This window comes from Marmota flaviventris, chromosome 19 (assembly GCF_047511675.1).
Source record: "Marmota flaviventris isolate mMarFla1 chromosome 19, mMarFla1.hap1, whole genome shotgun sequence".
NCBI lineage: Eukaryota > Metazoa > Chordata > Mammalia > Rodentia > Sciuridae > Marmota > Marmota flaviventris.
The window spans coordinates 5,494,236-5,736,524 of NC_092516.1; the positions used below are offsets into that span (position 1 = coordinate 5,494,236).

The 242,289-nt window shown below is 49.3% G+C and overlaps 7 protein-coding genes and 1 long non-coding RNA gene across 16 annotated transcripts; 6 read left to right on the plus strand and 2 right to left on the minus strand.

Annotated features, from left to right (window-relative positions):
• The first annotated feature begins 499 nt into the window (after nucleotides 1-499).
• Coro7 (coronin 7) lies at nucleotides 500-56,108 on the plus strand. 3 transcript variants are annotated; one of them, XM_027940518.2, is made up of 28 exons: nucleotides 506-663; nucleotides 3,055-3,151; nucleotides 4,877-4,951; nucleotides 9,063-9,133; nucleotides 9,564-9,747; nucleotides 13,386-13,462; nucleotides 20,434-20,484; nucleotides 27,410-27,496; nucleotides 27,975-28,057; nucleotides 47,993-48,047; nucleotides 48,468-48,525; nucleotides 48,603-48,748; nucleotides 48,825-48,917; nucleotides 49,108-49,239; nucleotides 49,912-50,038; nucleotides 50,429-50,604; nucleotides 51,112-51,220; nucleotides 51,336-51,422; nucleotides 51,500-51,642; nucleotides 51,716-51,820; nucleotides 51,895-51,980; nucleotides 52,683-52,824; nucleotides 52,912-53,001; nucleotides 53,786-53,902; nucleotides 54,150-54,285; nucleotides 54,632-54,723; nucleotides 55,252-55,338; nucleotides 55,469-56,108. In XM_027940518.2, the coding sequence occupies exons 1-28, from the start codon at nucleotides 604-606 to the stop codon at nucleotides 55,472-55,474; spliced, it is 2,772 nt and encodes a 923-aa protein (XP_027796319.2). In that variant the 5' UTR covers nucleotides 506-603; the 3' UTR covers nucleotides 55,475-56,108. The 3 variants fall into 3 exon arrangements, with proteins under 3 accessions (XP_071461928.1, XP_027796319.2, XP_027796320.2); XM_027940519.2 differs by lacking the exons at nucleotides 9,063-9,133; nucleotides 9,564-9,747 and having other exon boundaries at nucleotides 507-663; XM_071605827.1 differs by lacking the exons at nucleotides 52,683-52,824; nucleotides 54,632-54,723; nucleotides 55,252-55,338; nucleotides 55,469-56,108 and having other exon boundaries at nucleotides 500-663; nucleotides 54,150-54,279.
• Nucleotides 32,222-43,058, minus strand: Vasn (vasorin). Its single transcript, XM_027940520.3, has 2 exons — nucleotides 42,926-43,058; nucleotides 32,222-34,907 (listed from the first exon to the last, which is right to left on the minus strand). Exon 2 carries the CDS (start codon nucleotides 34,896-34,898, stop codon nucleotides 32,874-32,876), a length of 2,025 nt encoding a protein of 674 aa, XP_027796321.1. The 5' UTR covers nucleotides 34,899-34,907; nucleotides 42,926-43,058; the 3' UTR covers nucleotides 32,222-32,873.
• Nucleotides 56,109-58,067: 1,959 nt separating the features above from the next.
• Pam16 (presequence translocase associated motor 16) lies at nucleotides 58,068-65,888 on the plus strand. Of its 2 annotated transcripts, XM_071605830.1 has the most exons (6): nucleotides 58,068-58,183; nucleotides 62,938-63,022; nucleotides 63,866-64,002; nucleotides 64,349-64,414; nucleotides 64,852-64,982; nucleotides 65,499-65,888. In XM_071605830.1, the coding sequence occupies exons 1-5, from the start codon at nucleotides 58,181-58,183 to the stop codon at nucleotides 64,936-64,938; spliced, it is 378 nt and encodes a 125-aa protein (XP_071461931.1). In that variant the 5' UTR covers nucleotides 58,068-58,180; the 3' UTR covers nucleotides 64,939-64,982; nucleotides 65,499-65,888. The 2 variants fall into 2 exon arrangements, with proteins under 2 accessions (XP_071461931.1, XP_027796324.1); XM_027940523.3 differs by lacking the exon at nucleotides 65,499-65,888 and having other exon boundaries at nucleotides 58,069-58,183; nucleotides 64,852-65,004.
• Nucleotides 65,889-65,978: 90 nt separating this feature from the next.
• Nucleotides 65,979-85,756, minus strand: Glis2 (GLIS family zinc finger 2). 3 transcript variants are annotated; one of them, XM_071605828.1, is made up of 8 exons: nucleotides 85,677-85,742; nucleotides 79,427-79,664; nucleotides 71,700-71,942; nucleotides 70,913-71,085; nucleotides 70,236-70,412; nucleotides 70,022-70,155; nucleotides 69,821-69,939; nucleotides 65,979-68,538 (listed from the first exon to the last, which is right to left on the minus strand). In XM_071605828.1, the coding sequence occupies exons 3-8, from the start codon at nucleotides 71,869-71,871 to the stop codon at nucleotides 67,739-67,741; spliced, it is 1,575 nt and encodes a 524-aa protein (XP_071461929.1). In that variant the 5' UTR covers nucleotides 71,872-71,942; nucleotides 79,427-79,664; nucleotides 85,677-85,742; the 3' UTR covers nucleotides 65,979-67,738. The 3 variants fall into 3 exon arrangements, with proteins under 3 accessions (XP_071461929.1, XP_071461930.1, XP_034492389.1); XM_071605829.1 differs by having other exon boundaries at nucleotides 79,427-79,634; nucleotides 85,677-85,718; XM_034636498.2 differs by lacking the exon at nucleotides 79,427-79,664 and having other exon boundaries at nucleotides 85,677-85,756.
• A 919-nt stretch (nucleotides 85,757-86,675) lies between these two features.
• On the plus strand, nucleotides 86,676-126,289 carry Tfap4 (transcription factor AP-4). 4 transcript variants are annotated; one of them, XM_071605351.1, is made up of 7 exons: nucleotides 86,676-86,781; nucleotides 122,426-122,591; nucleotides 122,692-122,790; nucleotides 123,149-123,319; nucleotides 123,934-124,074; nucleotides 124,335-124,490; nucleotides 125,291-126,289. In XM_071605351.1, the coding sequence occupies exons 2-7, from the start codon at nucleotides 122,517-122,519 to the stop codon at nucleotides 125,483-125,485; spliced, it is 837 nt and encodes a 278-aa protein (XP_071461452.1). In that variant the 5' UTR covers nucleotides 86,676-86,781; nucleotides 122,426-122,516; the 3' UTR covers nucleotides 125,486-126,289. The 4 variants fall into 4 exon arrangements, with proteins under 4 accessions (XP_071461452.1, XP_027796671.1, XP_027796672.1 ...); XM_027940870.2 differs by lacking the exon at nucleotides 86,676-86,781 and adding an exon at nucleotides 114,725-115,081; XM_027940871.2 differs by lacking the exon at nucleotides 86,676-86,781 and adding an exon at nucleotides 121,472-121,493.
• A 6,761-nt stretch (nucleotides 126,290-133,050) lies between these two features.
• On the plus strand, nucleotides 133,051-136,100 carry LOC139702865 (uncharacterized). The gene is made up of 2 exons (XR_011705436.1): nucleotides 133,051-133,522; nucleotides 135,163-136,100. It is a non-coding gene; the product is annotated as an uncharacterized lncRNA (long non-coding RNA).
• Nucleotides 136,101-143,153: 7,053 nt separating this feature from the next.
• On the plus strand, nucleotides 143,154-180,001 carry Srl (sarcalumenin). The gene is made up of 6 exons (XM_027940389.2): nucleotides 143,154-143,204; nucleotides 172,075-172,176; nucleotides 173,214-173,309; nucleotides 176,552-176,668; nucleotides 177,384-177,617; nucleotides 179,190-180,001. The coding sequence occupies exons 2-6, from the start codon at nucleotides 172,107-172,109 to the stop codon at nucleotides 179,999-180,001; spliced, it is 1,329 nt and encodes a 442-aa protein (XP_027796190.2). The 5' UTR covers nucleotides 143,154-143,204; nucleotides 172,075-172,106.
• Nucleotides 168,760-170,572, plus strand: LOC139702964 (sodium/potassium/calcium exchanger 1-like). Its single transcript, XM_071605752.1, has 3 exons — nucleotides 168,760-168,763; nucleotides 168,946-170,211; nucleotides 170,547-170,572. Exons 1-3 carry the CDS (start codon nucleotides 168,760-168,762, stop codon nucleotides 170,570-170,572), a joined length of 1,296 nt encoding a protein of 431 aa, XP_071461853.1.
• Nucleotides 180,002-242,289: the final 62,288 nt, after the last annotated feature.

Genomic DNA, 242,289 nt, shown 5'->3' on the forward strand with positions numbered 1-242,289 from the left:
ACATCGGTGTTACCTGGGGCCAAAGGCTTACCCTTTTTTTTTTTTTTTTTTTTTTTCTCTTTGCTGCGGCCCGAAGTTAGGACCAGGAGCACGGTAGACAAGCACTCTACCACCGAACTATATCCCCCCTAAGTCGGGTTTCCTGTCTCCGGAATCGCTAATTTCTGCCCTCCCTAATTGAGGAGGCAGGTAGTGCAGGAAGGGACGCCTAACACACTGAAAACCCTCCTGGGACAAATCCTGCCCGCAGAATCTCCATTGCTGAGCCAAGTCCCCACGCGCGCCGCCGCCCGCAAAAAGCCGCAAGGCACGTGACCACCCACCCGCGCCGGCGCTTCCTCGGCATCTGGGCGTGGCTTCGCGGACGACCTCGCGGCCATTGGCAGGGAGGCGGAGCCGACGGCGCGCGCCCTCCAAGAGAGAGGTTGGGGGCGTGGTCAGGAAGCCCGCAGACGGCTACGATTGGCCGGGCGCGCTCAGGGCGTGACCGTGGACCAAGGGTTGCGGGTGGGGCAGCAGGCAGCTGGAGTCGCGGCTGCTGAGCGTGCACCTGAGAGCTGACTCCCGGGTCACCCAAGCTGTGTGCAAACGGTCTCTGCCTCCATGAACCGCTTCAAGGTGTCCAAGTTCCGGCACATGGAGGCCCGGCTGCCCCGCCGCGAGGTGAGCCTGCTCCGCTGGCCCCGAGCCCATGCACCGGCCCCCTCGGGCCGCCCTCCCCCTGCGCCGGCCCCTCAGTGGACGCCCCGGCTTGCCAAGTTTCCCAGCCCTACTTCCCCCGGGCTCTCCCTTCAGGCCCAGGCGCCCGGGCCGCCCCGTCGCTGCTAGGAGGGCAGACGTGGCCCCGCTGTTCGGTGATCCCGGCGGCCTGCCTGGCCCGCCTGCCTAGCTCTGGGACCTCTGAGGCGAAGTATCCCTTGCGACTGGGGCCAGGCTTGAGACTTGCGAGGCTGCCTCCCTTCCCTGCTTCCGGTCGGCCTCGTTGGGGAGCTGAGATCTGGAAGCTGCTGGAGCCTGCCCGCTCCTCCCCGCCGCCGTGGACCGCCGTGGACCGCCTCTGCCCGGGGCCAGGCTGAGGGAGAGATGCGTCTCTTTCCCTGGCCTGGGCGAGTCCGAGTATGGCAGCTGTAGAAGGGCGCCGTTGGCCAGAAGCGGGCCCTCCCTCGGGTTTCCGCCAGCGCTTCCTCCTTTCTCTGCTTCAAGCTCTTCCTTTACTCTTGGTGATGCTGCCGGAGCCTGGGTGGGGCCTGGGGAAGCCAGAGCAGGTGGAGCTCAGAGGAAGAGCTGAGCCGAGTGCTGTGTGTGGGGGTACCTCTGACCTCCAGCAGGGCAACAGGTCTGATGAGGGATGTGCTGCACGGATGATGCCAACCTTGGTCTGCTACTCCCCGTGTTATTTGGAAGGCCTGGGAGTGTCCTCGAATAATTGGGTTTAGGAACTGATCTCTAGTGGCCCAATCGCGGCCCAAAGCAAGCCAGGGCCACCGAAATGCAACCGCATTTCCCTTTCTCACTGATAGCCACATGAAGGAGATAGCCAGCAAGCAGAGAAATATACAAGGGCATTGCAATGTTTGTTTGGGGGATGCGTGGGGTACTGGAGATTGAACTCAGGGGCACTGGACCACTGAGCCACATCCTCAGTCCTATTTTGTAGTTTATTTAGAGATAGGGTCTCACTGAGTTGCTTAAATCCTGGCTTTTGCTGAGGCTGGCTTTGAACTCCTCTTTCTTGCCTTATCCTCCTAAGCTGTTGGGATTACAGGCATGGACCACTGCACCTGGCCACATTGCAAGTTTTAATAAGTGCATTGAAAGACACTCATGAGGAGCAAAGATGGAGGGTGATGATGTGGGGGTTAATTTCAGTAGGGTGATGGGGAAGGTTGCCTGGATTTCAACTGAGGCTCAAAGGGTGAGAAGTGAGAAAGAGTCTGGTGGAGGACTGAAAAGAAGGCAGGTGGATGGAGAGCAGTAATCAGGGAAGCATAGTGACAATTAAGTGCAGAGCTGTTCTGCCAAGTCTGAGGGGCTGTGGAAGAAGTTGGATTTTGTTTTCAGTGCAGTGGGGACCCTTTGAAAGGCAGAGGGAAGTTTTTAGTGTTTAAACTTGCATTAAGACCATTGCTGGCAGTGCAGTAAGTGCTCCTCAGGGGGTCTGGAGAGTACTTGGCTGGCCCTGGTGCTTACTCCTGAGTGGGTCTCAGTCCAGCAAGGTAAAGTGCAGAAAGAGGCGCCTAATGGAACCATAGATTGCAGTGAAAACTTGAATTTATATTAGGGAGACAGGAGAACAGGCAGTCTGTTCTCCTTTTCAAAGAGACTGTCTGTCATTATGCTTGTATGGTAAACATGAATTGGGAGGGAAAAATAAAGATGATACTGATATTTTACTGGTGGCAAGTGAACTTTGAAGTAAGAAATTTAGGTGTGATGCTGCAGGTGGTTGGACTGGGAAGTTGAGTGCTCTGTCATTGGGGCAGGAAGGAACAAGGAGCTATGTTTTGACACCAACAGAGGAAATATGAGGGCCTTGTTGATCTCATTTCAAAAAAAGCACCCCATGCCTGTGGGGGTAAGGTGTTCACTCATTTAGGACACTTAATGGAAGCGCATATTCTGATAAGGCCAAGCCTCAGTTTTCCCTGTTGAGAATGGGTGCTTTTCTCCCAGTGCTTGGAGGGGTCCCTGAACCCTGGCAGAGCCCTCAGCAGCACCATTAGGGAAGCTGAGCCGTCTTCTGTCTTAGCTACTCACTCCTCCTCCTCCTGCCTCCCTCCCTCCTTCCCTTTTGAAAGAAATAGGCTTCCTTCTGACAGCTTCTTCATCCTTTTTAGGGAACTGACTTATAAGCAAAATCACCCCCCTTAGTGACTTAGGTTATTTCAAGAACATTTTGCATTTCCTAAAGGACTGCGTGAATGGGAACAGGGTTTGATCTAAATAATGCATCTCTAATGCTGCAGCTTTAGAGTAGAGTTTTCCTCTGCCCACTGCTTTAGTCTTGAGTAGAAATCTGGCCTTTACCACACATTTCTTATTCTTTATTTTCAGGCCTGGATCAATGACATTCGTGCAGGAACCACCCCCTCATGTGGGAACCAGATTAAATCGAGCTGTACCTTGATTGCCTTCAACTCTGACCGTCCAGGTATGGGGTGGACTTGGTTACAGGGAGGACATGGGACTTGGCAGACCAGAGATTTGGAGTGTCTTGGGGTAAAAGGGCTCAGGTGAGTGCCTCACAGGGCTTAGACACCTGCTTACTAGTCGGTATGCAGTAATCTGATCAATTTTTTAAAAATATCTTATTAGTTGTTGTTGGACCTTTATTTTTATGATCTCAGTGTCTTACACGTGCTAGGCTCTACTACTGAGCCATAACCCCAGCCCAATTTTTTTTTTCAAATTTTTTTTTAGTTATAGATGGACACACTATCTTTATTTTATTTTTTATGTGGTGCTGAGGATTGAACCCAGTGCCTCACACATGCAAGGCAAGCGATCTGCCGCTGAGCTACAACCCCAGCCCTGATTGATTTTAATTAAGGTGTTCCTGTTGTTATTTTAAGGTACTAGGAATTGATCCCAGGGGCACTTTACTACTGAACTGCATCCCTCAGTTTTTTTTGTTTTTGGCCTGGGATTGAACCTAATGCCTTGTGCATGCTAGGCAAGCACTCTGCCAGCTGAGCTACTCCTCAACCCCTCCTTTTTATGTTTTATTTTGAGACAGGGTCTCACTAAGTTGCTTAGGGCCTTACTAAGTTGCTGAGACTGGCTTTGAACTTGTGATCCTCCTGCCTCAGCCTCCCAAGCCATTGGGATTACAAGTGTACGTTACTGCACCCGGCCATCCCCAGTCTTTTTTATTACTTATTTTTTAAAATTTTGATACAGGGCCTTGTTAAATTACTGAGGCTGGCCTTGAACTTAAGATCTTCCCAAGTCACTGGGATTATAAACTATTGATCCTGATAATACAGTGTACTTTTATATAAACCAGTGATTGTGGTCATCAAGAGTATGTCCAGGGGCTGGGGTTGTGGCTCAGTGGTAGAGCACTCGCCTAGCACATGCGAGTCCCTGGGTTCAATCCTTAGCACCACATACAAATAAATAAATAAAATAAAGGTATTGTGTCCAACTGCTTCTAAAAAATAAATATTTAAAAAAAAAAAGAGTATGCCCAGGAGGGTAGAAAGAGGACTGATGCTTCTGTTTCCCGCCCTCCCCATGGGCTACTTATTTTTGGTCTGTGGGCCTGGAGTAGCTGGGGTTAATAAGAGTGCAAAGATTTAAAAAGCCCTTGCATGAGTTGGGACACCCTTGGCTGTTCGTGATAACCTTTTTGGCTTGTCTGAGAAGTCAGGAGCTTTAGGCAGAGCTGTATCCAAAGATTTATATATACTGTTAGCCTCAACCTCTCTCTTAGTCACTCAACACTTCTACTTTGGGGTATTGGTTTCTTTTCCAGGTAAAGGTGGAAGAGGTGGCAGCCAGTGGCCCCACACTGACCTTATTATTATTTTTTATTTCTTTTGTGGCACTGGGGATTAAACCATGGATGCTAGGCAAGTATTCTACCATTGAACAACATCTCCAGCCCAAAGCTGATCTTTTATATGGCTCACAATGTAAGAAAAACAAAACCTCTTTTTTTTCAGTGGCATCTGTGTATCTGATGCACAGATGGTTCTTGTGTGGGGTGTAACCTAACTCTGGGCCACTATGTTCAAAGGGATATGAACTTATAGAGGCTCTGGAGAAGTCCTAGGCTGAGTTTTTGGTTTTTATCTCCTCTGGGAGCCCTGAGCAGGGAGGTAGGTAGTCCCCATTAGTCTCAGAGTCAAAGAGCCCTGTGTTTGCTTAACAGGTATGTTGGGCATCATGGCCTTGGAAGGCCAAGGAGAAGACAAGAGACATGTGGCCTACCTGGGCTGTCATTCAGGTGAGTGGGTGCTTGACCCAGGAAGCCTAGAAATGGCCCTTCCTGGGGTCAGGGATTGCTATACATGTGGTCCCATGGCCCCCTGGTCCCATGGCTTATAGTCCTCACTGTGTTCTGCAAAGTGGCTGGACTCAGAAGGCTAGTTTAGAATTCTGGTCCAGGAAGAGAGGTGGGGAGCTGGACATTCCAGGTTTTCTAACCTGAAGGAGGGAGGTGTGCACTTCAGGGTTAGGTTGGCTCTCTGTCACTGTGGACAGAGACACGATGTGGGGGATTCACTCCTGTGTGCCTCCTAGCCCTGTATCTTCTCCTGGAGCCCTGTGGGGCATCTCTCACCCCAGGCATCCTCTGCAGTCAGGCCACTCAGGGCCCTCCAAGGAGGTGGCCACGCTGGGCTGCTGGGTCAGAGGTAGGCCCTCACACAGAGCTGATGTCTGCTGCAGCTTGCTTCTAGAGCGCTTGGCAGCCTGCCCATTTTGAGGAAACAGTTTGCTTTCCTTAGAACAAGGCAACACTGGCCAGACTGGCTTTGTCTCCTCTGTCCAGCTGCAGCAGCTCTGGGCCCAAGCACTCTGCTATGTTCCTGGCAGCCTATTGGGAGGCCTTGGGATGAGGGAAGTGGGGAAGATCCTTGATACTTTGACTGGGTAGGCTGCTCACTGCAGGAATCCTGATAGTGACAATGAAGGCAGTTAATAGCCATAGCCAATATTTATCCAGAATACTAGGTGCTAAGTTGTCTGTGTTGTATTTTGTTTTTGTTTTGTACTGGGGACTAAACCCAGGAGCACTTAACCACTGATCCACATCCCTAGTCCTTTTTGTATTGTACTTAGAGACAGAGTCTCACTAAGTTGCCTATGGCCTCGCTAAGGTGCTGAGGCTGGCTTTGGCCTTGTGATCCTCCTGTGTTAGCCTCTTGAGCTGCTGGGATTACGGAAGTACGCCACTGTGCCTAACTTCATCTGTGTTTTCTGATCTAAATTTTTAAAAAATATTTTTTGTAGTTGTAGATGGATAGAATACTTTATTTAATTTACTTATCTTTTTATGTGGTGCTGAGGATTGAACCCAGGGCCTCACACTGAGCTACAACCCCAGCCCCTCATCTAAATTTTTAAAAACAACTATTGAGGCATCATTTACATACTATATAAACATTGCCGTTTTAAGTGAATAATTGATGCTTTTTATCAAAGTTTTAGAATTGTGTGTACCACAGTTCAGTTTCAGAATATTTACATCCTCCCCCAGAAGATTCCTTTGGAGGAATTCCTTCTGCTTCCACCTTAGGCACCACAGCCTCAGGCCACTGTTGATCTACCTTCTGCCTCTGTAGCAGTCGTTTGTACATTGTTGTCATATCCAGCCAGCCACCTGTTTTCATAAATATTTTATTGGAACATAGCCTTACCCATTCACTGACTTGCAGTTTGGGCTGCTTTCTTGTATTAACTGTGGTGTTGAGTAGTTTTGCTTTGTTTTGTGCTGGGGATTGAACCCAGGGCCTTGGGCACACCAAATACCTGCTGTCTCACCGAGTTATACCTCCTGCCCAGAGTGAAGTAGTTGACAGAGACTGTGTGGTCCTGAAATGCTAAAGTAGGTAATACCCTACCTTTTTTCTTCCCCTCAGTCCTGGGGATTGAACCCAAGGACACTTTACCACTGAGCTACATCTCCAGCCCTTTTTATTTTTTATCTTAAGACAGGGTCTTGCTAAGTTGCCCAAGATGGGATTACAGGCATTTGCCACTGTCTGGCATAAGGTCTTTTTTTTTTGTATCTTGCAATAATGACTAATAATAAACCAGTTCTCAGTACTGGAGTGATAAGAGTTAATCTAAAGATACCAGTAGAGGGGCTGGGGATGTGGCTCAAGCGGTAGCGCGCTCGCATGGCATTCGTGCGGCCCGGGTTCGATCCTCAGCACCACATACAAAGATGTTGTGTCCGCCGAGAACTAAAAAATAAATATCAAAAAAAAAAAAGATACCAGTAGAGACCGGACCATGAGGGCCAAGATTTTTTACATTTTTGTTTTTGTCCACATTGTAGCTTTTGTTTTGGGGGGTTTTGGTTTTTGGTTTTGGCACTGGGGATTGAACTCAGGGGCGCTTAACCACTGGGCCACATCTCAATTCCTTTTTTGTATTTAGAGACAGGGTCTTGTTGAGTTGCTAAGTGTTTTGCTAAATTGCTGAGGCTGGCTATGAACTTGCAATCCTCCTGCCTCAGCCTCCCGAGTCTCTGGGATTATCGGTGTGCACTGTGCCTGGTTCAGGTTATAGCTTTTGATTGAGAACATTAGCAGTTTGTGATTTTTTTTTTCCTCTACATTTTGGGGATTAAATAGATCAACTAAGATGACTGAGTATATGGATTATGATTGCTCTAGTGCCCAGTTTTTCCCACTCTAACAGATGGACTGAGTGGACTCATGAGTCCTGCCCAGGTGCCATCATTTTCAGGATCACACATTTTCTACCTTATTCATCTTATAACATAACTTATCCTGTGTGTGTGTGTATGTGTGTGTGTGTGTGTGTGTGTGTATGAATATATATATTTTTGGTGGTACTTGGGTTCAAACCAAGGGGGTCTCATGCTAGACAGGTGCTGTATACTGAGCTGCATCCCTGGCCCTTCTTAAATTTTATTTTGAGACAGGTCTTTCTAAGTTGCTGAGCCTGTCCTTGAGTTTATGATATTCCTGCTTCAGCCTCCTCAGTAGCTGAGATTACAGGTGTGCACCACACTGGGCCTGGCTTCATGTTTACTTCTCGATGCTTTGTATCCATGGTGGAGCCACCCAAGTTGGTGGGTGATGTCTTTGAAAGGTGGTAAGCCCCGCCATCACTAGCATTCTATAAACAGATGCTGGACCACTCATCTATGGGGTAGCTGAGCTCCAGCTCCCTCAGAACCTGCCCTAGAAGTACCAGGTGTCATTCACATAAGTGCCATTGGTAGGAGAGACTGGGCCCTGGCTGCTGCTCTGCCTCTGGGGGCTCCCCACCTGCAGAGGCTCTTCCATTTTCTCATCTCGGGGGCATGTCTGCCCTTAGTCCAGCAGCCAGTGAGGTGGGGCCACTGGGACACCTTCAGTGGTCCTGGGGTGTGGGTGGTGTGATAGAGGCTGGAGCCTATACCTGCTCCAGCTGGGTAAGATACTGTGACCTTCAGCCACACCTACGCCCTTGATAGCTGTGTTTCTCTGGGTGGTGGTATCCTTATCCTCCAATTGGGGCGATGTTGCCTACTGCCTATAAAGATTTGATGAAGTCTGTGCAGGTGAGGACTCAGTGCAGATGCACTCAGACTACTTAGCTATGTTACCACATCCCTTTCCAGTGGGAGATGCCAGGCTGCCCACACCATCTGCTATCTCTGGCCTAACACCTGCCCTGCCCAGAGAGGAGCCCCAAGATCAGGGTAGCAGGGGTTCTTGCCTCTGGGCCCAGGGCTAGTGTGGGCCTGCTGGCTGGGAATACAGGCAGGGCTATCTAAGGGGTGCTTTTCCATAGCTATCCTCTCTTGTCTCTTTTGGCTATGAGGAAACTGTCTTGCTCAGCCCTACGGCAGGTAACAGGGATGCTGGCCCACAGTCTTGTCCACCATCCACCCTCCCCATCCTCCAGCTCCAGCCCACATCACCAGCCTTGTTTCCCTTTTGGACTCTGGCTGACTTTGAGTGCCCCCATGTCCTGTACCAGCAACCTGAGACTAACTTCTGCTTGCTTCAGCCAAGGAAGTATTTGTTGGGTGACTTGGGACCTTTTGCAACTGAAGTCTGTGCTGCCTTGAGAGGCCTGGATTGGGCCACTATGTCCACACAGATGCCTGGTAACCTGAGGAGCTTCCTGCTCATTTTCCTGTGAGCCTCCTGATGCCTTTGACCACCCTGGGACAGCAGGGCTGTGGTGGACATGTGTCGCAGGAGGGGCCGAGGGCATTTGCTCCCATGGTATCTAGAAGGGCTCTCGCTTTTACCTCTGTCTGGGAAGAAGGTGTTACCTCCATAGACTTGAGCTTTGGTTCCGGCCTGGGGTGGATCCTGCTGAGTTGGAAACAGGACATTACAGCAAGTTCATGCATTCTTCCCCCACAGACCTGGTAACTGACTTGGACTTCTCTCCCTTTGATGATTTCCTTCTGGGCACGGGCTCTGCTGACAGGACGGTGAGTGGAGCATTTGGAAGAGCTGGTCATGTCCCACCTACCCCAACTTTCTGAACTCCCACAGGGTCTTCACTTGCTCCCCTTCCTCAGGCCCTTGGGCCCTGAGTACCTGCCCGCAGCTATGGTGGTGACTAGCCTTTACACCATATTATTGCCCAAGGGAAGGAGTCTGGGTGATGTGAGAGACTGAAGGGGACAGCAGAGCCCCTGTCCCCACTCTGACCAACCTTTGGTCACACCCTGTGAGCTCTGAACTGGGTTCCCTCCCTCCCTAGGACATAGAATATGCAGCCCCCAACCCGAACAGCTGAGGTGGGTGAGGTGCCCCTGACCAGCCAAAGGGTGTTTTCTTTGTGGACTGGCCTTGTTCAGCATGGGACCTCTCTGGGGCCAGGGGCAGCCCTGGTTTACAAACTCAGTTCTTCCACAGGTGAAGCTGTGGCGGCTGCCAGGTCCTGGCCAGGCCCTCCCCTCAGTGCCTGGAGTGGTGCTGGGCCCTGAAGCGCTGCCAGTGGAAGTACTGCAATTTCACCCCACCACAGATGGCGTTCTGGCGAGTTCAGCAGGCAGAGCCGTGAAGGTCTGGGACGCAGCCAAGCAGCAGTCTCTGACAGGTGTGGCCTCCCTGGTGCCCTGGATAGCCCTTTCTTTCCTTGTTGTTGTTTTGTTTTATTTTTTTGGTATATCCCCATCCCCCCCCCTTTTTTTTTTTAATTTTTGTAATAGTAGATAGATAGGGGCTGGGGATATAGCTCAGTTGGTAGAGTGCTTGCCTTGCATGCACAAGGCCCTGGGTTCCACACCCAGCACCAAAAAAAAAGTAGATAGAATGCCTTTATTTTATTTGTTTCATTTTTATGCGGTGCTAAGGATTGAACCCAGTGCCTCACACATCCAGCCCCCTCTCCCTTTTAAACCTTTTTTTTATAACTTTATTTTTCTATGTGGTGCTGAGGATTGAACTCAGTGCCTCACATGTGCTCTGCAAGTGCTCTGCCACTGACCTGCAACCCCAGATCCCCTTTTAATTTTTTTTTTTTTTTAGAGAGAGAGAATTTTTTTTTTTTAATATTTGTTTTTTAGTTCTCGGCGGACACAACATCTTTGTTTTGTATGTGGTACTGAGGATCGAACCTGGGCTGCACGTATGCCAGGCGAGCGCGCTACCGCTTGAGCCACATCCCCAGCCCCCCTTTTAATTTTTTGAGACAGTGTCTCACTAAGTTTCTTAGGGCCTTGCCAAATTGCTAAAGCTGGCTTTGAACTTGTGATCCTCCTGCCTCAGCCTCCCAAACTGCTGGGGTTACAGGTATGAACCACCATGCCTGGCATGTTGTTTCAATAATATGACTTTTAAAATTCGTATTAGGACCAGGCATGGTGGTGCAGTCCTGAAATCCCAACAACTTGGAGGCTAAGGCAGAAGGATGACAAGTTCAAGGCCAACCTTGGCAACTTATCAAGACCCTCCCTCAAAATAAAATGTTTAAAAAGGCCTAGGAATGGAGCTCAGTAGTAGAGTGCCCCTGGGTTCAATCCTTAATACATAAAAAAATTTTTAAAAAGAAAAATATAGCAGGGTTGGTTGTTTAGCTCAGTGGCAGAGCACTTGCCTAGCACACATGAGGGCCTGGGTTCCATCCTTAGCAATACACACACACACACACACACACACACACTAAGTTTGCTAGGCGCGGTGGCACATGCCTATAATCCCAGAGTCTTGGGAGGCTGAGACGGGAGGATCGCAGGTTAAAAGCTAGCAGAAACTTAGGCCCTAAGCAACTTAGCAAGACCCTGTCTCAAAAAAAATGAAAAGGGGGCTGGGGTCATAGATCAGTGGTAGAGCACTCGCCTAGCATGTGTGAGGCACTGGGTTCGATCCTCATAAAAATAAATAAATAAAATAAAGGTATTGTGTCCCTCCACAACTAAAAAATTAAAAAAAAAATAAAAAGGGCTGGGGATGTGGCTCAGTGATGAAGCACCCCTGGGTTCAATCCCTTGTATCAAAATATAAAAATAAAAAAGTATCAAAATAAAAAAGTTGCACAGTGCAACTTCTGTAAGCCTTATGAGATAAGCATCTGTCCCTCTCCACATAGGCATCTGTTTTCATTTCTTAGCTATTTTATTTTCTATTGTTTTCCTCCATTTTTCTACATAACTTCCTTATACTGTTATTGCTTGAAAAAAAATTTTATAAATATCTTTCTTTTTGAGTGTGTGTCAGGGGTAGGGGGTTGAACCCAGGGCCTCTTGCATGCCAGGCAAGTACTCTACCACTCAGCCGCACATTCCAACCCCTAGAACTGTTTTCAGTGTTGAAAACAAACCCCTGCCCTCCCACCTGGAAGCGGAGGTTTTGTTTTTTAAAGCACCCCTCCCATAGGTGCTTGTGTCTCCTCCCTCAATCCCCATGGAGAGGTCACAGTGCTGGGTCCGATTCCTCAGTGTTTAAGTGATGGTGATGTTGGCAGCCTACAGCTGAGACCTGTGATATGCCAGTGTTGGGAGTGGACTGAGCTCACTATAGAGGGCTGTCAGCACAGCCTGTGTCCTAGGGAGTCCTTTCCAATGCCTCAGTTACTGAAAATTCAGCCAGTGCCCACCATGAAGTCATTTTGTGCCATGGGGGAAAGGAAAAGTGAAATATAAGGTGTAGGTCTTGCCCTGGTGAGCCTCTGGGGTGGCCTAGAAGACCATCCTGACCCTGGAAGTGACAGTGGAGGTGATGAGGCCTGCCTCTTGTTAGGGAGCAACCGCAGCCATACTACCCCTCCCAGGCTCTTTTTGTGTGCCTGACATTGTGCTGAGGGCCTGCACATCTGTCTGCACAGCAGCTCCTTTGGAATGTGTCAGTTCCTGCTCAGGAGGTCAGATAACTTGGCCATGGCTGTGGCACTCGTGGGTAGTAGAACTGGGATTAGTCCAGGGGAGGGAACCTTGGTGGTTATCTATTGCTTTGGAACAAATTTCCCAAAACTAGATACTTAAAACAAATACAAGCATTTATTACCTCAGAGTCTTTGAGGGGCAGGGATGTGGGAGTGGCTAAGCCTGGCAGTTCTGGCTCGGTTCTCCTGAGGATGCACTTGTCTGAAGGCTTGACCCGTGCTGGGGGAGCCACTTCCAAGACAACTAACTCACAAGGTGCTGGCTGTGGACAGGAAGGCTCAGTTGCTCCCCTTGTGGGTCTCTTGATGGCTGCTCGAGTGCCCTAAGGGAACAGAGAGGAAGCATAGTGCATTTTCTGACCTGACTTGGGACCCAGGTCACACACTAACATGCCTTCCAGCTTCTGTATTTTGGAAGAGAGTCACTAATTGCTTCTCCCACTGAGAAGTGGAGGGTATTAGTGTCTAAGACTGCCAATGCGAAGAACCACAAATGGGGTGGTGTAAAATATCAGGAGTTATTATCTAACAGTTCTGGGGTTTAGGAGGCAGATTGAGGTATAGGCATGATCAGCACCTCACGAGGCTGTGGGAAGGTCTGTTCCAGGGCTTGCCTCTAGAGCTCCCTGATTTGTAGGTGTCTATCTTCCTTCTTTCCCTCCATTCGTGTTTGTCTTGTTCCCATTTTTCCCATTCTCCCAAGTTCCCATTTTCATAAGCATACCAGTTATATTGCATTACAAAGAAACAATATTCCTTTTTCTTTTCTTTTTGATGCTGGATCTCTAACCCAGGGCCTCTCACCTGCTTAGCACAAGCTCTACCCCTGAGCTACCCCAGCCTAAAAGAACCCAGTTTCAAATTATGTCACATTCACAGGTACTGGGACTTAGGACTTCAGCATCTTTTGCAGGGATATGATTCAACCCACAACAGGAAGAGTTTCAAAGAACATGTGGATGGATGTATTTGAAAACCCTTGCTAGGGGAAGAGAGTGGAGTTGGCAGGAGCAGAGGTCCAGGGCTGCGGTGACCCAGTAGGGATGGCAGAGTGAGCGGAAGTGAGCCTGGTAGGAAGTGAGAGCCAGGCTGAGGAACAAGGAGCCACAGGAGGTTGTTGAGTACAGATGTGACCTGACAAGGGCAGAGTTGTAGGAAGAAGCCCCTGGTATACATGCCTCCTGTCTGGAGGGAGCTGCTGCCTGTTTCTTCCTAGCTGAGTGGGACCCTTTTGCTGCTGCTGCTGCTGCTGCCTTAACCCTGGGAGTTACCCTACACCAGGCCTGCCCCAGGCCTGCCCCAGCCTACTTCTCTGAGAGAAGAGCTGGGGCCTGACTTTGGCTGCTTCTCTGCAGAGCTGGAGGCCCATGGGGACCTGGTGCAGAGTGTTGTCTGGAGCCGGGATGGAGCGCTTGTGGGCACGGCATGCAAGGTAAGTAGGCAGTGAGTCTGTGGGCCTCTGCACAGGGCCAGCCGTGCCTGTCCTTGCAGGTGTGGCAGGATTTATGAAGCCAAAGGGCAATGAGGTCAAATGGGACATTTGTAAGCTTCCACCCCACTTGGGCTCTATCAGAATGGGCCTGAGCAGCTGCCCACTGCTGGTGCCTGGCCTTTGCGATTTAGCTCCATCCTGTCCTCGAATCAGCCTTACGCTACTGCCTTAATGGTTTATCCAAACTCAAGGCTCATGTTTGGTAGCTTCCATATGCAGGGTTCTGTGGCAGCCCCATGCTGTTGGACATGGCCACCTTCCATGGGTGGTACAGATGAACTGCAAGTTATGATCTGGGACCTACCTCTGAAAGGGAAGTGGTACTTTGAGTTTGTCAGAGAGGCTGGGGAAGCTTGGCCTTAAGCAGGGGCTGTGGAGCAGAGGTCTAGGGTGGGGAGTAATCCTGGGAACAGGGAGGACAGAGCAAGCTGCTGGGGCAGGTACCTGGCTGGACGCCACGGGAGACAAGTACCCAGGCCTCAGGGGCAACAGGAAAGCATCAAAGCGTTAAAAGTCAGAGGGCAGGGCTGGGGCTGTAGATCAGAGGCAGAGCACTTGCCTAGCATGTGTGAGGCACTGGATTCGATCCTTAGCACCATGTGAAATAAAATAAAGGCATGCTGTACATTTACAACTATGAAAAAAATTAAAAAGTCAGAAGGCAGTTGGTGGTGTGAGGTGAGCAGTTTTGTTTTGAGTGCTTTCCTGGCTGCTGTGTGGACAGAGCATGGCAGATGGGCAGTGTCCAACACTGGATGTTGGACAACTTTCTAAGGGATGGAAAGAATAATTCCTTAGCTAGGGGTGGTAGAAACCAGGGCAGACACGCACAGCCACAGGGAGGAGCGCTGAGTGCTAAGTGGTGGATTGAGAAAGGAGTGGACATCATGAGACTGGTTCCTGGGCTCCAGGAAGAGCCCCTGCACTGAGACTGGCATGAGCAGTAGGTGCCACAAGGTGCCAGAAGGGCACCTTGTGTGGATGTTCTGGGTACTCCTAGAGTGATTGTTGGTTGTTGAGCTTAAGTACCTGAAGCTGTGGAAATGAAGCGTCACCTAAGTCTCTGGCCCTGGTGGTGCCCAGAGCTGAAGGTGGAAAGGTGGGCATGGTTTTTGTTCAGAGGCCAGGAGTGCCTCCAGGAGGAAATGACAGCTCATTGGAAGAAGGATCCAAAGCCTACAAGCAGAAGGTGGCAGGTAGAGAGCTAAGGCAGGGTGGTGCCTGGACCTAGGACAGAGGGTCCCCAGCATGGCCATGCACCAGAGCCCAGGAAGACCATGGGATCTGGGGATGTGGGCGGCCTTGGTGCTGTGCTGGACCTGAGGACACTAGTAGAGAATGGGTAGGTAGCAAGGGCCTGGCGCCAGGGCCTGGAGGAAGGAGTGGAAGGGGTGGCAGCGATAGAGGTGATGGGAGTTCTCCTGAAGTAGAAGGCTCCCAACAGTAGACTCCTCTAGGCCCATGGTTCACACTTGGAGGGACCCTATTCTCTGCCTTTTTGGAAGGTGAATTTCCTAGTCCTTACCGATTGTTTTTTTCTGGGTTGTTCATTAAGCAGTAGGTTCCAAACACTGAGCCCTCAGGTTGAGAGGAAATCCAGTGGGGCTGCTGCCCCAGGAGTGCCCCTCTTCACTGCCTAGCTGAGGATCTCCTGGGGCCACGGTGAAGGGGCAGGTGGCCACTAGGGGGCACGCCAGCCCCTCGGATGGATGGCCTCTGCCGCCTGCGCCTGCACCTCCTTCACAAGTCTGCTCCTGCCCAGCCAGGACAGGGCCACTGCAGGGAGGCTGCATCCCCTGCAGGGCCAGCCCTTCAGGTCATACTATGGATTCCTGTTAGGACTTAGCCTTAAAGTACTGTTCCAGAGGGCTCAGCTGCCTCCATGGGGTGCTGTGTCCTGAGCCCCAGTAACCCACCTGTGAGTGGCACTGTTGTCCCATTGTCCTCATCCTCCTTCAGCAGGCTCAGGGCTTGCCCAAGTCACAGAGCTCATCAGTGGTTTGAACCCAGGCCCCTGCCTTTTCTCGCAGCACTGTGGGGTGGAGAGGTATTTCCCTTGACCTTCATCTCTGAGACCTGCTCTCCGTCCTGTTCCATTTCCTGTGCCCTCTTTATGTTCTTAATCTATAGTTGTCCTTGTCCCTGGCTGTCTTCTTTGACTCTCACTGGCATTGTTTCTGTCACAGTCCCTAACTGTCTTCTCTGCCTGTCCCTGGTTGCACCTTCTCTGCCCTGTGCTGTCTTTCATCCCCTTCATAAGTGTGGTCTACATATGTCACCCCAGGACCCTTGGAGCCCAGGTTGTGGAGCACAGAGCTGAGAGGAGCTACTCCCTGGATCCTGCCTAGTGCCCACCCGGTGTGTGGCAGTTGCTCAGTAAACTGCATCTGGGAAGGCTTTGCCAGGAATGGCACAGAGCCCTGGGCCCCTTCCAAGTATGCCCACAAGGCCTGGCTTTGGAAGCCCTCTTTGCTGGTCCCTGCCTCAGCTGACTGTGCTCTCCTGCCCTACCCACTACCCCATGCACTCCCCCCATTACACCAGTACACTCCCACCTCCACATCATGCTCGGGTTCTTCCACCTTCCCCAAATGCCTTTCCCTTGCCAGAGTAAGAGAGCAAGTTCTGCTTGTCCTTTAGGGTTCAGCTCAGGTGTCAGTTCCTCCCCAAAGGTCCCTATGACTATTCTGCAGAGTACAGCCCTTGGTTTCAAGTTTAGTGAGGGCTGGGCTGTTTGCTCATCTTTCTGTCCCCGGCACTCAATGGGGGCTTCTCATAGCAGGTATTCACTTGGTTTTCCCCTTCTTTTTTTTTCTCCCCTAGTACAAGGGATTGAACCCAAGGCCTTGTATATTAAGTAAAGCACTTTACCAATGAGCTATTTCCCCAGCCCACTTATCTAAAATTTTGAGACAGGGTCTCACTAAGCTGCCCAGGCTGTCCTTGAACTCACAAGCCTCCTGCCTCAGCCTCCTAAATTGCTAAGATTACAGACTGTGCCACTGTGCCTGCCCCTAGTCCGTTTTAAAATTACTTTTTTTGGTACCAGAAATTGAACCCAAGTGTGTTCTACCACTGAGCCACCTTCCCAGCCCTTATTACATTTTATTTTGTGATGGGGTTTCAGTGAATTGCTTAGGGCCTCACTAATATGCTGATGCTGAACTCCAACTTACAAACCTCCTGCCTCAGCCTCCTGAGCCGCTAGGATTACAGGTGTGGCTCAAAATTACTTTTATGTTGAAATGGGCTAGGGTTGTAGCTCAGTGGTAGATAGAGCACTTGCCTAATACACATGAGGCACTGGGTTTGATCCTTAGCACCACATAAAAATAAATAAATAAAATAGGCAATGTGTCCATCTATAACTAATATTGTATTATTTTAAAAATATTTTAAATAGGGCTGGGGCTGTAGCTCAAAAGTAGGGCGCTTGCCTAGCATGTGCAAGGCCCTGGGTTTGATCCTCCGCACTACATAAAAATAAATAAATAAACTAAAGGTATTGTGTCCAACCACAACTAAAAAATAAATATTAAAAAATATTTTAAATAAAGAAATATTTTTAAAACAAGAAAAAAGAAACAGGGTCTTTCCTAAATTGCTGAGGCGAGTCTCAACTTGTGATCCTCCTGTGTCAGCCTCCCAAGTTGTTAGAATTATAGGCAATGCTGCTGTGCCCAGCAAAGATCTCAGCCTTTTTAATTTTATTTTGAGGCAGTCTCTCTAAGTTGCCCAAGCTGATCTCCAATTTGCCATGCTCCCACCTTGGCCTCTGAGTCACTGGGGTACCAGAAGTTTGCTCCCACCCAATTCATGGTTGAACCTTTAGTGTTCTCCTGATGTTATAGGCATAAATTATTTTTTTAAAATTGTCAGTGGACCTTTACTTTGTTTATTGATTTATTTTTTTTTAAATATTTATTTTTTAGTTGTAGTTGGACACAACACCTTTATTTCACTTGTTTGTTTGTTTTTATGTGGTGCTGAGGATCGAACCCAGGGTCTCGCATGTGTGAGGCGAGCGCTCTACCGCTGAGCCACAACCCCAGCCCTTATTGATTTATTTATATGTGGTGCTGAGAATTGAATCAGTGCCTCCCACATGCGAGGCAAGTGCTCTACCACTGAGCCACAACCCTAGCCCTAGGTATAAATTATCTGAAACAGGTATTTTGCAAATATTTTCTTGAGTCTATGGCTTTGAGTTTTGATCTTTCATTCTCTTGACAATGTCACAAAGCAGAAAAACAAATTTTCAGTATTTTTTCCCCAGTGTTGGTGATCAAACCCAGGGTTTTGCACTTGCCAGGCAATCACTACACTGAGCGACAGCCCCGCCCAGAAATTTTCAATTTTAATGAAGTCCAATTTGTGAGATTTTTCTCCCATGATCATACCTAAAAAGTCATTGCTGTATCCAAGGCCACCTAGATTTTTCTTCTGTGTTATGTAACAAAGGTTTTATGGTTGCACGTTCTGTTCTTAGTTCTGTAATGCATTTTGAGTTAAACTTTTGTGAAAAAGGTAAGGTCTGTGTAGAGATTCTTTTTTCCTTTTTCCTGAGTTGTTCCAGCACCACTTGTTGAAAAGACTACCCTTTCTCCATGGTGTTGACTGGGTTCTTTTGTTTGTTGATGGACCTTTATTTTATTTATTTATTTATTTATATGCAGTGCGGGGCATTGAACCCAGTGCCTCACATATGCTAGGCGAGCACTCTACCACTGAGCCACAACCCCAGCCCTTGATTGGTTTTTGTCAAAGATCAGTAGACTGTATTTGGGGGGATCTTTTCCAGGCTCCCTTGTCTGCTCCATCAGTTTGTTTCTCTTTTTAGTAAAATTGGGTTTGTTCTCCTTTATTATTGTGTTGATTATTCTGGGTCTTTAGCTTCTTCATGAGAATATAGAATCAGTTTGTCGATATTCACACAGCAACTTCTGGATCTTTGATTAGGATTGTTGTGTGGACTCTGTAGATCAAAGGTGGAAAGAACAGATCTCTCTATGATACTAAGTCTTCATATCCATTCATTTCTTTGATCTTCCTTCTTTTTTTTAAACGCACTTTTTTAATATTTATTTTTTAGTTTTAGGTGGACACAATATCTTTATTTTTTTATTTTTTTGAGAAGTTTTTAAATATTAATTTTTTTTTTTTAGTTTTCGGCGGACACAACATCTTTGTTTCTATGTGGTGCTGAAGATTGAACCCAGGCCGCACGCATGCCAGGCGAGCGCGCTACCGCTTGAGCCACATCCCCAGCCCAATATCTTTATTTTTTTATTTTTATGTGGTGTTGAGGATCGAACCTAGCACCCCAGCACCCCACACATGCCAGGCAAGCGCGCTACCACTTGAGCCACATCCCCAGCCCCTTAAACGCACTTTAAAAAAATATGTTTTATTAGTTATTGAAGGACCTGTATTTATTTATTTGCTCATATGTGGTGCTGAGAATTGAACCCAGTGCCTCACACATGCTGGGCAAGAGCTCTACCACTGAGCCACAACCCAACCCTTTCCTTCCTTTCTCAATTTCTCTCTCATAGAAGAGATGGAATCTAGGAGCACCTTCCACTGAGCTGCATCCCCAGTCCTGTTATTTATTTATTTTTTCAGATTTTGAGATAGATCTTGCTACACTGCCCAGGCTGACCTTGATCTTGAAATCCTTCTGACTCAGCCTTCTGAGTTGCTGGGATTATAGGTGTATGCCACTGTGCCCAGCCTTCTGCAGTTTTTTCCATCAGAGTTTTGTAGATTTTCTCATATTTTGTCAATACATATTTTGTTAGATTTGTAAGTGAACATTTCAACTTTTTGAATCTGATGCAAGTGGTAATGTTTTTAATTTTAAATTACTGTTGTTTATTTTTTATAATATGAAAATAGGAATCTCTGAAACAGAAGTAGAGCTGCACTCAGACATAAAAATGACCTGCTGATGAGCCCCCACTGCCCCACCCCTGGTATCCAGCATTGACACCCTTGCCTATGTTGGTCAGGACCTTCATCCTTGCCCAGAGAATATCCCAAACATATGGGAACGTGGTCACACAAATAGAGATTTTTGTTTATTTTTGACCACAGTAGAATCATAGTGTGCCATGTTATTCTGCAACTTCCTTTTTGCACTTAACAATTTATTATGGACAGTTATGGCCAAGGCTATAAATAGTGGACACAGAGTCTGCCCTTTCTATGCACAGTTCTTTTTTTCTTTTCTTTTTGTGGTGCTAGAAGTTGAGGGGGCCTCGTGCATGCTAGACAAGCATCCTACTACTGAACAGTATCCTCAGCCCTCTGCCCCAGTTGTCTATGTATATACACTTGGGTACACGTACAGATACACAGATTATTCCACAAAAATGACTTGAATGAGGTCTGGGAGTTTTATTTCAGTAGAGTTCTTTCTTCTTTTTTTGTTCATTTCTGCTCTCAGGTAGTATGGGTCAGTAACTAAGCTGGGTGGACTGTTAGAAGGTGTTAGCTCCATTTTCTGATTGGAAGTTCAGAAATGCCATCATCCGAGGAGCCAGGACGCCTTGCGCAGGGCTGGACATGCCTGCAGAAGCCTCCTGCTGGTTCTGGGTCTGCATTCTCCTTTTCAAGGGTCCTATTGATGGCACCACTCCATAAAGTCATTGGGGAGACAGGAGAGGGCATGCCTGTGACATGCCTGGTTCATAGTAGGTGCTCAGGAAGGTGAGCAGTTGCCCCCACCAAATGTGGTCTTCTGGGGGAAGTGGGCAGGAAGCAGGACCGGTCCATGCCAAAGGAGGAACTGGGTTGGGGCATGTAATGCCAGCCCTGGGTACAGAGGCAGGGGCCAATCAGAATCTGGAGTGAAGAAACGGGCTGACTCTAATAGTATATTTTCTGTTTCCTCTTCTTTGCTTTTGCAGGACAAGCAGCTAAGGATCTTCGACCCCAGAGCCAAACCTGAGGCCTCTCAGGTGAGTTGTAGGGGTGGTGGGGTGGGTGGACACCTCCATGCAGGATGAGGACCCAGAGGTTGTAGCAGGTGGAGGAGGGCGGGCATGTTCCTGGTGCAGAGACCATGGGCAGTGGCTGCTGCTGGTAGAGCTCTTCCTGGAAAGCCAGTTCTGGGTCCTGGGAGGGCCTGGCTTTGATCACAGGGTGGGAGCAGCCTGGCTGCTCATAGGCAGGCGGAGGAGGTATCCTGTGGCTTCAGGAAGGTAATTTGAGATTCCAGTTTCCTTCTTTCCTTTGTGACCCTCACCCCCCCCCCACACACACACTCTCCTTCCCTGGCATGGTCAGAAGAGACCAGCAGAGAGTATCCCCCAAGTCTCCCACCCTCTGTGCTCCTCAGGCCTCACAGAGACCCCTGGGGTAGGGAGGACCTATCAGACCTACAGGACTGAGGGTTTCTGCATGTTTTGGTTGCACATGTTTCTGCAAGTGTATATTGCATGGGGGCACATGTGGCCATTTGCATTCCACATAAGGAGGCTGGGACCTGGGTTCATGCAGCAGACACAGAGTCATTGGGGAGTCATTAATTTATCCACCAGACCTAGAGGCAGCAGCCAGTGAGCCAGATACAGTGGCCCTGCCCTAGGTAGTACTGGGGGCTTCTCTTTGGGAATGGATTAGTGCTTTCTGAGCAACTGACATTGGAGCTTCAGCCTAAGTTTCATTTCACCAGGGTGACATGCACAGATGGCCTGAGGTAGGATGAACTTGTCCCAGAAGTCTGCTGAGGGACCCAGAGGGGAGGCAGGCCATGTGAAGAGCCTGTCCCCTGGGCTTTGGAAAGCCCCTAGAGTGTTTTAGCAGGAAGTGAGATGAGTGGATTTACTCCCCGCCCCATAATTTTGTATGGTGCATTATAATTATACATAATGATGGGATTTATTATTACATATTCACACATGCATATACTGTAAGAATATAATTTGGGGCTGGAGCTATAGCTCAGTAGCAGAGCACTTGCCTTGCATGTGTGAGGCACTGGGTTCAGTCCTCAGCACCACAAAAAAATAAGCAAATAAAATAAAGACATGCTATCCATTAAAAAAAAAAAAAAAATATATATATATATATATATATATATAAAATAATTTGGCCAATATCGTTCCCATTATTTCCCTTTCTTCCCCCTCCTCCCCTGGTCCCTGTTCTCTAGTAGTCCCCCTTCAGTTTTCATGAGATCCCCCACCTTTCTTTTCCTTTTTTTCTTTCTACCTTCTGCACATAAGAGAAAACATATGACCCTTGACCTTTGACTTTTTGCATTTAGTTTATTTTACTTAACATAGTGTTCTTAAGTTCCATCCATTTTCCTGCAAATAACCTAATTTCATTGGATTTAAATTTCTGATTTCCAATTTGTGATCCTCCTGCCTTAGCCTCTTAAGTAGGTGGGAATTTTCTAGAAACTGAAGTCTTCTCCCTCAGGGAGATGAAGTGTAGGGTCCTATTGCCAGCTCTGGGGAGACGCTCCCTAGCAAAGATACACACCCATCCACACCCTCTCCCCATTTCAAGGGCTTAATGCCCACCTAGGGCCAAGAGTAGATCATCAGCTCAAACACCTGGTAGCCTGAAATTTGAGTTTTTTGGGGGCCAAGATGGTACAGTCAGTTCCATTCTGGCTGAAGACAGAAAGGAAGCCCTATCTGACAGGTGAATTGAGATGAAAAGTAGTTTGGTTACATCCCGCCTGTGCATCCTGGAGGGGCTACCTGGCCTCCTCCTCCCAAGAGGACATTTGAGTCTCAGAGAAGTGTGGGTGTGGACAGTAGGCCTCACCTGGTAGTTTTCCTTAACTCACCTCTAAGCCTTTACCCAGAAAGGGGTCCAGGCTCTACTTGGAGGATAAACTGAATCCCCCCTTTCCCAGGTCGCCCTCTGCCCAGGGCCTCAGATGCTCGGCCTGGAGTGCCTGCACTCCTACCCGCTGGGCACGCCATGCCCAGCCTCTGGGCCAACCCTGGAGTGATTCTTCCTTCTCTCCCCTCCACGCTACCTCCTTCCAGCCCCCGCCCTTCCTCCAGCAGGGCTGAGTGGGGGCTGAGGTGGAGCTGGAGTGGCTGCTGGCCAAGGGAGTCTGATTCCTAGTGGGTGAAGGTCTGTGCCTGGAGGAGCCTCTGAAGGGGCTGCAGCCAGGAGATCTGGGAGGAGCGAGGGCGGCTCCCTGACTGCAGAGACTGTGCCTGGCGCCTCGGCCCTGCTGGTGCCTTGCGGGGGCAGTGGGCCTGGAATGCCGTCCTCCGCCTGGCCCTGCCCCCCACTTCCGCCCAGGGCATCTGGCCCACACCTGGCTTCTATTAAGAAAACCACTGCTGGCGGCAGGGGTGGGCGTGAGCCAAGGGGCCAGCTTCGGGGAAGTCCTTCTAGGAGCACCTTCTCTGAGGGGACATGGCTGGGGCTCCTGGAGGATAGCATCCTCCTCCATCCCATTTCTTCCCCTCACTATTCTCGGAGCCTGAAGGATGTGCTATGCAGGGACGAGTCCTCCCTTCACTGTCTGGACCCTGCTTTGGGCCACCTGAGCTTAAAGCAGAAACCTTTGGGTGCCTCCTTCCTATTTACATCCCTGTTTTGTTTTTACTTTTTATTTTCATGTATGTATAACATGTATTTTTAAATTTGTTCTTATTAGTTACACATGATAGAATGTATTTTGACATACACGTATGGAGTATAACATTCTTCTGGTTGTACGTGATGTATAATTATATTGGTCGTGTAATCATACGTGTGCAATGATAGTAATGTCTGATTCATTCTACTGTCTTTCCTATTTCCATTCTTCCTCCCTTCCCTTCATTCTCCTTTGTTTAATCCAAAGTACTTCTATTTTTCCCTATTGCCCCCTTATTGTGAGTTAGCATCTGTATATCAGAGAAAACATTTGGCCTTGGCTTTTTGAGTTTGGCTTATTTCTCATGATAGTCTCCAGTTCCTTCCATTTACCAGCAAATGCAATGATTTCATTCATCATTATGACAGAGTAATATTCCATTATGTATGTATACCACATTTTCTTTATTCTGTATGCATGTATTTTGTTTTGTATTTTTCAGTGCCAAGGATTGAACCCATGGCTTTCCTCTTGCTTGGCAAGTTCTCTACCACTGGACTTTTCCCCAGCCTTTTTTATTTTTTATTTTGAGATAGGGTCTTGCTAAGTTGTTCAGGCTGATTTCCAATTTGTGATCCTCTTGCCTTAGTCTCTTAAGTAGGTGGGATTATAGGTGTATACCAACACAGTCTAACACAGTCTGCTCTATATCTTTTCGAGATGTGGTCTCCTTTTGCTGTCCAGGGTGGCCTTGAATGCCTAAGCTCAAGCATCTTTTTGCCTCATCCTGGGACTACAGGTGCATACCACTGTGTCTGGCTTCCTCCTTTGTTTTTCGATTATGTTTATGACCACTGTAGGACTTCCACCCTGATGGCCCCCCTAGAAAGTTGGCTCTTTGGATCTTTCTGAAGTCCAAGCTAGGATACCAGGGATCAGGATGTTTCTTTCACTGCTCCAGGGCCACGAGTAGAAGAGCCAGGCCTGTTCTATCTGAGCCCCCAGGCCCCTTCTGCTGCTCCTTCATTGAACCAAAGCCCTGGATGGGGGTTGGTGAAGCCCTGAAGTCTTGACTGTCTCAGGGAAGCAGCACGCTGAGGCTGGGAGATGCTTGGGGAGCAGTGAGGCCTCAAGATCCTCCTTAGGGACAGAAAGGGGCCCAGGATGAGCCATCTGACCTCTCTTTAGTGGGGGAGTATGTGCCTCCTGACCACCCCATATGACAAAGCCTGGGGGGCTGAGCATCTGGAACCCAGCACTGAGCCTGGCTCAGGTGAGGGTCTTACCACTGGAAAAAGTCTCCTTGCCCTAGGAAGGAGCCCAGGGCTTCCTGATGAGCAGCCCTGCCCCACACCGTTGTCATGGTAATCCAGAGGGGCTTTGGTTGCATTGCAGTGGAATGCTGGGTATGCACACACACACCCACACTCACTGGATGGGCTGGTGCTGCCTGCCTGGCTGCACCTCCTCCTCTCCTCTTCCTGAGGCCAGGTAGCAGGGACTTTGGTCCAGAGACTGAGGGGCAGTGAAGCCCTTCTCTATGAGCAGATACCCTGTTGCCTGTGGGGACAAAGGCCACCCCCAGGAGGACGTGCAGCCTCTTTGCTTCTAAGAGGGAACTTCCAGCCTGGCCTCTTGCGCCAGGGTAATAGGATGCCTGGGGCCCAGCTGCAGCCTTCCCGGGGGCCCAGGAGATTGAGATGCTGAGGGCTCAGAGGCAGGGCTTCTCTTTTGCGAGTCTCTCTGAGGTCAGCAAAGAACTTTCTATTTTTGAGATTGGAAATCACTCTAGTGATCTGGGGTTAGAGGTGGCTGCTGACTTTCTTCCCAACCCATGTGGCTTCCTGTGGCCCCTGGGCCAACAGCTAGGTGCACCCATAATGGGGAGTGGCTTTCCGAGTACTTTTGCAGGCCTTAGTGCTGTGTGCCTGGAGGCCTGGTGCCCTACCCAGGGTGAGCTGATCCAGGATGCTTGCTGGAAGCCAGAGGGCTTCTGGGGTCGTCTTGGGCTCCCCTAGCCCTCTCTCTGCTGCATTGCAAGTCTCTTCACCCCCGGTCTCATGTCCTCATGCGGAGTGAGATCATGGGACCAGCTCACAGGACTGGAGGCTTAGGTAGCCTCCAGCTGCATTGCTAGGTGACTGGGGAGAGGGCTTGCTTTCTCTAGGTCCTGGTTTCTGCACCTGTGAACAGAAGGTAGAAGATGCAGGCCAAAGTGCATTTCGCCTCAGCTGTGCCTCTGAATGAGAAATGCTTGGTGACAGCCTGGCCCTGCCTCACTCACCCACGTGTTGCCTGCACCATCCTCTCTGCTTCCATCTCCTGCTGTGTAGGTGTTAGTTCTGCTGTCTACCTCACACCACTTTGCTCAAATATTACTTTATAATGACTTCAGTTACACTCTGATTGTACACTATCATCATCTTTAAAAATAGAGCATTTGAGGCTGAGTGTGGTGGTGCATTCTTGTAAGCCCATCTATTCAGGAGGCTGAGGCAGCAGGATCACAAGATTGAGGCCAGCCTCCATAACCCTGTCTCAAAATAAAATAATGGCCAGGGATGTAGCTTTGTGGTGGGCCACTTGCCTAGCATGCATGAGGCCCTCTATTCAATCCCTGGTACCCCACCTCATTTGATATGTGGCAGATTCTCCTGTGTTAATGTTCCTTGTGGCAGTCCTCCAAAGGAGGTCCTGCTACGGTAGTTTTTACAGACAGGGAAACTGAGGCACTGACTTTGTGACTCATTCTGGGATAGGGCCCTTGGGCAGGTCTGGGGTTTCATTCAGGCAGTCTGTCTCAGGTTGTGCCCTCACTTCCACTTGGCTGCTTTGTGGCGCTTACAGTGATGTTGAAGGCATAGTTATTTCCATTTGGTCTGGTCTGCCTCCCAGTGTAGATATTCCGTGGGCTTGGGGACCTTGTCCATTCTGTTCACTGTGTCTCCAGCTCCTGGCACATTGTGTGGCTTGGATAATTGTATTATGAAAGAACAAATGAAGGAGCAGCTTGATTTCACTCACATTCTTGGTCCTCTGAGGACTGCCCACCCCCACTGCTGGCTTCCAGCTTGGTCCTTGGCCTGAGGGAGGCCTCACATGTTTGTTGAATGAATGAATCATGTGCAGACCAGTTGGAACCATCCGGTTTGCTTCTTACATAGGGATATTTGTACACTGATGAGAAGACAGGAGCCCAAATGACACTTCTCACCTATTCTGGGTGTCAGGGGCCTGACCCTCTTCCTGACCTGAACCCCTCTTAGGTCAGGGAGAGGGGCTTGGGGCCCTGGTTCTCAGGCTCCAGCCCTGACTTCCTGTGCTGCTGTGGCTGGGTGGGAAGGGAGCAGTGAGAAAAGCCCCTGGAACCAACGGGTGGGGGAGTGTTTCCAGGTCTCCCACGCTGGGGTCGCCTCTGTAGGCTGAGGAGGGGGCCCTGGGCCAGCTCCTCGCTGGCTGCTTCCCTCCCTCATTCATTCCCAAGGAGATCGTGGGAAGCTTGGAGGAGGCTGGCCATGGTTGGGGTGAGCTATTTTTGGTAACAGGGTCCTTGTCTCAGGCTCCAGGGGCCAGGGTGACTGGGAGAGAGCTGTTTGCATTTCCTCTGGCCCCCTCAGCCTCCCCCCCACCAGGGCCCAGAGGGACAAGGCTGCCTGCCCGGGATGTGAACTTCTCTCTCCTTCCTGGGGGCCTTGAGCCTTCCTGCCGGCAGCTCTAGCACCGTGGGAGGCCACGAGGGGCACTGCACTGCCCTCTCTAGGACTTCCCCAGAACTTGGCCCTAGGCCTGCCCTCTGGCCCGCTGGCAGCTTCCAGAGGCAGTGGTAATCCTGCTAATCCTGCGATTTGCACAGTGCTTTGCTGAGGGCAGCGTGGGTACCATGAGCCCTGTTTACAAGAGAAAAATGAGATTTTGAGAGGGTGTGGGGTCCCCAGGGTCATATGGCTCAGGGGTGTGGGCAGGGTAAGGGATGGGGTCTCAGCCTCTTTTAGGCACCTGCTTTTAGTCCAGCCCTCCCAGGAGGTGAGGCATCCACCAGGGCCTATTGACACAGCTGTCCTGGTGGGGTTGGAAGTGGGCTTTGTCCTGTGTGTATGAGGTCTCTTTTGGCTTAGATCAGCCATAGGAAATTCCAAAGTAAAGACCAATCTGTCCCTCTGTGGGTGCTCAGATGGGTGGGTAGCAGAACTACCCTAGTTGAGGCCCACTCCACATCTCCACCCCTTGTCTAGGGCTCCAGGGGCCAGTACAACTAGGAGAGAGCTGTGTGCATCTCCTCTGGCCCCCAAGGGGCCCTGATGGCTCAGCCCTGGTTTTGCATCCTGTAGAGCACAGAGGCCCACGAGAACAGCAGGGACAGCCGGCTGGCATGGACGGGTACGCAAGAGCACCTTGTGTCCACGGGACTCAACCAGGTAGGGACTTCTCCGGCGTGAGCAGGGCACTATCACGTAAGTCCTAGTCTAAAGGACTAGGGATTGTCTAGTCCTTTAGACTCCTGACCTAGGAAGGTGGGGTAAGGCTGGTGGGAGGTAGGGAGCTGATGTCCAGTTCCAGGCCTGTCCATATACGGCCTGCCTCTGCAGCTGGGTCTCAGAGCCCCAGGGGACTGAGGGCTGTGGAAAACTGGTGAATTCCATTTGCAATAGCTAAGCCTGACCCTGGGAGCTTTGGTGGCCCCACAGGGACCAGAGTCCATGGAGGGAACCGCCCCTGTCCTTTGTCACCTAGGGGTTGTTAAAGGAGCAGGACATGGAAACCCAGACCCTTTCTCCTGGCATGTCTTCCCCCTGCTCTGCCTTGTACCAGGCATACCCTCAGGTATTGGGTTTCAGGAGGCCCTGAGGTAGGCAGGCCAGGACCCTCTGAGCCTCTCTCTGGCCCTCCCCACAGATGCGTGAGCAAGAAGTGAAGCTGTGGGACACCCGTTTCTTCTCCAGTGCACTGGCCTCCCTCACCCTGGACACCTCACCCGGGTAGGAACTGCAACAAGTTGGGGGGGCTAGGACCAAAGGACCAGATGAGTGCTGAGTCTGGGTCTGGTGCATTAGTCATTGGTAAGGGTCCTTAATCCAGCTTGGCAGTGAGTCAGGCTGGTCACCTGTTACCTGGCTGCAGGTGCCTGACCTGGGCTACAAGGTCTATGTAAAAGACTGCTCTCCAGGAGCCCCAGGTTTCAACAGCAGCGGCACTGAGGTAACCTCCAGTTAGCCAGTGAGCCTGACCTGCCCTGGTAGACCCTTGGTGGCAGAGTGGGTGCTGGGTCATGGGGTATGGCCTAGGGCTCACAGGTGTATTTTGACATTTGGGAAGGGGATTGTGACCTGGAAGATGCACTTGATTTTGCTGAGGATATTTGTGGGACTGAGGACCCTGGGAGACCTACAGGAAGATGGTTATGGGATGGACAGGTAGAGATGTTGGGAGAGATGAGCAGATTTAGAGGGGCCAGTGGCAGATAGGAGTGGGCTTGGATTCCACTGAGGTTTATGACATTCAGTCAGCACTTGCTACACGGCTGTCCCTGTCCGTCCCCAAGTGGGGCTGGTGCCCAGGAAGCATGGGGGAGGTCCAAATACACCTTTCCTTCCATCCCCACCAGAAGTATATGGAGGAAGGTTTGTGGAAACCCTGGTGGGGTCCCCAACCAGGCCGGCAGCTTTGTGCAGAGATGGCATTGGTCCACAGTGGCAGAGAGCCAGCCATCAGGAGGTCTGCAATGAGCACTTACAAGGGAGCAGTCGTTTAGTCTGCACGACCACCCACATCATAGCTGAGGAAACTGAGGCTTGGGACGGTTCACACTTAGCCAAGCAAGGATATGGGGGGAAGGGGCAAGGACTTGGTCCCTGTCCCAAAGCTCCAGCTGTGACTCATGGCTTGTGCTCTTCCAGGCAAGGGGATTGTGGACTGCTAGAGTTAGGAAAGAACCTTCTTATATTAAAAAAACTGAGTCACGGAGGGACAGAGACCAGGAGCAGCAAGGGCAATGTGTCTCCCTTGGATCTTCTAGAAGAGCCCTTGGCCAGGTGTTCCCTAGCTGAGAGTGCTTCCTAAAGAGGGGGGCTTGGTCATGAAGACAGAGACCTTCCATCCCATCCTCTCACACCTAGGGAGAGGGAGACTGGGACGCTGTTGGCATGGGCAGTTTTACAGGTGAGGAAGGCAAGGCTGAGTGAGACTCAGGACTTTCTTCAGCCTCCTGCTGCTCTAGGCCTGGGGGACAGGGGGTTCAGGAAGGAAGTCAGCAGAGCCCAGCCTGCCCTGGAGGAACTGGAACAGCTGGGCCATGGGGTCCTACACCCATCATCTGTTCCACGTACCCACCCCAGCCCTGAGATTGCCTTGGTGCTGCCCTGGCATCTTGTCCTCCAGACTTTCCCAGACCGTTGGCCCCTCCCCTGCAGGCCCCCAGCAGAGGCGTTGTGGGTGTGAAGGGACCCAGCATCGGCAATCAAGTGCTCACCCGCCCACTGCTTCCTGCCTTCCAGACCCTGCCCTCAGTGATAGGTCCTCCATCCCCCGCAGAGCAACTCCCACCCAGCCCCAGCATGGCCCCTGGAAGTTAACGATGCTCAGACCCCACGGTGCCACTGGCCAAGGCTGACCCTGTAATTACAGCAGTTAAGAATAGCCTGGAAGGACCAGCAAGGACTGGAGCTTCTCAAATCACTCCCAGATGGGTGTCCAGGCCAGTATCTTGCCCCTCCGTCCCCAGCCCTGGCCCTGCCAGAACCCTTAGCAAAAGAGCTGGCATTCTCAAGCTAGTGGATGCCAGGGACGCATGCCAGCCTCTAAACTGAGAGGCGGTGGGTCCCCTGCTCCCATGCACCCTGGAAGCCAGAGCCCCCCGCTGACTGGAGATGGAAAGTGCACAGGGCGTCAGCTGTGGGCACAGCTGCAGGGAGGCTGGCAGCGGTGTGCACTCAGCTGCCCTCAGTTTCTTCTGTTTTACAGATTTTCCATCTTGGTTTGGGCAGAACAGTGTGTGCTCTTAAGAGTTATAGGAGCCAGGGGTCAGGCATTCACCCCACTTCCTCCTCCCCTGGGGCGGGAGGGGCTCTATTGTGGTTCCCATCTCTGTCCTTCCTGCCACTTGTGGAGCGTCTTCACTGGAGCATGCCACAGTGGGAATAGTTGGGTGTACTGGGAAGCAGGCCAACCTCGGGCCGTGTGAAAGGCTGGCGGGAGGGGCAGGTACCTGGCACTTTTTGTGTGTAAGGCAGGCCCCATGCTTTGTGCCGGGTGGAGATGGGGGATATGAGAGGGACCAGCAGAGCTCAGTGTTCAAGAAGCAGCTTTTCCCTGGTCCAGGAGACATGCTTTTGGGTGTGAAATGGGAGGGGGTATGAGTGTGAGGGATCTGGAGGAACCTATGCTCTATCCCCTATAGCAGCAGGGGTCATGGCCACCGAATCTTCCCCTGTGGCTGGCAGCCCCAGCTGGGCCAGGGAGCAGGCGGTGGGCTCATCCTGTTTGGCTGTGAGCAAGCTGCTGCTTCATCTGCCTGAGGTGCCAGGGACAGAAGCAGAGCCCATGCAGCCCAAATGAAACTAGTGGCAGGAAGGACCCAGAATAGGGGGCTGGCATGTCCCCATGGCTGCCCCTGGTCCCTGGCTTAAAGCCACCCTGGGTGAGGTCTGTACCTTTCCTGGGCCCTGCCACCCCACCCAGCCAGTCCCACGGGCCAGGTTTGCTTTGCAGTGGAAACATTTCCTTAGCAGCTGCCGTACTCAGCAGCGGCCCACAGGCCCACAAAGGTGCCTCTGATGGGGCTGCTGAGGGCAGCCGCCTCGCCATGGCTGCTTCCTAGTGGAGCCCAGGCCTACAGGAAATCCACCTGGGCTGCTGCTACCGCCACTGCTGCCTTAGGAAGAAGGGCCCCACCCAGGCCCACAGCCACCTCCTCTGCCACATGACTTACACCGCCTGCCTCCTCCTCCGCGTGCCAGAGCCCTCAGCAGCCACTAATTGAATCCAGAGCCTCGCGTGGCCAGGCCCGACTCTATGTTGACATCAACACCGCAAGCCTCTGGGCCTGGCTGTGCTTCCTTCTTACTGCTGGGGTGAGGCTAGGGACCAGGGCTGTGACCTGTGGGTGGACACTGTGTGGGGCCTCTGGGAGGCTTGCTCCAGCTTTTGCTGGGCTCCTCACTGCCCTGGGACCCACTGCCCCTCACCCTCTGAGGGTAACAGGAAGAGATGGTGTACATCCGTCACTGTCCCCAAGCTGCCTTGGGGACAAGGCAAACCTGGCCTGTGGGACTGGCTGGGGTGGGGTGGCAGGGCCCAGGAAAGGTACAGACCTCACTCAGGGTGGCTTGGGACCCACTGCCCCTCACCCTCTGAGGGTAACAGGAAGAGATGGTGTACATCCATCACTCTCCCAAACCCAGTCCGTGCTACAGCTCTCCTACACATCCCTGGCTCTGCCCCCATCTCAACCTGCAGTTTTGGGGGTTCTAGAGTAGCTGAGTACATCCCCAGTGCAGGGAGCAAAGGGACCCCATGGAGCCACCAAGCCTAGTGCCATCTGTAAGCCAGACGGCCCTTTCGGCCCTGTCTCTGACCTGCTCCTAACAGCTCTGGCTGGCCCCCTCCCTCTGCACCCATCAGGATTCTGGCCTTGGCTATCCACCCTCCCTCTACCCGTACCAAAACCCTCTTCACAGCTGGATCAGAGGGCAGAACAGGACTTCCCAGAAGAGCCTGTGGGACTGTGGGGAGGAGCTGGGGCCACACATACCACCTGGTCTCAGGACCAGACAGCCATGAGACCTGGAATAAGACAGCTTAAGGCACCCCCTCCCTGGAGGTCAGATGGTAAACTGCCCATGAGACCTGCCCCTGAGCAGGGGATGACCTCCCCTGGGTCTCTCTGGGCCCCATATCTGCCACAAGCATCTCTCAGACTCAGGCACTATAGTTCCTGCTGGCAGAAAACTGGATCTGGCTAGGGTGAGGCTGCTCTAACTGGTCCCCCTTTCCCAAAGACAGGTGGCCCTATCCCTGCCTGGGTCTCACTTCACTCCTGGCCGGGCTGCCCTTCTGGCAAGACCCTCTGTGGCAGCCCTTGAAGCCCAGACCTGATGCCCTGTGGGAGATGTCTGCAGCCTCCCACAGAGGCTAGCCTTCCCATCCTCCCTGAACCCAACCTGTGTATCCCAGGCCAAGCCTGAGAAGCACTTACTTCATTTTGTCTTTTATTTTTTACAAAAGGCCTTCATATCATCCTTTATCTTATAAAAACCAAAGTCCTTGTCTCTGAGTTTGAAAAACATTTTCCCAGCATAAATGGGAAAGGATTGCTTATAAATACACTTTAAAAAATGAAACAACAGAAGCAAGTCCACATGTTCCCAGAGCACCTTCCTTTCCAGTTTCCTGTGTTCCTGTGCTTCTGGGGCCGAGGCTGGGGCCACAGGGCCCATCCCCACCCATGTTCTTTCTGGGGGCTTCCTTCACTGGCCCCCAGTCTCCTTGGGTTGGGTGAGCCCAGCAGGGCCCCAGCCGCATTACCAGCACACGGCAGAGCCTGCCAGGCCCCAGGATTGCACATTGAAAAGGTGGGGCAGATGCCAACCTTATAAGCACTCAGGCTAGGGGGCTGTCAAAGCTCATTACCTGGGCCACAGCAACTCACAGAAGAGATCAAGGCAGAGAGGGGCAGGGACTAGGAGTGGTCACATAGCCCTACCCAGCACATGTGTCCCCGGGATATGCACTGAGAACTTTCTTGTGTGGCAGCAGAGGGTGCTGGCTGAGAACTCAGCCCATGGCTCTCCCTGAGGCTTAGATATAGGGTTTTGCAGGGAGGGCACCTTGGAGGCTGGGCCCTGGGTAGCCCATGAGCAGCACCTCGCACTCAGGCCCACCTGGCAGGGCCTCCCCAGCACCCTCAGTTGCCTTGGGGCCTGGCTCCAAAGGGGCCTTGACACCTTCTAGCTCCAGGGGCCCTGCCCCTGGTCCCACCTGGCCCTTGCCCTGAGCCATGGCTGCTGCCCGTCCCCTCCGCACACAGTAGGCTGCCCCTGCAGCAGCCAGCACAGCCAGGAGCACAGCAGCCAAGGCAGGTGCAATAAGAAGTGGCAGGTTGCCCTCTCGGGCCTGGGTGACTGGGGCATGGTTGGAGCGGACAGCCGGGGGTGTGCGGGCCTCCCCACAGGCCTCTCTGCCTTCAGGTACCCGCCCAGCTCCCAAGGGTGTGACGCAGATGGCGTAGGTGGCGTTGGGTCGCAGCTGGGTGACCGTGTACTCTGTGAGTGAGGCAGGAAGTCGCAGAGTCACCAGCCGCTTGTCAGGGCCTGACAGGTTGCGGTAGGTGAGGCGGAGGCTCCTGAGCTGCAGCGCGCTGCCCTGCAGGTAGCGCTGCAGTCCCACACGCAGGGAGGTGGGGCTCACTGGCTCAATGCCGAGGGGCAGGGGTTGGGGAGGCCCTGGTGTGTCAGGTGTGGGGCTGGACTGCGGCCCCTGCCCCACTCGGCTCTCACAGTACAAGCCCGTGAAGCCCACAGGGCACAGGCACTCCAGGTGCTGCCTTGGTCCTAGCTGGCAGGTGCCCCCGTTGAGGCAGGTAGATGCAGGGCAGTCCTGGGCCTGGGAAGCAGGCCCTTTGGTTGGCAGGGCAGTGGATGGTGGGCTGGGGGCCTTGGTGGCTGGCTCAGTCAGGCTCAGCCAGGTAGGAGCCAAGCTGGAAGGTAAGAGTGTGGGCTCCCCCACTACTGGTCTTGTGGTAGGGGCTGTGGCAGTGGTGGTGGTGGCTGGGCAGCCAAAGTCAGCATAGTCAAGCTCCAGGAGCAGTCGGCCAGCATTCTTTGGTGGAAAATGGCAGCGTGTCTCTTCAGGGCTGGCCAGTGTGATGTGGCTGTCACGTACCCAGGGGCCGAACCAGCTCAAGGGGCACACGCAGTTGAAGGGATTGCGGGCAGCTGCCAGGAGCCGCAGTCGGGGGAAGAGGCCTGCAAGGTCACTTGGCAAGGCCTGCAGGCTCAGGTTGCTAAGGTCCAGCTCCTGCAGGGCGGCCAGGCCAGCCAGGTCCTCAGGCCGCAGCTGGGCTATGCGGGTGTTGCCAGCCAGCCGCAGTCGTGTCAGGCCCCGCAGGACTCGGATCACAGGAGGAACGTGTTCTAGTTGGTTGTCAGACACATCCAGGTCATGCAAGTTGCGTAGGTGGCCAAAGAGCCCCTCATCCAGCTGCTGCAGCCCCAAGCCAGCCAGCCGCAGTGCCTCCACGTTGGCAGTATCCAGGATCCCGGGCTCCAGGGCCGGGAGGTGGTTGTGGCTGAGGTCAAGCAGAAGCAGGCGGGGCAGGTGCAGTGGGGGCAGTGCCCGTAGCTCGTTGTCCTGCAGCTTGAGCTCCAGGAGGCGATCTAGTGCATCGAAGGCGCCCGGCTGGATGTGGCGGATTCGGTTCTTGCCCAGGTAGAGGCGCTCAAGGCGCCGCAGACCACGGAAGGTCTCGTTGGTGATCTCACGCAGTTTGTTGGAGGTCAGATCCAGATTACTGAGGTTGGTGAGTGGTTGAAAGATGCCACCAGGCAGGCTGGTGATTTGGTTCTGTGACAAGTCCAGGAGCTGCAGGCCTGGCAAGCTGGCAAAGCTGCTTGCATCAAGTGTGGTGATGCCGTTCTCAAAGATGTACAGGCCTGCTGTGTCAGGTGGCACGTCTCGGGGCACTGTGGTCCCCTGGCGGGCAGTGCAGAAGACTGTCTGTGGCTGGTTGCACTGACAGCCAGATGGGCACCCCTGCACCCTGGGCCCTGGGACCAGCAGTAGAAGCAGCAGCAGGGGCTGTGGCAGAGGACTCCTGGAGCGCATCTTCTGTCCCTGGGAGCAAAGAAGCCATGAGTCAGGGCTGAGAGGTCAGCTAAGCCAGGAAGGGCCAGAAGGGATTTCATCACTCCCCGCCCCCAAATGCAACAGAGCCCAGTGATTATGAGTCAGGTCCCCCGGCCCGGTTCCTGGCCCATCCCCATCACTCCCTTACCATGTGACCTTATCTTTTTTTTTGCACTAGGGAGTGAACCCAGGGGCACCTTACCACCAAGCAACATCCCCATCTCTTTTTAGTTTTTGAGACAGTCGCTGGGGTTATAGGTGTGTTCCACTGTGCCTATCTGACCTTACAGTTACGATGTTGGCTGTTGTGAGCACTCCGTACGCTGATGTGTGCAGATGAGCACAGGGACTGAGGGCCACTGAGTACCCAGTGACCATGTACTCTTCGTCCTCCTGAACCCACATCTCCTACCTCTTCCTACCTGTGGTAGAAAAAGGGAAGATCAGGGAAGGAGAGAGAATTGTGTGTCATGGAGTGGCAGTCCTTCCCAGCAGCATCTGGGAGAGACTGGGCAGGCAGTCAGCCCAGGCGCGTAAGCAGAGAAGCTGGCTGCCCCAGGCTGCTGGCCCCTGGGCCACGTTCTTCATCCCTCCCTCCTCCAAGACCGCAGCAGGAAGACTTCACATGGAAACTATGGGATTGGTGTTTTTCCATTTGTGCAGTCAGACCTGCCCAGGACAGGGGCTGTGGGCTGCCAGGATGTGGCTAGGGGGAAAGTTCCTGGAGGAGGGGCAGGCTGGCTGCAGTCCTTGGCAGGTGTCTGCTTGTCCCAGGGAAATGGGGAAGCAGGGAGCCTGCCTCTTCAGACCCATTTCCAGACCAGGACAGAACTAGAGGTAAAGGGCCCCTGAGGTCGGGTGGGGGGCACTGGTGTGAGGTGGCCACAGAGGCAATGCCAGGCTGTACTGAAGCCCCAGGTTCACTCCTCTCATGGTCCTCCAGGTCTGCTCTGGGCATGACACTGAGAATAGTGGGCAGCAGCACCCCTCAGCAGTGGCAGTGTGCAGCTACTTCAGGGGAAGCTGCTCTTACCACTCCCAAAGGGACAAGAGGAAAGGGGGCCCTCAGAGGTGCCAGGAGGTCTGAGCTGTAGCCCAAGGCCTTAAGGGTCTGCCCCTGGGACAGGGTCCACACCTTCTATCTTTTTTTTTTTAGTTGTAGTTGTACACAATACTTTTTTATTTATTTGTATGTGGTGCTGAGGATCGGACCCAGGGCCCCACATATGCTAGGCAAACGCTCCACCACTGAGCTACACTCAGCCCCAATGGTGTTCTTTTTTTTTTTTTTTTTTTTTTTATCTTTTTTTGGAACTTGGGGTTGAACCCAGGACTTTGTAAACGCAAGGCAAACACTGCCACTGAGCTACATCCCAGCCCAGTCCATGCCCTCTAGATGAAGGATGCCGTGTCTTGACTCTTGCTCCTAACTGGAACAGCTGAGACAAGATGGTCCACAGCTTGCCCCCTTCCCCCATAATGTAGGCGCCCAGAGCAGCCTGGGGCCATATCCAGGAATGGACCTCATATCATGGGTGCCTCTGAGACTGCTGAGTCTCATCTGGAGTGCCAGCCTCTCCCCCAGAGGCAGTCCTGCCAGTGGTCAGCACCTGCCTGATGCTCACTCACACAAGAGCCTTTTGTGCTGGAGCTGGGCCTCTCCTTCGCTCATGTGGCCAAAGCAGGTAACAAGACACCCCCACCCAGCCTGCCTGCCCCAGGCTGTGGGGAGGAGCCCATCCACGAGCTCCCCGTCATCCAGGCACATGGCCCCTGGACTGTAAGAAGGAAAAGGAGTCATCCCAGGCTAGATGAGTCAGCTCCTTAGGGTCTTAGGCCAGCTCTAGGTGAAGAGGGAGCCCTTATCACCCAAGTTGGTCCTGTAGGCACTGCTCATCTGCAATGTCCCTTTGCTAGGGAAGTCATCTCCCCAAGGAGCTTCCAGCTGGGAGCCCCTCACTAGTTAGCAGTGATGAAGGCCCTTCAGAGCCCAGCTGTGAAAGCCTTCCCCAACCCCCTTGAGTGCCCCCATGGTGTGACCTAAGGCCCTGTGTGCCGCACCCCCAGCCCTGTCCCCCTCTTGAGATCTGCTCCACCCTCGCTGACTCAGGATGATGGGTGGGGCCTAACCTCCAGATGTGGGCCATGAGTGCCCCCCCAACTGTGCATACATGTGGGGGGTGAGGTGCCGCCTCCTGAATCAACCCTCCCAGAGGGGCCAGGCTGGGGTCAGGTGGGAGGGGACCCTACACGTGGCCATCCTGGCCATATTGCTGCTTCAGCTCCCTGTGGGCCTCCCATAAGGTCATGGTTAAGATTTCTCACTCCTGGCAGGCAGCTCTATGCTGAGGTGTCCAAGCTGTGAGGCCACAGACAGCAGCTAGACTCTTGTACCCACATTTTTCATCTATCTACCTCGGACATCTCAGGGCTGCAGAGGATAGGTGCATGTGGAGCACTTAGCACTGAGTGTCCAGACTGGCTTTCAGGGGCTTGGAGCATGGCCAGGGAGGAACCCCCTACTCTGCAGGGAGGAGGGGTAACAGCTGTGGGCTCTGGGCTTCCTAATCTGTTGGGCTTTTAATCAGCAGTCATTGGATCTGGCTACAAGATGGCCACCTGGCTTGACAGGTGACAAGAAGGTGCATTTCAATTGGTGGAGAGATAGTAAGCTCAGAACAGGAGGGACCAAGGAGACCCAGCAAGCAGTAGTTAACTGCTTCCTGTTCCCCAAACATGCAGGGCTGAGCTCCTTTGCCAGAGTCCCTGCTCTACCAGGCAAGGGGAAACAGGAGTTTGCACTGGGGCCTTGGAAAACTCCAGATTTTCCAAGCTGTGGTCTTATGGCCAGGGGGCTCCACCATGGGGTTCCTGGCACCAAGAGCAGATGGGGAAGGAACCTGGAGAGGGCAAAGGCTGACCCTGGAGGGGACAGGTGCAGAGCAGCATGAGACAGAGTTCAGGCCCAAATTCTGGTGAAGTAGATCCCCAAGTCCTTTCATGACTGTGGGGTTCAGTCACTCACTTGCAGAGCCAGCATAAGCATCTCTGTCTCCTTTACCCTCTGGAGCATTGCTCTGTTTGTTTTGTTGTACTGGGGATTAATCTAGGGGTGCTTTACCAGTCCTTTTTATTTTTTGAGACTGGGTCTCTCAATGTGCTCAAACTTGCGGTCATCCTGCTTCAGATTAAATGCTGAGATTACAGGTTTGAGTTGCTGGGATTACCGTCTTGTGCCACTTTGCCCAAAGCTGTTGTTTGTTTGTAAACAGGGATTCAGATGCATGCCTGATGTTTGTCCACTTGGGTGGGGATGGAGGTATCTCCTGGGGTCTCTGCCGCCCTGTGCTATCCAGTGATTACAGCCCTGGCCTGCGCTTTGAAATCTGATCTGCCAAGCTGAGGCAGGGTAGGGAAACCTTTCCCTCTGCTAAGGGTGGGGGAGGGTTCTGGAACAACCCTGAGCTCGAGGGTGCTGTGAGGAAGGGAGGGCTACAGTGAGGGCCCCGGCATCATGACACCATGACCGGGTGTCAAGGTTCCACCACTTTTCGTTGTCCTCAGCACTTATCAGGTAGTCAGTGAACATTAGTTGTCAAGGGTGTTACCTGTACGCATGGACTCCTGCCCACCTGCCCACCCCACTAGGGGGCAAGTTTCCTGCAGGAGCCCACTGTGTATCTTTATGCCAACAGGAGGTCCCTGGACCCAGGTTCAAGGCCTCCACAGCAAGGCTGCCTCCACTGTCAGGATGGTGGGAAGTGTGGTGGAGTGTCCTTAGTTTTAGAAATGGGAATGGGGGTGAGCTGTCCCTTGGCCAGCCCTCTGCTGCATATGACCTCTGGGAGGGGCTCTATGAGTAAGAAAGACTAAAGGCACTCGTCATCTCAGCACCCTGAGGGACCCAGAATGCTCCTCACAATGAGTGTGCGACACACTTGTGGGCAACCACTTACATGCAGGGACGGGCACATGGGTGGGGTAGAGTCTAGGCATTTGGGTGACCACATCAGCCCTGAAGCTGGTACACCACACTGCTCCTGGGGAAGGCCATGTACCCAACTGGGCAGAGGACATTTGGACAGACTGACAGATGACAGAGCTCACACTCCCCCTCCTCTTGTGCTAGATGCTTCAGAGAAGGTGTGGGGGATGGGTGCTTCTAATCTGACCCCGTGGCTCTGGGCTCTTGGCTCCTGGTGCTGGCCCGCCTGGGCCTGGGCTCCGCATTCGCACTGCAGGCCAGGCCTGGCAGCAGCCCAGCCCCAGGAGTCTGCCACCCCCGCCCCTCCTCCCCAGGCAGGCGGGACTATTCTGGCGGCCGCCAAAACGGCTGGCTCCGGTTTCGCTGACGTGTCTGTGTCCAAGAAGGCTTACAGCCCCAGGCCTAAATTGGGTCCACCCCATCTCCCCTTCTCTGGGACACAGCAGCTCTTGGCCCACAAAGCAGGGCAGAGAGGTCAGGGGTCTCTGATGTGGGTCCTCACACAAAGGGCAGAGGGGCTTGGTTTCCTCAGAGGCTGCTCCTCAGAATGCGACCCCTCTGCAGGGGCTGGGGGCTGTGGCCCCTGCTGGTGGTTAAGCCAGGGACTCCCAAGCTGGCTCTGTTTATTCTGTCTGCTCTGTGACCTCACTCCAGCTCCCTGACCTCTCTGTGCTTCCATCTCCACCTGTAACCCTTGGGGCTTTTCCACCCCAACTTTTAGGAAGCTTTTAAAAAATTCTGATACCCTGGGCCCATCCAATAAAAAAACCATTAAGTAAGAACTTCTGGAGGTGAGGCCCCGGCAGAGCTGTATTTTAGAAATACAGCTGAGGTGAATCCTCTGCACAGCCATAGGTTTGCAAAGGGGACAGCCAGGGACATCAGCGTGTCTGCCTATCCAGGGAGGAGGTTCTGGATTCCCTCACAGGTGTGGACTGGCTGGCAGCTGGGCCCTCCCCCTCCTCTGTACCCAGGAGGATGGCCTAGCCCCAAGTGGGTGCCTTTAGTGGCAGCATGGGTGACCTGGCAGCTGCCAGACCTGTCAGCCCAGGGCAGGGAGACCAGTGACTAAGACTAGTCCCTGGCTCAAGTGAGCCCTCAGGGTGGCAGGACGTGCCATTTCAGTCAGGAGAGGTGCCACCTGTTAGGCAAGGACACCTGTGGCCCCTGGAGCTATGTGGTGGCTGTGGCCCAACTAGAAATGGGCCAGCCCAGATGCCACTGTTGGCACGTGGCAGATATGATGCTGCTTGGCCCAGACGCTGGGCCTCCTCACCACCCTGTCCCCACCCAGGGCCATGCACCCATGGAGTAAGGCTCTAACCCAGCAATTAACCCTGAACTTGCTAGAAGAACACTTTAGTCACCAATGGAGGTTGCCAGCCTAAGGTGCCTGGAATCAAAAGGGGTCTTGCCTTTCTCATTCTTGCTGTGTCCTGGGGTTCTTGGCCACATTGGCACAAGCAGCCCTTCCTGGGATCTGGGGACTGCCAATGGGCAGGTGGGCTACAGTCACCAAGCCATAACCCTGCTCCACATGGCTGTCACTGTTGCTCAGTGACTAGGGGCCCAGGGCTAGCAGGGGCCTTGGCCCCTTCTCAGTGCAAGCCAGCTCCCTCCTCCTCCTTAATGAAATCTCTCAGGCAGCCTCCAGGAATGTCTGAGCCTTATTGCATTCCCCAGGAGGAGCCCCGTGGGGGGGGGGGGCTGTCCCCAGTCTTGGAGAAGAATTGGCCCCTTGCCCTACCCCACCCCCCCAAAACCGAGGTGGCCTGAGGGAGCCTCCCCCAGCCTCCTCACACCCAGGGAGGCTGGAATGAGGAAAAGCGGGGGAGGCCTGTGGGCCTGGACAGCCGCTGAGGGCTTGGGGAAAGCAACCCGGCTGCCTCTGGAATGTGGAAACCGATAAAAGGAAAGAGGCTAAGCCCCCAGCTCACCCTCCCCAGTACACACGACTCCCTGAAGCACCTCTGCCCGCCCTGAACACAGCACTGCTGCAGTCACGCGCACAGGCACACACCCACGCCAGATACACACCCACTGGGCCGAGCTCCTACACACACACACACACACACACACACACACACACACACCCTCCCCCTTCTCCAAGAACTCACGCAAATTCCACAGCAGTGAGGGGAGCTGGTTTTGGCAACACAGAGCCTTGGGCTCCCCAGCTCAGGGAGGGGCTCTGAGGGGGATCTGGGGGTAGGCACTAAGCCCCTTCCCATGGGCTTGTCCGTGGTCAGGAGTGCCTCTGTGGTCTCCCAGGCCCAGTGCGACCCACTTTCCTGTCCAGGACTGTGCAGCCCAGGGGTGGGGTTAACTTAACCCCACAGGGACTTAACTTGCTTTACCTGGGTCTTGTCCCAGTTCCCCCAGGGATGTAGGGGGGTTAGTAACAGAAGCTGTTGGAATTGTGGGTCCATCTGGGCACTGCCCTGGCCCCAGGGCTGCCTGCCAGAGGGGCCTTCAGAGGAAAGCACAAGTCTGAGGCATGTCTGGGGGGCTCCTTGTGCTGAATTCCTCTTCTCCCATTTCCAGAGTCTGGAGCAAGTGATGTTATCTGGACAAATGTCCCGGGACACCAGCCCCCAAGTCATCCCCATCTGACCCACAGGTCTCAGATGGCTGTCCCAATGTGGCTGTCCCTCACCTCCTTGAGGTTGAGGGTGATAGGGGACAGGCAGTGCCCAGGCCTCCAGGCTGGCATGTGTGCTACTGGGTCCTTCCTCCCTGGACTGGGAGAGGCTAGATAATGGTCTGGAGGAGATCCAGCTGGGCTGCTCATTACCAGAGCCCTCTTCCTGCCTCTGACACTGTGTTTACAGAAGCTCCAGGGGCCGATTCCCTTGGGAGAAGACAGTAAACTCAGGGGACTGCTTTCCCATCCCCCCACCAGCCTATCCCAGCTCTGCTGGGCTGTACCAATAGCTGTGCCCCTACTGGACTTCACTTGCCCACTGGGCCAACTCTAACAGTTGCCGGAGAGTGCCAGCCTAGCTACCCTCTGTGCGCCCAACAGCCTAGCAGGAATGGACCTTGGAGATTGGTCCATTCCCCAGCCCTAGGGGCTCCTGGCCTGGGAAGGGGCTCTAGATTCTGGTGCCTCTCTGGAGCTTCACCTGCCCTTGGTGTAGAAAGCAAGCAGGGGGACACCTGGACTCTGAGGGCCTCTTTCAGGGTGCAGACCCCACCCCTGCACCCAAGCAGGAGATGCTGTCAGCAACCCGGTGTAATAGTTAACAAGGGGTGGTGAGGCAGTGGCTGGCACCAGTCAGCTGGACTGCCAGTGACCACAGGGGACCTCGGCAGTCCTCAAGCCTCAGTGCTGCCAGCCCTGGGGACACAAAAGACTAAGCTGGCTCTAGGCCACTGGGTTCACAGCACAAGCAAAGCCCCTTTCCTGGCAGAGGCAGATGGGGCACCCTGATACCTGGAGCACAAAGGCCCTGGCCAGCCGAAGTCCATCCCCCACCTGGGGGGGATGGGTCAATAGTTATCTTCAGCCGCCCCCATCCTTCTTGAGGGCTGCATGTCTGTGGCCCCCAGTTCTGGTGTAAGTGACAAGGCCCTGAGGACCCCAGTCAGCCTGCATGCACTAAGGCACCGAACCGTCAGACCCCAGGAATGAAATGTAACTAAAGAATAAGGCTGGGCCATCCCCTGAAAGGGGTTTGATTCATAAAACTGGTCATGCCGGAGGGCCCAGCCGTGGGAGGAGGAAGCGAGGGAGGGGGTGTTTATTTTGTCTGCTAGCAGCCTCGCCGGCCGGTGAACCATACACACTCATGCACCCTGGCCAGCCGTGGGGCTCCTGGAGCCCTGGGACGGCCGGGGGAGGGGTACAGGGAACCCATCCGCCGCGCGCGCCTGGGACCGCTCAGGTGACCATACGGGGCTGGAAGCCACCGTCCTGCGAAAAAAGTGCGTGTGTGTGCGGCCGTGGTCTGCGCGCGTGCACGGCGAATGTGCGCAGCCAGCCCGGCGCCCCGCGACCCCCAGCTCCGCAGACACTCACCGGAGGCGGCGGCACCCAAGGGAGCCGGCCGGGCCGGGCCGCGGCCTCAATCCTTCGCGGCCGGCCGGGCCCGAGGGGGTCTTAGGTCCGCGCTCCCTGGACCTAGAAGCAGCGGCGTCCGCGTCCTCCAGCCCAGGCTCCGGAGTCGAATCGAGGGGGCGGGTCGCGCTTTAAGGGGCGGGGGCGGGGCCTCTTCCTATTGGTCAGGGAGGGGCCAACGGGGAACACGCCTCCTTTTCGCTGACGGGGTCATTGGCCTGGCCTGGCCCTTTCCCGCCTCCTCCCGACCTGGACGAGGAGAGACCTTTCCTAGACTCAGTGTCAGGGGCCCTACGCTCGAGTCTACCCCTAGTTTGCTGTATGACACTAGATAGGTTCTGCTTTCTGTGTATAAAGCAAGCAAATACTGATTGTCACCAAGGGTCACGACCCAGATGCCCGTGACACCAGGCAGGTGACATATATATATAAGAAGCAGACACCAGGACCTGTGGGGGCCGGTGAAGGTCTCAGCCCCTCACGACCAACCCAGCCTGCTAGAGCTAAGGATCCCCCCGCCCCCATTTGGTACCAGGTGTTGAACCCAGGTGCACTTAACCATTAAGCCACATCCCCAGTACTTTTTAAATATTTTATTTAGAGACAGGGTCTCCCTAAGTTGCTTGAGGCCTTGCTAAGTTGCTGAGGCTGGTTTGAACTCCTTATCCTCCTGCCTCAGCCTGCTGAGCCGCTGGCACCACCATGCCCATCTAGCCTTTTTTGTTTTTTGAGACAGGATCTTGCTAAGTTGCTTAGTGCCTCACTGAGGCTGGCTTTGAACTTGCAATCCTCCTACCTCAGCCTTCTGAGCTGTTGGTATTACAGGTGTGCCACCACCCCTGACCAGAGTTAAGGCTTTTTCTTAATCTTTTTTGTTGTTGTTTATTTATTTATTTATTTATTTTAGTGTGGTGATGGGGATTAAACCCAGGGCCTTATGCATGCTAGGCAAGTGTTTTACCACCAGCTAAGGATTTTTTGAGACTGAAGTCCCGATTTTCAGGTGAACTCTCTGAAAGTGTTGCTGTTGTTAGCTAATTCCAATTTCAAAACCTCCTGGGAAAGCGGTACAAAGCACTTCCAAGAGCATTCTAAGTACAGCCTCTGGTGCTGAGTTTGGGGTCCTTGTGTCCCATCATCGGGGTTTTGAGCATCTGTGGACCCTTTCCCCACAATTTAAGTGAAGGACTGAGACACAGGAAGGGAAGTGGTCATCTGCCCAAGGCCCAACAGTTACTGGCAGCTTCAGGTGCAAAGTGTACTGGAGATGGGGGCTGGGATGGTGGGTTTGGGATCTCACCAACTGTGGGTGGGGCCTGAGCTTCAGTTGACAGTGTCCTTTGATTGGGCAGGAGAGAGTGGGTGCCAGGGCCTGGACTAGTCCAGAAAAATCCCCTGCCATGGAGGATTCCGGGAAAACGCTCTGCTCTCCTCCCCCACTGTGTCTGTGGTCAGAGTCACGCCTCAGAGCCTTTGGGGACCCTGCTCAGTTTCCAGCTTCCGGAGAGCCCCTGAATATCACCACCCCACCCCACCCCCACCTGGCCTGCAGCCAAGGCCTTTGCTGGACCAGTTTGAGTCTTTTGGGGACCTGAAGGTTTACCCTGGAGGCTGGGCAACACCAACTGGGGACTTGTGTGGTCTCTGGAGGACTCTTAACTTCAGAAGGCAAGATGGCCTATGTCCAGTTGTTGTCAGGGTGTGACTGGGACAGTTGCCTTCTAGATGTCCCCTCTAAGTTTCTTGGTTTCCACAGGGTCATCTCCCCAGGACAGGTGGGGCTCCTCATTCCATGTCTTCTTGTATCATGGATATGGGACATGCCTGTAAACCTCGGCCTGGGCAACGCTGACCCCTGAGTGTGATTCATTTGGCCTGTGTGGCATGTTTTAAACTTTGAAGCCTTTGCCAACATTGAGAAGTCAGATGGTTTTGCATTAAAATGGGGCTTCCCAGCTTGCCTTGAACAGGAAGTCTCAGCTGCCCTCTTTGGCCAGGGCCAGAGCTCAGGCTCACGGTCACTCCAGTCCCCACTACTCCCTGTTGTCTCATGCCAGGCACTTCACTCATTTCCTGCCTGGCCCACAATCATCTGAATGTGCAATCAGTGCTGTGTGGCTTCTGGTCAGACTGTCCCTATGCTACTTTCCTTGAGCCGTGTGTTCTCTGAGACCCTCAGGAATATCCACAGATGCTGCCCAACCCCACCCAGGAGGATCTGACAAACTCCAGCATGATTTCCCCCAAGGAACAGGACTTCCTGATGGCCTTTTGCTTCAGTGGCCAGCTTTGGATGATGAAGAGACCCTTTCCCCCACCTAAAGTGTTTTCCCGTCCTCTGGGCTCACACAGGGCCCTATCTACCAGGGGCTCAAGGCAGCTTCCAGTAGACCTTGCCAGTTTACCCAACTTTTCCTCATTGCTTTCAAGATACCATCCCACTCAGAGACTCTGAAAGGAGGGACCCAGTGAGTGTGGGGCAGGCTTGGCCCAGGGACCTTGGACTGCTCTGGACTAGGGGCAATGCCAAGATGTCTAGGTTAGGAGGAGGCCTGAAGGTGGAAAGATGAGTGGAGAGGAAAACTGGACATGTAGTCCCGGAGCTGCTTTTGCATGCACCCGGATCCTTCCACCATGAGCTCATCACAGGAGTGCTGGTGGCATTATCAGGGGGCCAGAGCCCTCCTTCACAACCCAGTTGATGCCTCTATTGTCCTATCTTTTAGGACTGGAAGGTGGAGACAGATGTGGGCCCTTGACCTTTTATGACTTGGAGTCTGGGGTAAATCCCTGAACCTGGGGTCAGAGTCAGAGCCCTTTGAGGTGGCAGACCCTGGGGCCATGACAGCCAGCAAGGTACTGACACAACTCACCACCTTTGACCCTCTGCCAAGCCAGGGATTTCCTTCTGCAATCCAGACCCAGACCCGAGTTAGCTCTGTTTATGGGGCCCGGAGTCAGGCCCGTGCCAGCTGTTGGCCAACCCTTGGCTCTGGTTGCCGTGACCCCAGATTCTGGCCTGTGCTGTGCTGTAGACAGCAGGATGCTCCTGCCTGGCAGAGCTGCCCAGCTGGCTCTGCCTGAGGCAAGAAGGACTGGCTTGACCTGTTGGAAGAGCCAGCCCTGCCTGCTGTGACTTCCTGCCCCCGCATCCTGAGTGCCTGAGTCAGTAGGCAGGAGCTGATGGGGTAGAGGTGAGAGGCCGGCCAGGCCTCTTCCCCTGACTCGCCTGGCAGCAAAGGAGCCACGGGCAGCTCATTTGCTCTCAGCCTCTGCCTCATTCCCTCCTTCCCACTTCTCCTGGCCTGTCTCTGCAGTAGCCAGCACAGCCCTGCCCAGCACCAACCTATCTCCCATTGCTTAAAACACACCATCAGCTTTTTGTCACCATGGTGCACTGGAGGCAGAACTTCCCTCCTGCCACAGGCCTGTTCTATCTGGCTCTGCCCACACTAGCCCAAGACTCAGTCCTTCACCCTTACTGCCTGGGCTACCAGGCCCATCGCCTTTCCCATTCCTGGAAGGGCTGCACTTCCTCCTACCACAGGGCCTTTGTACAAGCTGCATTCAATGTCCGGAACTCTTCTCTGCGATGTGTTTGACTTCCCTAACACTCGAGTTGTAGGGAACACCCTCTCCCCAATGGCCTAGGTAGGGCCAAGTCACCCTGCCCCCTGCCACATGTCCTCAGAGGACCTTTCCTTCATCACATTTAGTTGTGGAATTGTGTCTGCCTCTAGCACTAGGCTGTGGAGCTCCTCGAGGACTGGATGAGATCTGTCTGACTTACCTCTGGTCTCATGTGCTGGCCAGGTGAGGACTGGGTAGGCCAGCTGCTCAAGGGAATGAATGATCGTGAATGAACAAGTGAATGAAGTCCTGTGGGAGCCACTGAAGGGGACCTGGTGCCAGCCTCAGCATGGAGCACCCCAGGTCACACCAGCTCTGTCTCCACTCACCCCTACCATCACAGCAGGCAGTGGTCAGGCCAGGTCTTGAAGGGCAATGCTGAGCCTGGTTCACCCTGTTGGCCTGAGGTAATTAGGAGTCTGTGTTACTCACAGGTGACCCACTCAGGGCACTCCAGGAAGCTGTGGAGACACCCAGGTACCCACCCAGCTTCCCAGCCCACTGTGTGGCTCCTAGCAGGGTGGGGAGAGGAGGTGTGCAGGGGAGGGGAAGGTTGGGCACCTTGTCATCTGGGTGAGGGACAGTGACAACTGCCACGGCCAAATTACGGCAGGGATAGGGTACAGTCTGGGGGTGAGGGTCCCCAGAGACAGGAAAGTGAGACCAAGAGCAAGAAACAGAAGGTGGCACCTTCCAGTTTCCCCTGGGTGCTTCCCTGAGTGCTGTGGTCTAGAAGGCAGCCCTCACCCTGATGGCTGTAAAGGGCTTCCCCGGAGCCCAGGGAAGGGTGGTGCAGATCCTTGAGCAATGACAGGCACTTGGCCAAGGCTGAGCCTGGCACTCAGTGGGTAGGGGTCTGGGGCTTCATGCCCACCCTCTATATTCCCAGTGTTGCCCCTCCTGCCATGACCTCCACCTCAGGAGCAGAGGGCAAGGAGTATCCTAACCACTTGGCCTGGCACAGGACTTGGGATTGGCATGGAGAAGGATGTGCTTGGTTCTTGGGGAATTTCTGCTTCTAGCTTCACCCCCTCTTCCTCCCTGGCAGTGCTGGTCTGATGTCTAGGTGACTGAGGGGTAGGGGAGAGGGGATGGAATCCATGTGGGGTCTTTTTGGAAAAGCCTGGAGTAGAGGTTGGATCTGAGGTGCCTAGGCCTAGCACAAGTCTGGCTGGGAACCAGGTGGACAGGTGGGGGACCCAGGGAAGGGTGGGTTGTGCTTGGTGTGTGGGCAGCACATGGAGAGGAAGTGGAGGGTCCTATAGGACACAGCAGGAGCAGCTAAATGGCTCCTAGTTAGTGTGGCACCCTTCCAGGTACCCTGTCTGGGGTCATGAGGCACACAGCCCTCCTTCCTTCCCTTACCCATCAGTCTGCCCACTGGTCCTCTCTCCCCAGGTCTCTCATGCCCCTGTTGGACCCAGACTCTGGGCTCCTGGTCCTGGCAGGAAAGGTGAGTAAGAAAGATACATCTGGGTTCTTCTGTCATTGTCCCTCACCCAGAGGGACACATTCTGGTCCCTGGGCTTATAAGGTCCACCTCGCTGTCCCTGACAGAAGAGGAACTTGAGCTTGAACGCTGGCTCAGCCCTGAGGGTCCCCCTACCAGGTGCATGTTCACCTGGGTTGCCAAGATGATGTCTCAGCATGCAGTCTATGTCCCATAAGTGCTGTTGTACACTCCCAGTGTCACCACTGAAGGTGATGATGTGCAGATGAGGGACAGTCTGCCAAGGGCTCAGCTTGACACCCAGCACATAGCAATCAATCTCCTAGATGGCCACCATGGGTCTGTGGCTCAGGTCCCTGGGGAGCAACAAGGGTGAGAGCCAGGTATGGTCAGTGAGAGGGACTCAGGCTGGGCTTCTTTCAGGGTGAGCGTCAGCTGTACTGCTATGAGGTCACCCTGCAGCAGCCAGCACTGAGCCCAGGTGAGCTCATCTCTTCCCATTCTGCCACCCCCCTTCCTCTTCCCTCCCTGACTGTCTTCCCATGTTGTCCTTGACAGTGACCCAGTGTGTTCTGGAAAGTGTGCTGCGGGGTGCAGCTCTTGTTCCCCGTCGGGCACTGGCTGTCATGAGCTGCGAGGTGCTCCGAATCCTGCAGCTGAGTGACACAGCCATCATACCCATTAGCCACCATGTGCCCCGAAAGGTGAGGGGGTGCCCAGGCAAGGGACTTGGGCCTGGGACACCTGGGCCTCACTGGCTGCCTGCCTGTCCATCACCAGGCTGTGGAATTCCACGAGGACCTGTTCCCAGATACTGCCGGCTGTGTGCCTGCCTCTGACCCCCACACCTGGTGGGCCGGGAGCAATCAGCAGGTAGGGCCAAGCCTGATTCCACCAGCCCCTGGAAGCCCCTCAGTTTGGCTGGGCCCTGACTTGCTGGGCGTGTCAGTGACCCTTGAACCCAGTTGACCCCTCCAGAGATTGTATTCCCACCTGGCAGCCTATGCCCCCCCCCCACTGTGGCCCGTACCTACCACTGCCTCAAATGCCAACCTCTCCACAGGTGCAGAAGGTCAGCCTCAACCCAGCCCATCCGCCCCACCCCAGATTCACTTCCCTCTTGGTGCCTGCTACAGAGGCCCCCCCTGACACAGTCCAGTTTGCAGAGGCACCCAGGGCTGATGCAGACCCAGCTGTAAGTACCAGGCTGCTCCCGTTCCATAGCCAGCAGGGGGCTGCAGTGGGTGCCCAGGTGAAATCAGCACTAGGTGTGTTTGTTGTGTCTCCCTGTCTGGTGATCTTTATTGTCCTTTCTAATTATCAAGAATGACAGGAGGAAAAAAAAAAAAAAAAGAATGACAGGAGGGCTGGGGATATAGCTCGGTTGATAGAGTGCTTGCCTCACACAAGACCCTGGGTTCAATCCCCAGTACCACCAAAAAAAAAAAAAAAAAAAAAAGAATAACAGGAAAAAAAAATAAAAACAAGAATGACAGAGGATTGCTTGCTGCATAGATAGAAAACTTGAGCCGACACTGAAGAAGTGAGACTTCTCACACAAACTGGATTTCTGGCTTTTCTTGAAGCACTGGCAGCTCTAACTCACTGGCATATTCCCCCCACCCCACAAACCTGGGAGCCAGCAGCTGCCACCCGCTATCTTCATGGCCTAGAGCTTAGCCTGCCTCCTTTATCCATGTTACCCCAGCCTGTGCTCCCCCTGCCACTGTCCATGCCCACAACAGTGCTTAGACCCAACCCAGTGTTCCACAGCAGTTCCGAGCAGTGGCTCTGGAGTTGGGTGTCCCCTCTCTCTCTGGCTAGCGTGCCCAGGGATCCGCTGGCTGATCTGGGTCCTTCTCCCCAGGGGGGCTTCTCTTCCCCTCCCAGCTCCCTGACTTCGCCCTCCACACCCTCCAGCCTGGGGCCCTCACTCTCCAGCAGCAGTGGCATTGGGACTAGCCCCAGTCAGAGATCGCTGCAGAGCCTGCTGGGTAAGCACATCAGGGTACTGACTCTGTCTACTCTGTCCCTACCCATTCTCTTCTGTCCCCCAACTCTGAAGGGAGGCCTTATGTGGGGCACCCAGACTTGCAGCTCCTAGCAGAATCAGTTGTCTTGTGAGCCACAGTAAAGCTGCTAAGGGTCATCTGTAAAATTAGAGGGTGGCCTGGAGCCCTGGATTCTGCTGAGATCCCTTTGGCTGCAGAGGAGCAAGGGCCAGCTTTCCAGGCAAGCTGTGTGTGCTGCCTCTGCAGAGGCCTCCCCTGGGCACATGACGGGCACCTTCCTATAGTGAGGGTGGCAAGCGGCCAGGAGCCACGGAGCAAGGTGTGCAGACATGGCATCCTTATGCAAAGCTCTGTGTCCCTGCCACCTGCCAGGACCCAGTTCCAAGTTCCGCCACACTCAGGGTAGCGTCTTGCACCGAGACAGCCACATCACCAACCTTAAGGGACTCAGCCTCACCACACCTGGCGAGAGTGATGGCTTCTGCGCCAACCAGCTGCATGTGGCTGTGCCCCTGCTCAGCAGCGGAGGACAGGTGGCCGTGCTTGAGGTGAGGGATTCCACTCCACCAGGGCTGCTCCCCAGGTCCCTGAAGGTGGCAAGGATGCTAAGGGCATTTGCGACTGTCAACTCGCTGAGCGCAGACCATGTATCAGGCTCCTGCCAGCATGTCCTTTAGTCTTCCCAGCTGCCCCAAGCAGTGTGTACCATTCTTGTCCTCATTTTACAGATGAGGGTGAAGAGGTACAGAGAGGTTTAGTGATCTATCCAGGTCACACAACAGCGTAAGTGGAGCTGGGTTTGAACTCAGGCCACCTAAGCCCCAGGGCTGAACTCTTTCCACCACTCTGCATTGCTGCTCTTCACTTTTTGGTGTCTCACACTTGGCATTGGGGGCTCAGAGCATGGGGTGGTTAAGGCAGAGAGCTTGGGTCACCGAGCAGTGGGGGCATCTGCTGCAGAGGGTGGGGACCCAGGCATGCTGTTGCTCTGCAGCACCTGGGACTGGCTCTCCTGCCTGGTTCTGATGGGCCATGGGGTGGGGCACCTCCTGCAGCTGAGGAAGCCTGGCCGCCTACCTGACACAGCGCTGCCCACGCTGCAGAATGGGGCAGCCGTGACTGATCTGGCCTGGGACCCTTTTGATCCCCACCGCCTCGCTGTGGGTAAGGAGGCTGGTTGCCTGGGCTTGAGGGAAGGTACTGGCCCTGGGTTCTGAGTGTTCTGGGGAGCCAGGGATCTTGGGCCCAGTAGTGAGGAGCTGCTGCTCTCTCTCCATAGCCGGGGAGGATGCCCGGATCAGACTGTGGCGAGTGCCCCCAGGGGGCCTGGAGGACATGCTCACCACACCTGAGGCTGTGCTCACAGGTCAGGAGGGCCTGGGTCGGGCTGGGTGAGGCACTGGCTTCCAAAGGGCTCAGCCTCACCCCATTCCCCTTCCTCAGGTCACACAGAAAAGATCTACTCTTTGCGCTTCCACCCATTGGCAGCAGATATTCTGGCTTCCTCTTCCTATGACCTCACCATTCGCATCTGGGACCTTCAGGCCAGGGCTGAGCGGCTGAGGCTGCAGGGCCATCAGGACCAGGTAGGACAGCTGCAGGAATGGGGGCCTAACCATGGGGCAAGAGGCTGCCTCTCACGTCCCTGCCTGTCCCCAGATCTTTGGCCTGGCCTGGAGTCCTGATGGACAGCAGCTGGCCACTGTCTGCAAGGATGGGCATGTGCGGGTTTATGAGCCCCGGAGTGGCCCTGAGCCCCTGCAGGTAAGCAAGTATGCATGGCCTTTAGACCTGGTGTGAGGGACACTAGTTGTGCTTCATGTGCTGTATCTCAACAGGAAGGTCCAGGACCTGAAGGGGGCCGCGGAGCTCGCATTGTTTGGGTGTGTGATGGTCGCTGTCTATTGGTGTCTGGCTTTGACAGGTGAGGACTTAGAGACCACCATCCCCAGGCTCTAGGCACCTGAGTCTCCTTTCTCCAAAGTAACAAACACCTTTCAGGCCTGCAAAAATTGTTCCTGCCCCTCAGTTACCGGGTGGTTGGGTGGGTAGTAGTAGAGGTTTGTGTGGATGGATGGATAAATGGATGGATGGATGATGGTAGATGGGTAGGTGGGTGGGTGGGTAGAAGTGAAGGCTCGTAAGGGAAAAATGAGTCAATATGGAAGCCAGGAGGTGAGAGCCAGGCCTAGGAGCCCAGGCCTGATGGGGATCAGCTAAAGCCAGTTAGAGAGCTCTGAGAGATGGTGCTTTGGAGGAAGGATCAGGAAGGGTCTCCCAAGGGAGGTATCATTTGATCTGGGCTGCTGACCAAGATCTGGAAGACAGAGTATTTGAGCTCTGGGGAAAGGCCAGGAAGCTGCCCAGAATAGGGAGAAGTCTGGTCCTGGGAAGCTACAGTCGCCTGTGACAGGTGCTGGGGTCAGCACTGTGCTGAAGAGGGACAGTGGTATAGCCGGGGATGAGGGGGGAGGCAGAGTGGCCAGTTGGGACATTGCCGCCCTGGCCAGGCAAGTTCTGGGCTGGACTCAGCTCTCACATTGCCTAGAATCAGGGTCTCTGCGGAAGTCTTCGTCTTGCCAAGGCCCCTCCAACCCTAAGGGCCTGCCTCTGCCTCCTCTTGCAGCCAGAGTGAGCGCCAACTCTTGCTGTATATGGCTGATGCCCTGGCAGGAGGCCCCTCAGCTGTGTTGGGTCTCGATGTAGCTCCCTCAACCCTCCTGCCCATCTACGACCCTGATACCAGACTGGTGCTCCTCACTGGCAAGGTGGGCTGGAATGGTCAGGCAGGGTGTTGGGGAGGGGTGGTGAAGCTAGCTACCTGTCACCTGCCCCATCTACCCTCTGTCCCCCAGGGTGACACCCGGGTGTTCCTGTATGAGCTGCTCTCTGAGGCCCCTTTCTTCCTGGAGTGCAATAGCTTCACATCTCCTGACCCCCACAAGGTGAGGCCATCCTTGTACCTGATCCATCTCTGTCCCCGATGGGATCTTGGGGCTTCTCCGCCCCCTGGTGGCCATGTGGGGAAGTTAAGGAGCCTGTGAGGTCAGAGCTGGTTATGAAATATCCAGGAATTTTGATAGCTTGCTGCTATACTCAGCCATTATCAAAAGTTAAACTATTTTAAAGTTAAATAATATGAACCTGCAATATAAACCTACAAAAAATATATTAAAAACCAAAAGGATAGCCCGGTGCCTGGCACATGCCTATAATCCCAGTGACTCAGGGGGCTGAGTCAGGAGGATTCTAGGTTTGGGGCCAACCTGGGCAACTTAGTGAGACCCTATCTCAAAATGAACAAATAACTGGGTAGTAGTTTAATAGTAGAACTTTTGCCTAGCATGCTTGAGGCCTTGGGTGGAATTCCTAGTACCACTAAGGGAGGAAAAAATAAAGAAATAACTATTCTGATCACTTTCTAATTATCATACTAGATTTTACTATTACTTGTGCCATTGATTGTATCTGGGAGAGTTGAAATGTGCCATGATGGCATGCCACTATACATCGCTTCTCAACCCTGTATTTAATGAGTCAAGTTAGCAGCTTGAGATGGGCCATGGTGGGAGTTTGTACTCTGGAAACAGGCCAACCTTCATAGGGCCACCCATTCACATTACCAGCACACCACTGTCCAGGGGGAGGCTGTGGTCCTACATAGGAATGTTGCCACACTGAGTGCCCAGGAAGAGCTTTTGGCTCTAGCTGTTACTCCTCTCCCCCCAGGGTTTCATCCTCCTACCCAAGACCGAGTGTGATGTGCGGGAAGTGGAGTTTGCCCGATGCCTGCGGCTGCGCCAAACCTCCCTGGAGCCTGTTGCTTTCCGGCTGCCCCGAGTCAGGGTGAGGTTGGGTCCAAGGATTCCAGCACCCAATGCCCTCTTCCCAGCACTGGCCAGGGACTTTAGTTCTATCTGGCTGTGCTTCCAAACCTTCCTGCTCTCTGTTCTTTGGGGATACTGGCCCCTTATTTGCTGCAATTTCAGAAGTTATGGATGCCCCAGCATGGGGGGTAAGGGTCACAGAGCTTGATATTGGTGTGTTCTAGGTCTTAGTCAATGTCTCAAGACAGTCCCTTCCTCCCCCGCAGAAAGAGTTCTTCCAGGATGATGTGTTCCCAGACACTGCTGTGAGCTGGGAGCCAGTGCTCAGTGCCGAGGCCTGGCTAGGAGGCACCAATGGACAGCCCCGACTACTCAGCCTGCAGCCCCCTGGCATGATCCCAGGTGGAGTAACTAGGGTTGGGGGGAGGAAGCAGGGGAGTCTGGGCAGGGCCTAGAGGAGGGGGCAGAGGCCCAAGTTCAATCCTTCATCATTGAGGGCACACAGGACCTCCAGCTCTCTCAGGGATGGAGTGACCATGTCTTGAGACCCAATCTCTGAGCTCCTGGAGGGTAGTACCTATGTTTCCATCCCACATCCTACCCAACACATACCCTGGTCCCTGGTGCCTAGGGCAGTCCTCCTAAACAGAAACTTCACTAGCTGTTTATGCCACCTATCCCCTAGGGGCTGGCATCAAGCAGCCCCCACACAGGGGACTCTCTGATACCTGTCCTTGCCTCATCTCAGTGAGCCAAGCCCCCCGTGAAGCGCCTGCCCGGCGAGCCCCATCCTCAGCACAGTACCTGGAAGAGAAGTCAGATCAACAGAAGAAGGAAGAGGTAGGCAAGGGAGAGGGCTAGCTCTGCAGAGTGGACGGGGTCCTAGCTGTGTGTGGTTGTCCTTCATATCTCTAGTCCTGATCAGATGGGAGTTGTATCACACTGATCTCTGTGTCAGAGCTTGGTGGGGAGACCTTTCAGAGTCCTGCTGCTGACCTCCTGCTGCCCCCAGGGTACAGGAAGCCAGGGAAGGTAGGGAGAGCCCCTCCAAAGCCCACCAGGCCTAATCCAACTAAAACTGGAGGTTGGAGAGCCAAGTCCATTTGGGGCCCCGGTGTATGTTTGAGCTTTTTAGGCTATGTACAGAGACAGCTGCACCTGAATCAAGTGCCACAGCCACAATCTCTCTGTCTCTGATTCCCATCTCTTGTCTTTGTGTCTTCTTCAGTGAAAACCCATGAACTTTGCCACAGCTCTAATTAAAATGGCTCTTTTCACAACACTGTCAGGGTTAAAACCATGGGATCTGATGCTCTTGAGGTCTGGAAGTCCTATTCCTTTCAACTCTTCTCTGATCCACTCTTGCAGCTGCTGAATGCCATGGTGGCAAAGCTAGGGAACCGGGAGGACCCGCTGCCCCAGGACTCTTTTGAAGGAGTGGATGAGGATGAGTGGGTAAGTGAGTGGCAAGGGAGACCAGCCTTCCTGACCAGCAGTACCATCCCTCCCAGACACATAGCAGCACACACACCCTCCCTTCCCAGACCCTCTTAACTCTCTCCCACTTCTTGGTTTATCACCCCAGGACTAGCCTGCCTACCAGTCACTTCTGGCCTCATCTGCTGCTGCCACCTCCTAGAACCACCTGGTGCCCTTGCACACCTCACATCTCTTCAACCTGGAAGATACCTCTCTGGCCCTGGCACGCCCCATCTCAGAAGTCTTAGTTTATTGCAGGCCTTGGGCACTTCCATGGTTGCTGGGCCTACTGCAACTCCCAGGGATTGTCTGTACTTCAGCTTACTTTGGGACCAGCTGCTTGTCCTCAACCACCTGCTAGCATGTGGAACCAAAGGACATGGGGTTGGGGTCAGTACCATGTCCCTGGGCAGGCCCTGGGCTCCCTGTCTCCCCTGCTCTTTCTGCTGACTTGGGCTGGTCCCAGCCTAGGCTGGTCTTAATCCAGCACCTTCAGGTACTACATGCCAACCCATCTTGCCTGCTGTCCTAGTTCCTATTAAGGGTGTTGGGGGCTGGCCCCCCACCAAGCCATTTGGAACAGCTCCAGCCTGAAGGACCTGGGACCAGTTGCCCTGCTTCCCAGGGTTGCAACAAGGAGAAGGGGGCCTCACCAAATTGATGGCCCAATTAGGGTAGTGTGAATCCTGCAAGGACCAGCCTGCACATGCTTGGATGTTTTCAGCAATTAAATTTTTGTAAGCTGACCACCTCTTGTGCTATTCTTGTCTCTGGGATAGCTGGAAAGGGAAAGAGGACATGAATATGAGTGAGAGTGGTTGAATCTGTGCTCACCCTCATCCCAGCTCACTTTGTCCTTATGGCCTTTTAGCTGAAAGCTGCTGGGAGTTCATTCATTCAGCACTCAGGTGCCCAGCAGTACTCTGAGAGCCTAGCAGGGTTGGCGTCTTTCAATGAGCTTAAGCTTTCTATAGCTTTGTTGTACAAGGGAAGTAGACTGTGCAGAAGAGCAGTGTGAAAGGAGCCATGGAGAAGATAACTATGAAAAAAGAAGTGGGGCTGGGGATACAGCTCAGTTGGTAGAGTGCTTGCCTCACATGCACAAGGCCTTGGGTTCAATCCCCAGCACAAAAAAAAAAAAAAAAAAAAAAAAGGAAGTGATTTGAATGCAGGGGCAAATAGGGTATTGAGAGGTCTGAGAAGTTGACTCCCATTTAAGCTGACACCTGAAGGAGCTTGCCACAGAGAATGCTACAAGAACATCTCTAACAAAAGGAAGGACAGCAGAGGTGCTGAGGGAAGAAGCGATTTTGAGAGCCTGAGGAAAGAAAGGGCAGTGCCAGAGCCCAGTGTAGGCAGCCTGACTTCCATCTATTCTACAAATACTTGTGAGCACCTGCCACACGCCAGGCAGCCTTCCAGGTGGAGAAGAGATACACAGCTTGCCCCCTGGGAATTTGCCTTCTAGTGGGAGGGAACAGACTATAAGCAATAAACATAAAGGAACTATATGATACGGTAGAGGATGTAAAAGCCTCAGAGAAAAAAAAACAGAGGAGGTCAGGGGGCTGGGGCTGTGCCTCAGTGGTAGTGCACTTGTGTTGCAGGTGTGAGGCACTGGGTTCGATTCTCAACACCACATATAAAAAATGAATAAAATAAAGGTCCATCAAACAATAAATATATATATAAATTTAAAAAAGTAAAGGGGATCAAGAGTGGAGGAATAAGCTGTTCATGGTAATACACACCTGTAATGCCAGCGACTCTGGAGGCTGAGGTGGGAGGATGGCAAGTTCAAGACCAGCCTCAGCAATTTAGCTGTCCATAGTTGCCCTAAGAAACTTAGCCAGACCTTGTCTCAAAAAGATAAAAAGGGATGGGGATATGGCTCAGTGATAAAGTGCCTCTGGGTTCAATCTGCAGTACCAAAAAAATGAAGGAATACCCAGCACCACCAAAAAAAAAAATATATATATATATATATATATATATATATATATATATATATATATATATGAAGGAATAAGCAATAAGCCAGTCACAAAAGGCACTTGTAGTATTGATTCCATTTTTGTGGAATGTCTTGAAGGGACAAATCCATAGGGACAAAATGCAGATGAATGGTTGTCAGGGCAGGGCGAGGATGACTGCTGCTGGTGGGCATGAAACTAAATGGTGGTGATTGTTGCACAGCTCTGTGAATATGCTCAAAGACACTGAATTGTGCACTTTAAAAGTGTGAGGTGTATGGTGTGTGAATTACATCTCAATAGAGAGAATGTAGGGCATGTCATAGTGGGGGACTCGGGGTGGGCTTCATTGAGAAGGTGGCATTTGAGCACAGATTTGGGGGAGGAAATCAGCCTCTCAGATTACCAAACAGAAGGAATCTGGACTGAAATCTATTTTGAAGTTCCCAGTTTTCTTAGATATTCCCGAAAATTTGGCATCCTACCTCATATTATATTCGTTTATTTCACATGATGTTTTCGTTTTAAGTATTTTTGGCAAAACTAAGGGAAGAAACAGTCTTGGCGCCCCAGCTAGAGGGCCACCTGGAGGGGCTGGGACCATCCACCGCTCGCCTGGTGATCCCCAGAGCCCAAGGAAGGTTCCGCCCACCGAAGGTCCCGCCCCTCCCGCCCCTCTTTCGTCACGACAGCGCTCCGTCCGGGCCAAGGTAACGCGCATGCCCAGCGCGGCCTCGCGCACGCGCCTTGCTGTTTCCTTTAACCTGTGACCCGCCGGCCGCCCTTGAGCCGGCGCGGCGGGGCCAGGAAGCGGGAGTCCGCGACCCCGAGGCAGAGCGGTCGCAATGGTGAGACCCGGGACGCGCCGCCGGAACAGGGAGGCTGGGGAGGGTGATGGGGCTCCGGCCGTGCTGAGGGCGCGCGTGCGGCGGGAAGCGGGGCGGCGGGGGGGGGCGGCCGGGAAACGCCGCCGGCGGAAGGCAGCGCACACCTGGCTGACGCACGCGCCGGTCCTTGCCGTCGCCGCCCGCTCAGCCGGGTGAGAGCGAGCCGCCGCGGGCGACCGGAGGGGGCATGCGCACGCCTGTTCCACGGAGGCCTCCCGGGAACTTTGAAAAGGCAGGTACCTGAGCACCGTCCCTGAAGGTCGCGGAGTTGGTATCCGCCAGTCGATGACTTGAGGGACTCTATCCGTAGGAAAGGAAAATGCTGTGGATAAGTATGATAGGAGGAGGCTGGGAAAGTTTCCCACCGGAGGTGGGCTGTTAGACGTCCAGCGACTCCCGCAGGGCTGGGGTTTAGACAGTGTCAGGAGGGAAGATATTCAAAGTGGAGGAATTTGGAGCACACGTGGAGAAGAAAAGTGTAAAAACTGATCTAGGAGTAGAGGGTGCATTTGCATTATGGGGAGAGGTGAAGGGGAGAATAAGGCGGAGAAGTTAGTTGAGGCCAGATGGAGAGATGTGAATGCCAAGTGGAGAACGGTGTGTGTATTGGGCAATGGCCAGAGCCCTTCCCCAGCTGAGGGGTTAGGAGGCATTTGGAAACCTTGTCTGGGAGCATAGAGTATAAGACTCCAGCCTTGTCTGAAGCGCAGCTGAGGGTGGTGTGGTTAACTGTCCATTCCTGGGCAGCCACATTCATTCAAATGCAGATTGGGCTCTGGGCCTCTGTGGTCCTGGCCTTTTTCCTGCCTAGCTGTGATACCAGCAGCTGTTTGTAGAGGCCCTGAGTGACCAGAGCCCCCTTGCTAGCTCAGCATGTCCTTGAGAAGGAAGTGAGTCTTAGTGGCAGTCTGCTCACCAACCTGAGGGCCTGCAGCTGTGCCTTGAAGGAATGTAGCACATTTGTCAGAAAGCTGAGCTCCTTTCTTGATGTACTTTTAGTGGGATAATCCTTATTTCTGAGTGTCTCCTTAATATTACTTGTGGTACTTTGCCCTAACTTCAGGGCTGTGGTCTTGTATTTGCCATGTTGCTTTACAGAAGAAAAAGCCTATGTGCTGCCCGCTGTGGGTCCCAGGTTGGAGTCCTGTGGCTCTGACCTCTGCTGTCTGCCTACTGCTTGACCCGAAGTTGATTGCCAATGGTTGGTCTTCACTGGGACTTTCAGACCCAAGTATCAGTTAGTGTATTATGGGTTGTTTTAGGTCTTTCCAGGAGGGGCCTCATCTGGTGGCACTTTGGATCACCTGCAGTGGCTGCAGCTTCCAGAACTTTGCCCACCATGAATCCCCAGCTGTGAGCATGGCCTGACCCATAGTCAGTGTTCAGGGAATGTTTGGGTTGGAATAGGTGGATGAGAGTTGGCAGCACCACCTGATTGCCAGACCATTAACACCAAACTGGGTCTGGTCCAGAAGTAAAGCCAGCTGTTGAACTCTTGCTTTGGCCTGCCACTGTGTGTCCAGTTGGTTTTACATGCATTCCTTTATGGCTTTATGACTCTCCTATAAGGAATGTATTCTTTTCTTCATTTTGCAGATAAGAAAACAGGGTTTAGAGAAGTTGAGTAACTTGCCCAGGGACACCCAACTAGTGAGAAGCAAAGTTAGGTTTCCAGTCTAAGTATCTCCCTAACTGCTTCCTGGCTCCCTGGGGAATACAGCATTTTGCAGCCTTCACCCCTGAGGAATCAAATGAACTGCTTTATTATAAACTTTGTTACTCCATACTGTCTAGCCATTGCCAAGTTTTGTGAAACAGCAGTAGTTAATGAAAAGCAACACTTACTGATCACCTACTGTATTATTAAGGTCCATGCCAGACACATTATAGGCATTATATAATCTCTGTGACAGCCCTATCATTGTCCTCATTTTATAGGTGAGGAAATAGGCTCAGAGGGATTGAGATCTTTTCCAGGGCCACACAGCCAGGATTTGGCCACAGGTGATCCCAGAGCCTTCTGTTACCACTATACCATACTCCTTCCCCAGTGGTTTGTAGGAGGTGACCCTGCAGGAACTTTGGTGGCCTCCATCTGCCCTCTATCCAGCTCCCTCCACCAGCCAGGGTAGCTGCTGAAACTTTGTGGGCCAATCCTGCCTTCCCTGCAGTTGTAGAGAGTTCTGGACAGTAGAACCACAGGCTACCATGCCACTTTGATTTATTTATTTTTTTCATTTTTGGTACTTGGATTTAACCAAGGAATACTAAACCACTGAGCTACATCCCCAGCCCTTTTTATTTTTTATTTCGAGACAGGTCTCACTAACATGCTTAGGGCCTTGCTAAATTGCTGAGGCTGGCCTTGAATTTATAATCCCTCTGTCCTCTGGGTCTCTGGTATTACAGGCATGTGCAACCATACCCAGCACAACTTTGATTTAAAACATGGAGGACATGGTTAGGGAAGTTTCCCAGTTACAGCCTTGGTGTTTTTGTTTTCTGTTTTGGGGTACTGGAGCTTGAACCCAGGGCTTTGTGCATACTAACCAAGGACTCTATCACTGAGGTATAGCCAGCTGTCAGCCTTTTTTTTTTTTTTTTTTTTAGTTGTAGATGGACATAATATCTTTATTTTATTTATTATTTTTTATGTGGTGCTGAGGATCAAACCCAGTGCCTCACGTATGCAAGACAAGCGCTCTACCACTGAGCTACAATCCCAGCCCAGTCTTTCCTCTTAATGTGCATTATTTAGCAATGGTCATTGGCCTCAGCAGAAAAGTAACCAGTGATTACAAGACTATGCTAAGCCTCTGGCAGCAGAGGACAGAGGCTTTTGGGTGGAGGTGAGATCACCTAAGGGGTTTTTCAGGCTCAGGGAACCTCTGGAGGTAGTGACTGCCCTGTCATGCAAGGCCAGTATTCCACCTGAGAGCCTGTAGCTTTTAGGCAAGGAGGACAGAAGACAGGTGAGATTACACAGTCAGCAAGCACACTGCTATTCCTCGTACACCTCCAGTACAGCTGGCTGCAATCTTGCCTTTGATTACATGAGGGTCTTCTTTAGGCTTTACTTTCTTGTATGAAATCCAGAACTTATGAAATTTCCACCTACTTGTGAAATGCAAACCAAATTGTGTTTATTCATTCCCCTGATGGCCCGTAATCACATCCCTTCTGTTAGGGAAGGACAAGGCCTTGAAAGCCAAACTAGGTCACTTCTGGAGTCCGAATTCCACTGGAATCTGACAGCCCCTGCCCCTCTTTGGCTTCTGGATCAGTTTGCTTAGTCACCCTGCCTTATCTTGGGATTTTTGTGAGGCAGCAGCCCGCAGCTACCTTGTCACATAGCGCCAGCTCTGGGTTCCTTCTCCCTCACTCAAGTACTAGCTGCCTGTCCTTGGTCACTAAGCCCTTTGAGTTATTGGGATTATATGGCACAAACAATAGAACATGTTTGGCACAGTGCCTGGCACACAAGCTCAATCAGTACTTGCTGACCAAGGGGAACTCTAACCACAGGAAAGTACAAAGAAGAAAGGGCAACTTACTTGACTCTGCCACATGAACACTGTTAACCCATTTTGAGCAGCCTCCTGTGTCCTCTGTGCAACCCTGTTTGTACCATTTCATGGACATAGGATCATTTTTTATAGATGTTGTCTATGTTATCTGCATGTCACAATATAGTCTATAAATTTTCCCATGTCATATGCCTTTCTGTTCTTATCTCTGGCTGCTCCCAGGATGTATCTTATTCCCCTACCCTGTTCCTCTGCTTCAGAGTCCTAAGATTCCCATCATGATTCTATCTGCTCTTCAGAACCTAGCCCAGGAGAAGCACCATCTTCTCCCAGAACCTCTCTCATTCCTCAGTGTTCCCTCTACTGACTGAGCGTCTGGTTGTGTCTTAGTGAGGTATGTCTGTGGCATGCTGAATCATAGTCTGGGGTCTGTATAACCTTGCTGTGCTGCAGTTGATTTCCATGCCAGGCCATGTAAGTATGTGGCCAGCTCAAGACAGGGACCAGGCTCCGTGTATGCTGTGCAGTGGGTGGTGTAGACTCTGGCTAGTGTTTGAAGGAGTAGGCGAACCAGTGGCTGAACAAATGAACTAGCCCTACTCTTGATAATCAAAAGGTCCTTCCTGTGATTGTCTAACTACCCTCCTAATGGGCCTTTAGCTCCTGAAGCTGGAGACTGTATATTCTAAATAGACCTGTGGTAATTTTTTGTTGTATTGAATGGAATGAACTCCAAGTCATAGGACTTTATGGTTAGAATGGATCTGAATTTCCCCACTGGAAAAAAGAAGGTTGGACCAGATAATCTGAGAAGCACAGGAAGAGTCATTGTCAGTTCTGGGATAGAGGGTGAATTGGTAACAGGTCTGGGACTGTCCCTGTGTTCTGGATCCCAGGCCACAGTGTTTCTTACTAACGTCAGTGCCCTCCATCCCCTGTAGCCACATTGCTTTGGTTTTTCTCTGACTTTCCTGAAGGTCAAGGGGGACCAGTCTGCCTCTGGAGACTCCAGTAAGTATCTGAAGCCACCCCAAGCAGAAGCTTTTTATCAGGGCACTTTGGAAAAGGTGGCCTGTGGCTGCAGTGCTATACACCATACTCTCAGTTCCTCAGCAGCCATCTCCAGACTCCCCACTTTGCAGACCCTGAGAATGCAGCCTTCTAACCAGATGCCTACTCTGCCCACAGGCCAAGTACCTGGCCCAAATCATTGTGATGGGCGTACAGGTGGTAGGCAGAGCCTTTGCTCGGGCCCTGCGGCAGGAGTTTGCAGGTAAGCATGGGCCCCTCTCTCCTGAGTTGAGAGCTTCTGCCCAGGTCAGATCTTCCTTGGTAGCTCAGCCTGGTCATGAATGCAGTGATTCCCTCCACGAGAAAGCATTCTGTGGCTTGGGTGGCTTGGGGCACTCTTTTGTGGTAGGGGGTAATGCCAGACTTTGGGACCTTCCCATGTGAGAGAGAGGTTTATGTCCAGTGAGACTTGGTTAACATGAATATCCTGGTCAGGAGCTGGCAAACTGGCCCACTTGTCCATCTGTTTTTGTAAATTAAGTTTTCCTGGAACATAGCCACATCCTCTGGCTGCTATCAGGGAGAGCTGAGTAATTCCAATGCAGGTGAAATTGACCAAATTTAAAATATTTTCTATCTGACCCTGTAAGGAAATGTTTACTGGCTTCTGATTTTAGTGTCACTAGAGGCAAGCTTGCTTTGGTGGTCTGGGTGCTGGCTGGGCAGCCAGGTCCCAGCAGAACTATTGCTCCTCCCTTGGCCACAGCTTCACTCAGCCTGGTCCCCATATCCTAAAGTGCCCCAATTTGCTCTGCCCCTGGGACCAGAGGTAGGGGGAGAAGAGGACTAGGTCAGCTTATGATCTAGTAGGGGACCATAACCCAGGCTCGATGGTCAGACCTTGTCCTCCAGTAAGGCTTGTCTGTCCTTACTTTCCTGCCCCCTCCCCCAAAAGAAGCCAGTCCTGGAGAAGAGCTACTTCTGGCCAATTCTGTTCCTGTATGTCTCCTCTGTGCCACCTGGCAGGGGTGAGCCACCCATCCGGAAGGCTCAGGGGGAGCTTTGGGCCATGGAGGGCTGAGCGATCACCCATGTGTCCACACAGCCAGCCGAGCCGCAGCTGATGCCCGGGGACGAGCTGGGCACCAGTCTGCAGCTGCATCCAACCTCTCTGGCCTCAGTCTTCAGGAGGCCCAGCAGATTCTCAACGTCTCCAAACTGAGTCCCGAGGAGGTCCAGAAGGTAAGGGTGTAAGACTGGGGTAGGGGAGGCTTGGCAGAAGTGGGTAAGTGCAGTGGGTCTGACTGAAGCCAGCTGGGACTCCCACTGAGGAAGCCACTGTTGCTTGTTAAGTTTTAGGCCCCAGGCAGGGCAGTTGCAGAGGCAGAGCTGTTGGTAGTAGCAGCCAAGCTGTCCCTCTATGGGCATCTGTCCTGTCTCTGCCCCTTTAGGTCATGGCAGCCTCCTGGGTTGCACAGTGTGGCATATGGGGTGTAGAGGTCAGGCCCTTTAACTTCCCTTATCGTCAGCTTCTCCTGGTGTTTCATTCAGAGTTTGCAGTCTGCTCTCCGTCTCCTCTCCCCTGCAGAACTATGAACATCTATTTAAGGTGAATGATAAATCCGTGGGCGGCTCCTTCTACCTACAATCCAAGGTAAGTGCTCTTTGATTCTTCAAGATGGATAAGCCACATACCTCCTCTCCTCAGTTGGGACCCCTGGCAGGGCAGCTGGCAGTTAGGGAGTTGGCAGGTAGTGAGGTATGCCAGGCCTTTCCCTGGTGCTCTAGCCTCAGAGAGGACACCCACCCCCTCAAATTGCCACTCCTCTGGCTGCCTCAGTTCTGTAGGGCTCAGCTGAAGGGACAGTGGCCCTCCCAGCATTCAGACCTTGAAGGAGCAGGAGCAGCCACTGGTGGTATGTACCAGACCAACACTGGTCTACTGGTGCAGAAACCCAGCCTTTAGGGCTCCTGTGGAGGAGGGCTGCCCTCCAGAAAGGTAGCCTGAGCCAGGAAATGAAGAATCCTGTCTGTAGGTGAGGGGCAAAAGGTAGAGGCTCTGCCGAGCCCTGATCTTTCACCTCCTTCCAGGTTGTCCGGGCAAAGGAGCGCCTGGATGAGGAACTCAGAATCCAGGCCCAAGAGGAGAAAGAGAAAGAGCAGGTGCCCAGAACGTGACCATGCAGCTCTCCTCTCCCTGCCACCTCTTAACTTATAGCTTGGTAATAAATCTCTTCTGTGTTTCTCCTGTGCATGTATCCCATTTCCAGGAGGACAGTTGCTCTTCCTGCCTATTGTAGGGCTCTGCTGGGAACCCGGGGGTGGGGGGGCAACAGCTAACAGCCTCAGGAGCTGGGTTCAGGTGGTGAGATTGTTGAGCAGTCCCACCATGTAAGAGCCTGCCTGAGGGGTCACACAGCTGCTCCCGCTCCCATGGCACCTAGTTCCCCTCCCTCCCTTGCATCCTGCCAGATGGAAACCCATTACCATCCCACAGGTCTTTTCCTGCCCCACCCTCAGGGTGAAAGCCCCTGGCCCAGGCTTGGATATGATGTTTTTGGTGAGCTGGGCAGAATGCTCCCGTACATGACTGAGGGAGAACCTTGGCCAGCCCATCCCTGGACCAAGGCATGGCTCACCAGTCATAGCAGGTTAGGGACCTGAACCTTGTAATGCTTAGTCCAGAATCTTCCATCTCTGCTCCTCAGAACCCAACCCTCACGCTTCTTTCCTTCCAGTTCCCGGCTGGGCTGACCTGCTTTCAGCCTCACATTGAGGCTGGCACCTAAAGGCTGAAGAGAAACCCCAGATCAGGGGCTTTAGGTAATATAGTTGGGAGACCCCAAAGCTGAGCAGAGCCAGACAGTCTAAGGTCAGCCCCGTTCCTAGCATGTTCATGACACAGAAACCATCTTTGCAACTCACTTTTATTGTTTCTTTATAAACTTCCTCTCACATGGAGGAATATATTGTTATAGTCATTAGCTTATCTCTTTTTTAAACTCTATGCTAACAGCAATGGAGCCAAGAGGAGGAAAAACATAAGCTACAATAGAAAGGCACTTAGAACCTGTTAAAATACTGATATCCTGGAATGTGCAACAATAAACCAACAACAACGAAAAGTATACTGGCCCTTCCAAGCCTGGTCTATCACCAAATCACATGCTGAGCTAATGTCACCTTCCAGTGCCCTATTCCTCTGCTCCTGGGCTTGAGTCAAACCATACATCCCCCAAGCTAGGGACTGAAGGCCTAGGGCCCTAACAGGGATGAGGGGGAGTGCTTGGGTCCAGGGTGGACCCAAAGAAAGGAGACCTGCTCCTTTCTACCTTGCTCACAGCCCCATCAAGGGGCAGAGCCAGCATGGCCAGGCCCTGTCAGGACTGGGGTTCTAAGACCAGCAGCAGGGACTGCCAGGTCAGGGTGACCCTTCTGGGACAGAAGGGCAGTCCAGGAAAGAGTGGGATCAGAACTGCTCAGAGGAACCACAGGGCTATGGAGGACCCCACTGCCATCTTGTGGCTCTTTTGTTCTATGGGTGGGGAATTGGAGAGGATTGGCCATTTTGCAGACTAGTGACAAAGGTGCTTTAGAAGCCAGAGCTCCCAGCTGCTGGCAGGAAGGGAACAAAAGGCCCAGGGTTGGTTGAGTGGGACATGCTGGGATAGCCTAGCTTCTGGAGATTGGGCAGTGGGATCAATATCCTATATCCTTGGCACTCTGCCCCTGCATAGTAGCTAGACCCTAGGGGAGCTGGCTGAGTGGGAGTCTCTTAGGATCAGGCTCAACTGAGAAAAAGCCAGAGGCAACAACATCCCAAGTCCAGCTCCTTCCTCCAGCCAGCTCTTCCCAGGCAGAGGGGCTGGGCCTTCCCATAGCCATGCTTGGCTGCCCAGTCTCCCACAGACCCAGGCCTCAGTCAATGGCCAGAAAGCTCCCTCCACTTCCTCCCCTGCATGCTGTCTTGGTGCCTTAAGACCAGAAGCTGCCTCTTGCCTCAGTACCAGTGCCCTGCAGGCCTCTCCATGAGGCCAGTCCCAGCTGGGATGACCAAGATGGAACCTGGTCTGGCCCTGCCTGTTGGCCTTGGATTAAGTCCTAGCACCAGGACTGTCCATCTGACACCTTCCTTCCCTGGCTCCATGTTTCCCATACGCTCAGGATGCCTGAGTCAGATCATTCCAGGGTATAGGGGCAAGTGAGTGGTCAGCTGTCCCTTCACCTGGGAATGTTGCTGGCCCTCTGGCAGTGCAGTCTGATTCAGGCTGAATGAGGGATGACGGCAGCTGACCAAGCAGGCCTCCCTTCTCTAGCGAGCAGGAAGGCACCTTGTCATAGGGGTGGGTGGGGAACAGCATGGCTTCTTCCTGTGGCTTAGCCAGGGTCTGCATCTTATCTTCTCTCCCTCCAGGGGGTAGGCCAGAGGGAAAGGGGTCTAGGGTGAGACTGCAGGGGTGCTGTGGCCCCGTGGGGGCTCCTCACAGCTCATCACATGAAGTTGGGGGTGGTCCGGACCAGCAGGAGGGCAGATGCTACTTTGCTCCCAGTGTTGGGAAGCAGTCGCTGCTGGCCTCTGTGGCTGATAAGTGGGCAAGTGAGGGAAGACAACCTGCTCAAGTTGGCCCTGGGATGAAGGAGGCACCAGGGTGGGAAACCAAGGACTAAGAGTCTGGTGGAGGATGGGCAGAGGGCCTCAGAAGCTGTGGGGCAGGGGCCTAAGGGTGAGCAAGGCCTCAGCACCCAAGAGCATGGTCAGGGCCAAGTCCTCACTTGGGACCTGGGAAGGCAACAATGACCTTCTAGCACCATCCTTGCTGCCCAACTCATCTGGGACTGCAGCTTCCCAGGGAGCACAGACCACCAGGCCCCAGGGCAGTAGGACATTATTGCTATTTCGCAGAAGAGTTTCTGTTCGTCAGGGTGGGGCCCAGAGCTGCTGGCTGAGCTGTCATAGCTGGTAGGTAGGTAAGCAGGCTCAGTTCACTACAGCTGGTTTGAGTAGCACAGAGCCTGGTGGGATGACCACCCAGCCAGGAGTTAGTGCCTCTGGGCTGCTGGCTGCTGAGTTGACGCCTGTGGACAGGTCCAGCACAGTGCCTGGAAGCAGGGGGAGTCCATCGGGGCTTGGCCGGGAGCGGCTGCTCTCCGTCCTTTCGAGGGGAGTCTTGCAGCCCTCTGTGCCCAGGGCCCTACTGGGCACTGACCCACGCCCTTTCTCCCCCTCTGCCTTGCCGCCAGCGGAGCCAGTGAGGAGGGAGACCACAGGCAGGCCCAGTCCACCAGCCCCAAAGGGAGAGGGCAGCAGTGGGTTCTTGGCCAGATTGAGGGGCAGAACAGGGCCTGGCAGCCCAGGGCCAATACCCCCACCACCCCCACCACCCCCGCCATTGCCACAGGCCAGGGCACTGAGGTCAAGGGGGCCAGGGGCCAGGGGCAGGGGCAGGCCAGGCAGGCTGGGGCCTCCAAAGAGGGCAGCAGGGTTGGGAATGATGATCTGAGCCCCACTAACATAGGGGCTGCTGTCAGGGGTGGGCAGTGGTGGTTTAGGGGGTGGGCGTAGCTGCAGGAGCTCCTGCTGCTCGTGAGACACGAAGTGGCCATGGGCTTTGATGTGCTTGCGCAGAGAGCTGGGGTCTGTGTAGCGCTTGTGGCAGCCAGGCATCTTGCAGTAGTAGGGTTTGTCGACGTAGTGGGTGCGAGTGTGCTTGAAGCGGTCACTCGAGTTGGAGTAGCGCTTGTTGCAGCCCTCATAGGGACAGACATAGGGCTTCTCACCTGCAGGGGTAGGCCACATAAGGGGATCTTGCCCTACTCTCAGATATTCCCACCCACATCCTCAGCATTCCCCAGGCCCAGATCGCTCAGATCAAGGATTGTGATTTGGGAGGCATCCCCAGCAATGTAACACAAGAGCTGACTCAGTTGGCTGCTGCAGGCAGAACCCAACCTGGTTAAGCCCCAGCTCTGCGATGGCCTTGCTGTATACCATCAGGTTGCCCCATGCAGCTGGTAAACTTAAGCAGGCAGAACTCCACCTTGGAGGTTATGTAGCTCTAGGTGGGCTCACTAATGTGCCCTTTCATTTGGCCTTGTTCAAAATGGCTCCATATTTACTAAGCCTTTACCACTGCACTGGCTAGGACAGCAACCAGCTGACTGCTATGCCTTTGAAATGCAGCTGGTCCAAGTAGAGATGTGCTGTGAGAGTGACTTATAGACCAGAAAAAGAAACACCACACTAGGTTTCAAAGACTGTCTGAAGTAAGGATTTTCAGTGTCTTACTGATTTTTTTTTTTAAATTGAAATGATTTAAATGGTAACAGTTTAAATATATATATTGGGGCTGGGGATGTGGCTCAAGCGGTAACGCGGTCGTCTGGCATGCGTGGGGCGCTGGGTTCGATCCTCAGCTCCACATAAAGATAAAATAAAGATGATGTGTCCACCAAAAACTAAAAAGTAAATAAATTTCTCTCTCTCTCTAAAAAAAAAATAAAAAAATAAATATATATATTGGATTCAATTAAATATATAATTGGGGCTGGGGTAGTGGCTCAGCGGTAGAGCGCTCACCTGGCATATGCAAGGCCCTGGGTTCAATCCTCAGCACCAATAAAAATAAAAATATTGTGTCCAAGTACAACTAAAAAATAAAAACTTAAAAATTAATGTCATCTATTTCTTTTCTTTTTAATGGTGATTAGACAATGTAAAACTAGTTCTATGGTTCTGTGAATAAGAGTTGGCTGTGGCTCTGTGGCTCAGGGACTAGGGAGCAATGCAGACCCAGTCTCTGTTGTCCTGAGGTAGCTAGCTATTAGTCAGATCATACAGATAGGACACAGGAAGTTGTGTCCATGCTCAGTGTATGTTGGGGTCTGACCCTTAGGAAGGGCTCCCCCAGCAAGTGGCCTTCTGAAAGGGTCATGATCAATAAGATTTGTTCCTCATTGCTAAGGCCCAGTCCTTCCTTCCTGCCTGCTGGGTGCCTGCCCTTTCTGTCCCTAGCCTGCCCAGCTCTCCTATGTAGGAAAGACCCCCAACCAGGCCTCTCACCTGTGTGGGACCGGTTGTGGATCTTCAGATTCTCCAGGCGAGAAAAGCTTTTATTGCAGGTGGGGCAGCGGTGCGGCTTCTCGTTGGTGTGCGTGCGGATGTGGATGAGCATCTTGTACCTGCTCCAGGGAGGGCACAGGGGCACGCTCAGCTTGCTGAAGACCTAGCCCCTTCCTCCCGCCCTTGCCCCTGCTCCCTCACCTGGCGTTGAAGCCACGGCCATGGCGGGCACAGCCCTCCCAGTGGCAGCAGTACCCTGCGTCCTTCTCAGGCTTGACGTGATAGTCATTGACATGGTCCACCAGGTCTTGCAGGAGCTCGAAGAGCTGGTTACACTGTGGAGCCAGGCAGGGTTCTGAGCCTGTGTGGGGCCCCTGCCCTGGGCCCCATACCACTCTTCATGGCCCCCACTCACCTTGGCCCAGCGACACACCAGCTGCTTGGGCAGGGGCAGCTCTGGCGAGAGGCACTTGTCCTTGGAGGGTGTGAGGAAGGAGGAAGCAGGCAGATGCAGGGCCCCCCCAGAGCCCAGGGGTAGGAAGAACTGGAAGGAGCTGGGGACACTGTCCAGATATCGCAGTGGCTGGAAGTCCTTGGGAGTAAGGGCAAGGGGGAGAGCTGGTCAGTGCCCTCCTGAGACCCCCTTGCAGACCCAGACCCCTTCTGTCCCCTTCTGGAATGGGCTGAATGTTGTCCCCCAAAAAGATAGATTTAAGTCCTAATCCCTGGTACCTGTGCTTGTGACCTTATTTGGAAATGGGATCTTCACAAATGTAATCAAGTTAAAATGAGGTCCTGCTGGATTAGGGTAGCCTAAATTCAGTACCTGGTGTTTTTATAAAAGAAAAGAGAGGAAGATAAGGACACAGAAACTCAGAGGGAAGAAGGCCATGTGAAGATGGGGCAGACTGAGGTGATAAGGGTACCAGACTAGGGCTGCCAAGGAGGCAAGAAAGGATTGTTCCCTGGAGCTTTCAAGGGAACATGGCTCTGCCAATACTTTGTAGACTTGAGCTTCCAGAACTGTGGGAGAATAATGTTACAGAGCCCCAGGAAACCAATACACCTCTCCAAAATCCTCACCCTTCTTACCGGGGCAGTGGGCACTGGAGGCAGGTCCCCATTGCCCTGGCGCTCGGGGGAGAGTGAGCTGCTGCCATTGGGGGAGTCCAGTCCAGACGGTGGTGACAAGCTGAGGTCCACCAGAGGGGCTGCAGAAAAGCGTCCATCCACCTTCTCAGGAAACTTGGGGTTCAGCAGGAAGCCTAAGGGAAAGGCATGATTCAAGATGCTGGAGTCAAGAGTCCTGGTGGGCCAGGTCCTACCACCTCAGGATCCCCACTGTGATGCGCGGAGCAGATGTCAGCTAGGCCCCCCAGAGGACTGTGGGAGCAGCCCGCACATCTGACAGACGTAATGATACTGTCGGCTGTTGAACTTTCATCACCCTGAGCGCTCAGCCAACTGTGTAAGACAAAGTGGGATGAAAGAGGAAGTACCCATTTTATAGAGGAGACTGGTCTGGCACACAGGATGAATAATAGAAAAGAACTTGAACTCACCTGGCTCCCTGGTTGACCAACCTCAACACCTCAAAGCCCAGGTGAGATCTTGGGACCTATGCTACTACTTTTAGACCTCTGAAACCCCTTACCAAATTCTCCCAGGGCCCTCAGTTTGAACCCTGGCTCTATGTCTCAGCTCTCTGCTCCCTTCAAAACTGAACTGTTGGGAGGATGAATGGACAAACTTGTGGGTAGCACTCTAAACTGGAAGAAGCCAGGGGCTGGGGCTGTGCTCTGGTGGACACACCTCCGCTCTTCTTACTGTTGTCAATGCTCGGTCAAGTGCAAGTCCCCCACCCTGCCTGGTGCAGTACCTGAGGGTGGGGAGCCTGGGGAGCCAGGTGTGGGGCTATCATCCACCAGGCCCAGCTCCCTTTGCAGAGTGCGGTGCCGGACCACACCCAGCACCCTCTCCCGCTTCTCTCTCGCCGCTCGGAGCTTGGTGATGCTCAGCTTCAGGTCAAGCGGCTCGTCCAAGGAGTGCATGGTGATGGGGTGCTGGCGTTGGAGGGGATAGCAGGCAGAAGGGGGCACCCAGCTGATCTTTAGGCAGGAACCTGGGGAAGGACAGAAGCTGTACTGTGACTCTGACCCCAGGCTCCTCCTCAAGCTGTACCCATAAAAGCCCAAATGAGCAGAGAGGGAGCAATCTGGACCCTAGGTTCTTAGAGAAAGAACCAACCACCTATTCAGAGGTTCCACGCCTACTTCCTCCAAGTTTTGGGGGAGGCTCAAGGCCTCCATTCTGCCATGAATGCTGAATTTTAGAGGTACTGCCTCAGGTCAAAGAGAAGTGGCAGAACTATGAGACTCAAGGCCAGACCTCTGACCAGTCATTTCTTTCTTTTTTTTTTTTTTCTTCTGGTGATGCTGGGAATTGAACCCAGGACCTTATACATGCGAGGCAAGCACTCTACCATCTGAGCTATATTCCCAGCCCCCCACCCCCCCGCAGTCATTTCTTTGAGAGGGGGAGCTTGCCTGGTCTGGGTCTGAAGACCTAGAAGCAGGCTGTGGGCAAGGAGTGTCCTCAAGGTGCCAGTTGATATTCCTCAGCAATCAAATGCTAGTGCCCCCTCTGTGCCCACCCTTGTCTATTCTCAGCAAGTAGCTCTGTCACCTCCAAGGGAGCCCAGCCCTGCTGATAGGGAAGTCTCAGGCAAGTAATGCAGAGTTTGGCCTCAAGGGACTGGGGACACTTCCCAGGTGGGGCCAGGAGAGGCATCCACAAGCCAATGGGAGCCACAGGGCTCTGGGCTGCCACCAGGGGGCAGATGGGGACTGTGGTCAGGCTGGCCAGAGCTGGGCTGGTGGAGCAGACCAGCTCAGTACATAAAAACCACATACAGTAAAGGTGATAACGCTCTTCTATTATATGTCTCATGCTATAATTTTCATATAATTTCTCATTGGTGTAATTTTCACATAAATGGACTCAGGATCCTCTGACCAAGCTGTCAGCTCATCCCTCCAAGTTCAACACTTCATTCTCCCAGCAGCAGTCTTTACACACAGAGAAAACACTCCCACTGTTTCCTGGCCTTTGTTCATGAAGACTGGTGCACCCTGTAAATCTCTACTAACATGAGATCCTGTCACTCGCTGTATTTAATACAAAAGGGTGGACATGGTGGGTGGGCCTGGAAAATTGCACCCAAATTTGTGTCCTGGGGAGGCAGGATGGTGGTGAGGCTAGTGCACATAGGGATTCAGAGCTGCTGGAACATCCTCAGGAATAGGACAGGGATGACAACCCCCACGTCCCCTCTCATCCCTTCTCTAGACCAAGACCCCTTGGCAACTTCACCCACTCGATGCAGTTCATCCTTTCCCTCTACCTCCTACAAATTCAAAGCTTATTCAGAGACTCCCCAAGCACACAGGAAAGAGTCCCTTCCTTCACTTGAGACCCCCTGCTTGCTGGGACAAATCCCCAGATCCTACAATATATGCATGGCTAACATGGAGTCTCTGAGCTAGAGAAGTTGTCCACCCCTCCCAGGCCTGCATCATTAGAGCATGGGTGGGCCACTCTTGGCTTCAAGACCCAGGTCTGTGACTTGTCCCTGTTGGAGCTGTCAGATCTATGTGTGCCACATATCCCCTACCATACACAGATCAAGCATTCCCAACAATATAAAGGAGGTGGGACCAGAGCACCACCCTTCTCCTCAGGAGGTCTAGATCCCAGCTTGCAGGTGGGTAGGTGGCAGTGATGGATGACCTTGGGTCCCCTCCTCCATTTCCCTGAGCAGGGAGCTGTCCTCTGCCTGACCCCCACCTCCCTAGTTATGTCTCTCTGTCTGTGTCTGCCTGTCCTTCCACCTGTTTATTTTTAGACACAGGCCCAGTCCAACCTCCCCAAAGCTCCTCTGTGCTGAGAGCCTGGAAGGAGAGGAAGGAAGTAAATATTTATGCTGATTAAGAATTCAGGAGCCAGGAAGGGCTGGTGGCCTGGTCCCTCTGCTGGCCCAGGGCCACAGGCCTCCCCATAGCCCCTGTCCCTCACCTCCACCCCAACCCTTCCAAAGAAGGGAACCACAGGCATAATGTTTGGGGAGCTGGGAATCCAAGTGGATGCTGACTCTCGCTGGCAATGGTGCCCAAGCAACATCTTTTGGCACCTGCCCCACTGTCCCCTCCATCCCTCCCAGGGAGCTGTGGGAGGAGCCATGGCCCTGGGTCACCTTGTTCTTTGAACCTGCCTTAAAACTGGTTCCCTGTCTCAAAATTGGGGAGGTCCCAAGAAAAGCCATCTTTATGGGGGGGGGGGGCACAGTCCCCCCATCAGCAGGCCCAGCCCCCCCCCCCATCCTGGTGCTGAGTTCTACCCAGGGAGGCAAGGGCTCATTCCTATGGAAGACAGAACTCAGCCCAGGCACCTCCTGCTCCTGGGAAAGGAAGAAGCCATCCCAAAGCCCTCACCTCCTAGCAATCCCATCCAAGAGGAGCCTGCCTAGAATTTTCCCTCCGCAGGGACCTACCCCCTAGGGAGATGGCCTGTAACCCCACTCCTGCTCTGATCTTGGCCAACCTCAAAGTGTTCCCCCACCCCCATCCACAGGCACCGGCTTGGCTCTGCTCTTTGTTCCAGGGATGGGTGAAAAGCGCAGGAAGGAGAGCCTGGTTCTTGCTCTCTTTAATGCCTCGAGTTCCGTCACCTCCTGCACTGGCCACACCATCACCTGATTTAAGGCATGGGGGGGCGGGGCGCGATGACCCTCGGAAGGGCGGAGCGCCGCCTGCCTTGCTCAGAGAAGACGTGCCTAGCCAGCGGTGGACCCGGGGCCGCTTTGTCCGCGAGGTCTCTCCCTCGCGGCGGGGCGGTCCCGAGGCAGGAGCCCATCCCTCTCGGACAGGTGGCGAGGTGCAGGGCCCGATGTGGCGGGGTGGAGCGTGCCGACCCGCGGGTCACCTCCCTCCCGCGGAACCTCCCGGCGCGTTGGAAGGCGTGCGCCTCGCGCCCTGCTCCCGCGGCGTGGAGCTGCGATCAGCGACCCGCAGCCGCGGCTCGCAGCGCTAGCACAGGGCGGCCGGGGACGCGCGCGGCGCTCCCACGCCGACGTCCCGCGGGGTAGGCCGCGCGGCCCGGCCTTGCGCGGCTTCTCCAGCTGCAAAAGGAACTAATTAAAGCGGAGGGAGCGGGAGGAAGCGGCGGCGGCGAAGGAGGAAGCGCGCGGGGGCGGCGCAGGGACCACCGGGGCGGCGGGGGCTGTGGACGGCCCTCCCCCACCCTGGGGCGGGGGTCACCCGGAGGGTGGGCTGGGCGGGCCCCCCGCCGGCCGGGCCGAGACAATGGCTGCTATTGTGCGCCCGCGGCAGTCCTGAGCAGACGGCCCCGAGCTGCAGCGGCCCCCAGCTGCAGCGCTTGGCCCGGTAAACCCTACTGCCACCCCCAGAGGGCGGGTCTGGGTGCTTCCATCCCCACCCTCCCAACCGCAGGCCCCGACCCCGGTGGGGAAACTGAGGCTCAAGGTCACCAGGCTAACAGAAGACTGCTAGAACTGGCTCTGGATAAAGTCCCTCCTGCCCTGAGCCTGGAGGGGCAGAAGTGCAGGGTGGGTTGGGGGTTATTTGTACTGGACAGAGTGGGGCGTGACAGATGAGGAACTACGAACTGACAAACAGCTTAACTTGACCAGTTTCCTTGGCAGAAGCAGAGAGGACAGAGCCCTCTGTTAAACTAGGGAAACCTCCCTACTCACCCTACAGCAGCGTAGGTCAGGTGAGTGACCACCAGTGTATCAGTGTTGCCAAGAGCAACTTGAGGGGTACCCCTTATTCCTGGGATAGTCCTGATACTGCCCCTTTGGTCAGCTGTGGCAAGTCCAGCTTGGGCACCCTGTTCTTAACAGATGTTGAAATGGAAGGCCAGAGGGGAGGCACCTGTTACAGCAGGTGCTGTTTCATCCCCAGTTCTTGGATGCAAAAACTGAGGCTCAGAGAAACTTAAGTGGCCTGTCCAGGGTCACGTGGCTTGTCAGTGACAAAACTTTCTCCTGTGCTCATAGATGTGGAAGAAGTAGACCAAGAGCTTAGGCCAGGCACCCCCTCCCTGTCAAGGGGTTTGTGGGGTCTCAGTGCAGAGCCTGGGAGAAGGGGCGGCAGAGAAGGCAGTGGGTGGGCACCAGGGGGAGCAGACCTGGGTGGGGAGGCCCACTGGAGGCAGAGATGCTGCCAAAGCAAACGGCCCCACAGCCCCACATTCCTGGGAACTGGCTGTGGCTCCCTGCTCTAGCCAAGAGCTCCACCCTAGAAGGCCGCCCAGCCACCTGGGCTGGAAGGCAGGGGCAGGGCCTCCCTTTCTGACCTGGGCTGGAAGGCAGGGGCAGGGCCTCCCTTTCTGACAGGCAGAAGGCCATGGCTCCAAATATGGAGCAGACCACCTGGGGCCCCAACCTGGCCTTGCTACTTCCTTCCCATGTCACCTGAGCCTCTCCATCCTCATGAATAAAGTGGAATGATGATAAAAGTAACAGGATCCCACCTGAGGTTTGGGGAGAAAGCAAGGCAATGCTACATATCCAATCCTGACTTGGTGCTTCCCATCAGTATGACACATTCAGCACCTAGAACAGGGCCAATCACATAGTAGGTACTTAGTAAAACTTGTCATATAAATTGTCACCACTGCTGAGTACCCAGCCTTTGGCAGTCTAGAGCTGTAAGGTGCTCAAAGCAGGACTGGCTCTCAGCTCTATACCCACAGACAGTTGGGGGGAGAACCTAACCTGGGAGAATCTTGGCTTTGCCAAAGCTACTGGTTGATCTTTACCCCTCAAGAAAGCCTTGGGCCTCTGCTGTCCTGTGGAGTGACCACAGCAGGCCCTAGCCACCTTCCAGAGCCTGAGTACTGAAAGCCTGGATTAGCCAGAGACAGACCTCCTCCCAGGCCTAAGGGAGGGGCTTGTCCAGAGGCCGGGCCCAGCAAGTCCCAGGAGAGGGGCCAGGGAAGGCAGCACTTCCTGGAAGGCCCTGGGGTTAGCCTTCCCTGGGAAACCTCTGACTCTGCAGACAGCCCCTCCCTATCCCACAAGGGTACCTAGCCAGCAGCCCACCCCAATGGGGATACAAGGGGTACCCAGGTGGCCCAGCCAAATCTGAACTCTGTCCTCTGTAATGGGGGCTTCAGGGAAGTGCCCAGCTAAGAAGCACCTGAAGACAGTGTGTGCCAGGAACCCTGAATGCTGCGTGACCAGAGTCAGGCTACCTGGTTGCAGCCCCTGTGGCATCTCTGGCTGTGAAGCCTCAGACAGGTCCCTATCACTCCGAGTCTCAGTTTCCTGGTTGGTAACTCAAGCATCCCAATAATGGTCAAGCCTTGTCCCCCTGCTTGCCACTAACTAGTAACCCTGATGATTCTCATTTCCAGCCCTGGGCAGGGGGTGCCTCATGTAGTAACTGGGGAGCTACAGCTGGAAGGCATGCTGGCTGTCTCCCCTGTGCCCCTCACCAGCCCCACACCAGATGTACTTCCTCGTCCATTGCCAACTGGGAGGGTGATGCCAGGCCTAGGGGAGTCCCAGCACACACGTGCACCCTCATACAGACATATGCTACAGGGCCAGCCTGGCACAATGGCCTCACCATGTCCTGGTGGCTCAGGCTTCCATTGGTGGCCCCCACCCCCTGCTGCCTGCCCGCCTGCAGCCACCTTTGCACAACTATGTCTGGTATTTTCCTGTCTGCCCAGCTTGTGGGGGGTGCATGGGGCTATGAGCACCGCCTGCACCTGGGCCTCAGCCAGAGGCAAGCGCGCCAAGCAGCCCCCACACCCGCCTGCCTGGCTGGGAAGGAAGGAGGGAGGGGACAGCAGGGCTGGGCCAGGCTGCCCAAATCCCTGGGAGGGGCCAACACTAGGGGAGCCAGACACACACCCAACACGGCCAGGCATGGGCAGCACTGCTGCCTGGTGGGCGGGCTGAGTTGGGCCACTCACCAGAGCTCTTTGGGGCCAGCACAAACACTGAGCAGAATCCCATAGGAGGTGAATGGGAACAACTCCCCCGCCCCCACCCCGGCCTTCAGACATACAGGCACATGCATATGTTACACCTGTGCACAAACAGCACACACAACCTGAAGGTAACCTGCTCTAGTCTCAGAAACCAAGACTCAGGAGCCTCTGCTTAGGGTTAGGGGGTTGGAGGTCTGGTCCCCAGAGGAAAGGAAACTGCTTCCCAAACCAAACCTGGCTGCAGGCAGACCCAAACCCCCAGGCACCTCGCAAGTCCCAGGCAAAACCCCACCAATGCAGTGTTTGTGGCCCACCTCTCTCATCACCCTGGAGGCAGACCACTTTGAACAACTGCACCTGCCAACTTGGAGAGCAGAAAGGGGGTAAGGCAGTCTCTGGACTCTGGCCCTTCTCTCCCGCCTCATTTGTGCATTCCAAACCAGGCCCTCTGCTAGGTTCCAGGTGCCCCATGAGAAGTCAGATGGAACCGGGCCTTAAGGGCACCTGGACACATAGGCAGTGAAGAAACAGCGTTGGGGTATGCTGCTCTGCTGAGGACTGGGGGCAGATCTGAGTCAGTCATGGATGTGGGGTGAGGAGTCTCGGGGCAGGAGTATGGGGTCCCTTGCCCTTGTTGGGGACCATCCTGTTTCATCCTGGAGGCCCCATGAATGAGGCAGTATTCTCTCCAATTTCCAAATGAACTGCCAAGGTCATAGAGAACACAGCAGTGCAGCAGGGAGTCACCTCCTCACTCCAGAGCCCAAGGAAAGGCAGCAGAGGAAGAGGCCCATAGGAAAGGGCTGGACTGGGGAGCCATGAAGTGCTCTCTTTGTAGAGGAGAATGTCACCTGCCCTTTCATCCCAGAGTCTCCTGTCCTCTGGCTTGCCCCTTTAGCTCTTCCCTTTCTCAGTATCCTGGCCTCTCCAGAGCCTATGGCTGGCCTCTCAGGTGCCAGCTCCTGCTTCACAACTTCCAAGTCTCTAGCTGTCACTTCCCTCCTGCCTGTGTCCTCCAGGAAGTCTTCCCTGATTCACCCTTTCTGGCTTCAGCCTCTTCCCGTTGCCCAAGAGCCCCCTGAATGGGGATGTGCCCCTGTTGAAGGCAGGGTGCCTCACCCAACAGTGGTCCTCTGCTACTTGCTGCACACAGCTTGGGTCCAAGCACTTGCTAATGCATCACTAATGCCATAAAGTCACCAGCTCTTGAGCATGCTGAGTGTGCCTGGTCCTTGAAGTGTCCTGTGCACTGTCTCCTGACCCTTATCTTCAGGTATCCCCTCCCTGCATCTAATTTTCAGAACCTCCTTTTAAGAAGGAAGACTTGGAGTAGGTAGGAATACCTCTGGGGCCCTGGGCAGCTCCAAGTCCACTGAGGATGAAAAAGGGAAGACCTTAACCCATAAACTGCTGCCCCATTTCCCATGGCCCCTGCCCCCAGACTGAATTGGGCCGCAATATGAAGTCCTTGGGATCCATGGTCAATAAACAGGCCTGATCTGGTGATGCAAGCCTGTTTCCCCATTTTGAAAGGATGGAGCTGGCCTGGAGTGGGACTGGCATTAGAACATCACAGTCACCCACCTCACATGACATCCTTGCACCTGCTCTTCCCTCTCCCAAGCACTTGGTCCTCAGTGGATGTTGGAGCAAATGAGTAGATTCATTTCTTGTCTCCTCATCAGGTGAAGCAGAAAGGTATGTGAGGGCTTGAGGCTCAAAGAGGGAAGTGGCTTCCCAAGGTCAAGGTTAGAAGCAGGGCCGTGTCCCCTAACACGAATGTCTCTTCATTCTGTCTGGGGCAAGGGACTCAGGTAAATACCTAGACAAGGGGCAGGAAGAGACGATATGGATCACCCTGGTCAGCTGGGATGACTGGAAGGGCCTAGCTCCTCCATTTCATCTCCTGCCACTCCCAGCTGACCCTGGCCCAGAGCCCCAGATAGCCAGGCAAAACCAGGTACCACAGGGCACCAAACAACCTCAGGCTCCACCCCATGCTCTCCCCCCTCCCCTACTCGGGGTGGAAAGCAAATCTGGAAGATAAGGCAGCTTCCAAAACTATCCCATCCTTTTCCTTCCAAAGGGAAAAACATTAGGCAGGTCCCAAGGTCCATAAGACCAAGCAAGGCAACCAGTTTATGTCCTTGATGCATAGTTTGCAACACATAGTTTGTGTTGGGGTGGGCAGGAGGGACTTCTGAACAGGGAAGATGATGGAGGACCCTACAGCCTTGGGTAGGGGGCATCACAGCTGGGGTCAGTGTGCATGGAGGTGTGGCAGTGGACAGTGGGGCTCTGGATGAAAGAGGGCAAGGCCCAAGGAGAACTAGCCCAGACAGTCTGGGATAAGGGAGTGACAGTATAATAGGGACAAGGGAATGACACTTCCTATGGACACATCTACCTCACGTCAGTCCCTTGCAGTGAATTGGGGCCAGGAGTAGAGTTGGGAAGGATTTTAGGCTGAACTGATATTTCAGGGGTCAAGGCCAAGTAGCCCTAGGCCCTCGTTCCCCTCTGATCTTCCCTGACCTCATGTCACTTCAAGCCAACCCCCAAATTCCTAAGGTCCTGAGTTTCCCCCACACACCTTTTATAGTGTCAGTGGGGCACACTGTGCCCATGTTGGACCTTTACCATAGGGCAGGACTGTTCTAGAGGCTCCCAGCCGTGGTCTGACTCAGTTGCCTCAAGGGTCTCCTGGGGCCTCCACTGGCTTCCCACCACCCTTAGCCACAGGAGGAGGGAACCAGGGACTGGGTATGAGGTCCTATCTGCCAAGGCCAGAGAACAGGTGCATACACATGTCCCACCAATAGGCTGGGCCCCTTCCCATATGGGTACTACACCTGGCTTCTTTGGACAGCAAAGACACAGGACATAGAAGGCCCACATAGCCACCCCCACAGGGCACTAGAAGACACCCAACCCCCACCAGGGCCAGATGGGAAGTCCCTCAACTGGAATCACTTTCCATCTTCATGCTTCTCAGGCCCCTCCCAACCTGCCACCAGCTAGCCAGAGCCTCCATTCCATCTGGGGTGGGAGAATGGACCCAGAGCCACGGCCTCAGAGACTGCCCAGCCTGGAGACCCATAGAAGGAGGAATCACAGGACTGCAGAAGGGCCTCCCAGGTTGGACTTCTGGACTCCTTGGGGACCAGCTGTAAAGGAGGCTCCCGGAGGCCTTGTCCTGGAGGGTCCCTGAGCCCCAGAGCAGGAAGGGGGAGGAGGGCCAGGCCCCCGACCTCCCATCTCTTGTGGAGAGGCCTGGAGCTGAGTTGTGGGGTTGGGGATGAGACACCTCCAGGGGAAGGACAGGCTGGGGGACCAGGGCACACAGTCACCTGGTCAACCTCCCTCCAGAGCAAGGGCCCTGCTACTCCCAGGCAGGGTAGCTAGCTGCCAGGATCCCTAGCCATAGCAGGCCCACATGCCCATTGCAGTTTTCCATCCTGAGCCTCAGTTTCCTCTGTTAACTGGGGATATGTGGGTCTCTCCACCAGGTTAACACAGCAGCGTCAGGTGAGGGATGCAGGCCCCAGCAAAGTTCACCAGGCCAGTGGAAGGCTTTTGTGGTGGTTGGATTTTTTCCAGGGATCCTTACAAAGTGTTCCCCCCACACAGTATACCACCTCCTGTCCTGCTTGGGAACCTAACGATGAAACTTTATTAATTGGAGAGATAGCTGAGGCTTATAGGACCAAGTTGGAAGAGGAGAGAAACCTGGGTCTGCCTAGGCTATGCCCCTGTGAAAGATTCCCCCACTCCACACTCATCATCGGTGAGTTCTTTCCTGTTCCTAGGATGGAAACAGTGGCTAGACTGAGGCCTATCAGTACTAGAGGTGCTTGTTGAAAATATCCAGTGCCCACCCTTGGCACATCTGAATTAGGATTTACCAGGTGGGACTAGGCAGATACCTCAGAAACCCAGGGGCCAGCAGCCATGTCCCATGAGCCTTGCTAGGGCCATAGTCCCTACACCCAGGGCTAGCAATAGGCTAGAGCAGAGATGATGTCCCACCTCGATCTGGCTCTGGTGTCCCCTAGAATATGAACCCCCACGGGCTAAGGTTGTGGCTCAGAGGAAGAGTGCTCGCCTTGCATATGTGAGATACTAGGTTCGATCCTCAGCACCACATAAAAATAAAATAAAGGGGGCTGGAGTTGTGGCTCAGTGGTGGAGCACTTGCCTCGCAGGTGTGGGGCTCTGAGTTCGATCCTAGCACCACACAAAAACAAATAAAGGCATTGCGTCCATATACAACTAAAAAAATTTTTAAAATAAAAAAAATTTAAAGGTATTGTGTCCACCTACAACTAAAATATAAATGTTTAAAAAAAAAGATGAATCCTCAGTAAAAGTTGAGACCTCAGCCAATCTCTGGGGACCCTTCACAGCCCTGAGAGGAGGCAGTGAGGCAGAGGGAGGAATGCTGTATCTTTTCAGCTGGCTCCTGAGATCCCTTCATCATCTGGGAGAGCCTCCTTTTTTTGGAGGGAGGGTACTGGGAACTGAGGGGCACTCAACCACATCCCCACACCCCCAGCCCTATTTTGTATTTTATTTGGAGACAGAGTCTCACTGAGTTGCTTAGCACCTCATCATTGCTGAGACTGGCTTTGAACTCATGATCCCCCTGCCTCAGCCTCTGGAGCTAAGATTACAGGCGTGCACCACTGCGCCCAGCTCGGGAGAGGCTCCTTTGTTGCTTAGCACACAGCCCTGACAACCAGGGAGGGCCCTCAACCCTGATAAGGGCACTTTTGGGTGAAGGGAGGATCCCCCAGTACCTTCAGGTGTCCCCTCTGGCCTCAGTCATCTGTGAAAGATAAAATAACCATAACCTGAGTAGAGGAGGGATCCAGGGGAGCTTTCTACAGTCTCAGAAAAGGCAGCACCCCCCACTCATCCCATCCAACTCAGGGCCTCTCCTTTAAAATCCAAATTTCCCACTTGGGTAGGGGGCCTCCTTGGCCTCCCCTAGGATGCAGAACCTATGGAGGCCTGTGGAGCTGCAGGGGCGAGCCAGGAGCGGCAGTCTTCCCCAGCACACCTCCCAAAGAGTTCTGCAGGCCCCAGCCTCAACATCTGGTCCCCTAGCCACAGCTGCTACCCCCCCTCTCTCATGCTGGGATTGCCCCAAACTCTGCCCAGCACTGGTTCCATCCGCCCTTCTCACCCAGTGGGAAATTCAGCCTGGTAGGTAGAAATGCACTTGGAAAAATGTTGTGGGGCAAACATTCTTTCTTCCATACCAATGAGCAGACCGTGGAAGGGTTAGGTGGCCAGAAGACCACCTAACCTGGAGCCAAGGCCAAGCCAGGAAAGGAGATGGAAAGGAGCTTGGGGAGGTAGAGGTAGGGTCTAGCCCCACTCCAGGGCCCAAGCAGGGGGCCTGGCAGAACTTTGTCTTCCAGCGGCCAGTTTACCCTCTGGTCCCCAACTTGTACTCCCTGCAAGGGGAGCCCAGGCAGAAGAAATGGCCATGGCTACCCGTTCACAGCTGGGCTTTTCAGAAACAAAAGCTTTGGGGGGGAAGCGGTTCATGCGATTGTTTAAAATGAGGTTTTGGGATGTCTGTGGCATCCAGTTATTCATACTGGCTCCACCCACGGATAATTGAGAGTTGGCTTTTGTTGGATTTATCCTTTCCTTTCTCCCCATACCCGCCTGCCCAGTTTTCTCTTGGACTCTGGAGCTCAGGAAGTTCACCTTGTCTGACCCCTCAGTTCTACAGATGAGGAAACTGAGGCCCAGAGTGAGGAGAAACCTGGGCCAAGGCCCCCGCAAATTGGTGACAGAGCCAAGACTTGAACCCAGAACATCAGACTCCCAGGCCAGGGGCTTTTCCCATTCACCCTACAGGCCCTGGCTTGACTCCAGCAAATCCCCAAAAGCCACTGACCCCAAAGCAGTGATGCCTGGAAGTGAGGTGACTCACTGTCTGGCTCCCCAGGGCACCCCCTCCCTATTGGTGAGGGGGGGACTGGCAGGTGTCCCTGCACTAAGAGCCAGGAGCAGGGAGAGGCCCCCCAGGGGGCCTGGGCCAGGGTCACTCAGGGGCTGAAGAGCCCCAGCTGGAGGGATTTAACACCAAAGGTCAAAGGTCACAGACAGGGAAGGGCGGGCAGGCATAGGGGGTCAGGGGGTCAGCACTAATGGCAGCTCCGGAAAGGAGGGGGAGGGGAAAAGGCTAAGGAAAACAGGGCTGCTTCCAAGGGGTCCCCAACCCAAAAAACCAATGCTCTAACCCCATCACTGACTCCTGCTTGGCTGGCTGCAGACAGGGCTGAGAGGAGCTGGGGTTGGGTTGAGAAATGGGCTGGGCAGGGCTGGAGTGCCTCAAGGGGAGTGTACTGGGAAGGGCCCCCCAGGTGCAGCCCCTCCCCCAGTGTGGGTCAGGGCCAGCTGGGAGGCCCAGCCTGGGCCCAGAGGGGAGAAGGAGGAGCAGAGGGGGAGGGCTCCGAGGTCACCAGGGAGGGATGTGTGGGCTGGGCTGGGACAGCTGTGGTACTGTGGCACCAGAATGGGGCCTGGGAAGGGGTAGATGGGTGGGCAGGCTGAAGGGGCCACTTTCCATTCACTGAGCTGGGGATTTCAGAAAGCCCTGGAGGAGCACAGGGTCTCTATGCTGTCTTTCCCAAGCACCAGCTGGGCCCCACCTTCCCTCCAGGATGCCAGGACAGCAGGATGGCTGCCTACCACTCAATGTGCCAGCTTCAAGCACCATGGCTCAGGCAGTATCCCTAGACCAGACAAAACCCACAGGAGCCCAGGCTTTGGCCAAGTCCCCTCCTGGCCTGGCTGCCCCCTTGGTGTCAAGCTTTCCCTCCAGAGCCAAGATCCCAGTCTATGATGGCTGGGGGCCCAGGGCTCCTCCCAGTATCCCTTCCAGCTTCCCAGGCCCCAGGGCAGGGCCAGGCAGCTCCCTGTAACCATTGCTCCCAGGGCCACCCTCTGGCTGGGCTGGGCGGGCCCTCCTGGACAGGCAGACAGCCTGCATGCTGCACTGCTGTGGCCTGAGTACCCTGCTGAGCAGGGCAGTGTGCCAAAGCCTCCAGGTGCCAGCCAGGATTCCAGTCCCATCCCAGGGGGCCAGCAAGAAGCAGGCGGCACAGGCATCTCCCTCCCCGGGGATGCACCTGCCTCACCCCCCTCTTCCACCCCCTCTAGTACTTCTGGATACCCCTGCCCTCCCCACCCTGCCAGGCCCTCACCTGCTTCCACCCAGAGGGCAGAAGAGAACCAAACACTAGACAGGATTTCAGCTCTCAGTGCTGACCCTCAGGGACGCCCCCATCCTGGCCCTTCCTGGGCGTGCTATAGACAGCAGAAGGGAGACTTTCCGGGACAAGGGAGGCACCTTCCAAACCCCTTACTAGCAACAGCTCGGACGCAGCCACGGGGAGGGGCGGCTGCCCTGCTGCCCCAGACAACTTCGAGCCCAGGGTCCGGGTGCCCACCTCTCACCTCGCAGCGCACCCCCACCGCGTCCACCCAACTTCCCCGCTGAAGTTTGCGCCGGCCCCGGGCCCGGCCACGGCTCGTCCCGGCCTCCGGACCGAGGGAGGGAAGGAGGGAGGAGAAAGACCGAAAGACCGAGGGACGGGGCCAGGGAGCCGGCGAGGGAGGGAGCGCGCGAGCCAGCGAGCAAGCGAATGCAGGGGCCTCGGCGAGGGCTCACAATGGCCCGGGGCGAGGCGCAGACGCGCGAGGGGGAGGCGACCCTCGGGGCCCTCGGGCCCCCCGGCCCCGCAGCCCCTGCGCGGCAGGCGAGCTCCCCACCCAGTCCCGTCCCCACCGCGCCGCGCCCGGGGGTTCCTACCTCGGCGGCGGGGGCGGTCGTGCTCCCGGCTGCGGGCTCCGGCGGTCGGGGGCGGTGGGGGGCGAGCGGGGGAGAGGCCGGGGCGGGCGGGGGCCGGGGCGCGAGGCTCACGGGGCGCGGGCTCCCCTGGCACGGCCGCCCGGAGCCCGGCCGCTCCGCCACATCTGCAGCTCGGGCAGGGAAGGTGGCCGCGGCGGCCCGGCCGTGCGGGGATGTCTTAGAGAGGGAGGGAGGAGGGAGGAGGGAGGCGGCGGGAGGAGGGACCGGCGGCCGCGGAGGAGGGCGAGGAGGAGGGGCGCGGGGGGCGGCCTCCCTCCCTCGCGCGCCGGCTCGCCCGCTCCCGCCCTCGCTGCAAACCCCTCTCGCCGCGGCGGCCCCAGGCCCGGGGCGCCAGCTGCCAGGCGGGGCGTGCGCGCCGGGGGGAGGGGGAGGCCGGCTGGGCCTGGGGAGGGGAGGAAGGGCGGGCGGCCGCGGGAGCGGGCACCGGGAGGGCGGGAGGCAGCCCGGGTCGCCGCCGAGACGCTCGTCCTGCTCGCCCCCCCCCCGCGGCCCCGCCCCCGGCCCGAGGGCAGCGCTAGGACACGGCCGGGAGGTGGCCTGGGGGGGGGGGGCGGGAGAGACCGAGATATCCCGCCCTCGGGGAAGCCCGGGAGTGGGGCGGGCGCGTGGGCCCAGAGGAAAAGCCCCGAAGACCGGGAAGATGGAGAAGATCTCAGCGGCCGAGGGGGCGGGGACCCTTGCCGCCTCCTGCGGGGTCACCTTGGCCAGGCCCCCCGCGGCCTCGGGCAGCTGGGAAGGCGGCAGGCCTCTCCACAGGCCCTGATTTCTCCGCCCAGCCCAGTTCCAGGAACGCACAAGCAAAGGCCGCTCCCGATTCCAAACGACGCAAACCGGGTTCGAGGCTTTGCTCGGCCCGTCGCGCCCACGCGACGTGGAGGGTCCCTGCCTTCCCCTTGGCCTCAGTTTACTTCACGGTGGAATAAGGACAAGGCCTGGATCAGAACAATCCGGGCTTCCACTGTCTTGGTGACAGCAATTGGGACAACCTAAGTCCCCAGCCTCTGAACGCTGCGAGGTCCTCGATCCCGCCTGGACCTCTCTATTAGTAAGTACCATGAGTGGACACACGCGAGTGAGAAAGCCTGCGCCCAGCCACTAAGCAGTTTTCTGTCCCCTCACGTTGAACCTCAGACTTGTGTTCTTGAGTGTTTTGTTTGGGCTAATCCTGAGCCCCCGCCCAGTATCTTATTGCCACTGTCTTGTCTGGTGACAAATTGTGGTTCAAAAACAGCCCTCCTGCTGCTGCCCAACCCTGCTTCACAATTGGCCCTGAATAGACCAGAAGTCGAAAAGACACTTTAGATTCAGCATCCTGGCTGTAATTCTGCCTTCGTTGGTGCATTTGATGCCACTGTAGCCCGCCAGAGCCTGAAGCACTTGGGCATAGCACCAGGCATAGCGCTTGGCACATGCTCCTGACCTGGTGTGCAGGTGGGCACATCATAGGTGCTCATGACATGGTGAACAAACGGACACATAGTAGGTGTTCATAACTGATTGGGTGCATTCATAATAGATGCTCATATGTGTGCTAAGAAACATACTAGGTAGGTGCTTATTACCTATTTGGGCACGCAGTAGGTGCTGATGACCTGTTGGTAGATAAATGAAAGGGATTTAAGAAAGCCCGTTTACCGGGAGCAATAGATGTAAGGCAGCTATTTGGAGGTGACCTCCCCCCGCCCCGCGTTTCCCAAGTGTGGATAAGGTGGAGTGTGGCCGGGTTAAACATTAGCCGGCAGATGGACCCAGGGGAAGGCCAGCTTTGGGAACTAAAGCGTCTAACCGGGGTACTACTGTTAAGGGCCAACTCGCGATCAGCGGACTAGTCGGGAGGGGCCTAAACTGAGGGCCTCAGAGCGCCCCCTCCCGGCGTCGGGAACCTCTGCGGTTCGGCCGGGACAACGGCCCTAAACCCACCCGGTCACACAATATGGAATCTTAGCCAGGCAGGGCAACAGCCCGCGGGAATCGAGGTGCACCGAAAAAGGTACACAGTAACCGGCTATCTTAAATCTGATAGCAAAGATGTTTATCAAGGGCTGGGGTTGTGGCTCAGTGTAGAGCCCTTCCTAGCACTTGTGAGGCACGGGGTTCAATCCTCAGCACCACATAAAAATAAATAAATAGAAAAAAGGGTATTGTGTCCATCTGCAACTAAAATATTTTTTTTAAAAAAATGTTTATTGAGGGCTAGGGTTGTGGCTCAGAGGTAGAGCACTCGTCTAGCATGTGCGAAGCACTGAGTTTGATCCTCAGCACTACATAAAAATAAAATAAAGGTACTGTGTCCACCTACAACTAAAAAATAAATGTTTTTTTTAAAAAAATGTTTATTGAGGGGCTGAGGGTTTAACTCAGAGGCAGAATGCATGCTTAGCATGCAAGAGCCCTGAGTTCAATTGCTGACAGCGTTGAGGATGCTTATCAGTGCCTGAAGGATGCTAGGTACTATGAAAGGATGTGGATAAACTGCCAACAACCCCAGCTGAGGGAGACTTGGCTACAAGAAACTTCATCCAGGAGTGAGTGTAATCCCAGTTATTTGGAGGCTGAGGCAGGAGGACTGCAAGTTTGAGGCCATCCTAGGCAATTTAGCAAGACCCTGTCTCAACATAAAAAAAAAAAAAAACTATGCAGCTCAGTGACAAAACACTCCTGGGTTCAATTCCCAATAGTACAAGGAAAGAGAGAGAGAGGGATAGAAAGAAAAAAGGGACTTTACCCTGGAGGGCATATCTCCAAGTCTGTTTTTTTTCTGTACTTGTTCCCAGGGAGAACTCTGACCTGGGATCCCCACTCTCTCTGGATACAGCATTTGGATGACAAATAATATAATACCTCCTTCTGAGGCAGTTGTGAAAACTGAGGTACACTCAATACAGATTAGTAACCACTGCTATATGTTAGACCTGGCCCATGGCTTGGCCAACTCCAGAACCCAACTGGTGTCTCCTTAGCTACCAGAAAACCCCTAAATTTGTCTGTTTGGTTCCTATAAAACCAATAAGAGTAAAGAAAGAACTCAGTAGTGCTGACCCAACCAGAATCCCCTCATCCTCAGCCAGACCAATTCTTTCTCTCTGTTGGACTTTTTCATTATATTCCCAATAGCCCTGAGGATGGGGCCTATTATTATTCCCATTTCACAGAAGTGGAAACTGAGGCAGAAAGAAATTAAGGTAGCCATGGTTTTATACACCATTAGGAGGCATGGTGCAGATTATAATCTCAGTGGGTCTCATGTCTGATTCCAAAGTGCATTCTCAGACCCATTGACTCCCTGGGCATCAGATAACTGGCAAGGTGGGGGACACCCAAGAGGGCTGGCCTCTGAACTGTTTTCTCAGAGTCCCTGGGCCCCTTCATCAGAGCTAGCTTCACAGACATGTGAGGAATGCCCACCCTTCCTGCTGTCTCCCAGGGCTTTCTCTCTCCAGGGGTCCTTGCTGTGAGCATTCATCCTTCCTGTGTGCTCAGAACATGGCTGCTTGGCAGGAGGATGGTTTACCCTTTTAGACTGAGAGTTCCTCAAGGAAAAAGACTTAGGGACATTGCCCTGTCACTCCCCCTGCAGAGTCCTGCACAGGACCTGGCACGTAGAAAAGCTTCCTAAATATCACTGAAAGGTATATTTGGTGGCTAAATTTGGTGCCCTAAACTTTTTCAACATTTACTGAAGGCATACTGTGCACTGGGCTAGGCACCCCACCCATACCTTTGAGGAGATCTAGTGGTGACCCCTTACCTGTCAGGACCCAGAGGAAATGCCACTCACTCATCACACACCACACATGTACCTGCCCAATGAAAGGAAAGTGTTGGGGTTGGGGATGTGGCTCAAGTGGTAGCATGCTCACCTGGCATGCGTGTGGCCTGGGTTCGATCCTCAGCACCACATACAAACAAAGATGTTGTGTCCACAGAAAAGTAAAAAATAAATATTAAAAAATTCTCTCTCTCTCTCTCTCTCTCTCTCTCTCTCTCTCTCTCTAAAAAAAAAAAAAAAAGAAAGGAAAGTGTCCTGTACAGGGTAGGAGCTTACAGTTGGTAGAGTGCACGCCTAGCCTGCACAAGGCCCTGGGTTCAATTCCCAGCACCTCCCAAAAAAAAAAAAGTAGGAGCTTAGTAAATGGCTCTTAAGTAACACAGTGCTAGGTCCAACAGGAAATCAAAGGTGTAGGGACAGTTCCTATCTTTTCAGAGCCTGAGCTGAGCATGAAAGACACAAGGCAACAGTGAAGTGAGCCTTAAGACCCATGATGCAGACACAGACAAAGGAACCAGGATGGATAAATGGTAGCAGGTCTCATGTTCCAACTCTTGACCTTGGCCAAGCTCTCTGACCTTTCTGAGCCTCAGTTTCCCTAGCTGTGAAATATCAATTATTTTTTTTTTTAGGTGTAGTTGGACACATGCCTTTATTTATTTATTTACTTTTCCTTTCATTGGGCTGAGGATCAAACCAAGGGCCTCGCTAGGCAAGTGCTCTACCACTGAGCTACAACCGCAGCCCTGAAGTATCAATCTTCAGGGAGCCTACCACAGGGCTGTGTGAGGCTCCGTGCAGAATTCATTGAAGGGCTGGGGATGTGGCTCAAGCGGTAGCGCGCTCGCCTGGCATGCGTGCGCCCCGGGTTCGATCCTCAGCACCACATACAAACAAAGATGTTGTGTCCGCAAAAACTAAAAAGTAAATATTAAAAAAAAAAAAAACGTATAAAAAAAATAGGGCTGGGGATGTGGCTCAAGCGGTAGCGTGCTCGCCTGGCACGTGTGCGGCCTGGGTTCGATCCTCAGCACCACATACAAACAAAGATGTTGTGTCCGCCGAAAACTAATAAATAAATATATATATTAAAAAAAAAAAAAAAAAAAAAGAATTCATTGAAAAAACTTCCACCAAGCCAGATGCAATGGAGCATGCCTGTAATCCCAGCGGCTCCGGAGGCTGAGACCAGTGGATTTTGAGTTCAAAACCAGCCTCAGCAATGGTGAGGCGCTAAGCAACTCAATGAGACACTGTCTCTAAATAAAATACAAAATAGGACTGGGGATATGGCTCAGTGGCCAAGTGTCCCTGAGTTCATTCCTGGTACCCCCAAAAAAATAAAAATTAAAAATAAAAAAAAGGCTTCACCATCATCTGGCAGGGAGATAGAGGAAAACAAATGATAGCTATTATTGTTATGAATGAACCTGCAACCCACAGCGAGCAGGGCCCAGGCACAGGAAGAGTGATGGAGGGAGTGAGGTCAGGATGACTTATTAACCTTGAGCTGGCGGCCTTGGGAGCTCTCTCTGTTGGTTGGTGGTGGCTTGTTGAGCCTGCAGGGCTGGGGCTGTCTATGGGTGGGGTGTTTATTCTGGGAATCAGCCCTGACTGCATCTCACGCCCTGCTCCAGGGAAAAAGGAGGTCTTCAAGGTTTGATCCAGGTGGGCTTGGTGTATACGATATAGCCTACTCACAGGACTCAGGCTGAAAAGAGCCTCTGCCCTGAGGGCCTGGCTGGGTCTTGTGGGTTTGGGACATATCCACCTTGAGGGTCTCACCTGACCCCTAAGAAACTTGTCCTAGAGCCAGGCTTGGTAGCACAGGCCTGTAATCCCAGTGGCTCAAGAGGTTGAGGCAGGAGGATCAAGAGTTCAAAGCCAGCCTCAGCAAAAGTGAGGTGCTAAGCAACTCAGTGAGACCCTGTCTCTAGAAAATAGGGTTGGGGATGTGGCTTAATGGTGTAGTAGTGCTCCTGAGTTCAATCCCTGGTACCCCCACCATGCAAAAAAAAAAAAAAAAACCTGTTCTAGAGAGACTGAAATACTCAGTTTAGGGGAGACTGGAGACTGGTCCCTGAGTGCCAAAGCAGGATGCAGCTTCTGGGCTCAGGGGAGAGTGACATCACAGAGAGGGAACATCCATGCAGACTGTACTGCCTTTGGAGTCCCTGGGCCCCTTCATCAGAGCTAGCTTCACAGACATGTGAACTGTGTAGGTGCACAGGGACAGGTATCATGTTCTGCTGTCACTGGGCTCCAGTGTTTTTATTTTGTATTAAGCAGCCTGTCTTGCCTCCCTGCTGCTTTCCTGTGAGTACCTTCTTCAGGGCATTGGGCCATTGAGACCCACCCCTCAGCCACACCCAGTAAGACAGGATGACCTTAGGGAAGCCTCTTTTCCTAAAGGGTGGTAGACTAGCACCAATCCCCTCTGAAAAGTATGAGGCCAGCTGTGTGATTGTGGTCAAGTGACTAAATTGTTCTGATCTTCTAGATATAACATTATACACACTTCATTCAAATAGTTGGGAGGCTTAAAAGAGGTAGTTTCTATAAAGGGCACAGCGCCTGACACGGAATAAGGAATAAGCACTCAGATGCGCTCAGGAGCCAGCTGCAAGGGCGCAGGCCTGTAATCCCTGCTGCTGGGGGTGGGAGTTGAGACAGGAGGATAGCCAGTTCAAAGCCAACCTCAGCAAAGGCGAGGCACTAAGCAACTCAGTGAGACCCTGTCTCTAAATAAAATACAAAATAGGGCTGGGGATGGGCTCAGTGGTCTAGTGCCCCTGAATTCAATCCCTGATACCGCCCCCACAAAAAACAAGAAAGAAAAGGAAATTAGAACTATTATGTTTATAAAAATGAGAATGAGGGCTGGGTCTGGGGCTCAGCAGTAGCGCACCTGCCTGGCATGTGTGAGGCACGGGTTCGATTCTCAGCACCGCATATTAATAAATAAAATAAAGGTCTATCAACAACTAAAAATATATTTTTAAAAAAATGAGAATGAGGGCTGGGTCTGGGGCTCAGCAGTAGCGCACCTGCCTGGCATGTGTGAGGTCCTAGGTTCGATCCTCAGCACCACATATAAATAAATAAATAAAGGTATTGTGTCCAACTACAACTAAAAAATAAATATTAAAAAATGAGAATGAGAGGGCTGGGGTTAAGGCTCAGTGGTAAAGCGGTGGCCCAGCACATAGAAAACGCTGGGTTTGATTCTCAGCACCACCACATAAAAATAAATAAATAAAGATATTGTGTCTATCTACAACTAAAAAATAATAAAAAAATTTAAAAAAGATATTATGTCCAACTACAAGTAAAAAAAAAATTTTTTTTAATTAAAAGGGTTGGGGATGTGGCTCAGTGGTAAAGGACCCTGGCTTCAATCCCTGGTTAAAAAAAAAAAAATGTGGCATGTGCCTGAAATCCAAGGACTAGGCTGAAGAAGGAGGATCACAAGTCCAAGGCCAGCCTCAGCAATTTAGTAAGATCCTCAGCAGTTAAGCAAGACTCTGTCTCAAAAATGGGGCGGGTGTGGTGGAGCAGGCCCGTAATTCCAGCGATTCAGAAGGTTAAGGAAGGAGGATCACAATTTGAGGCCAGTCTGGGCAGTTTAGGGAGACTGTCTCAAAATCAAAATAAAAAGGGCTGGGGATGTAGCTCAGGGCTAGAGCGCCCCTTGACTTAATCCCCAGTACCAAAAGATGATGATGATGATGATGATGAAGAAGAAGAAGAAGAATGAGGATGGGGCTGGGCACGGTGGAGCGCACCTGTAATCGCAGAGAGGATTGCAAATTCAAGCCCAGTCTCAGCAATTTAAGGAGACCTGTTTCAAAATTCAAAATTAGAAGGACTGGGGATGTAGCTCAGTGGTAAAGCCTTTGCCTCACGTGCGCGAGGCCCTGGGTTTAATCTCCAACACCAAAATTTAAAAAAGGAAAAGAAAATGAGAATTTAAGCACAGGCACCAACTTGGAGTGAGGGGAGGGGTCTGCTTCGCATCCTTACAGACCCACCCCCAGGAGGAGTCGTCCCTCACATGACTCCGCCCCTCCGGCCTTCAGAGGGAGGAGACCCCCACCCTCCCGGAGCAGGGACGTGAGGGTGGAGGAACGGGCGCGACACATTTTTGAGTCGTGACCAAGTGGAAACTCCCTCCCCAGGGCGGAAGCCGGGGGCGCCCCACTGGGGCCCGAGTCTCCGCCGGGGCGGGATCCCAGGCCCAGGGGCGGGGCGCCGCGGACCAGCATGGCCCCGCCCCTCACCCGCCTTATAAATATGAATGAGCCGAGTGGGGAGCGGAAGTGCCCGGCGGCCTCGACTAGGGTAGCCCCGCCTTCGCTGCGGGCTCTAGGGGCGTGGTCTGGTCCTGGCGCCCCGCCCCTCCCTCCCGCGCGGGGCCTCCTTCCGGCCGGCGCGCCCCGGACGTGACCTCGCGGGTACGCGCTGCAGCCGCTTGGCTGGAGACGCCCGCAACCTAGCGCAGGTGTCGTGGTGCTTTGTTTCTCCTGGGTTCCCCGGGTTCCTCGGCTTCCAGACACGTCTGTGCTGTCGTCATTCATCCCGGTGCTGGGGACTCGAGTGAAAAGTGGAACAGAGCTGTCCTCGGGGAGCTTGCGTTCCAGGCACCAGGAGCCACCTGCGAGACTAATAAATGAAACGTGTAGGCTCTCAGATAAGGACCCAGGCAAGGACGTAAGCAGGGGAGCGAGTCACTGGGAAAGCTGATTGAGTAAAGACCTGAAGGAAGCAACAGAGCCAGCCATACAGGGAACTAACGAATACTTTCCAGAAAGAGCATTCCAGGTTTAGGGAACCAGAGCAGCCGTGCCTTGAAACCTGCTGGTATGGCAGAGGTGGAGAAAAAGAAGTGGGGAGTAAAAGAGGATGGAGTAATGATGATGATGGCCTACGGTTTTGAGCAGGTTCCAGGCAACATGCTAAGGGCATTGTACATCTTTTTTATTTCATCCTGGGGATGGTGGGAGATAGGCACTGCCATTATCTGGGAGGAAATCAGACTCAGGGTGGTTAAATAAATTCCCCAAGGTCACACAGCTTGGAAGTGGCCAGACCTGCATTGGAACCCGATACTGACGTCATTGCCTTAAATGCCTATGAGACCGGAGTGGGACGACCTTGACCAGGACCTGGTCCTCCCTTTCCTCCCAAAGGGTTGGGACTGACCTCCAGAGGTGAAGGATGGACTCGCAGGGCCTTTTTTTGCTCTTGGGTACCCTCAGAGCTGGCCTGCACACCCTGAAAATCAGTACATAGAGCAAGGGCATGCAGAGCCTGTGCAAAGGTCTATTCTCCCACTAGATGATTTTGTTGTCTGAGAAAGTGTTTGTCACCTTTCCAGGCTCTGGAGCAGGTACTTTGGGGAGAGAGTAGAAGGGTAGGAGCCAGGAAGAGGATATGGATCAGGGAGCCTGGTGTGGCTAGTATCCTGATTATCTCTGAAGTAGTAACAAAGCAGTCTCAGCCAGGCTGGCTGTATTTGCCACCAGCAACTGCAGACAGGCAGAATTACCCAGTCATCCTCCAGGCCTGGAGAGATGAAAGCACAAAACCCACTGACTCCTCTCCTGCTGTCCTGAGCATGGAAGGGCTTCAGAGTGCCAGTCTGGGTGCTGATAGCTCTTCTGGCTTCTCTGCAGCAGGAGGGGAGGAAGAAGTGTTTTCCTCCTGTGAAGGTTGGTCTGTGCCTCTGAGGTCACTAAAGGGCACAGGAATGGTGAGTCTTCTAGAATTCACTCCTTCCCCAGCCTGGTGCAGCTCCCTATCCTGGTCTTTAGGCTCTGATGTAAAACATGGCTGGGTCAGGAAGCAGGATCCAGCCCTCTTTGGGGGAAGTTGGGCTGGTATTTGAGCCCCTGCCTCAGATCACCAGTAAGTCTGAGGTACTGATGGGACAGAACCAAAATGGAACTCATTATCAGGCTCATTTGAGAAGGAGACTCAGAGAAGTTACATGTTTCTCCCAAGAGCACACAGCTGTGAAGTAGGAGGGATGGAGTTCAAATCCAAACTGTTTGACACTAGAGCACAAGCTTGGTGGGTCCCTTACTTACAGACCTCTTTTTCCACTCCCCACACACACTGGGGAGTTGTAGACATGGCAGATGGGGGGCAGTGACCAAAGGGGACAGGCACTTTCTGCTTTTCTCATCCACACAATACCTGGGCTTTGTATTTGAGGTGGGTCAGCCAGCCCCTCTCAAGAGTGGCACAAGTATAGCTGGAACCAGTAGCTGGGATTATAGATGTGGACACCATGCCTGGCTGAAGTTTGGTCTTAAAGCTGGGCATGTTGGGTGCCTGACTCCACCTGAGTACCTGAGATCTCTCTGACCTTGAGCTGAAGGGGCAACTAGAGCTATAGCACTATCCTGGTGCGTGATGAGTTGTGTGCTGGGGGTAGAGAGGTAGTGGGATCCCCAAGGAGTCTCAGAGAGACCCAAGACCATCCGTATGAGTCATGGAGAGAGGGGAGTGGAATGAGATGAGCAACTGGTGGGAAATAGTCGAGCTGAGCATTGCTAAGCATTGAACTGTCTGTCTCCCTCTAAGGAGTCCCTACCTCTCTGGCGACATTCTGAGGCTTGGAGCCCCAGTGGGTCCTTGGACAGGGCATGGTGAAAGTCCAGAGCAGGACCCAGGGATCTGTGTTTTCAACAAGTTCCTCAAGTGATTATAGTACACGTGGTCCTCTGAATAAACCTTCAAAACCATTGTCCTGGACCTCCCAGCCAGGCAGCCAAGAGAAACTCCTTCCGGAGCCTTCTAGCAGCCTGGAGCCTGGTGTGTATAATTGTTTTCCATGACTGAATTTAAACGCATTCCAATCTCTGCAGAGCACTGTCATCAGCCAGAGCTTCTCCTCTGTTTAAAATAAATGTCTCAAGCCATGGCCCTGTCTCCAACCCTCCCCTGCCAAGTTTCTCAAAAGAGTAGGCCACCCCAGGTCACCCAGTCACTGCTGAACTGTATGCTGGCTTTCTTCCTCTTGTGCTGTGTCCTAAACTGTCCCTTACTGTCCTTTTCACACTGTGACCTCCTCTCAGCTGAGGCCCCAGAGCAACTGGCTTTTCCTTTAAATTCCAGCTCCTCCTGTGCAGGTGGCCCTTGAAATCAAGCATCACTGATATCCTGGGACCTCCTTGTCTTGAAACTTTTCCTCTGTCAAAGGGGCAAAGTGTAGGCTGGGGTTGTGACTCAGCAGTACAGTGCTCGCCTAGCATGTGTGAGGCCCTGGGTTTGCTCCTCAGCACCACATAAAAATAAATAAATAAAGGTATTGTGTTCAACTACAACTAAAAAATGAATATTAAAAGGGGTTGTGGCTCAGCGATAGAGCGCTTGCCTCCCATGTGCAAGGCCCTGGGTTCACTCTTCAGTACCACATAAAAATAAATAAATAAATAGATAAACAAAATAAAGGTATTGTGTCCAACTACAACTAAAAAATAAATATTAAAGGGGGGGCAAAGTGTGGGGAACTCCCATCTCCAAGAGTCTCCAACATTTATGCCTGATGTTTGGGACACACTGTGCCTGCATTTTTAGGGGCTATATTGAATCTCCCCGGGCTAGCCCTCTGGAGCCCTTCCAGATAGAGTCAGAGTCACAGAAATCTAAATCACCTGTCACCCTTGAAAGGCCCAGGGATATGGGTTCTTCACTATTCTTGCTGAGAGAGGAAAGAGTACCATCCTTGAGGGACCAGGCTTCACTGCCAGGAACTTCTGACTTATGTTTTGTTTTCCCTGATAAAATTACATGTATTTTTGTCACGTTCCACATCCCAGCATCTGAGCCCTTCCCTCCACTGGGTTCTGTCCCAGAGCCCTACAGCCTCAGGGTTGTCTCTTTCCAACCGCCACCCACACGTGGCCCACTCAACCTTCGCCTAAGAACACCTCAAGTCATTCCCTCTCTCAGGTCTCAGAAACCCTGCGATGGCTGTCCCTCTTTGCTGGGGCCCCACAATGGGCCAGGCACTGTGTCTAGGGCATGAGCTGGAGGGGTTGGGACTGACCCATCATCCTGGCTGTGACATTTCAGAGACCTACCTACCTGGCTTTCCTACACCTGTTAGTGTCCTCACAGCACTGGGCCGAAGCTCCTGTCCAGTGTCAGTGGTGGAGTTTAGTTCAGTTCTGGGTTTTGCCCCCACCAGCCTTAGGCCAGATTCCTTGAGCCCTGGTGGGTCTGTTTCTTTTACACGCTGGCAATGGAACCCGAGCACTAGGCAAGTGCTCTGCCTCTGAACTGCAGCACCCCCAGGCCTGAGTTTTGGTTTCTTGGATCTGACATCGCAGTTGGTCCTGTTTCATGTATTGTGAGGACCAACATGACATTAGGACATTACATGACTTGGTCCTTAAAAGTTGGCACAAAATATTGCTTGATCTGTATTATTGCATTTAATTCTCAAAACCTCTCTTTGAGGGATTGGGGATATAGCTCAGTTGGTAGAGTGTTTGCCTCACATGCACAGGTCCCGGGTTCAATCCCCAGCACCACCAGAAAAAAAAAAAAAAAAAAAAAACTCTCTTCAGGTAGATCATCAGGCCTCTTTGGCAGATGGCAAGAGGGAAGCTCAGGGACACCAAGTGCTTTGAGTAGGAACACACAGCTCTAATGTCACAGAGATGGGTTTTGGGTCCAAACTGTTTCACTCCACTACCTGAGCTCCCAACCCCTATCTTAAAATCCTTTCTTTCTTTTTCTTTTTTTTTTTTTAACCTTAACTTTATTTATTTATTTATTTTTTAAGAGTGAGTGAGAGAGAGAGAGAGAGAGAGAGAGAGAAATTTTTAGTGTTTATTTTTTAGTTTTTGGCAGACACAACATCTTTGTTTGTATGTGGTGCTGAGGATCGAACCCAGGCCGCACGCATGCCAGGTAAGCGCGCTACCTCTTGAGCCACATCCCCAGCCCAACTTTATTTATTTTTATGTGGTGCTGAGGATCGAACCCAGCACCTTGCACATGCTAGGCGAGTACTCTACCATTGAGCCACAGCCTCAGCACAACCCTTTCTTTTTTTCTTTTTAAGAAGGCTTTCTACTTATTTTTTTAAGAGAGGGTTTGGAGGCATTGGGGTCCTCGGCCAAACGGGCAGTGTGCGCAGGGTTGGAATGGGGTTGCCGTTGGGCACCCTGACACACAAGCCAGTTTGAGAGCAGATGGATCACCTGGAAGAAGCCACCATGTTATACTGGGCCTTGGGTCCCCCCCAACCCAGGCCATATCAGACTCTCTAGAAGCACTCACAAGCTTGTCCATACTCACCAAGTTCCCCTCCATTATCCACAGTTCACCTAGTTTGGGTCTGGAATGAAGAAGAGGGTTTGGATAGTGTTGCTGAGGCCCAAAGATCCACGAGCTTCCTCCACTGACACTGGCCTCAGCACTGAGGTTCCTGAGGCAAACTGCAAACCAAAACCTCAGGGAGATGCCACTTCATACCCATGAGGATGGCTATAATAAAAACAAAAAAACAAGTGTTGCCGGGCCTGGTGGCACATGCCTGTAATCCCAGCAATTCAGGAGGCTGAGGCAGGAGGATGGCAAGTTCAAGGGCAACCTGGGCAATTTAGCGGAACTCTTTTTTAAAAAGGACTGGGTATGGGCTGGGGATGTGGCTCAAGCGGTAGCGCGCTCGCCTGGCATGCGTGCGGCCCGGGTTCGATCCTCAGCACCACATACAAACAAAGATGTTGTGTCATACAAAGATGTTGTGTCTGCCGATAACTAAAAAAATAAATAAATATTAAAAAAAAAAAAAAGGACTGGGTAGAGTGTTTGCATGTGCACGGCCCAGAGCTCAATCCCCAGTACTGCAAAAACAAAGTGTTGTAAAGGATTTGGAGGGATTGCAACACTGACACACTTTGGGGAGGACATCCTAAGCCACTTTGAAACCTCTGACAGACCCTCAAAATGTTACATAGGGGCCAGGGGTGTTGCTCAGTGGTAGAGACTTGCCCAGCATGCATAAGGTCCTGGGTTCAATTCCCAGTACTGAGAAGAAAAAAAAAAAAAAGTTTAAGCCTACTTACCGGATGACCCAGCAATTCTACTCCTAGGTGGAAATGAAAATATATATCCACACCAAAACGTGTATGGAAATACCTATTACAGCATTATTCCTAATAGCCAAAAAGCAGAAAGAATGTCTATCAACTGATGAAGAGATAAACAAATTGAGGTCTGTTCTCACAGTGGAATATTATTTAGCCATAAAAAGAAATGAAGCACTGATTCATGTTACATGCTGAAGGAAAGAAGCCAGCCACAAAGAACTAGGTATTGTGTGATTCTTTTTATATGTAGTGTCCAGAATATGAAAATCCATAAAGACAGAAAATAGATTAGGGGCTGGTGGGGCCCCTAATCTATAGGGAGTGACTCTAAGCAGGGTTTTTTTTTTTTATGATGAAATATTCTGAAATTGATTGTCGTGATAGATGCACAACATCATGAATATACTGAAAATCACTGAACTATATACTGAGGCATAATCAAAGTCTGAATTATTCCAGTGGCTTGGGAGGTTGAGGCAGGAGGATCCCAAGTTTGAGGCCAGCCTCAGCAACATAGGACTTAAGCAACTCTGCGAGACCTTGTGTCACAGTAAACAATAAAAAAGAATTGGGGGTGTAGCTCAATGGTTAAGCACCCCTGGGTTTAATCTCTGGTACGAAGAAGAAAAGAAGAAGGAGAAGGAGGAGGAGGAGGAGAAGGAGAAGGAGAAGGAGAAGAAGAAGAAGAAATAAACAAAAAGAACTTCCTAAGTGCGGGGAGGCAGTACATAGGGGTAATACTGCAATGGTTCTCCTGAAAGGATCGCCAAGAAGTGACTGGAAGGAGGAGGTTTCTTTTCATCCTTCAAGGTCTCAACTCACATGGCATGTCCCCAATCAAGACAGGCCTCACCACCCATAGCATAATCCTCCCTTTGTCACTTTGTCCTCTGTCAGCCCGTTTCTTCCCCATTAGAATTCTTTTCTGTCTGTGGACCTGGTTTTGCGTGACTCTCTTGCTGAACTGAGCTCTATGAGGTTGTGTTTGTTTGTATCTTGTTCCCCATGTGGTAGGTGCTCAATAAATACCTGCTGAATGAATGAACCCATGTATATTGATAACAGCTGTGAGCACACTGGTCCAGGCTGGGGTCAGTGGCTGGTGTTGGGGAAGCAGCCTATAGGCCCAGAGTTTCTCTGGCCCAGCAGCATGCTCTCTGCGGGTTCCAGTGCCAGTAGAATGTCTCTGGAAAGGAAGCCCACAGCCTGGTCTGGCTGGGAAACAGCAAGAGGGGAGAGGGTGCTGGGCTGCCAGGCCTGGGGAGGAAGTCTGCAGCCCCAGGCTGCCTCGGGCGGGCGTGGCGTCTGTGTTTGCACCTTTGGAATGTGGCTGATTCACTCTGGGGGGAGCCATGGGCCGCTGCTGCCGCTGCCTTGGATCTGACATCTGGAGACTGAATTCCAGGAGGAGAGAGATGGATTCCTGCAAGCAGATGCCAACTTTGAAGGTCAAATGGAAACATGGAATTGCCTTAAGAGGGGGCTGAGAGGATCTATCACCTACTTCCAGGGCCTAAGAGAGAGGTGCGGACCCAGCTGTAGCCTTGACCCAGCTCTGGAGCTACAGTAGCCTCTACGGGTATAGCCTGGGGCAGGGAAAGGGGCGGGAGCTCAGCAGTCAGACCTGGGTTCAAAGACAGTTACTTAACACATCCTGTAATTGCGAGGACTAAGGGCTAGCTGGGTCTGGGGTGCCGACAGACACTGGCTTGCATCTCTCAGCCAAGCTTCCTCTGCATTCCCTTTACCTTCACGCCAGCACCTCCTAAGGGGAGACCGTGACATGATAGGCCCCTGACTTCCCAGCCTACTTTTCTCATGGGTTCCAGCAAGATCCTAAGTTTGTCTCTCCTTGACCAGAGTTGGGTACCAGCTCATTCCTGAAAGGATCACCATGCAGCTGATAGGATGGGTGTGGGTCAGGAACTCACCCCACACAGGGTTGGCACCCTGGGAGTTGTATGCAGAATATGGGAGTGGGGACCCCAGAGGAACAATGCTGTAGCTCTGCTGCTGCCCGCCTGGGACTGGTTACTGGGACTTGTACCAGGCATTGAGCCTGGCTTTGTGGGATTTTACTATCAGGGTGTACCTTTGGTTAAGTCTCTGCCTTAAGCTCTGAAGCTCATTTTCTTTATGAAATCTCCTGTTCTTTTAAGAATTGAATAAGACAATGCATGAAAATCCCTTGGCACATGGCTGGTCCCGAGGAGGTACAGCCAGTGGGTTCTATATGATATGCAAGGATGCTGTGTGTGCCTGTGCCTGTGTGTGTGTGTGCGTGTGTGTGTGTGTGTATGTGTGTGTACAGCCCCCTTTCTGATCCCTGAGGTGTGCTATATTGTTGACGTGTTCCCCACCCCGCCCCCAGGAGGCTGGGGGCAAAGAGGGTGGAAGGAGAGAAACACAGTCCAGTCCCAATGTGTGTGCCCCAGCTGCAGGGCCTGCAGGCTCAGGCCTGCCTCTGGGAGTCACCTCCCCCACCTTCAGCCTGCTGGTGGCTGGAGGAGGGGCCCTGGAGACCTCAGCTCCAAGAAGCTGCTGTCCCTGTGCCTCCCCTGCTACATCAGGAGGATGTCTGGCCATCTGACATTGGAAGGTCCCTGGATCTGTCTTGCAGGACATCTCTGTTCTCCGGGGCTTCAGGAGTTTCTGGGAGGTGGAGGGCAGGCCTCCTCTGACCTTTTGCTGCTGTTTGTGAATCACTGGAGCAAAGCACCTATTGGAACTCGCTTGGGGCAGTGTGTTAGAACCAGCGTGCCATCCCCAGCTCAGTGACCTCTATTGCTGCCAGCTCTGCTAGCTGTCACACCTCTAAGCTGCCCCAGGCTGTGGTGCTGACCTGTCCCTGGCTCCACCCAAGTCCTCCCAGTCTCATTCCAGTTCCATTCCCACCTCCTCAAAGAAGTTTTTCTGGATAGCTTTTCTCATCTTCATGACTGGTCTTGGGTTCAATGTGTCAACACGATGGTCAGTGGCTCCTGTATGACTGCACAGCCATCTGGTCACTCGTCCATATCCTGCAGACACAGAACATGTTTGTAACTCCTTGGCTTTGCCAGATTCTCGCTACTCAGCCCTTTCTTTCTTTCTTTCTTTTTCTTTCTCTCTCTCTCTCTCTTTTGGTGGTACTGGGAATTGAACCCAGAGGAATTCTACCTGTGAGCTACATCCCCACATCCCCAGTCCTTTTTGTTTTTTGAGACAGGGTCTCATTAAATTGCCCAGGCTGGCCTCAATCCTGTCTCAGCCCTCTGAATCAATGGGATTATAGACATGTGCTACCATAGCTCACTTCTTAAAAAAAAAAAAAATATTTTTTTAAGGGGAGGGGGCAGAGATCAAACCCAAGCACACTTAACCACTGAGCAATATCCCAGGTTTTTTTTAAGTTGTAGATGGACATGATACCTGTATTTATTTATTTATTTATTTACCTATCTATCTATTTATTTATTTTTATGTGATGCTGAGAATCAAACCCAGTGACTCACACATGCTACGTAAGTGCTCTACCACTGTGCCACATCCCCAGCCTTTTTTATTTTTTATTTTGAAACAGAGTCTCATTAAGTTGCTTAGGGCCTTGCTAAGTTGCTGAGGCTGGTTTTGACTTTTTGATCCTCCTACCTCAGCCTCCAGAGTCACTGGAATCATAGGGGCATGCCATCACACCCTGCTCAAATGTTTTTTTAAATGTGTCCACCTGGTTTCTTCTGTTATGTGACCTATTCCCTGAAGCTAAAGGATAGCTACATTTTTTTTTAAAGGATACTGGGGATGGAACCCAGGAGTGCTCTACCACCAAGCTACATCCCCAGGTCTTTTTGTTTCTTATTTTGAGATAGTGTCTTTCTAAGTTGCCCAGGCTGGCCTCAAACTTGTGATCCTCCTGCCTCAGCCTTCTGAGTAGCTGGAATTACAGGTTTGTGCCACAGATTCCTCCTTATTCCTTTTAACTCTGAATAACATCCCATTGTAGCTCCTTTGTCAGCCATCGATAGACATTAGGGTTGCTTCTACCTTTGGCTGTTATGAATAACCTGGCTATGAATATGTATGTGTGAACTTTTGTATGGATGTAGATTTTCAATTTTCTTTTTTTTTTTTTGTGGTGCTGGGGATTGAACCCAGGGCTTTGTACTTGTGAGGGAAGCACTCTACCAACTGACCTATATCCCCAGCCCTAGGTTTTCAATTAAAAAAAAAAATGTTTAGTTGTATGGACACAATACCTTTATTTTATTTATTTATGTGGTGTTGAGGATTGAACCCAGCCCACGCATGTGAGGCAACAGCTCTACCACTGAGCCCCAACCCCAGCCCCTTAGGTTTTCAATTTTAAGACCTCTTTTTTTTTCTCCCCTGTCCTGGGGGGATGGAACCCAAGAGCCTAGCAGGTGCTAGGCCTGAGCCCCTCCCCCTTTATTCTTTAAGGACTCTCTGACAAAGACCTCACTTAACCTTCACAGCGACCCTGCAGGGTCGTTCCTGGCATCCTCTCCCTTCTTCAGACAGGGAAACCGAGGTTCTAGAGCTGAGATGAGGCCAGGCTCAGGTTGGAGCTTGGACTGTCTGGCTCACTGTGGCTGTGATGCCTCCAGAGTCATTTCTGGCCCTCGTTGGCGCTGCCTCGCGGAGTGCTCCTCTCCCCAAATGTTGCTGACTCTTCAAACAGGCTGTGCAAACCTCAAACCTCAGAAACCTCCGTGACCTGTCTAGTTGAGCACCCAGCAGTGGTCTGTGGCCCAGAGGATGCACCTCTGGGGATTCAGGCAGTCCCTCCTGCTGCTGCAGAATCCCTGTCCCCTCACTTCCTTGGGGTGCTGTTCTTAGCCTGACCCCCTGGGGGATGGCAGTCCCAAAAGCTGCTGGCCCTTTTGTTTGTTGTGGACCACTTCCTTTGGGTCCCAGGGCTGTGTTCCATTTCTTGCTTTCTGTGGGTTTGGCACACAGACCTTTGCTAACCTGGTAATGAACTTCTTCCATCTCTCCCCATGGCGTGGTGGGTCTGAGTCTAGCTATAGACAAGCCCAGGTTCAAGTCAGCTGTCTCATTTTCTGGCAGTGTGGCTTTCAGGAAATTTTCTGAACCTGTGAGCCCCGGTTCACTGGGGGTCACAATAATAGTAGGTACTCACAGGATAGCTGGGGTATTGACTAAGTGAATGGCTGGTGGCCCAGCACCTCGCATCTCTTAGCTGGCCCTTGCTGCGTGTCTGTGGTCCTTGTTCAAAGGCAGCCTTGCATCTCTTGCTGGCCTTGAGCAGCAGGAGGCTGGGTCGCCTGGGAGGCTTCCCGTGGTCAGTTCTGAGTGAGGTGGGCGAAGTCGAGGTTGGGACCCTGCTGCCTGGCAGCTGAAGGGTTTGGATTTGGATGATGACCAGGCACCACCCTGTGTGGGTGCCACAGCTCCCAGCCTGAGGCAGGAGGGGCAGCCACAGGGCGGGGACCTGAGCCAAGGAAAGGAGGTCCAGGCAGCCTGCTCTGGCTCCTGCCAGGGAAACCCTCTCTTCTTGCTGTTGCTCCTGCTCGCTCAGCCTTCCCAGCCCTGCCCCTGGCGTCCTGCTTCTCACATTTCAGCTTCTGAGTTACTGGCAGCCTGTGCTCTTGCTGCTACTGCCGAGGAGGTTGCACCAGGAGACGTTAACCCTCTGTGTGCTGGGTGCAGCGGCAGCGCTGCTGGGAAGGGCTGCAGGCCTGAAGGCTTGAGCGGGCACAGAGCCATCCTAAGACCAGTTCCTTTGCCCCACACATGCTACAGTGCTTATCTTTCCTCCTGCCTGCCTGTCTGTGGAAACCTGAAGCTGAGCACTACAAATTGTCCTTCCCTTTAGACGGCAGAGCTTAGATTATATATCACCTTGTAATTGACCTTGTCATTTTATGCATGGCCATGATTCTCCCTCCCTATCCCTCACTGCCCCCAGCAGGACTCTCCTCTGGCACCCAGCTTACTTGGCCAGGACTGGGCCACCAGGGCCAGGTGAGCTCTTTTGAGTTCAGTAGTCAGTGTGGAAGCCACTCTTCAGGGCAGCTCACAGGGTGACTGGAAGGAGCCTGAAAGACTCTGAGCCCTGGCACTAATTAGCCATGATGATTATGGGCAAGTCCCTAGAGTGCAAGGATAGCACTTGAGGTGTGTAGTGAGGATGAAACAAGTAAGTCCTCTGGAGGGGCCCTCACACACAGCAGGCCCATGGATGCTACTGCCCACATGCGCATGTGCCTCTGAGGCTGCCCCTCCCCAGGGAAAGCAGCTCCCTTCCCTGGCTGGGGCTTCCACCTTGGAGCCCTACAAGTCCGGTTTCCAACTAGAGCAGTCCAGCTCTTTATTTTTCTAAATTTTATTTTATTTTTCTGGTGGTGCTAGTGATTGAACCAGGGGTGCTCTACCACTGAGCTACATCCCCAGCTCCTATTATTTTATTTTGAGACAGGGTCTCACTGAGTTGTTAAGGCTGGCCTCAAACTTGCAATCCTCCTGCCTCAGCCTCTGGAGTCACTGGGATTACAGGGATGCACCACTGCTCCTGGCAGTTCCAGCCCTTTCTTTTCCAATCTGAAAAGGGAATTGGCTCCAGTAACAAAATAAGTAATTAAATAATATAATAAAAAGGAATGGGTTGGGGAGTAACTCAGTGGTAGAGCACATGCCTAGCTAGCATGCCTGAAGCCCTGCATTCAATCCCTAGCAACAGAAAAAAAAAAAAATTAAAAAGGGACTTAGTACTCTGCTGTTTCTCACCCACCTCTGTCCACTCAGTGGAGATCAGCTAGCTGACCCCCAACCCTGATACTAGAGACGGATACGGCACTTCCTAGTTCTCTCCAGTCTCCCTCTGTTCCCTATCTTTCTCTTGAACCTCAAACCCTCCCTCTTAGTTCCTCCTGAGCCTCCTCTGACCCTTGGCCTTCTCCAGCCACATTCCCTCAGCCCCTTGGCTGGTTATCCTTTTATAAGAATAACTGGACATCTGAGACTCTGTCCTCCCTACCTCCTTTGCTCCTGGTGAAAGGGCTCTGCTGGGCAGCAGGTGCCTCTGTTCTGGTTCAATCTTCTCTACTAATTTTTCGAGGGTCTTCCATGTCCACATGCCTTGGGCTGCTGGTCTACATGATTGAATTATTATAATTGTCCTCACTGCCTTACAGAGAATCAATTTAGGAAGCAGTTAGCAGCTTTTCTGTCTGAAAAAGAAATAGTACATCTGCACAGCTACCACTTGAGTGTTTATAAAAGGGGACAGCCCAATTGACACAGCCAAGGCTCTGGGTTCCTCCTGTCACACATTGAGAAGCAGAGAGACGCTTCCCTCAGGGACAATCCTTAACCAGCTGAGGTGGGAGGAAGCAGAGGAGCTACATGTTGAAAAGAAGAACCAGGGGCTGGGATGGTGGCTCAGCAGTAGAGCACTCGCCTAGCACAGGCGGGACCCTGGTTGGATCCTCAGCACCACAAAAAAATAAAGGCATTGTGTTGTGTCCATCTACACCTAAAAAATAATATTAGAAAAAAGAAGGATCAGCAGGGAAGAGGGAGACAAGGGCAGGTGCCCACCACATTGGAGCAGAGGGTAGGGGACAAGGGTAGACTCCCTTCATTTGAACACCTTGTTTTCAGTAGCTTGCTTATGACTGAAGTGAATTAGATGGGGGCAGGTGAAGGAGGTGGGCATCCAGAGGTCAGGTTCTTTGAGGCTCCTAGATTACTAGGCACCACCTGGATCTGCAGGGCTTTGGGAGCATGGAGAGTCCAGCCTCCACCTCCACCCCAATACTGCCTTGATTTCCCCAACTGTGTTCAGCTACTGCTTGCCCACCGAGCAGCGAGTGTGTGCTGAGCGCCCCCTAGTGTTTGGGGGTCTCAGTCTGGTTGGTCCAGAGCTCTTCATGAGCACCAAGGAGGAGAGGGGACCAGGGCATCTGGTCATATTAGACCAGAGTCTAATATGACTTTGCCCTGTGGCCCCACCCTCATTCTGCCTTCCTGGGAACACTCAAGTTCCTTCCCCAGGCAGGGACTTTTTGCTTCTATGGTTCTCATCCTGTTGATATCCTCTGATATCTGTCCACCCCTCCTCACCCCTGCCCAGCTCCCAGCAAGTTCTGGTTCCCCACATGCACCAAAGCACACCAGGACAAAAATGGACGGGTCCATCCACTGCTCCTGGAATATGTGTGTACAAGAAAAAGCCTCAAATTAAGTTTGGGGACATAGATTCCTGTTAGATTCCATTTCTAGTTCTCTGTATGTCCTCAGAAAATCTCTTAACTTGCTCTAATCCTCCTTCATGTTCCCCCCATCTTTGGTAGTACAATTCTCTGTGATCTCCAGTGACCCTCAGCCTGGTATAATCCTTTCCAGTTGAATGAATATATATTTTAGAAATATATATTCATATATAGTTTAGAAATGAGAAAAATCTATCCCCTCTCCACACGGGTGCTGCTTGTAGAGTCAAAATCTACAGCCAGGCCAGGAGTGTGGCACGGTGGAGGGGTGCTTGCCTAGCATGTGGCGAGCCCCGGGTTGGATCCCCAGCATCACACACACAAAACACAACCTGCAGCAGCCCTCTTGCTGACAGCGCTCCCTTGTGGCTACAGTTCTTGATTCCACATTTCTCAATCAGCAACTCCCAACCAGCCTAAAAGGAGGGTGTTGTTGGGGCTAAGAAGGGCTGATGGAACCCTCAAAGCAGTCAGGACCCCAGGCCAGGGAGGAAAGTCCCACTGTGTCTGAGGAAAGAAGCCCTGAGCCCACTGCTCTGAGGCCCCCTGGACTTCTGTTTTTAAATAGCAGCTCTGTAGCCTGGGGGTGTAGCTAGTGGTAGAGCATATGCTTAGCATGTGCGAGGCCCTGGGTTTGATCCACAGAGCTGGACAAAAAAAAAAAAAAAAAAAAAACTTGCCAATAATAGCTTTATTAGATATAATTCACATGCTACATAATTCACCCATTTAAGTTATAGAATTCAGTGGTTTCTAGTGTATTGACAGAGTTGTGCAACCGTCACTAATTTTAGAACACTTTCATCATCCAAACATAAACCCTATGCCCACTGGCATTCATCCCCTTATCCTCCAACCCCCATACCCTAGCACCACGAATCCACTTTCTGCCTCTATGGATGTAACTGTTCTAGACAGTCCTTAGAAACAGAATCATAGGACATATGACCTTTTCTGTCCCCCTGCCCCCACTTAACATGTTTTCAAGATTCATCCATGTTGTAGCTTTTTTTTTTTTGGGGGGGTGGGTACCAGGGATTGAATTTGGGGGCACTTACTCACTGAGTCACATTCCCAGCCCTATTTTGTAATTTATTTAAAGACAGGGTCTCACTGAGTTGCTTAGCGCCTTGTTTTTGCTGAGGCTGGCTTTGAATTCTCAATCCTCCTGCCTCAGCCTCCTGAGCCACTGGAATTACAGGTATGCACCTCCGCACCCTGGCCATGTTGTAGCTTTTTTTAAAAAGCTTTTTTTTTTTTTTTTCAGTTGTCAGTGGAGGGGTCCTGGATGCTATTTTCATTTATTTATTTATATGTGGTACTGAAAATCAAACCCAGTGCCTCACACATGCTAAGCAAGCACTCTACAGCTGTGCTACGACTCAGCCCCTTGTTGTAGCTTTTGATTTTGACTGTGGTAAATAATGTGAACATGAACTTGTTGTGAACATGGGCATACAATGGTCCACAAACTAAAAGCAATATATATATATATATATATATATATATATATATATATATATATATATCTCACAAACCCTCATGAAAATAAACAAAACCAAAAAAGAAGAAAAAGGATGATGTGGCAGACAGAATAAGTCCCCCTCAGATGTTCATCCTAACCTTCAGGATATATGGGAATGATATTTCACATGGCAAAGGTGAAGATGCCACCAAGGGCTTTGCCATCAGGAGGTTTTTCTGGGTATCTGGGTGGGCTCAAGGTCATCACAAGTAGGAGGCAAGAAGGTGAGACTTAGGGATAGGAGGACAGAAGCAGAGGTCGAAAGGGTGTACCTTAAAGATGGAAGATGGTGGGAAAAGGCAGGAAAACACCTCCTAGAACTTTCTGGAGGAATGCAGCCCTGCTAATACCTGAATTCAGCCAAACAATAAATTTGGCACTTTTTGCTTTTGTTTCTGGTGATCAAACCCAGGGTCTCATCTTGTGCTATACCAGCTTTCTGCCCTGAGTCACACCCTCAGCCCTACCCCACCTTTGTGGAGACAAGATCTTGCTGTTTCCCATGCTGGCCTTGAACAATCCTCTAACGTTAGCCTCCTGAGTACTTTTGGCTACTCACAGTGGCCCAAACAATGATTTTAGGAGTTGGGAAGAGGTTTTGACTGAGGGATGCACAGAGCCTCAAAGGAGCAGAATCTGGGGACTCCTTATGTTACTGCTGGAAAAGGGACAAGTGATGGAAGGGGGTTAGGGAGGAGGAGTGGTGTCCAGTGATGGTATTTCAGTTTGGGGATAGGACTGGGCTGCACAAGATAAGGAGTGTTTGGATTTGCACTTCTGAGGCATGGGAGAGCACTGGGCTGGGGACACCAATGAAAGAAAGGGCCTTAGCAGAAATGGTGAAGCCACCGAGCTCGGTGGTGCATGCCTGTAATCCCAGCAGCTTGTGAGGCTGAGGCAGGAGGATCATGAGTTCATAGCCAGCCTTAGCAACTTAGCAAGACCATAAGCAACTCAGTGAGACTAAATAAAATAGAAAATAGGGGGGGCTGGGGCTGTAATTCAGTTGCAGGGCGCTTGCCTAGCATGCATGAGGCACTGGGTTCAATCCTCAGTACCATATAAAAGTAAACTAATAAAATAAAAGGCATTCTGACCATCTATAAATACAAAAAAAAAAAAAAATTAAAAATAAGGCTGGGGATGTGGCTCAGTGGTCAAGGGCCCCTGAGTTCAATCCCCAGTACCTGCCCTCCCCACCAAAAAAAAAGAAATGGTGAAGCCATTCCCAGTGTGCCCTCTGGGAACTAGGTTTAGTCAAAAGAATAGGGACATGTGTGCTTCTTCCAGCTGTCATTCATTCCAAGCACTGGAGAAATTGCTCAGTGTATAGTTATGTGGCCCAGTATTGTACGTGTCCCCAAATGTGGTCATTTCCTAAGCAAATTCCCTGTCACCACAAGAAGGCTGTGAACTCTTTGAATGCAGTTTGTCTGCTTTGACCTCTGTCTTGCCAATTTAGGGTTTGTCACCTGTTAAGGCAGGGAGAAGCAGCAAGAACAGGAATTCTCCAAGGCTGGGCAAAGGTTTCCCACCTTCCTCTGCAGAGATGTAAAAATGATATCCATGTCCAGACCCAGAGGGGATGTAGGGAATTTGGTGGGTAGCCCTGACCTTGCTGCCTCTTGCCTTGGTCATTGTGAACCACTTCACTCAGCAGAAGAGGGGACTGTCATACAGCAGGACTCACGGGAGACCAGTGGGACACTCGGTTGAAGGACAAAACATAAGCAGGCACCAAAAACTCAGTAATCAAGGAAACAAATTTTTTTTTTTTTTTTTTTTTTTTGTATCAGGGATTGAATCCGGGGGCACAGAACCACTCAGCCACACCCCCAGCTCTTTTTATTTTTTGAGATAGGGTCTCACTAAGTTGCTGAAGGCCCCTGCTAAGTTGCTGAGTTTGGCTTTGAAATTCTGATCTTCCTGCCTCAGCCTCCTGAGCTGCTGTGATTACAGGCATGCACCACTGTGCCTGGCAAGAGAAACGATTTTTAATACAATCAATTGAAAATATATTTTATTTTTATTTATTTTAAATTTTTTATTATTTGTATTTGGTACCAGGGATTGAATCCAGGGGCGCTTAACCACTGAACCACATATCCAGCCCTTTTTCATATTTTATTTATAGGACAGAGTCTCACTGAATTGCTTAGGGCCTTCCTAAGTTGTTGCCGCTGGCTTTGAACTTGCAATCCTCTTGCCTCAGATACCTGAGCCACTGGGATCCTAGGTGTGTACCACTGTGCCCGGCAAGAATCAAAATTAAAGCAAAAGAAAAAATTCAATAAACAAAATATCTTTTTTTTTTTTGGTGGTGCTGGGGATCAAACCCAGGACTTAATGCATGCTAGGCAAGTGCTCTACCATTGAGCTATATCCCCAACCCAAACTATCATAATTTTTTGGGGGATGCTAGGGATTGAACTCAGAGGCACTCGGCCACTGAGCCACATCCCCAACCCTATTATGTATTTTATTTTGAGAAAGGGTCTCACTGAGTTGCTTAATGCCTCGCTTTTTTTTTTGCTGAGGCTTGCTTTGAACTCGAGATCCTCCTGCCTCAGCCTCCTGAGCCACTGGAATTACAGATGTGTGCCACTATGCCCAGCTCAAACTATCATAATTTTAAGAATGGCTGTATTCCAGGGGTTGGGGTTGTGGCTCATGGTAGAGTGCTTGCCTAGAATGTGTGAGGCACTGGGTTCGATTCACCACATAAAAAATAAATAAATAAAGGGCTACCAACAACTAATAAAAAGGAAAGAAAGGCTATATTCCAGAGCTATGCAAGACTGTATTGAATCCTGAAGGAAAAAGAAAAATCATAATATTGAATCTTCCATTAAGACGTGAGCATTTTGCCCATCATAAATTTTGGGCAGTGATTTTTAAATTTTAATTAATATTTTGGTACTGGGGATTGAACCCAGGAGTGCTTAACCATTGAGCCACATCTCCAGCCCTCTTTTTTTGTTCCTTTGCTTAGGGCCTCACTAAGTTGCTGAGGCTAGCTTTGACCTTGCAATCCTCCAGCCTTAGCCGCCTGTCTCTGGGATTACAGATGTACAACACCTACCTGGTGATTTTGAAAAAAAAAAAAAAAAAGAAGAAGAAAAAAGTGCTGCGTGGTGGCGCTAGCCTGTAATCCCAGTGGCTCAGGAGGCTGACGCAGGAGGATGGAGAGTTCTAAGCCAGCCTCAGCAGAAGCAAGGAGCTAAGCAATTCAGTGAGACCCTGTCTCAAAATAAAATACAGAAAAGGGCTGGGGATGTGGCTTAGTGCCTCTGAGTTCAATCCCTAGTATCCCCACCCCAAATAAAGTTATGAAGAAAGACATGATTTTTTTTGAATGTCAGATTTTTTTTTTTTTTTTTTTGATTCCTAAGTTTTGCTATTTCATTGCATTCCAAGGTGTCTGTGTGGTCTTGGAAACGACTCCCAAGAGAAACAAAAAAAGTAGTCCCGTGTTTCCTTTGTACCTTCAGGCCCTGGAATGCTACCTCTTTGAGTAGAAAGGGCCAAAGTACAGTCCCTGTTCTCTGGGAGACAAAACTGGACCAGGTAGACATTTAGAGATGACTTTAAAGCTACATTTAACATGACAGGAGGGAGCACCCCTGCACATAAGCAAATCTCAGTACAAAACAAGTCCCCAGTCACAGTGTTGGAGGGGTGGTGGGGTATAAAAGGCATGGGCTTAGGAGGTTCTAGTGAGTATTAGTCTTCTTAGCTGCAAAATGGTATAGTAAAGAGACAGTGATGCATCAGAATATCCTGCTCCAAGGGGAGTAAAAGATCAACTTCCCCAGCAGCACCCAGCCCATTCAATACCCCTGAGGTAGATAGAGCTCAAGGATGCTACATTTACTGGCAGCCTGTAATCTCAGCGGTTTGGGAGGCTGGGGCAAGAGGATTGTGAGTTCAAAGCCAGCCTCAGCAACTTAGTGAGGACTTATTTAAAAAATAAATAAAAAATAAAGGGCTGGGGATGTGGTTCAGTGGTTAAGCTTCTGGGTTCAATCCTCGGTATGGCGGGGGTGGGGTGGGGTGGGGAAGGACTGTTACATTGTCAATTAAGCCTCCTAGGGATTCTGGAATCAGTACCCAGAGAAACTGCCTTAACAGGTTGTTTTGAGTACTGGAGAATATGTATGCAAAACTGGCATCTACACAGCGTTGTCAATACGTAATAACAATAATGTTTCCTAATAATAACTGTAACAATTGTTATTAGTAGGAGCATTTCAATTAGGAAGCGCGATTTGGGCGGAACCTGGAAGGCGGATGGGATTGGGAAAGGCGGTGGGCAGGAGTGAGGACATTCCAAGGCAGGCGTGGGCTTCCTGAACCAGGGGAGGGACTGTGGCCGGAAGGTGGGGGGTGGGGGCGGAGGACGGAAACTGGCCGCTACAGTGTCCCCCTCAAGGCACTATGCCATTACCCCCTTGTACAGAGCGCACCCTAGCGGAGGAGCAAGTTCCGTCCATGCTTCACTATGTTGTGTGAAACTGCAGTGTTCCGCCCGCAGAGGAGGAATGTGGGGGGAGACCCGGCAGCAATGATCAGACCTCCGGGCTGCGCTGGCCGCCGCCGTTCTTCCCCCGCTCCCTGCCCCCCAGGCTTCCCAGGGCAGCTGCATCCCAGGTGCCCAGCTCGCTGCCTTCGCGGTCCCCTCCCTGACTCCGGGATTCCTAGGCTCTGGAGCTGTCCGGGCAGCCAGCAGGGCAGGGACGGAGGGGGGAGGCTGGTCGGCCTCCTGAGTCAGCCCCAAGTTACAAGTGGGAAGAGGTGGCTGTGACGCAAGTTTCCAGGGGGCCCTGGGTCGGCTCGGAGAGAGCGCGCCAGAGTGGCTCCACTCCGTGTAGTTGCAATCGTGAAAAAGCGAAAGCCCAAGCACGCATCCCAGGCCGCCTTCCCGCTGCCGCTGCAAGCGGAACCCAATCGCGTCCCCCATCCCCGACCCAGGGCCCTGGTGAGCGTAGACCCTGCATTGGGCAGTCCCCAGCGGACCCCGAGCGGCAAAGACTGGGCTCCCTCACAGAGGCTGGCCTTTTTTTTTTTTGCAATGCTTGCCAACCTGTCAGCTGATGGACCTCATCACCCATAGTGGCGCATGTAGCTGGGCCGCAGCTCGCTCAATTCACGCCGCGTTTCCCCAGCGGGTCCGCAGCCCTGGGCCCCCTGCACCTTCGGGGAGGTCTGCAGACACTGGTTGCAGGCGGCCCCCCGGGGCCCATGCCCCTCTCGCCTCGGCCTTGCGCCGCCCGGGGGACTCTGCAAATAGTCCTTTGTTTACATGCAATTCCTTACTCCGCGGAAGGAGGCCGGGGGAGTGCTGAGTTTTCACCAGCTGTTTCCCGCCTTGAAACAGACATCTGATCAGCTGCAAACACACACACACATACACACGCCCGGGGAGGCAGGCCGGAGAGACCTCCCTCCCGCCCCTCCCGCCCGCCTCCCTCCCCTCGCTGCCGCCGCCGCCGCCGCCAGCATCTGGGACCGGCCGATTCTGCACCTCCGTCCGGCGCTGCCCTTTGATTCGGATTTCCATCTTGCATTCTCCGGCGGACCGCGGGACCCAGCTCGTGCAGAGGAGGGGGGCCGATCGCTATGGAGTATTTCATGGTGCCCACTCAGAAGGTGCCCTCTTTGCAACATTTCAGGAAAACAGAGAAAGAAGTGATAGGAGGACTCTGTAGGTGTGTACTCCTCCTACCCCCACCCCTTCCTACCATTGCAGCCCCTGGCCAGCCCGCCCGGGCGGGCGCGCGTGTGCGCACGCATGGCCCGCGCTGCCGACCCTGCTCTTCTTTCTTAGCCACCGGGGTGGCTGCAGCCCCGTGCCGTGGGCTTGAGCCGCCTGGGGACCTTCCTTTCTCAGAACGTGGGGACCCCGGGCGGCCCCAGCCACTTTTGTCCGCTGCAGGCGGGCGAGTCGCGACGTTTGTAAATTGCAAACAGACCCACGTGGTTCTGCAGCAGTCCCGGCCATGCTTGGTGCTGGTGTCTTTACCCCCTCGCTTCCTCCCCCCTTCTCGCGGCTGCTTCCTTCCTTTCCCTGCTTCCTTGTGCTCTCAGAGCCCCCCTCCAAGGGAACTGGAGGGGTCCCAGGCGCGCGTGGAGCCCGGGCGAGGGCAGCTACAATGCAGCCATGCCGCGGATCCGGACGCGGGGGGGGGGGGCGGGGAGCCGGGTAGTGTGCGTGTTTGCAGAGAGCGGAGTTGCTTCGGGGTCGGGGGCATGCTTGTGTAGGGCTGCGGGGATGGGCGGGCCCAGAGGGGCAGCGCGGCGGGCTGGAGCGCCGCGGCCCTGGACATCTTGATTACTGCTGGGTCGCTCGCTTGCCCGCCCGCGCCCGGGCGCTGTTTACTAGCGAGGCCTGGACGTGACTCTGCAGCCCTCTTGGAGTAGGCGGGCCTGTGCGCGCGTGGCCTCGCGGGAGCTGTAGTTCTCCGCGCGCGGCTGTTGCGGCATTGTGGGACTTGTAGGCACTCTCAGGCCACGCTTTCCCCGCACAAAGCTCAGCCTCTGCTTACAGTAGGGGCGAGACAGGCCAGGTGGGGAGGCCTTTTAGGTACGCGGCACCTGAGGGTGGCCTTGGCTGCGCAAGGCCGCCCCTCTCCGCACGTGAACTTTCCCATCCCAGGATCCTTCCCTCAGCGGTAAACCGAAATCGCTCGCACGGTCACAGCCGAGTGGATGGCCCAGGGTCCTCAGCCTTCCATAGAAGCCGCTTTGCAAGCTTGGCTCTGGCTTGCCCCAGATCTATCCTTTACCAAGGGTGATGGATTCGCTGGCCACTAGTAGTGGAATCGCCCTGGATACGTTAGAATGCACAAGCCTGTAACTCTGATGGCAGGGCCCGGGCATCTGCTTATTGTGGACCCCGAGTGGCCAGCCAGGGGTGCGCGCAGAGATGGGGAGTTTCTCCAGTGCGCACAAGTTTGGGACCTGTAGTCTTTTTCTTGCCGTGCTGCTCCAGAAGCGAAATGGCTCCCCAAAGCTGGAGCCACGTGCTCTGCCGCCCCGGGCAGGCGGGGCGGGGTGTTAGGGAGGAGGAGCCCACATGGTGTATCCCAGGCCGGTGGACTCCACTGCACAGGCACACATCCCGCCTCAGGCCTCCCATCTTTCTCAAGTTCACAGTCAATACCAGTTAATGGGTCTGGTAGCTGGCAGGGCCTCCTTGAAGGGTGGCCTTAGAAAAGGTCCAGCAGTAATAAGTCGCTTTACTAGGGTTTTCTCATTGAGTTGTCATAGTCTTCCTCTGAGACTCCTTGTCTTCTGATTCCTTTGTAAAGATGAGAACACGGAGGCTGGCTAGACCAAGTGGTGGAGGTGGGTCTGCAACACCATCCCAGAGGCCTGCCCTTCCACTTGCTATTGGTAGCTGGGCTGGGCAGTGGAGGTGAGATTGAATTCCAAACTATTGAGAGGACTCCTTTGGCCTCTGATCTGTGCAGTCTTGGGCAGTGAGACCCTCTGACTGCCATGCTTGGGCTTTGGTTGAGACTTCTGGGGCCTATTAAGATTCTGGCTTCACTCCATCTCTGTCCCAAGTCTCCCTTTGAAGGAGGCCAGCAGACCACTAGGAGGTATTAGCCTTGGCAGACCCAGTGCTTGAGGTAGCAGGGCCTGCCTCCTGGTGCACAAGTCCTCAGCCTGACCCTCTTCTAGGCAGTTACCAGCTGTGCACTGGGCCAAGAGTCAAGGCCTCTAAGGTTTGTTCATTTTCACCTGGGGCCACAGGGTGACATGGGAATACTGACCTTCTGGCTGGGTGAATTTGATTCTCTGGGTTGTCTCAGGCTGGAGGACTTCACTTCATCTCTGTCTAGCTGAGCCTTCCCTGCCCCTCTCCTCTGTCTCCCAGGCCAAACGGGGAGAGAGAGGGTTGTAGGGTACAGTGCTGCCTGGAGGTTTTGGACCTGTTGTCTAATGGTCCTTAGCCTTGGAAAAAGGGAACACCTCTGAGAAAGTGTCTGGAAGCTGTTAAAGTGTCATTCAGACTCTGAAGAGCAGGTGGCCTTATCTTTGTAAGCTCTTTAAAAAAGTGCTGGTAAAAAGGGAGTTAGAAGGCTGGGGTTGTGGCTTGGTGGCAGAGCACTTGCCTAGCATGTGTGAGGCACTGGCTTCAATCCTCAGCACCATGTAAAAATAAATAAATAAACAAAGTAAATGCTCCTAATTAAAAAAAAAAGAGGAGGGGCGGGGAGTTAGAGAAAATTAAAGGCTTTGGATTATGGAGTCCCTGATCCTATATTTAGAAACACCAGCTAGATGCTGGAACTGAGGATACAGCAGTGAATAAGACCTGACCACTGGTGCTAAAGGGTCCTTTCGGCCCCTGAGAGAGCCACAGGGTGTTCTGGACACCTGGGTGCAAACCCTGGGAAACAGGGAATCCTATTATCCTCCTATTATGTTCTCTCTCATTTATTTATTTATTCATTCATTCTGGGGATTGAACCCAGGGGTCTACCACTGATCAGCACCCTGATCTCTTGAGAAAGGTCTTGCTAAGTTACCTGCAATTCTTCTGCCTCAGCCTCCTGAGTTGCTGAGATTACAGGTGTCTGCCACCATACTTCTCTCTATCTTCTTTCTTTTTTTTGGTACTGGGGATTGGGTGCCTAACCACTGAGCAACATCCCCAGCCCTTTTTATTTTTTGAGACAGGGTCTTGCTAAATTGCTGAGGGCCTCTCTGAGTTGCTGAGGCTGGCTTTGAACTTGGCGATCCTCCTGCCCCAGCCTCGCCAGTTGCTGGTATTCCAGGCGTGTGCCACCATGCCCAGCTCTCTCTCGTTTACATTTTACCATGACCTTGTGAAATGAGGCAGTATTTCCACGTTTTACAGGTGGGGGAGACAGAGGCTGTATGAGAGACACAGTGGCACAGCTTGTGGTTCCACAGCCAGCAGGTGGCTAGGCTGAAGTTGACACTTGAACCCAATGCAGGGTTCCCTCTGATGGGCTGGAGGAGCTGGAGGGAGGTGAGGTGGGGGCAGAATGTCTGCCTGGAGCAGCTTGGGCATCCTGTGTTCTGGAACCCAGGAGGGTGGCGGACTGGCTGTGGTAGGTTGGAGAGGGGTGTATGGCTAGAGGCAGTGGGACAGAGAAGTAAGAGTGCCCTGGGCATCCTTGGTGGGCAGGTTCTCCCCGCTTCCTGTTTTTTGTGTGGACTTCCTCACCTTTGTGTGGATGTTTAAGTGACTCTGGGATGTATGAGTTGAGGGGATTGTGAAATGAGAGTTTTCAGTGACCAGTTGGAGGTAGGAACTGGGCAGTCAGGTTGAGGGGATAGGAGACACTTGGTCTTAGGCTGGGCAGGAGGAGCACGTACTGGTCAGGAATCTAGGTGTGCAGAGTATACCATTGTCCCTGAACATCTGTTTGGGTTGCTGCCCGTCTTCCCAGATTTCTAAGGATACTGTTGTAGGAGGGATAGCAGCCCTGCCCTTGACACCCAAGCCTGCTGCCCAAATTTTACCCCTTGACTCTTTGGCTGCCCAGTGTCCTGCCTTATTCCTGAAGCTAAGCAGGCCCTGGTCAGCCCCAGCAGACTGGCTGTCAGAGGACAGTGAGGTGAGGGGGAGAAGAAGCCAGAGCTACCTGCTGCCAGTGGCCTCTAGTCCCTTCTCTGCCCACCTGGAGGAGTAGAAGTTGGGGAGGGTAGTGGGACTTTTTTTTTAAATATATTTTTTAGCTGTTGATGTACTTTTATTATTTATTTATTTATATGTGGGTGCTGAGGATCGAACCCAGTGCTTCACACATGCTGGGCAAGCGCTCTGCCCCTGAGCCTCAACCCTACCCGGTAGTGGGACTTTTACCATATGGTTGGTTACTGTGAATGGAGTTTACTTCTGCAACACACAGAAAAAGCTGTAAGGAACTTTCAGGTAGTTGTAGGAAGATCCACTTTATGCAGTGCATATCTCCTGGAAATGACAGTTAACTATCTTTCATCAGTAGGAACCTTGAGTTGGTCAGTATTTAGAAGCCCTGATTGGTCATCATTCCACCAGTCAGCATTCCTGGTTAGATAACACTCCACGAATCAGAACTTCTGGTTAGCAAGTAGTCCATTAAACAGTTCTAAGCTGGTACTTGTGGTGCTGTTCAGATGAGTTATAATTGAGAGTCTTGGTGGCAAATTCAGGTCTACATGAAGAGCCGTAGCTGAGGGGAAGTCTCTTTTCTTGGAGTTAAGCAGCTGGTTCCCAAGTCGGGGCTGGACTGATGGGTTTGGAGGGAGTGGGCAGGATGGGACATTCGGAAGAGCTGGGCTGGTAGCTTCTGGTGCAGAGGAGGGGCTGACATGGGCCATGGCTCTCAGGGTCTCTTCCTTCTGGAATTTTGGGGTTGGGCCTTTCAGGACCAGGGCTCCATGGGTTCCTTTGAGCTCCCCAGTTAGGAGGCATCCTGCGGGGGTAGCATAGAGAGGCTGAGGGTCATGGTGAGACTTGGGCAAGGAGTCACAGGAACATACATTCCACTGCACCCTGCTTCATCCTCTGCCAGGTGCGACCTTAGGCAAGTCACTTCTTGTGGGCCTGGCCCCTCATTGGGGGAGGGCAGGAACACAAGCACTGTTCTTGCAGCTACACCCCTTTTGCTGAGCTGCCCTGGGCTGGGTGTGAACAGTCCATAGAGGGCACCAGCAGCTGGTGGGGTGTCTGCAGGAGCCTGCTGTGCCTTGGTCTGGCTATTTGATCGTGGGCATATCCAGCGCGTAGCCCTCTACATGGATGACTGCTCCCTGTTGGTCAGTGGGGATAATGCAGAGCCTGTTCTGCCCCATAGCTCCTTACCTGCTTGGGTCCCAGCTCCACCACTTGCAGTAACTTGTCCCTTTCCAAGACTCTGTGTCTTCCTCTTTATATGGGAACCATCAGGCCACCTGACTCAGGAAGACTGTGACAATTCAATGAAGAAATGCTAGCAAAGTGTGTCCAGCACATTACATGAAGAATACAGAACATATTTTACTCATTCCTCTATTCTAAGCCCTCCAGGGGCCAGGCTCTGAGGGCACTTGAGCCTCAGCTTCTGCCCTGCTCTTTTTCTTTTTGCAGACACCCTGTCACTCCCATTATGGGGCAGAAAATTGTGAAAAAGGGAGGCACCTTGGCCTGAAGACAGGGAGATGGATGTTCAGCTGTCTGATCTAAAACTGGCTTTCCAGACTCTGGACCCTGAGTGAAGGGGAACGTCATCTGTAAAGGGAGGGATGTGGTTCCCTTCCTAGTGCAGACATTCCCAGGCCCTGTGAAGGGTCTGCACCCTGGGGCTCTGGGTGGGTCCCAGCCCTGGCCTTTGGGCATTGATGTGGGTGGGTGGGGGGCCTTGGCTTGGTGAAGCAGGAAGGGGCTGATTTGCCTCCAGACCCAACAGCAGCTGATGGGGAGCTAACTCCTAGCTGGCCACCCTCTGTTGGGAGAGGAAGCTGAGGCCTAGGAAGGGGAGGGATGTGTCCAGAGGCCCTCAGGGAGCTGAGGTGGGACAAAAGGGGCAGGTTGGGTGGGGCAGAACAGGCCTTGACTGTTTCCATCTGTTCCTCTGTGTTCTCCCCTGGGCTGCTGTGTAGCTCCTTTTCTTTTGGGGATAAGGACAGAGACCAAGTCACAGCAAAGGAGTTAGACCAGGCTCCTCCTTGACCTTGATGAGTGCTCCACAGAGACCTTTCCCTATTCCCCCGTCCCAGGAGCACAAGCTTCCTTGGCTAAGACCTGAAACAGGTCACCCTGGGAGGGCCCCTCAGGAAGAGGCCAGGCTGTGGCTTTGGGTGGGGCTGGCGGCCTCTGCTAGGAGCCCAGCATCTGGAAGCCATCAGGCTGGGGCGGGGTGGGGGAGTTGCAGGGGAGGGCCGGGAAGTGGGGCATGCCTCCTCCAGGCCACACACAGGCCCACCCCTCGGGAGCAGTGGTGCAGGCCCACAGGCTCCCCTGCTGCCTTGCCTCCTCTAGTGCCCGCAGCCTCGCCCCCTTCCTGGCTGCCTTCTCTCTCACCCCACTGGCTACTGCTCCTGCACCAGGCAGTAACGTCGCCCACAGCCTGCGGGGAGTCTCACTTCTCTGGCACAGAGTGGGCCTGCCTTTTGGAGTAGGTGGGCTCTGCGGAGAACTGTCCTAGGGATTGTTGGCTTGGTGTCCCCTCTGTGGAATGAGTGGTACCCATCTTATCTTTTGTGAAGTCTTAGTCTGCGGGGCTGGGGCTGGACTGGGGTGCTAGGGGAGTGTAGCTGGAGACACGGCTATAGGGGTAGGAAGGGAGGAGGAGGAACATTTTCTCAGTCCTGGGGTGGCAAAGGCTGAGTCTGTAGGAGATGGTCCAGATGCACGGCCTGGAGCTCAGACATGTCCCAGCAGTGTCTCTGATTGTGGCCTGGGGTCCACCTGCTCACAATCACAGGGAACAGCCATGGAGGCTACAGGGCCTCACCCAGACCTTGCTAGATACTGGAGCCAGCATCTGGGGGTCTGTAGTATATAAACTCCTGTGTAGTAGTGTGTGTGTGTGTGTGTGTGTGTGTGTGTTGCTGCTCGAGCATAGGGCTTGGCGAGCACTCTACCATTGAGCTACATCCCTACGTAGCCCTTTTTTAAAATTTGATTTTGAGACAGCATCTGGCTAAGTTGCCTTGGCTGGCCTCAAGCTTGTGATCTTCTTGCCTCAGCCTCTGGAATAGCTGGGATTACAGGTGTGTGCTACCTCACCCAGATTCCTGGGTGTTTCTGATACCCAGACGTGTCTGGGAGCCTCTGATCTGGAGGATACCTCTTTCCAGGAAGGAAGCCAGGGAAGGGTTAGGTTTGGAGCAGGCTGCCCTTGCCTGAAGCCAGCTGTCCAGGGAGCACCTCTCTGTCATCTTAGGTGATCTGCTGGGGTGTAGGCATCTGTGTGATCTGGCCTCTTTTTGCAGCAGGGCAGAGATGCAGGTTACACCCAGGGCCCTCAGGAGATGAATTTGAAGATAGGTCCACTGGGGGTGGGGTTCATACTGTACCTAGCCTGAACCTGCCCCGTCCTTCCTTGCAGCCTTGCCAACATTCCACTGACCCCCGAGACCCAGCGGGACCAGGAGCGGCGAATTCGGCGAGAGATTGCCAACAGCAACGAACGGAGGCGCATGCAGAGCATCAACGCAGGCTTCCAGTCCCTCAAGACCCTCATCCCCCACACAGATGGAGAGAAGCTCAGCAAGGTGAGCAGGGAGGGCTTCCTGGAGTCAGTGCAGGCTGTGGTTGGGAAGGGAAGTGGGCTTGGGCAAATACCACAGCGACTTTGTTCCTTCTTGCCTTCAGGCAGCTATTCTCCAGCAGACAGCAGAGTACATCTTCTCCCTGGAGCAGGAGAAGACCAGGCTCCTGCAGCAGAACACACAGCTCAAGCGCTTCATTCAGGTACCCAGAGGGGGCCTCCTTTTCTCAGCACCCTCCTCCTGGCTCCCTCACCTCAGCATGGGCAGGCCTGGACCCAACCACTGGCCTGGGATGCAGATGCAGCAGCAGGTCCCATCTTGTCCACCAACCTGCCTACTTCACACACTTGCCTTCCTGCCAGGGCCTCAGTTTCCCGTTTTGTGTGGTGGAGTGGACTCTGGAAGGCATTTGGCCAGTTTGTTGGATTTGCAAAATGGGCTCCCTAGGTGGGTCCATCTCTGTTGGGCAGCTCCATGGGGTTTGCAGTGGAGCCCATCTCCATGGTGGTGTTCGTGGTATGGGGGTGTCAGCACACTCACCAACCCCTTGGGGTCCCTAGGAGCTGAGTGGCTCATCTCCGAAGCGGCGGCGGGCAGAGGACAAGGACGAGGGCATTGGCTCCCCGGACATCTGGGAGGATGAGAAGGCGGAGGACCTGCGGCGGGAGATGATTGAGCTGCGGCAGCAGCTGGACAAGGAGCGCTCAGTGCGCATGATGCTGGAGGAGCAGGTGAGGCAGTGCCCTCTGCCGGCCGGGCGCGGTGCCGCGGGCGCGGAGAATGGATTCTGTGGTCTCTTCTGCCCTGGCGCCTTCCGTTTAGCAGGTATTTACGGGCGCACCTGCTTTGTGCCAGTCTTAGGAATGGAGAACAGCCAGACAGGGCCCTACCCTCCAGAGCCACCTTTTGCGTGGGGGCGAGGGGAATCAGTCATAGTCTGGAACCGAGGGCTGGGGTATACATCAGTGACAGCACATGTGTTTAGCATATAAAGCTCTGGGTTCAGACCCAGCGCCAAAACCAAAACCAAAAAAAAAAAAAAAAAGAGAAGAGCTGTGCCATCAGGAGGGGATTGACCTACTTCTCCAGGGGTACTCCCCGGTTCTACATGGAAACCAGCTAACCAGACACAGAAAGGAGAAGGGTGCTCCAGGTGGAGGGAAGGCCCAAGGGCTGGAGGGGGAAGAGGCCTGGTGGGGCTCTGGTGAGGACTTTGGTCCTCACGCTGAGGAGGGCCAGGGTTTTGGGTTGGGGCATGCTCTGTGCTTGGGCTTGAGGGTTTAGTGAATGGCTTGCTTTGCTGCTGGTTTGGCCTGCTCTTGACTGCTGTGCGCTCCACCTGCAGGTGCGCTCGCTTGAGGCCCACATGTACCCGGAAAAGCTCAAGGTGATCGCCCAGCAGGTGCAGCTGCAGCAGCAGCAGGAGCAGGTGCGGCTGCTGCACCAGGAGAAGTTGGAGCGGGAACAGCAGCACCTGCGGACCCAGGTGAGCAGGAGGCTCTGGGAGGGGCCCCCTGAAAACTGCCCTGGGGTTCCACTATCTTCTTCAAGGGCATTCCCCCCACACCCAGTAACTTATAGACCCCCACTAGAGCCCACACCACCTTGCCATAGTGCCACGCCAGGGACCACATAGATCTTGGGGGGGGGGGGCAAATAAGAACCAAACTACAGGATCCCCCATGAGTAAGGGAGGGTGATGGGCTGGAAGGGCCTTTGGAGAGACTGAGGGCTTCTGTTTTGCAGCTCTTGCCCCCTCCGGCCCCTACGCACCACCCCACAGTGATTGTGCCAGCACCAGCCCCCCCCCACTCCCACCACATCAATGTTGTCACCATGGGCCCCTCCTCAGTCATCAACTCTGTGTCCACTTCCCGGCAAAATCTGGACACCATTGTGCAGGTACTTGGGCTTGGGGAAGGGGCAGCTTGTGGGGGGGACTCTGGGAAGAGACTTTTTAGGGGAGTTAGAAAAAATGGAAGAGGAGCCAGAGGGCCTTGGGTTGGGTGAAGTCTGGATGCCCCTGGGGAGGTCTCCTCCCTGTGTCTCTGGGGACAGAGAACTAGAGAGTGGCCGGGCAAAAGAACTGTGTTCTTTTCCTTGTCGTGGGTTTTGCTGAGAGGCTCCTTTAAGCTCAGAGCCTCCTGGTTACCAAGCTCCTGCAGTTTTTGAGTTGATCCAGAACTTTGTCTCACCTCCATTTCCCAGAACTTGGGATAGAGGTGGAGGTGGCAATGGCTGGGTGGGTTGTCCTCACACCTTTTATAAGTCTGTGGGCAGCATAAGGAAATTAGTTAATTAATAATGAAATAATCTAAAAAAGCCCAAACAGGAAAAAACCCTTCTGTCCCCCCAGACCTTTAGTTGCCCATAAACCCAGCACACTGAATAATGCAATAGTACCAAAGGCCTTTAATGAGCTAGCAGGCAGACTTTAGAATGCATAAATATGTGAGAGATGCTCATTTCTGGGCAGCACTGGGACTATGGGTTCTGGGAAGGGGTTCTTCAACTTAACGGAGGTGGGGGTTTCTAAAGTTTGTTCCTCCTGGACTCTGGCAGCACTCCCCTCTGCCAGGTTTATTTCTGGACAGTTCTGGGGTATGTGTTTTGGGGGAGGTCATGGCTGGCTGAGGTCGCCCTTGTCTCCTGGCTGGCTGGCATCTCCAGCAGAGCTTCTTCAGTGGCCTGTTTCTGCACAGGCAATCCAGCACATCGAGGGCACCCAGGAGAAGCAGGAGCTGGAGGAGGAGCAGCGGCGAGCGGTCATTGTGAAGCCAGTCCGCAGCTGCCCGGAGGCCCATACCTCCGACACAGCCTCCGATTCGGAGGCCTCAGACAGTGATGCCATGGACCAGAGCCGGGAGGAGCCGTTAGGGGATGGGGAGCTTCCCTGACCACCCCCAGCCCTCCTCTCCCTTGTGGGGGCTGGAGGGGGCCGGGGCAGCAACAGGGAGAAATGTGGGTGAATGAGTGAGAAATTTTTACAAAATTATGATGTCATTTGGGTCTCTTTTATGACCTCTTTTTTCAATACTGTAAATCAACCTTTGAATGACGCCACCCAAGCCAAGGTCCCGGGGCTGGGGTGGTGCAGAGCGTGTGGGAGCATTGGGACCCCAGGGTTGGGCCTCGGCCCTGGGGGCTGGGGGACGCTGACACTGAGGTGCCTGGCCTCTCTCCGCCAAAAAACATTTTTTCATTTGAACGTGTTTTTAAGAACAGGGAAAATCAAACGAAACCCCAAGGTATTTCCTCCCTCCCCAGAGCCTGTCAGTCTCAATCCTTCCCTCTGTTTGGTTTTCATATTTCTTCCTTAAGCACTTACATGGGTTGGGGGTCAGACTGGGTCGGGCTTTCTGGGGGCCCGGGGGTCTGTGTTGCTTCTTGGTTGGGGTTTGCTGCTGCCCTTCTCCCTTCCCCCTCCCCATCTCAGCACCAGGACTCTCCATCCCCCAGCCCACCTCTCCCTCCAGGTCCCATCCTCAACCCCAGAATGTCTTTGTCTCTCTCTCTTTGTTTTGTTTGTTGTTGGTTTTATTTTGGTTTAGGTTTTGTTTTTGTTTTTGTTTTTTTTTAAACAATTTTGAGGTTTTTGTGTCCAAGGAGAAGCTATTATATTTTGTTAAAAAGTGGGGGAAAAACCAAGAGGCCACTGTGCCTTTGTAAAGAAACAAATAAAGTTTGTACTTTGTTTTTTAGATTCTGTGTCTCTTGGGGTGCACTGTCTTGAGGACCTAGACAAGGCTACCTGACCAGTAGTAGGACCCCCAACTCCAGAGGGGACTGTGGAACATAATACCCACATTGCGTGTGGGTTGTGATGAGAAATTGGGATCCCCATATTCCCTGGGTATTCTGCAAAGATGGAGGGTGGTGTTGTGGGTAAGGGGAAAGAGCAAATGAGCCACAGTTTCCTAACTTCTGGAGAAGAACACGGGTGTTCAGGGGTCCTAATTCCTAGGCTTGTGTAATTCCATTGAACCGCAGTCTCTTCATCTGTAGAAGGGAATGGAACATGCTCTTATGGTGTGGTGTGTGCCCAGATCCTAGCCTTGGTCTGCCAGTACTAGCGTTCTGCCTCAGACAAGCCACCTCCTCTAAGTCTGTTTCCTTTTTGAAATTAGAGGTAATGATATCCCAAGGGCTTTATATATTGACAACGTTACACAACCTACCAAGTTCCCAAACTCCAAAACTCCAGAAGTAATCCATTATCTGTTAAGTGGTCACTTCCCATTCCCTCTCCTCCCGGCCCCTGCAGCACCAGTCTCAAGATTTTTAGTTTTGTGGTGCTGAGGCTTAAACGCAGGGGCATTACCATAAGATACATAAAGATACATCTGTAACCTTGTTTATTTGTGTTTTGAGACAGGGTCTCCTAAATTGCTCAGGTTAGCCTCCCACTTGCTGTCCTGCCTCAACCTCCCAGAGAGCTGGGATTATAGGCGTGCGCTACTGCTCCCAGCTTCGTTTTAGTTAAAAAAAAAATTAAAAGTATAATTACATTCGGTAAAATTAACATTTTAGGTTTTGGTTTTGCGAGTTCTGACAAGTGGCGTTCAGTTGGGTGACCGTCATCAAGATGTGGATTGGTCGCTCATCCCCAGGGTTCCCCCAGGCCCCTCTGACCAACACAGCGGGGCACCCCCTCTGATCTATTCTCTACTGGTACAGTTTTGTCTTTTCCAAAAATGACATATAAAGAGAAATATACAGTATGTAGGCTTTTGAGCCTGGCTTCCTGCACTCTTTTTGACTGTATTCAGCCTAGTTTATATGAAGTAGGAGCGCCCCTGAGGGATGGGGCTTAGCTGGGACCTGGGCGGGCACGCCCCTTCCTAAGGCTGGTGGAGAGACCTTTTCCAGCCAGGTGTGAGGCAGCAGGCCCAATGGGTCCACGCAGCTCCTGAGAGGACCAACAGAGGGCGCTGTGGGCCCAGGATGCCCCGACCGGGCCAGGACGGAGGCTCCGCCTCCTTCCGGTCCCTGTGGGCCGCTCCATAGGCAGGAGGCGGGGCTTGGGGCGGGGTCAATGAAATTCCTCCCCGACCAGTCGCCGCGCGTCCCAGCAGGCAACGGAAGTCGAGGGCGCGGTTGAGGCCCCGCCCTTTCCCGGAATAGCTCCTCCCCGACCCCGCCAACGCGCACGCCTTTGACGCCGGAGCAGGGTTTCCTGAGCGCGTTCCTGCCAGCACGCTCTTTTGGCCCCGCCCCCGCGCCCGGCGCCGGTGCTCTCACGCAAGTCCGGCCCGTGGACGCCCGGGAGCACCCAAGCGCGCTGTATCCCAGCTTCTTGCGCCCAAGGGTGTTTCCCGGCAGCGGGCGCGCTTTCTCACGTGTGACAGAGTTTTCCGGAAGTCACCGTAAAACAGTCAAGAAACAGGTGACACGGTTTTCATAAGGCACCTAGTTCGTCCGAAGTATCCGGCGCGGTTACCTCGACGGGTGGCGAGAGTCCGAACGTAGCCGTCGGGGCGCCTTCCCTTTCCTGGAGTGCGGGCGTGGCTGCGGCCGACGCGGAGAGGACGCGGGCCACCGTGTTGCGCCGGGAAGCGCGGGTTTTAGGCCTTCGGGCAGGGGAGCTGGGGTGGGAGTGACGTGAACAGTGCAACTTTGAGCAGCACCCAATTTTTTTTTTTTTTGGTGTGCTGGGGATTGGACCCAGCGCCTGGCGCATGCTCAGGACGCCCTACCCCCGAGCCCCAGCACCTGTTTAAAAGCGTCCCTGAGGGTGAACTGTGTACCGTGTTCAGAGTTGGACGCTTACGAATTTTCACAAACCGGACACACACACGACAGTAGCGAGAGTCCCATCAAAGCCCTAGAAGCCCTCTCGTGCCTTCTTCCTGCCACTGTGTCGCAAATGCCTTTTCTTTTAAACATTTCGTACTTTGAAGTGATTAACCACGTACGGGGGGGGGGGTGGTCCTGCGCAACTTCACCTGGCTCCCTCCGGGGCGGACATTCGTGCTGTCCGTACAGAAGCCACGTGACTGGCTTTAGCGCCGTCCGCCGGTTTTCTGCGTACACCTGCAACGTAGGAGGGTTCTAGTGGGTTGGTATCCTCACCCGCACTTAGCGTTGTCAGATCACGACAGTGACTTCAGGCATTCTGGTAGGTATAGTGGGATGTCAAGATGATTATAATTTCTGTCAACATGTATTAATTTTGTCTATTTTAAAACTTTATATAAACCATGCTTTTTGTTTGTTTTCTTTTACCCAACATAATGTCTCTGAGATTCATTTGTGTTTTTGTGTATAATCAGCAGTTTTTTGTGCAGTACTATTGAACCCAGGGGTGCTCTAGCACGGAGCTGTTTCTGGCACATTCCCCGCTTCCGTTACCTGCTGAACCACATCCCTAGCACTTTCTATTTTTTATTTTGAGACAGTCCTGAGTTGCAGGGATTACATGTGTGTGCCACTGCGTCTGGCAACATTTTTTTTTGTACTGGGGATTGAACCCAGGGCCTCACACATGCTAGGCAAGTGCTCTGCCACTGAACAACCTCTTTTACTTTGTTTTGAGACAGGGTCTTGCTAAGTTTTTGAGTCTGTCCTTGAACTTCCTGTCCTCCTGCCTCAGCCTCTAGAATTGTTGGGATTCCAGGCATGCACTTTGGGCCCAGCATCGTTTTTTTGTTCATTTTTATTGCCAAGTACTATTCCATTGTATGAATGTTCCACAGTTTGCTTATCCATTCACCTAGTGATGGGCATTTGAATTGTTTCTAACTTATGGCTATTATTACTCCATTTTAGTAAATACTGTCCCTCAAATGGCTTGTGTCGTTTTTTTCTCCTACACACAACATATGAATTGGTGTAAGTGGCAATTCAGATCGTCCCTTAGTGTGCACTTGACCCTCTTTGGTGTGTTTCTTTGGGAGAGGGGCTGGAATTCTTGTTCCTGGTGTCCTACCAAGCCTACTTTAGGTTCTCTGTTAGGGATAAGCTTCAGGGGAAATGTGTTGTGTCTCCTGAGAATGTTGTCAAGGAGTGTTACATGTCCTCTTTAAAAACAATTCTTTTTTTTTTTTTTCATACTGGGCATTGAACCCATGGCTCCATGCACGTTGGCTAAATGCTGTACTACTGAGCTACTTCCCTAACCTTTTTAATTTTATTTTGAGATAGGGTCTTGCTAAATTGCCTAAGCTGGCCTCAAACTTGCAGTCCTCCTGCCTCTGCCTCCCAAGCAGTTGGATTTACAGGAGCGTGCCATCACACTTGGCCATCTCAGGAAATCTTTTTTTTTTAATTTGTTCTAATGAGTTATACATGACAGCAGAATGCATTTTGATTCATTCAATACAAATGGAGCACAACTTTTCATTTTTCTGGTTGTACACAATGTAGAGTGGCACTACATGTGCAATGATACATGTACCTAGGTTAATGATGTTATCTCATTCCACATTTTTCCTACCCCCATGCCTCCTCCTCTTCCCTTCTTCCCCTTGAAATTTTTGTTCTTATTTTTAAGAATGTTGGGCATTGGGCAAATGGTCAAATTACATACAAGTGAGGGACTTAAATATATAGTGTCATTTATTTTTCCACTAGGCTTACTAATGTTTCCATTTTCTGTCCCTCCTGTTTCTCTTCTGCTTCTTCCAATTCATGCTTGCACATTGTATTTTGTGAATTCTTGAGAGCTATCTTTATACATTTTTGGTATAGCATAAGGACTCTTGTGCAATGATTTGGCATTGTCTTTGGCCATGCAGGAGAGCAGTGCCCCAGCTCTGTTAGATGTTTGAAGGAAGAGGATGCCCGGTGGAAGAGGGGTCCCTTCCTATGACCTTGGGCCTCCTTAGTGCTGACTACTTACCTGGCTCAAGACCAGTATGTAGAGCACATGCAAATCCTCAAGCAGCCTCTTGGAGCTGGCTGCTTTGCTGTCCTTAGCCCATCCTACTGTCCCTCCTGTACCTAGCTGCTTCTGTGTGCTTCCTTGATGCTGTTGGCAACGTAGCATTTGCCTTTTTCACACTCGAGTTCTGCTTGCCCTGACCAAGTCCTGGGGTTGGGGTGAGGTTCATCCCTCTGCTTTAGTCTCTACTCTTTTCTTGCCCTGCTGAATCACAAGTTTCTTCTGTTGATTGACAAGAACGTGTGCTAAGAGGAGGGGGTAGGACTGGGGGCTGCAACTGTACAAAGGAGTGAGTTCCTCAGGCTGGCTCTCCTCACCATATCCTAGTGTTGAAAAGGAGCTAGGAGTGACAGCTGCAAAGTTTCCTGAATTAGGGGGTCTGAGTTAAGGGTTCCTTCAGGGTGTTGTCTATCTTAGTGGACTTTCTCAAGATTATGTAGGCAACAGGCAAATGATCGGATAAGGTTGCAGGTGCTCTGAGCACCTCAGAGATTGGCTGTTTCCACATGTCTCTCCTATTATCATCTGCCCTGTAGGAGGCAATGACTTCTTGAATATTCTGGATACAAAGAGAATTAACAAATATTGGGTATTCTTTATTTGGTACCAGGGATTGAACTCTGGGCACTTTACCACTGAGCTACATCTCTAACCCTTTTTATATTTATTTATTTTGGTACTGAGGATTGAACCCAGGGACACCTAACCACTGAGCCACATCCCCTTTTTATTTTTTATTTTGAGACAGGGTCTGGCTGTGTTGCTTAGGGCCTCATCAAGTTGCCGAAGCTGGTCTCCAACTTGGAATTCTCCTGCCTCAGCCTCAAGTCACTAGAATTATAGGCATGTGCCACCATGCCTGGTGTATTTTTTATTTTGAGATGAGGTCTTGCTAAGTTGCTGAAACTGGCCTTGAACTTTGAATCCTCTTGCTTTAGCCTCCCCAGTTGCTGGGATTACAGGTGTATGCCACTTTGCTTGATTCTACAGTTTCTTTGTAGGAGAAAGAAATGCCATTGAGGCTGGGCTGGTACTGCGGGTTGAAGGGTAGATGCTTGCCATCAGGGGAGGAGCTGTGTCTCTTTGGTGGGAAGTTGAGCTGGCAGGTGGAGAAAGTTACAGCACTATGGTTGATTTAAGACTATCAGTGTATTCAACAGCAGAGTGGCTGCTCTGGTGGTGAGCTCCTTATCACTGGGGTTATTTAAATAGGCTAGATGTGTAACAGAGTAATTGAGGAAGAGATTACTGCAATCATGAAATTTGGGTCCTATCTTAGAGATAGATAATGTATAGTTTCCAAGATAAGTGGGACATTCCTTTCAATGAGGGTTACTTGTTGGGCCTGCTTAGTATACTCCATACAAGGCGTGCAACCTATCTGAACACAAATGCTGCCTGAGTTGTCAGGGTCCAGCCCAGGTTTCCCAGACCATTGAGGAATGTTTGCGATATGGATTGATCTAGCAAGTTGCAGCCAAAGAGAGAGCAGGCTATAGGAACTGTGTGCGAGGACTGTTAACATTCTAGGTCCACCTAAAGGGGCCTGTGTCCTTTTACTTTGCCTACCCACCTGACACTCCACCATCCCCTGCCCTTTGCACTTTGTGCTGATTAATGGAGCTACACGCTTGGCTCTTGTACTTGCCAGTGTGCTGGTTGTAATTCAGTGAAAAGTTAAAATATCTGTCCTGCTAGCATCTTGCTTTTTCCTCACAGTGGTTCTGTGAACTTGACTACCTGAGGTCCTGAGAGGCCACCCATTTTCCCCATTCTCTCAGGTGTATGTCTCCAAGCTTTGCCCTAGGTGTTTTCTCCACCAGAGAAGATATGGTGGTTCCTTAATAGGAGCACTTAGGGAAGAGCAGCCATCTGAAAATGAAGTGGAAAAAGAAGTAATTGGTTAGTAGACCTCCACTGAAATGTCCAAGACAGGGTATGGCAGAACCCTCCTTTCCTTCACAACTCTGAGCTACCCAAGAGTCTGTCCCATCTGTGACTTTTCTCAAGGTTACCACTTGCTGGATAATTCCCTTGTTACTCCACTCTAGCATGTGCAGGGACTCTGGACATGGCACATAATTTTGAGACAAGGATATGGGCTGGACTCGAAGTAGACAGACCCAGGAATGTGCTTCCTGCAGAAACCAGTCAGGCCTGAGCTCAGGAAACAGAGATGTATGGTAGATTTGGGGAGGGTCTCTATCAGCTTTGCAGCATTATAACAAAATAGGTTACTTATGAAGTAAACAAAGTTTTATTTTTTATATTTTATTATATATTATTATGTAATATGTTATTTATCATATTTTTTGTTTTGTTTTTGTGGTGCTAGGGGGTCAAACCCAGAGCCTTGCACACACTAGGCAAGAGTTCTACCAGTGAGTCACATGTTCAGCCAAAGAGTTTTATTTTGGCTCATGATCCTGTAGGTTTAAGTAGAAGGTTTGTCGTTTTGGCTAAGGGTGGCACATCATGGTGGGAGTATATGAGGGCATGAGTGTTCTGGGTTGAGCTAGGAAGCAGAGTACAGTAGTGTCCCACAATCCTTTTTGAGAGCACACCACCAATAACCCAATGTGGTGAAGCCCCTGGCCCTAAACAGGGAAAAGAATAAGTTCCCTGTCCCTTGTTTCGCATGTAAAGGCGAGAAAACCACCGAAGTCTGAATTAGTCTTGTGGGCTTCCACCGAAGTCTGAATCAGTCTTATGGGCTTCCTGTCTATCTGCCCTCACAGAGAGCCTGGGACAGATTGTACCTACTGATTAGCTGGCACAGCTGAGCCTTACATGAGCACCCTGCAAAACCAGACCTAGTTTGCTAAAAGCTGCCTGAAACCGCTTCCTGCAGTAAAGAATGTGTGTATGTGTGTGTATGCTTAACCCAGAGTATGGGAGGATATATAAAAGGGGGGGAAAAAATAAAATCTCTCTCTCCTGGATGAAGAACCTTGGTGTCCTGTGTCTTTTAACCTCGCCGTCCCTCGCCGGACTCGGCTCTTTTGGCCGGACGCGGCAATTGGAGGTCCCCACCGAGATCCGGAAAGCAGGGGTAAGCGGACGGGGCTCACCTTCTAAGAGAGAAGGGGGAGGATTGGTTTACAGATAATTTAAAGGAAAAAGGGTACGTACCATGGGAAACTCAACAGCGAAGGTTCGTCTGGCCAACGAACTGAAAGAGTTGTTGAATACACAAGGAACAGGAATAAAAACTAAAACTGCAACCGAATTCGTTGAAGTTATTGCCCAGGCATGTCCTTGGTTTCTGACAGGAGGATTTCTTAATAATAATGATTGGGATTTAGTGAGACATGACCTTCAGAAATTGCTGAGGGACCGGGGCGCGGATAGTGTCCCTATTGCCACATTCTCCTTATGGAGATTAGTAAAGGATGCTTTATTGACAGACAAAATAAAAATCAAGGAACAACTTGCTGAATGTGAACAGGCCCTAAATCAGGTACAGGAGGAACAAATGGCCGAGTCCTTAAAGGATGAGGGTCCTCTTGAGGACTCGGGCTCGGGGAATAAGAAACGCCTCCAGATCTCTAAGCCTGAAAAGGATCCTGAGGACCTCAGTTCTCTCTCTGAGGAAGAGGAGGGATTAGAAAGGGAGATAGAGGAATTAGAACATCGCCTTAAAAGGACAAATGTCAGGGTGCCTACGGCTCCCTCAATTGCCGCACCTCCTCCCTATAATCCTGACTGGGATGAGGACACCCCTAATAGACGGGCGGGAGTCTATTGGGGTTCTAGAGCAGCTCAGGTTTTTCCAATGATTGAAAACGCCGATGCTGATGGACAGCCGGCCAGAGCCCATGTCCCCCTAGCCTTTAAGGACATAAAACAGCTTAAGGAGGCGGTCATTAATTATGGACCTCATGCCCCTTTCACATTGACCCTCTTCGAGTCCTTCTCCGCTAGTCAACTGATACCTAGTGATTGGCAGCAACTTTGCAGGGCTGTGTTATCCGGAGGAGATTTCTTATTGTGGAAAAGTGAATATCATGAAAGGTGCCGCGAACTGGCTCAGATTAATCTGAATGCGGGCCATCAACGGCGAAATGCCGAAATGTTAACAGGAAGTGGGCAGTATGCCACCATAGGGCAACAAATTAATTACGATCCAGGTGTTTATGCTCAGATAGCCTCAGCTGCAGTCCATGCCTCTCTGCCTCCTGCCCCAGTTTGCCTCCAGTCCCCTTTCCTGTTTCTGCTGGCTAATGACTCCACCAAAGATTTTTTAGACTGTTCTAATGTCACCTGTTACCTGGCCGAATGTTGGAATGCCTCTTGGTCCGTAGCAGTAGTGATGAAAATTCCAACCTTTGTGCCGATTCCTGTTACTGCCGATTCTGACCATTTTCCTCTTGTCAAGCTGCTAAGACAGCGTAGAGATTTTGGAATTACAGTGGCTATAGTTACCGCTGTTGCAGTTTCCGCAGCTGCGGCTGTTACAGCTGGAGTTGCCATGGCCAGCCAAGTACAAACTGCTGCCACTATTAATCAGGTTATTCAACAAACATCCACTGTACTTGAATCTCAAAGTAAACTCAATCAACATATTTTATCTGGGATTTTGGCTGCTAATCAAAGGATAGATCTGCTTCAGGCTCAAGTTGAGGAACTGTCTGATCTGGTTCATTTGGGTTGTATTGATCAACGTACACATTTATGCATAACCTCTGTCAGATTTAATGATTCCAGAAATGCTTCTCACATCATCGGAGAATACCTGTCCGGAACCTGGTCCTTGGAAGCAGAAAACTTGATCCAGTCTCAACTGACTCAGATTGCTGTTTTGAATAGTACCCGTGTCGAACCAGTGACTTTGGGTCAACTCACCAGTTGGCTGTCCTCTGCCTTTTCCTTTTTTAAGGAATGGGTGGGAGTGGGCATTTTTGGGACAATGTGTTGCTTTGGTATCGTACTTTGTTTGTGGCTTCTCTGTCGCCTTAGGGCCCGCCATATGCTAGAAAAGGCAATGATTGTACAAGCTCTTGCAGCTCTAGAACAGGGTGATTCTCCACAGGTCTGGCTTGCTCATTTGAAAATGTAATCTGTTCCCATAAAACGGCTCCTTCGGTGTGTTTATCTTGTGGTACCCAGAGACGGGCAACTTCTACGCTCATGTCACAACCTAAGACAGGGGATCAGGGCCTCCCCAGAGACGGGTAAGTGACATGAGGGCGGTAGACGACCTAAGACAGGGGCCACTTGATTCCGCCTCCACTTTGCGAAAAACAAAAAAGGGGGACTTGTGGTGAAGCCCCTGGCCCTAAACAGGGAAAAGAATAAGTTCCCTGTCCCTTGTTTCGCATGTAAAGGCGAGAAAACCACCGAAGTCTGAATTAGTCTTGTGGGCTTCCACCGAAGTCTGAATCAGTCTTATGGGCTTCCTGTCTATCTGCCCTCACAGAGAGCCTGGGACAGATTGTACCTACTGATTAGCTGGCACAGCTGAGCCTTACATGAGCACCCTGCAAAACCAGACCTAGTTTGCTAAAAGCTGCCTGAAACCGCTTCCTGCAGTAAAGAATGTGTGTATGTGTGTGTATGCTTAACCCAGAGTATGGGAGGATATATAAAAGGGGGGGAAAAAATAAAATCTCTCTCTCCTGGATGAAGAACCTTGGTGTCCTGTGTCTTTTAACCTCGCCGTCCCTTGCCGGACTCGGCTCTTTTGGCCGGACGCGGCAACCCAAGGCCTCCCACTAGGCCCTAACTCCTAAAGGTTTATAGCACCTCCATACTGCCACCGTTTAAGAGACCTTTGAGGGGTACTATCTAAATTCAAACCGTTGCACTCCCCTAGAAGACATTTGCCCCAAAGGCCTCCCCAGACTCAGCCTTTCAGGTAAGGAGGGAAGGAAGGCTCTAGTTCAGTACCCCTCCCAGAACACCTGGTCTATGCTGTGGACAGGGTACTTAGCCTGTTCCTGTGCTGGCAGTTAAACCTAAACATCTTATACTGATTTGAAGGATCTGGTGTATAGCTCTTGCCAATCCAACTTGACTCTGCCCTCAGGAACCACATAGAAGGAATATTTAGCAATTAAGATAAGCTGTCTGTTCCTCCAAATAAATGTTAGTGATCATGGTGTTGATTTTCCAGTTCTGAAGCTTCTTATTTCATAGGACAAAGTTTTTCAGGGATATGTGGTACTACTTTCCCCTTCTAAAAATGCCTCCTATGTTCTGTCCTGGAATGTGGCTCCGGAACCAGTTTTATAGTAGCCCCTCACAAACCTACTGTCCCTTTGCTCCAAGACAATGTACCTTCCACCCATCCAGACCCCTCACCCCCATTCAATTCAGCCACACATAGGAAAACCCAATGTGTAAAGCACTGATGCAGGTGATCCTTTACCAAAGAACTTTACAATGTTAACATCATCCACTGCTGCCACCACCTCCTAGTTAACTCACAAATGGTTTCTTGCAAACCACTGCCCAAAACTAGCCCACTGCTTGTTTCATAGGTCAAGTTTAATTGGGACACATCCATGTCTATGTTCATCTCTATTTTCTTTGATTGCTCTTGCAAAAGAGCAGAGTTAAGGAATTGCAGTTGCCTACAAAACCTAAACCTTTTACTGCTTGGCCCCTTAGGGGAGAGCTGGTCATCCCCTGTTTCAGGGCATTGAAAGTGGGTTCTGAATGGCCACGGTATAGGGTTATTCTCTGGCAACACACCTCTTAATTCTCAAATGTGTTTCCTCCCTGTTCATCCAATGATTGTCTCAAGGAGCTTCAGCCCAAGGTGGTCAGGAGCAGGCAAGTGTGGGATGGATGGCTTCTGAAAATGGACTGGGACCCTCAGACCAAGTGCTTCTGTGTAGAGGCTGAGCTCTGAAAGGGGAGCTTCTGGAACTAGGAGGTGGTGGCAGCAGTGGATGATGTTAGGTGACTGATTCTCAGGGCTGTGTGAGGACTGTTTCAGAATTTGTGATTCAAGAATTTTTGTTGTTGTTTTTCCCCTGTGATACTGGGGACTGAACCCAGAGGCCCTTTACCATTAAGCTACATCCCCAGCCCTTTTCATTTTTTATTTTGAGACAAGGTCTTGCTAAATTGCCCAGGTTTGTCTTGAACTTGTGGTCCTCCTGCCTTGGCTTCCCGAATTGCTGGGATTTCAAGAATTCACTTTCATTTGAGCCTGTCTTCCTTTTTAATCTCTTGTTTTCCAGACAGTACCTTTCATCTTATTTTATGCTCATTTTGTTGTTCTGGGGATGGAACCCAGGGCTTCATGTATACTAGGAAGATACTCTACCAGAGTGCCCTGGTAGGTTTAATCTCCAGTACAAGAAAAAACAAAAACAAACACAAAATAAAAATTTAAAAAGGCTGAGGATGGGGCTGGGGTTGTAGCTCAGTGGTGAAGCGCTTGCCTCACATGTGTGAGGCACTGGGTTCAATCCCAGGCAAAAGAAAGAAAGAGAGAGAGAGAAAGAGAAAGATAGATATTGTGTCCATCTACAACTAAAAAAAAAAAAAAAAAGTTTTGAGGATGAGCTGGGTGTAGTGGTACATGGCTGTTAAGTCCAGCACCTCAGGAGTATAGAAGATTGCAAGTTTGAGGACAGCTTTAGCAATTTAGTGAGGCCCTAACCAACTTAGCAAAATCCTGTCTCAAAAATAAAATGAAAAGGACTGGGGATGAAGCTCAGTGGTAAAGTGTCCCTGGGTTCGATTCTTAACACCAGAGTGGATGGGGAGATGGAGGATGTGTTTTAGTGGTAGAGCACTTGGTTAGCATTTTGTGAAATGGCTTCAACCCCCAGTGCCACACACTAAAATTTTATATATTTACGTATACATATATATTTGGGTGTTTACACACACACGTGTGTATATAGACATATATATGCATATGTATATAAAATAGAATTATTTAAGTAATTTAAAATGTACAATTCAGTGGCATTGAGTACTTTCAGAGTGTATAATTATCATCATCCATCTTTGAATTTGATTATTCTAGTACCTCGTATAAGTGGAATCATAATGGGGTTGGGGTTGTTGCTCAGTGGTAGAGCACTTGCCTCTCACGCGTGAGGCACTGGGTTTGATCCTCGGCACCACATAAAAATAAAAAAATAAGATAAAGATATTGTGTCCATCTACAACTAAAAAAATACTTAAAATCTCTTAAAAAATAAATAAATGGAATCATAACAGTTGTATGGAGTGGACTGAATTGTGTCATACCTGCCCCTCATTCCCACTCATGTATTGAACCTTAATCCTGGTACTTCAGAATGAGGCTGTATTTGAGATAGGGCCTTTAAGAAGGTAACTAAGGTAAAATGAGGTCATTGGGGTGGGCCCTAATCCAGTCTGACTGGCTTCCTTATAAATGGAGATAGGATAGACACACAGAGGGAAGACTATGTGAGGACACAGGGAGAAAGCACAATCTGCAAGCCAAGGACAGAGGTCTCAGAAGGAACCAAACTTGCTGACACTTTGATCTTAGCCTGCTGGCCTCTGGAATTGTGAGACAATAAAATTTCTATTGTGTGTTTCATGGTATTTTGTTTTAGTAGCCCTGTGAATACATAGCCTAATGAATATACATTGTCCTTTGTGTCCAATACACAGTATTTTGTGTCTGGCTTATTTTTGTTAGCATAATTGATCCATGTTATAGCATGTGTTAGAGTCTGATATCTTTCTATGGCTAAATAATATTCTGTTGCCTGGATTGACTACATTTGCTTATCCATTCATCTGCCAATGGACACTTCTGGCTGTTGTTCATGGTGCTGGTGTGAACATGGGAATGCAACAATCTGTTTGAAACCCCAGCAGGTATAACTTCATCTGGGCAGTACTGGGCTCACCCTTTTTTGCTGCCTGGGTTTGGGGTTTTGGGGCTTGCTTTGACCCTTTAGCTTAAGCCTTTCCTATGTTACCCACACTTCCCCATAGTCCTGAACCTCCTTTCCTTGACATGGTAATTCCTGTCTTCTCCAGTGTGTTCACGTGGGTAGATGGCAGCCACAGGTGTGTAAGTTAGAGCTGGTTCAAATCTAGACAATTCTATTCTTTGTTGGTGATACTGAACCAGTCATTTCACCTCCCTGACCCCTGATCTCATGTGAAATGAAGGATGTGTTACACAGCACCCGCCTCCTTCATTACATGTAAAGCACCTAGCAGAGAGGAGGTGCTTCATTTACCTTTTTTTTTTCTTTCCCGATACTGGGAATTGAATTCAGGGATACTTAACCACTAAGCAACATCCCCAGCCCCCTTTTTGTTTTTAATATTTTTTGTTTATTTTTATATGGTGCTAAGGATTAAACCCAGGGCCTCACATGTGTGAGGTAAGCACTCTGCCTCTGAGCCACAACCCAGCACCCCAGCCCTTTTTTGTATGTTATTTTGAGACAGGGTCTCACTGAGTTGCTTAGGTACTCACTAAGTTGCTGAGACTGGCTTTGAACTCATGATCCTCCCACCTCAGCCTCCTGAGCCTCTGGGATTACAGTGTGCCACTGTGCTCGGCTACTTTTTTTTTTTTTTAAGGACAAAAGCAAATTTGTGAATTTACTTTTCATTAGTGTCAGCTCTTTTGACAGGCACTAACTGAAAATTGCATACTAGTGTCACTTACTCTGAGTTCATTTTAGTTCCTTTTTTTTTCCCATGATTGACTCTTCCTCCTCCCATATTGTGAGATCCTCCCCCCAGTCATGTCCATGGTTGGAAGATTTCATATTGATATGCTAGAGTTTTCCAGAGAAGCAGAGCCAATAGGGCATGTACTTAGAAAGATCGTGGAAGCTGGCAAGTCTGAAAATTTCAAGGGATGCTGACAGGCTCAGAATTCCAATGAGATTTGGTGTTGTCTTGAATCTAAAACCACACTCAAGGTAAAATTCCTTCATCCTTGGGGACCTTCAGTCTTTTCTCTTAAGGCCTTTGACTAACAGTATGAGGTTGCTCATGTTATAGAGAGTAATCTCCTTTATTCAAGATTTTTTTTTTTTCAGTTGTAGTTGGACACATACCTTTATTCATTCATTTATTTTTATGTGGTGCTGAGGATCTAACCCAGGGCCTGGCACGTGCTAGGTGAGTGCTGTACCGCTGAGCTACAACCTCAGGCCCTTTTATTCAAGATCTTTACATGTTAAAAATACCTTCACAGTAACATCTGGATTGGCACATGAGCAAACAACTGGCACATGGCCTAACCAAGTGGAAGCAATCCACCTTCACAATTGGTCACTTAAACTGATGTTATTGGATTCATTATAATCTCGGTTAAAATCCAAGAATGCTGTTTAAAATGATTGACAGGCTGATTGTAAAATTCATATAGAAATGCAGGAGAACTAGAATTTTGTCTGTCTAGAACTCTGAAAAAGAGCAAAGTTGGAGGATCCACAGTACTTGATTTCTAGACTTAGTGGGAAGTCGTGGTCATGAAGACAACATTTTAGTGAAAGAACAGACACATAGATAATGCAACAGGATATGGTCCAGAAGTAGACTCACATATATGGTCAATTTTTGTTTTGCTTTGTTGTAGTTCTGAGGATTGAACCCAGGGATTCTATGCCACTGAGCTATATCCCCACCCTTTTGAAATTTTCATTTTAAGACAGTATCTTGCTTAATTGCCCAGACTGGTCTCAAACTTGGATCCTCCTACGTCAGATTATAAGCATGCACCACTATGTTTGGTGAACTTCTCTTTGAATGACTTTTAATGGCTGGGAATATGGCTTAGTGGTAGAGCACTTGCCTAGCAAGTGTGAGGCCCTGAGTTCGATTTCTACCACAATATATTCATAAATATATAAATTAACTTAAGTAAATGGAAAGACAATTGAGACTAGGGGAAAATATTGTAAATCATGTCTGATAAAGGACTTGTATCCAGCATGTATAAATGACTCTCAAAACCAAATAAAACAATATTCTGTAATAACTGAATGCAGAGGCGCTTCATCAAAAACACTGAAGAAGTAGATGGCAAATACACACATGAAAATACAATGTTTGGGCTGGAGTTTTAGCTCAGTGGTAGAGCACTTGCCTTGCAAGTGTGAGGCACTGGATTCTATCCTAGCACCACATAAAAACAAAAACAAAGGCATTGAGTTCATATACAACAAAAAAAATTAAAAAAAAAAAAAACAACATAATGTCATTAGTCATAGGAAAATGCAAATTAAAACTACAGTGAGAGGGGCTAGGGTTGTAGTTCAGTGGTAGAGCGGGTGCCTAGGAACTCTCATGATTTAGCCATTCCACTTAAAGGCATTTATCCAAGAGAAAGGAAAGCATATATCTGTAAATTGATAGTACACAAATGTTCATGGGTATATTTTATTTTTCTACTTATTGGTAGTACTGATGGTTGAACCTGGGTCGTCGCACATGCTAGGTAAGTGCTCTACCACTAGTTACAACCCCATCCTTTGGCAGCTTTATTTGTAATATTCCAACCTTGGAAATAACCCACATGTTTGTCCTCAGGTGCATGAATAACAAATTGTGTTGACCATATAATGAAAGACTAGTCAGTAATAGAAACAAATGATTAATACAACATGAATAAACCTCAAAAATTATGACAAGTGAAAGAAGCAGCAAAAAAGGACATCGTATGTTTCCATTTATAGCAATACTTAGGAAATGCAAACCAACATATATAGATAACAAGCAGATCAGTGGTTGCCTGGGAAGGGTTCAGGAGGGACTGTGAAGTGAGCATTCTATTCCTTATCTTGATTGTATTTATCACTTCACAATTAAACACATGTCAGAATTTATCAAGGTGAATTGTGTGTTGTGTATTGATTATACCTAAATAAAGTTCTAGTGCCTGACATACCTAGGTTTTAGTTCCTTTCCTCCAGGCTGACTCTGCAGCCTCCCCTCATGGTGACATTGTTCCCTCCAGCCGGACAGGCCAGTGTCTGTTGTCCTAGGGCTTCATACAGCTGGCTTTCTGGACCATCATGTGCCCTTAGGAAGACTGCATCAAATGACACTTTGCAGAGGTGATGTAACATTCTGGAGCCCCTGCCCATTGGAGATGGATCTCTCGCTTCACCTCTGACTTACATCACAACCTCAGCCATATCTCTCAGTGTCCCCCTTTTCCCTCTGCTCAGCACTTTCTCTCTCCACAGAGGCCCAGGAAGGTTAAGCGCCCAGCCGTGGACCTCAAAGGTCAGATGTCACAGGCTTTCCTTAACTGGACATTCCCTTGAATGCCTATCAGTGGCTAGCAAATAGAATCTCTTAGTTTGCCCTACAGCTTCTTCAGTTGGAGGCATGATCAGGGCCTTGACCTGCCCCAGACTTTACATCAAATTAGAGCAAGTCCTGGGGCCTTCCAACTCCTGGACCTAAGCCCAAGGGATACCTCACTTTGTCTCCCTCATTCCATCTCATACGATCCCAGGGCTGCTGTGGGTAGGGGAGAAAAATGCAGCCCCTGACCCTGCCTTCCAGGGCCTGGAGGCTGGGACAGTAACTGCAGCAGTTTGTTGGGGTCTGGACTTCTTCCTCATCACGTCTGCCCAGTTGCCCTAGTGACTGTGTGACCCGCCCCCCACCCCCGCCCCGCCCTTGCATGCTGCTGCCTCCCATACCCACCATATAAATAGAGGCGAGGAGCAGCTGGGCTCTCTTGGCAGTCACCATGAGGGCGCTGCTCCTGCTCTGCTGCTTCCTGGCCTCGCTCCTGCTCTCAGGACAATCAGGTACGCCCCCCTACACAAGTGGACCCCACTGTACCCCAGATGCTTCCCTGAGGTTTTCTGTTCCCTGGAGTGGGGGCTTAGAGCCAGTGGCAAAGCTTTGCTCCTTTCTGGTGTCACTGTCATTACCCTTCTCCTTGGGGTCTGGGCTGTGGAGGAAGCAAGGTGCTAGAGTGAACTGGGGGATAGGATGGCTTGCGGGAGGATAGAGGAAGTAAAGAGAGGCAGATGGGCCTGAGAGCTAGGCCAGGGTCAGAGAGAGGAGCCTGGATGGCCGAAGCTGGGAGAGAAGACCTCCACAAATCAAGTCTGGAGGAGACTCCAAGATGGACAAAATAACAGATTGGAGCTGGAGGTCATTTGGGTTACCCTCCCACTGGGTGGGAGAGAGGGCAAATGTCTTGGCTCTGGCTAGAGCCCTGGGTTTGCATGACTGAAGATAGAGGTGGATACTGTGGGCAAATTTGGGGATCATTTTGCAAACTGGGTTAGATTTGGAGTTTTTTAGTAGGGTTTGATATAGATTTGGGATTTGGGCTGGAAATAGAATTAGATGCAGAGTCCAGTGAGGAGGGGGACCCATTTTGGATGAGATCCTCTGTGAGGGGCAGGGGCTTTCATCAGGAAGGGGCTTAGCTCTGCATGCTCGGCTTTCCTTTGACATCTCAGCACTTTGTGTGAGGCAGAGCCGGTGGCTTGGGTTGCAGCATGGAGGTTATTTATAGGCTATAGAGGGGACACCAATCATTTTGTCACCTCTCATTCCTAAGACTCCAGGGGCTAGCTTCCCCTTGGGGATGCTTTGGGGAGGGGCTGTGGGATCCCCCTAGGAATCTAGGACTCCCACTGTGTCCAGGCTCAGCCTTTAACCCATGTCTGCACATGGGACTGTGGGGACCCGGGGTTCCTGTCTCTATAAGTCTTTGAGGTTCTGTCTCCTGAGAACAGGGGGCTGCAGAGGCATCATCCCGGCAAAGAGCAGAGATCAAGAGCAGCAAAAGCCATTCTTTTGGGGGTTAGGGGTTCTGCAGGGGGCTCCGGCCATAGCACATGCTGCTGGGCCCTGCCCTTGTCTGCCCTTGAGTTAATTTGGGCTCTGCAGGGCTGCAGTGGCTAGAGTGGTGAGTATTCCAAGCGGCTGTCAGGTGGCTAAGTATGGAAACAGCTATGTAATTGGATCCTGAGCCCCAAGCCACTGCCACCCCCTCCCCTTTGCAGCCCCTCCTCTGAGGCCCAGCCCCAGCTGCCACCTCTAGGCCTCCACATAGCAGGGCCATAGGAATTACTAGCCTTTTACGGACATCCTTCATCTTTCCTCCCACTGAGGGAACTGGGCATCTGTGATGTTCCATAGGCCATGCTGGGGGCTCTTGCTTCAGGGAATAAGCAAATGCTTTGTGGGAAGGATCTCTGTGCTATTTCCTTTCTGGGCCCTGTGCTGTGCTCTTCCTCTGGCACGTCCCCCAGTGTGGAAGCACCCCTTCCTCCTTGTTCTTGCTCACCTTATCACCACTCTGCCTCAGCTGTAGATTGCTTAGTCAAAAGGTGGCTTTCTCCTGGGCCTATGGGAGCATCCAAGCCACCAGGTGGTTCCCCAGGCCTCCATAATGACAAATCTTTCCTTGTGGTTGATTTTCCCAAGAATTGTGCTATCCTGGCCAAAAGTCGTCTTTGTCCCTGAACTCTTCTCACTCCCCCACTGTGTATTTCCCTCCCATTTCTCTCAGCTCTCATCTGGATGGCAATAGAAGCCCCTTCTTGCCCATTTCAAAGGGTAGGAACTATGCAGTGCTGCTTTCTTTTCTACTTATGCTGTCCCTGTGTGGCTCTGGACTAGGGTGGTTGGCTCTGCAGCCCCTATCACCTACCAGGAGACCAAGCATCCCTCTCTCTTTCACCTGTGCCAGGACTCAGATGAAGTAGCAAGGCCCCTGTCACCAGACACCATCCTGGTTTCCACCCTCAACCTGCTTCCCTAAGTCCTTGTAACTATCTGGGTTCCCCCATGGTCTGGGTCATGGGACAGGTCTGCTCAAGGACAGGGGAAAAAGACCCTAGAGATAGCTTGATGATCTCATTATCCAGAGACGGTAAGGAAGGTCAGAGAAATGACAGATTTGTTTGAGTCAGTGACAGAGGCATGTCCAGCAGTGTTGATCTCACCCACCAGGATTTGCTTCTGTCCTCTCTCTTTGACAAACCTGTCCTGTGGGTGGGTATGAAACTGGGGTGGATAAAGTCACCTGAGGGAGATTTCCCAAGAGATCAAGAGAGTGATGCTTTTGTTCCTCTGATTCCGTGGAAGTGGGGTGAGGTAGGTGGTGCCCAGAAAGCATTTCTTTGGATTTAAGCCATTAATGTTTATTGGTGAAGGCTCATTGAGTACACTTGTGCTTCCTGTTGTCCCTCCTGTTACTTGATGCGGAGATCTGTGACATGGGGGTTCTGTGTCCATTTTTCCTTCATCCTCCTTCACACCTAGGCCTGGTTTGTAGACCATCAAACTGCTCTGGCCCCACCCTGCATCCCAATAGCAAGGAATTTGTGCATGCTGAGGGTATCCATTTTTAGTCCTAGGACTAAAGTGTCCCTCCTAAAGAGACAAGGGTACAGTATGAATGTAAGGAGCCCTCCCCAAACTGTGATATTTCCAGGAGGAGTTTTCATTCCTGTCACCTCAACAGGGCACTCCAGTATCCACCATGGGGAGGCTGCTGAAAGAAGGGAGAAGTTCAGGGTCTTGGGGAGAGAGCAGACCCCAGAAGCCCTTCCAGCTCCCTAAAACCATAGCTTCCACCCCTAGCTTGTCACAGTTGAGTGACCCTGTAGGGAAAATCTAGTCCCCCATTTCCCACAAAGAGTCTGGAATGGTAGACCAGGATATACTTATGGATGCATCCCCCTGCAAAAGAGTGACACCTTGCTTGGTGGCCCATGTAATAGAAGTTTAAGAAATGATGATTTTGTCCCATATCTTAGCGTTACAGTGAAGGTCATACAGAAAATCCATGGAAGGCTAGAGCTGAGATTCAGGTCTCTTTTGTGCCTTGGCCAATGCTTTTGCCCCCTTATTCCCTTCTGAAGTCCAGATAGGTTCGATTGCATACTACTGGCCATTCGGTACTCACTCTGGTGTGTGGACTGGGAAGGAGCCTGACCTGTGTGGACAAAGAAGGAAGATGGCTGCCTCTGCTTCTGGCTTAAGGAACAAGGACAAGGCTAGATGTTGTGCATCCTGTATGGAACATCCATCATGAATGGAGGAGTGGGACGGGGTGGGGTCCACTGCTGTGGGACACTGGGATGGAGCACCCAGGCTTACCTCTCTCTCCTGGACACATTCCTACTCCAGAAACAAATCCAGATCTCCCATGGCACAGCCCTTGTAGGTAAATGTTGCTTAGATACACAAAGCCCTTCCTTCAAACACCTTGTTGCATTTCATCATTTTAGGGACTCATCCCATATTTATTGGGTTGCTGTTGTTTTCATATATGGGACTAGAGGAATGCAGATAGGTATTCTGTTTTTGGTGGGCTTACAGTTCAGTAGGGACTCTCACTGGAAAAGTGAGGTGGGCTGAAGGAAGGGGACAGGTTATCTTGGACTAAGCAGGTCAGAAAGTAAAGATGAAACTGGGCCTTGAATAAAGTAGGATAAGGACATAGGGAGACATCAGGAAGGAAAATCCACGTAAAGGGAACAGGATGAGGCAACTCATGGAATCAGAAGAATGGGGACCTGAAGAGATCCAGGAAAATGTACCATTGTTCTTTCTTGGATGAGGGTGGGCAGATGGGAGTGAGGCAGCAGGAAATTTATTTGGAAGGTGAGGTTGGGGCGGAAGTGCAAGGCCTTGACTGGTAGGCCAAGAAGGGCAGCTTTATTCTGTGGACAGTGGGTAACCATGGAGGGCTCTGGTAAAATACACAGTTGTTGGTGGAAGGAGCAGGATTAAATGTCTCAGAGAGGATAAGAAGAAACTGATTGGTCAGACATGCCAGGAATTTAAGCAGGGTGGTGGTGTGGACTTGGGCAAGGCTGGGAACAGGGAGAAGGGGGAACCTCAACAGAGAACTGGGGTGGAATCAGATGAACTTCCCAACCTGGTGAGCCAGGGCGGGGAAAGGAGTCCTGACAGGCTTATGTAGGTTACTGGAGAACAATCTTGCCAGAAGAAGACACCATGGAGTGTAAGAGAGAACAGATTCTAAAAGTTTATTTTGGGTTATTTTGAACATCAGGTGCTGGTGGGATGCCTGTATGGGGATTTTTTAGAGTGGTTAGAAAGATGGGACTGGATCCTAGGAGGAAAATCAGACCTGGGAATCTGGACATAAGATTCATTTGGGTAAAGATGAGAGTGAGGCAGAAACGGAAGAAGCTGTTGCAGAGAGAAAAGAATGAGATTTGAAGACTAGTCCTGGAAGAAACTGGACTTAAGGAGTAGGAAGAGGAAGAGGATAATAAATGGATTTTAGAAAGATGGGAGGGAATCCAAGAAGAGACAGTGGCTTGGCAGCTAGGAAAAGGATGTCTCCTAGAGGAAGGGGTGTTCCACAGGATTAAATGTCACAGAGATGTCGAGGAAGAGATGGTGTTGCTTTCGACAACCTGAGGTCACTGACATATTATAAGGGGTTTAAGAGCAATTAGTGAGGACGTGGAGGCAGACATAAAGGGCTGAACATGGTGGCACAAGACTCTGATCCCAGCAGCTTGGGAGACTGAAACAGGAGGATTACAAGTTCAAAGCCAGCCTCAGCAACTTAGGGATATCTTGTCTCAAAAATGAAATGAAATAAAATAAAAAATAAAATAGGCTGGGAGGGCTGGGGTTGTGGCTCAGTGGTAAAGCCCTTGTCTAGCACATGTGAGGCACTGGGTTTGATCCTTAGCACCATATAAAAATAAATAAAACAAAAGTATTGTGTCCATCTACAACTGAAAAAAGGAGGGTCCTGGGAATGTGGCTGAGTGGTTAAGTGACCTTGGGTTCAATCCTTGATATCCTGCCCCCCCAAAAAAAAGACTTAAAAATTCAGTTGAGGGGCTGGGGATGTGGCTCAAGTGGTAGCGCGCTCACCTGGCATGCGTGTGGCCCGGGTTCGATCCTCAGCACCACATACAAACAAAGATGTTGTGTCCGCCGAAAAAAATAAATATTAAAAAACTTCTCTCTCTCTCTCTCTTTAAAAAAAATTCAGTTGAGTGGGATAAAGACAAGTAACACTCTGCAGAGGTAGAGAAATTTTTCAACACTAGAGAAGTGCTAATGGGCCTATAGGAAAGGATTTTGTGGAGAGAGAAAGATGGAAGGAAATGAAGAAGAGATGGGAGCCGGGTGACTGAAGGCTCGGAACACTTGAGGAGGGTAGGAAAGGTCAAGGAAGGTCTAATGGGGAACATATCATGACTCTGGGGAGAAGCACTGGGGAGACCTCAGGTGGGCAGCATACGTTAGAGATAGGCTCTGCAGCCCCATGACAGCCAGCAAGCCAAACTAGGGAACATGGGTGTGGATCCTGGTCTACACTGGGGATTTCTCCAGAGGGCATGGAAGGCCATGGAAGGAGGAATGAGTCTAATCTTCTTAAGAATCTTGTGAGGTAGAAAGGGAGACCTCTTGCCCCAAGTTTATGATGTTGAGGCTGAGCCCAGTTCCTGTTATCCACTGCTGGAGGAACCAGGTGATGCCTGAAGGAGGAGGCTGAAGGCGATGCCACGGGTCAGTGTCTCAATCCCTGAATGCTCAGGGGTCTGCCCCCTTTGGCTGACACCTTAGAGTGGAGGGCAAAACTAGCTTCCAGGCTCTGTCGCCTAAGATATGTGTTCAGCTAATGTCTGTTGGTCTACGATGGGTGAGGCACAGTATTTTGACTCCATGGTGATTAGATTTTTGAGTGGAAACTGATGTGGGAGGCACATGCCTGAATTACCCAGAAGCTGACCTTGGCCTTGTTCTTTCTTGTGGGATGGAACAGGGGTTCAGCCCTCCTTGGTGTCTTCCTAGTTGTAAGGCCTATACCCTTCTCATGGCCCAGCAGTGGGGCACCCTAGAGATGAGGCGGGTAAGTGAGAGGAGCACATCGATGGGGGGCTTGTGATTGTCAGGAAATCCTGGCTCCTCAGAGCCCCTGGCCCTGCTCTCATCTGTCTTTTCAGGCAAGCATTGGAACTTGAGCAGCCAGCCTTCAGACTTTGTATCCACTCTGTGTGATCCGTGTGTTTCCTTTGGGTGGCTCCCTTCCCTCCTCAACACTGGCACCTGCCCCATCCTCCCTCCTACTAGCAAGATGTATAGATGAGAACGGCTTGGCTCACTCCGGTGGAGGGCCAGTGGCTCAACAGCTTGCACTATTGCTCTCTCAGATGTTGGTTTAGAGGATCCAGAAGACCTTAGCTCCAGGAGTGCATCTTTAAGGTGGACTTGCCCATTGCTTTGGTGAGCAAGGTTTTACCCAGTTCCTACATCACATCACAGAAGCAATAGGTAAGCCTGAGTGCAAAGGGGCCAAGCTGTGGAGTGGGACTTCCTCCACCTGGTTCCTGAGTGAGTGTGAGTGCTCAGAGAACTGGAGCCATGGCCAGCCCAGCTGTGTAATCTGCCCAGCAATTGGGTTTGCCTAGTGTTTCCCGTCTCCTTATCCCACCCTAGTGTGCTGAGCAGGAGGCAATGGTCTGAACAATTCAGCAAATGGAACAAATTGGATTTAGCTGAGCTTCTGGAGAGTTACTTCTTTCTAGTCTATGTCAGGCTATGCTGTCATGATGTAGAGTTTTTGTTTGTTTGTTTTAAGATACTAGGGGTTGGGGCTGGGGATGTGGCTCAAGCGGTAGCGCGCTCACCTGGCATGCGTGTGGCCTGGGTTCGATCCTCAGCACCACATACAAAATAAATATGTTGTGTCCGCCGAAAAACTAAAAAGTAAATATTAAAAAATCTCTCTCTCTCTCAAAAAACAAAAAAAGATACTAGGGATTGAACCCAGAGGCACTTTATCAATGAACTATACCTCCAGCTGCCCCCCCACCCCCACCACCTTTTTTTTTTTTGGTACTGGGGATTGAACTCAGTGGCCCTTAACCACTGAACCACATCCCCATCCCTTTTTTTTTTTTTTGTATTTTATTTAGAGACAGGGTCTCACTGAGTTGCTTAGGGCCTTGCTAAATTGCTGAGGCTGGCTTCAAATTTGAGATCTTCCTGCTTCAGCCTCCTGAGCCACTGGGATTACAGGCATGCACTACTGTGCCTGGCTGCAGCCCTTTTTACTTATTTATTTTTTCTTTTGAAACAGGGTTTTACTAAGTTGCTTAGGGCCTCACTAAGTTGCTGAGGCTGGCCTTGAATTTGAGATCCTCTTGCCTCAGCATCCTGAGCTGCTGGGATTACAGGTGTGTGTCACCAAATCAGACTTGGGGAGTCCTGTCCCGTCTTGTTTCATCCTCTTTTCTCTCCAGCCTGAAGGTGGTTTTACTCACGGACAAGGTCCAAGGCACCCTTGGAGCAGCTATTGCTGAGTTGCCTAGTTACAGAGTTGGGTGGCAGTATCAGAATTGAAGTTCCAGAATTAAATCAGCAGTGGATGTAATTATGTAATTAATAATCAGAATATAATTAAGTTAAGTAATAAAATTAAGTCAGAATTTCATTTAATCAGAATTAGAGTGCCTGAGCTACTAGGAACCCAACCATTCACATCTCCTAGCCCAGGGCCTTATAGAACCTCCTCTCCCTAGCCCTCCAAGTTCCTCCCCAGGTGGTGTGGAAGGAAAGCCACTTGGGCTGCCCTGGGGCTGGTGTGCCTAATGACCTATTTCTGAGGGCAGCATGAGACCTTCTTGGTGGACCCCTTCCCAGGAGCCTGTGTTTCCTGAGAGTGCTGTGGGGAATTCAGGAAAGCAGGGTGACTAATGCTGCATCTAGTTCCAAATCTGGGGTCAGGAGGATCCTGGTGGAACATTGCCCAGCCAGGGTAGGCTCCCCTGGTTCATTGCAAGGGTGCTAAGAAATAGGAAGAGGCTTTCTCCCTCTCACCTCCTTCCCCCAGTTTCCTTGTCCTACACAGCTTTGAGAACCCTTCCTTTTTCCTTCAGTTCAGAATAAGTGTGGATTATGTGCCAGGCCTCAGGTGCCAAGGGGCTCAGCACAGAGTCCTGGAGAATGGGAGATGTGGCTGTCCTTGGGGAAAAACTCACCCTTTGGTCAGGGAAGCAGAATGGACTTGGATATGAGGTAAGGGTCAGGATGTGATCAGAAAGAAGTATGAGGGTGCAAGGACTGACTTGGATGCTCCAGGAACTTGGGGGAGGTAGAGGAGTGGGGTGTCTGACAGGAGAGGAGGCAAAGGAAAGGCAGATGCATGGTTCCCATAAGGCCCAGCTCTCAGCCCCTTGTCAGCCCGGCAAGATCCTGGCTAGGCCACATGGTGCAGGAAGGAACAGGCTGTGTGCCTCTGCCCCCAGGAGCTGACCTTCTATTTGGGGAGATGACTCGCACTGAAAAAAAATCTAACTAACACCCCCAGCAGCCTACGCATTGATTGGAGTGTAGAGGATGGCTGAGAAAGTTGGACTATCAATTCTGAGGGGACAGGGGCTATGTTTCTGTTTAATTCACTCACAGAGTGGTCCCCCTTGTTTGTGGTTTTGCTTTCCTTAGTTTTAGTTACCTGTAATTAACCATGTTCCAAAAATATTAAATGGAAAATTCCAGAAATAAACAATTCATAAGTTTTAAGTATAATAACTTTTCTTATGGCCTATTGTTATAATTGTTCTATTTTTATTAGTTATGTTTATCTCTTACATGTCTTATTTATAAATTAACATTATCATAGGTATGTATGCGTAGGAAAAACAGCAAGTACAGGGTTCTATATTCTCTGTGGTTTCAGGTGTCCACTGGGGGCCTTGGAGCATACCCCCTGCAGATAATGGGGAGTGTTGTACTGTATTGCAAACCCAGCACTGCGCTTGGCCCAGTGAAAGCATTTAACAATGTCTAATGAATGAGCAGATGATTTGCGCAGGCAGCGTCATCTGAAGATGGTGATGGAAGCCAGGAGGTGGGGAAGCTCAGAGGATTGCACTGGCAGGAATGGGATGCAACCAACTCAGGCTAGAATGTGAGGCTCATGTTCAGGGGAGCCAAGGCCACCCTGATGGGTTGGGGCCAGCTGGGAAGGGCCTTGAATGCCTCTCCAAGTGGCTGTCTCCCTAGGCCCTCAGCAGACTCCAGCAGGTTCCCCTTCTGGCTAGTCCCCCCACACCAGGTTCCTCACAGATATTTTTGGATCCTACTAGATCAGGGACTGCAAAACTCTGAGCTCAAGCAGGTGCAGGCAAAATCTGGCCTGGAGTTCTGGATTCACAGGAAGTGGGTTGTGCTGGGAGCTTGACCCAGCACCAAGCCAGGAGAGAACTCTGGGGTTTGTGAGCCCCATCACTCCCTCCACCAATGGGTTGCTGCCCAAACTGCTATCCCTGGTCCTCCTCCAAGGGCCACTGGGTTAGGACCCAGGCCAGCCCAGTTGTCCTGCATAAATTTTCCCTAGATGGCAACAGGTAAAGGAATGGCTTTCTTTGGAAAACATGTTTCCAACGCACATCTGATTTACACTGAGTTTAGGTCCTGGCACCACGTGCCCTACACACCTGCATCCATATCCACGAGAGGCCTTAGCTGATTTGTTGGTTACTCAGTTTTCCCTGCATTTCCGCTCACCTTTATTCCAAGAATCAGGTGGAAGATGACTTATTTTCCTACCATGTATCCAAGGAGATTGAGCACTCACCTTGGACAGACGACGATCAGGAGAATGAGCTTGGGGACAGCAGTGGCTGTATCACAAGTCTGGTGGCAATCTCATCTCTTTCTCCTGTCTTCCTGCCTGGGTTTCCTTTCTGAACTGGTGGGACACCTGTACTTGAGGACAGAGCAAGCACTAGTTTTGTCATAAAATAACCACCAAGTTCCTTACGCTTCTCTGCACCTGTTTCTTTGCTAGTAAAATAGGGATGATAATACTTGCCCTGTTTATGGCATGGAGCTGTTATGTGACTAAAAGAAGAAAATCTTCTTTGATATCAGATATTGTTTAGGGTTAAAAAGGTTTTGACCTTAGTGACCTAGTCTTACTGTTGAACATATGCTGCAGCTTGACAGTTGCTGCCAGTTTCATTAAATATCATGAGAGATGAACAACCAGGGGAATCCATCAACATTTCTGCTCCTGTTCAGGACCATTAATATCTTTGGGATTCTCTGTCCTCAAAGAGCTTATAACCCAGGAGGAGGGATAGTCCATGCTCATGAGATGAATAGAAAACCATATAAGGCAGGTGGAATCAAGGGCTAAAAATAAGCAGCTTGAGAGTCCAGAGAAGGGGGAGCAGTTGTTGGAGAGGCTTTGTGGTTGGGGACAGCTTGAGCTGAGTTTCAGAGCATGTGGATACCAGGTGGTAGGGGCAGGGTCTGGGGGCTTTAGAGCCAACAAACACCATCTTAATGTGAGAGCATGTGGGGAAGATTCCATAGGGCCAGGCTTAGATGTTGGTTCTTATATTATTTTCTTGTGGCTGCTGTAATAAGTTGACACAAATTTGTTGACTTAACACAACAAAAATCTAGCCAGGTTCAGTGTTACATGCTTGTAATCCAGCTTTTTGGGAGGCCAAGGCAGGAGGATTGCAAGTTTGAGGCCAGCCTCAGCAACCTAGTGAGACCCGTCTCAAAATTTAAAAAAATAAATAAATAAAAAGGGTTGGGGATGTAGTTCAGTGATGATGTATCTTTTGGTTCAAGCACCAAAACCAAAACCAAACTAACCAACCAACAGAAATCTATTCTCTCACAATTCTAGAGGCCAGAAGTCCAGAATCAAGGTGTTGGCAGGGCTGCACTCACTTTGAAGGCTTTAGGGAGGATCCTTCTTGCTTCTTCCAGCATCTGGTTGCTGTCAGCAATCCTTGGTGTTCCTGGGCTTCTAGACTCTTTGCTTTAGTCTCTGCCTCTCCTTGCCTATGTTCTCCCCTCATCATGTAAGAACATTGAGGACTTTGGATTTAAGACCCACCCTAATGCACTATGATCTCGTCTTAATTAGTCACATCTACAAAGACCCTATCTCCATATAAGGTCAATTCTCAGGCTCTTGGTGGACAGGAATACTGGGAAGATACCATTCAGCATACTGCAGTTCCTTACCCTGGGACCCAGTTGTCTAACAGTTGCTGGCTTTGAATGTTTAGTCTTGTCTTTCTCCTAGGAGACAGTCTTCTGCTGGGCAGAGTTGGCACCTGTTCCCTTGTGCTCCCTGGTCTTATAGCCCCATGGTGGCTCCAGTGGCTAATTTGGAACTAACTCTTCTGACACACCCACAGCAAGTGTTGAATGAATGTATGGACAGCTGACGGGGGCAGAGGATTCCTGAAGCAGCCTCTCTGGCTACAGTAGTCCTGGGGAGGAGGGTGCCTGCCGGGTGCCTCAGCTGCAGATCAGGTTAGAGGGGGCAGATACTGAGGGAGGGAAGGCTGATTCCTGGATGGGAGTGTGATGCAGAGAACAAGGACCAAGAAGACTGAGCTTTCTCCCCTGCCCCCTGCCTGCTGTGCCCCGATCTCTTTTCAGTGGGGATTGAACCCAGGGGCACTTTACAACTGAGCTGCATCCCCAGACCTTTTAATTTTATTATTTTAAAATTTAATTTAAAAAATTTCTTTAGTTGTAGATGAACATCATGTCTTTCTTTCTTTCTTTCCTTCTTTCTTTCATTTTATGTGGTGCTGAGGATCAAACCCAGTGCTTCACATGTGCTGGGCAAGTGCTCTACCACTAAGCCAAAACCCCAGCTCTTAATTGAGACAGGATTTTGCTAGGTTGCCCAGGTTAGCCTCAAACTTGAGATCCTCCTACCTCAGACTTGCAAGTAGCTGGGATTATAGGGATGTGTCACTGTGCCCAGCTGGGGTTCCCATTCTTTTTTTTTTTTTTTTAAATATTTTCTTAGTTGTCAATGGACCTTTATTTTATTGATTTATATATGGTGCTGAGAATCGAACCCAGTACCTCACACATGCTATGCAAGTGCTCTACCACTGAGCTACAACCCCAGCCCCTGAGGTTCCCATTCTTACAGCACCTTTCTGCTAGTAGCAGAGGTCCCTCACTGGAAGGGCAGAGTAACAGAATCTTCTTACTGTGGATAGCAGGGTCCCTAAACTGGAGTCTGAGTGTGTGAGCAGCTCTGAAAGCAGATTGCTATGGTTCATCTGGTTCTTGGGGAAACGGGATGAGGGGACTGGCCTCCACCTCTTTCCAGCTCAGGGTCTTCAAGCCTTTTCAGAAGTATTCACCAATGATCATGGGGGCCAGTGTCAAGGGGCCCTCCTTAACCTGTTGTTCTGGGCTTTCCTCTGTCTTGCTCTCTCCCACCTTCCTAAACATAGCCGCTGGTTACTTCACATGTCTGGCTGGGCTCCTGCAGTGGACCACCCAAAATGTGCCTTCGTGAGCAGCTACTCAGAGCCCCAGGGATCTGCACCCCCACTCAGGCACTGAGACTTTGCCCTTGTGGTTGGATCTCTCTTGCTGCCTGCTCATCTCCTCCATTCAGATCCTAAAGTCTGTGAGGTGGAGCTGAGTTCAGCGGTTCCATTTTGGTTATCACAGGTGATAGCTGGGACAGCAGCTCTCCCTGAGGTTCATTCATTTGTTCTTCTTGGCTCTTTCTTTCCCTCCCCCTCTCTCTTCCTTCCTTGTACTTTTCTTGCACTGGGAATTAAGCCCAGGGCTTTACACATACTAGGCAAGTGCTCTAACACTGAGCTACATCCCCAGCCCTTTCTGAGAACTGGGCTTGGAGGGGTTCAGTGACTTGGCCCAAGGACACAGTTTTGAATACTGGTCCTCTCTTGTTTTCTGGAACTCTTTGCCACTGACTTGAGGAAAGATTTTTCATTTTGCTACCATCCATCTATTTATCCATTCATCCACCCTTTTTCCATCCATTCATCTATCTATTCATCTATCCAGCCATCCAAATGGCTGTTCTAGGTGATACAACATCCCTGACAGATAAGAAACCAAGTAAGTAAGTTATATAGTTTATTAGTAAGTAAATGTGATGGAGAAACATAAACTACGGAAGGGAATTGGGGAAGGCTGATGGGGAAACAATCTTAATGGGGTGGCTAGGAAGGCCTTACAGAGAAGACAGAATCAGAGCAAAGGCTTAGAAGGGGAGGGAGTGTGCCGGCTGGTTGTCTGGGGAGAGTGTGCTTAGCAGAAGGCATATCAATCACAGTGAGGCAGGAGGATTCCTGCCCTGGTCAAGAAAGAATGTGTCTGGGCAGCTGGACAGAGAGGACAAGTTGACTAATCAGAGGAGATGAGGTCACAGGGGACGCAGGGCCAGAGGGTAGGGGCCTCTAGGCCACTATAGGACTTTGGCTTCTCCTTTGCATGAGACAGGAGTTGGTGGAGGACATGCTTGAGGAGTGCTGTTCCCCAGTCACTCTTTTATTATGGGGAGCACACGCAGAGGGCATGGGGAGGGGTGGCTGAGATGGAGCACAGGAAGCTTGGGAGGTGGGCAAGGTAAATGTTTTTCTTTTATGTTTTATTACTGATGAAACAGGCCCAGAAAAGTTCAGTTACTTACTCCCCCACTGCTGATTAGGGGAGAAAACTTGGGCTCCTGATTCTGATTTCTGCTGGCTCTTTCCTTTTTTCTCTTCCCTTCCTCCTGCAAAGTCCTCAGAGCTTCTCCCCACCATGCCTCACTGGGTATCTCTGCCTGACCTCCAGGGTTATATCAGCAGGTTCTGTCTGCAAAGGCCTCTTTACCGCCTGGCCAGGTTAGCAAGGCTAGCTATTCCTGAACCTGCAGATAGGCCCTACAACTAATGGGCTTCAACTACATTTGGCAACTGTGGCTTTAGAGATGGGGCATGATTTGATATGGGGTCTCAGGGTCAAGGATGGTACATCCTTGTACAGGTGGGTTCCACCCTTTATAGCCCATAGGTCTCTGGGAGGATGGGTATAAGTTGATTCCCCCGGTCAAGGCCAAAGGTCAGTGATTCTTAAGCTGGATATTAGTGTGTGTGAGGATCACCTGGTAGCTGTTAAAAAGACTCCTGAGGCCTCCTATCTCACCTGAGTGTGGTCCAGATGGTTTGAGGAATTGGCCCAGGAAATGTACTCTTAACTAGGTGCCTTTGTGATCCTTTTGCAACTGGCCCTTGAGTCACCTGGAAAAACGCTTACTGAGAGAGGAAGCTCCTTTTTGTCAGGTGTATCCAGTAGGCACTTATACTTCAGGGATAACTTACAAGCCCCAACTGAACACCTATAATACCCCTGGGGATAGAGGCCATCACATAGGTGACAGGTGCTGTGGGAACCTAGAGCAGACACACCTAACTCAGTACTGAGGGGTCACTGGGCGGCCTCACAGAGGATAAGCTTCAAAGTTGAGCTCAGAAGTGGGAGCCAGAATTATCCCAGGCCCAGGCGGGAGCAGGGGGTGCCAGTGGAATTCACACTCTGGTGTTTGGCTAGAAACCCACCCTGAGTGAAGTAGGTTCTTTAGAGAACAATGGTGCAGGCCGAATGGTGTGAATCTCTATGCTCACTACTTTCTCATGACCTGTGGGGATTTGGCATAGCCCTTGTCCTGGAGATGTGCACCTGGAAGAGAAGATAGGACACACATGTACAGCCTCCTTACCCCAAGGTCACCACCGCAGAAGTCAGATCTGTGCCATGTCACTTTGCTCAATGTGCAAAGTCATGGACTTAGTGAGTTGAGGCCAGAGAAGGCGATCTGTGTGGCCTCAAGTGGTAACAACCAGAGGGCGCTGTGAAGAGTGGCAGGGTGGGGGTTACCTTAAAATGTGGCCTTATTTGGAAGTAGGATATTAGAGATGTTGTTAGTTAAGAATGAGACATTGTGGCTGGGGATATAGTTCAGTTGGCAGAGTGCTTGCCTTGCATTCACAAGGCCTTGGGTTAGATCCCCAGCACCACATTTAAAAAAGGGGGGAAAAAAAAAAAAGAATGAGACCCTGCTAGGCTTGGTGGCACAGGCCTGTAATCTTAGCAGCTAGGAAGGCTGAAGCAGGAGGATTGAGGCAGGAGGATCACAAGTTCACGGCCAGCCTCAGTAATTTAGTGCAGCCCTAAGCAACTTAGCGAGACCCTGTCTCAAAATTTAAAAAAGGGCTGGGGGGTATGGTTCAGTGGTAGAGTTCAGTGGGTTTAATCCCCAGTATTCCACCTCTCCCCCACAAAAAAGAACTGCTGGAGAAGGTGGGCGCTACATCCAATATGGTGGTTTTCCTATGGGGAGTGGAGAGACACAGCAGATAAGGCCATGTGAAGAAGGAGGCAGAGACAGAGGAAGGTAGCTGTAAGCCAGGGGTGCTGGAAGATGCCAGGAGCTAGAGGCAGGAAGAGCCCTCCCTACAGGATGCAGAGGGAACGTGGCCCTGCTGACTCCGTGATTCAGACTTTGGCCTCCAGAACCGTGAGAGAATGGATTTCTATCTTCTGTGGTACTTCATTATGGCAGCCCTAGGAAACTGACACGAGATCAGGTTCAGGCATCAGTGCAGGCATTTGGCTCTTGTCCAGCTGGGGACTGCAGGGACCCTTACGGCAGGCTGGCCTGTTGAGCTCAGAAGTAGCCTTGGGGTGGCTGTGTGTGGCGCTTGGCATTGATGGGGTGGGGAACGGGGGTAGGGCACAGTAGGGCAGGGGTCAGCCTGGGTCACTGAGTGTGGAATGTGCATTTGCTTTACCTCTGTTCTTGGCTTTGACCTTCTCTCTCCAGGAGAACCCCATGGGAACTAGGGAGAAGATGGCCTGCCTTGGCCTTCTGCATGGCTATGGGGTTGCCAAAGGAAAAATATGTAATAGCCCAGGGCTCCCCAGTGGCAAGAACTTCATATGGCTTTGGTACTTGAATAAATGAGATGGGATATAAGAGCCCAGGCTCTTGGTAATACTACACCAGAGAAGGGGACTGCTCTCAGACTTGCCTGCTTATAATTATGTCTCCTGAGAAGGAGGACGTCCACAGAGGGAACTTTATAGAAGACCTCAGAGGCCTGGCCTGAAGGGCCTGGGTGAGCCATGGCTCACCCAGGAAAGTGTGTCCTCACGTGTTGAGGTTCAGGTGACCAGGCTGCTTGGGCATATAAACTGGAGGCTCTAGTAAGGCTGCTTCCAGGGCAGGCAAGAGATTTCTGGAATGGTTCCCCCTTAAAATGGCCTGAGCATGCTGGATATCTTTGCCAGTGGTATTCCAGGTTCTAGGAGCAAGAATACAGGGAAACGAGAAGATATGGTGTGAAGCTTTGAGAGTTTGTACTGTTTGCAGAGCACCATGGGTGGGGTCCTTCCTCGGGTGACCAGACTCTGGAGGGGTCTTCTGGTCCCAATTCTATGGCTTCTGCCTTTGTGAATTCAGGTAAGAACTGATGCCACATGGCTTTTGCTGAACCGATATCCTTTGTCTCCTGGTGATGACCCTAATGAGACCATTCCCTGCATTCTTCTGGTGACAACAGGAATACCACATACCTTATGGCAAGGGTCAACAGCTTAAATCTCACTCAAATCCTTCCTAAAATCTCCATACAGAGCTGTGCTTAGGGAACTAGCTGGACTTCAAATCCACTCTGGATACCTCTGGCATGGTCCTCCTCAAGTGGCCATCCTTTGGAGAAACAAACAGGAGTGAACGAACAAGTCCAGGAATACCAGGTCCCCTGAATGGGTGAAATGTGACCACTTTAATATTATAAATACCAGGGAGGAAAGGAAGTGCTTGTTTGGGAGCCTGAGTGTGCAGACTGTGGCGAGGAGTCTAGAGACCTGGGGTTTAGGCCTGGCTCTGCCCCTACTCACTGGGTGACTTCTGACATATTATTTTCCTTCCCGGACCTTGTTTCCTCATCTGTGAAATAGAGTGTTGGGCTAGTTAATTTCTAAATTCCCTTCCAGTTTTAGAAGTCTCTAATATAAACATAATCATAAGGATAAAGAATAATATGAGATTTGGGACCATGCATGTTAGGATCCAGAGGTGGAACTCATCTGTTGTGGTTGTGGTGGGACTCTCTGGGGAAGAAAATGGAAAATCTGGCCTCTTGGTGTTTGAACAGTAACACTTCCAGAAAGGTCTGTGGGCCAGGGAGCCCAAGGCAGAACATCTGTATTCTTACTGACCTAGCCTTTGCCCTTAACTTGACTTTCCTCCTTTACCCATTCTGAGAATGGGCAGTTTCTCCTGTCTCTGTGGCAGTTGGGGCAAAAGCTATTATAGACACCTCACTGCCAGAGCGGGCAGTGGCCGTGCTGGGCACTGTTTGCCAGGCATCCTGGTTGTGGTGCTTCCTTTCACCTGGTCTTCCAATCAGCAGGAGCTGCCGGTGGTGGTGGAGGAGAGGGGTAATGTACAGCCATGCAGGCCTGTGTTGATGGCTTTAAAGCCCTGAAAACAGGAGCTCTGATTTCACTTGAGCAGCCTGAGCACAGCATCCCTCAGGCAAAGGTGGAGCCGCTGGCCCTGTCTCTGAGCCTCACTGTGTGCTCGAGGGCTGACTATTTTGTTCCTTACTGTGAAGATGACAGTGCCTGTGCGGGTATCTCTAGTGTCCTCTCTCCAATTGTGTTGCTATTTCAGAACATCTTGAAGGGCACTTACTTGTTCTCAGCCTTTGGAAGGGCTTTCTTCCATTCTCAGACAGAAGCCTTGGCCACGGGTCTAAATGTCCCCTTGAGTGTGCATTTGTGTTGGGGATGAAGTTCAGGAGCACCTCACTTCAGTGTCTTCATGTAAGAACCTGGAATGTGGGGAGAGGGAAGTGGGAAGTTCCCTCTGGTCATGGATGTTTCTGGGTGATTCAGGACTGACAGAGGCAGTGACCATAGGACTTATCTTTGGGCTCATTAGGATGAGCTCTTGGCCCTGGGAGTGTGGCAGCTCAGGCCCTTTCCTATCCCCACACCAACGGAAGTCTCAGAAGAGAGCAGCACAGTTCCCAAGTCACCTGTGGCCCCAACCTGAACTGCTGCATTTGGTGGCAGAGGAGAAGGAGCTCTACCAAGAAAGACATCCTCTGGTCCCCTGACCAGACCCTCAGGCCCAAAGGGTCAAAAGGAGCAGAGTGAGAGTGAGCTAGCTTGGCTGCTGTTCAACAGTGGTTCTGTTTGGCCACTCAGTGAACTTGGGATTTAGCCAGGAGTCTTTTCCCTTCTAGGAAATAATGGTGACACCTGAAACACATTAAATGCTTATGAACATCACTATATGTTTAAAAAACTCCCAAGGGTGTTGCCAAAGCAGGTATCATTATCTGCATTTTGTTGGTGAATGAAGTTTGATACATTAATGAGCAGCCAAGGTCACACAGCAGGCTGGTAAAACAGCAAGGGCCAGAGCCTCCTGACTTCCAAGTGCATTCAGAGAGGTGAGTCTCTTGACTCCTCAGCCATGAGGCTTGGCAAAGGAAAGCCCTAAGGTGTGGTCCTCCCAATCTAAGACATTTCAGATGTACTTCCCAAGCTGGAGAGTCCAGCAGACTTCCTCCAGCCCAGTGGGCTGGGAATGAAGTGGGTCTGGTTTCATTGCTCCTTTACCTGCACAGCCCAGATGACTCTGACTTTAACTCAAGGCATCTTAGAGGGAGCTGTACTCTCTGGCTTCAGCAGGTTTCTCCTTGCCTGGCGCCTCAAAATTAAACCATCAGCCCTCTCACATCTCTCCCCACAGATCCCAGGCAGATTCAGTTTCTTTGAGCTGGAGGTGGGGAGGTAGCAGGAGGCCAGCCACCTGCCTCAGTCTGTCTCAGAATCCACCCTACATAGCTTCTTCCTTCCTCCAAAGGGAGGAAATTATTGCCCAGTGAGCTGATCTTGGAAAAACTAGATGCTCAACTGAGTATCCCTTTTAACAATCAGCTTACACTGAGCAGGTATGACTTAATGTTTTGCTTCTGGTATTTGCTCTTCAACAATGAATGAGGCTGGGCATGGTAGCACATGCCTGTAATCCCAGTGGACAGGGAGGCTGAAACCAGAGGACCTCAAGTTCAAAGCCAGCCTCAGCAATTTAAGGAGGCCCTAAGTAACTTAGCAAGACCCTGTCTCCAAATTAAAAATTAAAAAAGGTCTGAGGATGTGGCTTAGTGGTTAGGTACTTCTGGGTTTAATCCCCAGTACCATCAACAAAAACAACAACAAAAAGAATGAGCATTTACACTCATGAATGCCTCCAGGCATTAAAGACAAGCATGGATTAACCCCCCCCCACACACACACACATACACACAGGTCATGGGATTTCTAGTAATTTCTCTATGTATTTCTCAAACCAAGAATTCTCAGGAATTGGGGATAGGATGGAAAGTAGTTATTCTGTCAATTCTCTATACTTGAAAGTTAAAGGTAATTATGTTGAAATATTTAACCATCATTTTTATTATTTATTTATTTATTTTTGGGGGTGGTGTTGGGAATTGAACCCAGTGCCTTATGCATAGGCAAGCACTCTCAACTGAGCTATATCCCCAGCCCTATTATTTATTATTTATTTTATTTTTTGGTACTGGGGATTGAACACAGGGGTACTCTACCACTGATCTACATCCCCAGCCCTTTTTATTTTTTGTTTTGAGACAGGGTCTCATTAAGTTGCTGAAATTGACCTTGAACTCACATTTCTCCTGCCTCAGCCTTCTGAGTCACTGGGGTTACAGGTGTGCACCACTACTCCTAGCTAATGATCATTTTTAAAAGGAGGAATAAGTGGGAAGGCTAACAAGTTGCTGCCCCAGGGCAAATGTGACCCCTCCTATTGGCTGAGTAGAGGTGGTGGTTGGAATGTGGCCCAAGCTGGGACAGCTCCTGAGACTTAGAGATGGTAGGGAGCTGGGTTCTAGAAGCAGCTGTTGCTAGTGAGCAAGCAAGCCCTTCAGCCCTGGGACAAGCACTTCCCAGAGCTTGAGACTTTTGTAAAATCCAACCAGTTGATGTGTGAGACGGTCCCTTTTGACTCCAAATCTCAGGTTTCTCTCTGATTGCTGCCTTTGTCCTGTCCCCTGTGTGAATCATTTTGGGGCTAGAGTCCAGCCAGGGACAAGCTGTCCCAGTGGGATTATACTTGACTTTAGGAACTTGGCCAGGAAGCCAAATAAACCTTCCAAGAATGGCTGCCTCTTTCACTGCACCCTAGTCACCTTTGTCTGGGGAAGAGGTAAAGGCCAAAAGAATGAGCAGTTAGGGTCTCAGTCTTTCCTGTGCTAAGGTGTTGGCTTTTTGGTAAGTTATCTGATGAAGGCTTCATCTAAGAAGTGGAAGAACAAGGGGCCCTGAGTGGTGAACAATCGACTCTGTGGGATAAGGTGGAGAAAGAATGAGACAGCAGAAGAGGCCGGCCTTGCCCAGGAGTGTTCAGAGACAAGACTAGAGAAGGAAGCTACCTCAGCTGCGTGTCTCTGTGTGCGACATGTTCCCAGCCACTCTGGAGTCACAGCCTATGAGAAGCCATTACATGGGTTGAGGGCAGCAGAGGATGACTTGTGACTCCTCTGTGCTCCCAAATTAGGGGTTCTGACCACCTGAGACAGCCAGATCCAGGCATAGAATGAATTTTTCCCTGGGATTTTATTATTAAAGACTTGTTTACATAATTGAGTATGAGTGATGGTCAAAGGGTGTATTTATGTGTGATTTTGAACTCTAGAGTTTCTGTTTGAGTGGCTAAGAAGTCATGTGAAAGAATACCTCTGCAGTCTTTGTTAGAAATATCTGCTAAGGAGACTCAGGCAGGCTGGAATGGAATTTGCATTGAAGTGGGCTCAAAACAGGCCAAGAAAACAAATGATCTTGGGTTCTCAGCTATAATCTTCTGATCTCCACTTTCAAATTCCAAATGGCCCCCTTGGTGCTAAGGGAAGTCTTAGAGGAGTCTCAGATGTTGGTGTTCTTTGGAATTACTTTGCAGAACTCACAACTATGCTCTGACTCAATTGCAGAGAACAGGGTCGTGCTTGAAAATTCTGCAGGTGTTTCAGTTATCTGTGTGGAGTTTGGTTCCCGGGCAGAGCTCTGCCGGCTTGGCTTGTTGAGCCTGTCCTGTGTCTGCTCCTTCATTTCAAGAGAGGTTGATACTCCTTCCTTTTTCTGCCTTAGAGAGCTGGAAGGAGGATCATAGAATAAGAATAGGAAACATGAAGTTCTAGTGAGGGCGATATAGGATTTAACTCAGAGCCTTGCATCTGTGGATGGACAAAGTGAAAAGATACTGTGAGGGAGGCTTTTGGGGGATGTTGGAGAAGTTGGTAAAGAAGAGATAAGAGGAACTTATTTATAGAGAGAGGAAAAGAGCCCTGATTGTCAATCTCCCTCTTCTCTCCCCTTCCTAACAGTGGAGCAGACAGATCCAGGAAGTACTGAGGGGGCGATAACCCTCACCTGTTTCATCTCCCCTCTCCTCAGGCACTTCTGTAGGAGCCTAGCACTTCACGGGACATGGTTTGTGAGCCACCTGGGGAGCAGAAAGAACTCTAGGCTTTGGAAGCAGGCTGAATCCCAGCTTGACCCTGTCCTCCAGCAAGCCTTTAAAGCTCTCTGGCCAGGGCTTCCTTTTTTCCAGTTGTACTCACCAGGCCCTTGGCAACTCTGCAACACTCTGAGTCTATGGAAAGTGCTTTGGAATGAGTGAGGAGCTGAGGAAACAAAATTAGGGTGTTTGGTTAGTGGTGGAAAGAAGAGAGGAACTGAGTCCAGGGCAACAGCTGAGTCTGTGGGGCTGGTGGGAGAAGCTGAAAGCCCGGCTCCCAAAGAAGGGCTGATGGCGGAGGGGGCATCCAGAGAGGAACAGGACTGGTTTGTGCCATGCTTAGCCTGGATGGGTGGGACTGGCCCAGGACTGGCTTGGGCCTTCTGTGGTTTCTGGGGCTGAGCTGGGGGCCCTCTATTCATATGCTCTGACATCAGTGTCCAGGCTGGAGCTGTTGTGTTGGCAGCAGCACATACAGTATGGTACCTCATGTCCTGGAATGGGCCCAAACTCATTTTCCCAGGACTCAGCCCACACAAGGGTCCTCAGTGCCTTCTTACACCTTCTGCTCCAGCTGCCAACAGGGGCTGTAGCAAAAAACTAGGGAAGCCAGGGAAAGAGGGAAAGACCTGGCACTGGTCTTGGATATCAAGAAATTGAGCTGAGGGGCTGGGGATGTGGCTCAAGCGGTAGCACGTCCGCCTGGCATGCGTGCGGCCCAGGTTCGATCCTCAGCACCACATACAAACAAAGATGTTGTGTCTGCCGAAAAAAAAAAAACTAAAATAAATAAAGAGAGAGTTTAAAAAAAAAAAAAAAAGAAATTGAGCTGAATGTAATGGGAGGCTCCTTGGGTCTCTGATGTGCACCCCAGGGGAGACTTGGGCCCAATTGCACAGCTGCTTCCTGGGTTGTAATCTCTAGGGGCCCAATGACATAGCTTGTTTCATTAAGGGACTGTATTAGAGAAGTTTTTTTTTTTTTTTTAGCTCAGGAAAGAAAGTCACAGGGCATGAAGCTATCATGCTCAGTCTTTTTCACTTCAAATTGTGTAGCAGATGGCCAAGGGCAGCACAGCACTAAGCTGTAAACACCAGGGAAGGGTGTAGACATAAATGTGTGCATACATGCATACACTCAACTTCCTGATCAGGAAGTGGAAACACACAGCGTGAAGGTCATGGCAAGCTAGCGTCTATGGTTCCTCATACCCCATTGGGAATCCTCTTACTCTGACAGGGTCAGAGAGTCTTTTGAGAATATCAGAAATGTTACAGGAAGTCAGAACTAAAGTCCATGTGTCTTAGTATCATTGCCACAACTGCCATCATTGTTATTACTACACCACCACCACCACCATCATTATCATCATCACCATCATCACCACCATCATCATCTTCATCATCGTCATCATCAGTCAACAGGAATCTGTGGAAAGGTTCCCCAGAGGAGAAGCCTCAACCACTGCTACTACAAGAACAAATGCCAGGCCATGGGAAACCCCCAACCTAGGAGCCCCCAGTAGGTACCCTCCCCATGGGGAGGGCCTAGGAGCACAAGCCTTGGGGTGAGGGTTATTTGGCTTAGCAGCTACAGTGGTTCATGATCTTAATGTGTTAGAATTGCTGAAGAATTTTTTTTTTTTTTTAAGTCTGGATGCTGGGGTTACAACAGAGACTGTTTAAATCAGAACCACTGAGGAAGGAGAGGAAGTATGGGACCAAGAACTAGGTGATTCCACCATGCAACTATGTTTCATGGGTGTTATAGACCAGCACCTCTCAAACCATAACTGAGGATTTTGTTAAATGCTGACTCTGATCAGTGGGTCCTGGCAAGGGACAGAGAGCTGTCTCCAGCAAGCTCCCAGGTGATGCTGAGGCAGCTGGTCCCAGACCACACTTTGAAAAGTGAGAACCCTGCTCAGAGGTTGGGCCATCTCCTCACAACTCTGAAGTCAAATGGCCCCAGCTAGTTATTAGCTATGTGACATTGGTGAGGTCCTCAGTGTCTGGTTCCGACCTCATTTGTAAAACGGGGCTTAGGGGTTAGGAAACTAGAGGTGCAGGGGCAGAATCAGTACTTGGAGTGGAAGTACTTAGGTGGTAATGAAAGCATTTTTTCCCCCGGTACTAGGAATTGAACCTAGGGTGTCATGCATATTAGTCAAACATTGTACCACTGGATTATATCCCCAGCCCCTCAGCCCCCATTTAAAAAAAATTTCCTTTTTAGTTGTAGATGGACAAAATATCTTTATTTTATTTATTTACTTTTATTCAGTGCTGAGGATCGGACCTAGTGCCTCACACATGCTAGGCAAGCACTTTACCACTGAGCAATTACCCAACAAGCCCCCATTTTAAAGTATTTTATTTTGAGACAGGGTCTTGTGAAATTGACTATGACCTTGCACTTGCAATCCTCATGCCTCAGTCTCCTGAGTAACTGGGATTTGCAGGCGTGGGCTACCACATCTTGCTATGAAAGAAAATTTAAATGAGTAACATCTAGCATCCCACCCTATCCGCCCACCACCACCGCCACCAACTAAGGGATCTTACTTGTACCTGTATGTAACCTCTTTTAGCACTTTCTATGGGTCAGCCTGTGACCTGGGAGTACAGAATTAAGACATGGTTCCTGCCATCCATGAGCAGTCTGGAGCATGAACCAAGAGGGAAGGCACCTTCAGGAAGGGACTGAAGTCACTCTGGAAAGGGGTTTCCTGTGCCCGCTGAATATATCACAGACCAGGAGTTGGCAGTTCTGGGTTTTTTACCCCTTAGTCACCTGGTAGCCACATGTCTGGGGCAGGTCAAAGACCATCTACTAATTTGGCCCTAAAATTTGTCTGGCAGTAATGAAGGAAGTTAAATGTGGTCATGTTTGTGAAAGTGCTTGCAGAAAACTTTATGTATTAGTATAGGGCTCCTTTGTTATAAAAAATCCCAAAGCTTTCCATCCTTCTGAATTTCATGTAGGCTGCATAAAGGGACTAATGAGAAAATCTCCCTTCCTGACCCTGAAGGCTGCCCCAGCTTTCTGAGAACCAGGGAGAGGGTACTCTGAGGCTGAAAGACTTTTCTTTATGGGACACAGAGATGGGAGCACCAGGCTTGGCCTGAGATGAGAGAAGGGTGACTATACCCAGCAGAGGGGTGGGGAGAAAGAGGCCTTGAGAGTCAAGGGAATTGGGGTTGTCTCAGCCACCTCAAGGTGAGTTATATGCAGTCCCCTGATCCCCATAAGCCTGCACTGTCCTCCTATGGTGGGGCCTCCTCTTTAAACAGATCTCAGTCTGGGCAGGAGGGGCAAAAGGAATAGGCCCAACCCTTGCTTCCCACCCCATTTTCCAAAATTATTAAACTTGACCTTTGGCAGCAGTCTCTGGCACAGACTGGGCTCCTGTATGCTCTCTCCTGCTCCCTCTTATGCCCTCCCTCTCTGGGTAAAGCTACAGGCCCTTAGAAGGGGATCCCCTTAGAAGGGGTTGGCTGAGGCCACTGGGAAGCCCAGGCCTGCCTGTTTTGGATATCTCCTCTTTAGTCCCTGTCCCCTCTAATCTAAGGTAGTGAGGCCAGCAAATGCCTGCCATTAAGGGGACAGAGTTAGATGTGTGACTTAATAAGGTTGAGAGCCACAAGTAATCCCCTAAGTACTTTGCCATGTAACCTAAGATTATCGGGCCTGCAAACACCTGTTTTCACCCCTTTGCTGATAGCAGTATAAAAAGCATGCTGGTTAATGACTCTAGGAACTGACCAGGGGTGGAATGTACAAACATTGTCCTATCTTGGAAGTGTCTCCTCGTGAGCCAGGTGGCACGTGCCTGTCAGCAAGGTTGAAGAAGGACTGTAAGGGCTCACCCAAGTTTCCAACCATTGTAATCATCAGGACCTAATGGGGACTCGAAGGTCAGGGATAGGTCTTTGGGGCTCTTGGGGTAGTATATCATCTAACTCACTTAGTGATGGACGATGGGTCAGTCCACTAACATCTTGGGATAGAGGTAGGTGATCATGACAACCTGTGGAGGGAGGCATAACCCTGCATACCAGGCACACACCATATTCCCGTCAGCGGGAGCTAGATTCTTGTAGACTCTTGAGAAGCAGAGCAAGTGCCAACCCCGTGAACTGACCAATCATGTTCTAATCATTTAGAACTGCAAGTCCCTGCTTCGGGTGGCACAGAAGATGTTGGCAATTTGTTGGAGAATCATTTCTCTGCTGGAGACGCAAGTCTAGAGGAAAAAGAAAGGGCGCTTAATGCAGATGCGGCCCCTGGAGACAAGAATCTGCTCCTTCACTACCCAGACCACAGGGAGGCTGAGAGCTCGGAGCAGACCGCCACCGGGGCCCCTCCTGCTGACACTGGCCCAGGCCCCGAGCCAGAAGCCAGCCTCTCCAATGCCTCAGCCTCAGAGTCAGCTCTACCTGGGGATGCTACAGGGACTGGGGAGGAAGAGAAGGGGCCACCAGTGGCAGGCACCCTCCTTCCAGGAGGGGATGAGGGTCCCGTGGAAGAGGAGAGACCAGAGCTCAGTTTGGGAGAGGGACCAGGAGAGGAAGAGGCTGGGCTGGGGCACCCCACTTTGGGAACTTCCAGTGGGGAGGCAGAAGGACAGGAGGAGAGTGACAAGGAAGCCAGGGGAGTCCCAGGAGACAGCTCCATGCAGGGAGCAGTATCAGGGGTGACAGAGCCTGAAGCCTTGGGGGCCTCTCCTAGGGAAGAGGATAAAGAGGTCCACACCCCAGAGGCAGAAGGCAAGGGCAGCCCAGGGCCTGATCACCAGCTGGTAGAGCCAAATGGAGCCCCCATCACCACATCTGCTGGAGAAGAGTCAGAGAATGACAACGACACAGAAGCCGGGAAGGGGGCTGAGGACCAGCCACAGCCCCAGGCCGATGATGCCCTGGAGGCAGAAGGCGAGGGCATCCCAGAGCCTGACCACCCACCAGCAGAGCTAGATGGAATCCCTGTGGCCACACCTATGGGAGTAGAGTTGGAGGCTGAACCGGACACAGAAGCCGGGGAGGGGTCCAAGAACCTGGGGGAACCCAGCCTCAGCCAGGAGGCTGGCCTAGCCATAGAGGCCAGTGAAGAGTCTGGGGGTGCCCAGAGCTCCAGCACTGGGGAGACCCAGGAAGACCTTCCCCCTGAGGGCTGGGCACCAGGGATGCCTGAGGAGGAGCCAGATGAGACCTCCTCTGAAGAAGAGGGTGGTGAAGAAGGTGAAAGTGAGGAAGAAGGAGGAGTTCCATCCAAAGAAGAGTCTGGAGAAGACAGTGGCGATGGGGCTAGCTCAGAAGAGGAGGGGGGCACCTCCCAGGAGTCTGGGGAGCCCCAGGAAGCAACAGGAGCCACGAACTCTGGGCAGGAAGGGGCCCAGCTTGGCACAGAGGAATTAAATACAGGGTCTGAGGGTGGTGAGGCCCAGGACTCTGATGCAGAAGAGCCGGAAGAGGGACATCAGGGGAGGGGGAATCCTGTAATTGCTCCTCAGGGTAGGAATTGATTCCTTAAGGCAACCCCAGAACCTTGGGCAGTTCCATTCTTCATGGAAGTCTTGTATAGGACAGGACAATCAGGGATGGGATATGTGGGAGAGTCCCTAGGTAGTTGTGGGTTTGCCAGGTAGGGCCTGTTCGGGGTACCAGCCTGGGGAGGTATCCTCTGTCTTCTCCAGTGTGGGGGGACTGAGCAAGAAGGTCCAGAGGGACTTGGCCATTTCTGAGTCTGGCTCTCTGAACCCCTCCTTTAGGGTTGCTAGATGGACCAGTGCCTTGAGGACAAGGCATAAGAGGACTGATGGATGGCAGGGAATGAGGCCCCAAGTCCGGCTGGTGAAGCAATGTGCAGGGAGTTGGAGGGCGGTTGGGAACCACTAAGTGATCGCCTTGTGAACTAGTTCCTGGGTCTCCACTTGAACACCTCCTGTAGGAGGAATGGGAACTGTGACCAAGAAGCCAGGATCACAGAATGAGAACTTGGGCTGACTATGGCCACTGATGTCCCTGAAACATCCACCTGGAGTAGAGTAGCCCTCAAAGGACTAAGGAATAGGAAGGGAGGGCATAGGGCAGGGACGAAGCTATTGGGCAGTGATGCTAGGACCCTCAGGATCCTCAGTCCTCATTCCCCATGACCGCGAGTAGAACAGAAGCTGGGCTTTCGGGGTGGAGGTTGGGGTCAGGTGTTCACTTTCCCAGACAGCTTCACACAGGTTTCCTTGCAGAACTTAATGTATATACTCTGTCAAGTGCTTATATTCTCTGTAAGTGGTGGGCCTGCAAGCAGTAAGCACCTCCCTATTCCCTGTCTTCCCTTCTGGAGACGCATGGGTTTGAACTCAGATACTGCATGACACATATGGATACTGGTCTCCCTCTGCCCCACAGATCCAAGTCTACCTGCTCCTAATCTGAGACCCTCTGAGCAGGTGGCCTGGCTAAAAAGGTTGTGACCTTAGAGGCCTAGGGAGGTGAGCAGCCTGTGCCCTGGAGCTAGCTGGTGGTGGGCATGGCCATCTGTTTTTTGCTTAGGGTCCAGAGGGACCTGGACCCTAAACACACACACACACACACACACACCCCAGACACGGCAGTGGCCTTCTACCCATTCTCCTGCCAGTGTGATCCTGATAACTCATTTGTTCTGTCAGTTGTCTGAATGGCTCCCGCTGCCTTAAATGAAATGCAAACCCCCATGGTGGCCTTTAAGGCCCCTGTGGACCTCTTCAGCTCCCCAGCACCCAGTTCCCCTTCTCTGTGACCGGCTATAGACCGCTTCTCTGCATCTTGCTAAACAATTCCTATATGGTCCTTCATAGAAACTCCTCTCTCTTTACTAATTAACCCCTTCTTAGCTGCAGACCTCAAGGGAGACTCCTCTGACTCCCTGCTAAGGCTGTAGGCACAGCCCTAGGCCCTTAGCTGCCAGGATTCTTTATCTCATAGCTTCCTTACTGTTCTTAATTATTACATATTTTAAAGACTATTCATCATTTATCTCCCACTAGACTGTGGGAAAGCTCCCCGTGGGCACCACTGCATTCCCAGCATGACACTAGGTGCTGGGCATGTAATAGGTGTTCAGTAAATAAAATGGATCTCAATACTTCGAATTTAAATTTGGATTTTCTAATTCTATCCTAAAGGCAGAACTCAGTTCAGTTCAACCTGGCAACTTGTTCAGCACCTGTTTGAGGCCCAGCCCTGGTCCCTCTCTCTGGAGCTTAGAGCTCAGCTGGCCTACTTTACCCTGACCCTGTTGTCTGCTTCTTCCCTCAGAAGAAACGGAGGATGTGAGTGAAGAAGCCCCAATGAGGGACCGCTCCCACATCGAGACCACCCTGATGCTGAATGAGGACAAGCCAGCTGATGATTACTCAGGTAACCAGAGAAGAGAGGGAGACAGACCAGCCCTGAGGCCAGCAGCCAGGCAGAGTCTGGGAGCAATAGAGCCTCACGGCTGTCACTCTGAAGCCAGAAGGGACCACAAGGAAGAGAAGAAACCTGGGAAGGGGGGGCGGTGCTATGTGAGGCATCTCCATGAGCAGAACCAACACCGGAGCCTCCAGGTTGGTAGGGAGGCAATCCAAGCTGAGCAACTACCACAAGGGCCAACGGCAAACCCCAGGGCCGCCTCCATAGAATATGCCCACGTCTGTGCTCTGGCAGAGAGGATAGTTAATAAGAACTCAACTCATTTGTTTTGACTTTTAGTTTACAAGGCTCTTTCCAATCCAGTGTTTCATTTCATCATCATAATAACCTGAGAATTTCAGTAGGGCTTGTCCCATCTTAACTGATGAGCTAGCCAAGGTCACAGCAAGGCAGCAATTTGTTCTTGGTGCACAGCCAGAGAGGAGCAGAGTGAGGGCCAGAGCCTCTCTAGCTTGTTTCTTGGTTCCTGAGCTCACTCTCCCAGGAAGACACCTAGGGATGACTGGGTCCAACCAGGGGCACTGGGGGTGCGGTAGGCAAGGGCTTGGGTAGCTGTGCTGCGGGCCTGCTGGGCACCTGGCCTCTTTGACCTCTGGGTCTAGGGCAGCACAAGCAGAGGCAGGCAGCAGAGATATAAAATAAATGGAATTCTCATTTTTCAAGGAGAGGACCTTCAGTTGGGCTGTAGGCTGAGCTAGTGTTTCCAGATACACTGTTGAGGTAGGAGGGAGAAAAAAGTTAAGTTTAAAAAAAGAACTCAGGAGGCTTTGCTGGGTAAGTAGGAGAATGCTTTTGCCTTCAGACATTGGGATGTGGACTAGTTCCCTCCACAAAAGTGAGCATATCACACACTCTCTTGGGTTGCCAATGACCGTGCTCCCCACCAGACAGAACTGCCTAGGGTATGAGGTCACCCCACAGTGAAGGAGCTGCCTAGAGTCCACCTAGCCTGATAGTCTCCTCTTACCCCTCTTTGCCCCCAGCGGTGCTGCAGCGGCTTCGAAAGATCTACCATTCATCCATCAAGCCCCTGGAGCAGTCTTACAAATACAATGAGCTTCGGCAGCATGAGATCACAGGTACAGCATGGCCCAGAGTGGGGGCCACACCTCTGAACCATCCTGACTATTGCCAGTGCCTACACATTTCACAAGTTCCATACGTGCTATGTTCAAGTACACCAGGGGCTGAGCTCTCCTGAGAATTGGGCAAGACAGGGACCTTAGTCCTGTGAAGCACCCATGTCCAGGAGGAGTGATAGATAGTGTACAAAGCATTGATAGATAGCATTTCATTGTTAAGCATTTATGTCTCAGTAGCACAGATTTTGATTTCTGGGACGGTGATGCCTGGTCAGGGAGCTTCTATTGCTCCTGTGTTCATGAGCCCTCCAGGGCTTCCAATTCACTTGTGGATCATGTCTGAGTCCTCTGATTGGCCTGTATACCTCCCTTCCTACCTGTCATTCTTACCAGGTGGCTTGTGTTGGACTGGTGAAAATGATAAATATGAGGCCTACTTCTTATAAAAAATTGTTTTTAAATAGTACATAATAGTATAAATTGGGCGGGGGGAAACACTTCCTTTCTTGATCTCTCACTCCTCCAGTTCCATTCCCAAAGATGCCCTGTTGTAGTCTCTCATGAATGCTTCCAGACATTTCCTCTGCAAACATGAGTATAGAGAAGTCTGTCTTTCTTTTACACAAATGGGGTGTATTGTGCCGTGTGTGTGTGTGTGTGTGTGTGTGTGTGTAGATCCCTCTTCTTTCTGGTGCCTGCTTGGTCCTTTCTTGGTCCTCTCATGTTTTGTATAACCAGTATCCTCCTGATGGACATGGGGTGCTTTTCATTTTCCATTTTAAAAAATGTTCCAGGCATTACCATAATCATATTTTATGTAAGTGTACTCGTAAGATGTTTTTTTAAAAAGTGCAATACTGAATTAAACATTTTGATACTTGTTGCCAAATTTCCTTTGACTATACCAATTGGTAAAGAACAGTAGATGAGCGAACTTACTTCCCCGCAGCCATGCCATTTTTAGTGTTACTCATCTTTGTGGTGCTGGTGATGGAACCCAGGGCCCTGAGCATAGTAGACAAGTGCTCTACCACTAAGCTACACCCCAGCCCTATTGCTGTTTTAATTGTGATATTGCAAATGTCTTCCTGTGTTATCTCACTTGATTCTCTCAAATAGCTATATAGTAGATAGGGTATTATCGGGTGTATATTATTGTTTTACAGAAGAGGAACCCAATGCCTAGGAAGCACTGTGTTTCCTGGGTCACACACATGGGATTAGGATGGAGACTCTGTATCTTCTCCCAGGGGAAACCCTGTTCTATAGCTTCCCATACTTCTTCTCACAATCCTAAGTAGTGCTCTTCTCTTTCACAGAGAACATAGAGACCTTGGTGTGAGGTTACAGTCTCCTAGTGGCTCTGCTCTGTCCTCCACACTTACCTTCTCTCCAGCCTTGACACCAAGAATGGTGTGGCACTCCCAGGAAACCCCAATCTTGAAAGCAGCAGAGGCCAGGAGGCTGCCGGTTGTCCCAGGAATGGTGCTCTGGAGGGAGGGCGTATGTTGCTGGCTCCTGGTCTCACTTTCTGAACTTGGCTCTTCTCCCCAAGTCCCTCGCCAGTTTCCTGCATGACCTCCTGTCTCTGGCACTCTTTGCTGGTCTCTCCCACACATGCCCGTGATGCCCCCCTGCTGTTGAGAGTAGGAACAGCAGAACCTTGTCTGGGGTCTGTCTCAGAACCTGCAGATCTGCAGGGCCCGCCTTGGCCTCCCTCACCCCCACCCCCACCTCCACCTCAGGGCCTGGGTAAAGAGACTTTTGTGAAGTCTCTGTGGCTATAACTGGGAATACCTGTCACCTCCCTGCCTGCCCCAGCCAGATGGGGACCTCTGTGTATTTACAGGCAGGGAGGGAAGGGGTATGACCATGGTATCCCTTCCAGGCCATGTATATGTGCCTGCATTCATAAGACATAATCTTCTAGGACTTAGCTTCACTCCAGAGAAAGAAAACCAGTGCATAAAACATCCAGGTGCAGAAGAGGAAGTACTGTAAAAAGACAGAGGGGAACATGATATAGATAAACACTGCTATATATGCATTGAGATAGCGGAAAAAAATATGTTAGAAATTAGCAGTGGCATCAGAAACAGTGGCACATGTCTGTAGTTCCAGCTACTAAGAGTTTGAGACCAGCCTGAGCAATATACTGAGACCCCTGTCTCCAAAAAAAAAAAAAAAGACATTGAGCAGTGGTTACCTATTAGAGATAGTGTTGTGGCCCAGGGAGATTGGGGATAGGGATGGAGGTTTTTTTCATTGTGTATCTTTTTATACTTCTGATTTTTGAGCCAAGGACTTAAATAAAAATATAAGAATAAATGAAAGAAATAAAAAGGAGGATTTTAGTATTCTATGCAAGCTCAGGGAGACAGAGACATCTGGAGACTTAATTATGTAGGACTGATTATTCAGAGAAAAACTGAGAGAGGTACTGAGGAGGCCTGCAAATCAGCAGTGGGACTGACTGCATCTCATGTCAAAAGCCTCTCACCCTCCCCTCCCTGTTGTGTGTGTGGTACTGGGGATGGAACTCAGATCCTCACACAGGATAGGCAAGTGCTCTACCCTGAGCTACACCATCTTTGCTTTTTATGCTCCCTAGCATGGACTCTAGAAGGTCCTTGTACACAGGGCCCTAGAACCCTAATATACCCTGTTCAGTGTTTGGTCTTGGACAAAGGCAAATCTGTAATGGAATTTGGACACTAATAGTAGAGACTGGCCCTAGAGCCCAGGGTTGAGTTAAGCCTAAGGTGAGGATTTGGGGAGCCAATGAAGAAAACTGTAGAGCTGGGGACAAGGCAGGTCCAGAATTCAGATGGTCCCAGATTGTATAAGTTTCTTCCATGTCCTTTCTTTCTCTGTTATCAATTTGGGTTACAGTTGTAACTTCTCTCCTTGTAGAAGCTCTTTCCTTCCTTTTTTATGAACTGTTCTCCCAGAGTAAGCACTAAACCAGTGCTTGTGGAATTCACTTAGCTCCTCCTTCTGGTGCGGGCAGATATGCCAAGGATCTGGGCAAGGTCAACACAATAACTTCTTTTAAATAAGTGATTGCATTTACAGAGCAAGAGAAGTGCCACTGATGGCTGCACAGAACCAGTGCACACAGAATCCCTCAGTTCAGTTGGATGATGGTCAGGGATGCAGAGTGCTTTAGAGAACAGTGTCACCCCTACAGTAAGAGCGATTGTTCTTTCACTTCCATTTCTCATCCCTGTTGTCTACAGATGGGGAGATCACTTCCAAGCCAATGGTGCTATTCCTGGGACCATGGAGCGTTGGTAAATCCACCATGATAAACTACCTTCTTGGGTTAGAAAACACTCGCTACCAGCTCTATACAGGTAAGAGATTTTTTTTTATGTGATTGTTAGTATTTGAATGTCGTATGTAAAAGTACTATGAAAGATTAAAACATTTATATAGTCTTCAATAATAATTAAAAATACATACAGGAAACTGGTAGCTACACCAGTATTCATAGCAGCATTATTTAAAGTAGCCAAAAAGTGGAAATAATCCACAAGTCCACTGATGGGTAAATGGACAGTCAAAATGTGGTTTGTTCATATAATGGAATGTCACTTGGCCTTGGAAAGGGATGATTGTGCTATGAGAATGTATCAGATGCATCTGACAGATGCTCTAACCTTGATGAAGCTTGAAAGTAATATGCTAAGTGAGAGAAACAAGAAACCAAAGGTCAAATATTGTATGATTCCACTCATATGAGGTACCAACAGTAGGAAAATTTGTAGAGAAAGTAGAATAGTGGTTGCTAGGAGTTGTGAGGAAGGAGAAAAGGGAGTTACTGTTTAATGGACACAGAGTTTCCATTTGGGAATATTGAAAAAGTTCTGGAAATGGTGGTGATGGTTGCACTACAACGTAAATGTGCTAATGCCATTAGGAAAGAAAGAAAGAAAGAAACAAGTAGCTTGGCAAACATGTCCTGCCCTTGTGGCAAACCCTCCCTGAAAAGTCTTGCTCATTCACCTTCTTTGCAGCCATCTGTTTCTCAGAGATGACTGTTTTCCTGCAATCTCACCCTGCATGTAGGTGCTGAGCCCACCACATCCGAGTTCACGGTACTGATGCATGGGCCCAAGCTGAAAACCATCGAGGGCATTGTCATGGCTGCTGACAGTTCCCGGTCCTTCTCGCCCCTCGAAAAGTTTGGCCAGAATTTTCTGGAGAAGCTGATTGGTATTGAGGTTCCTCACAAACTTCTGGAGCGGGTCACTTTTGTGGATACACCAGGCATCATTGAGAATCGCAAACAACAAGAAAGAGGTAATTTAGCACCCATTTTTGAATAGCAAGAGCTCTGTCTTAGAAAATTACTTGAGAAGGAAGTTTGGCCAGTGTTGCCAAAGACCAGGAGATGCATTTTTTACCTCCACCTTCTTCTCCTTGTCACTGGGGTGCCACTGGGTTTTGGAGTGCCTCATCTTCCTACCTCCCCAAGGACTGATTTGGTTTGAAGATGGTCGTTATTTTCCCAGAAGGAGAACTAGTTTTCTCTGCAAGAGCTCCAAGAGATCTATGCTATGACTGACTCGTCTTTGGGAGGCCCAGTCTGTCCTGGGTAGTCAAGGGCCTGGACTAATCAGATCCCAGTCAGGTATATTTAATTTCTGGCTAAACTGGGCCTGGGGCTCCTGGGCTTGCTCTGGGTTGCACCTGACGTTCGAGTCTTCCTAACTCCCAGTTTCTGTGTGCTCAGTTCTGCTTCTGTCTAAGCTTTTATCAGACTTTCTAGGATCCTGCTTGCCTTCAGGTGTCAGGGGAACACCACTTTGGGCCTGGCAAGCCTGAGGCCATGGCATAGGCTACTATGTACTGTCGTGACACTGGCCTATCTGCATTGATGAGTCCTAAACAGGGCAGTTGTAGAAACATGTGACCAGATGCCTGATTTAAGTTTATGGTTATGACCATCATTTGGGTTATAACTAGATCCTGTTTTATTGGTGATGATATTATCACTCACAATTATAAAAGTAAATTAACCTTATTGTACCCCCAATGTATATCCAATTATACACTGGATAATTTTATGCATTATTGGTTGGTCATTGTAAAAAAAAAAAAATGCAGGGCTGGGGTTGTGGCTCAGGGGTAGCACGCTTGCCTAGCATGTGTGAGGCACTGGGTTAGATTCTCAGCACCACATATAAACAAATAAATGAGTAAAGGTCCATCAATGACTAATAAAAATTTTAAAAATGCAATGTTTTCAAGATAGGTATTCCTCATCTCATTTTGTAAATAAGAAAATCGAGGAAATAAGAAGCAAAAGGAGTTAAAATATATTGGGCACCACTATATGACTGGCAGCTTCGATTCTGTGCTTTCCTGTTCATCACAGTATAATAATCTTCTCATCAGTTTTGAAGTTACTGCTTTTCTTGTATTGTAGGTAAGGAGCTAGAGCTTAGGAGCATTTGCTATCCAGCTGTCCAGTGGCAAAGCCCAAATTCTGTCAGTCTTAACACTGGATCCTGATTTCTTTCTCCTAGATCTTGCATCCTCTATCACGTTCTTCCAATTCCCTGACTTCCTTAACAGTTTTTCCATTGCCCTAGATTTTTTTAGACAGTTGGAAAATCTCCACTTTGAACAAGTATTTTAATTCCTTAGAGACTTGGATTCCACTGTAGATGAAAGGAAGGATCAGGCTGTTCTTGGTTAGAGATTGACAAAGAGCAGGAGATATGCACTTAATTCTTTAGTAGTCTTTAGAAACTCAGAAAATCCCTAGAGCATGAACTTTCAGCCCACAGAATGATTTGGTTCTGAAGGGAGGTATGCGGGGCTTTGCATGAGCTCCACCAGCTTGACTTCTCACTCTGTCTCCTCAAGGATACCCCTTCAACGATGTGTGCCAGTGGTTCATCGATAGAGCCGACCTCATCTTTGTTGTCTTTGACCCCACCAAGCTGGATGTGGGTCTGGAGCTGGAGATGCTCTTTCGCCAGCTGAAGGGACGTGAGTCTCAGATAAGGATCATCCTGAACAAGGCTGACAACCTGGCCACACAGATGCTCATGCGAGTGTATGGGGCCCTCTTCTGGAGCTTGGCCCCTCTCATAAATGTCACAGAGCCTCCAAGGGTTTATGTCAGCTCCTTCTGGCCACAAGACTATAAACCTGACACTCACCGGGAACTGTTCCTCAAAGAAGAGATCTCCCTTCTAGAAGACCTGAACCAGGTGATTGAAAACAGGTTGGAGAACAAGATCGCTTTCATCCGCCAACATGCCATTCGGGTCCGCATTCATGCCCTCTTGGTTGACCGCTATCTGCAGACTTACAAGGACAAAATGACCTTCTTCAGTGATGGAGAACTGGTCTTTAAGGACATTGTGGAAGATCCTGATAAATTCTACATCTTTAAGACCATCCTGGCAAAGACCAATGTTAGCAAGTTTGACCTTCCCAACCGAGAGGCCTACAAGGACTTCTTTGGCATCAACCCCATTTCCAATTTCAAACTCCTTTCTCAGCAGTGCTCCTACATGGGAGGTTGCTTTCTGGAGAAGATAGAGCGGGCCATCACCCAGGAGCTTCCCAGCCTCCTGGGTAGCCTCGGGTTGGGGAAGAATCCAGGTGCTCTCAACTGTGACAAAACAGGGTGTAGTGAAACCCCAAAGAATCGCTACAAGAAGCACTAGATAGTGTGTAGCTCTTCTTGGGTCCCTGTTGGTGAATGAGCTTGTGTCCTGTCTGAGAAGTCCTGGTTTATTAACCCTTTGAGCCACACTGGTGAGAATCAGTACACACTGGAGATTTGGGAGTTTTGTTGAGGCCTGTGGTAGGTGAAGGTGTGTGGGTCTAGGAAGGAGAGCGGAAACTGTGAATTATAGTGTGCTTTTCTTGTTGCTTCAGTTAGGAGGCCTGATTGGGGCAAATCAGGCTCTACTTGCTTTTCCTGGGTCCTGTCTTGAAGGGACAGAGAGCAGCTAAATTCTAGTGTATACTAAATGAGGGTCAAATAAGCTAAACACAGCCTGAGTGAAGAGGGCTCTCAGGTCCATGTTGGCTCCTTCCACACACGGTCTTCTGTTTGTTCCCCAAACCTCCTCTACTCTCTCCCAAGCTTGGGCTGACTTTCAAAGGCAGATAGCCTCTTGGATCTAAATTTACCTGAATTTTGAGCCTGTCCCAAGTACCTCTTCACTGTTTCTCCATAACACTGAGAGAGAACAAGAGTGCCTAGGTCAGGGTGAGGATCTGCCTCCCAAATGCCATTTCTGTGATGTCCCAGCTGGGGAGATCAGACCCATCACTGGCCCCAAGAGGTGGTGAGTGGGTGGTGGCCTCAGGCTGTTCCCTCTTGGATGTAACTTAAGTGAGGGTACTGGAAGGGCTCAGAGGGTTAATTGGTTTGCAGTGTGTCTTTGTCTATTGCATGTCTTGGAAAACTCAGATCCCAAAGGTGTTGGGTTTCAGAGTGGACAATGGAGACTTTGTTCCTTGTCCTTAGGGACTTTGCTGGGCAGTCAGCCTCTCCCAAATTTAGGAAGAGGCTGTTCCACAATTTCTCTGTGGAAGCACTTGGCAGAAAAGTTGTTTCTTCAGTTTTCCCATTACTATGGCTTTTCCTTTCTTTTCTTCTCCATTCCCTGATATACCAACACTTAAACCAGAGAAACTTCCTACGATGAGAACCAGCACCAGCCATCTGGCATCAGTGGCAACTGAAGCTTAGGGTTTAGCGTCCACCTGTCCTTGACATGGATAGCTGTGGACTGTACCACAGGACATCCAGGGCTTTCAAACACCAGTGAGTGTGGATATGTGTGTACATCATCCAAGAGAGGTCAGGAAGATGACAAACCTGAGGCCACAGAGAAAGAACTCATCATGAGAGTCCTGCATGGTCGGCAAGCACTGTCCCCTCGGAGGGGCACAGAGACCCAATGGATAAGTGCCCTTTGAAGGGAGCATGTACTGTGAGATATATGCATACAGGGATAGCCCAGGCCTGCCTTGAAAGGCTACTTTTGAAGGACACATCTGGCCACTCCTCTTGGGAGCAAGCTATCCTTGGGTCCTTAATCCTGTCCTGGGTCAGGACCCACCAGCACTGAGTAGTCATCTGGATCAGAAGGAAATTTTGAGAAAAAGGTTGATTAGGAAATGTAAGTAGATTGGTGATCAGATGGGGTCCAGAAAGAACCCCAATTTGATTTAGTATTGCTCAGAATTCGGAGCAGTCCCATGCCTGCTGCAAGAGAGGCTGCTGCTTTGGACTTTATGGAGGACCCAGATCCTCTCACGGACAGCCAGAGCCTCCAAACCCACCAGGACACTGTTTCAAGGAGCAAGCCAACTGGAAAAGAAAAGCGAGTTCTGTAAGGGACATCCATGAAGCCTGGTAGCTGGGGCAGATGAGTTGCAATCTGTCCTTGGACTTTTCTTCTCCCCCAAATGAACAACCCCAACCCCTTGGCCTCACTTCCAAACCACTTATCCTCTTGGAAGACTATCCCTCCTGCCTGTCTCTTTCACACTGCTCATCCCTGTTGGTTGCTTTTGGTGAATCTGTTTTTTTTTCTTAATGCAGTCAGGGAAATAAAAAGTTCAGGACTATATGGGCCTTTTTTTAGCTGTGATGTCACCATAATTTGGGGAAGCAGGGGGGGATGAAGCTAATCAGTTCATGCAGTATTAGTATTTTGGGGGGGCTATATTATCAGTGTGTCCTCCCACTTTTGGATTTTTCTTTTCTCCATCTATTTTCCTTTTCTTTTTTCTTCTTTCTCTCCATTCTGTTCTTCTCCTCGCTGTCTGCCTTACCTTTCCTTGACTGCCCACAGGCCTGTTGATCAATCAACACAGGTTCTAAGTGCCCGTTCTTTGCCCAGCTCCGTGGAGGATTCTGACTCTTAAAGATGATGGGGCTGGGAACTGGGGAAACTTGGGACCCAGAGATTCCCCAAGAGGGGTCCCTGTGAATATTTGTGAAGGAATAGGGGCTGACCCTTTCCAGTGACCTTTAGATTCTGACTTTACCAGGGAGAATATTTCAATAAAGTTCCTATCTCTTTAACATCTTCTCCTTCCTGATTGTCTCCAGCAAGATGAATCTCTGATCTTGCTTTTATGTAGGAGAATGTACTCATTTTCAGATTTCTTGGGGATAGGTTGGGAGTTGATAAAGTGCTTATTCTTGGTTTGGATGCTTTCTGGCACCCTCCTTTGGTAGCTCCCTCCTGCTTCCAGCCTCCCAGGTATTGAAGATGGCTTGTTCTTTCAGCAGTCATGAAACTAAGGCCTATTCCCTTTAGAAATAGGGGTCATTGAAATTTTTATCCCCAGATCCCTCACAGAGATGGCTCAGGTAACTATACCAGTCAGCCCATGCCCTCTGCCGTTCAACTGCCTCCAGATGCCCATAGCCACTGTGGAGGAAGCCTGAGGTCTGCAGGAATGGTGAGGATGGCTGCCTCCCCTGGCTGCTCCAGAAAGTGATTGCCCTCTCCACCTGGTATGGGCATGGGCCTTCTGTTTGTTACCTTCTAAACACATCCTGGATTGCCCTTCCCAGCCCAATTTGTTCTTTTCAGTGTCCTGGAAATTCAGCAGTGCTCTTGAATTTTGAAGTTTTCCCTTTGGTATCCTCCAAGAAATTTCACATCTTTGCTTGAGGGTTGGCTTTGAAAGAGAAAGAACAGGGCCCTGGGGAAGAGGTAGGAGGTTGGAATGAACCAAAAAGGGAGAGCTGGACCTAAAAATCCAGGCCATTGCCATACAGTTGTGCCCAAGAGGATGCCAGACTCAGGTGACATCCCTGGGTACTCCAGGGTGCTCCTGGCTGGACTTAGGGCTGAGTGAGTGGAGTCACGCTATTCTTTGTTTGCTTCCTGATCAGGGAAAGTCTATATGCAGTCCACAGTCTTTGAGCAACTGAGCAACCTGACCTACTAAAGTCACTCCTGCTCACCTGCCCCACTTCACCTTCTCCTACCCATTCTTGGAGAAATTGAGTGCTTTCCCTACAAGAGAAAAGTCACACAAAGTCGGTGGGGTTTTTTTTTTTTTTTTTTTAGTTGTTGGTGGACTTTATTGTCTTTATTTTTATGTGGTGGTGAGAATTGAACCCAGTGCCTCATACATGCCAGGCGAGCACACTACCACTGAGCCACAACCCCAGCCCCAAAGTCGGTTTTGAACAGAAATGTAATAATCCGCTGGATCTGTCTTCAAAATTGTGCTGTTTCACAAACCTCATAACCCTGTCACCTTTAGGTTAAGTCTGCCTTTAGGGTGCTAGAGCAACCAAACAGAAAATGGAGAAAGCAAAGCAGAGGCTATTCTAAACATACCCAGGTAATGTGAGGGGTTCGAATATAAAGAATGAATTTAAGGGTCATGTCATTGGAACATTACAAGTAGTTATACAAATAAGGGGCATGCAAAAACATACATGTGAAGTTCTTATGTACTGGAAAACAGATGTGGGTGTGCAATTTTGTGGCCAAATGATGCCTAAGTACCTAGTCCAGTGTTCAACACCTAGGAACTCTTTACCTGACCCCAAACCTTTCGTTCCCCTTTTTTCACATGGGCTCTAAGAGAGTAAAGAAAGGTAACTATGTGTTTTGCGTTGTGTGTAGATGGTCCTTGCCACAGAGATATGCCTGGTTTGGGCAAGTGACTGTGGCTGTGAAGGAGTAATTGTATTCATATGTGAGAGTGGAATACAGATTATGGGAATATGTATGTATGGGCAGATGTGTGAATGGGGTGAACCCGGATAGTCAAACAGGGTTGAGACCCAAGAAGAGGCAGCCATGGAAAGACATCTTACTAGTCCCTGGCTTTGCAGGTATGCCTTGCCACAGTGAACTAAGGTGAAAGGACTTTAGAGAACTTAATACATACTGGCAACATTTCATGCCAGTTCTATCTTCTCAGACATTAGGCTCTGGCTTCTCCCAACCCAAGGAACCCTTACTTTTTCTCTAGAAGACCATAAAGACAATACAAAGAAAGCATTAAGAAAAACAGAAACTGAGAGTAGTAACATAAGGTTGTCTGTAGGAAAGGTATATTCAACAGGTTGGGCCAATCTCTTACCCTCAGGATAAACATTCATATAGGAGCATTTCCACATCTGCTTGGACCATGGAACATGTTCTGTTTTCTGATGATGTCTATGGGGAAGGGAACCAATTCTAGAGGATCTCCTTCATGCCAGGGCTTAAGACCCACAGGCCTCACCACCCTTATACCTTACAATGAAGTGCTAATCATAGTGCTGTGCACTTGGGACTACTCTGAGTGCTTTATGTACATCATTTCATATAATCTTCACAATAACCCCATAGGGAGTTAGATGGCTTGCACATTTAAGAACACAGAATCTGATTGTTTGGGATTGGTCCTGGGCTTCCCCACTTGCTACAGGGCTGTCCTAGGTAAATAATAAAATTTCTCTGTGTTTCAGTTTCCTTACTCACAAAATAGACACCGATAGTCCCTCCTTCCCATGAGGACTATCATAGTGGGGATTAAGTGGCTTGATATATGTGTGTAATATGCTTGAAATCGTACATCGTATGTGGCCCACAGAGAATGCCCAGTAATTGTCAGTTGTTATTACTGTTAGTATTCATACTTTACCCATGAGAATGATGGTCAGAGTGGCTGAGATGATGGCTTGTGTGCACAATTCTACTTGACACTTGTCTCCCCTTATGGGTTATGCTAGGGTACTTGCTTGGGATTTTCCTCTTTTTTGGCAGTGGGGGGATTGAACTCAGGAGCACTTGACCACTGAGCCACATCCCCAGCCCTATTTTATATTTTATTCAGAGACAGGGTCTCACTTAGTTGCTTAGTGCCTCACTTTTGCTGAGGCTGGTTTTGAACTCACAATCCTCCTGCCTCAGCCTTTGAGTTGCTTGCTTGGGATTTTTCTGACCCCACACCTTTCTTTCCCCTTTCTTCACAAACTGGCAAAGATTCAGAATTGCTTGATTTTTTTTTAATATTTATTTTTTAGTTATAGGTGGACACAATGTCTTTATTTTACTTTATGTGGTGCTGAGGCTCGAACCCAGTGCCTCACTCATGCTAGGCGAGTGCTCTACCTCTGAGCTACAACTCCAGCCCCAGAATAGCTTGATTTTTAAAAATACTTAAAAAAAAAATTTATGTGGTACTGAGGATGGAAACCAGTCCCTCACACATGCTAAGTAAGTGCTCTATCATTGAGCTACAACCGCAGCCCCTACTTGATTTTTTTTTTTTTAATGGTCATTCAGCACGTTGAACAAAATTTAAAATATTTAAAAGTAATTTTGGGGGCTGGGGATGTGGCTCAAGTGGTAGCGCGCTCGCCTAGCATGCGCGAGGCACTGGGTTCAATTCTCAGCACCACACAAAAATAAAAAATAAAAGATATTATGTCCACCTAAAACTAAAAAATAAATATTAAAAAAGTAATTTTCATCAGGAAATGTATTGAGGGTTGTTTCTTAAACACATACTTAAAAGTAAATTTTAATTCCATTTCACATTTGATCTTTTCCATAATCTTGTAAAGTAGATGGGAGGTATATTTATTATCCCTAGTTCCAAATCCAACATGAGGAAACTGCATCTCCAGAGAAGTCCAAAGACTTCTGCCTGAGTTTACTCAACTAATACACAACAAACACAAAAAAGTTGATTTTCTTTTTTCTATCACATCAATTTGTGCTAATCTGAACCTAAACCAAATTGTGTATAGTATATTTTTATTGTACACTAAAAAAGTGATTTTGTATTTATAAAGAGTACAAAAATATTTGTTATATTTCCATTTAAATTTTTTTTACTTGTAGTTGGACATAATACCTTTATTTTATTTTTTAAATATTTATTTTTTAGTTTTTTTAAAGTGGACACAATATCTTTATTTTATATTTATGTGGTACTGAGGATCAAACCCAGTGCCCCATGCATGACAGGTGAGCACTGTACCACTGAGCCATAACCCCAGCCCCACAGTACCTTTATTTTATTTATTTATTTGTATGTGATGCTGAGGATTGAACCCAGCACCTTGCACACATGCTAGGTCAGTGCTCTACCACTGAGCCCCAGCCCCAGCCTCTAGTATACTTCCATTTTATCCAAACATTTGAGTTTTCCCCAGCACAATTTCAAAAGATTTAGAAGTTTTGAGTAACCATCTAGTAAGAGACACAAGGCACAGGAAGGGGAGTTATCAGGGAAGAGACATTTTTCAATTCATAAACTGGGATACATGGCCTGGCAAAGGATTTGCTTCCTCATTTGTTTCCACTTTTATTTTGAGATAGCCTCCCTGTGTTGTCCAGGCTAGTCTTAAACTCCGACACTCAAGTGAATGCTGGGATTACAGGCTCTGCCCGTTCTCATTAAAAAGGGACTAACATATATAAACTGTTAAATTTATTTAAACTAACTTATTTAAACTTCTGTTGAGAAGACTCCACTCAGATAGCATCAAACTGAGAGTACTAGAACACATAAGGGGTTATGCAGCTTGGGGAGGGAGTGGAATTTTAGCTATACTTTGAGGGGTGGGCAGGTTTGGCTGGTCAGAGATCAGAAAGATGATCCTGAGGAAGATCAGGAGTTTACACTCAAAGATAAACTGTGTGGTGGTGATGAGGGGGAAACAATCCAGGTGAGAGGAGGAAGTTAGGGAAAACTGGGACTTAAATGAAAGCCCATGGGGTCTGGGCTTGAGGCCATTTGCAAGTTCCCGGGCAAAACAAGGTGTGCAGTACCACAGAAGATCCAGCTGGCAGCTGCACTGGGGTAGGGAGGAGGAGGTGGGAATGCAGAGGCCAGAGCTTAACACCAAGACGCCTGCTGCCTGCCCCTGGGCCCGCTGGATTGGGGCACTGGGGTCTCTGTCCCCTCTCGACTCTGCCCCACTGGAAAGAGCTGGGAACCAGCCGATGGAGTCCCAGAAATAGGCCAGGGCAGCAGACCACCCCATCAGCCTAGCCCTGCCTGGGAGCTCCTGTTGGGCTCTGAACCCCCACCAGCCCAAAGGAGGCCACAATCTGTGTCCTTTCTCTGGATCCCTGTGACATTTTAGGTCATTCCATTTCTAGAGACAGTTAACACAACAGGTGAAAGGACCAGCGAAGAGGAGGTCATGCTGTCCTGCGTGGCTCTGAGGCCCTACCAGGACACTGGGCCCTCCATCTCCTGGCCCTCCACCTTCCCGTCCGGCGTAGATGAGTCATAGCGGGAACACGGGCAGGGACGGAAGCTGCATCCTGTGCGGGTACAGGCCTGCAGGAAGATGCATTGGTGGACGGATCTCCCGGGCTGCGTCCTCCTCGTACAATTACCGTAGGCGCTGCAGCCTGCATTCTCAAAGGGGCCAAGTCTGGGCGCTCTTCCTTCGCCCGAAAGAAAGCGGGCGGCAGGAGGAGCCTCGGCCTTCCCCAGCGCACCTTAGTGGGGAAACTAAGGCTGCAGCGGGGCAGCTCTGAAGAGGGGTCCTGAAGGTGAGCGATGCCGGGATCCTGGCTGAATGTTGCCTCTTCCCTCAAGCCCAGCTCCTTACGCGCAAATGACTCACCCTGAGAAAGGGGAACTCATCACTCGTCTTTGAGGACTGGGGCCGACGTTGTGGCTGCCCAGCAGTCCTAGATCCCGGGATCTAGCCCAGCAATGCGCTCTGCCCTAAGCCAACCTTGCTCTGAAGATCCCAGCATTGTGATCGACCCGCCCCGCCTCCGCTCGCCCCGCCCCGCCTCCGCTCGCCCCGCCCCGGGCTGCGCTCTCGGGCTGTCACGCGTCATGTCTGGCGCAGGCGCAGGCACAGGCGCAGATGCGCAGGCACAGGCGCAGATGCGCGGTCGCGGTGCTGACAAGTTGCGGCCGCGCTCTGCGCAGCGTCAGGCGAGCAGTGACTGGGCGCTGGGGACGGGCGGCGGTGCTGCTGGGGGCCAGTCGGGAAGGGCCAGGTTCCTTCCGTCGCTACTCCACGCTGCGGGGTCGCTCTGGGGACGGCGGGGCTGCCGCGTCAGACGGGGCTGCTTTGTGGGCTGTGGGGCAGACGACCTGGGAGTCCCAAGAGGATCTCGAAGGCTCGGTTGTGGCCCGCAGAGGCCTCGGACTGGCAAATCACAGGTGTGCAAAGAACACCAGAGCAGTTGGTGCTGCATTTATTAGAGTGACTTTGGCCCTTGAGGCCATCCCCCAGGTAAAATGAGGATTTTAAGAGATCCCCGTTGCCCTCTCGTCCCGCCCCCGTGCCGGCTTCTCGGGGCCAGTACTCATTGGAATTGCGGCCCTTGGGGTTTCCTGAATCATGGATATTAGGAGCTGGGAAGAGGTCATTAGCCTCGCCAGGCCGGTGGCCCCACCTGTGATATCAGCTACTCAGACTGAGGCAGGAGTATTGCAAGTTTTAAACCAGGGCAACATGGACCCTAATCTCAAAATTCGAAATAAAAAGGTCTTGGGGTATAGCTCAGGGGTAGTGCGTCCCTAGGCGTTCCCTCCACCTTCTATATAATCTCCATTATCCTCTATTTGAAACGTCCAACAACAGGGATCTCAGTCCAGGGCACTTCATGTCTTTTGACAGGATGAATGTTTAGTGCACTCCATTCTAGAAGCCAGCTGTCTCTCTGCATTTCCCAGTGCCTAGACAAACCTTGCTTCCCTGTGCAGCTTGTGGAGAATGCTCTGGTATCAGTGTATAACTGCTTCCCTGCTGCAACCTCTGGGTATGTTAGAACCTATAAAAGGGGCTCTGTGGTTAAATGGGTTGGTCAGTTAGTTCCTGAACGGAAGGATAATTGACTTTTAACTTCATGGGCTTTCTTGAGAGTTGCTTTGGAGTGGGACATGATTTAGGCATAAGCAATTAAAAAAAAAAAAAAAAACACCTTGAAAAGGAGATAGGTATAATGTTCTCTTCAAGAGGTCATTAGCCTTGCTGGCTTCTAGGTTCTTCCCTGGGTTTAACTTCATAGAACATTTAGTAGGGGCAGGGAATTGTAGCACAAAAGAGCTACACAGTCTAACCCTCTTTATTTTACAGGTCAGGAAGCTGAGGCCTAAAAAAGGAAAGACTCTTTGAGGTCCATAGAGCAAGCTAGTGGCAGAGATGAGACTTAAGTTCAGGTCTCCCTATTCCCAGGCAGTTCTCATTCTAACCCTTGTATATTTTGGGTGCCACAGAAAACAGATGGCACATTTAAATTGTTTAATTTGAGGTAGGATGTAGGGAAACAGCTAGGGATAGTGGAATCTTGCCACCTGTACTTCTGGAGGCGCAGAAGCTATGTGGAGGATCGTCTTACTAGAGGTGGGACTTTGGGTCAAGAAATTCAGGAAAGGAGTTGGAATAAAAACTGCCCTCACTTCTTCCCTCTGGTCTGTCAAAGCTTCCCCTGGACCCAACAGAATTGGAAATCAGGGCAAGGGAGTCTTGAGTAGTCCAAACAGGGCAGTTCTAAAGCATAACATGATAGAAAAGAATGAAGAATGTACCTAGAAGGACAAATGAAAGCTATCCAGCATAACATGCAATCTGGCTTCTAATATAAAGTTTACATTAATATTTAAACCAGGTATAGTTTACATTTCTTGAGCATTTGCTCTCTGCCAAGCGTGTCTATGATCTCATTACATGTTCGCATAAATTCAGTTTTCTCCATTTGACAGATAAACTGACCAGTGAAACAACTTGAGGGATGAAGGTTTGAATAACCAAGTTGACATCAGTGTCTCCAGAATCCTGAATTGTAAACAGTCATTACTCTGTGGAATGAAAAGAAAGTGAATAAAGAGCAAACATTCAAGGCTCCCTGAAGAGCCTTCCCTGTGCTCGTTCTCCTGGGACTTGTGGAAGCTCAGCTGCAGGGACTGAAGGCCATCTGCTGAGCTGAGTTATATGCCTGATGGGGTCTCACCTGCTGATTTATAATAGGCCAACATCTTGAGGTTAAAGGAGCCATTATGGAAGACTGAAAACATATCTTGGTCTTCTGCTTTTCTTTCCTAGTGGAGGATAGCTTTTGGAATTAAAACTTTCTCTCAAGTCATCTTTACCCACCCCCTGATTCTTATACCCCACAATCTGGGCAGGGGCCCAGAGTGCTGCCTCTTTTCCCTGATCAACTCCTACCCACTGTTCCACCCACAAGCTCTGTTCTGCTAATTGCATTGCTGGTGCTGCTGCTGGAACATAGCGTTCTTCAGGGATGAACCAACAACCAATTTGATGAGGAGAGTTTTACTAGCACCCCTAAAATGGCCTGCTGTGGAGCAGAAAGCTCAGCTTAACAGCATTGGGCTCTATTCTCCAAACTTCCTCTCCCTGGTCACCTCTTCTCTTCAGAATCTCTTTTTATTGGCCTCTTCTTTCCTAGATGGTCCAATAACTCTTTCATTTGTTGTTGGGTAGAAAGTAGGGACCTTGCAGAAGCAAGAATTGAAACTTTGGCTAGGGACTTGTCCAAGATCACACAGACGTTAAGGATGGAGCTGGCATTTGAACTCCCAAGGTTCATCCTGATAAACTTTCCATTCAGAATAAACCTGATGCTGCAGCATTTGGGTTCAGAGCCTTTTCCTCATGCCATTGCCTGTGTCCCTGGGGCTTGTTCATGTCAAATCTACTGTTTCAGCTCACTCTTCTGGGTTTCCACATCGATTTGCCTAATATTTGGTACATCCTCTTACAGTCCTTTCCTGGTGGTGTCTCTTCCATCAGGAGGTAATTTCACGTATTTCTTTTTTTTTTTTTTTTTAATTTTTTTTAACACTTTTTTTTTGAAGATTGATGTGATTTTTTTATATACCTTTATTTTATTTATTTATTTTATGTGGTGCTGAGGATCGAACCCAGCGCCTTGCACATGCTAGGCCAGCACTCTACCGCTGAGCTCCAGCCCCAGCCCCAATTTCACCTATTTCTACTGGCAACATCCAACCCATTCACCAAAGCCTAGCTCATGCCACCTTGTCCACAATATCCCTCCAGTCTCATTTGCCTGCAGATTCCCAAGCTCCCTTTTGTAGGCCTTCTCTAAAGTATTTCTTGTATTATTTATTTTGTTACAGTGTGTTAGTCAGTTTTTCATTGTTGTGACAAAGTACCTGAGAAAAACAAAAGGAGGAAAGGTTTATTTTCACTCAAAGTTTGAGAGGTTTCAGGCTGTGGTTGCTTCACCCTGTTGCCATGGGACCTTATCAAGGAGAACAGTAAGGCAAGGAGGGCATAGCAGAGCAAAGCTGTTCACATTAAGGCAGCCAGGAAACAGACAAAGAGGGAGAGAAGAGATGGAGGAAGGGGAAGGGGCTCTAGACAAAATATTCCTTTCAAGGACATGCCCCCACTGACATACTCACTCCAACTAGGCCTTCCTTTCTAAAGTTTCCCCACCTCACAATAGTCCATTAAGCTGTGAATCCATCAGTAGATTAATCCATTCATGAGGTCAGAGCCAATCACTTCCCAAAGATCCCGACTATGAACACTGTTGCATTAGGGACCAAGCCTTCAACACATGAGTTTTTTTTTGGGGGGGGAGGGGGGACACTGGGGATTGAACTTGGGGGCACTTGACCACCGAGCCACATCCCCAGCCCTATTTTGTATTTTATTTAGAGACAGGGTCTCACTGAGTTGCTTAGCACCTCACTTTTGCTGAGGCTGGCTTTGAATTTGTGATCCTCCTGCCTCAGACTCCGGAGCCCCTGGGATTACAGGCATGACCACCTTGCCTGGCTTCAGCACATGAAGCTTTTGGGGGGCATTTCATATGGAAACCAAAATGTACAGTAATCTGTGTATGTAGCTTTTTTGTTTGTTTGCTTGTGGGGTGAGGGGATTACTGTGTCAATATTTGGATCTCTCTAATTCCTAACAGAGGACTTTACATATTACAAGCCACAGTGAACAGATGTTTCAGGGGAGCCCTTATGGTGAAAGAGTTTGCAAAAATTAAGATTTTCCTCTCGTTATTATGTGTTCACTTTGCTTAACATAAGATTCAGCTATTCAGGGCTGAGGTTGTGGCTCAGTAGAGCGCTCACCTAGCACGTGCGAGGCCCTGGGTTCAATCCTCAGCACCACATGAAAACAAAATAAAGGTATTATGTACAACTAAAAAATATTAAAAAAAAAAAGATTCAGGGCTGGGGATGTGGCTCAAGCGGTAATGCACTCGCCTGGCATGCACAGGGCGCTGGGTTTGATCCTCAGCACCACATAAAAATTAAGATGTTGTGTCCACCGAAAACTGAAAAATAAATATTAAAAACTTCTCTCTCTCTCTCTCTCCCTCTCTTAAAAAAGAAAAAAGATTCAGCTGTTCAGATGTCTTGGTTGAGTCTAGCCTGGTGTTGGGCCCTTGTAAGAGCTTGTGTTTTCTTGAGAGCTTCAAATTTAGAAATGAAGAGACACCAGTAAGGACATTCAGTGGAGGACAGGCTGCTTAGGTACAAGGGGCCAGGCCCCACATATCTTTTTCTTCATATGGGGCCCAACAGAGTAGTGAGCCATGTCTCTTGACCTTTATCATGTGCTGCAGCTTTTCTGAGGCTGTCCAGAGAGCAAAGGCCTTTACACCTCTTGGTCTCATCACCAGGAATGAGGGAGAACTTGGCCATAATGGCAGCCCTCCCTCCCTAGGACCTGAATTGGCTCAGAGTACCCATTTCCCATATCACCCAAGACAGACAGATGCTGGGGCCCTTCATCAGAGAACGGGTGTGGGCTGGGATGACTCACCTGCTCTGTCACTGCCTACAGCTTGGCTTCAAGCCCTTGGGAATCAAAACACTTTCCTAGGAAAGACACAGAAGGCTCTCCTTAGAGATAGCAGCTTGGGTTCCTGCAAGTCTGCAAATGTTGGTCACTGTCTTGATGTTCAAAGCCCAGGGCAGTGAGGAGCCATCTAGCTGAATGGTCATGAAAACAGGTAAAAGCAGAAGTCTTAGGAACTAATGCCCTGATCTGGGCATCAAATGGCATAGATTTTTAGTTGGACTCTGCAGTAGGTCCCTACACTTGTATAAAGGAGGTATTCACTCTTTTCTTTCTTTTTCTTTTTTTTTTCTAGGCAAGAAAGCTCTACCACTGAGTTATTGAGCTATATCTCCAGCTCCAGCCTTCATTAAGTAAACTTTTTTTTTTAATATCTTTTTTTACTATGTGAACTAAGGGCAGAGGAGTTATGCAAAGTCAAAACCTATCCCCCTACCTATTGATGATCCTTCAGTCTCTGTAAATGTATATAAGCCAGGGTAATAAATGCTATATTGAGGTGTTTTGTGAGAATGGAAGAGAAACTAACTTATCCTTCCTAGGGAAAATGGTCAAGCAAGGTTAGATTTAACTGAAGAGACGGCAGGCCTTGGAAGTTGCAATACTCTTGACAGGTATAAGTTTGTGCATCTTTGGGGAATATTGTGCAGTGTATTGACATTGGAATGTGCAGGTGTTGAGGGTGAAGAGAGGAGATTGCACCTGCAGGTCTATCTGGATCTAGCAGTAAGAGGTTTTGTAAGTCTTGCAAACTTTGGGCCTTATAGTGAGTGCAGAGGGGAAACATTGAATTATTTCAGTGTTAAGCACAAAGCATGATCAGATCTGTGTTGTATAAAGATCATGCTAGCAGTAATTTGGAGGATGAACTGGAAGGATCAAAGATGAAGAGAGACACTAGTTAGAAGAGAGTTAGAATATTAGACTATCACAGGAAAACAAGTTTAGGGTCCCAACTAGGGGATTAGAGAGACAGATAAATGAAAAAACAAAGTTCTGTACCCACGAGCTTACTTATGCTTTGGTGCTTCTTACCCCATTCCTCAATGATTACCTTGATTGCTTGCTCATGATCCATCACAGGACTGTGACCTGGTTGTTTTTATTATTATTATTGTTGTTGTTGTAGATGGACAGAATGCCTTTATTTTATTTGTTTATTTTTATGTGGTGCTAAGGATCAACCCCAGTGCCTCACATATGCTAGACAAGTGCTCTGCCACTGAGCTACAGCCCCAGCCCCGCTGTTTGATTTTGGCCCTGTGTCATTTCCCTGGTGTTCTGTTCACCCAACACTTGAGAGACTCCGCTCTCTGGAGACCAACTAGTAGGGAGATGCTGTTTTGCCTCAGAGTCCTTTTTGCTTCCACCTCCAGTTCCAATTCTGCTGTTTCTTGCATTGGACCTGAGTTCTCCAGATAGGCAATGGCATCTATGCTGTCCTTCCTGTTACTCTTTCCAAGAGGAAGGATGAGACATGATGTCTCATTGTAAGTTGTTGACAAGCAGGAACTAGAAAAATGGATTAAAGACTAAATTTGAGATCTTGGACTAAGAGAAGAAGGTGAAATACATGGCAGTCCTACATGGTGACCTAGCAAGTCTGAGCACCTTAATTTAAATTTAGATCAGTTCTATAAAATGTTACCCCAAAACAAGAAGGATGTGCCTTCTAATTCTTTCACTATTCTCAGGCCAAGTTTACAATGATGTCCCTTCTTGCTCTCCTTGTTTGTAAAGTTGTCACCTCATGATTCTTGGGTCTATATACATTAGCAATTAATCAACAAATAGGTTCCTAGTACTCATGGTGTGCGCCTAGCCTATTATACTCTGAGGCAGGATATAGATGCCCCTGGGCTATGTTGTTGTTGTTGTTTTTCTTCTTCTTTTTTAATGTTTTTTTTTTGTTGTAGGTGGACACAATATCTTTATTTTATTTATTTATTTTTATGTGGTGCTGAGGATTGAACCCAGTGCCTCACACATGCTAGGCAAGTGCTCTACCACTGAACTACAACCCCAGCCCTGGGCTATGTTCTTAAAGAATCAGGAGACTGTTATTTTTAGTCTAATTGGGACAGCAAAACCATGAGAGCCAACTAAAGAACAGAGAAAATGAGTATTTAGGAGGGCACATAGGATTTTTGTCAAATACATAGGACCTGAGAAAGGAGGAAGCAAGTGGTATAGGTCTTTGGTTGCTTCAGGTTAGGGTTAGATCTACCTAGATCTAGCTCAAGGGTCCACAACAGATCCAGCTAGTCTTAATGTGAGGTTGGGGTCCAAGAAGCACTTTATGTAGCCTCATCTGGACAGGGTGGGGAGTATGTCCCTAAAATGCAAATGTTTCCTTACTCTGTGTCTCCCTGGTCAGAATTCTTCATTCCTCCTTCTAGGCTCAGCCCAAATGCCTCCTATCAGCCAGAATTATTGCTGTCTTCTCTTTCCTCTGTAGTCCTTTGTTTATAGCTCTGCCATGACGTTAATTTCATTTTGTCAGGTATTTGTGAGTGTTTTTATTAGTTCCACTTGATTGTAAGCTGTTTGTTAGCAGGAACCATATTGGATTAGTTTCTCTAACTCCCAATTACTAGCCTGGAATGGGATCTGCTCAGAAATATTTGCTAAATGGATAAACAGCAGTTTAACAGATTCTGTTCTCCTTGATATCTCAGTTATACAAAGTCAGTTCTATAAAAGTAATCCTAAAACCAGAAGGAAGGGGAAGGGCCTGTTATCTGGGTCCAGTTTTTTATAGGAGAAGACATAGATTATAAGCCATTTTAAGTAGGAGTTGCATGGACACACAAAAGAGGAGTATCCAGTCTCCTCTTCATCTTGATTCTTTAGGATCAAAGGGATAAAAGTGGGTTATGCCAGCAAGAGGCTCTTCCAAGCTTTTAGAATCAGAAAACCCAAGGACTGACTAGTTTTCATCAATCTCTGATGACATAATACTTGCCTTGTCAACAGTAAGAATGGTGAATTCTGCTGGGCATGGTGGTGCAACCTGTAATCCCAGTGACTGGGGAGGTTGAGGCAGGAGGAGTGCAAATTGGAAGAAAACCTCAGCAATTAGCAAGATTCTGTCCCACAAATAAAAATGGGTAGAGGGTGTAGTTCAGTGGGAGAGCATCCCTGGGTTAAACCCCCAAGACCCCCCTGCCCTCACCACTAAAAAAAAAATGAATTATTTGGAATCTACAATGATACTTGCTTATAAGGCATCCTTATAATTGATTTTCCTCTTGCTTTCTGATCCCTATCTCATATATATATATATAATTTTTTTTTAGTGCTGAGGATTAGATCCAGGACCTGGCACAAGCTAGACAAGCACTGTACTACTGAGCTACACCTTCAGCCCTCCATTATTTCTCAAATCATCAGTCACTGATGTCAGTTAGAAAGAGTTTAACCATCTCCATTGGAATTCCCTCTTAGGCCCAAAGACCAGATCCAAAATGTAGAGAGAGAATGTGGTCTTTTTGCTTCTGAGTCTGAGTAAATCACTTCCCAGTTTCCTCATCAATGAGATGGAGATCGCAGTCTCTACCCCACCTTACCACTGGGGCCAGTGGGAAGGTCAGACAGCAGAGTGTGAAAGTGCCTTATGAATCGTCAAGGCCTGTGTGAATTCTATGGACCTATTTTTTAGGTCCAAGCCTCTGTGCTTGAGGCTCTGGACAAAACTTTCCAAGGCTGCTGCACATCTAGACAGTGACATCATATGCATGTTATTAGAGTCCAGGGTGGGGCACAAAAGAGAGGCCCAGAGTCATGGAGGCAGGGAAGGATACAGAAGGGAGCCCCACCCACTGCCTGCCTGTGGAAGACCTGTTTTCTGACTTAAATAAATTAATTCTCTTAAACAGTCATAGACTCTGCCTGACCTCTGTGCTCAGGGGATGCTCTGATTACCCCCTTAAATATAAGGACTAGGGCTGGGGATGTTACTCAGTGACAGAGTGCTTGCCTAGCATGTGTGAGGTCTGAGAAGTTAGTTCAATCCCCAGCACTGATCTGGGGATTGGAAAAAAAAAAAAAGTGTATGAGAGACTCTGATTTATCTCTGTATTGACCTTGGGTCCTGGACATGGCAGGCATTCAGGATAAGTTTGTTCAACAAAATACAGGTAGAACATTTTGTGAGATCTCCTCATCACCCTCATTCTCACTTCCTTTGTGTTAGCAAATTCTACTTGTAGATAAGCATAAAAAACCAGGATGTGATTCAGGGAGATGGAGGCTCTACTCATGCATGAAGATGTTATTGGACAGTATTAATGAAAGGGCTTCATTGGAGTGTTACCATTAGGTACTTTGTTAATCCCAGGAGACTGTGAATCCAGGGCCTGGTAGGAAAAGCTCTCTGTCTGCCAGTGGTCAGGTTGCTTTTGAACCCCTTCACTGGTCCTGCCAATCACTGGAGCAGAAAGAAAATGGCTTAATTAACAAATGTTTGTGAGATTTTATTGTGTGCCTGGCCCTGTTTTTGGTGCTTTGGGTAACACAAAGAAGGTCCAATTGTGCCTTCTGAATTGGAAATATGCACTACAGTTGAGAAGATGACTTGTAGAGGCTCAGGGAATTCCTGCTGCCAGGCAGTGTTAGCATAGGGCCAGGACAATGGTAATCATTGACATCCAAGACAGAGGCGGGGAGATCTTCAGAGGCCCTAGGGTTGGGAAGGCTTTCCAGAGGAGGTGGAACTATGTGAGGGAGAGAAAGGCAATCATGGAGACTTGCCTCCTCCACTTCCCCCAAATCTTCTTTCCCTTTATGGTACCAATTAGGAGAATGCTTTAGTTTTCAACTGCTGCAAAACAAAATACAACAAATTTAGCAGCTTAAAAAAACATTCATTTATCACTTTACAGTTCTGCAAGTCAGAAGTCCAGGCATGGTGTGCTTAGCTTCCCTGCCTAGGCCTTACAAGATTGAAATCAAGGTATGACTGGCTGGGTGCTAGAGGTTCTGAGAAGTGACCTCCTTGGCACTCCCAAGCTCATTTAGGGTGGCAGAATTTAGTTCCTTGCAGTTGAGGGACAGAGGTTCCTGTTTCCCTGATGTTGTTAGCTAGGGTTGCTCTCAGCTTCTAGAGGCCACATTCTCAAGTCCTTTCTTCATGGCTCCCTCCATCTTCAATCTAGCACTAGCATATCAAACCTCCTTCATATTTTGAATTTCTGACCTCCTTTCTGGCACGAGATGAAGAAATGTTCTGCATTTAAAGGTCTCTTGTGATTTTCTCCAGTGCCTCTTGATGGTCTCCTTACCATCAGCTCAAAGTCAATTGAGAAGTAATCTAATCCACTTGCAAAATCCCCTTGGTCAGGTGAACTAACATAATCAAAGTCCTGGGAAGGGGGATAGAAAATCTTGGTGGGAGTTATTTTGAGATTTATTAATAGAAAGAAAGTTATGAGGGTCTAAACTCAGGTGTGGGCAGAGGGATAGCAGAGAGGGGAGAAGCTGAGAGACAGCAAGCACTGAACCAGGTACTTTCACAAAGGATGTCTCCATCCTCACAGCAAAACTGGAAAGCAGCATCATTCTCATTTCCTCGTTTTATCCATGAAATGCTGAGACTCAAAGAAAAGAAGAGGCATAGCCATTAAATGGCAGCTCTGCCTAATTCCAGAGCTTTCCTGTTCCATTTGGCTGTCTTAGAAAGGAGGAGGGGGCAGTGTAAAATACCCTGGGGAGATCAGGAGCACAGACCTTGGCAACTGATTTGCTGTGGTGCAAAGGTTGGAGAGGAATCCAAGATGATCTAAAGCACTGAGTCTAGAGGATGGGAAGATGGTGGGATCATTAAAAGAAATATACCTAAGGGCTACTTCAGCCAGGTATAGAAAGGTCACCACATTTCTGTGTGGATTTCAAATACTCAGTACTTCCAGGCTCTGTAAACACATGCCTTTACCGTCATAGAAGCTGAGTCTCCTACCAAGGAAAGGTTAGGAACCCTCAGCTGTGTGTCTTGACTCCTAGCAACTGTTTCAAGCCTAGGAATAGCTGGAATCCTGATGTGTTAGATCCCAGCAGGGTGAGGCAAAAAGGGTTGATACCAGCTGGTGGCAGCATCTGGAGCTGAATGTAGAAACTCTTCTTTGCCAAGTGTTCTGGGCAGCATTCAGTGTTCACACCAGTTTGACTTTTTGGACTCTGATACAGAGATCAGGTGGGTAGTCACACTAAGATGTCTGTACATGGCTCTTAAGAAGTTGTAGCGCTGTCCTTGCAGCTCCTCTAGGACAATCGTTCCTGGGCTTACCTGCTGTTTCCCCTTCCCTGTCTTTCTTTATCCATTCTGTCTGCATCAGGTGACGAATTCAAAGGCACTTTAATGTAAAATATGGAATTTCTGTTTAGTAAGTCCCTTTCTGAGACTGTGGCTTGCTGGATTAGGTGGTTCATGTGTTGTTGTGCTCTGAATTTATTCTTCACCTTGGTTTCTCCAGAGCAAGGATGTGATCACTCAGAGAAGGAAGGCACTTTTCTGTGGTCTGTCCTTGCCCATTTTGAAAACTTACCATTTCAACAAATATTAACACCTCTAACAGTAGCCAACATCAGCTATGTTGTAACTAAGAGTTTCCGTGGGAGGCATGGCTAAATTGGGTGTTTTCTCTAAGGGCCATTTCAATTGGGGTTCTCTGTGCTTGGGGAGTTTAGTTGAGAGGGACATTTGGAAGGACTGGCATTAAAAAGGTAGATGGAGGAGAGGATACGGTTGCTTACACTGAGCATTAAAGGATGGCTGGCGCTGGGTTAAGTAGCCAGAAGTCCTCTCAGGCAGGGTGAGGACTGAGCGAGGATGTGCAGGTTCCAGGGAACATGGTTTATGGGATGTGAGTGAGGCTCTCAGGGTGAACCAGGGAGGTAGAGGAGGTGGAGCCACCCTAATCTGAGAAAACACTCTCTGTTCTGTTTCTTTTCTCTTTAGGATTTTTTAGCCTCCTCCCCTATAGGTGGATTTGTAGGGAAACATTTTCTCTGGCCTAGCCTCAAGGGCACATTGTGGAATACTATATCCCTTTTAGGTTTATTCTCTGCCTTCCTGTGAATATCCTTTCCTTTCCCCTGCCCCAGCCCTCATTTCTTTAAAAAGTACTGTTTTTACCAAGCAAACTTACTTGTTTTCATTTCTGCAGACAAATGCAATATTTGAATGCATTTAATTTGGGCACTAAGCCATGGCAGTAAACCACGATAACTGCCCCAAATGAATAATTTATGAAGTGGGAGGATCCCCAAAAGACCATAAAACCCCAAAACATGGGGGTACCTCCTCTCTTTGGGAAGCTCTGCTTCATGTTCCTGGAGCTTACTTTTTCATTAAATAAACCTTTACACAGGGGCTGTGGCAAACACCTGTAATCCTAGTTACTTAGAAGGCTTCTAATTACAAGTTTGAGGCCAAGGCCAGCCTGGGCTACTTAGACCCTTTTTCAACATTAAAATAAATAAATAAATAACAAAAGGGCTGAGGATCTAGCTTATGGGTAGAGCACACTTGGGTTCAGTCCTCAGTAGTAGGGGGAATAAACAAAATACCTTTATGCTATTCTGTTAAAAAAAAAAGAATGCACTTAAATATCATTATACAGTTATCTATCATTTTACCTCTCTTTGGGAGCTAGTCCATATTTTGCATGATTTGTTGTTATACATTTTCTATAGAAGTATAGGAGAATGGGGCCTAGTTTTTCTATTGAGGCAGGTATGTAACACCAGGCTGGAAATTCCATTCTCGTCTCTGACTACAATAGGGCATAACTCTAGTGATCATATGTCATGAAGAAATGAGGTCATACTATATTTATTAGCATTCTGTTATTGCAGTTACAAAAATCATCTGGTATTAGTTTGAGTCAAAGAAGAGAATTTGTTTAAAAGATTCAAGGATATGATATATCCTGAGCTCTAGGAAGGAATACAACTGGGCTTCAGGAAGGGACTTGACGTAGGAATTGCAAAACCATCAAAAAACGAGGCAGTTTCCTAGTGTGCTTCCTTCAGTGAGTGCTCTGTGTAGACTGGCTGTCCCTGTTCCCAGTCCATGTGCAAGGTAGGAAAGGCCCATTCCCACCATTATCAATGAAGACCTGTTATTTGCATTTCTAAATATGTTTTGGAGATTGAACCATAGTAGTACAATCAGCAGTGGCCAGTGTGGGATCACAAAACACAAACACTGACTGTTGGAGGCCTGGCCTATAAGAGGGCGTACTCATCAGAAGGGCCTAATTTAACATCCATCCTGCCCAACCAGACAGGTGGCCAACAACTTATTTCTATCAGTATAATTTTTGTATTTCACAATGAACTAGAGACATTTTGTAGAGATGGTAGTGGTGGAATCTATGACTAGGGAAGCCACGTGGAAGACATAGGTCTGGCTTACTTCTGATCTGTACACTTCACAAGTTATTCTATTACTGAAGATGCCTTGAAGATACAAGACTCAGCTAGGAGCTCATTATCGGCCTCTGGTCCAAAGCCACATTCTATTTTTCAAAAAAGTGCTTTAGATAGGGCAAAGGGAGGGAGGGGAAGGGAGGATAGGAAAGATGGTGGAATGAGATGGACATCATTTCTCTGAGTACATGTATGAAGACACAAATTGTGTGATGCTATTTTGTGTACAACCAGAGAAATGAAAAATTGTGTTCTATATGTGTACTATGAATTGAAATGCATTCTGCTGTCATGTATAACAAATTAGAATAAATAAATAAGTTTTAAAAATGAGCTGGAGTTGTGGCTTAGTAGTAGAGCGCTTGCCTGGCATGTGTGAGGCCCCTCAATCCTCAGCACCACATATAAATAAATAAAATAAAAAGATCCATGACAAATATATATATATATATATATATATATATATATATATATATATATATATCTCTTAACTGCTGGGTACCTTGATGAACACCTATAATCCCAGCAACTTGCAGATTGCAAGTTCAAGATCAGCCTCAGCAATTTAGTGAGACCCTGTCTCAAAATACAAAATAAAAAAGGCTGAAGAGGGGGCTGGGGTTGTGGCTCAGTGGTAGAGCGCTCGCCAAGCATGCATGAGGCACGGGGTTCAATCCTCAGCACCACATAAAAATAAAGACAATAAAGTCCATCAACAACTTTAAAAAAAAAAAAAGGCTGGGGATGTGGCTTAGGGGTAAAGTGCCTCTGGGTTCAATTTATAGTATTGCCAAAAAAAAAAAAAGTGCTTAATTGAATTGTTTGAAAGTGTTTTTGTTGTTTTTGGTTTGTTTTTGTTGTTGTTTTTGGCTTGTTTGTTTGTTTTTTGATGCCAGGAATACAGGCTTTTAATTATTCTTGGAAGACAATTTTTAAGCTTTTGGTAGAGAATTCTAAGAAAAAAATTGGGGGTAGATTTGTTTGAAGAGCCCCCCCAACTGATGGGAGAATGGATGTTTCTATGTTTCTTAAGAACAAATGTCCTGGGCTGGGGATGTGGCTCAAGTGGTAGCGCGCTTGCCTGGCATGCGTGCGGCCCGGGTTCGATCCTCAGCACCACATACAAACAAAGATGTTGTGTCCGCCGAAAACTAAAAAAAAAAAAAAAAAAAAAATGTCCTTTAATAGAAGTAGTATTCATTGGTCTGAATCAGAAGTTGGACTGATTCACGACTCTGATGCCAGCTTTGTGGCTTTGGGCAGGTTATTCAATACCAGTGAGCCTTAGTTCTGCTTCTGTGAAATGGGATAAGTGTTAAGGTCAGCCTCTTAGAGTCAAAAAGTGTGAATGAACTAGTGTAGCTCATGTGCTCAGGCATTCTTTTTAAATATTTTTTTAGGCTTATTATTTTATTATACATAGTGCTGAGAATCAAACCCTGTGCCTCATACATGCCAGGAGAGTGCACCTGGCATAGCCCCAGCCCTCAGACATTCTTATTTGCATATTTAAGCATTTTGTAAATGTGATCTTAGAAAAATTATTCATTGAGCTTGTTTGCTAATAGTCTAGAGTTAATGAGAAAAGAACAAATTGTGTTTGAGTGTTTATTTTTAAAGCATAATCTGAGTGTAATGCTTAAAAAAAGCATTTGCTAGTGTTGCCTATATTTAGCTATTTAATCAAGAGTTATATTTTTATTGTTATGTCATTTTTTGGGGGGAGGGATATCAGGAATTGAACTCAGGGACAATTGACCAATGAGCCACATCCCCAGCTCTATTTTGTATTTTATTTAGAGACAGGGTCTCACTGAGTTGCTTAGTGCCTCACTTTCGCTGAGGCTGGTTTTGAACTCGCAATCTTCCTGCCTCCGTCTCTCAAGCTGCTGGGATTACAGACATGCACCACTGCGCCCAACCATATTTTTATTGTTAAAAGGAAAAAAAGCAGGCTTTTAATTTATTTACTTGGTGGTACTGAGGATTGAACCCATGGGTGCTCTATCATGAGCTACATCTGCAGCCCTTCTTATTTTATTTTGAGTCAGGATCTTACTAACTTGCTGAGGCTGGCTTTGAACTTGTGGTCTTCTTGCTTCAGCCTCCTGAGTAACTGTCTTTATAGGCATGTGCTACTGTGTTCAGAAAATTAGTTGTTTTGTGTGTCCTAAGAAAGGCACAGCTGGTCTGAACCTTTTGAGATGGGTCATGAGATTTTTCAAAAAAATTGTGGTAAAATGCACATAACATGAAGTTTGCTGTCTTAAACATTTGTAAGTGTATAGTTAAGTGGTATTAAGTACATTTACATTGTTGTGCAGCCATCACCACCAAGCCCTAGATCTCTTTTCATCTTGCAAAACTGAAACTCTCTACCCAGTAAACACGAACTCCCTATTTCTCTTCCCCCTATTTCCTGGCAATTGCCATTCAACTTTCTTTGTCTGAATTTGGCTACTCTAGATTCCTTATATAAGTGGAATCATAAAATATTTGTCATTTTTTGTCTTTATTATCTTACTTAACATAATGTCCTCAAGTTTCATTCATGTTGTAGCATGTGTCAGAATTTCTTTCCTTTTTATGGTTGAATAATATTCCTCTGTGTTTGTGTCCAATTTTGTTTGTCCATTTGTTCTTGGATGTGGACACTTGGTTGCTTCCATTTTTTGATTGTTAAGAGTAATGTTGCTGTGAACATGGGTATATAAAAATCTCTTAGAGACCCTGCTTTCAATTCTTTTGGGTATATAGCCAAAATCAATCATCTTAAGATAGTTCTATTTTTAAGTTTTATTTGTTTGTTTGTTTTTGTGTGTGGTGCTGGGGATTGAACCCAGGGCCTTGTGCATGCAAGACAAGCACTCTACCAACGGAGCTATATCCCCAACCCTATTTTTAAGTCTTTGAGGAACCCCATACTGTTTTTCACAGCAAATGCATCCTTTTATATTCTCACTAACAGGGTACAAAGGTTCCATTTTCTTCTACATCTTTGCTAACACTTGTTATTTTCTTTTTTTTAAGAGAGAGAGAGAGAGAGAGAGAGAGAATTTTTTTAATATTTATTTTTTAGTTTTCAGCGGACACAACATCTTTGTATGTGGTGCTGAGGATCAAACCCGGGCCGCACGCATGCCAGGCGAGTGCGCTACGGCTTGAGCCACATCTCCAGCCCCAACACTTGTTATTTTCTATTTATTTTTATTTAGTTAGCTGTTTTGTTTTTTTTTGTGTGTGTGTGTGTGTGGTGTTAGGGATGGAACCCAGGGTCTAACACGTGCTTGAGCCACATCCTCACCCCTGGTTCTTTTTTAAAATTTTATTTTATAGTAATTGTTTTTCTGGGTGTAAGGTGGTATTGCATTGTGGTTTTATGTTGAGCATCTTTTCATGTGCTTGCTGACCATTCATTCACATGTGGGTCAGGAGATCTCGAAGAAAGACCATCACTGCTGTACGCTGATAGTGTACTCAAAGTGCACAAAAAAATACCACTGGGACTAAATGTTCTACTGTACATCTGCAGAGATGAAAGAAGACTAGAGCGTGCTTAGGGCTGGGAGATGGGCAGGGGCAGGCTGGGGAGTGACCATTCATGGGTAGGGGTTTCTTTAGAGGGTAATGAAATATGAAATTAGATGGTGGTGATTATTACATAACTCTGTGAACATACTGGAAACCATTGGATTATACACTTTAAAGGGGTAGAATTTTATGCTGTATGAAGTATATCTCTGGAAAATTGTTTTAAAATGCTGCATTTGAGAGTAGAATTAAAATAGTAACAGTGATAATAGAAAATGTTGCCATTTCATTAGCCAACTTCACCCAGTAGGAGTGAATGTTACACATTTTTGGTGAATTTTATTCTTACCCAGAATTTTAGTCATCCCCTCTTTCCCTCTACTTTTCCAAATTAATCCTTATACTTTCAGTGTGAGTCTGTCTTATATGAGTTTCCCAGTTTCCTCTAGTCTAGGAATCCTCTCTACCTCATCTGAGAGGAAAGTGAAACTCCTTTGGCATTTAGAAGCAGAAAGACATGAAGAGTAAGGCAGCCTATGGTGTGTCTGGGCCTCACACCCCAACCTAAGGCTGAACAGAGGGAGAACACCACAACGGTGGGTCTGATCAGGAACTAAAGAGTCACTGACTGAGCTGTGTTATACAGGGCCTTAAAAATGCCCTTCCAATAACTACACCTAAATCATTCTCCATTCATCTTTGCTGGTGACTGAAGGCCTACCGTTATGGATTAGTAGCACCCACCTGGTTACTAACCCCTTAGCCTATGGAAAATTTGTGAGGTTTGAAAGGACGAGAATCAAGTAAGGTTTTGGTGAATTGAGGAAGAAGAGTCCTTACTTGGTGGGACAGCCCTAGATATGTCCCCATGGAGGAAGATAGAATCGTAGTGGGTCTCTAGCCAGACAGGAAAAGCACCAAGTCCCTGGATTTTCTCATACTTACATATGTTGTGCTTTTAGTTGGCTTTTTAGTGGGCTTGTACATGTACAAGGGACTTTCCTGAGGCTTTGTTCTGCATATGTCCTACTTAGCAGGCCTCTTAGAAAAGCCAGAAGGGTGCCCCCTTGCAAGCTCATTTCCTGGTACAGTAAGAAAGTATGTGACTAAGAAAGCTAGAGAAAAGATGGCAGATAGTTTAAGGCTGGAGGTGCTAGGAACATTATTTTGGTAGAGCTTGAGGGAGAAGGTTATCAAAATTCTCTCTTCCAACAATGATATCTCTATAGGTCTTAAGATTATTTGCCAAGGAGAACATGGCCTCTCCATCCCCGTCCTTTTCAAGATGAAAAAGTGGTACCAGAGACAGAAAATGAGTGGCCCAAGGTTGCATGGCTCCTGTCTCTTGCCTGTGCATGTTTCTTCCAAGCTTTACTCACCCAATTGAGTCCACCAGCTGCTGTTTCTGGAATATCCATTGCTGAGAAGGAGCAAGGTCGCAGGATGCAGGTGGAGTGCAGCCCTCTCTGGAGGGCCTGTGTCTATCCTAACACGTAACTCTGCCCACATGTTGCTCCTGCATCTCCTTTCCTGGTTGGTGTTCTGCCCTCTTGGCTACAGTGCCCCTTCCCCCTGTGTTTGCACCATCTGGAACTCAGCGAAGGCTCTCCATCATTCTGCCGTGTTCTGCTGAGTGTGAGCCTACACCAACGCAGACTTACTAGGCACAGAGAGTTCTCCTTTTATTATTTTTTGATTGCTTAGGGAAAAAGAAGTTGCTTCTCAGGCTTCAGAGTTGTAGAACTTAAGTGTTGTCAATTAAAAAAAATATTTATTTACAACTGGGCTGAGTGGTGCACATCTGTAACAGCAGTAGCTCAGGAGGCTGAGGTAAGGGAATTGCAAGTTCAAGGCCAGCCTCAGCAACTTAGTGAAGCTCTAAGTAACTTAGCAAGACCCTGTCTCAAAATAAAAATTTTTAAAAAAAGAGCTGGGGATGTGATTAAGTGGTTAAGAGCCCCTGAGTTTAATCCCTGGTACCAAAAGAAAAAAGAAAGAAAAGAAAAGAAAGAAAGAAAACAATTATTTGCAAAAGCTTCCCTATAGTGTTTGCTGTAGTTCTTTGGGCATTCCTCCTGTCTGAAATTTAGTCCCTGGCCTAGATTTACATTGTGGATACGACCAGTCGTTTCAAGGGGTTGGATACTCAAGCTGCATGGGGCTGTTCTGTCCCCCACGTCACACTGCCTGCTCCTCTGCCGTCCACCACCCTGATCTTGTTCTGGGAGGTCAGGAGCTCTCTAGAGTCTTGGAGGGTCTGGCCTACACTCACTCCTTAGGCAAAGGGAAGATGCCCCATTCCTCCTCCTTGCCAACTGCATCTTCTTTTTCTTGCTTCCTTCCCTCTTTTCATCCTACTCCGTTTCCTTTCCTCTCCACGATTTCACCTCCAGACTTTTTCCACCCTTGCAGCCTAAAGTTATCCAATTACTATCCATGTGTAATTCTCTATCAAAGATGTAGCCATTTTCTCCTTGCAGATATGATAACATTCACTGTCATTTGGACTATCAGCTATCTGGGAAGGTCTCAGACCAGAAAGTAGCTCCAGAAGGTGGGCAATTCCCAGGGTGGGACTCTATCTTTTTATTTCACTCATGAAAGTAACAATGGGAAGGTAAATTTGTTGCCTCTCAATCAATTTGTAACAGGGCAAAAGCAGTGCCCACTGAATAAAGTGAGAGAAATCCCAGGCAAAGGTGTCACTCAGGAGAAACAGAATTAGAGTTCCTCAACCCAATGCCTTTCCCCTGGGGCTTCTCTTTGCGGCGTTGATCATAGGTTTGGTTATGTTTCCACCAGGAATGTTGTCCCAACTTCGCTCCTCACCCATCTTTGCCATGAGGTTTCCTGTAGCCAGCCAGGAAAAGCCATCTTTCTTGGTGGCTATTATTTGAGAAAGGACGAGAGAGAAGATATAAAAGGAAACTGTGAAGTAGTTGTTGACACATTGCAATCAGGAACCACCTGCCCCAGCCTCTGGTCTCCATTCTAGCCATACCCAATTAGCCTGTGGCCCCCCAGATCTGCTCTTGCCTCCATTTTGGTAAATGCAGTTCTCTTTGCTTAGAGTCTCCTTCCTCCCACTTCTCTGCCCAGCTAATACCTCCTGTGCTGGGACATTCTTTCATGTGAGAAGCTGAGTTAGTGAGTTGGCTCTCTGTGCTCCTACATTTCTGTCTACCAGCCTCCATTAAAGCATTTATGCCTTTGGGTTGTGATGGTCTCTTGACATGTCTGTATTCTTCACCAGATTCTGGGCTCCAAGAGGGCTGGGGGTATTGTAGGAATCATTCATTGCTGGGTGATGGACTGAATGAAGTAGCAGCTGGTATGACCACACTCACCCAACAGACATATGCATTCCATTCCTTTTTAAAAAATTAATTAATTAATTTTAATTAGGTATATATGACAGCAGAATGCATTTTGATTCATTGTACCCAATTGCATCACAACTTTACATTTCTATGGTTGTACACGATGTAGTGTCATACCATATGTGCAGTCATACATGTATCTAGGGTAATGATGTCCATCTCATTCCTCCATTTAAAAAAATTAATTAATTTATTTATTCTAATTTGTTATATAGGACAGCACAATGCATTTCAATTCATAGTACACATACAGAGCACAATTTTTCATGTCTGGTTGTACACGAAGTAGAGTCACACCATTTGTGTCTTCATACATGTACTTAGGGTAACAATGTCCATCTCATTCTACCGTCTTTCCTATCCCCATGTCCCCTCCCTTTCCCTCCCTCCCCTTTGCCCTATCCAAAGTTTCCTCCCATGCTCCCCTCAACCCTGTCCCCATTATGGATCAGCATTCTCATATCAGAGAAAACATTCGGCATTTGGTTTTTTTGGGGTTGGCTTACTTCACTTAGCATAATGTTCTCTAACTCCATCCATTTACCTGCAAATACCATGATTTTATTCTCTTTTAATGCTGAGTTATATTCCATTGTGCATATATACCACAGTTTCTTTATCCATTCATCTACTGAAGGGCCTCTAGGTTGGTTCCACAATTTAGCTATTGTGAATTGTGCTGCTATAAACATTGATGTGGCTGCATCATTATAGTATGCTGTTTTTAAGTCCTTTGAGACTTAAACTTCCTTAATAAGACTCCTATAGTGCAAGAAATAAAATCAAGAATTAATAAATGGAATGGATTCAAACTAAAAAGCTTCTTCTCAGCAAAAGAAACAATCACTGAGGTGACTAGAGAGCCTACAGAATGGGAACAAATTTTTACCACACGCACATCAGATAGAGCACTAATCTCTAGGATATATAACTCAAAAATCTTAACACCAAAAAACAAATAACCCAATCAATAAATGGGCCAGGGAACTGAACAGACACTTCTCAGAAGATGATATACAATCAATCAACAAACACATGAAAAAATGTTCAATATCTCTAGCAATCAGAGAAGTGCAAATCAAAGCCACTCTAAAATTTCATCTCACTCCAGTCAGAATGGCAGCTATAAAGAATACAAACAGTAAGTGTTGGTGAGGATGTGGGGAAAAAGGCACACTCATACATTGCTGGTAGGACTGCAAATTGGTGCAGCCAATATGGAAAGCAGTATGGAGATTCCTTGGAAACTTGGAATGGAACTTCTATTTGACCCAGTCCCCCATTCCTTTTTATTCCCCAGTATTTCTTTTAGTTGTTGATGGACCTTTATTTTAATCATTTATTTATGTGTGGTGCTGAAAATTGAACCCAGTGCCTCACATGCAAGGCAAGCATTCTACTGCTGAGCTACAACCCCAGTCCTCCGTTCCTTTTTTAAAAATATTTATTTTTAGTTGTAGTTGGACACAATATCTTTATTTTATTTATCTTTTTTTATGTGTACTGAGGATTGAACCCAGGGCCTCGCACCTGCTAGGAAAGCACTCTACCGCTGAGCTACAACCCCAGCTCATTCCATTCCTTTTTGATAGAATGAAATTTCCACAGGAAAGTACACTTGCCTGGGGTATGGAGAAGAGGATTATATGGGGGTTCAGTGTGAGTACATTTCCACCAATTCTGCAGCATACTAGTTTGTGATTGCTGCTGTAACAAATTGCCACACCCATGTGGTGGTTATGTGGTGCTGAGGATCGAACCCAGGGCCTTGCACGCACCAGGCAAGTGCTCTACCGCTGAGCCACAACCCCAGCCCCCCCCAAAATCACACTTATTATCTTTGCAGATCTGAGGGTTAGAAGTTTGAAACGAGACTCATGGGGCTAAGGTCTGTATACCTTCTGGAGGTTTCAGGAGAGAAGCCCCTTGCCTTTTCAGGGTCTGGAGGCTGCCTGAATCCTTGTCTTGGGGCCCTTCCTTATATAATTCCAACATCTTGCTGCCATTGTCATTTCTAGCACTTCTTCTCCTGCCTCCATGTCACAAGCACCTTTGTGACTTTGTCTTGCCTGGATAATGCAATATAATTGCTCATCTCATGATCCTGAGCCTAATTAATTCTGCAAAGTTTCTTTTACCATCTAAGCTGTTATACTCACAGATTCTGGGGATTGAGAAGACATTATCTGCCACATTTGTGAAATGCTTTCTCTATGTCTAAATTCTTCCCATCATTCAAGACCCAGGCTGCCTCCTCTAGGAAATCTTTGAGTGCCCTCTCCCTCATGGGAGTGGTCTTTATCCTTGATTCCTGTTGTGGCTCTTGGCAGGGAGTACTTCTCTGGTCAAACTGAGCTCCCCTTGGACTGTGCACATTTCCACCTCTATGCCTTTACTCCAAGAGCCTTCCTTCTCTTTAGAATGTTCCCAGCGTCTCTTAGGAATGTTCCTGTCCTCTCTTCCACAAAGCTCCCTTGGACCCTTGCTCTCTAGGCAGAGGACCTAGAATTTGGCTATCCTTCCACTGTAGCAACTACTACAGTGCATTTCAGTTCTCTGCAGCTTAATCTACAGGTCTAGACAGCAAGTGAGCATTTGAGCACAGGGCCACCTCTGATGAGGTGTTGCATACCATACATTAATAGAGCTTGGCATGTATGCACAGAGCAGTGTGCAAGTCTCTCTGCTATTTGAAATTTCATGGTGTTTGTGATCGGTAGCCCTGTGTGGCTCAATACTCAGTGCCTGCTGATTCAAATGATCAACAGTTGTTTTCTGCATATGCCCTGCTGCTCTACCCTACCCTCAAACACATTGGGACAGAGGTCTCCAATGTGGTACATGGGGACTCGCAAACACTCGGTCAAAGCAAATGAACATGCCACCATTGGATTTTTTGACTACATAAAAATAAGTGTATTTGACAAGGAACAAAATGTTTATTGCTCCAGAGGGTCCTGACCCAACCGGTAGCTGTGTCCTCCCTCCCAATGTTTGAGGCTTTTCACTCTTCCCTTCTTCACCTCGCTACTCCCTGATATGGCCTCCCCGTGGCATGAAACAAAGGTTTTTAAGATGTGAAGTCAGGTGTCAATTTATTGATTTACATAGAAAGATAGAACTGCCAGGCTAACCAGATAATTATCTCTCTCTTGCAGCAGGAAAATCTACTCTGGAGGACAACTTGATGTTACAAAGGTGCTCAGTAGATAGAGGGCTCAGATCATCTCCAGGGAGGATGTTCAGTCCAGGGGCCTGTGCAAGAATGGCCCAGGACCAAATAGAATGGGTGCATCTCAGCAGAGCCCTTCTTCAGCAGCTAGGGCTGAAGAATACCTAAGTCGGTGCTGTAGGATGAAGCATTCCCTGCCTCAGGTGAGGTGAATTGATTGGGAGCATGCTCAGGGAATCAGGGGGTGATGGGGTGATTCCAAGCATGGTTTAATCTCCCTTGAGAGCAGTTGGCAACAGTCCACTGGGGACACCATTAGTGTTTGTCTTGGGTAATTTTCTAGCCCCCGAATAACCAATGATAGCCACGGCTAAAACAAGGATGAATCATTTCCTAGAACATATTTCCCCCTCCCTTTCTTTCCTTTCTTCATTTATTCTTTTACTATTCCTTTCTTTTGGAACTTTAAAAAAATAGTTTACTTACAATAAAATGTGTATATATATGTATATGTATTTATCCATATACATATAATGGTACTGGAGTGAACTCAGAGGCACTTTACCACTAAGCCACATTCCTAGCCCTTTTTATTTTGTGTCAGGCAGGGTTTTACTAAGTTTTTTAGAGCCTCACTTAGTTGCTAAGGCTAGCCTAGAACTTGTGGTCCTTCTGCCTCAGCCTCCCAAGCTGCTGGAATTACAGGTGTTGCATCACCATGCCTGGGTAAAATGCACACATTTTAAATATAAGGCTCAATAATTTTGATATATATATATGTGTGTGTGTATGTGTGTGTGTGTGTATACACACACACATACATGCATATATATATATATATATATATATATATATATATATATATATTACTTCCATGTCAATCAAGAACATTTTTATCACCTCAGAAAGTATCATTGTACCTTGTTCAGTCAAATCCCTCTCCAAACGTTTATCAACTGAAATGATAAATGATCAGCAAAACATGGTTCATCCATACAATGGAATATTACTCAGCAATAAAAAGGAAGGACACAGTGATGCATGCTACAACACTGATGAACTGTGAAAACATTATTCTGGACACAAGAAGCTAGTTGTAAAAGGTCACATGTTGTATGATTCTATTTATAATAAAATATAGAATAGGCAAATCCATAGAAATAGAGAATAAGTTAGTGGTTACAAGGGACTGGGGAGGGTAAGTGCTGAGGGGTAAGAGGTTTCTTCTGTATAGATATTGATGACAGTTGTGTAACTCTGTGAATATTTCAAAAACTGCTGTATTATACACTTTAAAATGGTAAACTTTATGGTATGTGAAATATATCTCTATAAAACCACTGTTTTAAAAATAGAGAACATTATCCTTGCCCTAGAAAGGGCCTCCACACTGTGTCTCCATCCGTTCCCATACTTTGCAGGCCCTGTGTTTTTCTAACACTGATTAGTTGTGTTTGTTCTCTAACTTCAGCTACAGTCATGTGTCACTGAATGATGGGGATGTTCTGAGAAATGCAATTTTTTTTTCCAGTACTGGGAATTGAATCCAGAGCTCCTTTACCACTGAGCTATATTCCCAGCTGTTTTTTATTTTTTATTTTGAGGTGGGATCTCACTAAGTTGCTGAGGCTGACCTTTAACTTGGAATCCTCTGCCTTAGCTTCCCAAGTAGCTGGGATTATAGGTGTATGCCACAGCCTCTGGCTAACTTTATTACGAATATCTTGGCTCTTCTAGGTCTTTTTCATTTCCACTTAAGTTTTAGTCTACTTTCCAATTTCTGTTAAAAAATTGATTGGAATTACACTGATTCTATAGGTAAATTTGAGCAGATTGACATTTTAGCAATATTGTTTTTCAATCCATGAACATAGTACATGTTGTCATTTATTTAGCTCTTCTTTAATTTCTCTAAACAGTGTTTTAGATAATTCAGTGAAGATTTGTGTAAATTTCTTTCAGTAAATTTGTTACAAAGTAATATTTTTATTTTAATCGAGGAAACATGAAGCTCCAGAGGGTTGAGGGTGAAGTTGTAGATATAAAGACAATGGGCTCATGTTTGGCGTGAGGGCCCAGTCCAGCACCCATCTGGATATCAGAATCAAGCTGATTTTCTCTCTGGAGACATGATAGCTGAGAAGTCTGTGTTCTCTTATTCTGTCCACTGAAATGAATGTCTTCTTAATCTTTCTGGACCCTGTGTGTTCTACAGGTCAGTCACAGGCTAGTTGTGCTCATGGTTCCCTCCCAAGAGAAACTGTGACACTTCCAGCTCCTAGTGAGGCCCCTCAGTCTGTTTCCTAAACAGCATGAGCTAGTGCCCTTTGTGAGAGCTTAGCATAGACAGCCCTGCCCAGTGGACTGGGAAATGTTTTAGAGTCAACCTCATACATGGTAGGGAAGGAGAAAAGAGGTGGATGGGAAGAGGCAGAACAAGAAAGGGGAGCTGAGTGAGTTTAATCCCATGAATGTTTGGGGGTCTACCATGAATGGCCTACTCTTAGAGAAGCCTTGGGTTTCCAGTGGCCTTCTAGTTACAGTATCTGGAGGCCTACTCTTCTGGGATTCCTGCTTTTCCCGTAAGGTTCCAAGAACCTTAGCCATGGCTAAGGATACCCCACAGGTATCCTAACAGCATTGCCCACCCCCTTGCATGCAGTAACTTGAGGGAATGGCTACTTCTTGCATCCTGGGGTGCCAAGCTAATGCATCTGTGACTCCCTTTGGATCACAACTCCTCAGTTTGAAGCCTTTTGTTTTTTTCCTAGGTTACTGGGTTATGTAAATGTGTGTGTGTACACAAATAACCAGGACTCTATACTTTGTCTTTGCAGTCTTTTCAGACATGGGCAAATGGCTTATTGATAATTTGGAATAGGTCTACCCACGGCATCCCAAACTGGGGAGAGTTTAAAAGGCCTGACTCCAGGAAGACCTGGGAGAACTGGTGCTCCCAGGAGAGGCTGGTGGGGAAGGAGCTCACCAGAGTGCCTTACACAGGCACATTTCATCATGCCACATAGGGGAAGAAAGAAGCTATAGGAAAAAATTTGGTTTAATGTAAAGAACTTTATAGCTCCTAGAGATGTACAACCTCAGAACAGGCTTCCCTGCCTGATTGAGATTTCTGTACCCTGGAATATACAAGGCATTCCAGTACTGGGCAAGGTAATGGGAACTTTAAGGTATGTCTGGTTCTGTTTCTGACATTTTACCATAAGTGAATTAATGCTCTCCTCCCTAGAAGGCCTCTCCTGAGGAGAGGACCCCAAAGAAAGAAAATTTTGAAGGTGGAATTTCAGGAGCAATGATATCAATGTAGAGAACTGTTTGTGAACAAGGATTGTTATTGCCCTGAAATTGTACTATAACTGGTATAAAGATCAGCCATAAGCAACTCTACCACATGTAAATGTCTTCCCTGTTCACATCCTCCCCAATCATTTGTTTGGCCAAACTGAGCTCCCCCAAACCAATTGAACTAGGCCTCCTGCCTCTGTGTAGCTCTACCCATGAGAAAGTACCAGAAGGGGTGGCATCAGGGCTGGAGGAGAGAGAGAAGGATGTAGGCTAAAGAAGACGCCTACTCAGGCACTTCAAGGAGAGCTCCCTTCTCCCAGCATCCATCAGCTTGGAGCCAACTTTTCTTTCTTATGACTCAGCCATCATTAATTAGGAAAACTGCCTGAGCTTTCTTTCTTTTAATCCAAAGCTTTGCCCATGCTCAGGCTATTTTTGCTGTAGGCATTTTCTCTTTGTGCATTAAGGTTTTAGAGAAAACTTTTCCTTTTCAAGTGTCTTCTTCATGGTTTTTGTAGGTGGAGGGAAGCACCCTTTGCTTGTGCTTTCTGCTGGTCCTACCATGGATGAATTGTCCCAAGATGAATGCCTGGGATCCCAAGCAGGGAGCAGTGCAGGAGACTAGGGATGAGGAGTGCAGCACTCCCATCATAACTAAGAGGTATGGTGAGTAACGATGGGATTCTTAAGGCTGAAAGGTCTGAATTTGCTTGCCAGTTCCAATATGAGTTTGTTGTGTGAGCCTGGGTAGTTGGTTAACTCACTGGAGGCTCAATTTCTGTACCCATGTACATGAGGTGATAGCATTTCTTATACTTGATCATTGAGATCATCCCATCAAATACTGTAGGTGGAGATGCCTACTGTGGTACTTGGCATCAAATAGGAGTTCAGTGAATGTTGCTTCCCATCTCTTCCTGGGAACTCTGCTTTTCATTCCATTCAAAATCTCTTTGGCAACCATCTATCAGGTAGTGGTAGGTATCAGAAGAGCAGTTTTGTTGGATGGAAAGTCTTGGTACCTTTTAGAACTTCCAGAGAGGTCTAGAGACAGAGTAAGTGGCCATGTTATGCTATTCCAGAGTGTGATTTGAATGGATATGGACTCCATCTGTTACTTGTTTTCTCACTAGTACCTTGGTGTGGTTTAAAGTTCCTCTTGTTATTCATTTTTTTTCCCTGGAAATCACCGGAGAAATAGTCTATTACTTTGTAGATCAAAGTGTAGGAAACTATTTTTAAGGGTGGAGAGAAAGGGCAGGTAGTCCAGGTACTTTGATTGCTTCTCATTAAGCGGCACATTGGACCCTAGGAAAAGTAGTTGGCTGACATTTGGGTCAGAGACTCAGTCATTTAGCTCTTTTTCATTGGATCAGTGAACACAAGCCCTGCCTACAGCAGGAGATCATCAACACCTTTTGATGATTCAGTGAATGTCTTTTAAAAATTATGATTCTGACACAGGATACAAGATGAGTGAACCTTGAGGACATTATCCTACATGGAATGAGCCAGATGAGTCTACCTATGTGGGTACATAGAGACAGAAAATGCAGTGATGGTTGCTGGACCTGGGGACAAGGAAGGATGTGAGTCAATGTTTAGTGGGGACAAACTTTCTGTTTGGGTGATGAAGAAGTGCTAGCAACTGGCGGCACAGCAGTATGAATGTTCTTGATGCCATGAATTATACACTTAAAAATAGCAAATTTTTAATGTATTTTAACAATGAAAATATTATATATGTAATATAAGGAATGTCCTAAAAGTTTAAAATGATGATATAAACGATCACTTCTGAAAGGTAATACTGTCAATCAACATTTAAGAGATGTGAAAATATTGCTGAGCTTGTTCATTTATTTAGCCAGCATCCTGGGATTTCTCCACTGGGCTGCTGAGCTAAGCTTGAGGATGTAGAGTCAGTTCCATGCTTGCTCTTCCAGAGGTAGGTTCCGAGGACAAGGATGAAGAACTGGCCCGTGGATCCCTGATTCAGTGAGTGAAGCTTGTGCGTGCAGTGATAGATCCAGCCTGATTTTCTCTTAAAATTGGGAGCCATCTCGCCACAAAGCCATGAAAAGCTAATTTCAGCTTTACTGTAAATTACTGCAAATTCTGAACTTGCTTGGAATGCCTACCCATGCCTTGAACTCACCCATGCCTGGCTGTCTCTGACCAGATAGCAGCCCTCTCTGAAACTTTAGTGACGCCTCATCAATCTTGGCCTTCCCTGGCCAGATAATGACCCTCTCTGAGGCTCAAATGATCTTCATAAATTCTGATGTTGGGCCAGCAAAAATGTAAACTAACCTTTGTGTTATGCTCATCAGAGTTTTGTTATCTGTAACCCCCCTTTTGTGTAATTTTCTGGGCTATAAAGCTGGGCTGCAAGAAAGCTGCAGTGCTGTCTTGTTCCCGTGGTTTTTGTTGGGAGAGGCAGCCCGGCCGGTTGAAATAATAAGCTTTCTTTAATTTGATTTTAATTGGAGTCAGTGGTCTTTTCCTGCATCCTGGTCTAACAGCAGAACAGGGAAGGAGATGGAGAAGAAAGGATGTATTCTGCCTGGTGTGGGGGGCAGGCTTCAGCAAGGTGGCACTGCTAAGGAAGATCTCTAAAGACGGCAAGGGCACTACTTGAGGAAGGTGCGACCAACCCTGGACACAGATGTGGCCTTGTGATAGTGCCTGGCCTGCCTGAGCCCTGGCAGGAAACCTGGTACAGCTCAGGGTGGAGTACAAGATGCCTGGTGAAAATGAGACAGAAGAAGGACATTGGGCGACTTCACATCCGTCAGCCTGGGCCACACTCACCTCAGTCTCTTGGCTGGTGATGTTGGCTAAGGTTAAAAAAAAAAAAGTCACCATAGATCTGTATTTTCACCAATAAATAGAGTTAATGTTTCTTCTTGGACTGGCAGGAAGTTTGTATAAAGTGTTTTACTGAGATATATCCATATCTGCATCCATAGCTCTATCTATATTGATAGGTTTCTGTCTGTGTCTATATCTATACACACCCCCCCACACACACACACACACAGAGAGAGAGAGAGAGAAAGAGAGAGAGAGAGAGAGAGAGAGAGAGAGAGGGATAGGCCAGAGCAGGAGGACTCTGAAGGCTTGGAAATAAGCCTTATTAATTATTTATAGTTTTATGTCTGTTTTTCAATGAAGGTGTTTTGGCTTTGGGAAGTGGTGACAACATCCTGGGTGTGTCTGGTACCCTGCATCTCCCCAGCCTGGCCTCTTTGTCAGAGTATTGCTGGGAATGTGGGGCCCAGGGCAGAGGATCTGGGTGGGGCCTGGAGGTGTCAGTGAGGGTGGGTGGTAGGATATGGAAGCCTAAGGTTGGTTCTTTTTTTCCCCTGAGTTTCTTTCTTTCTTTTTTATACCTTTATTTTATTTATTTTATTTATGTGGTGTGAGGATCGAACCTGGAGCCTCACACATGCTAGGTGAGTGCTCTACCGCTGAGCCACAACCCCAGCCCCTAGGGTTGTTTCTTTGTTTGTCACTGTTGTTGGGGCCCTAGGCAGAGTTCCAGTCTTTTGGGTGGCCCAGTTTGCTGTGTTGCTACAGAGACGGCACTGTCTAAGCACAGACCCATCCTCCTACTTCCTGGACAAACAGTTTGGGAGGCAATAGGGTCATTTCAGTGAAAGATGTTGCATCCGTACACACAAGTGTGGGTGGCTTAGATGTGGTAGAACCCAAAGTATGATTTGCTCAAGAACAGACAGTGGCAGGGTCTGTGGAGGTACTGCCATACATTTCTGTGAGCCATTGAGATTTCAGCTTGAGTAATTTTGTCAGATTCTGTGGTCACCATCAGTGCAGCAAGAAGGCTGAACGGCGGGGGTGGGGGTGGGGTGGTGACAGTTTATTGGAGACTTAGGGGGAGGGAGGAAGTCAACCCAGAAAGAGTAATGGAGTGCCTTTGAATTCTGCTAGTAACTACTATATCTAACATTTATTGAGGACTTATTGCATGCCAGGACTAGGCAAAGGATTTTATATCTATCCATATGTGTGTGTGTGTGTGTGTGTGTGTGTGTGTATTTTTTATGAAAAATTCTGCTTTACTTTTATTAATTCCTAGCAGATATTTAGCACATCCTTCAATTTCAAGCATGGCAACAGTCCACAGTATTATCTACAGGGCTGTGACTTTGTCACCCTGGATATCACAGTTACTGAATCAAAGAGGACAGATGTTGGAATCAAATGATAAGATCTAGGGTATTTTCTCTATTTTGGTTATCACAAGTTAGGGGGACAGAAATGGCTTTTTTTTTTCATTGCTTTATGAGCCATGTCAGCATTAACTAGTGAGGGAAGATGCCTGGCATGCTGCCAAAGAGGCCAAACAAATGACATTTTCAGGTTATCATTGGTGGAAATTTCCACAGCTGAGTCTTCAGGCTGAAAGGTCAATTTATTGGACTCATATGGAGGTCTGAAAAGAGCTCTGATTAACTAGTCATTTTACTTTTATGTTTTCTTTTCCTTCTCCAATCACTCCCTCCTTTCTTTTTTTTTAATATTTATTTTTTTGCTGTAGTTGGACACAATATATCCTTATTTATTTATTTATTTTTATGTGGTGCTGAGGATGGAACCCAGGGCCTCAAACATGCTAGGCAAGGGCTCTACTGTTGAGCCACAATCCCAGCCCCTCACTCCCTCCTTTCTTATTGAGATGTAGTTTATTTGCCATGAGGTTCACCCTTGTAAAGTGTGTGATTCTCTGGGTTTCTGCACATCCAGAAAGCCATCATGGTTATCTAATTCCAGAACATTTTCATTATTCCAAGAAGATCCTTAGCATTAACGCCACACCTCCACCTGGCAATCACAAATCTCCTTTCGGGTTCGTGATGCTTTGTGGTTTTCAGTGTACAAGTCGTGCACAGTGTGTATTTTCTTTAAAGGAAAGCATTGTGAAAGCACCTTTTCTAGTGAGGAATATTTTGACTGACAACCTTCTTTGTCATTGTCCTCACCTATGACTTATGAGAATTCTACAGTTAAGAGTTCTCATGAACAACAAGTTTCATCCAACTTCAGCTGGATTCACTTCAGCACCCTGCCCAGCCCAGGAAGAGCCACATGCTGGGCAATATCCCTCAGCTGTGCTTTCTAAGGGTCAGAGTTGACATAAATTAAGCATGTATCAGTCTGGGATATGTATGAATGCAAGTTGCCAAAAGCCCTACTTCAGAGGCTGAAGCAATGAAGAACTCATTCTTAATATGTACCAAAAAGTTCACAGCTACGCTCTCTGGAGCTGGTTTTGAAGCCAGCCAAGACATCAGGAACCCAGGCTCTTTCCATTTTTTTTTTTCTTGTTCCTCTTACTTGGGGTCACCATTCTCAAGCCTTTTGTCTCATGTTTGCAAGGTGGTGTCTGCATCTCCAGACGTCACATTTATGCTCCAGGCAGGAAGAAGGAGGAAGGCTGAGAGGATGAAAGACTTCTCTCTAGCAAGTCCTTATCTTCTTGGGCAAGAGGCAGAAGCCCTCCCCAGGGCCTGGATAAGCCAACCAACAGTGTCTGGTTTCCATGAACTGTATTATTTAATCCTTATTTTAACCCTCTCATGTAGGTAAGGTCATTTTTCTCTGCCTTACAGATGAGGAAACTTAGATCAAAGAATTTGTGGCATTTGCCTGAGGTCATACAGTAGATGACAGAGCTCAGACTAATAATAACAACAGTACATTTTCTAGCCTGTGATCATCATTATAAACAAAGCATTTTCTTATTCACTTTTTCTTTGGGGCCTAACAAAACTCTGTGAGATGAGCAAGGTAAGAGTTAGAATACCCTCATTTTCCAGGACAGGAGTTAGAGAGCCAGACAAGTAAATTATGACTTGCCTAAGGCACACTGCTGGCAACTGTCAGAGTAGTGTGCAATCTCAGGTCCAGCGTCAGTTGTCTGGCTGCTGGATGGGTGTGGTTAAGGAGGGGTTAAGTCACCGAGGGAGACTATTGCACAGGGAGCAGAGGCATGGACCGTGCCTGCTTCAGTTGTGCCGCAGGGTAGCTTTTGATGGCTCTTCTGCCGGGATCTTTGCAGGGGTGGGAAGGCATGTTTGGGACTGGATGATGCCCCAACACCCATCTTGCAGCAGCCTCACATGCAGTGGTGTTCTGCATTGCTCTTCCCAGCAGACTCACCTTTTCCATGTGTATTTCTGGGTTTGCTTTCAGATAGATGTCTGCTGCCTGAAGGGAACTTTCTAGACTGAAAGTCAGACTTTGTCTCAAGTGTTATCTTCCTCTCCTGGAACACAGATGGTGCCAGGAAAGGGAACTCTGGATAGCCCAATATGATCACAGGCAAAATATGGGGGAGCAAGACAAGACCCATATTCAAGTACATTTTCTCTTAGCCTTGGTGGGATTAAATATGTTTAGAAAACAGAAAAAAAAATAAATCCTGCTCATTCATTTTCCTAAAGCCCATGTTTATCATGATGAGTGTGAATTAGAGTTTGGATCTTGGTGCCTCAGACTGGGAGTCTGGGCAAATTCTATGACTGATTTATAGCTGTGCAGACCCAGGAAGGCTCACATACAGCCCACTCATGAGCACAATGGATACAAATATGTCCATTTTAAAATAAAAGTATGACATTTTGGTGTTGTGTTACATAAGAAAATATTGACCACCCCACTGGGAGGAGATGATTTGACAGATTCTCAATTACCAGCCTTACCTCTGTCCTCACTATGAGGCAAAGTAGGTGCCTGTCTTGGCCCACTGGGCTGCTATAACAAATACCATGGATTGGGTCATTTATGTAATGGAAATTTCCTCCTCAGTCCTGGAGGCTGGGAAGTCAAGATCAAGGAGCTGCCAGATTCGGTGTCTGGTGAGGAGTCACTTCTAGGTTCACAGGTAGAGAGGCAAAGCAGCTCTCTGGGGCCACTTTTATAAGGACATTGATCCTAATCATGAGGTCTTTGCCCTCTTGACCTAATCAACCCCAAAGACCTTACTTCCTAACACTATCACCTTGGGGTTTAGGATTTCAACATAAGTATTTTAGGAACATAAACATTCAGACCAGCCAGGTGTGGTGGAGCACACCTGTAATCCCAGCAGCTTGGGAGGCTGAGGCAGAGGATTGCGAGTTCAAAGTCAGCCTCAGCAAAAGCAAGGCACCCAAGCAACTCAGTGAGACCCTGCCTCTAAATAAAATACAAAATAGGGCTGGGAGTGTCCCTGAGTTCAATCCCTGGTGTCCCAAAAAGCCAACGACAACAACAACAGCAGCAGCAAAAAAAAATTTAGATCATAGCAGCACTCAGTAAAATACTTATTGGATAATTCTGGGAGACAAACTGACTTAATGAATTGACCACTGGGATTCTGACATCACAATCAGAAAAACAATTTAAAAGCGTGCTGTGTATTCTGTGGTTATTCCAGGAGTCAAATGATATTTGAAAATGAACCACTGTCAAAGTAGTGTTGAAAATGAGGAGCTGAGACCTGACTTTAAGTCTCCTTTCATCAAGGAAACCCCATACGGTAGTCATTACTTTCCCACTTCTACCAGTGGTCTCAAATGTGGGCAGCACTGGCTGTTGACATCAGTGGACTGCTTGCTGGGTCCCAGTCTGCCTTTATTTATTTATTTGCAGTGCTGGGGATTGAACCCAGGGCCTCATGCATGACAGTCAGTTTTTGGCTAGGGCAAAGCAAGGGGCTTCCTGGGGGAGTAGCTACACAGACATGGGGTGAACAGCAGATCACTGCAGGATATGGCTCAAGAGGGCTAGTGTTCAGATGTTCAGAGATGGCTCACTTTTATACCTATGTAGAAGCAACCAGGATAGATACTGCACAATAAGCTACATAATTCTCAAGTATTTTCTCCTGCGTCCCTGGGTCATCTTCATTTCACCCTGGGTGGCAGACAGGGTGGATGTTACTGTCCTCATCTCTAAGTGTGGTAATGTGACTCCTCCAAGATAATTCAGGTAGTAAGAATAGTGGCAGGGCCAGGATCTACCCCTGGATTTCCATCTGTAACATTGTCAGCATGCATTCAGTTTCCAAGGCACATTACTAAAGTTCAGAGATGGATGTGCCTTGTGATGGCGGTAGTAAGGTTCAACATGTCTCAAAAGGAAAGCTGGACCAGGGAGAGGGGGTCCTGGCTAAGCCCTGTGCAAGTTGGAGGCTTAAGGGACCTCATCCTCCAACACCCAGGGTGGCAAACATCAGGTACTTTCTTCTTTCTCACTTCTTTTCCAAGCACGATGGCTTGGTTATCACTATTTTATTTTTCCAAATCAAGAAAAAATTGTGGGATCAAATGAATGGAGGCTTAGGAATCAGGTGCTGCTGGCTCTAGCTTCACTATGCTCTGGTGGGTGACCTCAGGCCTGTTTCTTTGTAAAATTAGGAGACCAACTTATGAGCCCTAGCATTCACCTTTTCTTCTTTTTCCAATTTTCTAACATTTGAAATATTTAATATATTCAAAAGTGTATATATACATATATAGTATTTAAACTCTATCTCTAGATGTGTGTGTGTGTGTGTGTGTATCATTCATAAATGGTGTCCAATCCATAAATGGATTTTACTTGCCTTTTTCTTTTAAGACTGTGTCAGTGAGTTTTGTCTCTGAAGATGGGAATAACTTCATTTCATTTTTACGGCTATATATAGCATTCTGTCTTAAGAATATACCACAATTTATCTATCCACTCTCTTGGCAAGGGGCATTCTGTGTGTTCCCTGTTTTTTGCTATTGTCTACACAATGCTCTTATATTTTTCCTGTGCTTGTGTCTTGGTGTACATTGGTGAAAGTATCTCTGGGATATGGTATTAGGAATGGAATCAGTCAGCTGTAGAATATAGGCATCTTCACCTTTCCTAGATAATGCAAAATCATTTTCCGGAAAGTTTGTACAATTTATTCTCCCACCAGTGGAGTATAAGATATTGTGTTGATCCTGGCTCCTTGCCTACACTTGGGATTGTCAGATTGTGGTCTCTGCTATGTCAGATGTCCAGATATTTGGGTTTGTTTCTAGATTCTCTACCCTACTCTTTGCTATGTCTCTGTTGTTGCTGCTCTTGTCGTTGTTCTTCTTTTTCACCTTTATTTTGTTTATTTATTTTTATGTGGTGATGAAGATTGAACCCAGTGCCTCATACATGCGAGGCAAGTGCTCTACCACTGAGCCCTAGCCCCAGCCCCAGCCCTAGCCCCGTAAGTCACTATTCTTGTACATCATATCTTGATGATCTGATAAGCCTTGGCATGTGCTGGGGCAGGCTCCCCTTCTTGATCTTCTTTGTGAAGAGCACTTCTCTCAGCTTTCCAGCTGCTTCCAGCTGCTCAGGTCAGTAACCTTGGAGTCCTCCTGACTCCTTTTTCCTATCCCCCATCTGATCCATCAACACACTCTCTTGGCTCTATTTTGAGGCAACATGCACAAGCTGACAGCTTTACCCAGTGGGCACTAAGCTTGACCAAGCTGCCACATTTCATACCTGGGCTATCAGGGCTATAGAAGTAGCCTCTGAACTGGTTTCTATGCTTTTGCCTCTGTCCTCTTAGAATCTATGCCTAGCTCAGGAAGTAGAGCCTCTCTTTAAAAGCTTAAGGCAAGCCATGAGGTCTGTGCTTGGAATTCTCCAGAATCCCATTCTACTCAAAAGAAAATCCCAAATTCTACAGTAGCTTATGCTGAGTTTATCCCCTGTTTCTCCTCACCCCCTTACTTCATTTCAACCATCTGGGCTTCTAGCCATTGGTGGGACATGAGGCAGGCTCCTTAAAAAAAAAAAAATCCCCTCAGCCTTGACTCTTCCCTCTGCTTAAGAGGGTCATCTCCCCATTTGGTTCACACTTTCTCATCCTCCAAGTGTTTGCCCAAAAGTTTCCTTCTGGTGAGACCACACTGTTTAAAATGGAAACAACCCTCCAACCCCTTGGCTAGCATGGTCACCGTTGAAAAGACTCCTCAGGTATTTTGTTTGTCTGTTTGTTTATCAGCTGTTCCTTTCCCACCTGCTACTCTAATGAAAGCTCCATCAGGTTAGGGATTTTTGTCTTTTTCTGTGTGTGTGGTGCTGGGAATTGAACCCAGGGCCTTGTGCATGTGAGGCAAGCACTCTACCAGCTGAGCTATATCCCCAGTCCCTGTTTTGTTTTTCTTACTACTCTATCACCAATGTCTAGAAAAGAGCCTCACATGTCATAGGTGCTTGATTTGCAGATGAAAAACTGACAGTTTTGTTTCTTTGTTTTCAATCTTATACTTTTAATTTTTCTTATATTATTACACTGATTGGAACATCCCAAATAATGTTGAATAGAAGGACTGAGCGTTGATGTTTATTTCATATTTCCAAGTTTTGAGGGGCTGCTTTTCACATTTCACCAATATGTGCTAGGTTTGGTAGACACTTTTTTTTATTAGATTAGGGAAGTTCCATTTTACTCCTAATTTGCTGAAAAAAATTTTAAAAAGTATTGATAGTTTTTAAATTTTATTGAAATATTCTGCCTCTATGTACTGAGATTATCGTGTCTTCTCCATTAGTGTGATAACATGGTTAAATTCATTGGTAGATTTTCTGACATGAAGCCAACCTTGCATTTCTGGAATGTCCCGGTTGGTCATGAGGGGAAATGTAAGCTGAGCATGGCAACCTCACCGAGATTAGAGACGGGAGTCCAGGGAGGCCAAAGCAGGTGGGATTTGCAGAGCAGTGTCCTAGAAAGGAAGATCCTGCGCAGAGAGGAACAGCTCCAGAAAGCTGGAGATGATGACAGAACACTAAGCCACCTATAGCCAGGGCAAATGAAACTCCATGAGGATGGTCAAGGGACCGCTGGAGAGCTGCAAACTGAACTATTCCTGAAGCCCATGCAAGGCAGGGAAACGTTTGAGTTCTGACCAACTGGAGTGGAAAGCTCTTGTTGAGTGTGTATGGCATCTGGTAGAGACCCTAGGTGGTCAGCCTCAGTAGTTAGATGGCTTCTGAGTAAAGACTATTGAAGACCTGTCCAAACAGAGCTTAAAACAAACTTTGAAAGAATCAATCTTTAAGTAACCTAACTGCCTGTTAGAACAAAATCTAACACTCTTTAAAAGACCAATATGAAATCTAACACTCAACAATATAGACTTCACCATGTCCAAAAAAAAAAAAAAATTGACAGCAGAACAGGCAGTAAGATGCAATCCATAATCAGGAGCAAATTAATCAATACAAACAAACTTAAACGATAAAGATGATGTCATCAAAAGATAAGGTCTTTAAAATACCTATATAAATATGCTGAAAGACATAAGGGAAATCACTTACATATGAAGAAAGTAGTAAAGAATGTTTAAAAAATAAACAAATGGACCTTCTAGAGATAAAAATTTCAATATGTAAAATGAAAATTTCACCAGACAGAATTAATACCACATTAAACAGTATAGAAGAGCAGATTGGTAAACTTGAAAACACTGATGGATAGTATCCACATTAAGGCACAAAAAGAAAATAAGATCAGATCCTTTCTGATTTTTGTGGCAATATGAAGCAGAATGTGTATGGGTAATTGTGAGTGATCAAAGTCTGAGAAAGAGGAAGGCCAGGACAGAAATATATTTGAAGATGTTAATCACCAAAATATTTCAAAATTTGAAGAAAACTTTAAACGCACAGATTCAAGACTCTCAAAGAACCCCAAGCAGAATAAACATAAAAAAAAAAAAATACTAAGAAACATCATAAACAAATTGCTAGAATAAAGTGACAAAGAGAAGCCTTTAAAAGTTTCAGAGGAAAAGCTAGACATGGTGGTATATGCCTATAATCCCAGCCACTCTGGAGACTGAGGCAGGAGGAACTCAAGTTAAAGGCCAGCTTCAGGAACTTAGTGAGATTCTCAGCAACTTGGTAAGACTTGATCTCAAAGTAAAAAATAAAAAGGTCTGGGAATGTAACTCAGTACTAAAGCACTTCTGAGTTCAATCTTCAGAATCCTCCTAAAAATTTTCTTTAAAAGATAACTTACTGTTGCCAGGGATAGTGACTCACACCTGTAATCTCAACAACTTGGGAGGCTGAGGCAGGAGGATTGCAATTTTAAGGCCAGTTTCTGCAAGACACTATCTCAAAAAAAAAAAAAAATGCTAAAGAAGTAGCTCAGTGGTAGAGTGCCACTGGGTTCAACCTCCAGTACCCCTCTCCCGACACACTGTTTAGAGAAAAATCAACATTATATTGTGGGATTTATGACATATCTAGAAGTGAAATTTATGACAACTATGGTGTGAGTGAGGGAAAACAAGAAGCTGGCATTTCCTCAACTCTTGCGTGTTGACTTGGCTCAAAAACCTGTGTATTAGCCTATGGCTCAGGGGCAGGTGTGGTGTGCAATCCCCAAAATATGTTAAGACAGAGGGCCTGCCTCTCCTTTCCTCCTTTTTCCTACCTGGAATTCTGGCTGGAGCCCCAGCACCTCAGTCTTGGGCAATAGGGTGGCCTTTCCACTTTGGACCCTGACTTTTCTTTCCTTGGGTAAAGAAAATGCAACAAAATCTGAGAAACCTGGTTTCCTGATCCCACGGATCACCAGGCCATCCTTGTGGATATTTTGACAGTGAGAAAAAGAATGTATCTTGTTAAGCCACTATTTTTTGAAAGTTTTCTTTGACCTCGGGATGAACCCATTTTTTTTTTTTAGGTAAATAAAATCATTTATAGTTCTGAATACTAGAAACAAAATCTCCAATAATTTTTAAGACTAAACAAATTATATCATAGCTGAATCAAATTCTAATTAATATGGCTAGCTATTTGAAAGGTTATTTAGTTGGTAAACCTCTGACAAGATAGTGTAGAGAAAAGAAGAGGTCAGTCATGGTGGTGCACATTTATAATTCCAGCTGCTTGGGAGGCTGGGGCAGGAGGATCACAAGTTAGAGGTCAGCCTGGGCAACTGAGTGAAACCCTGTCTGAAAATTAAAAAAATTAAAAAGGGCTGGGGTTGTAGCTCAATGGTAGAGTGCTTGCCTAGCCTGTGCAAGGTTCTCAGTTCACACCCTAGTGCTGCAAAAAGAAAAAGAAATTTATTTTTTAATGTATTTTTTTAAAGATAGAGAGAGAGGAGAGAGCGATAGAGAGAGAATTTTAATATTTATTTTTTAGTTTTCAGCGGACACAACATCTTTGTTTGTGGTGCTGAGGATCGGACCCAGGCCGCACGCATGCCAGGGAGTGTGCTACCGCTTGAGCCACATCCCCAGCCCAAGAAAAAGAAATTTAAAAGACGAGAATACCCAAATAAATACTATGAATATTTAAACAGGGGACTGTTCTGAAATACCCTAGCCCTGGTGTATGAGAACCAGTGCCAAGGTGTTGTGGGACTGAAGAGAGGAAGGCAGATCCAGGATTGCAGAGTGAAATTTATTTGGGTCTTAATGACAGAAGCATGGTCCTGGGTGGCAGCAAAAGTGGATCTTTGTGATTTGGGTCAGAAGGAGGGGGCTTATAAGTGGTCAGTACAAATGTGGCTTTGTCTAAGGTGGAATGTACCTGGTTTATCTTAAGTGAATATCAAAGACTTCAGGCACATTCCTGGCATTGACTGTGTCAGGGTCCGGTTGCAAAGCTTCACAAACCACTCTAGTGCCTTTGTTTATCTATAGAACGCTAGGAAACTATGCAGGGGAAATCCATCAGGGTTTCTCAGGGCTAATCATGGCAGTTATGACTCAGGTGATATACAGGAATATAATCATAAATTCAACAGAGATTATAAAGATCATAAGAGAAAATGAAAAACTTTCAGTAAATTTGCACATTCAGAAAAAAATGAATATATTTCTAGAAGAACATCACTTAGCATTAAGTCAAGAAAAAGCACACTTGAAATAATGGTTTGGACACCTATGCTTATATCTGCTTATAGCAGCATTATTGACAAATTTATTATTGGTTTTTGAATACTCTAAATGTTCACTGATGCAGGAATAGATAAACAAAATAGAGAAGGTATATACATATTGCCACAGTCTGGCTGGGCACAAATCACGAGCTACTCAAGCAGGAACAAACTTTATTTCCGAACTCCACCAGCACACTCCCTGGGGAACTCTACCGAACGCCACCCACGCGGCTCCTCCAGGAACACACCACACACCAACCGGAACTCCCCCCCCCCCAACCCCAGGAGAACTCAACGGGAATTCCAAAGTAGCAGGCGCCCGAGGCAGCAAGAGCCATCCTATTACCAGACAGTAAAGGTCTAATATACAATTGAATACACAACCTGTTTCAATCCAACGTCATCTTAATGGCTCGCCTCTCAACCATACTTCTGGTAAAATGCCAGGGGCCATTCCGACTGGCTGTGGCTCTCAGCAACATATACCTGACTATTGTTTAGCCTAAGAAAGGAATGAAATTCTGCTGGACTAATCCCAGCACTTGGGAGGCTGAGGCAGGAGGATCAGTTAAACTCAGGAATTCAAAACCAGCCTGGGCAACATAGGAGACCCCATTGCAAAAAAGAAGAAGAAGGAATGAAGTTCTGACATATGCCAAAATGTGGATATGCTGAAGATACTATACTGAGTGAGATAGGCCAGAGAGAGAAGTATAAATATAGAATCATTGACTTATATGTTTTTAGAATGGTCAAATATATTTAGAGAGAAAGTAGAGTCCTGGCCATCAGGGGCTAGTGGGGAGAGGACATTTGGAGTTAGTGTTTAATGGGTACAGAGTTTCTGTTTGGGAGAGTGAAAACATTGTGAGTATGGATTGGTGATTGTACAACAATGTGAACCTAATGTCACTTGAACTGCTTGCTTAGCAGTGGTTCAAATGGTAAATTTCATGTTATGTATATTTTACCTCAATAATTTTTTTTTCTTTTTAGGTTTTTGGAGCAGGAGGATTTTTCACCCTAGCCAACCCTCCATTCTGCTAGAAATGGGACACTGGCCCTGACATTCTAAAACACTAGGCTGATGACTCTTGTCCTTATTCTGTCTTGGTGTTTGGAAGAAAGAATGGGTGAAAATATACAGCAGGATAGCAGCCAGCCATTAGGAAGAGCAGCTGCTGCCTGCCAAAGCCTGTTCTTAAAGAGGGCAGATGCTCCTAGAGCAGCCTGACTGACTCAGGTCCAGAGAGGTCTGGCCATTTCCTCAGGGGAGCTGGCCAGGGGCTTCTGTTTGGCTGCCCTATGCGAGTCAGGCTCACTGACCAAGATCAGCTCTTGGAGCTTCTGTGGGGGCAACATCCACTTGACCCCAGGTTATGAGCAGGGTTTCTGGACAAACCAGTTCCCACTGCCCACCTCACAGGACCTTCTGTCTGCAGGATGCTATTCTCTCATGACAGCTCTACCCTCAGATCACCAGAGCCTAAAACATGTACTAGGAATTCACTTTGTAGCACAGCACATTCCAGGTCCCTGGGTAGGGTGGCCACACCCAGATTCCAAAGGAGAATCTCAGCAGCCTCAGCTCCTCCTGTGGGTCTTCCCTACCTCCTCAGGTGTGTCTGCCATGTGACTTTGAGCCATGGTGCTGTAAGGCAGGGATGTGGCCTGCTTCTGTGTTTGTGCATGATGTCCTTTGTCCCAGGCAAGAGGTAGGTTTTTTTTTTCATCTGAAGCACATTTCCATGACTGTCCTGGTTTTATTGAAGAACCAGGGAGTGTGCACAATCTACTCTGTGCACCACCCTCCTGTAAGCTCCAGGAACCCATACTCTGTCTCAAGAATCTTCCAAGGGCTTCTCTCTAGCTTCTGAGCTAAATTTCCTGATATTGCCTCTTATGCCCCCGTATATTGCACCTTCACTGGCCTGCTTGACCTCCACCACACAGCCCACACTCTCAGCCTTGGATATTTGTCCTTGTGGCTCCTAACCACAAATCTTGCTATTAGAATTATCCAGACAAACAGAACCAGTAGGATGGCTAGCTAGATAGATTATGTCCACCAGTCCCCTCATCCATTCATATCTATGTATCTATGTATCTGTGTATCTATCTATCTATTCATCTATCTATCTGTTGATTTATTTAAGGAATTGGATCACATGATTGTAGAGACTGGCAAGCCCTAACTCTGTAGAATAGCACAGTGGGCTGGAACCCCAGGAAAGAGTTGATGTTGAAGTTTTGAGTCTGAAGGCTGAATGGAGGCAGAATCCCTCCTTCCTTGGGGAACCTGTCTTCTTTCTTAAGGCCTTTAATTGATTAATGAGGCCCATCTACCTTATGGAGGTTGACTTGCTTTACTCAAAGTTCACTGATTTCAGTGTAAATTATATCTAAAAAGTACTGCCCCAGCAGCATCTGGACTGGTGTTTGACTGAACAGCCAGGTTCCATAGTCTGCACACCTTGACATAGAATTAACCATCACACCCTGTTTCAGGGTTTACCTCCAGTGTGGCTGGTTCATATCAATTGGCATTATTTGAGTCTTTATTCCATACCAGATACTGTGTTAGGTGCTTTCTTCAACTAATTTGATTTAATCCTCATTATAGTCCTATGATACAGGTTCTATTTTGACTCTTAGTTTAGAGAGAAGAGAGTTAAGGTTGAGAGAAGTTGCACAGCAAGCTGAGGAACTGGGGTTTGAAGCCAGTAAGTTCCACTTAGGTGTCTATTGCTTTAGCTGCACATGGTTCTGCTGCCTCTTTAAGAGTCTCTGGAGGCTCTGCCCACTTCCTAGCCCCTGACTCATGGCACTGTCATTATTTGCAGGTCTTAGAGGCATCCCCCCTCATCCACCCATGTCTGACCCCCCTTTCCCTATTTGTTGGGAGCAGATAGTGTGTTTTTTGATCAAGAGTGGAGTCCAGCATTGTGTGGGGCCAGGCATCTCTGACTGCCCTCTGCCATGTCCCTACCACAGCAGCTAGGTACTCCTGCATGGCCATTGTCCCTGGCTGGGCACTGTGACCACAAGCTCCTGAGCCCTTCCAGCCTCTGCTGATAACAAATTGGGAGAAAGCCTGGCTCTGATCTGAGGAGTCAGAGGAGGTCAGCACCAGCAGGGCACTATGGCCTGTCTGCAGCAGAGGCCATTAACAGAACATCAGCCAACAGGGCTACTTAAGCAGCCCAGGAATGCGATTCCAGCCCTGTCCTAGCAACACTGCCTGAGTTCTCCAGGTTTAGCTTTCTTTCCCCATGAACTTCGTGAACCACTGATTTCAGTCTTTGTGTGGCCCTGTGTTATGCTCACTGGCTTCCCTGGGAGCCAGCATACTGGCCTTATTCCCTCACCTTAGTCCCAGGGGATGGAAGCTGCTTTCCCACTGCCTGCCTGCCCCTGCCTGGCTGAGGAATGGAAGACACTGTAGGCTTTAATCTGCCTCTTCCTTGTAGTGGGTGGATAACTCATCCCTGGTATCTGTGAATATAACCTTACTTGGAAAAGAGGTGTTTGTGGATGCACTTAGCCTGATGATCTGGAGATGGAATTTTCTGGATGGGCCCAAAATCCAATGGTAGCTGTCCTTTCAAAAGTGAGGCAGAGGGAGCTCAGAGACTAGAGTAGGGTGTGTGCAAACAGAGGCATAGATGAAGTTATGCAGCTCAGGTCAAAGAACGGCAGGAGTCTCCAGAAGCTGGAAGAACCAAGGAAGAATCCTTCCACAGAGCCTGCAGAGGGCACTTAATCTGAAAGGATTCTCCCTTAGAGCCTGTTAACACCTTGATCTTGGACTTCTGGCTCCAGAACTGTGAGAGCATACACTTGTAATTGTAAGTCATAAAATTTGTGGCCATGGGGCTGCGGATGTGGCTCAAGTGGTAACGCACTTGCCTGGCATGCATGGGGTGCTGGGTTCGATCCTCAGCACCACATAAAAATAAAATAAAGATGTTATGTCCACCGAAAACTGAAAAATAAATATTAAAAAATTCTCTCTCTCTCTCAAAAAAAAAAATTGTGGCCATTTATTACAGCAGCCTTAAGGAATTAACCCATTCCCCAATCATGGGTCTGGGTTCTGGATTCTGGAGAAGCAAGATCTGCCCAGCCCTGCCTGGCCTGGCCTTGCACTACCCTGGGGAGCCTGGATCTAGCCAGTCTGTTGTCAGGCTGTGTAGCATCTTGAATGTACCAGGTACCCAGTAAAAATGGGTGGAAATGAACTGAATAGAACAGAAGGTGTGGCCTTCAAGGACACACCATAGTTGAAATCCTTTTCTAGTATTTATTGGCTAAACATTGAGTCCCTTAAAGAGTGGTGGAAGATTAAAGGAAATAATACATGGAAAATGTGCAGCACAGAGTAAGCAACTGTAAATGGGAGTTATTATCTCAAGGTAGAACAGAGAGCACTGGGCTAGGAAAATGGAATTCTGACCTGCCTCTGTCATGAAAGGGCTGTGATCTTCAGGGAGGTGTTTCCACCAGCCTGAGACTTGGTGCTTGCTTCTGTCCGTCTGTCCTGGGGGCCAGTTTGTCTTGCCCTCCCACTCACTGGACTATGGTGAGACTCAAAGGCAGGGGTATGGGTGCAGGCCTCTTGCACATCATTCTCATCCACTCAAGAGTCTGACTACATGGTGATTATCTGTGTCCTGGTGATTTTTACCCTTGTGTCTTTGAATGTGCCTTTGTGTAACTCAGGGTGGAGACAGGGGGGCTTTCAGCTTTTAATGTTACTTGGATTTGAACTATGCTTATTAAAGGAACTTGGCTCCCAAACAGGGCGAATTAAACTGCAAATACATGTTCCCTATTCAGTAGTTGGCAATTTTGCAGCTGGGTTCTTGCTTTGTGTGGCCTCTCCTGTCTCCTACTGTGATCACCAAATGGCTTCTCATAGCAGGTATGGGGAGAGGCCCCAGCCCAGGACCCAGACCTGGAACAGTACTATCCCTTCCCTATCCTCTGTGGGACCAGCCTAAACTGCTGAACTGAATTAGGTCTGCCAGCTGGGGATTATTCTCTCAGGTGGGATAAATGTGACCTGATTGCCACCTTCTACTGCTGAGAGCTGTAGGAGACTCTCTCTCTCTCTCTCTCTCTCTCTCTCTCTCTCTCTCTCACACACACACACACACACACACACACACACACACCTAATTTTAAATTGCTTTGTGGTAAATATCAGGAGCAGTCTAAGCTGCCAGGAGTACACAGACTGGGAATGGACTTCTTAGTCCTGAGGATGTGAATGAAAGCTTCACATGGCATCTTTACTTGGGGCCATTCCTGCAATGACTCTTGTCTCAAGAACTTGATATTCCTGTCCCTGAAGATTCTTGGCTACAGAGGTATAAAAGAGGCACTTGTATAGGGTGAGGGGTGGAGTAGAGATAGCCAGGAAAATGACTGGGCAGAGGACTATTTAAAAATAGTTTTTCTTGCATGATGGAGCAGAATTTGTCCTGACAAAAGCTTTGAGTCTGGCCCTACCTACCAGTTGCCCACTCACACTACATCACTTAGCTGGGGCACTTATCTGCCCTGGCCACACCAGCGTGCTGTTTCCCACACCAGGTCCTGCTTGCTGGTGGCTTGCTTTTCTCTTAGGGCATCCTGTAGCCCCACCTGGAACATCTTTCCCCTCAGCCCAGGTCTGCTTGTTGGGGTCCCACCCAACCTGAATCCAAGTGGCTTTTCCAGATCTTCTCTGTACAAATGACCCTCCTGGGCTTTTGCTACCCTGCTGGGTCTCTTTCTTAGAGAGCTTCCCGTGGCCTGCTCCATTCTGAGCTGTGAAGGAACCTGTGTCCTCTAGGAAGGCAGATGGTTGTTTCACAGGCTTATGATTTTATTAGTATTACTGTTTTTTTAATATTTATTTTTTAGTTGTAGTTACACACAATATGTTTATTTTATTTTTATGTGGTGCTGAGGATTGAACCCAGGGCCTCATACGTGCTAGGCGAGCACTCTACTGCTGAGCCACAACACCAGTCCCAGTATTACTATTAATTGTGAAAAAAAAACATACATAACAGAAAAATCTACCATCTGTATTAATAAGAGCTGCTATGCAAAACACCACAGACTGGGTGGCTTAGCCAGTGGAAATCGTTTTCTCACAATCTGGGATATATAAGTGGGAGATTGGTTTGTGGATGGATGGCCATCTTCTCCCCAGCATCTTCCTTCTGTACCTGATGTCCAAATTTCCTCTTTTAAGGACACCAGTCATGTTGGATTAGGAGTCACTCTAATGACCTCCTTTTTACTTAATCGCCTCTTCAAAGACCCTACCTATCCCCAAATGCAATTATAATCTGGGGTACTGGAGTTTAGAACTTTAACATACAATGTGAAGGGATACAACTCAGCCCATAACACCATCATAACTGTTTAATTTAAGAGTGTAGTTCAGTGATATCAAGCACTTTTGTGTTGTTATGCAACTATTATCACTATTCACCTCTAGAATTCATCCTGCAAAACTGAAACTCAGTAATATTCATATAGCTCCCTGCTCCTCCTCGCCCAGCCCTGGCAGCCACCGTCCTGCTATGAATTTGCCTGTGCTGGTAATCTCATCTAAGATGTCTATCTCCATACATCTACAGTATTTGTTTTCTGTGTGCATCTATGACTTCTTTTGCTCAGCATAATGTCATCAAGGTTCATCCATGTTGTAGCCCCCCCCCCCACACCTTTTTTGTGGTACTGCTGATGGAACTCAGGGGCACCTACCACTAAGCTACATTCTCAGCCCTTTTTTATTTTTTATTTTGAGACAGAGTCTTGCTATATTGCCCACGCTGGTCTTGAACTAGCTGTTCTCCTACCTCAGTTTCCCAAGTTGCAGGGATTACAGGCATGAGCCACTATGCCTGGCTTTTTCTTCCTTTTAAAGGCTGAATAATATTCTGTTGTATGCAGGAAAGCAGGTTAATTTAAATTTTAAACTCCAGTGTTCACAAACTTAGCACATTAACATTACTTTGTACATAATAAATTCACCCATTATTTGTTTCATTAAATTGGGTTAATCGATTAGGCACTCAGGTGTCATTCCTAGCAATGAGACTTTCTTTTTCAATGTCAAGACTATTGATGGTCTCTACAGAATCTTAGATACAGCCTGAAAATAGAGCTGTAGTTTTTATTGGGGAATTAAGGTGACTAGAAAAATCTTATAGAACTTCCAAGCCCTAGTCAACTATTTTGGTCTGAGCACATACTTATGAATAGTATTTTGGGGTAGGAAGGGATTGTCTTAACCCAACATCTTTACTTCCACAGTTTCCTAGCTGAGTCAGAACAGCTATGGTGAAGGGCACAGTCCAGGGGAGAGTGATGCTGTCATGTAGAAGGAATTGATTTTCTGGCCACGACCAAAAGTCCCTATGCCTTTGGAAAAACAGAATGGAACTTGAATTTGGGACTACTATGAGAGACATTTAGTTCTATTTTCAGTAGTAGCTGCCTTTAGGTTCCCTCCAAATGGGAAGATGAATGCCCTGTGTAATGAAAGGCAAAGGGCTCAGGGGCATCATATAATCCACACTTGGCTTATAGATTTGATTCTGTACTCACATTAAGCATTGACATGTTGGGTGCTCTGGAAATACACTTCTCACAAGACAGGGAAGAGCTGGCTCCATATATCCTCCTGAGCCAGTGCTTTTTATTTCTTGGAAGTGAAAATGCAACAGAATATTTTAAAAGCCTTTAAAAAGTGCTTTATGGGGCTGGGGTTATTGCTCAGTGGTAGAGCACTCGCCTAGCACGTGCGAGGCCCTGGGTTCAATCCTTAGCACCACATTAAAATGAAGGTATTGTGTCCATCTACAACTAAAAAATAATATTTAAAAAAAATTTTAAAAGTGCTTTATTTCTCTCTCAGGAATACTTCAAATTGACAAAGAAGACCCACACTGAACCACTGCTGGGGTAGGTAGGGACCCAGACTAAAAACAGGGCACACAGACCTGCTGGCTCCTCTTTCCAGGATAGCTGTCCCTTGGCATGGCTGAAAGAGTATGTGGATGCCACACCAAAAGATACTACTGTTCCTAGAAAACTTGTGGCCACCAAGAACAGTAAGACTCTTAGAACCAAAGGCCTGCTTAAGTGGCTAACAGGAGTTGGCAGCTAGTCAAGAGTGTTGTTTGGAAATGTCTGGGTCTTATAGGCTTCTGCTGTTCACATCTCATAAGAAAGTCTTGTCTCTCTCACACTGCCCCTTCTACATTGCTGCAGTGGTGGGTTTCTATCATGACGCGTGTCAGAGTCCCAACAGAAGCATCAGAGCAAGATGAGTACATTGGAATAGCAAAGAGCTCCAGACAGAATTGTGGTGGTTGTGTGGAGCCTGGAGTCAGCAGCTTAAACTGCTTAGATGTTGCTTGTTGTGGATGCTGCTAGATGCTTTCACCTGGGGTTTTTCTATGGTTGAAAAATATAATTGGCCTGATTATATTTGTCTGGCTCACACACTTATATTTGAGTAATTAAATACTCAAATAATGATAATTAGATACTACCACATGCCTAATGTAAACCCACATCCTCATAGCAACTATGCAGAGTGCAGCCATGGTGGATACAGATGAATGCTTCTGAGGATATTCAGATCTGTCACAATAGATAGCAGCATCACTATTGTGACAGGACTACTCTGGCTCAAGGACTGAAAGATAGGCATCTTCTCACCATGTCTTCACATCATCTTCCCACTTTACCCGACCCCTAGGAATGGTTTGTTAAGGGAAGCTTTAGACACTGAAGGTTAAGACTTCTAGCATCTTCCCTTCTCAGCTGAGTGGCAGCAGGCTGAAAGAGTCTTTTCTGGAAAACTGGATTACCCCAAGGAAAAGTACTTGCAGATACTGACAAAAGGGTCCCCTACAACATGACTGGAACATTATAAAACAATAAATAAACATTAGACTTATGTGGGGAGGTTTAAATACCTGTCTTGTGACCTCCCTGACCCCAAAATGGTTACATCAGATAATCTGAGGATAGAAGAGGGGACGTGCTGGGAGTGATATTGGACAAATCGTTGTATTATGTGCAGTACAAATGAATACGTAACAACAAATCTCACCATTGGGTACAACTATAATGCACCAATTAAATATGTGGAGGGGGGAAAAAAAAGGAAAATCTGAGAATGAGTTCAGGTTATTAGAGTTAGAAAGCCTCCCAAATGATGGCTGTGCGGGGCCAGGCTGGGAGCCACTGTTATGCAGTGAAACCTGTGGTTGATGACCCCACCCTGGCTCTGAGTTTCAGCCAGCTCTTAGTGATCTTCTCTTAACTGAATAGACAGTCAAAGCATACCAAGTATGTAAGAGCAGCTTCTACACTGAAAAAGGTCAAAGCGGCCAGGAAAATGGAAACTCTGCAAAAAAATTTTTTTTTAAATCTATCTTCGGTATCTTTTGAGAGGTGAGAAGTTATTCCATTAATGAAATGAGTAAAAGATGGGATTAACAATTCAGAAGACCGAAAAATCTCTTGGATATTGATTATAGCAGAATTATTATTATTATTGTCCAAAATTCTTGGGGAGAATGGGTAAAAAAGAAAAGAGAGAAAGATGGAAAGAGAAATTCTCAATGAAAGATAAAGTTGAGGGGCTGGCGTTGTGGCTCAGTGGTAGAGCACTTGCCTAACATGTGTGAGGCACTGGGTTCGATCCCCAGCACCACATAAAAATCAAAACAAATAAAATAAAGGTATTGTGTCCATCTACAACTAAAAAAAAAAAAAAAAAACTTAAAAAAAGATAAAGTTGAGGAAATCTCTCAGAACATTGACCAGAAAGTCAAAGAGAGAAATAAGAAAGTCAGAGAGATGGAGAAGAGAGACAAGGAAATGAGAAGAACAGCCCAGGGAGCCAGCATCCAGATAGTAGGGAGTTTCAGAAAGAAAGTGAAGGATCATTGAGGAAATGACTCAAAGAGTTCCCAGGGTGAAGAATATGACTGGAGGGACAACAAGTGTCCAAAACGGACCTCTCCCAGATACAGGGTGGTGACACTTCAGAACTACACAGAGCTACAGACAACTTTCAGAGGGAAAAAAAGTAGATTCCAAGGGCCAAGAATTGGATAGCACCTGAGCTCCCAGCACCAACTCTGGTAGTCATAAGAATCTTGAGAACTCAGTGATGTGGGCAAAGCATTTTTATCTTTACTCACACATCTGTAAAATGGGCACAGTGTTGTGTAATCTGAGTTTCTTGTGGCCCTTCTGGAGTCATTTTGAGCAAAATTGAGCAGATTGCTCTCTCCCTTACCTTCACTGGGCAGGGCTGATCTCCCTTCCCCTCTGGTGTTCTTGGGAACCTCCAGCAGCTTTTAGGCTCTTGTAATGCTAAGGGTTTGCCTGAGTCTGCTGTGAGATGGGGGACAGCCCTTCTCCCCTTTGTTCATTCTGTTAGAGGGGTCACTAGGCAGTGCTAATTGTACCCTGAGCTCTTGCACAGTTTGAAATGAAACAGCTCGTGTCACTTTCCTGAGACCACCATAACATATTGCCACAATTCTGGTGGCTTAGAACGTGGAAATTTATTCTCTCAGTTCTAGAGGCAGAAGTCTGAATCACAGTGTCATCAGGACTACACTCCTCCAGAAGGAAGGATCATTCCTGTCTCTTCTAGCCTCTGGTGGCTCCTGGCAATCTTTGGAGAAGTGCCTTCCTCCCAGCTCTGCCTCTGTTCTCACATGGCCTTCTTTTCCCCTATGAAACTCAGTACTGTCCCTTTTTCTTTTTTTTTTTTTTTTTAAGTTGTAGATGGACACAATGCCTTTATTTTGTTTATTTATTTTTATGCGGTGCTGAGCGTCAAACCCAGTGCCTCACATGTACTAGGTGAGTGCTCTATCACCACAACCCCAGCCCTATCTTCTTTTCTTATAGGGACATCAGTCACTGGATTTAGGGCCACTCTAATCCAGTATGAATTCACCTTAACTAATTACATATATAAAGATCCTGTTTCCAAACAAGGTCACATCCTGAGGTTCCGGGTGCATGTGAATTTTGAGGAGACACCGTTCAACCCACTACACAACTCTTGCACCCACTTCCTGGTTCCTTATCATTACCCACAAGATGAGAGGGGAGCATCAGACAGTTCAGCAGGAGCTGGGCCAGATGACAGACACCGCACTTTACTAAGAATTCCCCTACCTCTCAATTAAGCTTATTTTACCAGGGCCACCAAACACCTCTTTATTACTTCAAAGTGTGATTGCTCCCAGGAAGCTTGTTCTCCCTGCTCTACGAGGCCTTACACAGCCTTGTCCCCATCTTTAGGTTTAGACTCAAGACAGAGCCTCTAGCATAAGTGTAAGTAGGCTTGTCAACTCATAAATATTATATAAAATGTTACTTATTCTACTTATTAAAAGCAAGTGAGAGCAACTACTTCACACATCTTATTTCTTTTAATATGTATTCATTCAATGAACAATTACTGGGCTTGGCAACTGCATAGCAGGGTTTGGAATCTATATAAATGGCTAGGTCAAACACTCCTGGATTATACGGGGAACTTGCAAGGGATTTTGGTAATCTTCGCTAATCAGTTTTCTTTTGCTTTGCTGGAACACCTGATCCTGTTAATGTGAAGGCTTGAGACTTGTGACCAGACACTTGGATCAAAGAAGTCAATGGTGGGGAAAATGTGGTAGAGTCTTCCAAACTCACCCTCTTCAATTGGAAGGAAAAAGGCCCCAAAGACTATAGCTGTAGTTTTGTACACAGATACACCAGCAGCAGGGGATGCTCTCTTCCCATGGGTGGCTTCCCAAGATTGCTGCCCACCAGACAACCAGAAATAACTTGGGCACAGCCAAGCCCTCAGGGACCAGTGTGATGAGACTGGCGGGAGCTCACTCAACATGCTACTTATCTTGCAGCCAGTCATGGCTGTCACCCTGGGTGACTTCTGATGCAGGAAGACTTCTAGTGAGGGAAGGTGAGGATGAGAGGCTGGGGCGGTCAAGGCTTTCTGTAATTTTTTTTTTTTTAATTTTTTAGTTGTAGATGGACACAATATCTTTATTTTATTTATTTATTTTTATGTGGTGCTGAGGATCAAATTTGTGATTTGCCCTTTGTGGGACTTGTTACCCTTCAATCCCCAGTTTCACATCTCCTAATGAGGGACAATAATATCTACTTTGGAAGGTTGTGGTAAGGACCAAATCTGTCACAGGTGAAAGCATCCAGTAGTTTCTGGCACTTGGGACATGTTTGATCAACATTAGTTTACCATTATTATTTCATTTACCTCACACATGCGAAGCAAGTGTTCTACCACTGAGCCACAACCCCAGCCTTTCGTAAGTTTTTGTGGAGTTTGTATGAACACATTCTGATTCACACTGTGGTTGGATGGAAGTTCTGCATATAACACAGATGGAAAGAAAACCTTGGCAGATTTGGCAGCAACCTGGATTGGATAGTGGGAGAAAGCCATGGCATCTGTCCCGGATCTCCTGGGTATCAGGAGATATATGCTTTCTGAGGATGGAGAGGAAAGACCCAGCACCCTCACATGACTTCCCTCTGGGTTCTGGCATTAGGAGAATGTGGTTAGCCTCCTCTGGAGAACTCTCCCACATGCCCAGTCTGTCTCTAGGCCTAACTGATTCCATCTTTGTATTGCAGCCCTTTCTTAGGCATCTTTCCTGGGCCCCTGGAAAAAAGGAATAGCATATCCTGTGCCTCGTGGGCCTAACGTAGGGTGCTGAGCACCAAGTCCTCAATCCCTGAGGGCTTATGGAGTGACTCACACCCTAACCTGGAGACCAAAAAGTGTCTGACAGCTTGGATATTTCAACATCAGAGACTGCTGCCAAATTGCTTCCAGGAGCACGTATAAAAGAGAAGCAGGGGGCTGGAGGTGTAGCTCAGTGGTAGAGCTCTTGCCTGGCATGTGTGAAGCACTGTGTTCAATCCTCAGCATCACATAAAAATAAATAAAATGAAGGTATTGTGTCCATCTACAACTAAAAATATTTAAAAAAAAATAGAGAGAGAATCAGGGGCATGTGTATGGGCATGATCTGTGTCTCAAAATCTGTCAGGACTATTTAAATTATAAATTTGAAAGTCATCATAAATGGTGGGTGGACTGAAATTATTTGAGGAGCAGGCAAAATGTAGACAGACAAACTTTCCAATTTAAGGAAAACAGGAAGTGGGGAGGGCAGTATTGCATTAGTACAGAGAAATGCAAATTGTGAGGGTCTCCTGCCCAGCTGGAAGAGACAGGTAGGGTCTGTGCTGGGTCAATGGAGGCTCATTCAGAGTGTCATGCCTCAAGTCTGAGGTTTGGTTTCAGTTGTGAACTTGCGATTTGCCCTTTGTGGGACCTGTTACCTTTCAAT

Coding starts and splice junctions, on each gene's coding strand:
- Srl (XM_027940389.2), top strand. CDS start 172,107: ATGAGGGACCGCTCCCACATCGAGACCACCCTGATGCTGAATGAGGAC. Junction 173,310..176,551: donor TCGGCAGCATGAGATCACAG/GTACAGCATGGC, acceptor TGTTGTCTACAG/ATGGGGAGATCACTTCCAAG. Junction 176,669..177,383: donor TCGCTACCAGCTCTATACAG/GTAAGAGATTTT, acceptor CCCTGCATGTAG/GTGCTGAGCCCACCACATCC.
- Glis2 (XM_034636498.2), bottom strand. CDS start 71,871: ATGCACTCCTTGGACGAGCCGCTTGACCTGAAGCTGAGCATCACCAAG. Junction 70,156..70,235: donor TGGTGTGTCGCTGGGCCAAG/GTGAGTGGGGGC, acceptor CTGGCTCCACAG/TGTAACCAGCTCTTCGAGCT. Junction 69,940..70,021: donor GGCCGTGGCTTCAACGCCAG/GTGAGGGAGCAG, acceptor TCCCTGGAGCAG/GTACAAGATGCTCATCCACA.
- LOC139702964 (XM_071605752.1), top strand. Junction 170,212..170,546: donor AAATACAGGGTCTGAGGGTG/GTGAGGCCCAGG, acceptor CCCCTCCTTTAG/GGTTGCTAGATGGACCAGTG.
- Tfap4 (XM_027940870.2), top strand. CDS start 114,993: ATGGAGTATTTCATGGTGCCCACTCAGAAGGTGCCCTCTTTGCAACAT. Junction 123,320..123,933: donor GCATGATGCTGGAGGAGCAG/GTGAGGCAGTGC, acceptor CTCCACCTGCAG/GTGCGCTCGCTTGAGGCCCA. Junction 124,075..124,334: donor AGCAGCACCTGCGGACCCAG/GTGAGCAGGAGG, acceptor TCTGTTTTGCAG/CTCTTGCCCCCTCCGGCCCC.
- Vasn (XM_027940520.3), bottom strand. CDS start 34,898: ATGCGCTCCAGGAGTCCTCTGCCACAGCCCCTGCTGCTGCTTCTACTG.
- Pam16 (XM_071605830.1), top strand. Junction 63,023..63,865: donor CCTGCGGCAGGAGTTTGCAG/GTAAGCATGGGC, acceptor GTGTCCACACAG/CCAGCCGAGCCGCAGCTGAT. Junction 64,415..64,851: donor CCTTCTACCTACAATCCAAG/GTAAGTGCTCTT, acceptor ACCTCCTTCCAG/GTTGTCCGGGCAAAGGAGCG.
- Coro7 (XM_027940518.2), top strand. CDS start 604: ATGAACCGCTTCAAGGTGTCCAAGTTCCGGCACATGGAGGCCCGGCTG. Junction 4,952..9,062: donor CTACCTGGGCTGTCATTCAG/GTGAGTGGGTGC, acceptor CTTCCCCCACAG/ACCTGGTAACTGACTTGGAC. Junction 51,423..51,499: donor ACCTGAGGCTGTGCTCACAG/GTCAGGAGGGCC, acceptor CCCCTTCCTCAG/GTCACACAGAAAAGATCTAC.